Raw genomic sequence first — 288,358 nt, 5'->3', positions numbered from 1 at the left:
TTGCTCCAAAATATTTTGTCTTTTTTGTTACCATTGTAAGTGGTTTTGTGCATTCATTAGATTTTCTAGCTGGTTAATATTTGTGTATATGGATGCTACCAATTTTTACATGTTTTATATCCTGTGAGCTTACCTAATATTTCATTGTTTGAATTTATTTTATCTTTGATTCTCTAGGATATTCCATGGATTCTATCAGATCATCTTCCAATAGTGGTAGATTTATTTCTTCTTACTCCTATACCTCTGGTTGTTTAGTCTAATTGTATTGATTATTTCTTTTAGACAATGCTGGAAACCAGCAGGGATAGTGGGCTTCCTAACTTTGTTACTGACCTTAGTGAAAATCCTTCTAGTGTTCCCTATTAAGTAAGGAAATAGCCATTCCTTACTATTTTTCTCAAAGCTTTTATGAGAAATGGGTCTTTTATTTTGCCAAAGACAATCTTCAACACATATAAAGAAATTCATATGAGTTTTACATTAAAATAGTGAATTATATTAATTTGTAATCTAATATTAAGCATTTTTACATTTAGTATAAACCGTATTAGATTATGGTGTGTTAATTTTTTAATGTGTTGTCAGAGTCAGTTCAGTAGTATTTTATTTATTAAAAATTTTTATACCATATCATAGATGATATTGGTCTACAAATTTTTATACTATCTTATCAGGTTTAGGTATCAATGTTATACTTGGCTTCATAAAAAGACTTCTTGACTTCTTATTATCTGAGACAATCTATGTTTCATTAGGATTGTCTGCTCTCTAAAGGTTTGGTAGAATTCTCCTGTATGATCATCTGGGCCTGGTGCTATCATGTGGAATAGGTAGAAATCTTTTCCCATTTTTGTAAAAATTGGTCTAAGTTTTCTATCTCTACTGGGATCAATTTGGGTATAGTATATTTGCCTAAGAAATTATCCATTTCTTCTAAGTTTTCAACTTTATTTGTAAAAGGGCATGCAAAAGTAGTATTAATGACTTAAAAAATTTTTCTTTTGGATCATAATTACTCCCAAATTGTAATTTCTACTTTTGTGTATTTGTGATTTTCCCTCCTTTTCTTTATAAGCTAGTGATTTGTCTATTTTTGTTCATTTTTCTAAGGAAACAGGACTGTGATTAATTTGACCTACTGTTTTTCTCTTCTCTGCTGAATTCTTTTCTGATTTTAACTTTAATAATTCCTTCTTTCATTTGATTTACTTATTTTGTTCTTTGTGGAATGTTTTGAGTTGGAAATTTAATTCACTTATTTTTATCCTTTCATTTTTATTGATCTTGGAATATAGGTTTACAAATTATTCTTTACATTGCTTTAAATGTATTCCAAAATTTCTGGTACAGAATGTTTTTACTATTGTTATTTTTTCATAAAGACATTAATTTTGTTTTATCCCCTTTTCACCTAAGAATTAGTCCATGCAAGACCTTTAATTTCCAGGTGAGATGCCCTTTATTTTTTTATTTTATTCTTATTTCCCAGTTTTATGTCATTGTGGTCAGATCAGTTTTATTCTGCATTTTACAGTAAATATCAAAGTTCTCTTTGTGTTTTAGAACACTGGTTTGCAAACTATGGCCTGGAGGTCTGTACCTTTCCTTGTAACTTTTTTTTTAAAAAAACATAAATGGAGAACTTAATGAATTATTTACAAGTATACACAGAGAGTAAAATTTATGAAGTTAGGAAACATGTCCATGTCACTTTTTTCCAGTGACAACCTCTTCTTCCCATTGTAGAGGAAACCAGTCCACTGACATTTATGACAATTAGTTTCTTTTCTTTAGTTTTACCACCTAAATATAAATCTCTAAACAATATAGTTTCATCTTGCCCATTTTTTCACCTTATATAATAAAATAAGTTTTTAAAATAAAAAACTTTTAATTTTGAGATAATTGAAGAGTACCATGAAATTATAAAAGATAGTACAGAGAGATCCCATGTATTCTTTATGCATTTTTTCCTACTGGTAGCATCTTGTAAACTTATAGCACAATTATCACAATCATAATATTCACAGCGAGGGCTGTGAATCACCAAATTCCAATGTATGTTTGACATTTTTGTGTGTCTCCCCTGTTCCTATTTTTCCCTAACCCCACCTTTCTAAGCAACAAGTTTCCTGAGATGGTTTGCAGGTATTAGAAGCTTTGTTAGAATTTTTTTTCTTTTTTTCCCCTCATAAGCGACTTGAAAGTTGTAGTGTTTTCTGTTCCCTATAAGTGTTTTCGTCGTAGGTCTTGTGTAATTTTATTTTTCCTCCTTGTTAATTGTATGGTTATTTTGGGAATGTCATGAGGGAGATTTGGAATCAAGCTACTGCTATTGTTCTTCAACCTCATTTAATCTCTCTAACAGCTTTGTGAGTACTATCACCTCTGGTCCTTTGAATAGGAGGAAACTGAGGCCTAGAGAAGTTAAGTGATACCCAAGAAGTTGGTGAGTGGGACGCTTGGGAATTGTTGATACACATTTAATAAACTCTCAGAGTTGAAGAGACTGTAACATTTCTGTTTCTTAGATCACTGCTATAACACACACCCACTGAGGCTATTGAAATTTCTGCTTAATATCTCCACTGGTAAGGAACTCTGCCTTTAAAATTTTGGATTCTCTAAAATGCCTAAAAAGCTTTTTATTATGGTTGTGTTGAATTCTACTTCTGTGTGTCTTTGACTTTAGTTTAGGTTATGCCAACTTTGTGGTTGAGGTCAACAAAGTTCAAATCTAAACCTCTATCCTTGTTTTAGTGCTTTATTGTTGGAAGTCAGAAATAGATCCTTGTCTTCAACAATACAATTTTGAGTCTCCTTTACCAAATGTCCACATTGTTTTAGACATGTCCTACTTTACTTATACTGCTACAGAAATGAACACAAAACTACTTGGAAGGTCTGCCCAATATAAAACAGAATGCGATAATTTGTTCTTTGTCTCTGGACATTATATCATATATTGATAAAATGTGTGTGTGTATATATATATATATATATATATATATATATATATATAGTTTTGTCTTGTTTTGTATTACCATCATGAAATCTTGCCATTTTCAGCAACATGGATGGACCTAGAGGATATGGAGTGGGGAGCCCGATGTGGGACTCGATCCTGGGACTCCAGGATCATGACCTGAGCCGAAGGCAGTCCCTTAACCAACTGAGCCACCCAGGCACCCCTGATTCAATAATTCTATACATTTCTCAGTGCTCATCAAGGTAAGGGTACTCTTAATCCCCTTTATTTATTACAACCGTTCCCCTCCTCCTACCTTCCCTCTGGCAATTACCAGTTTGGTCTCTGTGTTTAAAAGTCTGTTTGTTTATCTGTTTTGTTTCTTAAATTCCACATATGAGTGAAATAATATGGTATTTGTCTTTTTCTGATGGCCTTATTTCACTTAATATTACGTATCCTCTAGGTCCATCCATGTTGCTGAAAATGGCAAGATTTCATTATTTATGACTAATATTCTATTGTGTGTGTGTATATATATATCTATATCCCACATCTCTTTTAACCATCCATCTATGGTTGGACACTTGGGTTGCTTCCATAATTTGGCTATTGAAAATAATGCTGCAATAAATAAAACGGCATATTTATCTTTTTGAATCAGTGTTTTCATTGTCTTTGGGTATAAATACTCAGTAGTGGAATTACTGGATCATACTGTAATACTATTTTTATTTTTTTGAGGAACCTCCGTACTGTTTTCCACAGTGGTTGCACCAGTTTGCATTCCCACCAACAGTGTATGAGGGTTCCTTTTTCCCCACACCCTTGCCAACACTTGCCATTTCTTGTGTTTTTTTATTTTAGCCATTCTGACAGGTGTAAAGTGGTATCTCAATGTGGCTTTAATTTGCATTTCCTTGACAGAGAGTGATGAGCATCTTTTCATGTGTCTGTTGGCCATTTTATGTCTTCTTTGGAAAAATGTCTATTCAGCAATGAATATATCTTACAGGAATTCATCTCCTGTAAAATTCTCCTACATAAAATATATCCATGTAAGCTTAATACAGTAAATGACCATCTTGTTTTAAATGGAAGGTCAAAGTTTCTTTTTAATGAAAGTTTGTCACATTTGGATTTATATCAAATTCCCACTTCCAGAATGAAGCAACCCAAAGGCTTACCATAATTAAAGAGGTCTTAGACCAAACTCAGAGCAGACTGGAAGAGCCACACTTTGCACAGCCATGTCATTTCATCCAGCCTTTATTTGCCAGTTGCTATTATCAACAGAAAATGCTGTTCAAGTTATCAAGAAAGTCTTTACCCTCTAAAATAATTAAAAATTAATATATATGTAGATTACACAAAAAACGATTGAAAAAGGTATCCCAAAACAAATTTGTATAATAACCATCGTTGTTTCCTATGAACAAAAATCTTGATATGTTTGAGATCTCCCAGGTTTTGAATGCTTTAATTAACACATGAGAAATAACTTTAAAAATATCCATTTCCTTAAAAAATAATACTTTATAGAATGTTTTTGAAATGAAAAAATTATAAGGATGAACAGATTAGTGGTTGTCAGGAATTAGGGGAGGAGGAGGAAAGAGTGAGATCTTTGTAGTGATGGAATAGTCTGTGTGTTAATTGTCCTGGTGGTGACATGAATCTATACGTGTAATAAAATGGTACAGAACTATATATACATTGTTTTCTAGCCTTGATAGGGTACTATAACTGTAAGATGTAACTATTGAGGGAGATTGGGTGAAAAGTATATAGACTCACTCCCTCATATCATTTTTGCAGCTTCCTAAAAATCTAGTTATTTCAAAATAAAAAGTTAGAAAACAGCCATACAATTTATCCATCACATAGATCATTCTATGAGTTAGCTCAGTATCGTTCAACAGCTATTCACTGAGTGAAACATAGGCACAGCAATTGCCTCTAATCATTTTTGTATTGAGGCAGGATTAGAAACAAACTTAAAACAGTTCAAAAAAGCTATTGAATGAAGGGTTAGGAATTTTGTGATTAAATGAATAAAGTAACCTTACAGAGTTAAAGTAGCCTTATGGTAATTTGCAGCAAGTAATAGAGAAAACCACAATTCTCTCAAAAGGCAATTCCTAGTTTAGGGAAGTTTGTCTTTTTCATCCTGCACGAACAACTACTACCGGCATGGCATTAGTCATTCTAATAATCCAAAAAATGCAAAAGGTAGGGTCCTTAGGATCTTCTGTTTACTTAGGTTGCAGGAGCATAATCCTCAGGAAAGAGCTTCAGAACCTCTCATGTTCATTGCCATGGTAGTCAGTGCTACACAGCTTAGTGTACTCAGCAGATGGATTTGGAAATCTCCACAACTCTGAATTTAAACATGAGAACCTGGACAGTTTAGTGACTCCATAAACAGATAAAGCAATGTATACCTGGATGTTGGGGAGACTTTATAGAGTCATAGTATCTTAGGGACAGTTAACCTAAAAAAAGGTGAAGACATGTACCAACTTGCACTATAAAAACTATAAGCACTGTCAGGAATTTGAGTAAGACTCAGGACAAATTAGCTTTCTTTACCTAACATTATTGTTAACAGTCTGTTGCCACAGTGTGAATCTTAGAATTAAGGAAGGCAGAAAAGAGGCCATCAGATCATGATATTAAATTCCAGACCAAACACATGGACCAAAGAATGAGAGGAACTTTTCTTCTACATACTATCAATCTTAGATTAACCGTAAATATCAGATTATACTTTTTAAGCACTTTCATTGCTATCATAAAACTAAAAGGCAAAAAAGAAACTAAGTTTAGTTTCCTACAGGTCATGCAATATCAAGAGAGATAATAAATGAAAAAAAAAATGACCTATTGAGTCAGAGAGTCCTGGATTCAAGACATATATCTAGCACCACAAACTACAGGAGTTTGAGCAAGTTATTTGGGCAAATTATTAAGTTTCGGCTAGATCAGGTTATGGTTACAAATAGTCTCCTCAGTCCTCAACCTGAATCTCAGGAGCTTACCAGAAGAAATAAAAATTTCCTTTTTATGTCCAATGCTGATCCAGCAGAGGGCCACTGTCTAGCATAGTCACTCAAGGATCCACATAACAAAGACTCCATTTTGACAAGCATTTCACCAACACAGGGGAAAGAAACATGGCAAATTGTATAGAGGCCCTTGATGCTTCCCCAGTGCTTCTGTTCCCATTTCACTGACCAAAGCAAGTCACCCCTGAACTCAGAAGATATGGAAAAGTGCACACTTCTCATGTGCCAGAAGGAGAGAACTGAAGATTTATAAACCACCCCACATCTTCTCAACAACCAACTTCAGTTTCCTCCCCTGGAAAAACTGAGGCAATATCTAAGGTACTTGAGCCTATCATGTAATATGTAGAAGCAGATCTCCGGCACCTAAGGTCCAGGTTGGGATCTCAGCTCTAAGGCTTGTTAGTGCAACTTTGGGTACTTTTCTTAATTTCTGTCACTTCAGAGTCCTCATTTGAAAAAGAATATGACTGCCTATCATTTGTGAGGTAAATCAGTTAATACAAGCAAAGTGTTTAAAATAGTGCCTGGTGCATAATAAAGACACCATGTATTTAATTTTCGCCCCTAGTGTGGCTTCCAGAACACAGAGAGTCTTTAGTGATGATTAGTAGTTATCATGACAATTACTATTACCTGAATTGAAGCCACGCTTGCTGTTGCCCAGCACTGTCTTATTGATACTTGTGAAATTAAAAAAAAAAAAAAAAGTCAGTAAAAATTGAATCAGATTCTACTGATACTGACCTGGAATGGATTATGTAGAACTTAGAAAGTTTCACTGAAGCATAGATTTGGAGCAAGGGCAGCAGGGTGGTCCCCACAAAACTAATGGAGGCATCTTAGTTGTTTGCCACTTTTGTCCAGGGCCATCGCTGCGCTATCTTATTCTGGAGATGAGTGAGTATTTGTGGAGTGGGACGAGATGGAAATGGCGCAGCCGAACTGCAGTGATGGCTCTGTACGAACAATGTCTAATCAGAGGCACAGGAAGGAAGGTGGAGAGTTGGCCTCTGCAGTACACTTGCATGACTGGGCTATAAGCAACACTAAAACCAGACTACTTTAAAATTCAGAAGTGGTTTTAAAGACATTTTGCCTTTTTTTTTTTTTGAATGTCTAAGTCCCGGTGTTTAAAAGCATTTTTGTCCATCCAGAAATGCCAAACCTTCCAAGTGACTGAATTATACAGTGAAGTCTTGGAAGTTGGCAGATTCTCAAGTAATGGGCATTACCAAACTGCAGAAGTAACTGTTTTACCCTAGAGACTTGGAGGTTAAAATAGGATGCATTTTTCTCTTTGAGTCAAAAAAGCAGCACTTTAAGGCCATACTTGGCTCTTTGGTGACAAAGCTTTTGATGAACTCAACATTACAGCATGTTTGGCAGTCACTCTAAGATCATAGGGTATTTTTCTGGCCAGTCTGGAGGCAATCTTTTATGTTTTAATTATGATTATTTTTAAGATGATCCAGATCATCATATTTCTCTCTTTCAGATCTACGGGCTCCCAGGTAGTACACTACAGAGGTGTGTTAAACCCGAGACTCTAAAGTATGCATCATTCAAACGTAACATTCAAAAGTAAATTATCTTTATGAATGTGTAATTTTATTTTGGATGGATAGGCAAACTATTACTTTAGTCAACATTAGTTTTTGTTGTTTGGGACTGTTCCAAGCTTCATAAGACTGTCATTTCCCAGTTATTGTGACAACTGAAAATGCCGACACCCATTTCCAAACACCCTCATGGGGCTGCCCTGTTCCCAGATGAGAATCATTAAGTGGAGCTTGTTAGCACATGTGATTTGATGTGTGAAGGAGTCAAGGTTTCTTAGTTTTGGCGGAATATAAAAACATCCTCAAACTAGTTTGTGTTTGAAGTTGAAGTCTTTTCTTAAAAAATAAATTTTAAAAGACAATTTTAACCACCACAAAACAATCTTTTGTTCACAGGAAAGACAAAAATTCAACCACAATAACCATTCTAAAGCTAAAAAATAAGAATGCTAAATTTACAATCTATCTGTGTATTTGACCCTGACTGGGAGAGGGCTTATATATTTCTAAACTGATCCTGGATTACCTGGTTTTGGAAATACTTTGAGGCCTCACAGAGTCAAGCTAGTAGTGTCTCTTCCAGATCTCAGTGGCTACTGATCTTCCAGATCTCAGTGGAATCCTGTGTCAGTCAGTTAACCTTCTGATGCCTCGAACTTCCCCGAAACGTGGAACTGAACAATGTAATGCATGGCAATAGCTGAAGGCCACCCATCATCTGCCATTCCCTCTGATCTTTCAGTAACTTGGTGACTTGATGGAATTGGTACAATGAAATTTTGAGAAAAATGGTGTTCTGTGAAATAGGACAGCATCTTGAAGGAAAAAGGATGTTTGCTTAAAAGTCAATTTGCTATGTGAACTTACGGATGTTGAGTAGTTTGTGCCAGTTTCAGAGAATGTTTTTCAAGATGTGTGCTGTTACTATGTTTTGAGAGAAAGATACTCTGGGAGAAAGAATTTCTCTTAGTTAATGCTTGAATTAAAAGTTCTACGTGTTTAATTCCAGATCAGATGATTTAATTTTTTGAATTTAATTTAAAATACCTTCTCTCCCCACCCCCCAAGGTTTTATTTATTTATTTGACGGAGAGAGAGAGGTCACAGGTAGGGAGAGAGGCAGGCGAGAAAGAGGGGGAAGCAGAGAGCCCGATGTGGGACTCAATCCCAGGACCCTGAGATCATGACCTGAACTGAAGGCAGAGGCTTAACCCACAAGCCACCCAGGCGCCCCTAAAATACTTTCTATTAAAGAAAAATATACAATCAGAAAAGTGCAAAAATAAATTCCAGCTTGAAGACATTTCATGAAGTGACACACTTGAGTACTTAGACCAACACATTGCCAGCATCCCAGACATCCTGTCCCTCACGCCCATGGACAGTCACTGGTTTCCCACTCTGCAAGGTGTAACGATATTCTGACTTTTATCACCATACATACAGATTAGATTTGCCTGTGTTTGCGATTACTATAAATAGAAATATTAACTATGTCCTCTTTTGTGTCCCGCTTATTTCATTCAACTTTATGTTTGTGAAATTCACTGATAATTTCAAGTGACTTGTAAATTGTTCATGCTCAGTGCTCTGGTATTCAGTTGTATGAATATACCACAATTTATAAATCCTACCATTGATGGGCATTTGTGTAGTTCCCAAGTTGGGGCTGTTACAAATAATACTGCTATGAACATTCTTAGTTATTTCTTTTGAGAACATTCTACAAATTTCTGTGGGGTAGAAAACAAGAGCTGGGACATAGAAAATGGATATATTCAGCTGTAGCAGATACCACTAAACAGTTTTCTGAAGTGGTTGTCCCAACAAATGCTTCCATCTGCAGTGTTGCTCCATTATCTTGCCAACATTTTTTTTTCTTTTTAATTTACCCATTTTAGTAGTTGCATTTTGGCACTGAGCTGTGATTCCAATTTGCATTTACTTGATAACTAATGAGGCTGAGCAACTTTTTATGTTAATTGGTCATTTGCATATTCTCTTTTTGTTCAAGTCTTAGCCCATTTTTTGAGTGGGTTGTGTGTGTTATTAATTTGCAGGAATTCTTTATTTATTCTGGGTGCAAGTTGTTTGGTATATTGTTGTAAATATATTATCTTTTCATTTCCTTAAAGATTTTTGATGAAAAAAATTTTAAAAGATTTTGTTTGTCAGATTGAGAGAGAGAGAGAGAGAGAGAGCACACAAGCAGGGGGAGCAGCAGGCAGAGGAAGAAACAGAATCCCACTGAGCAAGGAGCCCTAGGCGGAACTCGATCCCAGGACCCTGGGATCACGACCTGAGCTGAAGGCAGACACTTAACCAACTGAGCCACCCAGGTGTCCTGATGAAGAGAAATTGTTATTATTTTCCAAATTGTATTTTTTTCTTTCCACTAGTATTGTCTTATGATTTTTTAAAAAGAATTTTGCCCAAAAGAACACAAATATGTTCTTTTGTTTTTCCTAGAAGCTTAATTGTTTTATCTTTCATGTTGAGATCTACAATCTGTGTGGAATTTTTTTGTGTGCACAGTGTGAGGTAGAGGTTAAAATTAATCGTCTTTAATAAAGGTATTAAATTAACCTAGCTCTGCTTATTGAAAAAGTCATCCTTTCCCTAATATACTCAGTATCATCTTTCTCATAATACTGTCTCTATTCTGTTTTCCCATTCATTGTCTGTATGTTTTTTGCTACACAAATAGTACACTATTATAGTTTCTATGACTTTATAATGGATCTTGATATATAGTTGGGTAATTTCTCTATCTTCTTCAAGACTGCATTAGTTACTCTTTTGCCATTAAATTGTATGTTTTTAGAATTTCTCAATTTCCAAACACCACACACACACACACACACTCTTACTCACTCTCTCTCTCTCTCTCAAATTTTGTTTGGGTCCTTACTGAATGTACTTGATCAGCCTGGAAAGAATTAGCCACTTAACAATTTGGCCTGTTCTCCATGGCCACGTTATGCCATTCCACTTTATTCAAGTCTTCTTTAATTTCTTCCACTAATACTAATTTCCCAGTGTAAAGGTCTTACATGTTTTTTGTTAGATTTTTCCTTGGGGTATTTAAGTTTTTGTTGCTACTATAAACAGTATTTTTAAAATTTCACTTTTGTCTGTTGTTGATTTAGGAAATAAAACAAGTTTTTGCATATTATCCACATAACTTTTCAATGATAGAGTTAACAGAAGTAACACCCAAGAACCACTGTTGTGATTGATAACTTGCTCTCAACAGTTTTAAAAGGGAAAAAGGAGCTATATTTAGATCCAGAGAAATCTAAGCAAGAGAATTTTATAGAAATAGATCACCACTAGGCAGAAAAATATTTATATAATAAAGACACACTAATTTAAACAAATAAGGACAAGAGACTATGATTTCATAATATAATACAGTATATATTAGACTTATTTCTGTTGAGTTTTTTTTTGACACAATTAGGCTTGCAAAGAATTGTCAGTTAAAGCTTAGTTTTTTTTTCAAACATAAACAGAAGTTTATATTTAGAGTAAGGTTGTGCCTTTAAAATATTTATAGCATTTGCTTAGTGAACAACAAATATACAAATAAAGTGGAAAGATAAATCATACTTATCAGTATCTGGAGAACTATATATTTGACCAAAGTAAGGTCTAAGTTGATAAAATCACTTGTACAATATATCATAATTTGAAAATATATAATATATTGCATTATACTGGAACATATTTATACACATATCTATATATTCAAATTATCATTGTATGTAGGACAAGCAAATTTTATTAATGTGGATCTTACTCTGTATAGATATATATACACACATATATATATGTAAGAACACATATACATTTAACCCTTATATTACCTTCTATTAACTGCTTAGCAATATCTTCTCAGTAAATGTATATAAATACAGTGACCTCTCAAGCATGTTTATTAATACTACTTACTATGTCATAAAACAGCGTAGTAACAATGAGAACATACTGGAAGAATAATGTTAAGTGTAAAGGCTAACAATATTATATAGATTTATATCCAGAGGTTTTTCATAGACAATGGAATAAATTTTCTAGAATATTTAAATATATTTTGCTTTGAAGGACTGAAAAAGATGATATCACTGAATAAAAGTGGATATTTTAGATACACAGAATAAAGAAGATGCTTATATCTTGACACGTTATATATTTATTTGTAGGTTCATGAGAGTAAGGAGTTTCTTTCTGTTCACTTCTGTATCCCCAATGGCTAAAACTGGCACACAAAAAGTGATCAATGAATATGTGTTGGCTGATGGAATAACTATCAGCACAAATTTCAGTAAACTTGAAACAGCTACATTCATGACTAAAAGACAACATCAACTTATATCTGAATATCTGAAGATTTCCACTTTTCATTTAGGCAAAATAACCAAAATGCTATGAAACACTACATGGGCCATTCCTCTCCTACTCTGAGCTGCCTTTGCATTTACCCAAATAATCTGTTTCTCCTAACCAAAGTAAAATTTGAAACATCCATGATAATGATTTCTTTGAGAAGACTGTGGAGCATTGTCTCAACGTGCAGGCAAAATCTAAAAGGGTTAATGACTCAACCAAGCTGGAGTTGCTCAGCGAGGAGTTCCGCAATGTCTGCCACTGCTGCAAGGCCAGCTTGTTCAAATACTTCCTTGGAATCACATGCTAAGGTAATTGTATTTATACACTTTTTTTTGATACTCACATGAAACAACTGCCCCTATTGTCTTAGATCCTGCACTTGGCAAGGAGAAATGAAAAGTTCCTCTAATACTTTTAAAGCAGTAGAGTGTCTCTTGGTTTAAACGACTGGCATATGTTGATATACCAAGACAATACCTTCAAATAATTGTGTCCAGATTTAATACTCAAAACAAACACTAAGTAAATTTTTTGACCTTTTTAAGTGCTTCCTATATTAGAATATACCTTATTATATAAATACGTTCTATGAGAAGACTCATTTCATATAGATTAGGAAAAAAAACCATCAGATTTTTCAAGTTCAATAATCTTGACAATAATTAAGCCAAGTTCAATAAATCTTTGATTTAAAATATTTGTATATTAGAAAAAAATGAAAAGTCATGGTTTTTCTAGTTAAGGCTTAACCTAAGAATTAGTTTGTGTAGATTTTTCTTAACATTCTCTTGCATCTCCCCTGCCATCCTATCTTTCCTCAAGATGTGTTACTAACCAAATTCTAGCTTTAAATAGGCTTTATTCATATTGCTCATCATTACTACTCTAAGCCTGGGTCACTAGACTGCATCTGACCCTTGACAAAATAGCAAGTCCCAGGACACCAGAACTTCTGCTTCAAAAACAGCTAAACTCAGGATAGAATGCTATGCAGGTTGATGGAGAATTGTTCAGCCTAATGTGCAGGCACTTAATGGTTAAAGCAACTCACGAAATGTAGCCTCTGTCTTATATGGGTCACCAGAACTTTCATCTGTTGGGTAGTTGGCATTATTTTTCCCCCTAAACGGTGTTGGACAGATTAAGGATAATTGATCGGACAAATTATTTTATATTTGTTAGTATGACTCGTCAATGCACTTTTTTTTTTCCCTTCGAGAGTTGACCTCATAAATAAATACTGGATAGGATTAATTACAAGACACATATAAAAATACTCCAAATCCGTTTCTCTGTAGTTGATTTCCAAGGCAGAGAGAGTAAACAGCCTTCTCCCAGCTTTCTTACTTTCCACAGCTGAGAGTGTAGGATGTTTACAGTATCTGTCGCTCAGGGTGGGGTTGGCGGGCAGCAGCACAAGCCTCAGGAAACCCAGCATCATTTCAAGATACCATAATGTGTTACAGGAAAAGATCTGAAAAGTATACTTGGAAGTAAATTATGGCTCTTTTAGGACTGGGGCTAGAAGGGTGGGTGAGGAGGCCACATGACACTATTTTCTTGCCGTCTGCTGAGTTTTTGTTTTCCTGCTCTGCACAACCTAGGACATTCCTGGGGTCTACTTTGGCCTTGCCCACTCATGGATTCTGCTAATGTCAGATATTCAATATTTTACGATTTCCCAAAACAGTCTCAAAAGATTCACCCACCCCTTAAATGGCACCCCTTTCCTTTCTGTATGTGGGAAGATGTGAAATCCAGCATCTCTCACTCTCTGAGTCCTACAACTTTGTTCCAGCTCACTCCTGCATGTAACTGAGAACAATGGCTGAACTGTGCTTGTAGACAAGAAAACCATCCATCAGTGTAATTACTGAAAGTTATTTTAATTACAGGTTACAGAGTCATAAACTCAATCAAATGAGAAAATGTAAATATGCTAGGACACAGGTTATATGCATAAAATGGTGCATTGTAAATTGCTAAGAAAATGCTGAAATTTTAAAAGATCAAATATACTTGGAAGGAAGTAAATCTGTAATTAGAGGCATATACATGAATGGAGTTAGTCAATACCTAGAGTTCTTTTACAAAAATGATTTATTCAAGTGGTTCCTGGACTTCCTTTGTTATTATTGATCTATGATGTACTAAACAGTTGGGTGAAAAAGAAAAACATCAATAACATATCACAAAACAACCATCCACACCACACTGTAAACCCGATTTCAAACTATTACTGGACATTGTTCATTCATTCATCAAACATCTGTTAGTGCCTGCCATATACAACCATGTGTTCAATTCTGAGTGATAAGAAATGAATGGTATCATCCTTTCCCTAAAGAAAAACAGGGCCTAATCTTCCAGACAGATACATAAGCCATTGTTGTAAGAGTGACAATTGTTGCGGTGGGTCAAAATGACACTTCTGAATTGGCTGATAACCTAGGCTGAGTCTTGAAGGTTGAATAAGGTTGGCTAAGCCAAGATGGTGCTAATATGGGTTTTGGAATGGGTGGGCAGGAAAGGGGAGAGTGTAGTTGTAGGTGTACCAGAAAGAACAGTCACTAAGTTGGAGAAAGAAAGACAAAGATAATGTATGCTGAGACCTTGAAAAATTCTGTAGAGTTAGAGCCAAAGAAGTGTGTGGGCAAAAGAAGGTGAGGTTAGGGGTAGAACAGAGTGGGAGATGATGAGGGTTGTTATATTCTAGGCTAAGAAATTTGGGTATTATCTCCAAACGATGGAGGCCAGTGAAAGATTATAAGCAGGCAAATAGCATGACCATGCCTGTCCTCTGGAGTTTACTCTACACGTGAGGCTGTGGGTAAGGAAAATAAGAAAAGGATTAATGGTATAGAGGAGATCATGAGAGTCTTAATTAGGGAAGTAGCAGTAAGGACCCAAAGAAAATAAATATAAGAAATTAGAAAAAGAACAGACCTCAGTGACTCCTTGAGGGGGTGAAGAAGTCTGGCTTGGGTAACAAGGCCTTTCACACAGGAGGGAATGACTATAAAGAGAGGTAGTGAAGAAAAGAGCTCGGAAGAACACCAATAGTACCTTTAGTGGTGGATCTGGGCTGGAAAGTTTATGAATTCACATTCCCTGAGAATTTCTCAGGGAAATTCTATCATAACTGAAGGGATGAAGACATTCAGAAGGACTAACTCAGCTGTCTGTCCTTTATTCTCCTGCTTCTCTGCCTCCACTTGCCCCCCACAGGAGGCAAATACCCACACATTCTTCAAACCCCAAATCCGGTATTTTGTCTTTGGAAGCCTCCTCTGGCCATCTCCATCCCTCCCTAATATTGGTGCCCCTCCCCCAGCCTGGGGCGCAACTCTTCATTCCCCCACTTTATTGCAATTAGTTGCTTCTCTCTCTCTAAAACACCACGTTTCATTTCTCTCCATTTCATTTAATTAAAAATTTTTTACAACCTGTAACCAAGTTTGTTTGGCACTATAGGAGGTTCCTGGTAAATGTTTGATGAATGAATTGATGAGTAAATGTGTATGGTACCAGGTTATAATGAGTACTTAACCAATTCCTGAACGTGTATTTTTAAACTCCCAAATAATTCAACATTAGGCTGCTTTACTTTTCCAAGGAACTTGTGGCTAAGAAGAGAAATTACTGTAGCAAAAGCTATCTTTCATTAAATGGCAGCAAAGCTTTGGAAACCAAAAGGTTTCCAAACTTTTGGAAAGTTAGCTTTGCTTGATGGCAGTATGATTTGTTTTAATTTTTTTGTGATGGATTCCAAATGAAGAAAAATCAGGGTACAAACAGTGCAGAGGAGAAGTGCATGTAAACAGTTTATAAATGGACAAGAAAGAAAGGAAATGACCCTAATAGTTGGTTCTGACTATTGAATAATCATTTAAGAGTTTAAAATGTTCTGACTGAGAAGAACCACACCCTAACTAAATACAGTCATTAAAATCATTTTAGTTACATATAATGATTATTTTAACCACTCAAGGACAAATCAGAGAAGTTCCTGTTTTAGCAAGAAATCTACTCTCATCAAGCAGGGCTTCTGATTTCATACACATTTTAGTTACATAAAACCAACCTCTGATAAACCAGTAATTTGGTCACTTTGAGTGTTAAATGAGGTATTTATTTCAAGTGTATATTATGTATCATTACATTTTATATCTTTGTCTGAAAAAAAATCTTTTTATCTGTTACCTGATTTAGAAATATTCTGCAATAGTACCCATTAGTATTCAGGATACACACTGGCCTTCTCCATATCTGTTTTTAAGTTAAAATGTAGCAGCTTCATAGTACCATGAATGACTGGAGAAAAACCACTGTGACCACTTTTGAAGCTTGACTTATCTTGTGTACTCAGGGTTTTCCTGCTATGCATGCCTTGCCTGATCACAAATGTTACTAATTCTTTGCAAGGCACCAGGTCACCTACCACTTAAACTGTTGCAAATTCCCTGGTGAGGATGCCCACTATATCTTCTTCCATGGGCCTATCTCCACAAGCCACTTACTGCCTGCTCTCTTCTCTCACCCAGGCCATCCACTTGCCATTTCACCTCCTATGCCACTTTCATTTTGCCCATTTTGTGAGATGAAAATTTAATAGGAAACCATCACCCCTTTCAGCTGGAAACTAAATCCAAGTGTGACAAACATATCCTCAATGAATAACAGACTATATAGAAATTTCCAGGAAACAACTATGAGAAAATCACAATTAAAATGGGATGACATGCACTCTGTTTTGAGCCTCCTTCATGTATAGTAACTTTACTCTAACTTACTCTGGTTTGTTTTTATCTGAGATCCTAAAGGAAAACTGCAAGTACAGACCATGTTACTACCACTATAATACATGAATAATCAATGATAAAAAGTGACTTTAAAATAGAAGTGCAGAATATCTTCATAAAATTGAGATTTTATGAATTGGAGATTTATCCAACTCAGAAATTCCATGGTTTTATTTTCCAATCATTTGCTTTGAGAAAATCTACTCCTTCTTTAATTAACCTTTCACATTTATCCTGGAGAAAAAGCTCTTCCCCCCATCCCTAAATTGCTGTCCTTTGAATCTGTGCCGGAAGTCATTCTGTCTCAGGTTCTCACTGCGGCTTGAATCTAAAATCTAAAAACTTCTATAGCTGTGAGGAATAGCAAAAAATTTGTGTCATCTTTGTGTAGAATGCCATGAACAGATTTAGTCAGTGTGATGTAACCTGTTCAATTACACTTGCCTTAAAATATTGGGGGGCTCTTAATTTCTCTAGTTATTTTTTCCTTTACACTTACTATTTCATTTTTTTGTACCCAGAAGAGAAAAAAGAAAATGGATGAATTAATATGTTTTACTATCTACCAATACAATTAGCTTCCTATGAAGGATGCAGTTTCAAAGTTGTGTGTTTCTTTTAATGTTACGGGGGCTAAAGGTTAGAAAAAAATATGTGGATTTTCAGTGAAAGTGGTAGAAAAACTGGGTTCAAAAGCACTTTTTAAACAGCAATTTTTGGAGTCCTCTCCTCGTGTATTCTGTGAGCGATGTTATAAATTACATATTATTCTGACAACTTCAGCCATGATAAATAATTATGGTTCCTGTGTTTAAAAGTCTGCTAATTTTGGCTCCATCCATAGTGATGGGAGTGTCACACTGACAAAAGAAAAGGTGTTCTGGCAGTGTTGCGACACTAACATTCATTATAAAACTCAAATGGTGGGCCTGCCAAGATTTTAGTTAAGTCCTAAGCATTTACTACAGACATCTGATTAACTTTAGAAGTAACAGTCAGTGCTGTAGAGTATCAAAATATTATATTACTTAGTGGCATGAGTTCATATTTTGATGAGGTTTATCTCTCTACTAAAGAGGTTTGCCAACGTACAGTTACTCTGGCCAGATGCTATTTTTTTATGTATAAAATACATAACTCATCCCTATTTTTAAAACAAATTGCCTGTATGTATGTGTGTGGAGGGTGTTTTAGGAAAGCTACACTTACAGTGACAGGAGTAGTGACATCTGGGGAAAGGAGAAGGGAACTAGGGCTAGGTATCAAAGAAAATTTCAACTTTATTGGCAATAAAATTTTTTTTTAAAAAGACAATGTACTCACAGTTCTATCTAAATAATATATATTATACATATATATGAAATTATGTCTGTATATATCTGTAAAATCTATGTATATACAGATTTAATTTTAAATTAAAATTAAAATTCTCTAAAAAAATTACATAGGGTTCAACTGGAGTTCTGGCCTCTTTAAAGATTTAATCAAATTAATTAACTGTAGCTTTGGGTACTCTCTAGAACTCTCTCTGAGCCTCAGCTTTTCCATGTATAGAATGATAAAATAACACTTCATGACATGTTATTAGTCTTAATAGTAGTCTAAGTATTTCATGTTTAGCATGAAACAATGTCTATTCTTTCTGCCTTAATTAGTTTTCTCCTGTATAAGGGCAGGGATCTCTTTCTTCAGCCCAATGTGGAAATGTAATGGATACTGGCTGCTCTTGTCAGTGGGGCTTCTGGCTCAAGAATCCCTGCCACAGAAAACAGTGTAGGGCTGGGAAGGGACAGCCTCTTAAGGCACATCCTAGCTGATAAAAACCATTACTTTAAAAAAGTCCAGACAAAACAGATCAAATCAGAAAATATTCTAAAAAAACAGTACCACCAGGTGTCACTGTAACCTAAAGCAATGTTGGTTGTTCCTCCATTCAGCTGGGAAGAAATGTACATTACAAGCAAATACTATCTTACAAGGCTTTCCATGTTGTTTATTGATATTATCAATAGTTACTAAACTACAGTTACTAAATTCTGAATAAATGGATCACTACAAGCCTTCATTAAAAAAAGAAAAACTTAATGAATGCTAAATGATTTAAAATGCAGTAGATCTTTGGAGGTCAAGGATTTTGTATTTTCAGTTTTGCCTTCTGGGAGGCAAACCTGAAGACCATGATAATAATGATGTATCATTTGACGAAGATTTTATCAGAGAACAAGTGAATCTAGTTGACTGTTCTTATTTTTCACTGGATATTTGGTATGCATCTTAAAGTAACAAAAAAAAAACCAGTTTGGAAATTCTCATATGCGATAAAATTATGATTTATAAGATTTTAGAGACATAATTCATTTTAATAACTACCCATAGATTTTAACATCACTTTTATTCTTTTCAACCCTTCATTTCTTGAAGATATAACACTGCTTAAAGCAAAAGGTATAACACTATGTTTTTGGGTTTTAAAATATATAGCTGTAATATATATGGCAATAATAGCACAAAAGGTGGAGGGGAGGTAAATGAAACTACACAGTTGTAGGAGATATATATATATATATATGTGTGTGTGTGTGTGTGTGTGTGTATATACACACATATATATACCCAAAATGAATTCAATAATAATTTTAAGTTGGTCATGATAAAGAAGCATACTGTAATCCCTACAGTAACCATTAGAAGAATAATGCAAAGAACTATGGCTATAAAAAGTCAACAGAATTAAAAAGATACACTAGAAAATGTTTGTTTAACATGAAAGAAGGTAGGAAAGGAACAAGAAATACACAACACAAATGGAAAACAAATAGCACAGGGGCATACCTAAATTCAACGATATCACGTGTTACATTAAATGTAAATGGATTAAATATTCAAATCAAAGGTATACATTATTGGGCCAAGCTGTATAAAAAAGCCAGACTCAACTATATGCTATCTGTAAGGGAACACTTTAAATTAAAAATAATAATAAGAAGAATAAGAAGAAGAAGAAGAAGAAGAAGAAGAAGTTGAAAAGTAAAAGTTTGGGAAGTTATACAGTATGCATAAGTAAACTTCAGTGGCTATATCAGGAACAGGTAAAATAGACTTAAAGAAGTATTATGAGAGTCAAAAACATTTCATATTGATAAAAGAGTCAATATATCAGGGATTTATAAAAATTTTCAGTATATATGTATCCAATGATAGAGCTAAAAAATACGTGAAGCAAAAAAACTGTCAGACTTCAAAGGAGAAATAAACAATTACTATTACAGTTAAGTTGATTATTTAAATATGCTTCTTCCAGTAATGAAGAGAACACATAGAAAATCAGTAATGACAGAGCTATACAAAACTATGAAACAGATTGGTTGCATTGATATTTTTAGAGCACTCCACCAAACAACAGCAGAACACATATTCTGTTCAAGTACACACAGAACATTAATCAAAATAGATTATGTGTTCAACCATAAGACAAACCTCAATACGGTTAAAAGGACTGGATTTATACAGGAGATTTTCTTGGCAAATAAGTTAAAATAATAAAAAGGAATCTATATAATCCCCAAATATTTGGACATTATATAATATATGTGTAAAGAACCCATGAGTCATAAAATAAATTACAAGGGGAATAAGAAATTATTTTGAACTGAATGAAAATGAAAACACAACACCAAAATTTGTGGGATGCAGTTAAGACATGCTTAGAAGGAAATGTATATGCTAATATTAGAAATGCCTATGTGAGAAAAGAAGAAAATTAATTTCTGTTAATGGGCTTCCAAATTTAATAACTCCAGTTCTCTTATATTCTACTAGATGAAGATGTTGAAGGAGTCACTGCCAGTTTTCAAAAATTTTTTGGCTGGGATGTATTTCACATTACCTTTGTGAATAATAGAGGAAGATAAGAAGAAAAGAAGTATTTACTATATGCCTACTGGGCCACAAAGAGTGTTCTTAAGTGAGAAAGCTTTTTTTCCTTCTTCTGAGATTCAGTGAGGATATCCAGAGTAACAGGCAGGTAAATGATAGAGAAGTTCAGATTTGGGTCTGCCTGATATTAAAGCTTATACTCCTACTATACAGCAGGATGCCTGAATTTTTTATTACTCCTCAACCTGTGGTCCAACTATGGCTCCTCTATTTCCTTTTGCTTAAACTTTAATCTCTTTAGCTTATTTCCCATTATAACAGTTTGTTTCTTACTAAATGAAGTCTGTTATGATTTATTCATTGTCAACTTATGAAAGACAAAGCAACTGTCTCTATTCCTGTCATGGTGTTGCCTTTTACCTTATGAAGTCAAAATAGGCAGCCCTCATGTTTGCTACATTATACTAACTGCTGAACAATTTGTTCATGTGGATAGGCAGAGGCAAGACGCACCTCATGATGAAGAGAGCATGCTTTCACTTTGCTTCGGGAAACACATCTGGTACAGTATGTTTGAAACTAATGCATCAATAACTGTTAACATTGAATATTATAAATTCCCTAATCAGAAAAGGAAAATGCATTGAATAAAATTAATTCCACTGAATTACCTGAATAAAGCACTTAACAGTTCTGGGTTATTGAGACTGATCAGATTTTAATAATAATTGCTAACATTTTTGAGTGCTTTTCATGTTCCAAGCCCCATGCCAAATGCTAATTACTGTAATGCTGTAAATAAACCCACATAGATGAGGGAATTGAGGCTTAAACTTGCTCAAAATCATGCAGGGGTTAAGATCTAAACTCAGGTTTACTTCTCTCAGCATCTGTGTAAATATGCACACCCTAAACAGAGAAAGTATGAAAGAATGGAAATATATTCTTGTTCTAAAAGCTTCATATTACTATCTATTGCTACTAGAAAAGTACAAGAGGATCAGATTTATCTGGATACCTTATAGGCTCTTATAACTTCATGGGATACTATATAAAATTTCAAGTTAATTCTCTGGGGATTGTGCAATATCATTATTTTTCCTTGACTATCAATGTTTCAATATACAATAATGAAGTCAAAAAATGCTTGCTTCCAGAGATATGAATATGTAACTTCCAAAAGAATAAATACAAATAACATACAAAGAGCGCTGCTTTTTTGTAATTAAAAAATTCAAGTAAATGAATTTTTGTTATCAGCATGTTGCAACTGCTAAATTAGCAACATTTAAACATACACACCACACAGGCATGGCTGCAGCAAATCAGTTATATTTATGTGTAGCTAAAAAATCTGCTTTTGACTTGGTAATATTGCTTAATTTACCATAAAAAATAAGGGATAGAATAAAAATAAGATGGAAATATTTGTCATCAAAATGAAAACAATTTTAATAGTACAGTAATTTGATATAATGTGGTATATCATGATATAGTCATTTAAGTGATTAATATATTTAAGTATAATATAATATTTTAAAAAGGCATGACACTACTTTCAATGTATCATATGACTGCATCTGTAAACAAAAGTAGCAGACACTTCACAATAGCCAAAAGATGGAAAATGCCCAGATGTCCTTCAACAGGTAAGTGGATAAAGAAAACATGGTACACACACACACACACACACACACACACACAGGAATATTACTTAGCTATCAAAAAGAGTATTAGTATTAGCTATCAACACTTGATCTTAGCCAAAAGGCCGAGAAGCGATAGTATTAGCTATCAAAAAGGTATTATACTAATGGAATAAGTCAGACAGAGAAAGACAAATACCACATGATTTCACTCATATGTGGAATTTAAGAGACAAAACAGGTGAACATAGGGGAATGGGAAGATAAATAAGATAAGATAAAAACAAAGAGGGTAGCAAACCTTAGGAGATGCTTAACTATTTTGGAAACAAACTGAGGGTTGCTGGAGGGGAACTGGGGGGAATGGGGTAACTGGGTGATGGGCATTAAGGAGGCAACTTGATATAATGAGCACTGGTTGTTTTATGCAGCTGATGAATCACTAAATTCTGCCCCTGAAACTAATAAAATACTATACATTAATTAAATTGTATTTAAGTAAATTTTTTTTTAATGGGAGACACTGTATATTAATAGGCAAAAACTAAATTATTTGGTTGCAAATAATAAGAGTATGAAATGAATCATTTTTGGGGGGGGGAACTTTTGGTTACTATTTTCTCAATGTTTCAACATTTTTTAAGAAAACAAAGACATGAGAACACATAGCTTCAAAATGATGAAATTTAGACAAATGATGTAATGTTCTTTTTAGGTTGTTCAAATAAGAGATGTTTGCTCACCACACAGCAATTGACTGTGCTTTTAAAATAGTAACAAAAATATAAAAAAGGTCTCAGGTGGCTGATTATATTTAGTGAAACTTGAATAGCAGGTGACTCCATATATTTTAAGAAAACTTTTGAAAATGATTTCTTTCCAGCAGCACTGAGGGTGGTATTCTTGTGCAGTTTTTTGCTATTGTATATTGACATGACAGAATGTTTTCTTGTGATACAAAACAGAACCCAGCAGACTCAAGCGAAGAAGAAAATGTGCTAAATTTTTAAAAGCAAACTGTAGTAAAATATTTCAGGACTTTGTTACAGTAGTACTTAATCTCTATGTCTTTCTAATTGTGTTTATACAGACAGATTAATTACAGATATCCATATTTTCCATTATATTAAAAGTATGTTTCAGATGAAAAACATAAATGATGATAAAAATCTTATGAAAATCATGGAGCATAATAGACAATATAGGGAATATAGTCAATAATATTATAATAACTTTGTATGGTGACAGATGGTAACTAGACCTATCATGGTGATCATTTCATAATGCATAAAAATGTCCTATCACTATCTTGTGACCCTGAAACTAACATAAAATGGTAGGTCAGTTATAATTCAGTAAAAAAATATTATGATAAAGGAATATGTAATCCTGTTACCTTTGCAAAATCAAAGCTTTTGGCCCAGTCCACTCTGTCTCCTCCCCACCAAGAAAATCTTTGAAAAAGAAAGAAAGAAAGAAAGAAAGAAAGAAAGAAAGAAAGAAACTAACTCTAATATCTGAAAATTCATCTGAGAGCTATACATAACCTTTCCAACCCATCTAAAGGCTGGGGAGTTTGCAAGGGAAGCAAGAAAAAGTTCAGATGCTTTTAAAAAAAAAAAAAAAAAAAAAGAAATCTGGCTGCCTTCAAATCTAGTTGCTTAACCATCAGTGCCCAAATGTCTCTCGGGAAGCAAGAGATATCTGTGGTTTTGGAAGGAGACTAATTTATAAACATGAAAGATGTATTTCCCCACTATGTCACCCCTCTCTCCAAAGGTGAGAAAAATAAAGCAACACAAGTTAGATGTTGAGGAATGAAAAGTTACCTTAGAATTGGACAAAAGGAATTAAAAATAAAATTGAATTGACCATTTTTTTTTCATAAATATGGAGAAAAACTCGAGCACTTGATTGATGTACAACCTTCAGATTAATTATAATCAATATTCTGGCCTTATTCTGATAAGAAGTTGACATATGATAAGCAGTTACTTGTGATAAAGTTTAATGCACTGCCCTTTATGTTCCCTATGATTTTTCTATAAAGACATACCAATAAATATTTATAAAATTAATTTATCTCTACTTGAGACATTCTATAAGGTCATACGAATACATAAAGAGTCAGCAGGTCTGAGTTTGGATGTTGGTTCCACTTACCACTTGTGTGATCTTGGGCAAGCTCTTAACTTCAATATAATAAGCTTTAAAACACATGATGATAACAGCAACTTCCTCATTAAGATGAACCGCAAGGTTCTTAATTGTCAAAATTTAATAGGGACTTCTGCCTTTAAAAGAAATTTGAGGGTTTATTATGTACTAGGGACTGTTCTAGACTCTAGGGATGTAACTAGCACTGAGTCCCTCATCTCATGGTATCCATTAAGAGACAAAATCAATTAAGAAATTAACATACAATCTGACAGGTATGATAAACACTTCAAGGGAAAGTACAGCTGGTTAAGTGATCAGTTGGGAAGGAGTGCTATTTAAATGAAGGTGGGGGTCAGGTAAGGCCTTTCTTACTGAAACTAAATGAAACAAGACTAAATAAAGCAAGGGGGCAGGTTGTGTGTATGTCTGGCATCACTTGTCTATTGAATTTCGTGTGTAACAACTGAGTATTGCAAACATTACTGGAAGCTACTATATAGAGAAATAGGGCTGTGAAAGGCCTGGGAAGTATAGAATGGCAGAAACATGTATAAAAGAAGAGGGGAAGAAAACAGCAATAGAGAGAAAAGAAAACATTGCTTTCCCCTCTGTCTCATTTGCAGCTTCTTGGTTTGAGCATAAACACACTGGCCTACAGGATCTCTAAAGTGGTGAGAAAGCTGGACAAGTAGGTTCTTGAAAGGCACCAAAAGAAGAATGAATATTACTTTTATGCAGTTTTTTCCTAGTGGGGCTACTAAAATTTAGACTCAGAAATACGCTGCACTGGCATGTGGGAAAAGGAACCAAGCTAGGGTAAACCAAGGGGTCTTAGGCTGATTGTCTTATACTTCTCCATCTACACCTATGGTCCTTTTAAGATCTGTGCAAGGGGTATGATTAACTTTGAACTCTGTATAACAGTCAGTTCAGGTGTAACCCACACCTAAACAAAGAAGGACTTTCAGAAAATGGTTAATACAGCCCTTTGGAGAAACAGTGGGAGAGATGGATGTTGTGTAAGCAATTCTCTGAAAACTCTCCGAAGAATACTAGACTTAGGCAATATAGTTAAAAAATTGATTCATTGTTCTGCTAGGTCTTTTTTCCCCCTGTGGCAAAAGAACTGAAATTCTCACATGGCAGTTCTAAGTTCAAAGACACTGTCTTCAATGACAGTGCTATTTTAATAGCATGCTAACCAGTGTGTGTGCAAGTTATCACTAGTATGCACTTGAATTACTGGAGTGAAGTCCATTAACACCAAATGTTTTAGAAAATAAGCTGCTCCAAATGTCAGCTTTTTAGGGTTTATTTGTTACATAGTTCAGCCAGTTTCCCAATATCTCTAGACCTTGACACCATATTTTGTTATAATTTCAGTAACTTGAAATGCTTCTGCTTCTGCACATGCTATGTCCCAGCTTTGGTCCGTCTCCTATTTAGAACAGCTGCTTTACACTCCAGCCCTACCCTCAGCCTCTCTGAGAGCAGCCAGGCAATAATGGACATTTCTGGGGAGGGCAGGGACCATGTCTGACTTGTTTACAGCTGTCTCCTAAACTCTTAGCACATGGTTCAATTTAGAATAGCTCCTTAATAAATAATTGCTAAATGAATGAACCAATGTCTGAAGTCTTCTGTCTGAGATCAACGATGATCTTTTACCTTTTCTGAGAAGGACCTGGGAGAGAAGGTGGGCATATGTTATTAGTACAATGTGACTGTTGATTTTTATTTCCTCCCCTTTCGACAGCCTTACTGAACAGGCATACAGAGAAAATATGTCGGGCAAACTGTATTTGACCAAGTCTCTCATGTCCTTGTGGAGAAATGTAGTCTGGATCCTAATATAACCAGGAAGGTTCACAACTGCTGAACAACTGTGCCCAGAGGAACTGAGGATGGGCTAGAGATCAACCTGGAGGAGAGCACTGAGAGCCAGGGTTATGGTGCTGTCCTTGCATGTACGTTTCCTGTGCAATGATTTAAATCTTTATCAACTATCTTCAGTTAAGCTTCTCTAGCTTAACTGGCTTTCTACATAAAATTCTGTTGGGTAACTAAGTCAGGATCCAAAAGGCCTTTGACAGATAAGTGCAATGGACTGATTCTAACAATTAGGAGCATTTCTAAGAAATTTCTTACAGAATGAAGGTGATGTAACTGCAGCTCATGGGATGTCTTATGGATTAATGTAAATACCTACTTTAAATTCAGGTAATGAGCCAAACAATTACCAACTGGGGCAAAAGAGCAATTCATGTGAAAAAGGAATGAGTTAAATGACATTAAGCCCAACTTGAGTAATACTGATGACTGCCCCTAAAAAGCTAATGTGATTTTAGCCAACATTAAGAGAACTGTGCTTTCTTTAGAAATCAACCAAGTATTTATGGAGCTTCTACTTGCATTGTTCTAGGTGCTATGTGGGATAGAGACATATCAGGCACGAAATCCTTGCTTCTGACATTCTAGTCAGAAGATTAGCAGTCAGAAAACAATGTAAGATATGTGATTTGACAGACTCAGTATCAAGGAAATGGCCCCTCAAAACTCCTAAACACACAAAACCAAAACTGAAAACAACAACAAAAAAGCCCAGAGGCCTGAATACACTTCACAGGCACACATAGGTCCATTAATTGATATTTATAACCATGGGCTAAAATCTGTGTATAGGCCGATAGAAATACATCTCAGAAGTGTCTTTTTTTTGTTTGTTTAGTTGTTTTAATTTTAAATGGGATATAATTCACTTATCTAGAAAATTCAATTATGAGGATCAGCTCATCCCTGAATGGGGTCAATAAATCAGGTACTACTGCACACAGTGAAGCACTGAATATACAGGCCAATTTGTAATGCTTAAGAAAGGAGGGAAATAAGCATGAGAAGTTATAGAAATGAAGCATTCCACTCCAAACTCTATCGAGCCAAGCCAGATCTGTGGGCTTTCAGCACTTGGAGGTCATGGCACAACCAGCGACTTGGGGTGCTAACAGGAGGACAGGGGAAAAATAGCTGCTTCCACGTAGGTCCAACATATAATTTACCAAAATAGCCAAAAGTTGCACACATCATGCTCCCTTTACAGCGATAGTGCACTCCACACCAAACCCATGGCACATTTTCTTCTTAGATGGACTTCCAGTACATGAGACCCTCCATCCTTTGTGCCTATATTTGGACTTTGAATTTTCTTTTTTTAAGATTTTATTTATTTGACAGAGAGTGAGAGCACATGCAGGGGGAGAGGCAGTGGGGTAGGGAGAAATACGCTGAGCAGGGAGCCTGGTTCCGGGCTTGATCCCGGGACCCTGAGATCATGGCATGAGCAGAAGGCAGATGCTTAGTCATCTGAGACACCCAGGTACCCCTGGACACTGAATTTAAGGCTGGTAAAAAGTGACACCAACAAGTAGATACATGCCTCTCCACATGTATGGCCTCTAATCTCAGCTGACTCTCAGCGAAGCACAGTATAGCTTCCACACACAATTTTCTTTTCTATGCTCACAGCAGCTTCTCCAACCTCCTCCTCTACCCTCTTCATCCCTCTCAGGTGTGACCTCCCTCACTCCCTCTTTCATATGGTACATTCTGTCATAAAGTACATTACTGTGTCCCAGCTCAAATCTGTTCTGTGTCCATCTATCATTTCTTTTTCACAGGAAGATATACCTCTCCCGTTCAAGACTAAAATTCCTTCATCTCTGTGAAGCTATTGATACCGCTGACTTCTCCTTCCTTGAATTATTTACTCCCGTTACCCCTGTAGTTCCATATCCCTTCTCCTCTCCCCGCTCCTTTTCTGGCATCTTCCTCCTCTCAGTTCCTTAATTATGTTCATGGTCCTCCTCTCATTTACTTGGGCAGCATGACCCACCAGTTGCTCTTCCTGAGTAGGCTCTGCTCTCTACACTTCCATCCTCTGTAAGGCTCTTTATCTTTCCAGTGTATCTGCTCAAATCATCCACTTGCCCAGGGTCTGCTTGTCCCTCAAGATGTTCAAAAAGTTTTTTTTACTGTTTCCTGATTCTTCTCTGTACACTCCTTCCCCCTAAAACTCTCAACAGGACTTCTACCATAGGTTCTTTCATTCCATCAATGATTCTCATGTTCTTATCAACTTTTAAGTTGCCAACTCCTTGAAATGAGGCTGCAGTGTTCTCTGCTGTATCTCTGTGTGAAGGGCTCAATAAACACCTATCACATGAATGGATGAATTCTGTATGCGTGAAATGGGATGCTGGAGATCAGGAGACAATGAAATATAGTCTGGATGACCCACTGGGGAGCTGCCATTTGACAGGGATGTGGCCCAAGTGAGAAGAGTTTACGACATTCTGATGATCCTGTACCAAGTAAATCTACTTAAAGTTACTTTAAAAAAAAAAAGACTAGATATTAACAGTCTAAATAGACTGTACAGTAAATTGAAAGGTACATCAGTGATTATTTTGCCCCCCCCCCCTCCTCGTAGCAGACACTAACTGAAACACTTTTGGGTAACTTTTGTTCGGGGTTATGGTGGCATGGGTTACTGGCTAATGAAGACCTAAACCATTTTTGTATCCTAGACTTATAAACCTAGTAGGTCCTAGAGGAAAGAGGTCTATCTTTGTTCCTCAGCAGAAGACCTCTTTCTACTATAACTACTAACTAGCCACTTGACCCTATCCGATAGGTACTCCAGACCTAGGAAACTTGTGGTTAGCCCCTGGAGACCTCACATGGTTGGAAGCAAACAGGAGATCATAACAAGAACATCACTTCCTCTGCTGTGTGTGTGTGTGTGTGTGTGAGCCCATGTGTGTTTAAATTTTTAACATAAAGCTTCTTTATGTTTAAGGCTTTTTAAAATACCCAGTCTTATGGTGAGTATGCAAAAGAAAAAAACTTCATAGTTTCTGGCATGGTCAGAGACATTACAAGAGCTCTGGTTGTTGAATAAAATCACATTTTTAAACCTTCCTGAGAGACTGTTATTTCCTCACTAATTCCCCCTAAGCAAAATATTTAAGATCAGTATGAAGAGGCTACAGCTTTTTATTCTGAGGATTACCTTTCATGGAAATGATAAAATGGAAAGATAATTATTCCACAAAGTTCAATAAAAGAGCCAAATCCTCCCAACAAATCCACAGATACCATTACCCTTAAATACCATCCGCTTATCAGGGGGAGAAAAAGAAAACTTCCTTAGATCCATTCAAATATAAAAACATTCTTTACTACATTGAATTTTATAAAATCCCATTGTTAAATACTTCCTCTCAAACTCCTGCCAAATGGGAGGATTACTGCTGAAACAGACAAGGAAAATGTGACCTCCTCTCCCTCCCCTGATGAACATCAGGGTTACACTTTGGCACACATACAGATCTATTTTCTACAAAGGATGCAGCTTTTCAGAGATGTGAAGGATCTGGAATGAGAACACTGGCCCTCATCAACCCACTTCCTCTATTGGAAGGGAGTCTCCCAAATAGTCCTCTAAAGGAAACACTGGAATGAAGTCACCCATGTTTAGTAAAGTAACAGTAGCCTGATGATGTGATTGTTTCAGAAGTGATACAAGGCACAGCCGTTAGACTGAAAGTTCACTGGGACTTTTAATAATGAAATTTAAGATAAATATTTGCACAGATGCACACACATATTTATTTGTTCTGCTTCAACGGGACTCTTCCAAGTGCTAGTTTCAAAATATAAACAGTGGGAAACTGCTGTAGTAATGACTAGCAAAATACAGCAATTATTTGCAAGGGCTCAAAACTATTCATCTAATAAAAAGTAGGAAGCTGTGTGGGAGAGAAAGGAGTGAAATTCTCTACCAAGTGAGGACAGTTGGAATTTAATAATTCACTTTGGCAATCATATTTGTTTAGTCAGCAGGCCAACGTTCCTACTGTGCTGCACAATGCCAGGGACAGTCTTCATCTTAAACACCCACCATGTTGAGAGGGCGAATGTTACTAGCCAAGCTGCGTAAACACCATCACTGCAGCAGTCCTTGAATATAAAACTTTTATTACATATCTCTGAGCAGATCTGCAAAGCCCAGAAAGGACTCTCATTAGTTCAGGGATTAATTTGGCAGAGATGCCATCAGATTATTTGAAAGTGTGTTATTAAGCAATATTTCAGAAGTGGCCTACGTGGCAGCAAATAGCCATGCTCTAGTAACAGAATATATGCTAGGTTCCAGATTACATTTTTAACATCTCCTTAGTAATATAAACAGAGGCCAAGACATGAAAAGCTCTTGTGGCTTTCTCTTCTTTATTTAGCAATGGTTTTCCTCTTCAAAAATATCTTCCTCATCACTTTTAATTGAAATTAATTTCCTCTTCAAAGGTGAAGAGATGCAGAAGTGAAGAGCTTTTAAGAGAATGTATATATTGCTATAGTATTAAGAACAGGAAGATGTAATTGATGATCATACTAACACAATTAGATCAATAACATTCATTATGCAAATGGCCCAAATGTTTGTAAAGAACAAACAACTGGCCACCTATGGAAGGGACATATGGGAGCCAGGAATGCAAAGAAATGGAAAGTACACAGAGCTACCATATGTCTGCTCATATAAGTATCTACTCATATAAGTATCTTTGTTTCTTATGCTTACTCACTGGTTCTCTTTTGTTCTTAAATATCATTTAATTGGCTAAATTAATACTTCACCAAGATTAACTCTTGGTACCTGGTAGCCATAGACTTGATTTTTCAAGTAGCAGATTATCAAATACTGTCTAGCAAATATTTTTTTCCTACGGTAAATATTTGGCAGAAATGTTTGTGGAAAGAATTTAAATATTCTTTCAATGGAGGAGGAGAGAGAATTAGGTGTTTGTAAAAAGGGGGCATATGTGAAATAGCAAGAGAGTTTTGTAACTCCTGTGCAATGACAGAGATTTACAGAGTTAGTCCCAATCTGGAGTTCCTTCCTTTCCCCAAAATGTGTCTGGTGTAACCAGTCCCACTACCACAGCAGAGGGCAGATCCCCAGAGACAGTACAGTGCAGAAGAAGTCAGCAGACTGCATATCAGAGACCCAGATTGGAGCCTGGTGGCACCACAATGAGAAATGACTTCCTGGTAGCTTGTGGGGAGATGACATTTTTTTCTTTTCTTTTCTTTTTTTTGAGTGCACAAGAGGAAAGTGAGCATTTCGGAGAAACAGTTGAGGAAGACTAGAAGTGAAAGTCTGAATTTAGAACAATAATAGACTGGGAGATTGGAAAATCTTCAAACATATACTAAAAGACCTGACCTGGAAGCTCCAATTCTGACCTATGTGGAACAAAGAACCATCATGAAGGAAGAGAAGCAAGTTGGAGTCGAGTCCCTCAGCCACAGCTGTCTATGTAGTTGGTTAAGTGCCCTACTTGGAAGATTGAAAGTTAGTGTCTGTGTATAATTTGATGGATAACAATTTTGCTTTAAAAAATCTCTTTAGACAATTGTGAATAGTTCCTCTCTAGCAGTCGTCACAGTGCTTGCTGAAGAGGGCAGCTGTGATATAGAAAAATAACATTCTATTATGGCTACCTTTGCTAAAATAGCCTCTTTCTGCAGGCTTATCTGACCCAGACCTCAGAATCTCCTGGACTAAGAACAACTCACGCCATTGTGATTTAGAAGTATCCTGGTGCTAGAGAAGATACCAAGACGGCCAGGAGACAATGGCAGCATTAGAAGGCCCTAGTTGAACAGAATATATAATTTCATTTAACAGCTGCAGAAGCTCATTAACTGCGCTGGCATGAATGATTCTTTACAACTACAAAAAGAAAGAAAAACAGCAGCCTATTTACAGATGCAGGGAGAGCCATTCCTTGTTTTCTAGCTTTCAAGGGAAACAAAACATTTCTGCATAATAACTTTATCCTATAATTCAACACTATTTAAAAGTGTAGCTTGCTGTAAGCTTAAAGAGATATTTTTTTTGTGTCACATATTCTAAACCTCGATAATATCCCAGCACAATTTCTGCCTTTGTGGCTTCTGGGTTCCCTATGACCTGCTAAGGGGCCAAATGAACAACAATCTGGCCAGTCCAGGCACCTCTCCAGCATGCACACTCCCTGCACTCAAACATTTCTCTCTCTGAACACACCCCATACTTCATGTCCTCAACTTGAGCACAGTATAGCTCAAATACTTGCCACAATCCTTCAGCATCTCTTATTTTTTATTTTAGGTTCTCTGCACTTACAGAGTGACCTTGAGCCAGTCACTTAGCCTTTCTGTGCTTCAGGTTTTTTATCTGTAAAATTATGACAGCACCCGCTTCACAGGGCTATTGTACAGATTAAACTGTGAGTTAAAACGAAGCATCTAGAACAATGCCTGGTAATAGCACCCCTTCAATAAACATCAGCCTGTACTTCACTATTATTACACTACTTAGGACATGATACACCACTATTACTTATTCCACATGTATTTTGCCAACTCCACCTAAACAAAAATTGTTTGATGGCAACTATTGGCATCTAGGGAAAATATGGGTACATATTAGCACCCTTTCATGCCCGCTTCCCTCTTCCTCCCCTGCTCCCGCCTCAGATACATAACACAAAGAGGAGGACTATTGCTATGATAGGGAATGTTGCTGACATCGGGGTGGGGGGGGTGATCAGTTGAAGGTTCATGAAGGCATGGGCATAGTCTTTATCCCATTTGGACAAACTTTCTCGTGGCTGTTCTTCCAAGAATAAGTGTTGAGGTATGTTCTGGGATAGGTCCTTGTTTTTCTCTTTCACCTTCTCACTCTTCTTCAAGATCACTTGTAAAGAGAACTGCCCAGTATGGGGGCTCTAGACTAAAAGAGTGTGAAATAAACAATTCCCTAGTGCAGCCTGCTTCACTAGTATTCCCTACTGGGGCTGAAGAGGATGCTCTACTTAGTGCTATTACTGTTTCCTTTTTCTTTCCTTAGCATGTATTTCCTGTGAGACCTCTTCAGGAAGGGGTGGCTAATCTCAGGTAGAATTTTGGTAATCCTGGGTTTCTGGTCCACATGACATTATCTCACTCCACCCTTATTAGCAATTACAGGGACCAAGTCTTTTTCAACTTTGTATCCTTTAGCCCCTACCATTCACTATTGTTTATACAAGTGGGCCTTCAATATTTATTGAAGCAAGTTCAATATTTATTGAACTCATCTTTAAAACAATATTAGCCACATTCTGGTAGGGTCAGTCACTATGACTGAGGTCCTATCATTTAATTAAACTGAATTCAAAATTAAAGAACTTTTCACAATAACAAGTACTAAAATTTGGTGTAAATTCAGATTCGTCACTGTGACCTATAAGGCACTATAATGCCCATCCCTTGTTTACTTCTCTGATCCTATCTTGTGCTCACTCTGAACCAGAATACTTTATAATTTTTGCCTGATCCAACTTTTGCTCCTCTGCACTTGCTGTTCCTTCTGCTTGAAATACTTTTCCCCCAGAGTTTCACACGATGAACTGCTTCTTTTGATTCCTATCTCAGGACAAAGAAGGATCCCATAGCCTGAAGAAAAGGGAGTAACACTTCCCCTGAAGAAATGACATGAAGGATGATACCTGAAGTCTGAGTGTACATGCGTATATGTGTGCATGGCTGTATGTGTTTCGGGATAGAGGTGGGTAAGATAATAAGAGTATTCCATCTATGCAGAGGGAAGAAGTAAGTAAGGCAAAGGCCTGGAATGCAGAACAATAGAGCAAGGTTATTTGCAGAACTGAAAGTCAATGTGGCTTCAGGTCAAAAAGCCCAAGACAGGGGCGCCTGGGTGGCTCAGTGGGTTAAGCCTCTGCCTTTGGCTCAGGTCATGATCTCAAGGGCTGGGATCAAGCCCCGCATCAGGCTCTCTGCTCAGCAGGGAGCCTGCTACCTCCTCACTTCCTTGTGATCTCTGGCTGTTAAAAAAATAAATAAAATCTTAAAAAAAAAAAAGCTCAAGATAGCAGAAGATGGGCCATAAGCCGAATCACAAAGGGCTCTTTCAGAGGAGGATGCAAAAGAGACGTAGTAGGGCATTTATGCACATGGCCCTCATGTACTCTCTTAATTTAAGATACAGACTAACTATTCTTTGTAAGAAAAAAAAATCTTTCTAAAAAAATCTTCATAAGAAAAAAACCTTTATAGGTATTCCCCTATTCTTTCCTAACTTAAAAATAATTAGTAATACTAGGTATCAGTCACCCCTAGGATTTTTACATTTCCTTTAGGAAAAATGAGCTACCACAACCAAGATTCAGTGGATGGGATATCTCATCAGCCCTTCGGGAGCTTGTTTTCTAACCCTAAGCATAACCATAACTTCTCCTAGTTCTAGTTCTGGGGTTATCTCAGGTGGGAAACTGAAACCATTTTTAAAGCTGGTTTTAATTAGCTATTAGCATATCACACACATTGAATTTGTACCAACAATCTGAATAGATTCTTTTCTAAACACAAAAAATTATATTTCAGTAAACTGAATTTTGACAAGTTGAATTTATGCTATTAAGTTAGCCTTCCATTTTTGGAATTTCTAATAATTCATGATAATTTATATCAACTACTCAAGAGATTTAGGAATAAGTTACAAGAAGTGGAGACAATCAGCCCGAACACTGAAGCTAAAGTGTAGAAAAGGTTAGATGATTGGTTCATGATACAACTGAACATTATTCTTCCTATGAACAAACAATGTGCAAATTTCCTAATTTCTTATTCAATGTCTGACTGTCAGAACTTATTTTAAGCAAAATACAGATTTACTGTGGTAAGAGAGTTGAATGAAAATTAGAAAAAGAAAACTATATATCTGATATGGCCAAGAAAGCTACTGAAAGTATATGAAAAAGAATAAATGTTTCAAAATCAAATTCTCCAGATGCGCATTCCATAGTTGAAAGATTATAATTCCAAAGATAATTTTAATCTAACACAATAATTAAGGAGTAAGGCTGGAGCAAAATAATTTCCTTAATATGCACTTAAGAGATCTATTACGTGTAAAACATCAATACTCAAGGCTGAATATCTGGATTTGCAAATTTTACCAATTCTCTCACTCATTACAACATACTTAACACTCAGTGCAAATAAATCATTTAAACAGGACAACCATTTCTATTCATTAACATCATACATCTCGCAAATGTATTTCTACTGTGGAAATCTTCACTGCAAGCGCTACTCTTTTATGGCATAAGGCATTTTTTAAGTAAATTTTTCATCATTGGTATAATAAACATTTATTCTCTTCAAGAGTTTAACTCTTTAACTGAAAAACACCAAAATCCAAAATTCGGAAATGGTAGTTCAGTCTCTGCAAGGAAGGACATTGAGAATAACGAGCTTGTATTATCCCACTGTATAACATTTTATATTTTCTAACACTCTTTCTAGTAAGGTATCTCACATGTGAGATCTCCTTGGTGTCATTTTTGAAATGAGAGCTGCGGAGAGATTCTGATTTTACTCAGTTGTTAAGGTGCCTGAAGGAGTTCATTCATTAATTTCTCTAACCATGCAGGGCACTGGAGCCTTTGGGGACAGTAAGTTCACATTTAGTGGTTATGCTGAATGAATTCCCAATCTACTTTGTTTTAATTTGCATTAAAAAGCCTCTACTCTCAAAGTACTGCATCATTAAGTTTATATAATAATTAGATATACAAATTAGGAAAGGCAGATTAAGTATCACTTGGCAACATTAACTTGCCCACCACCTTCACACTGAAGAGTTGAAGAGTGTATACTAGTGAGAGATACTTATCTGTGCACAACTGAAGAAGCCTATTAAAAATACTTAAATCACCGACTATTATTTCTAATAATAAGCACATTCAGAGGATGAGACTTTTTAAAAAATTTTATTTACTGGCTTTTTGCCATTAAGAGAAAAAATGAAGGGGAAAAACAATAATCATAAAGGCCCCAATCTCTTAAATGATTTAATAGCTTAGCACACACAAACAACTATAGTACATACTATCAACCATATCTTCTGTATCTATTTAAAATAGTTATTCTGATATAATACCATACAAAGAAAGTCTTGTTCATTCTTGTAATGATACTGCTGAGACAGTTCACTAAGAACCACCTTTAAGAATTCAGTAAGTTGGGCGCCTGGGTGGCTCAGTGGGTTAAGCCGCTGCCTTCGGCTCAGGTCATGATCTCAGGGTCCTGGGATCGAGTCCTGCATCGGGCTCCCTGCTGAGCAGAGAGCCCGCTTCCCTCTCTCTCTCTCTCTGCCTGCCTCTCCATCTACTTGTGATTTCTCTCTGTCAAATAAATAAATAAAATATTTAAAAAAAAAAAAAAAGAATTCAGTAAGTCATTTAAAAAATTAAGAGAAATAACTTCCAGTTCCACTTCTGAAACAGAAAAACTGGCATCTTTACATTATTATTTTTAAGCCACCATGAAATGACACCATTAAAGAAAGATCCCCTCCTCCCAACTGTAATAGCTACAATTTTAGCTAAGGAACACAAGGCAATTCTAATAACATCTGTTTGGGTGAGGATGTGTTTCACAGGTATAGCAACTAATTCCATGCAGAAGCATATTCTTACTCAGGTTCCTTTGCTCTCATTGTCCTCTGGTTTTATTCTTTCCTGGAGGAAAGATTTCACACAGGTATAATATTATGGATAGCATCACTACAAAATGGAGTTCAGGTTCAAATTAGAGTTTTATAGTCAGGAAAATTTATATCCTTTAAATGAGTTACCACTGCCACTTTTAGACCTCTTAAACTTCCTAAAGAATTATGCTTTTTAGGGATGTACCCATTTTTATTTTTGCAAATCACAAATAAAAACTAAACATACAACAGTTATGATGATTATAGCAAGAGTCATGTAACATTTATCTAGCACACATTTAACAAAGTTTTAGTTTCAGTAACTGATCTACTGTGGCCCATTTCAAGAATTTTATGTTCTAATCATATATGATATTTTATTATGCCGAAATGAACATTTCAAAAAAATTTTGTAAAGAGAAAAATATTTGTAAAGAGGGAAAAACCACATGAAAGCAATTAGCAAGAGTTTCTAATTTATGCTAAATATTAACTTATCCTACTTAAATGAACAATAATTTTGTCTATGTAGTTGTAGATATGTAAAACTGTAAATTTTAAAAGTTGGATATTTTTGTGAAGTAAAAAAAATTGCATCTAGAGCTTATCCCAAATATAAACAGCATATTTTTGATGTTATCTTAGAGCAGCATTTTAGATTTTCTAGTGAAATATGGGGCCCAAGGCATAATAAATTACAAGTATTACTTTCAAAACTATTCCAGCATGTTTTCCGGAGGTTTGTATTTCTCTGTTTAGGAACATTTGAGAAAGTTGTAATTTTTGCAAATTAAAATATTCTAATAAGTAATCACTTAAATGAAGGAAATAACTAAATTGGTGGGAAAGGGAACACTTAGAGGGCAGTGAGGCGAGGAAGGGGATATGAAATAACATAGGAGGAGAACCTAAAAAAAGTGAAGGTCAAAGAACAGGAAAAGTTTAGCCATTTCTCCAGACCTATATTTACCTAGGGAATGTGGTTAAGTTCCGTGGGACACAGCTGAGTTATTTCCTCTAAGTGTTTTAAGTTTACCTATTAAAAAACAAGACGCATTCTCCATTCCAGACCCCGGGGCCTGGCAGATGGAAAGCCTCCATCTCTCCCATCCCTGTTTCAGGGGCAGTGTACTAACCTCTCACGGCCCAGCATGACTAATTGAGGTTTTTCACTTGATGGCTTTAAGCAGGAGAGAAGTTTAAAGGCAGTTCTATACACATCTCCTTCCATCCCAGCTAATTAGAATGTTCAACTGTAAATTGGTCAAATTTTAAATAGTGGTCAAAATTTAAATAGTGGTCACACCGTTTCAGCATCACCTCTTACTGACATTATCACTGGGTATTAAATAGGAAACAGAAACTATAAATTCTATGTTAATGACAATACTGCATGTTTAGAAAATACCATGTTTTAGAGGACAAAGGATGCCATTTTCCTCTCCTTTTGATGTCTCATTTCTACTATTTAAGTGTCTCATGTTAAACAAATCTGCCATAAGACAAACACAGATATTTATGAAAAAGACAAGTTATTAGATCCTTCACAGAAGTCCACAACAGAATTCTTTTAAAAGTATTAGGTTGCCTTCATATACTTAGGGTAGCATTTGATGCATGCATCATTTTAAAGAGATATGTGCACAGAGCAAAGTTAACAGTTCAACTGAATGGAGACAGTATCAATAATGGCCTAAAATATTTTCATCAGCTAAAACAAGAACAAGTAGATTTTTCAAATATTGGTTTTCTCAGGCACTTTAATAAATTGACAACAAATTCATTACTTAAATACTGAACCTATAAGGAAATAAAAAGTTTATTTAATAATGTGAAAGTGAATTAACTCTTCATTCTGGCCTTTACTTTTTTTTTCCATTTTCAAGTAACTTAGACTTCATCCATAAAATGGTTGTGAATCGATCTAAAAGGCACATATTTTGAAATTACAGATAAATATAAAAGTAGGACAAATCAATTTTAGAGTGATTTGTGAAATATTACCCTAGTACACTTTATTTTTTAGAACAAAAAGACTGTAATACGTTTCCTCACTTCTCTCAGGGGATACTTTGCCTCCTTTTCTTTTCTCTTCTTTCTTTCTTTTTTGATAGAGCAAATTCTACACACACACAGAGCACCTCTCCTCCTGCCCTCCTGTAGTCCTCTAGAGATGCAAAGAGAGGGTTTAAAAGTCATTTAACTTATATCATTTTAACCCAAGCTTTGTGAAAATGAGTCAAAGGGAAAAGCGAGGTATTCAGTTTTAGTTAACAAGATAATTGCTCCTAAAGTAGCTCCTTGAAGTCTGAGGCAGTAGGCAGCTGCAAACATCCGACTGAAAGCCCATCTGTGGCTTCACAGCTTCCAGTCGAGGATGTTTACAGTCGCTCACTGTCAGAAGGGATATACCTTCTTTCTGCTTGGTTCACCTAAAGACTGGTCCCTAGAAGGTGTTTCTAAGATGTACAAGCAGAAATTTTGTACATTACAAAATTCTCATTCTAACACAGAAATATTCTAAAAAATGTCTCAAAAAATCAAAACAAAAAGCTCATGTCTGTTATTCATTTACTAAGTTCCTGTAGGATTTTGTGATAGGCTAAGACAATGTATGCAAATTGCTTTCATCCATTATTGTTAGCTAAGAAACAAACAAGGCAGGATTACTTAATAGGGCTCCGATATGTATTATGCAATTAAAATTATTCTTTGAGTGAAAAGGACCAAACACAGAAATTAAATAATGTTAATAACATAAAGTGCACATTAACATTAAATACTAAATTTAAGTGAACTTAGACTCTCAATGAAAATATAAAAGGTCTATTTCAAACATTATAAACTCTGACAAAAAAGACTTACGTGCTTTCATAATACCACTTTTGCTCTGAAATCTGCTCCCAGAGACAACTTGTATCGTCAGATGGTTTTTGAAAGCATATTCAACAACCAGGGGAAAAACAGAAAGAAATAACGAGGTCTATAACAGGCATACATCAGTGTGTGGATCAAAGTTCCCCACTGGAAAAACACAGAACCTATCACTTGTAACAGAGTGACGCACATTAACTCCAAATTTGAATGTTTTGAATTCCACTCCCATTCTCTTACGAAAATAAATGAGGAAAGCTGAAGGCTAAGCTCTATCAGTCACTACTCTCCAGAAGGAATTTAGAATGCTTCCTAGTCTAGGGAAAGATTAAGTTGATACAGAACACTGGGTGTGCCTTTCCCCAAGACTTTTCAGAAGAAGTAACCATAAGGTTCTCAGGTTGCACAAGTTTAGCAGTTTGTGACACCAAACCCAAAACCAAAACCAAATCCACACAAACAGTGTCATGTTTACTGAAACTAACAAATGTGAAGAGCTCCCTAAATTACTTTTTCAAAGCAAAGGGTAACTCTATCCCATTAAGGTTAAGAACGTTAATCTTTGAGGCAGCAGGTGAAAACAAGCTGAATTATGCTGAGGCCTTTTCCTTTATTAACTAAGGACTCAGAACTATTAAAACTTCCTAGGGAACCACGTTTTCTCAATGGGTCAAGTCACATAGTGGAACAAAGCAAACTTTATCAGCGCTGTGCAATTCTACATTCCTGACATTCTTAGTACTTAGCATTCTCATATACCATTGCTGACTAGAGCTCCAGTCAGTTCACCAAACTCAGCGACAGCTAAACCTTGTGAACTTCTCACCAAGACACCCACTTCTTTTAAGTTAGTCACATATAGGCACGGTACTCTGTAATTAAAACATTTAAATACCAAGTCTTACACCCCGTGAAGACATTATATAGCAGTAACTATTTACCAAAAGAAAATATTTTTACCTCCATAAATTTTTCTTAAAGTGACAGATCCCCTACTTGTCTTGGAATCTTACCACTTAAAATTAAAAACAGTAAGTGACTGGTACAAATTGGGCAAACAACCTCAAGTAACAACTGAATGAACATGTGAAAGAAGTCTTAAGCCTTAGCACAGCTTTGAATATCCAGCCTTTTGCTCAGAGTTCTATGAATAAACATAAAAAAATCTGCAAAGCACAGACGATGGTAAAATCTTAGTTACAAGGGTGCATCAATGTCAGGGTATTTAACAAGCATCAATATAGTACACGTCACTGCCTGTATATACAGGCTTCCTTTTTAGCCAAGCTAGATGAAATCTGTGTGGAAGGTGAAGCAGATTTACCCCAACAAGTTGCTGAACAATTTTGCCAGTTTAAGTGGACTCAATATTATTGAAACTATTTGCTTGTTTCCTGGTAATTGAGCAATATCGGTTCCATTTAGAACAGCAATTCTCAAAATGAGAAGGTGGTAACGGAATTATCAAGACAGTTTCTTTTAACCCCACATACTTAGGTTGCCTCTTGCCCCATCCATTTTGTAATTCTTATTCAGAAGGGGAGGGTACTGAGTGTGTGCATTTTGCAAAATCTATCAAATGATTTTGCTATATGTTCCTGGCAGATAACTACTAATCTAGAAAGATAAAACCAAATAAATTTGCTTGAGGCTAAAAATTCTTGCCACTATTTGAGAAATAGCACCAGTAAATCCATTTAAAAAATCATGAATTAAAAACAAATATGGCATGCTGTGAAGTCTGTAAACCTGGCGATTCACAGATCTGTATCCCTGGGGCTAGTAATACATTATATGTTTATAAAAAAATAAAAAAATTATAAACAAACAAACAAAAAAAAACAACCCAAGTATGGCAGAATAAGACTAATTTGTGCCCAATACATCAGATCCTATATATATTGTCTTATATAACCCTGGATATATTTGTAAAAAACTTTGTTAATTCAAAAACCATAGAAATGCTTGCTGTTTGAGCCCTGTTAGATAAGGTTCGCAAAATTCTCTCCACCCAAAAGTGTAGCTCTGGAGGTCTATATCCTTATCACTTTTTATAATCTTCCTTATATTGGTTTTAACTCTTTGAATGATTAATTCCTTCTGGTGGTGGACAGTTGAGGACTGGTCTCAATTAAAGTTTAAAATTTTTTCTTAGCTACCCTGAACCATTCAGTCTTGAATCCTCTTATTAATTGTATAATCATGTATTTTCCTAAACAATGTGTAGCTAAAAACAGGTTAAAATATTATAGCTACTCAAGCTCTCTCACCTCCTCCCACTTATACACACAATTCTCTGGATTTTAAGATATCAGACTTTTTAAATTAAATGGCCCATTCTTGAATATTGAGGTTTTAGGCACTTATCAACAGGTGGTGGGAGTTACAATTACTTTACTTATCAACTTATTTATTTATACTAGAACTCTCCCTTGGCCACGGAAATGCAAAGGTACATGTAGTTGACCCTACCTCACTAGAGTGAGGCTTCTCTCTCTGGTTCCACCTTTCTCCTTCACCTAACCTCCACCTGTTCTGGTCTCCAAATGTTTACAGCAGCACCCAAGGAATGGGTGCTTCAGGTCAGCACAGGGCCTCGTGGCCAGGCTCTGCTCTGCATCCTTCCATCTACCATTTCTCTGGGGGCCAAGGTCCCAGGCTGCATCAACAGTATTGTTATTTGGACTCTGTCCCTTCCTTCAGAAAACCCATCTAAGACAAGAAACAAGCAGTTTCTGTTTCCTTTTGTAGAAAGCATATACATAGAAGTGATTCTGGACTGGAAGTAAAATAAATGCACAAACAAAATTCTGCCCTTCAAAATTCATCTTCACCTTCTTTTATTTATACTTTACACTTAGTGATTCACACTGTTGTTAGCCTAATTCAAAGATTTCTAATTCTCATTATATTTCTTACTAATGACAATGATGATGAACTTTTCCTTGCTTTTTTTTGGAAATTAATAGAAATACAGGGGCACCTGGGTGGCTCAGTTGGTTAAGCATCTGCCTTTAGCTCATGTCATGATCCCAGGGTTTTGGGATCAAGCACCACATCAGGATCCCTGCTCAGCAGGGAGTCTACTTCTCCCTCTCCCTACTGTCCCTCCCCACTTGTGATCTCTCTCTAATAAATAAAATCTTAAAAAAAATATAGTCCTGTTTGTTGCCTATTGAAAAGGGATGAAGGCTGCAGAAATTTACTAGGAACATTTTCCCATGGATTGTGTGTATGTGGAAGATTAAGAAACTCAAATTCTAGGAAGAAAAGCATTTTCTTGTATAGTAAAGAACTGAGACTTACAAAACTAAAATCTTCTACTTTAGAAATTAAAATAAGCATTTTTTGTTCAATTAACATTCTCTAATAAAATGGTAGTGAGAAATAGAGAATTAGCCTGATAAATTGTGTGTATCAAGTTTATAGCCTTAACTTTAATGTTATCTTTTTTTTTTTTTGTATGCCAAGCAATGTTTATGCACTGATCTCATCTTATTCCTGCCATGGTATGATGAAACATTTACTATCATCATCATCATCATCATGCAGATGGGAACACTAGGCTTGAAGAGCTGGAATCATATACTCACTTTCCTATTCTGATGTTTTTTGTACTGTGAGCTCTTCTGAATCATTTGTGGTATTGGGGAAGGCGTTGGTTTGAATAAATATGAGATAGTTAATGAAAATTCAATAAAAATTGTGTTCAAATGATAAATTGGGTATAAAAAATTAAATGAAAAAACTTTTAAGAGTAAAAACAAATATCCAGACTGTTTGGTGATAAGACAATTCATTAAGTCATCCATATCAACTGAGATGTATTTACTCATTAGCCAAACTCTTCCTTAAAATAATACTGATTTACAATCTAGGCCAGGATTCCCCAGAAAGGAACTCTCTAAGCTTATCAGAGTTTTCGGGTTGTTAGTAGCCTACTCCCTCATCTGCCCCAGCCTTTCCCCTCCCACTCTGGCTGGCTTTCCCACCAGGGAGGGGGATTCCAAGGGTCAGGGCATCCTAGCCTTCAGGCTAATAAGGGACTTTCCGTCCAACTCCTCTCCTCTCATCTCCTTCCCTTCCCTCAGGCACATAACTGTCAGCAGTTCCCAGGCTGCATCCCTCTGACAACCTGCTGGCTCAGCTCTTCCCCACCTCAGGGTTCCATTAGATTCTTCACAAAGAGCAACTCTCACCTAGGAATACCCTCCTAGCCCTATTGAAATATAAGATCATATTTCGAGAGGGCCACTAGGTGAATTTAATATAAATTTCACTGTAATAATCCCACGGCAGAATTCAGAAGTCTTTGTTTTTTTCTTTTTTTAATCAAAGCTGTCAGATTAAATTGCCCAGATGGCAAAAATTCAAACATGATTAGTACTATACCTTCACAGTAATGAGAAATTATTTCAGAGGAACAAAATTCTATAATGGAAACTGCATCTTAAAAATATTTCTGTTCATAAATTTCACAATTTGAAAAAATCAATTTCTCATGTAGGTCAACTGCACAATGGACATGTTAAGCAAACAGAATGATTCTGATGCTCTTAAAGAAAGAAGTGAAAATAATCTGTTACTTGGTTCCTTATTTTTTCCAAATAGTTTTAGAAAGTATTTCTGAGTAGTAGCCCAGGTTAAAGACTTTGATTAACCATTTTGTAAAATAGTAGCTATCTGTAATTGCCATAGAATAGACATATTACTGACATACATAGAAACTGACTCTTTCTGAAATTATGTAATCATTAAAACATTTTTACAAAGCTATGCAATGATATGACCATCAGGTAAAATAAAATAAAAAAAACCTGTATGTATGATACAAATATTACCATGGTAAGATGCAGAATATACATATGATTTTTTTCTACTTTTCTGTATTTTACAAGTTTTCTTGAATGTGAATACTTAAATACAAATAATCACAAGAAATTGACCCATTTTAGACATAAGAATTACAGCTGACCCTTAAATAACACAGGTATGAGCAGCAAGAGTCCACTTACATATGACTATTTTTGATAAATACAGCACAGTATTAAAAATGTATTTTCTTTATGATTTTCTTAATAATTTTCTCCTCTAGCTTATTTATTGTAAGAATACAGTATATAATACAAGTAAAATATGTGTCAACTACCTGTTTGTATTATCAGTAAAGACTTGCGATCAACAGGCTATTGGAGAGTCACAGGTTGTACACAGAGTTCTGACTGTGCAGGGGATTGGTGCCCAGACTCCCACATTGTTCTAGGGTCAACTGTAGCAGCTTTCTTATCTCAAGAGTAATAAAGACAGTATCAGACATTCCTCAAGCATAGTTCTCGATCCAGGTATATCTTTGAAAGGAGAGACAATTGCATGAGCCTCTTCCCTGAAAGCCATCATTCTGCCTCAATCACTATTGTGTCTACTGCAGCAGCCCATCACTTGCTTTATAGGTAGTAAGGTACTCAAAATATATTGGCTGTATTTTTAAAATGTTGACAAAGAGATTATTAAAACACACCTTATTTACAATTATCCAGCATTCTTCTTTTGCAAATTTATAAGCTGATAGCTCTTTAAAAATTTTTTCCTCTTTAAAAGTGATCAAATAGACAAAAGTTAATAATTAGAGCAACTTTAGAGTCAAAGCTATTGTACAAAGATATGAGAACTATCTTGAGACCAGCTGAGGCTTCCACCAAGGTGGGAAGACAGGGAGCTCTGGGCCCTTGAATAGAGACTGGCATGGACAGATCTCTGAACACTGCTAAGCCCTTTTGCTCTGTGGATGGGAACTAAAGTACCTATACCTTAAGAGCTCTTCTGATAAGTGACAGATATGTTTGAGAAAGTACCATGTACAAGTTAGTTATTTTTCTTTATTATTTCTTTCTGATTATGAACATGTTAAGGGAGATTAATCAGAACAGGGTTTACTAATGGAAATAAACTACTAATGTCATTTGGGCTTTTAAACAGCTACATGATCTCATTTGACCTCACTGAACATCAATTTCCTCAAGTGTAATAAGAGAGTTAATCAGATTCTCTCTAAAATCCTTCCAGCTGTAAAATCCTATGACTCTAATTCTTTCATTGCTTTAATTTATGAGGTAGGGGTAGGAACCAAAATGGGAAAGGGTTAGAAGAATTTTTAAAAATTAAGCATATACAAATCATGGAAGCCGACTTCCTTTAACTAGTGTGATTTTTCTTAATACAAAGCAGCACCAATTACCCTGACTTCATTCACCATCACTTCCCACACCCACACATTTTTTAAAAAATAGGACTACAAAACAGTTTGAGAGTATATTTACAGACACAGTAGTCAGTAGCTGACTTATGAAGTTTTCTATAGAAGAACTTAATTATCTCCAATACTGTCTGGCATGGGAATTGGTTATAAAGAGCAAATGAATAGGGGCTCATCTACCTTATGCCTGTGACAGTGACACAGTATAGAAAACAGGAACAAAAAAAATTCTTATTCAGAGTCTAACTTTGAAATCAGGCTGCAAGACCTCCACACCATTCCACTTAGAAATGGCAACTTAATTTGAAATAGCTCACTGCATCTCAAAATCAAAGACACTTTCAGCAGTTTACAGCAAATTAATGTTTAACTTATATTGTTTGGGGCTATCAGTAGCTTTAGCTGCTCACATGAGGATTTTCTAGATTTCCAACAAAATAGCTACAAACTCGTAAAACCACACTTCAACTCAAAATATAGTTATTGAAAAACTCAAGTTATCATTTCATCCTATTCTATTAGCCTAATTAATATGTGCTCACAGTAGATGTGTGCTAAATTTGAACCACTAGGGATAGCTGATGAGGGAAATACAGTGTGACTGGCCCTAATTTCATTTGTAGATTTCAGCATTAAGAATGGAGGCAAAAAAGCTTAGGTCAACCAAACAGGACAGCCACAGAAGCAACAATGACAAACCACACACTACTGTTTTGTTCCTCTTGCATCTGGAGAGGAGAATCTGAGAAAACATGGGATGGTTTCCATTAGTGTCTAAAGGGCCAGGTTCTGTTTCTGCCTAGTTTTAGGGAAACTTAGTATGGTAGTAATCTAGGATGTTCAAATGGGAAACTTTTGATGAACAGTGGAATAAAGTAAAAATTTCCATGAATAGGAAAGGATAAAATGAAAAAGAATAAATGAGAAAGAAGAGTCCCCTTTCACCATTTCTATTCCAAAAGGGTAATTTGTTAGTGATTCTTGAAATGTCTAAATAATACGTTACTGCCATGCAATGGCTGAGGGGAAAAAAAAAGAATCTTGACTTTGTTTTACCAACGGGGATCGAATCAAACCTATTAAGATCAGAGCCCTCTACCTGAGACATGAATAACCATTTAAAAATAATTTAATTTCTTCAAATCAATACTTTTATCATTTGATTTGTTCAATAGTTTTTAAACTGGGTGTTTTTCATAAATGCTACTAAACAATATTAACTTTCTACTGAGAACAGGATAAAGAAAGAGACTTCAGGGGACCATAAATTGAATCTTCAGAAAATTTAAGGATAAAAGTGACCATATTTTAGATTTTCTGGGAACATCACAATTTCAGTGATTCTGTCCCAATACAATTATAAATCAGTAAGAGATACTTTTGGACCTGTCATCTGACCAAGTCATTAGAGATGATTTAAGCAGCATCCAGAAAATCCTAAATTCCCTGAAGAATTAACATTAGTTTTATATTCTGTGCAACAAAAGTGCCACACTTTTTTTCACCCATTCTATCTACCAAGAAAAGATTTCTATACAGAAGAGTAATTTTAACTCACTTTAAAAAATAATTAATGAAACTATCCTAGCTTAGACATTTTGAAGACATTAATTTAAAAGAAACCTACCAACACTGGTTGGCATTTTAGAGCCTGAAACTCCTAACTTTTCTTATTTTTTCTTTCCAAAGCACTTCTTGAAATTGTCTCTGGTATTTTTTTAAATGTGCTCAGAAGTCCTAGGGCTCTGGCAGTTTTTTAACTAATAAAATAAACACAGCAATCGAGTACCTACAGTTCTGCTAACAGTATTGTTTGTATTCTAAGCCCTATCCACAAAGGCTACAGAGAAAAATATCCAGTATAAACAAATATTACTTAGATACCAGTGGCATCTCAAAGCAGCACACCCAAGTCTCAAAATGCAAAAGGGAGAAATTTTCCACTCCCACGGCGCATAACTTCCTGGTGAACCTCATGTCAGGCAAAAGAGAGAGAAACTGCCTCTGTTACTGTGAAGTTGGGGAGGAGGTGTGGGTGTAAAGCAAATCAGTAATTCTCTTTCTTCATTTTTTCACCATCTTTTTTTCCTCCACATATCTCTTCTTTTCCATGATGTTCTCTCCTCTTCTTCCATCTCCAATTTCAACAGAAAAGATAACTTTGTCCTTTTATCTCACTACTTAACATCAGTCCCTAAACTTCATACAACACACACATACGTAAACACTACTGAATAGTATTTTCAAAGTAATGCACAAATTAGGGCCAGAAGAGTAAATGGACTGGGCTGGGGTTAAGGCTGGGGGAAAAAAAAAAAAACACACACAAAAAACAAAACATTCGTTTGTATTTGCAATGCCTAAACTTAGAGCTAAGAGACAAGCCAAACTGTAGGAAAAAAGAAACTTGTCCTGATAAATGCTAGGGTGAGGAAAGGCATAAAGGTCCACACGAATCACAATGAGGCAGTACAGCCCACCTCACCATGCAGCTGAAACCCATAGCAATGGTCACTTCTGATGCAATGATCACTTCCCAGGACTGTGGAGGGTCTCCTCTAATTTTGGCTGACCCTTTCCATGTAGACTCATCTTCCCAAAACTCTTGCACTTTTTTTTGTTGATTCTTTGCACTACTTTTAAGTTATCCACTCTGCCTATACTCATCAGTCTCCCCTCACTTAAGGCCTACCACAAAATAAAACTCTTCTCTTAATTGCACAATGATAATGACTCTAATTATATAGTATAACCATAACTATAGAGTCAAGATAATTAAAGAAACTAATACTTGTAAAGTGTTTAGAACAGTGGTAAATGAAAGAATGATATAAAAATTTATTAAATAAAATGAAAATAAATTCTCTGTGAATACATATATATGGATTCAAATGACAAAAAATTTTTTATGATGGTAAAACAGACTTCAAACAGAAAAGAACAAATGTCTTGATTTTGTATGTGTCATCAATCCAGATGAATTACTGAGAGAGCTTACCCAAGGAACCAGGCTTTATCTAAACATTTTGTACTGAGGCAATTCTAGCCTGGTCTTGAGATACTTATATTATCAAGGAAGAAATAAATCTACGTGTTGAAACCAGTTTACAAAATGGAAGTGTGAGAGTTCACCCTTACTCTAGGATATCCCCTATCTGACTATTCAGCACTGTAGTCATTTGAAATTTTTATGTATTATTTAGATAATATTATTTAAGAGGCTTCACTGTATATTGTAAAAAAGGACAAAGTTTCAAGTTAAATGTTTGGACTAAGGCAAAAGAACTTATTTCCCCTTGGAGGTGGGGGTATAATGAGATGAAAAGGACAGCTGTAAGTTGTAAAACTCGAAACAGAAAAAGGCAGAAAAAAAAGCACAATATGGAAGAAGAGACAATAATGAGAAAATAAGGTCAGTTTCATGAGATGAGACAGTTTAACATGCTTATAATATGTGAATAAATAAAAGATACAACAAGATTAAAACTTATTCCAACCAGGGAACAAGATATACTGCAAACATGGAGCTACATATGTGAAAGGTATAAAATGACCTCACAAAAATAAGAAACTCTGGTTTAAACTTTATCTTCTCTCTATAAAAACTGCTTTTAAGATAAAAATATTTTGAAAAAATATGCCTGGAGTCTCAAAGATAAATTAGCAAAAAATCAGAAATTATATGCTTTTATTTTTCTATTGACATTCAGCAAAAGCTAGCTAGTTTTCTATGATCGCCGGGAATATTAATTTAGAAGACTGTAAGACAGCTAACCATATTAAAAATTATTTCCATAGACTGATTTCATAAGTTGAATATCCAGAAATTTTTAAACAATTCAGCAGATGTTCTCTAGATGATAGTAATAAAATGTTAAGCTTTAAAAAAGAAACAGATTTGACTTTTTAAAAACATGTACATCATTTATAGAAAAATTAAATTCCACTCATAGCAACTCAAGGAATAAAATTAGAGTTTGCTATGAAAACAAATCCTTTGAATCCTTGTTTAATAAGAAGTACTAGTATTGATAGTTTTCATCTACACAAATGGAACTGAAAGATTTTCAGAAGTTTATTAAATTAAAAATACATAGTGTTGAGGTGATAAGTGACTCTAAATTTTAGCAGCATACCTCGAACTTTTGCCAGAAGTAGACTTCCACTAAGCAAGAAATTTCCATTACTCCTATATTAAGAAGCCACACCCCATACAACTAATGACAGGAAAGCGTTTCAATTCAAACCTCTAACACCATCCAGCCTGAAGCAAAGTTAAAAAAAAAAAGATGCAAAAATAAAACACAACTCATATTTTCAGAGAAGAAAGGAAACTCTTGCTAAATAAGTAGCAATTATGCTGAAGAATTTATATGCTAAGCACGACTGAATGTAAAAACACCAGAGCAGTCAACCATAGCTTTAGCACTTTGAGTATGATTAACAGAATGAACTTTCAAAGGTCAATTAAATGTCAACACATTTTAAAGAGATATTCTTCTTAAATCTGGTCAATGTATAATAGCACCTCAAAATTTAGGGATACCCTTCTTAATTTAAGTATAAATCGCATGTGATATATATACATACAGACACAAGTTTATATGTCACTAACCCGATTACTATGGAAAGTCATCTACTGTCTATCCTAGAATTTGACTGTTTTAATGTGTTTCCATTTATGAAATGATTAAAAGAAAATATAACTTGATTTAACATATAGCACTATCCAATGAAGATAACATGCAAAATTTTAAATGCTATGCTTTAAGGATTATCTAATTGCGGACACTATTTATTCCATCATAGGAAGTCAGTCACAAGATAACTATTATCTGTAATGCATCATCCTGCTACCTAATTCACCCCTACTAGCCTTCTGTGAATCCTTACAGTTAAAAGGCAAGGTAAAAAAGGTACACAGCATTCAAAAACTGCAAAGTTTAGCATTAGAGATCTGTGGGACAGAACAAGTCCCGAAGACACTGAGTGTCCATTCCTGACATTTTCATCTAAGAGCTCAGTAGGAATCCCATCCCACACAGGGAAGGCCAGTTGTCTCAGAACCTCAGAATGAGAAAGGACCACCATCATCATCTGACCCAAACCTTTCTACGTTCACAGCTCAGAAAATGTAGAACCACAAAGGTAGAGCAAGTTGGCTTTCCTCCCATGGCTCTTAGTAGACATCAGGTCTTTAATAAAACTTTTTAGTCTAGTACTTTCTTTCTGTATCAGATTTATGCTATACTTTTTCTCCCTTAGGACTTTAAGACCAGGTTCTAATTGACCAAATAGCCATGGCTACCACTGGAGTTAGGAGCAAGGTGGAATTTTAAGGAACTGATGATCTGGGATGGCTCTGAGGAGAAGTTGGAAATTGAAGAATGGTTAGAATCTAGGTGGTTCAAAAGGAGGCATCACTGATGTCTCTCTTCTGATGAGGCAAGCAATATGGGCTTAGGCCCAGTGGTAAGTAAGTAGGCCATACTGCAGAAGTTATGGAAAGAATGTATTTAGAGTAGGATGGGACACTATTTTTAAGGCCACCATAGAAACCAGGCAGAGGAGGTTCAATATGACATGGGGACACATAGAAAGTGATGGAAGTCTTTGATTTCAAGAAAAATGTTGTGAAGATAGCAAAGACTAGCCTTGCAATAGGTTTGCAAGAGAATGGAGGTAGGGAGAAGAGAAAGATTTGACAGGCCTCATAGGGGTCTGTCTACTAATGTTGATATTTTATAGGACTGTAAGGGAAAAGTGAGCTAATAAGAGACAAAGTACTTTGAAAAGTATAAGAGCTCTGGAAAGTAAAGGTATTTTTCAAAGTCAGAGGGCAGTGGCCTCTCTCATCACATCGCCATATCTGGATGGCATACACTTCTCCGAAAAGGCAAATTTGGAGTTAGATTCTGGATTTCTTTGGGGTTAGAGACAGAAGTCTCTTCTCTTCAATAACTCCAAAAGCTAGATGTCAAGAGGAGAGAAAACTGCCAGCCCTAAGCTACCGCAAAGCTGAGGCTCCAGATACTAAAATCCAAAACCAGGATTAACATTTTGAGGCAGACTAATTAATCAGTGTTTCTCAAAGTGAATCAAAAAATAGTATATCAAGTGGTATGAAAAGGGAGGAGGGTAGAGAAGATAGCGCCTGAACCAGGGTGACACATGAGGAAGCCTAGGTTATTAGAAGGGCCGCAGTCTGCATCCTTCCCTTGTCCCTTTCCCCTCTGCTCAACAATTATTATTTAGTGGTGTGACCTTCCCTGTGTCCAGAGTGACTTATCTCCTCCTGCGTTGTCTTCCTCTCTTATCCCTCTTCTACAGCAACTCTCCAGGGCTAAAAAAGAAATTAAAAAGTTACTATAATAAATTAAAAGTACAGATATGGAGTATATAGTGACTGATAATTATTATCTATCACTAATTTGTGTATTATATAATTCTCAAAACAACTCCTGTGAGGCAGGTACTATTATTCTCATTTTCCAAGGAAGGAAACTGAAGCTTACAGGGTCAAGGTTGCAGCTAAAAGTCACCTAGGTAGTAAGGGGCTAAGCCAGGAATTAAATCAGGTGTGCTGACTTCTTAGACTATGCTTTGAACTTCTCTCCTAAACTCTTCCCTTTTTCTTCAATAAACATGAAAATACTGAAATGCTGGGGATTTTATGGATACAGAGATAACAGGAACATTATATAGTTTTGTAGATGAAAGTTTTACCAATATACAGGAAGGGGCCTGGGTTATGCCTCACACTTGAGTGCCAAATTATCAGCTTTAGAACTCAAATCATCAAATATGAATGTTAAACTATGTTGAGGGGATAGCTTTCCATCCAGCATTCTATTTCTGTTTTTTCCCTTGGGGTGTTTTCCCAATTATCTTCCTGAAACCTCATCTCCTTCCTTGATGAGGAAGTAGCTGGAGGAGAGGGTGGTGGAAGTACCTCATAGAAGAAGGGGTCTCTTGGCCCTGTGTTCCAGAGCTGCCTTAACTCTGCTTATAGATGGTATTTTGGTTTGCTTGTAGAAGCAGTTTGTGAGGGGCTCCTTGGCCAAAGTTAAGAGATGAAGCCACCAATTCTGGTGTCAGAGGGGAAATGATCAGAGCAGTAAGAATGGGGTACGGGGGGAGGGAGAGAGATACTTTTCAAATGTTCCTGGGGGAAGCAATGGTTGCCATTAACCACTGGCAAGAAAACTCTTAACACTAATTCTCGAAATTTAGTGTGAGTCTCACTTTGGGAGGAGCTTGTTAAGAATACAGACTCTAAATTCTGCTCACGGACATTCTGATTCTTCAAGTGTAGAAAGTTATCCAGAGGTCTGAAGTTTTGCAGGTGCTACAGAAGATTCTGATACAAGTGGTCTAAAGACCACATTCTCAGATTCAGGTTCTAACCCCCTGCAAAGCTGCCCAGCCAGAAAACCTGCTATAAGGAGAATGTACATTCTACTGGGAGCTCATTGTTCAAATATCAGTGCTACGTTTTAGGTTGAGTAGTCACTTTTAAATAAGGCCAAGAGGCTTTCCACAAGTTTCCAAGCTTACAAATGTTGGGGATTACTTTCCTTGTCAATAAATAGACTATTACACAGACCCCTTAGGAAAACCAGAGTATCTTAAATATGATGTAGTCCACATAGTATCCCTCTGCACACATAGCATTTGTCTAGAGTGAAGACTTTCTTGGAAAGATGCTATTTCCAGTGCTTATTTTATATTTGGTGTAAGATTAGAGGTAATTTTCTCACTGCAGATTTAGTTGATTTCAAAAGGTATACTTTCCTTCACGCAACTGCTCTGAAAGTTTTACTTCATGTTATTTTAACAATGAGTTTAAGAATCAGATATCACTCAAGTGAAATATAATGGTTATGATTAGGTTATAATTAGACATTCAATCACAATGCAAATAGCTACTGATAATTTAAGAAACCTACCTTTTCAAAAGCTTGTGTTCCTCAAAGAAAGCTAGGTCATAAAATGTATTATGTTAAATCTATATTGCTATCTTTCTCCTAGAACCCTATCAGTTATCTTTGTTTCTTTCCAAATCTGTATCCCTAATTTTAAAATATAAACTTTCAGGATAGATACTGGAATTCAACTCAGTTTTTCTGCCAGTTTTGACACCTTCTTTCTTCCCCCTAAAGCATGATAATTCTCTTTAAGGATGGGTAAAAAGAATTTTAAATTATTTCATATCTAAGCACTGGGTATTTTATCCACCGAATATTTACTGAGTATATGTATGCACTTACATTAAAAGAAATCAGCTTTTGTTATTATAAGCTCCATGAGAAGAGAAATCCCAGTGAAGCACCTGACTCTTCATGCTCATGAATAGTGAAAAAACTGGGAAAATTTATCATTGAGAGAACAAAATAATTTATCCTGTATTCAGTACAGATGAATAAACATTTAATAGTTGAAAGAGTTTTGGTTAGGGAAAATGCTTGATTTCACTTTTCAGTGAAAAAAAAAATGCAGGTTATTATCATAACTAAAAGTTAACACTCCATTGTGTTGCAACACAACCTGTGATGAAAATATTCCAAAACCATTCCCAGACCAAACCTTTAACATTAATAAATTATCCAAATTATACATGTCACTAACACATCCCAACAAAGAAGATTATGTAAGTGAGCCATCTTGGCGTCAGTGATACTGAACACAGCAGCTATTTTCAATCCTTCATTAAAATTAGATCAAGATGTACTTGCATTATGTGTTACTGTTCCTGTAAGGAAGATTTACATTAGTTTAAGACTTACTTTGGTAGTAAGTGTCATTTTCTTTCCCTTCGTCAAAAGTTAGAGGCCATTCCCCCACTGCCCTCCACACAAAAGTTTTCGGAAGAAAGAAGCAATACAGAAAACTTACAACAAAACACCTGCCCTGTTTACTCTCTCCTATGTATAATAAAAGCCTTGTTCTCCCCCTAAACGGAATCCAGAAGGGATGAAGGGATCGCTGGAGGCACCTGCCACTTCACCCTCAAGCTTGGTTCTCTGTCTCCAGCCTGGCTGCTACTACTCCAAACGCTGCAGCCAAGTAGATCAGTTTAAAGAAGTGTTTTTAAACAATGGGTAGTTATTTTTCACTGAAAAAAAACCAAAAAACCAAAAAAACAAAAAAAACCCTCCCAAACCTTCCAATATTTACTGTTTGAAAGCATCAGACTTAGAAGTTACTTCTCCGAAGGCTGAAAGGTGACTCCAGGCGCCTGTAAATATATCCTGGCCTACTGGTTCATAACTCCTGTACCACGTTGAGGCCCAAGGAAAATCTCAAACCGAGATGTATTTAAAAACGTAAGACACCAGACATCACGTAGCTCTAGCCTCCTGTATCACGGATGAGGAGAGCTAAGTGATTAAGTCCCTTGTCCAAGGTCACGCAGAGCCAGTTACTGGCAAGGCTGGTGCGCGACCTTCTTATCTTTCCACCTCCCAACCCCCACCCTGCACAGGCCCTCAGTAGCCCCAGCTACTAAAAGGTTCCCACCGATACGGTTCACGAGCCAGCGGCATGTCAGCGACTCTTAAGCAATCGCACTTACATTTGCTCTCCCCGCCTGCTCCAAAAAGTATTAAAGGCACTCCCCCTGCTTTTTCCCCAAACCTAGGTGCCCCAGACAGCTTAAACCCATCGCGCCCCAAAAGCCAACTCACCCGCAGCCCCGGGCGCGGGCGCCCTCGGACGGACTCTGGCCCTCCCCGCAGTCGCCGCCTGGCGCGCCGCGGCCCGGACTGACGACTAGTCCAGAAAGTCACCGGCTGTGACCGCGAACGCCAGGGGCGGGCGGCGCCGCGCCGCCCTGCGGAGGCGCCGCAAACTTTTCCCCGTTCGCAAGTTGCCGGGCTCGGCGGCCGCGGACGGACTTCCTTCCCCGCTGCGGGAGCGAGGGGGCGCCCCTTCCCCGGGCGGGGGCCCAGCCGGCCGGGAGGGGGCTGGGCGAGGCGAGGACGGTCAAATAGGGGCCAGGGGAGCGCAGGCGCCCGCACTCTGAGGCGCGCGGGGCCGAAGCCCGGCCGCATTGTCTCCGCGGCCTCGGACCCAGCTCCGGCGGCGGCGGCACGAGCGGGCGCGGCCGGGAGTTGCCGTCCCGAATCTGCCGCCTCCTTTCGCCGCCGCCGCTCACCGCGTTCTTTGTGTGTCTCTCGCCGCCCTCGGGTCGCTTCGCCGCTCGCCTGACAGCTGATGGGCTCGTCACGGTGGGTCCCGCGTCTTCCCAGCCGCCGCCAGCGGAGCCCGGCCCGGCCAAAGGAGGAGGACTGAGGAAGAGCGTTGACAGATACTGTCTTGGAGCGGCCGCCGCCGCGGGGAACCTAGGACTGCCCTCCGGGCGGCCGGCGACCAGCCCCGGCCCCGCTCTAGCTCTTCCAGACCTCTTCCGCGCCGGGACCCTTCCGTCCTCCCTCCGGGTCTGCCCTCCCAACCAGCTCCAGGACGGCGCCCGGCGCCCCGCTCCGCAGCTGAGCGCGCTCGGTCAAGAATCCTGGGGAACCCGCCCCGCCCCCTGGCTCCCGCACCCTCCAATGATCTTGGCCTACAGGGGGAAGTTCCATCCAATCAAGTGTCGGAAAACCCGGCCAGTCCCCGAGAGTGTAGCCAATGGAACACGACTCCGGCAACACACCCGCCCTGATCCACTAGGAACAAACCTCTCTGAGCGTTGCGGTGCGACCCTGATCCTGGCGCCCAGAGCAAGTCAAGTCCGGCTGGAGCTGTGTCACAAAGTGAGCCGCTATCAAGGCAGGTCTGGTGCTTAAATTACTGTATAATACTATAAGGTGCTGAGGAAAATGGGGACGCTGGACGTACGGCTTTTGTAGGTCACCAAAATCCCTACCCTGAACTTTTAAACTCCTTTTGTGGCGAAAGTTCCTCTATGTGAAGGAAAACTGCACAAACACGTTGTAGCACTATCGACGGTGCAAATTAAGGCCCTTACTTTTAGAACATTGCTTTAAGGTGTCTATCCAGACAGCACGGAGGTTGATGCATTTGTATAAATAAGTTTGCCAGAACACCGGGTATCTGGCATAGAGGTCTCCTGCTCTAAAACGCGGGTGGTCATGGCACTGCCAACTTTTTTTTTTTTTTTTCCTTTCTAAAAGAAAATTGCGTTCAAAAGTGGAAAGGTAGTTTTAGATACAAATCCTCTGTATTGTGAACTTTATTTCTGTAATAAAGTCACACGTTATCTTCAGTGAAGGTTGGGTAAACTAGTTGAATAGAAAATTATATACATACATATAGGGGGAGAAAGAGAAAGGACCTCAGGAAACCACCTGCTATCCATGACTAGCTGTTAATCACAGAACTTTGCAAGTAGTAGTCGCTCTAGAGTTGTTTATTTGATATGAATAGGGTTAGTTAGCTGTTGGTATTGCCGGTCACATACACTTTATTGAGCTCTTTATTGAAAGCGGACTACACCATGACTGAAACAGTTTGTAGTAACACATATTTGCATTAATTAACGTCAAATCATACTTATTTGTATTTCAAATAGCTGTCATGTTTTAGGCATAGACTACCTGCCTAAATTCTGTCAGAAGGTCCAGATTGTGGATTGACCTTGAGCACATCTCATAATGACTAACTCTCTTGTGAAAAGACAATATCCCCAACTCTGCATGGGTCATCAAAGTGCAATGAGACCCAACCAAGATAGCATTTGTTAAGATTTTGTGAGACGTTGTGCCAAGTGCACAGCAGCCTTAAATGTGTATATACTTCTTCTCTGCTTTTCTACAGGCAAGGACGAAGGTAACTACTTACTAGCCGCCCAGCGGTATTTCCTCTGACTGCACATTCTTCCAACTTGAAATATTTTTTGATCTCATCAGTTTTCCCATAACTTAGATATGAATAAAACTCTGGCTTCTTAATTCTAGAGGAAAGCAGCACTCCCAAGCTTTTCCTTTCTTTTTTTCTTTTCTGTCTTTCTCCCTCTCTCTTCTTCTTCATCCTTTTTTTAATGGGTAATGTTTTAGGAGAGAAATTTAATATATCCTATGACTGCCAATGTGCGTAGTTTTATGCAAAAGTTATTAATGGCTAAGTCAAATTTATACCCATGTAATCAAGTAATTTTTGTGGTCGTTTATTAGGGATTCACTTAAGCCATTTGTGCTTAATTTTCCAAGAGGAAATCAAATGTGTATTTTTAGAGATATTTCCATGTCATAATATAATTTGTTTACTTTGTTCCAAAATATGCAATCTAGTACAGAAGTTGAATTATTACTTCAAACAAATGTACATATGGTAAAACTAGAATGTGAAATTTGCTAAATTTAATTGAACCAGCAGTTGTTATTTTCAACTAATTAACTGCACAGATTTCATTTTCTGTGTGAAAATTGTGGAAGAATCGATCAATATGAATCCAATAAACATGACTTATTAAATATATTTAAGTCAAAACCAGTGTTTGATAGTTTCCTGATAATTGATGACTCCAAACCCATTTATTACAGGAAATGAATATTTTATCAATAAGGTAATATTCCTGACCTCAACATGATATTTCATTCACTAAATGATATTTTCAAAGTTTTTCATCAATGATTTCTTCATCAGTTGTTCAATATGGAGCAAGAGAGCTGTCACTCTTAGAGAGCTGCCAGTTTTAACATACATTTAAATGTTTACTACAGAAGCTGTGACTTTGGGGGTAGTTTTAGCATTAGTAAAGATCATTTTTTTAAAATACAGAGACATAATGTCTTTTATAATCTGTATCACATGATCTGTGGTAATATGACTAATATGATTTTTTCTGTGTTTTTACATTTAAATGCTGTCGTATAAGATTGCTTTATCAATGAGTATAATGAATAACTTGATTCATATCTTTCAGATTCAGGTCACTGATATGCCTCTGAATTTCTATGTGTCTTGGATAAATCAGACTTCCATTTGACTTCTCTCTAATTCACTGAATCCAATTTATTCATTTGAAAATGATGTTATTAGGAATAGTGAATAGTATCTACATAGAGGAAATAGAAAAACAGTTCACTCATTTTTCTTTCTGATACTGACATAGATGAGGGAAAATTCCTTTTGTGAACTACAACATCAGATCCCTCTAACTCTTTTACAAAACTTGTAGTTTTTCTGATTTCTTGAATCTAACCATGCAGACTCTTCAATGTGGGATGTATTTATGGCAAGACACTTTCATATACATAGGGAGGAACAGGGAGAAAATTCCAGAAAACACTGGTGACGGGCACACTAGTCTTCCCTCCTCGTCTTTTGGGACATAGTCCCTAAGGGAAATTTCCTTTAGAGTTTAGTATTAGCAGAAGTTTGGTTTCCCCTGAATTGAAATTTTGTTACTTCTCCTTTTTATTTCAACTATCAGGAAGCTCAGAACTAAATTTACATCTCAATTTAGGAAGGTATTATGGCCTGCTTCATTGTGATTTTTTTAAAAAAATAAACATTGTATTTGGCTTATTATTTTTCACATATGTATTACTAGCTTTTGTATGCATATATTTTATTTAAGCTACCTAAAATACTTTCTCAGGTGAATTATTATATGCATGAATAACATATTTTAAACCATCTATAAACCCTAGTTTATGAGGGGTTGAGCTGAGCATACCTTAAGCAGAATGTGTAATGAGGACAACATGAAGAAGATTGCTATGGTTTTTGTTCACAAAGGAAGAGGAATCTGATTCACTAGGCATAGCATCTCAAGACCTTTTTCAGAGAGGCAGAAAGGTATAGAAAAGTATAGTACAGTATAGGGAAGCTTTATTATACTTTTTTTTTTAAAGATTTTATTTATTTATTTGACAGACAGAGATCACAAGTAGGCAGAGAGGCAGGCAGAGAGAGAGAGAGAGAGAAAGAGGGAAGCAGGCTTCCTGCGGAGCAGAGAGCCCAATGCGGGACTTGATCCCAGGACCCTGAGATCATGACCCGAGCGGAAGGCAGCAGCCCAAACCACTGAGCCACTCAGGCGCCCCTTATACTTGTTTTTTAAAGTTAAAGTTACTAGAAGAATTTATTTGTGGATATTTTCTGCAAACTCAGAGGTCTCACTGGAAAAAAAAAGAATATTTGACTTAAATATAAACTGAAATTCATATTATAAATTATACTTAAGTCATGGTCACTTCCCATTTTGCCCTTCAGTAGCTTTTATACTTAAGACAATAACCTCTAGAATATGTTTCAAATGCAATAAATCTTTTCACTAGGATCACTATACACCATTTCCTTCAATTTTAGTGTCTCTTTCAGAAAATAAACAATGTATCCCCCTGTTTTCAAATAATATTCTACAATGGCTTTATTTTTGAAAGACTTTTCCTGAGAAAGATATTGTCTTAGACTATTGCAGAGCTTCATCCTATCATTTTGTTTTGTTTTATAAGATGTATTTTAATTAAATATAACTGATGTATTATAAAATCATGTCCTTTTAAGATAGTGTCATTTAGGGGCGCCTGGGCTCAGTGGTTTAAAGCCTCTGCCCCTTCAGCTCAGGTCATGATCCCGGGGTCCTAGGATCGAGCGCCACATCGGGCTCTCTGCTAGGCGAGGAGCCTGCTTCCCTTCCTCTCTGTCTGCCTCTCTCTCTGCCTACTTGTGATCTCTCGCTCTGTCAAATAAATAAATAAAATCTTTAAAAAAAAAAAAAAAGATAGTTTTATTTACACAAAGTAGGTTGTAGCATCTCTTTTCCTGACAAGCAGGTAAGCAGGTAGGAGGTACTCAGTGAAGTTAAGAGGGTTTCTGTTGTGGTAGAAAGCTCAACTCAATTTAACTTAATTATAAAAACATTCTTTTTGTTTAAAGATTTGATTTATTTATTTGAGAGACAGAGAGAGAGCATAAGCAGGGTGAAGCAGACTCCCTGCTGAGCAGGAAACCCTTCTCTCCCCGCCCCCCCAGCCTACCTCTCCCTTACCCCTGCCTCACAACAATGACTCAGGGCTGGATCCCAGGACCCTGGGATCATGAGCTGAAGGCAGATACTTAGCCAACTGAACCACCTAGGCACCCATAAAAAACATTTTTTTATTAGCTCAAATACTTAACGGTTCACTTTACAGCCTTAACAAAGTAAAAGTAAATGTATAGCTAACTGACAGAGTTGGAAGGTGAAAGACGGTAGCAAAAATTGAGGGATGAGTAGAGGCATTAATAGTCTTATTCCACCTAGAGTGGTGTCAAGAAACTGGCTAAAATTTATTGGACAAGAAACAGAAGTTTCTTGTATATTTTATATTTTTATAATATAAAATATTATATTATATTTATATAAGAATATATTTTACAACGAAGTATATTTTTAGTTTTCTAGAGACATTTCCAACTTATTTCAACCAAAAAAACAAAATGTAAAATTTTTCATAAAAAAGTCTTAACATGAAATAAACTTACAACCATTAAAATAATAATATGATAATCAAAATTACAGAGGTACTTTGAAAAGTGCTGCAGTAGAAGAACTAAAACCTCACTTTACATAGATTAGAGTCAAGCACATCTCTATGTGGTAGATAGCAAGATATACTCGTTTTTCCATTATCCAAATTTTATATTTTTCAACGAAGTTTATTATTTAGTTTTCTAAAAGTAGACATAGTTAAAAGACTTTTCCTTTTTGAAAGTATTTCAGTTGTGTGTGAGGATTGTTGTCTGTTTTTTTTAAAAACCAAGTGAGTATTGTTTTTATGAAATTTTTCATATTGCAAAAAAGTCTTAACATGAAATTCATTAAAAAATAAATTTAGGGTATCAATATATAAATTAAACCACAATTATAAGGTAATTAGGGTAGGATACAATGTTTGGGATCCCAGTATACTGACATACAAACATTAACAGGAATATATGTGGTAGTTTTTAAGAAATAAAATATAATATAATGTATATATAGTGAAGTTATTTTATTTCCTTCAAAAGCAACTCATAATGTAATAGATTTTCTTTTTTGTACTTGAGAACAACTGTGCCTTTGGATCCCACAGATTCTAGTACAGACTGGATATGGAAAGAGAGTTTGTTAAATGCTTGTTTGTTTTTTGATGAAGTAATTGTATCCTTTGAAACTGTTTGACTCAGCATACACGAAAATTCAATAGAAAATGTGTTCAATTGTGAACTTCATAGCTTTGAGAAATGAATGAAAATTATGGAAAAAGATGGAAAGTTACAAAAGGAATTAGAAATTTAAAAGTTGGAATATTTGAAGAGTTGACATTTTTGAGCTTTGGGGGTTTCAAATTTTTCAGATACAATGCATTGTTAATTTTCTGTGCCAGTGAAGAGTGAAGGAGAATATGGGGGCCACTGTCAAATGCTCCTCCTGGGAGACTCTTAGAATTAGTTCATCTTGGGAAATCAATCTGTGGGACTTGCAGTCTGTGTTGTAAATAGTCAAAGCCAACGGGAAAACAATCAACAGAAACCATGGAGATAGAAGAGGTGTGTGGGTGCGCCTGGTTGGCTCAGTGGGTTAAAGCCTCTGCCTTCAGCTCAGGTCATGCTCCCAGGGTCCTGAGATCAAGCCTCGAATTGGGCTCTCTGCTCAGCAGGGAGTCCGCTTCCCCTTCTCTCTCTCTGCCTGCCTCTCTGCCTACTTGTGATCTATCTCTATCTGTCAAATAAATAAATAAAATCTTAAAAAAAAGAGGTGTGTGTATGCACATGTGCACAAGCAAGCATGCTCGTGTGTAAGAGGTAAGGCTAAGTATATGTTTGGATCACCTGCCAGTTGATAAGGAGCAGGATAAATCTAAAATGCAAGTCAAGAAAAATTAAAGAGTCATCATAGAAGTAAAAACTACGGTCACAATGTAATTTTTTAAAAGGTTTTATTTATTTATTTGACAGAGAGAGACACAGCAACAGAGGGAACACAAACAGGGAGAGTGGGAAAGGGCAAAGCAGACTTCCCGATGGGGGAACTCGATCCCAGGATCCTGGGATCATGACCTGAGCCAAAGGCAGACACGTAACCACTGAGCCACCCAGGTGCCCCATAGTGCAATGCTTTAATCCTAATATGTTAAGTTTTATTTTATAATGTACTGTGCCATTTGCAAAAAATGTGTGTGGAAAATACCTGAACTCTCATGAAAGCATTCTTATATGGTTGCGTCTTACCAAAGTTATCTGAAAATAAATACAGCAATAAGTGTTGGGTTTTCATTAACTTTTTTTTTTCTCCATTTGGAAAGAACCTTTATAATATGCAATGTCATTAGATCTTCACAAATTTCCCTCCAGAGAGAGAGAGAAGGCACTTGGCGTCGTATTTCAATTCAAAGACAGATTTCAGCTCTGCTACTTCAGTGGGATTCAACCAGGCCACTAATTCCTCTGGGCCTATAAATGAGGATGGTAATAATTATAGATGCTGTATCTCTTTTGCTGTGTTGTTCTGAGGGCAGAAGCAGCCAGTCTGTTTGAACATGCTTTGTGGACCATTATGTGGGTCACCATTGTTCTTAGTAGCTTAGGTGCTATTCCTATTTTACAGAGAATGGAAAGGAGTCACAATGATTGAGATGAGTCCTCTGTTACCCAGTTACATAGGTTAGATCCCTGGCCCCAGACCCCCAGGTCTTCTAATTATTCGCAAGTGTTCATTCCCTTACTTTGATCCGTGCTTTGAGCTGTGTCAATAAATATAAAATTAGAATAGTCAGCTGGTTTCCTCAGTTTCTTTTTTGGATTGAATCGTTAGACTAATTGGTTACCAGGGCTCTTTGACTGGAAATTGTACAATAATCAAGAATTTGGTTCATCAGCTCTCTTAAGGCTCTCCACTGACCTAGAAGGGCTTGTATGCAACCAAGGTGGAGGTGAAGAGCTCTGTAGAAAAGAATTTCTCTTGCTCCAGAGAGAAGAGAAAGGGCACAAAGAACCAAGGAGGTGTTACAAGTTAAGAACTACAAAGGATGAAACAGTTCCTGAAGATTTCCTGAACGTGGGAGTAGAAGAGACATGGAGAGAGGATTTCTAATATTCAAGGGGAAATGTTCAGTGACACTTTCTAAACAGATAAATGGCCTTGTGGGAGGGATTTTTTGGGGGGTTGTTGTTATTTGTTTTGTTTCAGTGGATCCATGTGGAACAAAGGAAAGTAAGGAGTGACCTTATAAGACCTTCTCTTCCTTCACCTAGAATTTTCCAAAAAATTAGGACTTTGGACATCTATATCTAGATGACACATAGAGTAGAGTTAAAAAAAAAAAAAGCAACCTTGAATGTATCTGCAGGTTTACGTCTCTCTTGTTATGCTAAAGCCTATGGGTTAGAGAAACAGAAAAATTGTAGCATGTAGAGGTTAGTGCTGAAAATAGGTACCCAACATTGTGTGCTTTAGTGCCGTAAAAAATATTTGTTTGAGAAAGCCAAGAATATTTATTATTACAAATTTTGCCCTTATAGTCTAATAAACATGTTTAATTCACAGAGTGGAGTATCAATCGTGATTTGTTAAGGGTTTAGTATAGGATGTATTTATATGAATGGAATAGAATAGATAATAGATGAATAGAATAGAAAGATCAACAGCCAAATGTGGTTATCTCTGTGTAGTAGGATTATGGTAATCTACATACTTTTCTGATAATTTTCCAATGAACATGTTAAAATTAAAATAGTAAAAAGGTATATAACTGACAGAAAAATTCTGTTTTCCATCATTGCTACATTAGTTATAAAGCTTATGAATAAAAATGTTTATGCATTTTATGAATTATATGAAGTTATCTGCTTCTTACTGAAAATCTCTTTATTTGGACTTTTGAACTAAAAGTTTGAATATTCATTGTGATAAAATAATTTAGATGCCTTTTATGACCAAGTAAAAATTAGGAGATAATGTCAAGAGAAGTGAAATGAATTTTCAACGTGACAGTTATCTCCAACCTCTAAATTCTAGTTTTTTGATCAGTTTTTTTTTTTTTTAAGATGTGGGAAATTTTAGTTTCTTATTAGTTTACTTTAGGTAGAATAGTTAAGGACTAGTAAAGTAATAGACTAGCACGTAGTCTCAACATTTGAAAACCAGGAATTTCACTTTTTGAAGACTCACATGGCTCTCTGTGAGTGATATGACTTAGACAGGAGTTCTTCATCGGGGAGATTTTGCAGCCCCCCCCCCACCAGGGGACTACAGGCAGTGTCTGGAGATATTTATGGTTGTTACAGGGGAGTGGAGTGGACAGGGTGCTACTGGAATCCAGTGTGTAGAGGCCAGGGATGTTGCTATACGTGCGACAATGTACTGGACAACCCCCCCCCCAATAATTATTTAGCCAAAAATGTCAATAGTGCACAGGCTGAGAAACCCTGTTTTAATTTGCAAATAAATGAAATGGTACCATCAACTTCAAAACCTAAAGAAATCAGTCCTTATTTATGTTTTCTTTCAAGCAATGAAGTATAAAAGTGTATTTCCCCCAAAAGTAAAAATAAAAGAGCTATTCTAGTACATTTTTGTGTTATAAAATAATTTTTAAAAATTGAGAAACCTAAGGTAGCTAATCACCGTGTTTAACAAAGGAGAATTGGAATAGTGAAACTCACAGAAAGCAACTGTGCTTCAGCAACCTAGTTGAGAATGGCTTTTTTTTTTTTTTAAATTTAACATTCCTCAAAAGACTATTTTAGGTAGTAATTCAAAACAGTTGGGAATGTGAATCCAATGATATGTCAAGAACATACATTAATAATGACTGCTATTCTCCCAAGAAATAAATGAAAACACAAAATGCACTTACTACTATTTTTTTCTGTGCCCTTCAGAATCATGAGTTATTAGAAAGGCTGTTCTGGGGCAAGATGCCTGGATACAGGACAGAAGTCCTCCTCTCCGTCACCCCAGTGTGAAACTTGTGTTCTCATAGGAAGATTCCTGGGTTAAGAAAACAACAATAACAACAATAACAGGAAGTTTGGCAGCATTTTGTATTGTGTTAACCCCATAACCCTGAAGCATGTTTTTCAGGGCATTGAAAAGTATGTTTTCAGTTGATTAGCGCATGAAGTTCAATGAAGGTCACTGCATGCTTTTTAATTTTTCTCCCTAGAGAGGGTATTAATTTAGTTCCTTGTAAATAAGAATGAAGACTGTTAACTAAAGTTTACCCATTTGGTCTTTATTACTCCTTTCCTCCAAGAACAGGGTATGTTTTCATGAAGGATAAAATGATATGTCATGATTATATTTTGTTTTAGTTTCTAATTAAGTGTGTAATGCTTAAAGAGTTACAGAATTGTCTTTGGCAGGTTAGCTGATTACATGTTGAAGATCACTGTTACTTTGTGCTGTCAGAGATTTTCCTTTTAGTATATGACAGAATTAATTCTATGAGGTTAATCAGAAAGGCATAAACCCTCTTCTGTAAATATTTATAATATATTTTTAATTGGATCAGGAAGGAAAGAGGATTACAGGATTACTTTGTAAACATTCTGTACTTCTTTATAATTGTACAGTATTTTTCACTAATAATTTCTTTCTGGCCATAAAATAATATCTGCTTGCTACATAATATTTAGAAAATTCAGGAAAGCATACAGAGAAAAATAATTCCCAGAGACAACTGCTTCCAACACAGGTAAACTTCCACTGGCTCTTTTATAAAACAGGTGTCACTGTGTGCCCAAGCCTTCTTTTTGCTTCCACCATATAGTGAACATTTACCCGTTTTATCAGACTTCTTCCAAAACAAATTTAAAGTATCTGTATTGCTTATCTTAAATGACTGCAATTCTAAGTGTTTCTAGTTTTTTTTTTCTCCTCTGTAACACATGTGGATGTATGTTATTCACAAGCCAGTGAGTTCTCATGTACACATAGATTAAAAAGGTTCTGGTTTATGCAGATTTCTCTGGGCATTTGCCACTGCTCTGTTCCTTTTCTTCCCACTCATGAATTATATTGCAATAGGAGTAAGAATAATATTACAGAGATAACCTTGACTGCACTCTAATTTACTAAATAATGTTTAGTTTACCACATATACTATTAATAGAAATGAATTACTTGTGATACCCCTCACCAATGATGTTGGATATTTTGTGACATAGCTCTGGTGATTAATGATAAATTCAGCTAATACAGGTATAACGTGACAATGAATGTTCCTGCCCTCAAATGTTCCCTAATTATTGCCATAAGATGAATGGCTCAAAGTAGAGTTATTCAATCTAAGAGCATTAATTCTTGATGTAGATCATTGAACTTACTCTCCAGAAAAGTCATTCCAATTTCTAATCTCACATTCACAATACTGGGCTTTAGAGTTAAGTTCAGCTAATTTGATATGTGAAAAAGATAGCCTTTAAAACAAAAATATTTGGAATTGAGTAATTTGATTTTTCCCTTCATGTTTAGTTTTTTCTTTTTTCCTTACTTTCCTTGGTTTTTCCTCCCATCACTTTCTTTCTTCCTTCCTTCTTTCTATTTTCTGTCCTGAAGTAAATACTTCATATTCTTTGCCATTTTTTTCTATTGCAGTTTTAAGATTTACATATGCTCTTTGTATATTAACGATATGAAACTTTTTTGTAGTAAACCCATCAAGTATTTTTCCCAATTGTATATTTTTTAGATTATATTTATTTTTTCATGATGATGAAGTTTTAATTTCAGTTTAGTCAAATTTATACTATTTCTTGCATGATTTCTTTCAATGCTTTTATAGTTAGAAAGCTATTGCACATCCTGAGATCTGTTAAGTGCTCATATCTTCTTCCTGGAGTATGTGTGTGTGTTTTCAGCTTTTAAGATTAGAATAGTTTAATCATTCTACAGTTAATTTTATGGTAAAAAGTGAGGAGCTGGGTGCCTGGGTGGCTCAGTTGTTAAGCATCTGACTTCAGCTCAGGTCATGGAATCAAGCCCTGCATCAGGCTGTGTGCTCTGTGGGAAGCCTGCTTCTCCCTTTCTCTCTGCTTGTTTTCCCTCTCTCACTGTGTTTCTCTCTGTCAAATAAATAAATAAAATTTTTTAAAAAAATAAAAAAGTGAGGAACTAACTTAATTTTATTTCCATTTGTTAAATAATTGCCTCACACCATTAATGAATTTTCTTTTATGTCCTCACTGATTTATGATGTCACCTTTATCTCACACAGAGCTTTCTAATTCCTGTCATTGTTTTGTTTTTTTTTTTTAATCTACTAGAATTGGTTTGTTGTCTGTTTTCACAACCCACTACATTTGGTGAGACACTTTCTCCATTAAATTTTTAATTTTTTTGTTTGTTTTTTCCTATTTATTCTTGATAAACTTTGGGAATTGCTTTGAAAAGATGTCTTAGCATTGCACTAGTACTCCAAGAATGGATGTTAGAATTTTGGTGGATTAAATTAACTTATTTTCTCCCTATTCAGCCTCAAAGTGTGTTCTTCTATTCATGAAAGTTTCTTTATTCTTCTTACAGCCAAGTACTTGTTATTGTCATTCTATAGGTCTCACACAAGTCTTAAAGATTATTCTAGGAATTGTTTCTTATGATGTTTGATTTATTATTAATTGGATATTTTCATTATATATATTTTTTAAATTTTTTATTTTTTATAAACATATTTTTATCCCCAGGGGTACAGGTCTGTGAATCACCAGGTTTACACATTTCACAGCACTCACCAAAGCACATACCCTCCCCAATGTCCATAATCCCACCCCTTTTTCCCAAACCCCCTCCCCCCAGCAACCCTCAGTTTGTTTTGTGAGATTAAGAGTCACTTATGGTTTGTTTCCCTCCCAATCCCATCTTGTTTCATTGATTCTTCTCCTACCCACTTAAGCCCCCATGTTACATCACCACTTCCTCATATCAGGGAGATCATATGATAGTTGTCTTTCTCTGCTTGACTTATTTCGCTAAGCATGATACGCTCCAGTTCCATCCATGTTGTCGCAAATGGCAAGACTTCATTTCTTTTGATGGCTGCATAGTATTCCATTGTGTATATATACCACTTCTTCTTGATCCATTCATCTGTTGATGGACATCTAGGTTCTTTCCATAGTTTGGCTATTGTGGACATTGCTGCTATTAACATTCGGGTGCACGTGCCCCTTCGGATCACTACGTTTGCATCTTTAGGGTAAATACCCAATAGTGCAATTGCTGGGTCATAGGGCAGTTCTATTTTCAACATTTTGAGGAACCTCCATGCTGTTTTCCAGAGTGGCTGCACCAGCTTGCATTCCCATCAACAGTGTAGGAGGGTTCCCCTTTCTCCGCATCCTCACCAGCATCTGTCATTTCCTGACTTGTTTATTTTAGCCATTCTGACTGGTGTGAGGTGATATCTCATTGTGGTTTTGATTTGTATTTCCCTGATGCCGAGTGATATGGAGCACTTTTTCATGTGTCTGTTGGCCATCTGGATGTCTTCTTTGCAGAAATGTCTGTTCATGTCCTCTGCCCATTTCTTGATTGGATTATTTGTTCTTCGGGTGTTGAGTTTGCTAAGTTCTTTATAGATTCTGGACACTAGTCCTTTATCTGATATGTCGTTTGCAAATATCTTCTCCCATTCTGTCAGTTGTCTTTTGATTTTGTTGACTGTTTCCTTTTCATTATATTTTGCTTATATATTATTAGTATCACAAATCTGATTGATTTATATATATTTATTTTGTACTTGGTTACTTTACTGACCTATGTTATTATATCTAATACTTTTTTCAGTTAATTCTTTTAGATTACTTAGGTAAAAACATCATGTTATCTATAAATAAAATTGTATCTGTCCCCAATTAATTTTTTAAATTAACAAATACACCTTATGTTTCTGGGGTTCTTTTGTTTGTTTTGGCTATCACTTCTAGAACAGGTGGAAATGATAGTGTTAAGAATAGACATTTTTTTTTTTTTTAAGATTTTATTTATTTATCTGACAGAGAGATCACATGTAGGCAGAGAGGCAGGCAGAGAGAGAAGGAAGCAGGCTCCACACTGAGCAGAGAGCCTGATGCAGGGCTCGATCCCAGGACGCTGAGATCATAACCTTAGCCGAAGGCAGAGGCTTAACCCACTGAGCCACCCAGGCGCTCCTAAGAATAGACGTTCTTGACTAGTTTGTGATTTGCCAGTGTATTGTTATAAAATATGATGTTGGCTGTATGTTAAAGATAAATATTCCTTATTATGCCAATGAATTATCATTTTATTCTGAACTTATTAAGCAAGTTTTAAAACCCAGAGAGGGTTCATTAAACTTTATCAAATTATTTTTTACATCTATTGAGACATTTATGTATCTTGCAGTCTATTGGTGTGATTTTTGTTCATTAGGAATTATATATCTGAATTTTTAGGGTAATATTGAGTTATTCAGAATAAATTATTATTTTACTATAATCTGAATCAAATATGCTAATTTGTAATTCAAACTTTTGCATCTATACTAAGCATTTTTAGGTTTTACTATGAGGGTCACCCAGGCTTTCTAAAGTGTATTGGAACATTTTTCGTATTTTTTTCCCCCATGCACAGGCAGACTATATATCACAGGAATGATTTATTTCTGAAACTAAAGCACTCATTGATAAAACTCATGACTCTGCAGTTGTCTTGAAGGTAGTTATTGAAAACTTTTTCAGTTTCAATTCTTCCGTTGATAATGATCTTTTAAATTTTGGCCCACAAATATTTTTCTTCATTATCTTTGAATGCTCTTTATTAAGATTTTCAAATTTATTAAGCTAACTTATTTATGTTAATACTTTAAAAGAAGATTTACTATATACGCGCAATGGAATAATACTCAGAGGAAAAAAAAAGGAATGAAATCTTGCCATGTGCAACAACAAAGATGGAGCTAGAAAGTATTATCCTAAAATAAATAAGTCAGTGAGAGAAAGACAAATACCATATGATTTCACTCATATCTGGAATTTAAGAAACAAATGAACAAAGGTTTTAAAAAAAAAAAAGTAGAGGAAAGTCTAGGAGCCAATTCCCAACTATAGAGAATAAACTGATGGTTACCACAGGTGAGGTGGGTGGAGGGGATGGGTTAAGTGGGTGATGGGTTAAGGAGAGTTCTTGTGATGAGCCTGGATGATGTATGGAAGTGTTGAATCACTATATTGTACACCTGAAACTAATATTACACTGTATGTTAACTAACTAGAATTTCAGTGAAAATACACAAAGAAAAAAAAATCATATTTAAAATCATCCATAAATCTGTTATTAAATCCTTTTACTTTTCTTTTAAATATTTATTATTTATTTATGTTAGAGAGAGAGAGAGAGAGAGAGTGCACTAGTAGGAGGGACCGAGGGAAAGGGAGAGGAGAGAGAATCTCAAGCAAACTCCGGGCTGAGCACAGAGTCTGACCCAGAGATCATGACCTGAGTAGAAGTCAAGAGTCGGTCATTTAACAAATTGCCCTAAATCCTTTTAGGATTATATATTATTTCTACAAATTTTATTTATTTACTCTTTTTTCCTTGATTAGATTTTCCAGGACTTTTAGATGATTTTCCTGTTATATATATGAAATATATATATATATATATATATATACTTTTTTAGTATAAAATATACTATTTTTGTCAAAATAATTGACATCTGAGTATGTCAAGTGTCACTATGTAAGTTTAAAGCATACAGCATGAGGGTTTGATGTACATGTATTGTGAAATGATTGCCACAATAGTTCAGCTAACATCTGTCTTCTTACATAGATACAGTAAAAGGACAGGATAAAGAATAATTTTTTTCCTTGTGAGGAGAACTTATATGATTTACATTCTTAACTATTTTCCTATTTATCTAAAGTAGTGTTAGCTATAATCATCGCATTGTTCGGTAAGTCCCTAGTACTTATTTAACTTATAATTGAAAAGTTTGTACCTTTTGACCACCTTCTTCCACCCTCTGCCTCTGGTAACCACAAGTCTGATCTCTTTCTATGAGTTTGTTTGTTTGTTTTAGATTCCACATATAAATAGATCATGCAATATTCGTCTTTCTCTGTTGACTTATTTCACTTAGAATAAGGCATTTAGGGTCCATCCATATTGTCACAAATGGTAGTATTTCTTCATTTTTTATGGCTAAATAATACATATATCTCGCAACTTCTTTATCCATTCCTTCGTTGATAGACACCTAGATTGTTTCCATGTCTTAGCTATTGTAGATAATACTACTATGAACATGGGAGTGCGGATATCTTTTCGAACTACTGTTTTAATTTCCTTTGGATATATTCTCTGAAGTAAAATTTCTGGATCATATGGTAGTTCTATTTTTAATTTTTTGAGTATCCTTCATAATGTTTTCCATAGTGGCTGCACCAGTTTACAATCCCACTAAGGGACTGTGCACAAGGGCTCCCTTTTCTCCACATCCTTGCCATCATTTGAGATTTCTTGTCTTTTTGGTTATGGCCATTCTGACTAGACTTGAGGTCATATCTCATTGTGGTTTTAATTTGCATTTCCCTAATGGCTAGTGATATTGAACATCCCTCCAAGTACCTGTTGGCCTTTTGTATATCTTCATTGAAAGAGTATTCACATCCTTTGCCCATTTTTTAAATTAGGTTTTGGGGTTTTTTTGCTATTGAATTGTATAAGTTCTTTATATATTTTGTATGTTAACCTCTCGTATCAGATAAATGGTGTGCAAATACTTTTTGCCATTCTAGATTTTCTTTTCACTCTTTAATGGTTTCTTTTGCTGTGCAGAAGCTTTCTAGGTTGATATAGTCCCACTTGTTTATTTTTAATTTTGTTGTTTGTGCTTTAGATGTCACATCTGAAATATCATTATCAAGACCCAGGGAAAGGAGCTTTATTCCTGTATATTCTTCTAGGAGTTCTGTGTTTTCAGGTCTTATATTTAAGATATAATCCATTTTGAGTTAACTTTTGAGTCAAATTTTGAGTTAATTTTTTGTGAGTTGTGTAAGATGTGGGTTCAGTTTCATTCTTTCACATATGAACATCCAATTATGCCAGCACCATTTATTGAAAAGACTTTTCACCTTTCAGTATTGGTTCCTTTGTCATATATTATTTGACGATATATGCTTTGGTTTAATTCTGGGCTCTCGAATCTGTTCTGTTAGTCTATTTGTCTGTTTTTGTGCCAATAGCAGACTGATGACTATAGTTTTATACTATCGATTGAAACCAGTAAGTGTGAAGACGCCTGCTTTCTTCTTTCTCCCAAAGGTATAATTTTGTTTTCTCTTTTCTTAGAAAACTTGTTCTGTCTTTCCTTAGAAATTTATCTTTGCTAGAATTCATAAACTCCAGTTTTACTTCCCCATCCTTAACATTTTAGGTTAGGTTTTTAAATTGTGTAACTAATAACAGATTATTATAGTTATGGTAATTTTTACTACATTAGTTTTGTTTAAACTTTTAAACTAGAGTTATAAGTGGATCATGCACCACTCTACCATGTTGTAGAATCTAACTATGACTGTGTATTTACCATTACCAGTGAGATTTACTACCTTTTATGTTTTTATGATATTATTTGGTATTATTTTACTTCCACTCAAAGAACTCTCTTTAGCATTTCTTTTAAGGTAGGTCTGGTAGTAATGAACTCTCAGCTTTTGTGTAGGGAAGTCTTTATCCCTCCTTTTTTCTGAAGGACAGCTTCAACAGATATAGAATTCTTGGCTGACTGTTAATTTCTTTCAATATTTTGAATGCCGTCCCATTCTCTCCTGACCTGAAAAGTTTCTGTTGAGAAATTCACCTCTAGCTTTATGGGGAAGAGGTCCCTTCTATGTAACTGCTCTATTTTCTCTTATTGCTCTTAAAGTGCTTTCAGTCCTTGACTTCTGGTAATTTAATTGTAATGTGTCTTCCTACAGTCCTATTTGGGTTCAACCCCTTGGGGTACTTTGGGCCTCATGGATCTGGATGTCCATTTCTCTCCCCAGGTTTGGGAAATTTTCAGCCATTTTTACTCTAAATATACTTTTTGTCCCTTTCTCTTTCTCCTCTCCTTTTGGAATTCCCATAATTATTTCTTCTCATGTGTACCATCATTCCTATAGGCTTCTTTACCTATTTTTCATTCTCTTTTCTTTTTGCTTCTTTGATCAGGACATTTCCAATGTCCTGTCCTGCAAGTTGCTGATTCTTTCTTCTGCATGGTTGAGTCTACTTTTGAAATTCTCTATTGAGTTCTTCAGTTGGATTAGTGCATTTTTCAGTCTAGGATTTCTATTCCTATTTGGGTTTTGGTTTTTGTTTTTGTTTTTGTTCTTTTTTATGCTTTCCACATCCTTGTTGAACTTTTCATTTTGTTCATACCCTATTTTCCTACTTTTGTTTAGTCATCTGTATATGTTTTCTTGTAGTTAACCAAATGTCCTTAAAAGGCTTGTTCTGAAGTCTTTTCTTTTTTTTTAACAGTTCATAGATCTCCATTTCTTTATGGTAAATTATTGGAGCTTTTGTAGTTTTGTGTTGTCATAGTTACCTGATTTTTTTGTGATCTTTACTTCCTGATATTAGTATCTGTGCATTTGAGTAGTAAGGCTCCTCTTCTAGATTTTACAGGTTTGCTTTGGCAGAGAAAGTTCTGTGCCAGTAAGTTTAGTTTGGGTTTCTGGGTGTGTCTGCTGATGATGTTCTTGGGTAGGTGGGGCCTGCTATTATGGCCTATTTTGGGGTGAGGCAACTGTTCAAGCTCTGAGGATAGGGATAGGGAGGGTGTGCCACTAGCTGAGAACAGCTGGATAGGACTGCTGGCTTTTTTCCTTACCCAAGACTGTAGAATAGGTCAGGCTTGCTAGGTGTTCAGGACTGAGTACTGAATCAGTCTAGAGTGTGTAAAATATTGCCTGGCTAGGTGAGTCCACCAGTTTTTCTCTGCAGACAGAGGAAACCTTGGGCTGTGGTTCCTATTCAAGTGCCATTGTATGCTGAATGTGCTACACAGCTTTCCATGTGTTCTGGTTAGGTTCCTTTGTTGGAGAGGCTGTATTCAGTGATAAGTGGGGTTACAAATTATATTCCCTGCCCAGGCTTAGTAAGAGAAGCAGCTCTAAATCTGGCAAAGCTTTTTATTTATTGTCTTAACTCAAGCTGACCTGCACCCCATGTTCTCTGATGGAACAGGGCAGCTTTGTTTTGCAAACTATCAGATCTGCCTGCCTGTCTCTCAGCTTGAGTGCCACTGACCACATAGCTTCCAAGTCTTGACTCCAGACATTCTGATCATATGGAGCCAGAAGATACTTTCCACAATGGGTGGGGCCGTGTTGCAACTCCTTGCCTGGGCATAGGCAAACCAGTCTCCAGGGCTGGCAAAACTCCTCATCTGAGGACCTGGTTCAAGGAGATCTGTACCCCCACCAAGTTCCTGGGGGCAGAGTATGCCCCTGACTTGATCTGCAGATAAGCAAAACTGCTGGTTGGATTACTACTTGGCACTGCAGGAATAAACCCAGGCTGTCAAGATCCAAGTGCTGGCCGTTACAAGTTCCTCCCTCATTCTCCATCATGGGCAGATTACCAGTGTTTGAGAGCTATAGATTCCCCTGCAGTCCCATGGTGCAAGATCAGAGTAGGAGTTCCCACAAATCAACTCACAATGCTGAGGGAGGCTGGATGTTATGCCCCTTGGGATCTTTTTTTCCTAATAAAGGAACTGGAGGCTCAGGGGAGACTTCTTTGCATGGTGCTATGCTGGCCTGGGGGTGGGGCAATGTGGTCAACATGTAGCCTCTACTTGTACCCTTCTAATGCAATCTGTCTAGGTCTGTTTGATGCAGGGCCTATGTCTACCCTACCCTCATGTTCTAGGATTCTCTCAGTGGCATCTTGTTCTTCAGTAGTTGTTAGTTATTCTTGTGAGGGAGAGTGAAATCAGAAACAACCTGTGTTGCCATCTTGGTGATGTGACTCTTCTGCTCTTGTTCTTTGGGAAGTCATAGTTGACCAATTTTACTGTTTTTCTCTTTTCTCATACATTAATGTATATGTTTTTTAAAATATTTTCTTCTTTTGTTTAGATTCTTTGTTCTGTTTGAATTTCTTGAAGTTACATCTATTTATTTATTTATTTATTTTTAAAGATTTTATTTATTTATTTGACAGGCAGAGATCACAAGTAGGCAGAGAGGCAGGCAGAGAGAGAGAGGAGGAAACAGGCTCCCCGCCAAGGAGAGAGCCCTATGTGGGGCTTGATCCCAGGACCCTGGGACCATGATCTGAGATGAAAATAGAGGCTTTCACCCACTGAGCCACCCAGGTGCCCCTCAGTTTTATTTTTTTAGGTTACATTTTTAATTGGAACAAAAAGTAGTTCAGGCCATGTGTCTACATTTGCACACATTCTGTAAAGTGTAATAAGTCATAGTCCTGTTTTCATTATTTTAAAATAAGTTGGAGATTTTAATTTTATTTTTATTTCTCCTAGATAGTAATTTAGGGAGTGCATTTATAACTTGCAAAAAGTTTTTGAGTTTTTAATTAAACTTAACAAAATACCTTTTTATTATACTGCAGTCAGAGAATGTAGCCTTTCTGATTTGGATAACTTTTGGACATTTTCTTTGTGACAGTATTTGTTGAATTTTCATGAAAAGTTATATTAATCTTGAAAATAGTGTCCTAGTATATATATGTTTTTTCTTAGGATAGAAAAGTCAATATATCAGTAGATTGAAAGTTACTAATTATAAGTATTTATCAAATATAGGTTCTCTGCCCCTGCTTGTCTCTCTGTCTCTCATTAACAAATAGATAAAATCTTTAAAAAAAAAATGGGTGCCTGGGTGGCTCAGTTGATTAAGTGTCTGCCTTTGGCTCAGGTCATAATCCCAAGGTTCTAGGATCTAGTCCTGCATTAGACTCCCTACTCTGCAGGGAGCCTGCTTCTCCCTCTGCCTCTGCCTCTCTCTCTTTCTCTCTCTGTCTCTCATGAATAAATAAATAAAGTCTTTAAAAAAGATGTATGTTTGTCAGGGCCTAGGAAGGATGCGTTAAAGTGTCCTGGAACAAAATGCTTTTCTTTTCACTTTTCTAATCTTTCTAACATCCTTGCTTTATATGTATTGACCTTATCTTAGTCTGCTTGTAAAGTTGAATGACTATTGTTTTCCTTGTGATAGGTATCTTTATAAATATGTAATGACCCTTTGGTCACCATTAATATCTTTTGTCCTTTTGGGGGCACCTGGGTGGCTCAGTTGTTAAGCAGCGACCTTTGGCTCAGGTCATGATCCCAGGGTCCAGGGATCGAGGCCCCCTTGGAGCTCTGCATCTGGCTCCCTGCTCTGCAGGAAGCCTGCTTCTCCCTCTCCCACTCCCTCTGCTTGTGTTTTCTCTATTGCTGTGTCTCTCTCTGTTAAATAAATAAAATCTTAAAAAGAAATATCTTTTGTCCTTTTTGAAATTAGTATTTCCTGTTTTCTTTTGTGAATGCCTGATGCATATTTGCTCATTCTTTATTTTTAACCACTCAGTATCAGTTTGTTTCAGAGTCTCTTACAAATATCATGAAGTTCAGTGTTTTTAAACTGGATTTGAGGTTTTTTTGCCTTCTATTAGGGAATTTTCAATCACTGAAATTATTATTATAACTAATATGTTTACTCACATTTCTTTTATCTTGATTTGTGATTTTCTTCAATTTTTTGGTAACTTTACTTATGTCATAAGCTTCTACACTCTCTAGTATTTGTTTTTTAGTTGTGTAAAAAATTCTTTTGGCTTTTTCAAAATTATACTTATTAATTTATATTTTTAATTATCAGTATTATAAAAGAAAAGATAGATTTGACTCCATACAAAATGAGGAATTTAGTTGTTTTATTTATTTTTGCTTTGTCTTTTCCTCACATCTGTTTTCCCTTACTATAATCCACAAGTTTTGATTGATATAATTATCACTAAATTCATTTTTTCCTTGCTATGTTTGCCTTTTGTTTTGCAGCAATATTAGCAATAGTTCTTGAGATTGCCTTTCTATTGTACTGGTTGATGTATATCATGACTTCTGTGCTTGAGGTCTTCATTAGGTTCATCTCTTGGTCAGTAGGAGCACAACTTTGACCTTTTTGAGGACCACTCATTTCCTGAGGTCTTGCAAACCTGAGACTATCTTTCTGTTTCCTTCTTATCTGAAGGTCACATTCTCTAGGACCATAACTCTTGCAACTTTTGCCCTCGCAGTTTTTCCATTCAGAGATATTGCTGAATGGATTTACATAATTTTGTTTGTGGAAAATAAAGTCTTAAAATAGCATGTGGTTAAATTTTATTAGAAGCCATTAATTCTTTTCCTTCCTGAATGCTTAAAATAAACTTTCTTAATTATTGAATTTAAGGTTTTTTCCGGGACATAATTCAATGTGATTCTATTTCATTTTCCTGTTTAATGAATTTCTTCCTTGAGTGTGGTAAACACTTTTTAATACTAAAGTGTTTTAGTGGTGGTATTCTTGTAAAATATTGATTTTTCCCCCTACTCTGGGATATCTTTTATGATCACATCTACTTTAATAGATTGTTTTTTCTTTTTCTTAAAATTATCTGTAACTCTCAGTTTGAGTTTTGGTTCTCTGTCTTCAATGATTATTATCTCCTTTCTTAGGATTTTCATCTTTTCATTATTTTCTTCTGCTTTCTAAGAAAACTATTCAAGTTTGTTCTTTAAGATCCTTTCATGCAAATTCTGGAGTATATTGCTTTTTTTGTGGATATAATTGAATTACTGATATTTTAAATATTCAAGAATGTACTTCTTTATCTCTTATTTTGCTGATGGACATTCATTTATGGTTAGATTTTGGCTATTATAAATAACTACATGATAAACATTCAGATATATAACTCCTAATACAGTTATAAGATATAAGCGAGAAAAGAATCTCTTCAGGGTTAGGTACATGTCTGTGAGTGGAATTTCTGAGTAACATTTGTGTTTTTAATTGTTTTGTATGTCTTTTTCTTATCAGTCATGTCTCATACTTTTATCATTTTTTTCTTTCATTCTCTATTTAATTTTCAATTTCTATTTCATAAAGAAAATGTTTTCTTGCATCTTATAAAGGATGACAAACATCTTTCTAAAGTGGATAAAGTAACTTTCAAAATTATGCTTTTTAATATAGGAATTGAGAATTATGTTCCTTTTCCCTTTTCCTTCAATTGCACCATTTTCAATTTGTTGTGGATTTTTTTTGTTTGTTTGTTTGTTTGTTTTTTGGTCTACTCTCACTTAGATAGACACTTAAAAAGACAATCTTTTTTTCTATGCAAGTGGTATGTCAGTGGATCTTAGTACCACCATTTCTCCACTGTTAGGCTATGCCAGTTCTTAGCACAATTCTTACCATAAGTTGTAGTTGACAATTTTGTTGGCCTATGACAGAATTCTTCCTAAACCTAAGCCTCAATTCCAGATTTTTCTGCCCATCTGAAGTTGTAGTGCATGAAAACTAAAATTCCCAGTGTACCCTGCTTTCAGGGACCTTCCTGTCTTTTCCAATTGTTTGAGATTGCTGGAGATGCCTCCCAGATCCTGATGTTGGTTTGCATAAGACTGTTAGTCTCCTTGCATTGTATTTTCACATTTTTCTTAACTTCAAATGAATGAGTGAGAGGTTAGGAAAAGTTTCATCAGGGGCTCCTAGTCAGGTTTTCTTTTAAGACAGAACTCTTTATCTATCTTAGACGGATCCTTCCAAGCCAGAGAGACTAGAGAGACTTACTGTTGTCTTAATATCTTGAGTTCTGGAGGGTACTTTGGAATTTTGTATCCATATTACCCAATTAATTAAACAATCAGTGATGAGAATGAATAATTCAAAGAATTGATCATCACACACATTCTATTTTTTCTTCTTCTTCTTCTTTTTTTTTTTTTTTCCAGCTTGTTGCTTTCTGCTGACCTACTTCCTTATTAAATAACACAACAATTAGCTGGTTGTGCAGATCTTACTGAATCTAACAAAGAGTGCCATCTGTCGATGTGCATGATACACTCTCTAGTACCAGTCCTTGATTGCTTTGTGGAACTCAAAGCACTTCACGGTTTTATTTTGTTTTTACTCTTTAGAAATACATCAGGGTCATTGTAAAGAAAAATCATTTCAATCCTTACCATCTTACAGATGACCAATGTAAAGCAAAAAGCAGGGAAGTTATACTATAATCAAAAGAAAGTCACTCAAAAATCAATATTGTGATCCAAATCACGTGATTTCCAGATAGATGGGTTTTCCCATTCCTTAGCATCTGAGCAACCTTCCCTTTTATAATGGGTATATTGTTTATGAAGTCCATCACTGGCCAGCACCCCCCTCTGGGAAGTTGGTTCTCTTTGCACAGAACACTTTTACAAGTACACCTTGAGGACCATTGAGGAAGAAAGGGTTACTTGTTCAGCTAAATGTGAAACCCTCACATTTACTGCTTTAGGGATAATCAATAATATTGATTAAATACTTTTATTCAATAAGCTAGCATGTATTTTAGTGATCTTATCATATCTTTGATTAGAGAATTATTATGTGTTTGCATTCAGAACAGCCTGGCTTATCCAGAAAATTAGGTCTTAATGGAGACTTGTCATTTTTTAGGAGAAAAATGTGCAAAATGTGCAAAAATCTTTCTGTTACATTTCTATATGTTTTAGGTGTTTTTTGTTTGTTTGTTTTAATGACTTATGCTTTGGAGAGATACATGAATCTTTAGTAGTTTGTGGCTTATAGATACTTAGGCTTCATTAACAAAAGTGTATTAAAGAATGGAAAGAGGCACAGGAAAACACAAGGTAATTACAATAATTTATGATAATTATGAAACAACTCACATTTGCATGTGTGTGTGCTTACTATGTGTCAGGTTCTTTTCTCCATACACTGACAGTCATTTAACCTCCACTACCACATATGAGGTATTTTGCAGTTGAGAAAAATGGCAATAAGAAACCCTTCTGAGGGGTGCCTGGGTGGCTCAGTCAGTTAAGCATCTGCCTTTGGCTCAGGTCATGATCCCACAGTGCCAGGACTGAGCCCTGCATTGGGCTCCCCTCCTCAATGAGGAGCCTGCTTCTCCCTCTCCCTCTGCCTGCTACTCCCCCTTCTAGTGCTCTCTCTCTCTGTCAAATAAATAAATACAATCTTACAAAAACAAAACAAAACAAAAAAACAAAACAAAACACCCTTCTGAGACCTTACAGCATATTGCAGAGCCAAAAGTTACACCCAAGCAATCTCGGACCAGTGCTCACACTCTTCCCCCCATGCCATCCTCCCTCCAGATTGTGTGCCAAGAGATTTTTCAACCCTGTTTTATAAGCCAAGTTGATAAGTTTAGCCAACGAATCCTTGGTGGATGAAACAGGGCTTAGTTCATATGGGAGAAATTAGCAAACTATGTCCCAAAAGGGTAAACTTAAGAAAAAATAGGTGCTGAGGAGAACCTTCTTATGGAATTTAATTCAAAAAAAGTGTCTCTTTTAGACATCTTTTCACATTCCTTCATTTGTTTCACTCACAGGGATTTGCCTAGCCCCCAGAGTAACCTTTGCTTCCTTACTTAGTAGCTTCAAAAGTGGGAAAGATTATGAAAAGAAGCACAAGTGTCAGAGCAGCCAGCTGGCAGAGGGAAATTCCAGTCATATTGTACATCCCCTTGTGAGCTTTTCATTTCATTTGTTCTCTGGCACACACAAGTCAAAAGCTCAGCTGGCTGTCTGCTTCTTGATGGATGACAACTCTGCAATATTCCAAATGTCCAAACACAACTAACCATATCTGGTCTTTGTGGACTTTGGGAAAGCTATAGTGAGTGAAAAAATTATATGCCGGTGCTTGGGTCATGGGTTGTTGAGAAATAAAGTCACAAAATAAGAAAGAGCAATCTGTATTCTGTGCCCTTGGGTCTCCAGTAGGCTAAAGGACTGAGAAACAGGTCCATAAACATAGCCCTGTTGTATCATAACCATGCTCAGAATGGCTCGGTGGCATCTGTGGGGCTTAGAGAATAGAGTCAAGGCACGTCACTTGGCATTCGAAGTGTTCCATGCTCTGGCTACAGCCTTCTGTCCAGTCCTGTCCCTCTGACATGCCAGGCTGCTATTCAGAAGCTGCACATGGCCATGCCATTGTCTCTGCATGACTTACATTCTGATTGGCTAATGTTTATATCTTGGTAAGTGTTAAATCTTCTAAATAGCACCAAAGAATGTATAGGATTTCATTCTTTAAAGTAAGGTACATGTACTTCATATGCCTTACTTTAAAGAATGAAATCCTATTCGTTTCTTCTCCTCGCCTGTATGCTTTTTAAGATCTCTGAATCTTTTGTAGTCTGTTTTATATTTACTGTGATACCTAATACTTTCTAGTTCCTTAGTATGTGCTAAATAAATTTTTGGTATGGATAAAGAATGAAAAATACTAGGAGAATATACTTCTGTGTTTCTTAGTTTGCCCTGAGAAGGAAAAACCGTTGTGGATGGGCTAGCCTGAGAAGGATGCATGTGTATGTCTCCTAATTCTGTTAGCACAGTTTCCCAAAGCCTATGGAAATGCAGGGAGAAATTGTGAAACTGTGCGGCGTTTCTTAGGGCAGGGAGCAGAAACTATTCTGAAACTTCTCAGAAGTTCCAGAATAGTTTCTGTGGAAAGGAAAACGTTTAAGTCAATATATAGGATCCATGGAAAGAAAAATATAGGGTTCTGATGGCAGAAATATCCAAGAGTCTCCCTCACAGAGGGCGCCCTGGGCACCATAGCTCTAAGCACCCATCACAGCAAACACCATTGCCCAAGTGCCAAGGAATGAAGGGAACTAATATTCAATATCTACTAGTGCATGTTAGAAAGATTTTTAAAAGTCAATCACAGAATGTAGTGCTAGACTACCTGGACTTAAATTCTGCTTCTGCCATTTACTAGCTATGTTATCTTGTGCTTCCATTTCTTCAGTTAAATTGGAATAGTAATTTATTATTACCTCATAGGATGGTCAAGAGGGTAATAAAATAAATAAATACCTATAAAGTACTGAGAATATAGGCTAGTACATAAAAAATAACACATAAACATTTATTAAGTTGAAAATGTGAACATACTATTTCCCAAGGAACATTGTTTTATGTGGTAGTTCATTGTAATTTTACAGGCATGTAATGTTCACAGTAATACTGTCATAGTAGCCCCCAAATGAAAACTCAAATGCTCCTAACATTGAAATAGAAAGATTGATTTTGGTATATTCACATAACAGCATGCTATACAGCAATGAAAAGACCTATTATTACGTACCACAGTATAGATGAATCTCACAAACTTTATATTAAGTGAAAAAAGCCAGACACTCAAGGAATGCATACTGTATCAGTGCATTTATATAAAGCATAAAAATTGGCAAAGCTAACCCATGCTATTCAAAGTCAACATAATTGAGACCCTTGTGTACAGGAGGGCTTCTGGGGTGCTGGTAACGTATAGTTTCTTAGCCTGGGTTCTGGTTACACAGGTGTGTTTATTTTGTGAACATTCATCAAGTAGTATGCTTATGATATATGTGCTTTTTGTATGAATATTATACCTCAATAAAAAGTTTCTAAAATGATGTGATAGTGAAATAAAAGTAGAACTTATTATAACAATGAGTTATCACGTGATCATCGATTAATTTATCAACCAGGAAGGTAATTAAAAAAAGTAATCAGTACAATCTTTGGAGTATGCAGATGGAGACCTGCTAGTGGGTAGAACCAACCAAACAAGGGTTTGCAAGCCTTTGGCTGCTGAATTATAACAAAACCTACAGTTGACTCTCTAAGAATTTCCTTTTACTCTTTTGTGGCCATCTTAAATTTGTATCACTTTTACTTCCTTTGAATATTTTACTTTTACTTAAGTTCTAGTAATAAAATAGCACCAGGGAAGGTGTCATGCTGTCAAGACTTTCTTCTACTTTATTCCCCTCTCCCCACTCAGCACCTTCATTCCCATCTCCTACTGCTCACAGTTACATCTTTCTTTTCTCCCGAAACTGCCTTCCCTTTCTGATCTTGCTGGCTTGGGAGCCCTTTTGCACAGTAATCCTTATGTCCAGTCAATAGATTTTCTAAGTTTTTATAATTACTATTGCCTTCAACAGAGAAAGAAATACAGTTAAGGAGTTATTAGTTACTAGAAACACAACTAAGTAACTTTCATGTAGCACCATTGTTTATCTTATAATGAGCAAGTTAATTGGTACTCTTTCTTTTAAAAATATAGTTTATATATAAATAAATAAATATCATTGTTATCAATGCAAATAACAAGATACCCAGAAGATATTTAATTAGTTGGTGAGTTATTCTGGTGATTAGACAATTTGCTAATATGTTCAGTGAAGTATCTGTCTATTTAAGAATGACTTTAGGGATTCCCAAGTGCTGTGTGATTAAAGAAGGGGGTGACAGGGAGAGTTTGCTACTTCTGTGTAGAGATTTGAGTTCTTGGAGGAATTGATAATTCAGAAGAGGCTTAAATGGAGAAAGGCAGTGGAGTGATGGGAAGATTTGGAGATGGAAGACTCTTGGCTTCTGAGCGCCTTCTTTCTTTGGTGATCAAATAGAGGAGTAATTAAAATTTGGTTGGATCTTGATTATTCTTTTTTTTTAATTGAATGAATGATATAAGGTTCATCTAAAACAGTTTTGAATCTGTTGATGAAGACCTTACATTCTAATCTATTATGTGTGCATCTTTGATTAAGTTATCAGAAAGTTAAACTTGGAACCCACTGTTTTCTGGATTCTAGATTTTCAATCAAGATTGTGCTCAATATTTCATAAAATCCTTATGATCTTATGTTCTTGTTGATGGATGTGGATACATCTAGGTTAAAATTCATATAAACAGCCCTTAAACCTACTTATAGCTTCAATACATTTTAATTATGAGCACAAATTTTTAGTATAATGAGAACAAACAAAATAGTTCATTATATTTTAAGGAATTTTCTTTCAAGAGAGTATATATGCAATTGTAGAAAGAAATATTTTAGTTCTTTCAGATAATGGCACTGCCAAAAATTTAAAAGACTTGTAAGAATACTGAAAATACTGAAAAATTGATAATCCATTACCAGTTTGTTATTATTATATCATTTAATTATACTTTACACACTAAAGCAATACTTAGTTCTTTTTACTACTGCTGGCATGCATCATAAATTCTGTTTTACAGAAGAGAAAACCAGGGTTCACTAAGTAACTTGTACAGGTCATAAAAATAAGTAGAAGAAGCAGGATTCAACCTAGGTTTGTCGGATTTCAAAATCTGCTTGGTCCTATCTCTACAGACAGACAGATGAATGTCAGATGAATGAACACACACACACACACACACACACACACACGCATGCACACACACCTACAAATAGCAATTTCTTTCCTTCAGTCCTAATCCAAAACCTGTGTTAGCATAAAAAAGCATACAGGTGCTATAATAATTATATAGGCAATCAAAGATGCAACAAAAGGGTATTCTGAATTGTACGGAACATGGTTTATTCTTATAATCATTTACTGAATATAGTTAATCCACGGACTCAGGTTGTAATTGAAGCACAGTGGAAGTTTAGAGATGTTATGGTTGGTGGTTCCTTTCAGTTACTCCATCTTTATAAATGCCATTGGGTGCTAGAAATCACCGCATTCTGAAGGATTCCCTTGTCTCCAATGCCTCAGTTTCTCTGACACTATATTTCTTCTCATGATGACAGTAGGGGGGCACTTGATGAGACCCTTTTTGCACTGGTATGTCAATGGAATTTAATAGGACAACTTCTCTCAAGCTTCTTCAAATGCTATCCCTCCATTTCAAACTGTTATCAAGTATGTCACTATTAAATCAAAATTTCTAGTGAAAGAGATAAACCATATGTTGCTTTTCCCTTCAGCATATTTTAACCATATGGTACTAGAAATGGGAATGTAACAGTGCTAGTAATTTAGACTCCCTGTGCTCCTAACGCTACACCATTCCCTAGCTAATTAAGAAAAAAAGTCCTTACTACTGGCCTGTAAAAATTATCTCTGCCAAATAATTAAGGAGAAGGGCTAGGAGGGAAAGTGTAAGGTGCACTTCTGATGAAGTGAGCCTGGGTCTGAGAACACAACTCAAGATGGTAGTTCACAGAAACAGACTGAAATCTTGTGAAAGTTCTCTTTGTTTGACTTAATTCTGGCGCAACAAAGAGCTCCCAGGTTACCAATGATACATTACTCATTGTTGTTAACATAAGGGCTAAGCCTGTAGATTATATTTTATTTGATTTACAGTTACTGAATGCTTTAGAAGTGACAGTTGTTATTCGGGGTAACACTATACAAATCTTTCAACAGTGGAAGAATGACAAATATTTTTGACATAAAACTAAGAAGATTTTAAGAGTTCTTTTAAAAATATATATGAAATAAAAGTTTGACAGACTTAGACACTAGAAAAATTAGGAAATAGTCATGCAGAGATGTCATTTCCATGGGTCAAGTACAGCTATTCATTTAAATTAAAAAGATCAGATACGATATGAATTGATTTCTTGTAAACTAAAAGCACAACTCAAGTTTTGCAATTTTCATATTCCAATGTGTACTTTGTTTTTCATTGTGTCCATGATATCTTTGAGCATAAGTAATGTTTTTATTTTTAATTTTAATTTTAATGTTGTTACATTTATCAAACCTTTCTTTTAGGGAGTTTGGTTCATTGAGTGTCATTTAAGGAATTCTCACCTATTTTGAATTCATAAAGTTCTTTTTTTACATGTTTTTATTCTAAAAATTATAGTTTTCACTTTTAGGCATTTATTAAACTTGAAGTTTATTTATTTATTTTTTAAAATTATTTTTATTATCATATAATGTATTATTTGCCCAAGGGGTACAGGTCTGTGAATCATCAGGCTTACACATTTCATAGTATGCACCATAACACATACCCTCCCCAATGTCCATAACCTAACCACTCTATCCCTACACCCTGCCCCCCCAGCAAACCTCAGTTTGTTTTGTGAAATTAAGTGTCTCTTATGGTTTGTGTCCCTCTCAAACCCATTTTGTTTCATTTTTCCCTCCCTATCCCCTCCAATCCCCTGCCTTGCCTCTCAAATTTCTCCTATTAGGGAGATCATATAGTTGCCTTTCTCTGATTGACTTATTTCACTCAGCATAATACCCTCTAGTTCTATCCACATCATTGCAAATGGCAAGATTTCATTTTTTGATGGCTGCATAGTATTCCATCATATACATACCACATCTTCTTTACCCATTCATTTGTTGATGGACATCTAGGTTCTTTCCATAGTTTGGATATTGTGGACATAGCTACTATAAACATTCGGGTGCATGTGCCCCTTTGGAACACTACATTTGTATCCTTAGGGTAAATACCCAGTAGTGAGATTGCTGGGTAATAGGGTAGCTCTATTTTCAACTCCATGCTGTTTTCCAGAGTGGCTTCACCAGCTTGCATTCCCACCAAAGTGTAGGAGGGTTCCCCTTTCTCCACATCCTTGCCAACATCTGCTGTTTCCTGACTCGTTACTTTTAGCCATTCTGACTGGTGCAAGGTGGTATCTCACTGTGATTTTGATTTGTATTTCCCTGATGCTGAGGGATGTGGAGCACTTTTTCATGTGTCTGTTGGCTGTTTGGATGTCTTCTTTGCAGAAATGTCTGTTCATATCTTCTGCCCATTTCTTGATTGAATTATTTGTTTTTTGAGTGTTGAGTTAGATAGTTCTGTATAGATTTTGGATACTAGCCATTTATCTGATATATCATTTGCAGATATCTTCTCCCATTCTTTCAGTTGTCTTTTGGTTTTGTTGACTGTTTCCTTTGCTGTGCAAAAGATTTTGACCTTGATGAAGTCCCAATAGTTCATTTTTGCCCTTGCTTCCCTTGCCTTTGGTGATGTTTCTAGGAAGAAGTTGCTGTGGCTGAGGTTGAAGAGGTTGCTGCCTGTGTTCTCCTCAGAGATTTTTATGGATTCCTTTCTCATTGAGGTATTTCAACCATTTTGAGTCTATTTTTGTGTGTGGTATAAGGAAATGGTCTAGTTTCACTCTTCTGCATGTGGCTGTCCAAATTTCCCAACACCATTTGTTGAAGAGACTGTCTTTTTTCCATTGGACATTCTTTCCTGCTTCATTGAAGATTAGTTGACCATAGAGTTGAGGGTCCATTTCTGGGCTCTCTCTTCTGTTCCATTGATCTATGTGCCTGTTTTTGTGCCAGTACCATACTGTCTTGATGATTATAGCTTTGTGATAGAGCTTGAAGTCTGGAATTGTGATGCCACCAACTTTGACTTTCTTTTCAACATTCCTCTGGCTCTTTGGGATCTTTTCTGATTCCATATAAACTTTAGGATTATTTATTCCATTTATTTGAAAAACTTTGATGGTATTTTGATAGGGATTGCATTAAAGGTGTAGATTGCTTTGAGTAGCATAGACATTTTCACAATATTTGTTCTTCCAATCATGGGCATGGAATGTTTTTCCATTTCTTTGTGTCTTCCTCAGTTTCTTTCATGAGTACTGCAGTTTTCTGAGCACAGGTCCTTTGCCTCTTTGGTTATGTTTATTCCTGGGTATCTTACAGTTTTAGGTGCAATTGTAAATGGGATTGACTCCTTAATTTCTCTTTCTTCTGTCTTGCTTTTGGTGTATAGAAATGCAACTGATTACTGTGCATTGATTTTATATCCTGACAATTTACTGAATTTCTGTATACGTTCTAGCACTTTTGGAGAGGAGTCTTTTGGGTTTCCCACATAAAGTATCATATCATCTACAAAGAGTAAGATTTTGACTTTTTTCCTGATTTGGATGCTTTTAATTTTTGTTGTCTGCTGATGCTATAGTTTCTAGTACTATGTTGAATAGCAGTGGTGATAATGGACATCCCTCTGTGTTCCTGACCTTAGTGGGAAAGCTCTCAATTGTTTTTTTTTTTTAATGTCTTTTTAAAATATTTTATTTATTTGACAGAGAGTTAGAGAGAGAGCACAAGTAAGCAGAGCATCAGGGAGAGGGGGAGAGAGAGAAGCAGGCTCTCCGCTGAGCAGGGAGCCCAATGTGGGGCTCGATCCCAGGACCCTGGAATCATGACCTGAGCTGAAGGCAGCTGCTAAACCAACTGAGCCACCTGGGTGCCCCAAGCTCTCAGTTTTTCTCTATTGAGAATGATATTTGCAGTGGGTTTTTCATAGATGGCTTTGATGATATTGAGGTATGTGCCCTGTATCCCTACACTTTGAAGAGTTTTGATCAGGAGGGGATGCTGTACTTTTGTCAAATGCTTTTTCAGCATCTATTGAGAGTATAATATGGTTCTTGTTCTTTCTTTTATTAATGTATTGTATCACATTGATTGATTGATTTGTGGATGTTGAACCAACTTTGCAGCCCTGGAATAAATTCCACTTGGTCATGGTGAATAATCCTTTTAATGTACTGTTGGATCCCAATGGCTAATATTTTGGTGAGAATTTTTGCATCTGTGTTCATCAAGGATATTGGTCTGTAATTCTTTTTTGATGGGATCCTTGTCTGGTTTTGGGATCAAGGTGCTGCTGGCCTCATAAAATGAGTTTGGAAGTTTCCCTTCCATTTCTATTTTTTGGAATGGTTTCAGGAGAATAGGTATTAATTCTTCTTTAAATGTTTGGTTGAATTTCCTTGGGATGCTGTCTGGCCCCTGGGCTCTTATTTGTTGGGAGATTTTTGATGACTGCTTCAATCTCCTTCCTGGTTATGTGTCTGTTCAGGTTTTTCTATTTCATCCTGGTTCAGTTGTGGTAGTTTATATGTCTCTAGAAATGCATCCATTTCTTCCATATTGTCCAATTTGCTGGTGTATAGTTGCTCATAACATGTTCTTCTAATTGTTTGTATTTCTTGGGTGTTGGTTTTGATCTCTCCTCTTTCACTCATGATTTAATAAAATTAATTAATAAATTAGGGTCATTTCTCTTTTCTTTTTGGTAAGTCTGGCCAAGGGTTTATCAGTCTTATTAATTCTGTCAAAGAACCAGCTCCTAGTTTCGTTGATTTGTTCTACTGTTCTTTTGGCTTCTATTTCATTGAGTTCTGCTCTGATCTTGATTATTTTTCTTCTCCTGCTGGGTTTAGGCTTTCTTTGTTGTTCTTTCTCCAGCTCCTTTAGGTGTAGGGTTAGGTTGATTACTTGAGACCTTTTTTGTTTCTTGAGAAAGGTTTGTATTGCCATATACTTTCCTCCCAGGACTGCCTTTGTTGTGTCCCAAAGATTTTGAACAGTTGTGTTTCCATTTTTATTTGTTTCCATGAATTTTTTCAATTCTTTAATTTCCTGGTTGGCCCAGTTTTTCTTTAGTAGGATGCTCTTTAGCCTCCATGTATTTGAGTTCTTTCTAACATTCCTCTTGTGATTGAGATCTAGTTTCAAAGCAATGTGGTCTGAAAATGTGCTGGGAATGATCCCAGTCTTTTGGTACTGGTTGAGACCTGATTTGTGACCTGGGATGTGATCTATTCTTGAGAATATTCCGTATGCTCTAGAGGGAATGTGTATTCTGTTGCTTTGGAATGGAATGTTCTAAATATATCTGTGATGTCTATCTGGTCCAGTGTGTTTTTTAAAGCGGTTATTTCCTTGTTAATCTTTTGCTTAGATGATCTGTTTCAGCGAGGTGGGTGTTAAAGTCCCCTAGTATTATTGTATTATTGTTGACATGTTTCTTTGATTTTATTATTAATTGGTTTGTGTAATTGGGTGTTCTGATGTTAGGGGCATAGATATTTAAAGTTATTAGATCTTCTTGTTGGACAGACCCTTTAAGTATGATAGTGTCCTTCCTCTTATTATAGTCTTTGGCTTAAAATCTAATTTATCTAATATAAGGATTGTCATTCCAACTTTCTTTGATGTCCATTAGCATGGTAAATAGTTTCCCACCCCCTCACCTTAAATCTGGAAGTGACTTTGGGTCTAAAATGAGTTTCTTGCAGATAGCATATTGATGGCTCTTTGTTTTTTTTTATCCATTCTGAAACCCTGTGTCTTTTGATTGGGGCAATTTAGCCCATTTACATTCAGGATAACTATTGAAGGATATTAATTTAGTGCCATTGTATTGCCTGTAAGGTGTCTGTTACTCTATATAGTCTCCGTTCCTTTCTGGTCTACTACTTTTAGAGTCTCTCTTTGCTTAGAGGACCCCTTTTAATATTTCCTGTAGGGCTGGTTTGGTGTTTGCAAATTCTTTTAATTTTAGTTTGTCCTGGAAGCTTTTTATCTCTCCTTTTATTTTCAATGACAGCCTAGCTGGATATAGTATTCTTGGATGCATATTTTTTCATTTAATGCTCTGAATATATCATGCCAGTCCTTTCTGGCTTGCCAGGGCTCTGTGGATAAGTCTGCTGCCAGTCTAATATTTCTATCATTGTATGTTATAGACCTCTTGTCCCAAGCCACTTTCAGGATTTTATCTTTGTCTCTAAGACTAGTAAGTTTTACTATTAGATGATGGGGTGTGGACCTATTTTATTGATATTGATAGGGGTTCTCTGTGCCATCTGGATTTTAATGCTTGTTCCCTTTACATATTAGGGAAATTCTCTGCTATAATTTGCTCCAATATACTTATCACTAATATTGTTTCATCTTATGGTATCACTTATCTCTCAAATTCTCCCCTTGTGGTTCAGTAGTTGTTTGACTCTCTTTTGCTCAGGTTCTTTATTCTCTGTCATTTGGTCTTCTATATTACTAATTCTCTCTTCTGCCTCATTTATCCTATCAGTAAGAGCCTCCATTTTAATTGCACCTCATTAATAGCTTTTTTGATTGCAGCTTGGTTAAATTTTAGTTCTTTTATTTCTCCAGAAAGGGATTTTATTTCTCCAGAGAGGGATTCTTTAATAGCTTCGATGCCTTTTTTGAGCCCAGCTAGCACTTTGATAATCGTCATTCTGAACTCGAGTTCTGATGTATTATCAATGTCCATATTGATTAGGTCCCTAGCCCTTGGTACTGCCTCTTATTCTCTTTTTGTGGTGAGTTTTTCTGCCTTGTCATTTTTATCCAGATAAGAATGTATGAATGAGAGAATAAAATACTTAAAGGGTGGCAAAGACCCCAGAAAAATATACGCTAACCAAATCAGAGACCTGAAACTGGGTGGAGAAGAAAGGGGGAAAAAATTTAAAAAATTAAAAAAATAAAAAAGAAATATGTATATATAGAGATAAATAGATATATATGTAGATATTATATCTATTTATCTCTATATATACATATATAATACATATATATACATATATACATATACAAATAGATATAATATCTACATATATATCTATTTATCTCTATATATACATATACATATGGATATCTATATCTATATCTATATCTATATGTGTATTTGGTGAATAGAACTAAGCCACACACTTGATTTTGGATGTATTCTGGTCTCTTAGAAGAAATTACCTTCCAAAATTTTAAAGAAATAAAAAAACATATATATTTTCAAAAAAAAAGGGTAAACATGATGAAGGGATGGAATATGACTGTAAAGATGAAAATTAAAAAAGAGATTCTAAAAAATGAATTGATAAGTTGTTTGGAGAAAGAAAAAAAAAGAGGAGAGAATGTGATCAGGGTGGAGCTTGATTTAGGGTATATGTTGTTCTATTAGAAGAAATCATATCCCAAAATTTTAAAGAAAAAAACCACTATATATACAAAAAATAAGGTTAAATACATGAAGGGATAACTATATTGTTATATCACTATAACAATGAAAATTTGAAAAGATTTTTTAAAAAAAGTTATTGATAAGATGAAATAGTTAAAAAAAGGTAAAAAGAGGAAAGAGGAGAAGTCACAAAACATAGAATAAGAAAAAAAATTAAAATATTTAACTTTGCAAGACTAAAGGATCATGGGAAAAAGCCATGAATTCTGTATGTTGCTTTCCCCTAGCTCTGGAGTTCCGCAGTTCTTGTTGATTGGTAAACTTGGTCTTGGCTAGATGTTCTTGCTGATCTTCTGGAGGAGTGGCCTGCAGTGATTCTCAAATGTCTTTGCCCGAGGCGGAATTTCACCGCCCTTGCCATGGGCCAGGCTAAATAATCTGCTCAGTTTGTTCTCAGTAGTGTTTGTTTCCTCAATGCTTTCTGTAGAGCTCTGGAGGACGAGAATGAAAATGGCGGCCTCCCAATCTCTGGTCCAGAGGAGCCGAGAGCTTGGGGCCCACTCCTTAGTGTGCCTCGGAGAAAAGCAGTCAATCCTTCCCATCTTCCTGGTCTCTGGCTGCACTCTGTGGTCACCTGGCCTGTGACTGAGTGTTTCTATCTATGGTGCATGGCCCCATTTGGAGTCTGCAAACTGTACAGATTCCTGCCGTGCGCTGTCACGCCACTTCTCCTGGAGGAGGAAGGGGTCGTGTCTCTCTGGATCTTGCCACTTGTGGGGGTCCCTGCTCAAAGAGCAGTAGTCCGACTGTGCCTTGGATCACAGTTTAAGGTAACTCCAAGCTGAGAGCCCCCACCTCATCTCTGTCTCTGTAGCCAGCTTCCCCACTCTGATACCTGGCAACTCTGCCATACTGAGACACCTCCAGTATTTCTCTGACCCCTTGGGTCCTGAGCACCCTGTCCCCATGAAGGCTCCACTCCCGCTTAGCCTCTGGAGGAACATCTGTCAGTGAAACAGACTTCTAAAATTTCCAATTTTGTGCTCTGCTGCTCCACTGCTTGGCGGGAGCCAGCCCCTTCCCCAGCAGTTTATCTTCCCATTGCTTCAGACTCACTTCTCTGCATGTCCTACCTTCCCAAAAGTGGTCGATTTTCTGTTCCTAGAATTGCTGCTCTACTTCTCTTCTATCTTCTGTTGAGTCTGTAGTTGTTCAGAATGGTTTGATAACTATTTAGCTGAACTCCTGGGACCTAATGATACTTCAGTCTCCTACTCCTCTATCATCTTGCTTCCTCCAGATCTGAAATTTATTTTTGTGTGTGGTAGGAGTAGATATCTGATTTTTCTCCCATAAGGAAAACCTGTCATCCTTGTACCATTTATTGGATAATTCATTGTTTTACTAATATGTAATGATTCTTATATTGCATATTCATTTTTAATAGATGTCTGGGTCTATTTCTGATTTTTGTGTTCTGTATCTTTTGTTAGTTTGCCTATTCTTGGCCTTCTACATCACTGTCTTAATCACAATAAATATAGAAAGTTCTATCTGATGGGACAAGTCTCTGCTTGATGCTCATCTTCAGAATTATAGTAGCTATTCCTGGCTGTTTAATTTTCCAAATACATTTTAGAACTATGTCAAACTTCTTAAAAATGTGCTAGAATTTTGGCTGTAATCATGTCAGATTTTTAGATGAATTTGGGGGAAATTGAAACTTCATACACTTGAGTCTTATCTACATTTTGTTAGGCGGAACCTTAACATCTATAGGTTTTGATGCTATTTTGAATAGAATCTGGTTTTCTTTTATATTATTTTTAGTGGTTATTGTTATGGTATTCAGCTGCAATTTATTTTGAATGCTAATCTCACAACCAACAAACTTTCTTGACTTGCCGGTATTTTAAGTTATTTGTACATGTACATGCAACTAGGTCATCTGCAAATAAAGATAGTTATGTCTTTCTAAATCTTACATCATTTATTTCTTTTATTTATCACAGTGATTAAGACTACCAATAAAATCTTAAATAAAATGGTGGTGGTGATCATATTTATCTTATTTCTGATTTAAAATAATGCTCCAAAGTTTCACATTTAAGGATAACACTTACTTTAGCTTTTTCATAGACATTGCTTTTTTAAAAAAAGGTTTTATTTATTTATTTGACAGAGAGAAAGAGAGCAAGCTCAAGCAGGGCGAGTGGGAGAGGTAGGAGCAGGCTTCCCTCTGAGCAAGGATCCCCATGTGGGACTCAATTCTAGGAACCTGGGATCATGACATGAGCTGAAGACAGATGCTTAACCTACTAAGCCACCCAGGGTGCCCCTTCATAGATATTCTTTATCAAGGTAAGGACATAGCCTTATCTTTTGAGTTTACTAAAATGTTTTATTGTAAATGTAATTTTTAACAACTTATTTATATTTTCAGCATCTACTTATATGATTGTATAATTGTTCCCTTTACTTGTTACTGTAAGTCTATAACTAACAGATTTTCTGATGTTGAACCATCTTGACACCTAGGGTAAACTTTCCTTGTTCCTGGCATATTTTTTTATAATAGTATAATTACACTTCCTTATATTTTATTTAGTATTTTTACATTTATATGTGAGATTACTTTTCTCATATGTTTCTTTATGGTATTGATTGTTGCTTTGTAGTTGTTGTTCTTGTGGTTCTCTGGAGCAGTTTATATAAAGCAATAATAATTTTTTTCTTTGGAATCAAGGTTGCCTTAAAAAATCATCTGGGCTTAGGTCCTTTGTGAAATCTTATAATAATATAGCTATTAATAATCCAATTTCTATAAACTTCCTTTCCTTATTGTGGTTTTCCATTTCATCTTGACTTTTTAAAGTTTTATATATATATATGCATATCTGTAGATATCTGTATATATCTCATGTCATATATATCATATCATAGATCACATATATATCATATAGATATATGTATGAAATTTTTGTAATTATGGGTTTATTTCTGGGATCTCTATCTCTATTCTATGCCATTGACCTATGTGTCCATTTTTGTGCCAGTACTGTTTTGACTATGATAGCTCTATAGTGTGTATGTGTGTATATATCTAAATAATGAAACCTGGGATTGTAGTACCCCCAGTTTTGTTGTTTTTCAAGACTACTTTGGCTATTTGGAGTCTTTTGTGATTCCATACAAATTTTAAAATTATTTTTTCTAGTTCTATGAAAAATTATGTTTGTATCTTGGTGGGATTGCATTTAATCTGTAGATTGTTTTGGGTAGTATGGATATTTTAGCAATGTTTGTCCTTCCAGTCCATGAGCTTGGAATGTCTTTCCATTTCTTGGTGTCTTCTTTAATTTCTTTCATCAGTGTTTTATAGTGTTCAGAGTATAGGTCTTTCACCACCTTGGGTTAATTTATTACTAGGTATTTTATTACCTTTGATGTCATTGGAAATGGGATTGATTTCCTAATTCCTCTTTCTGTAACTTCATATTAGTGTATAGAAATTCAGTGGATTATTATATATTGGTTTTATATCCTGTGACATTACTGAGTTCATTTATTGATGAGGTCTGAGTTTTTTGATGAGGTCTTTGGAGTTTTCTATGTAGACATTCATGTCATCTGCACATAGTAAAAGGTTTGCTTCTCTACAAATTTAGATGCCTTTTATTTCTTTTGGTTGTCTGGCTTTTAAAATTCTCTCCTTATTACTACTTTTTGCCATTTTAATTACTGTGTGCCTTGGGGTGGACCTTCTTGGGTTGATTTTGTTGGGGCCTCTCTGTGCCTTCCTGATCTGGACTTCTGTTTTCTTCACCAGACTTGGGAAGTTTCATCTATTATTTCTTCAAATACTTTTTTCTGTCCCCTCGTCTCTCTCTTCCTTTGGGATCCCTATAATGTGAATGTTATTATGCTTAATAATGTTGCTGATTGCCTAAGCCCATTTTAATTTTTTATTGTTTTTTTTCTCTGTCCTCTTAAGCTTGATTGCTTTCCATTACTCTCTTCAGGTCACTGACCCATTCTTTTCCTTCTTCTAGTTTTATTCCATCTAGTTTAATTTTCTAATTTTTAAAAAATATTTTATTTATTTATTCAAGAGAGAGGGCAGGGGGAAGAAGAGACAGAGAATCTCAAGCAGACTCCAAGCTGATTGCAAGACCTGACTTAGGGCTTGATCTCATGTTTCATGAGATCATGACCTGGGCTGAAAGCATGAGTCAGAAGCTTAACTGACTGAGCCACCCAGGCATCCCTCCATCTAGTTTATTTTTAATTTCAGTTATTGAATTCTTCATTTCTGATTGGTTCTTTTTTATGCTTTCTATCTCTTTGTTAAGGGACTCACTGAGGTCCTCCACTCTTTTCTCAAGTCCAGTGAGTATCTTTATGACCACTAGTTTAAATTCTCTATCAGGTGTATTACATATCTTCATTTTATTTAGGTCTCTTACTTTGATTTTTTCCCCATTCTTTTATCTGGGACATATTCACATGTCTCCTCATTTTCTCTGTCTTTGTATGTTTCTCTGTGTTTTGAAAGCCAGCTATGTCATCTGTTCTTGAAAGCAGTGGCTTTAGGAAGAAGAGGTCATGTAGTGCCCCGCATTGTAATGTCCCCTATTCACCAGAACATGGCACTTCAGTAGTCTCTTCTATGTGTGTTGCATGTACCCTACTGTTGTGGCTGAGTTTTTTTGCCTGTTGTTCACTCATCCTCAGTGGCTCTCTTCACCTGTTGTGGGCAGAATTTGGTTCCTACGTTGTTAGTGGGCCCCAGTCTGGGGCCACCTTGCACTTGAGTTAAGTCAGACCAGGCATTTGCAAGAGATGAAATAACACTGAACTTCAGGGTACTTTCTCTGTCTTGTACCCTGAGAAGCTTTTGTTGGTGGGTGGGGCCTACAGTCAGAATTGATGTTTGTTTCCAGCCTGCTGCTGGGGCTGCAGTTGGACTGGTGTGTGTGGTTCTCTTCCCCTCTCACCAGGGCAGAAGTCACTTTGGAGTGGTCTGGTACTTGTTGAGGCTGTCTGCACACTACCAGCCTTGTGATACCAGTTTGGATGGCTCTAACCAAGGGCATATTGGAGGGGGCAGGCCTGCAGAAGGATGCAGGGGTGGGGTGCAGAGTTTTAGCAAGTTAGTTTGAGAGTGTTGACACTGTGCTGGTTCTTACAGGTCTCCTTGTGTCAAGGGTAGGGGAGTTGGGGGAGAGAATTGATGCCCACAACCTCCTTTGTTCCTGGAGAAGTCTCTCTACTATCCCTACCCCTCCAACACATGCTCTGAGATTAGTAAATAAATTTCCTTACTATATACACCATGTGATTTTCAAACTGCTGCTTCTCTGCTATATCTCAGCAGGGCTATTTGTTGTGCTCTCTCTTTAAGGGCACAGACTCAGTTTACTCTTGTCCTCCAGGGTCCCCAGAACAAAGCCTGCTGATTTTTAAAGTTCCAGGTGTTAAAACCCCATTGATTGTAAGAACTCTGGAAATTATGCCCCTCTGGTTTTCAAAGTGAAATGTTATAGGGATTCATCTTCCCTGTGCCAGGTCCCCATGGCCCAGGATCTGTTTTCCTTCCCCTCTCTGGATCCACAGCATCCCTTCCTTCTGTGGCCATCCCATGGGTCTCTTTAGCTCCTGATAGTATCTCTGCCCTTCTTACCCTCTTTGATGTGACCTCATCTCTATTAGATGTGAAGGGTCCCTTCTGCCAGTCTTCAGGTTGTTTCTGGGTTATTTACACTGGTGTGGCTCTTATCTGATGCTGGACATGATGGCAACAAGAGAACATCTAAGAAGGACAAGTGGACATGAAGTTGGAAGAGCAAGAACAATACAGAACAGGGAGGACAAGCTGGAAACCTAGTGAACAAACTGGAACCCATGTTTGTATTTCACTGCCTTGGCCTTGATGTTTGGTGATGTAGGTGACATGTAGGAGAAGCTAGCGGCCTTTGGCCACAGAACTGTGTATAAAGACATAGCAGTTGAAGAACCCTCAGGAGGAGACCCAGCAGGAGTCAGAGGAGCTCTGGGAACTGCCAGGCACTGCAACAGCTGAGCTGCAGAGCACAAAAGTAGCTATTACTTAACTTCTGAGTTCCAACTGTTATGCAAATTTCTACTGAGGTCAACTGTAATCTGGAAATATACAAGGAAGGGAATTCTGGGAAGCCTAGTTCCAATTTAGCTGGATTGACACTCTCAAACTAACTTGCTAAAACCCTGCACCCCACCCCTGCATCCTTCTGCAGGCCACCACAGACTTTTTATTCTTACTTACTTTATTCCTTTAAATGCTTTTAGCTGCTATTTTGTCTGATATAACTGTTCTTATGCTGCTTTCTTTTGTTTTAGGTTTAGCTTAATAGGAATTTCTCATTACTTTATATATAACTGTCTGCCTGAAGTAGCCATAAAAATGCATATCTCAGATTTCCTCATCAGGAAGCAGGTGCCCTGGCTTCTGGTCTTCTGAATTCAATACCATATTCATGAGGAGGCAACACTTTCCTCAGTCAAAGACTGAGCATATCAAGATAACTAATGCAGGCCCATTTCTGGGATACATAGATTCCTCAACCAGGTGACTTTGACTCAAGGACTCCAGATTAGAGTGTCAAAAAATTTACTGGAACTGCTCAGTTCAAGACTCTTCCTACTCCATCCTTCCTTTCCTCTGTCCTTCATAGGGTTCAGACCTACATCACAGTCAGAAGGCTCCTACTTTGTTCCCACCTTTTCCTTTTGTCCTCACAGACATTTTCTCCAAAAAATTTCCTACACATTTAATACTGTCTTAGTGTCTTTCTTGGAAAACTTGAACTAGTATGCTGTGATTGTGTGTGCTTTTAAAGTGTATCTTTTAAAAGCATATAATTTTTAATCTATTCCAACAAATCTTTTAATGGACAGACTTAATCTATTTACCTTTATTGTGATTTATAATATATTTATGATTGCATTATTTTCTGTTTGCCAGCCTTCTTTCTTCATCTTTAATTTTCCCATTTCATGGTTTCAATTTAAGAGCTAGAGGCTACCTGTCAGGAAAAGCTTGGGATACTGGAATACTAGAATAACAAAGCCTAAATTTTTGGTGGTTTCAAATCAAGATTATTTCTCAACTCATTCTACATGGTCATTGTGTGTTGACTTATTTAGTCACTCAGAAACCCAAACTGATGCAGGCTCCACCTCAATACATGCTTCCTAAGAGAAGCAGAGAAAAGAAAATATGCCAAACATCCACTTAGCTCTTAAGCTGTCATCTACAAGTGACATAGGCCACTCCCACTCCCATGTCATTGACCAAAAGACATATATCTGATTTCAAATGGGAAGGGAAATGCAGTGCTTTCATGTGTCTAGATAGAATAGGATGTTTGTATATGGTCCAATTGACTCTTTAACCTTTATCCTCCTCTGCTGGGTTGGAAGCTATAAAACATTTATTATTATTTTAATGATTATTATTAAATGTTTTTACTATTCCTACTTAATTATGCTTATTTCCTTAAAAAGTTTAAAATTTATGTAATATTTTAATTTTTTTACCCAAATTTTGCAAAGACCTTAATGAGTTTTAAATACGTAATTTTTTTTGCTTTGTTTTAAAAAGCAATTTATCAATTCTTCTTTTCGAACATTGTTTTATATCAATGATCATATTTTTTAATTTCAGGATTTCTAGTTTATTTCTTTTGCATATATACCAATTCCTATTACATTTCTACCCATTTTTAAATAATTTCACATTTATTTAAATGAGGTATATGCAACTATGTTTCATAGCCATTATCTGGTTCACTGTTATTTTTATATAAATAAATTTTATTGAAATAGTTAAATCCATTCATTTATGTATTTTGTATGTCCACTTTTCTGCTATAGCAGGAGATTTGACCAGTAAAGCTAAAAAATATTTACTACCTGGCACTTTACAAAAGTTAGTTTGCAGACTCCTGCTTTAAGTGAGTGACAGGTGTTTATTTATTTTTTTCTTTTGATCATCTTTAACATACTTTTTATTAGAAGTCTTTGTTAGACTGTTTTATAATACTAATTTCATCTGGAGGGCTATCTTTCTTAGAATTGTATTTCTTCATATATTCTAGAACTTTGGATTACAGGCTAATTTTGAGTGAAAATGTTTTGTTTATTAATTATGTTCTTATCCTTTCTCTCTTCCAGTGTCTCCCCTTCCTTATATCTTTTGTGACTCCCGCCATTGGTCTCAGCACTGCAGTACAGAAATTGGTCTTAGGATATTAGTTTCAGTTGATGATATTTTCTTCCTCCTTCTTGGTAACTGTGGAAATCTTATGGATCCAGTTATCCAACAAGGGGTATGTCTTGTCACAAAGTTTTCCCTTCTTTCAGACTCTCCAGATTTATAGCTTGCTATAACCCTTAGCTACAGGTAAAGATCAGTAGTATTGTGTTTTGAGCCTTCTTTATCAGAGAAGAAGGCAGACCCACCATTGCCATTTGATGCCTAGTTCAAATCCCTGATACCATTAAGAAGCAAACTCCTACTTAATGTTGCGTGCTTCTAAACTAGGAAATACCCAGGCCTATAGCTTATTCCTGCTCACCTCTTTGTATTTATCCTATTTCTGAACCACAGACTTGTTTATCATATTTTTAAACCTAGGTGTTACTTTCTGGCTTTCTTTAAAACAACTTTTTAAAAAATACTAGTAACATGTATTTGGAGCAAAGGGGTATGTCAGAGCACAAACTATGGTACTATCTTGACCAAATATCTCCATTATATATTTTTGTGTGATGATATCATGGTATCTGTTTACTTTGTAATTAAAATCATAAGCATTCAGTCCAAATGAAGTTACCTGAGTAACTGGGATGAAGCCACTATATGATGAAATAAATTCAAGTTACATTGGGCATGGGATACATCACATTTTGAGCCATAAATTTCAAATGGAATTGTTAAAGTAAAGAATATCTTTAGAATCAGCAGAAAAGAACCATTTTCATAGAACACCATAAAAATTAATTTTAATAGAGAATCTTAATTCTTATGCATTTGAAAATGATGAGAGAAAGATAAAATCTGTTATTTAGTAGAGCTGTATGTTTTTCATCAAGGAAAAATGTCAGAGGCAATTACGTGAACAAAGAGTAAACTTACTCATGAATTATGCTACTAGTAATCATGAATAGTTTTTCAATTTATCCAAAATGTCTAATTTTAGAACCCTAGTGATTAATGCCCACTATTAGCTTATTGCCTAGTGACTAAAGAAACAAAAGAAGTGATAAACCATTTTTCTTTAGATTAGGTTTGATCACCTCATACAACCTTTTTGGTTTCCAGATGAACTCTGAACATCATATGTTGAAGAACCACAAAATGAAAGGAGGCTGAGTTTCTGGGTCTCTATCAGACTAGAAATGTTTACATGGACTGGTAGGTGAGTGAGAAATAAACTTTTGTTGCACCACTAAGATTTGATGGTTTATCTGTTACTGTAGCTAGTGTTACCTAAACTAGTACAGTGCTGGAGGGTTAGCTACCATCTCACACCTCTCGCAAGGGGGAATACTTATGTGTGATTTTAGCTTGAGGATGTATGATTTTCTACTGTTCTAATTCATGTATGTCAAAGGAAAAAAGAAAAAAAAATGCCTCATATTCATGAAAGTAATTTCCACATAACCACCCTTATGAATTCTTACAACAACTGAAAACAAGCTATATATCAGTAATGGAATTCTATTTTTATTTTTTTTTTTACTGAAGCAAATTAAATATACATTTTATTTATTTAGGTGGTAACTCTGTGACTTGTTTCTATTGAATGAATGCTTATTTAATTACTTTAAACTTAAATTTAACCTCAAAAATTGAAATGTGATTTGAGCAGTCTGTAGAATTTTTAAAGACATCATTGGGATGGATATGCTACATGGTATATTAAATCCTAGATAACCAAGTACAGGGCTTGGCTGGTGAAGCTTGAGAAAGATGATTTTAGAACCAATAAAATAGAGGAGTCCTAGTACTTATGTAAATAATTTGCACTACACTCTCTTGAAACTGCTTATCTTTTTCCTTCAGCATTTTAAAGATGTCATGCCATTGTCATTATACCTTTCCTTGATTCTAATGAGAAGTCTGCCATCAGTATTCTTGCTTTTTTCCCTGAATGTAGCATGTGTTTGTGTGTGGGAGTGGGAATAAGAGTGAAGGAATCTGCTTTTATCTCTATCTTTGGTTTTCAGATGTTTGACTATATATTTATCCTATTTGACATCCACTACATTTTTTTTTTTTTTTGAGTCTGGGATTTGTGGATTCTATCTTTCATTAATTTGGACTTCTCTTGACATTCATCTCCTCAAATATTTCTTTGGCTACATTTTCTTCCTCTTCTACTTGGAATCTAGTACATGTACATTTGATCACAGGTTTTGGATGCTTTTCTCAGTTTTTAAAAAATTTTTTTTCTCCTTTTATTTTAGTTTGGATAATTTTAATTAATTTGACTTGGAATTCACATATCCTTTCTTCTGGCTTTTTAGGCTACTGTAAAATAAAATAAATCTACACTTATTATATTTTTAAATCCTAAAATTTCCTCTTTTTTTAATTACTGTGCTCTACTGGAATGAAGTTCTGCATTATATCCATATGTTGACCACTTTTTCCATTAGTTTTAAAAATGTATTTATAGGGCTGCCTGGGTGGTTCAGTCAGTTAAATGTCTGCCTTCAGCTCACGTCATGATCCCAGGGTCCTGGGATTGAGCCCCGCTTCAGGCTCTCTGCTAAGCAGGGAGTCTGCTTCTCCCTCTCCCACTGTGCTCTTTCTCTCTCTCAAATAAATAAATCAAAAAATTTAAAAAATATATATTTATATTAAAAATTTTATTTACTAATTCCAACATTTTGATCATATTTGGGTTTACTTCTATTGACTGTTGATTATATTGATTGGTTATATTGATGGATGGCATCACCCTGCTTTTTCAAATACCACATAATTTTTAATTTTATGCTAAAAATTGTGTGTAAAAGGACTGTAAATATTATTTACTGAAAAATAAGAAGTGCCATGCCTATGACAGTCTGCAAATAATGAAGCTGGAGCAGTCTGATCTGTTGTTGAACTGGCTCTGAGGCTTGTGCTAGCTTTAGTTAGATCAGTAGTTCACTACAGGTTTCAAATGTTTTATGAGAAGGATTGGGACTAGTTTATCTGAGAACCAGTGTAATTCTTTATTTCTTACAGTAGCCCAGTAGCCATCTTTCCATGCCACCTAGATTTTGTTTGGTTCCCATGGTGTTCTCTCGGCTCTCTTCAGCCAGGCTTCTGACTTTTGGAGCTTCTCTATTTCTACATTGTTGCTGTGCTCTTAGCTTTTGACATGCTACTGCCTTGCACTCAGGTAAGGGCCATGTGTGACTTAGAGGATGATGTTTCTCAGCTATCCTGTCATGCACCCAGGTTTCAGTTGCTGTGTACTTGATCCACCTTTTCAGGAAATCTCTATCTTCTTTCCCTCTCTGCAAGCTTTAGAGCACCACCATGTGCACTCTGTAAGACTTCAAGTGCAGGAAGATCTCCCTGCTCTCTGCTCAGCTTCTATTCTTCAGTTAGCTATACATGTGTTCAGTGAAAGCTCTGATAAAATTGGTGATTGAGCACACTCTCCTGGGACCCCCTTCATGACAGCCACATGAGGCTATAAAGCGTTTATTGAAAATTTAGCTAGTTTCTCCTTTACTTATGTTTACAGTGAGTTTGCTCCTCCTCCTGTGGCCATGGATTTGGGTTTCTTCTCTCCTAAGGAAGGTTATTTCTTTTTGGTACTTTGATCCAACTATGTATCTTTTTATCTTCAGCTCTCTAGTGGAAAAAAAATCCATAATTTTATAATTTGTCTGCCTTGTTCTCTTTGTTAGGGTGGGAGAAGTGGTCTCATGATGTTATACATCCTGACCAGAAGCACCTGTATCCTTATAATAAATTCCTTTTCTGCTTTAATTAGTCAGTTATTTTTGATGTTTGCAAACAAGGACCAGAATTGGTATTACTCATCATGTATTAAGAGAAATAAAGTAATTTAATCACAATCACATAAATTAATTTATTAAATTATTTAATCTCAGGTAATAGTCAAATAATTATTTTTGGAAATTACTATAGCCAAGTATATATGAATATGACTAATACTTCCTCATGGTCTTAAATATTTTAATTCAATAAAATTCCATTCTATTTCTGTTCTGAAACAAGTATTTTTAAAAAATATAAGTTAAAGATAGCCTTCCTCATAAATACATGAATATAATCTTTCTATATAGCCTCAGGCTTAATAACCCTTTAACTTATTACATATATTAGTTTATATAATATGTAATATTTTGTATTTAGACATTTTGATTTCATTAATCATTTTTTCCTGCTTCTTTTCTGGGACCACTACAATTTCTTATAATTCTATGATCATAGGAAAACTAAAATTAGATATTGTATTTACACAAGTGGGAACAATGTATGGACTAGTTTTATTATTTTTTAGAAAACTGTTCCTATTTCTTTCAAAGATCATTGTATGTTCCACAGACAAAATGGCATTAAATGATCATGTGTTGATTTTGCAAATAGATAATTAATCTTCTATATTATATATTTGCATTTTATTTTATACTCCTTATTCTGTGGACACATGATTATAAACAAATGTTTCTAGGTTATCAAATATGTGTATGAATTTTCTAACTTTAATTTTTCTAAGTGATCGCAGCACATTTCATTTCTTAAAGAAGATATTCAAAACAGCTATATGCAGAAATATTTTAGGTTTTAGTTGAATTATTGGAATTGTTTCAGAAATATTTGAATGGTTTCTTTTTTTTTTTGGTTATTGTTGTTGACCTATTACCCAATGGTGGTAAACCTTTCTGCCCATTGCCAAGGGCCCAATTATTTATTATTTACCAGTGTATTTTCTAAAGCTCCTCATTCTTATACTCTATCCATTCATCAATCTCTATCATGCCAGACTTCCATTTTCTCTACATGAAATGCATATTTCATTTGAGGCGAATGGTCCTCTTACTACTTGAGAAAGTTGATTACCACTTGTTCAAATATAGAGATAGACTTTGCTACTGCCTCAAAGAAATAGGGCACCTTGTCCTATCTTTTTGTCAAAGAAGGACATAGACCATAGAATAAAGAAACCAAGTGTATTAATGTCCAAATTACCTGTCTGCTCCTTATGGGGCACTACTATGAGCCATCCCTGTGGGAAGATTATGCTTATCAGGTTTTACCATGTAGCTTCCTTTGTCCAATTAAATATGAATAGCAATGTCATGTTCCAGTTCTGGGCAGATTCACTGAGAGCCATTGCCATTCTTCTTCTTCTTCTTTTTAAAGATTTATTTATGTGAGAGAGAGAGAAGGAGACAGAGCTGGAGAGGGGCAGAAGGAGAGACAGCATCCCAAGCAGACTTCCTAGAGTCCCAGAGGGCAGAGTCCAGCACGGGGCTGTATCTTTCAATCCTGAGATCACGACCTGAGCCAAAATCAAGAGACCGATGGTTAATTGACTGAGCCACCCAAGTGCCCCAGTAATGCCATTATTCTCTTCCCTCTGCTCTAAGAGTAGCAATATCCCAGGTAATGACTGATCCTTCAGCCTATACCCCAGAACAAAGAAGATACATAGAGCAATATATATGTAACATGAATAAGAAATAAACAATTTTTGTTGTAAACCATAGAAATATAGAAGTTGTTTCTTATGGTGGCATAATCTGGTAAAAGTTTACCAATGGAGAATTTTGGGGGGTTAGAATTATGTACTGTTTATGGCTTTGTGTCTAAAACAAGTATGGAAGTACAGTTTTTCTGGAAGTGTTTAAAATATTTATATATGTTTATTCCTGAAAAATATTTCTTATTAGATTAGAGATGGAAACTTCTTTAAGAACTTTCCCTGATTCTCAGTGTCATCTAGATGCTCTTTTTCTTTGTTTCCTTATCATCCAATGCAAACATGTAAATATTGGTTTGCTTAAGTGTCTCATCAATTAGAGTGTATACTTTTTGGGAGAAGTGACTTTGTCATATTTAATTTTAGGTACAACATCTAGCACAGTACCCAGACCATGCTGATGCTTCTAAATGTTTTATTAATATGTAGACAAAAATCCACAATCTGAAAAAGCCAAAGTGACTAATTTGTAGCAAACCTGACCTGATCTGAACTCACTTGACAAGAAAACCTGATCTGAACTGACACAAAAGCATGTAGTTATTAATTAACCTACACAGAATGAACATTTATAAGTTTAGCTTAGGATATATTAAACATTTTATTGTAGGGTGCTGCTCTAGGCTCCCCAGGTGATGTTACATAATGCGGTATATATGTACTATATCACCTTTCTAAAATCCCTCAAATTCTGATTTCTAAAACACATCCTGGCTCCAGGAATTTAAGATAAGAGATTGTGGACTTGTGTCAGCAAAGGAGCATTTTCTGGACTGCGACCAATCTTTTTTTCTCTGTAGTTATAGATGCTTTCATCCTTTATTGGGTAAATGCCTTTTTGGATTTTTTGTGACCGTCTTGAATTTATTTATAACTTTCAAGAAATTTGTACCTAACTATATGAAAAGAGCATAATTGCAATTTCAACAACCATAGTTGATAATAATATGACTTTGCTAACAGTAGATATAAATATTGATGGCTCTTATTCATAAAGTCTACCATGCTAGCATTAAAGGAAAGTATGTAAATATTGATATACTTTTAACCTATAGAGTAATTTCACAGGGTGAAAGTAGCCAATTTGGGAGTTTAACAGAAAAATTAACTGTGAACAAATATTTGTTTCTAGTGCCTCTGTGTGAGAAAAAAACCATCATCCTACATTAGGAATTCATCATCAGTATAGGATTACACTGTGAGTGGGAGATCACACACATAAGCACATATGCACATGGATAAGAACCGTGTGTTTTGTTAAGTGGTACAAATGAGGCTGGGCCTCTCTGTTGTAATAATATAATTCTAATTTTTTTCTAATCTACAAGTGGCACCAATGGGTTAGTGGTGGTTGTGCTAAGATCTATATAGCTACTATATTTTCCCCATGTATAAATTCTAATTTAATCATAGATAAAATGGCAATAAAATATACACAGGAGTTTTAATGTAGTCCATGCCATTTGCTGCTTTTTGATATGAGCTGCTTTATATTCTGATTATGTTGCTGCCATAAAATGAACAAAGGGTAACATGGAATTTGATAAAGACAAGAAAACTTTTATTAAACTTTTACAACAGTGAAATAAATTATTCATGCAATTGTATGAATAATGGTATCCATGCTGATTAAATCGGCTAAGAGGAGGCAAAATATTCACGTGCATGGCATGAGTTCCATTTTCAAACAGTTCTGAAATGAAAATGCAATATAAAACAACACAGTAGTTGGTCCCCAAAAATGGAAAGAAAAAATGTGGAGTACAGTATTAATTCAAAAGAGGAGGGAAAAGTTTAAAGCACTTGCGCTTCTGAAATCCACTAGCCAGAAGGAATTTTCAAAGACAGAAAAAATAATCCACCACTTCAAAGGAATTTAATGAAAGAGAAATAGCAAAGATGACTAGGGTGCAAGAGGGACAGACCTAAAGCTTAGAGAAGGGAGAGAATGAGTATTTATGCAATGAACCATTGCATAGCTTATTCCATTTGGGGCTTGAATAAAATGGGCTTCTCTCCAAATTGGGCTGTTGGGAACCTGCCAGCATTTTGGGGATGATCTGAGAAAGGACCTGCTGCTGGTAATAAATAAGGTGTCTTCCAGATCTCTGCCACCCACTTTAAGATTTGTGACTATCACTTGTCCTGTCATCAAAATGTTCACAAAAAGAAAGTGTCAGAGTTCATACTTCTTCCCTTTCCACATCACTGAGCACAAGAAATGGAGGAGAAAACCCCTGCCACCCACAGAATTCCAAAGAGCTGAGTGCATGCTGCAGAACACACAGACAAAGTAGGAGGAGAGGAAAAATAGCTCCTACTTGAGCCTAGCAAAGAAGTAGGGAGGGAAAAAGGGCACATGGGGGAAGGAGACTGACCAAATGGTAGCATTCCTTACCCATCATGCACACATCCACCTTCAGAAAAATTCTTCGCCACAGACAGGATACTTTTTATTACCAGGCCGTCCCTCTGATTAGGGAGCTGGCATCTGGGCCAGTTGGTCAGGACCGCTGGAGATGACTGGTGTCTGTAGGACTCATTGCTGACAGTCGGCCAGCATGCATGGCCAGGCCTTCCTGCCTGCTTGCCACTTGGTCTGTTTTGATTGGTTCTTTGTCCTGTTTGGGGAGTGCTGGTGCCATGCTACCTATTCTCTGTGACTGTCGCCTTTGTTCTAATCCAAGCCACTGAGAGCTCCCAGAATTCTTTCACCCCCGGGGAAACTTACCACATTTCCCTCTCTGATCTCTTCCTCCTCCTTTGTCTCCCTGTCCCCGTCCTTCCTCATTGGCCTCCTCTTCTGACTAGACCTAGGGCTTTTTCAATCTAGATGCCTTTTATTAAGTGTAGGAGTAAAGACAGAAAGGGTACGGAATTTTCACTGGGAACCCTTTGCTCCTCAGGGGAGACTTATTATAATGTATGCCTATCTTAGTCTTACCTTATACTTTGAGAAAAGCCATCTGTTTGTAATACTGGTGCCCCTAGTTTTGCCAGTTTTTCAAAGCTCCTTCTTTCTTTGGAGAGTCAAACAACTGTGAGCTGAGCTCTCAGCCTGCCTGACTGAAGCAAGTCCAGGGCTGTTCTTGAACATTTCTGAGAATCCCTTGTGAATGTCTCAATGCTGCATACAGCTATTCTAGCTTCTGCTTGTCACTTCTTACTGGGGACCACTGCTCCCACACCACACTCCACCAACTATCTCATTATTCTTGTCCAGGCCGCTGCCACCATCCCCGTATTTCCCCAACCCAAAGCTATTGTGTTTGACAGGATTAATGAAGATTCATAGGGTACAAGAGGGGATTTAAAATACAGAGTGGAAAACGCTTTTAAACAATCACTGTCAGAGTCTATGTGCTTCCTTTCAAAGGATCTCTTTGGTTTCTCCCCCTTCTTGCCTCTGATAACTGGCACTTACGGTGCCCTGGCCCATACTTCCTTTCTTAGGCCCTCTCCTCCTAGAACATAGAGTCCCCAACCCCATCTCTGGGCCTGTAAGAGGAAGCAAAAACTGTTACAGAATTTGATAATAATCCCAGCAGTGTCATGCTGTCTTCCAAGGAGGCAACTGATGATTAAAAATAAATAAATAAATAAAAGAATGTAGTATATGTAAATTCGGTTCCAAATTGTGGGCATTTGGATGTTTCACAAGTCAGGGGTTCTCTGAGAACAGAGGTTAGGTGCATTCATTACATACCCATGACTAAACAAGGCTCAGCAAAGTGGTATCTCTCACACAAAGCAAGTGGGTTTTTTCAGTGACAATGCACAGGCAGCAATATGAGAAAATCTCTATTAAATAAATACCTTGTAACATAATGCTGAAACAGAGAATTATTTAAAGGCTAGGGATCCCATTTCTCTCTATAAACCAAACTCGGCTGCCATGAGTGGTGGCTCTGTTACATAATGATGCTGCCTCGAAGAAAGAAGGATGGCCTTTCCCAAATCATAAAGCTGGGTTAGGCTTTGTTCTTGGGCAGTATAATGTCTTCCCTAGTGAGTATGACAAGATCGAACTGTTATTTTTAAATCGCATTGGGCATTGGGCTTGGTGTTTGGGATAAAAACACAGAAAACATGGGCACTGCCTTTAAATTGCTTCCAGTCTAATAGGAGAAACAGACCAAAAGAAATACATGGTGGCCTTGTACACAGTAATAAAAATGCATATAGGATACAATGAGTGCATGGTCAATTCTGGAAGGGATGAGCAGGGGAGCCGAGGAAGAAAGTTCTTCATCGAGTGGGTCATGCCTGAGTTGAATCTTGATGATGAGTGTTGGAGGACAGAGTTGGGAGTGGTGGTGTTGGGTTTTCAGAAGTGTCTGAACTGAAGAGTGTGAAAAAGGATGCATGAGAGCCCCTCTCTAATTCCGTCAGACAACTTTCTCTCCTCATCCTGTTTTGGGGATTCTTTCCCATGACAGCCTTTAGTATTTTGAAAATAATATAAAATATAAGAAACTATACCTCATTCAAAGCAAACAATCAGCTTCAGGGTTCAGAATGGCACATTCCTGCAGCATATAAAGTGATTCCTCTAACTTTTTCTTTCTACAGCCAGATCTTTAATGTATTATGTGTTCCACTGTCTCTAAATGCTAATGGTTAAAAACATCAAATCCAGAATCAAGGTGGGGGAAAAGGAAGACAGCATAATCATGTCAGTGATAGATCTATATTTACGCAGTAAAGGCATGACTGGACTTAATTATGAGTCCTGTCTGTCAGACTGCACAAAATATAGTCAAGTTGCTGATCTCAGAATTTATAACACATGCTGTTTTGATATTTGAACTTGGTCATAGAAGGAAAAATTTTAAGAGTCCATTCCGTATAAATTTATAACTACTATACTTCTTGAAATATATTTCCATTGTGTAAGCTAAATTTATAAAGAAAAGCTAGTTGAAATATGGTTAATGTATTAAAGCTCAAATGTTCCTTGTCCTATGGTAGAGGGCTACAGAAAATTCTAGAATTTCCATGGGCAGGAAAAGTCTATATCCCCCCACTGCCTGGAAGGGTGTTAGTTTTTCCTATCCCTGCCATGTTTTGTATGTATGTAAGGGATACCATATCTTTTAGGGGATGTGACCAGGGAAGAAAAATGTATTCCCTCAGAAACAGCTACATAGAAGTTGGATTTTCTGAGCCCCCATTTCTCTGCATGAAAGTGTCCTTTAGGTGAGAAGCTTCAACATATAATTGTTATCATGGTAGAAAGCTAGAAAACCGTAAAGGAAGGGTCTGTCCCTTTTATAATTAACTGCTATATATTGAGTAGCCTTTGTATTCTTTGTACTTTGGTAGGCCCTCTAAGAGATAAAAGAGAAAAATCGATCAAATGATGGGCCATTCTTCTGTCCAAATCCCTACAATGTGTTCCCAACTCTTTCAGGAAAAATCAAAGACTGGAGGGGTGCCTGGGTGACTTGGTTGGTTAAACGTCTGCCTTCGGCTCAGGTCATGATCCCAGAGTCCTGTGATCCAGTCCAGTGCCAGCCACCCTGCTTAGTGTGGAGTCTACTTCTCCCTCTCCCTCTGCTGTTCTCCCTGCTCTCCTCTCTCTCACACTCAAATAAATAAACAAAATCTTTAAAAATAATCAAAGACTAGAAATCCCTGCACAGCTTCTACACCAACCACAGTATGGGACTCTATCTCTTTCTGCTTCTTCCCTAGCTCAGTCCACTCTAGCTGTACTGGATCCTTTGCTTCTCTTGAACATGAGGCCACTCTTCTGCTGCACATCAATGGCACTGGCTGGTCTCTCCATCTGCACACTCTTTCACCAGATGTCCTCATGGCACTCTGCTTTATTTCCTATGTCAATGTCATCTTAGTGAGGCCTCCCCATTACCATGTTTAAAATGTCAACAAAGTGCTTCCACCCTCATCATTCTGCACTTTCTTTTTCTATCTCCTACTTATTATTTCTTTATTGCCCTCTTTACTCTTTGTCATACTGAGTATTTTACTTTTTTATTTATTGACTTTCTCTAGAAGGGAAGACATGCCAAGAGTCTGGGCACCAGCACCTTATTCTTTTGATAGTACAGTGCCTGCCTCCCACAACCCTGGTTGTTTACTCTTTCCTAAGTACAGGCATGGTGTCCTCCTCCCCTGAGCTGTGAATGTATATGACTGAGAAGCTGCATGGCATGCACCTGTCCAGTGTCAGGTGTATTTAGTCATCCTCAAAACCCTGGGGCAGGAATCCCTCCATCACCAACAGGGTGAATAGGAGACAATTAAAACAAAGAGATGCTTACAAGGCAAGACATACACAAGAATCAATAATGTAATTGAGGATGTCTAAAAAGGTGGTTGATTAGGTGATAGTAAAAACATGGTAGGAGCTCAGAAATATTTGTATATTTAATTTTAATTTAATAAACAAAGTCTTTTATGAAAAATTATAATAAAGACTTTGAAATTGGAATAAAAATGACTGGCATACTTCCTGTTTGGTGCACTGTTCTGGGTTATTTCTGCCTTTCATTGTCTTTGAGCATTTTAGTAAGTTGCAGAAAATCGATAATAATGTAGTGACTCTTATTCACAGAAATAAAAAATAATAATTGTGTCTGGCAAAATACAATTGACTGTTGTCCTTTGGATAGATCAACTTTGCATTTCTTTATAATTTCTCCTCAAAATTCTTTACACACACAGACACACACACACAGACAGAACACACACACACACACACACACACACAGGGTTCTTAGAATTTTCCTTTGAACCAGTTGTAACATTTTACTTTTTTTGTCATTCATCGATGAGTTAAGTAAGATGTGTGATACATACTCATTTTATATTTATATGAGAGGCATAATTTCATCCTTCAAAAATAACGCTTTAACAATGCCATTTCTACCGAAACATGAAAAATGGCTTATACTATCCTATCCTTATTCTTGTCATAAGACACTTTAAATTTTGAACAATATGGTAAATTATAATGAAATCAGGCATGTGAAATTATGACTATGTCTACCTGAAAGCAAACATCTGGAGTAAACATGAACATTTCAGGCAGCCAAATTCAGATACTTGGCTCTGAATAGATAAAACATCTGGATTTTTGTGAATTGATTAATTTCCATCCACCTCTCCTGTTTTGGCTTTATTCAGACACAGCCTGACCCCATACCTTTTCCTAACACTCTACAAACATCCCTCTCTGTTGTGTAGAAAGCATTTTTTTCTTCTACCTTTCTCTGCTCCTTCACATTGTATGCATGATAATAGACTCTATTTTTGCTTAATTATTACTTAAACTATTGCTTGAAGCCATCAGTAAGGACAAAGGAAAATAAAGACATTTATATTTAGTGTACCTGAGAAATAATTTTTATTCTGGCTTTTCAAAAGGTAACTAACTATAAGAAGATTATTTCATTTCTTTTCATATAATTCTGTGGGTTTTCTTTCCTCGAGAGCTGTTTCTGTTAAATATTCCAAAATACCACACATGTACAAATAAAAAATGTATCTGTCCATTTTTTATTCAGCATCATACTCTTGCAAAGAGACAGATAAGGGAGGGGGGTATTGAAGACTCATGATGTGCTTTAGAAGTACCTAGCTACATCATACAAACTCAAGGCCATGACTAGGGAGGAAGGTCATAGAGCCAAAAATATATCTGAACCCGAAAGTACAATGTAGCATTCACTTCAGTTCATCGAACAGTGAGACTAAGTGGTCAAAGCCAAATTGTGAAATCAATGACTTTCATTTTTATTTTTTATTATGGATTTACCACTTGGCAACAGTTACAACAACAACAACAACAGAAAATCTCAAGGTGTGTAGAAAGAACTAGTGCAGTGGGTTGTCCCAGTTTATATTCAGTTCCAGTTTATATTCAGTTTTGTCAATTTGACCTTCACAGGTCTGTAATTACTGTAATCACAGCCTGCTGAACGTGCTAACAATCAAAGCATCCCAATTTGAACAGTTCAATAATAGCCTTTTTAATAGGGGGTGAAACCATGCCAAGAAGACTGGCTGCTTTACCTCCAGCCTTTTCTGAAGACATTGGATAATAGGGAACAGGTATCAAAAATTCTCCTCTTAAAAATAGGCTGCACAGAGATGATCCCAAGTCTGTTACTAAGAGAACCACTTAGAAAGAGGGTTCCTCCCATCCCTTTGTGGCTGATTCTTCCTAATGTCTGATGATGTAGATGATATATTATCTGCTTTTAAGGTCTTCACTTTGAACATCCAATGGTGCCTATGACATTTTCAAAGGTGAAAAAGAATTAGTAAAATAGGTTAGTGTGAGATGGCCCCAAAGGCATCACTGGTATTGGGGACCTCTTTCCCCACAAGTAATAGGGAGAACCATATTGATTTATAAACGTGTTAACCTCAGGCTTATGCTGCATTTTCTGTTGTTTCCGTCTACTATCACTACAGATTTACTGTGAATTATCTGTGACATCTTTCTCAATGCCTGGTGGACAAACACAGGCATTTATAAGGCCCTAAGATTAGAATAGACTGGTCTTGAAAGAGTTTGTGATTCATGTTTTTGTGGTTGTTTTGTATTTGCTAATCGGTTCTTATATGAATTATAATCTATGAATCTGTATTCCTGTAGCTCTAGAGTGTCAAGGTTTGAAGGAAATCAGAAAATATCTAGTCCATATCTTTAACTTTTCTGTTTTGTTTTTTGCCAAAGAACCCTTTTAACAAGTTAAATCAGTGTGTAAAAATAAAAAAGAGCAGAGCTTCTCTGAGCCCAGACTTGCAGGATCCTACCTGCTTAAATGTCTCTTTTATCAACTCTCCCTAGCCCCCAGCACAGCAGAACTCTAAGGCGCCAGGGAACAAAGTTTGAAATGTAATCCAAGGTTCCAGAGCCTAGAGAGATAAAGTGACTTAGCCAAGGTCCCTATTAACTTCCAGAGTCACCTTTCTCTGGTCAGCTGAGTCAACCACAAATAAACACTAAAAACATTACAGCAAGCAATTACTTATCACTCTGTTATATATTTTCCCCACTGTCTCCCCCTATTCTTTCATTCTACTCCAAAAGACAGGCAAGTACTTTCCTAGTGATTTCAGTTCTAGTGGCAGCAGGACTAGTCAGATCAGCCATGTGAGCCAGTGTCCACCTTCTAGAACTTAGCCTTGAGTAGAAAAGAAGGGGATGTTCAAAGCACTGATGGCACTAACAACAAGAACCAGTTTTCACTGAGGGTACCTAGTGTACACACACTGGGATACACATCCAGGTTGAGAAAGGGATCCCCAAAGGCTGATCTCTTTCACTACCAAAGTGCAGTGTGCGCTAGGCAAATGAGAACATTGCAAATTTTATATATCCACTGTCTTTGAAGGTATGGAAAATTACCCTGCTGGTTGGGAAACTCAGATTGTCTTGGTGAAACAAGCTCATAAACATTGTAGAAAGTGGCCAGAGTGAATTTACTGGAGATGTTTCCAGTTTTGTTGGTATTCATCCTTTATTTACTATTAAGAAATAATGGTTGGGGTCCACTTGAACATGAAGGTTCTATGTTGGACCACTTCTGAGTCCAGAAGAGGCATTAAATTAGGAGTAGATCAGCATAAATGGAATATAAGATATCAGGATGGAGAGGACATGAAGAACAAGAGGCAAAACTAATACTTAAGCAGCTACTGTGTAACACTTGCTCTGCTAGCTCCTCTCTTTACTTATTTTATGACTATAATAAGCCAGTTAGAAAGTCACTCTTATCCCTATGACACATAAGGATCACAGGGGAAAGGTCACCCAGCTCCCCATGTATTGTGTCTGTCTGACTGTCTGACGGACTCCCTTCCAAGTCATTTCACAGAATTATGATGGTAAGAAGTTGGATAATGGTAGGGACTTTGAGCTTCACAATTCAGAGGCTATAAAGTGTTCTAGGATGGCCTTGTCTTTGTTCCTCAAGAACACTGCAATTTAATTAAAGGCAAAAGAACATGATACCTTAAGGTGTATTAAGTATATTGTTAAAGAAATTACCACCATTTAACCTTTGAGGACTAACTGGGACATGTAATTTGTAAGCCAAATGTAGCATTTTTTTTTTTTTTAAGGATAAGTCAGTCAAAATAAATCGGTAATGGAAATGAATAAAAGTTTCAGTGTTTCTAAAATATTGTTTAAGGAGTTGGCAAAAAATTATATTACTTTTTCTGAATAAATAATGGACTTCAATTATCAAACAAACTTTTTGGTAAGTATCCAATGTATCCAATGGGAACAAATAGTTATGAATATTGTATGTAATGTTCTACTTCTAACATTTTAAAGTCCTTATATTAATCACTGTTTCGGACCTCTGTGCACATATCTACATTTCGTCAGAGTGATGGAAAAGTGGCCCGGAAGAATGAGTAAAACTGATGTGCAGAGTGAGGAAGGAAAATTTAAATACAAAGCAATTCCTCTAATAAAACTGCTCAAGCAGTCTAGGGTAATTTGGGTGCTTGGTGAATCATTGCTTAGCAATTCATGAACACTGTGGGTGCTTGGAATTCAATTTTATTGTCCTCTATCTGAATTGCTTTGGAAAAAAAAAAAAAAGGTCACATGAGAAGGAAAGGAAGTTTTGACTTTCACATGCCTGTTATTGCTAAGGAAACCACTTCCTCAGCATTCACATATTCAGCATGTCTTCACTTTGGCTTCCATACAAATTACATCTTGGAACTGCATTAAGAAACAAACAAGGGTGGAGAATATTTTAAAAACTCAACTCAACTATGGCATGCTCACAGACAAAAAGAAGAGCGTTTTCAGATGCCCTCTCTATTCCCAAGTACTCTAGGTATGCCTGGATGGGGTCTCTAAGAGCTAACAGGATGTCTGAGACTCCGAGGGAAGTGGCCTGTGATCTGCCAGTAAACAAATGAGAAGCTAATAGGGCTTTGTTGTGTTTTCTGATTGGCAATGGCTCTGAACTATCTCCTACTTGTAGTTGCGGACAAAGAAACAGGAGATGAATTACCATGTTCTAGGACTGAGTGTTCCTTTCCAATTCAAATTGCAATAAGAAATAAAAATGGTTAGTCTAGCAGTGTGTAGATTATATAACTTGTCTCCTTTGTGTGTTTTTGTTTTGGTTTGGTTTGGTTTCATTTGCTTTCGTTTGGTTTGGTTTTTGTCTTTTAAGGAGAAAAGAGAAGAAAATGAAGGGATATTTTAGAATGACTGGGGTCATCAGTGGGCCTTATTACACATACAGCTCAACTCAGATGTAGCTCTTTTTGGCTTAAGTAGATCTTAACTACTTGGTGGTTTCTTTGCTTTTATTTACATTTCTATTTTTAACCCAAGTTGAAAAATCTTGTGTAGACTGCCTCTTTATCCATTGTAAAAATACAACTATTTTTATTTCTCCCACCAGAACCAGGATTTATGGCTCATCTTCTGCGTTTTAGTTCTCAACTTAGTCAATGTATCATAGGTTCAGAACAAAATTGCACTGTTATTAAGAGTAATCTGCAAACAACTACTCAATAGTGAACTTAGAAGAGTGCTCACTTGTTATTACATGGCAGCAACTATGAAAGAGGTAATTCTTAGTTATAATAAAGGTGGAGGCATAGCATTAGCCGAGCATTTGAGAAATAAAGAGAGTTAATATCAAACGGGTACCTTGACATTTAAAATGCATTGCTTCAGAACTCATGGATTTAATTTTTATTTTTGGTATATGAGAAAGCTAAATATTTTGAGTGACAGTGAAAATACAGAAAGATGGTTATTTATTTATTTATTGATGATCATCTGTGCTCACTCCCAGAAATTTCTGTAAGCACTCTGTTTTTGGGTTGACACTACAAAAAAAATTGTAAGTTTCATAGTATGCTGGGATGATGACAATAATGTTGATAATAGAAATAGCTAATGTATATTGAGAATTTAATAAGTGCCATTCATGGGGTTAATCACTTTACCCTATATTATTATCTCATTTAACTTCACAACAAACCCCTGTGAGGTTGATACTATTATAATCTCTGATCTTACCATGAAAGACTGATATTCAGGGAAGTTAAGTAATTGCTTAAGTTCACTCATTTAGTAAACAATGGGGCTGAGATTTGAAAACTGGTAGCCTCTCCCCAGAGTCTGAGCTCTTAACCATTAGGTGTTTCAAGAGAGAAAGCCTTTGACAAAGACTGATTTGAGATAACAGGAGGCTGAGGTAAGCAAAGGATTGCCCCCTCCCTTCCTGTCTTAGTAAGTATACATGTAGAGCTCACGTGTGATTCTTTTGAGCTTAAAGTGGCAGATATCACAGTCCTCTGGATGGAGAGGGGTTCATCCCCGGAGTCAGTCATCCAGGAAAGAGGAGGTCTTATGTGAGGAAAAGAGGGAACATTTGGGCAGGTAGACTAGGTGAGAGTAGAGGTCTTGGTGTGGTTGTCTGGATAGTAGATATGCCACCATCCTCGCCTCCTGGAGACAGACTAGGATTGTAAAAGGGATCCTCGTGGTGGACAAGATGAGGAAGGTAAGTCATGTCTTGTCAAACTGGAAAATCAAGTTTCATGCCATGTCCTTCATTTATTTCCTTTAGTAGAGTCACATTTAAATGTTCACTCTGTCAAAGAGGTGCTCCAAGGATCTAAGAGAAGGGTTATGTGGCTACATTTTCTCAAAATAAATTTCTAGGTCCAAGATGGAGCCAGTCCTGTCCAGGATACCATGTCAGTAAACCAAAAACTTAGGTAACTTTCATCTCTCTAAATGTTCCCCTTGACCAGAAATGCAGTATTTCCATCAGCCAGTTCCCAAATGCCCAGCCAACTCTGGGTCTTCTTACCTGAAACAAGGTTGACTGTGCAGCTCCCTTCCCCCCCTTCCCTCTCTTCCTTCCTTTCTTTTTTTTTTTAAAGAATGAAGCATTCTCTCCACAGCATCTCAAAAATATTTCCCTGAGTAGTTCTGCAATTCTTTGAATACTCACCATCCTGGTTAAGGCATTAAAGGCTGCAATTAAATACAAATACTATCAAAGCACCTTAATTGACATCTAGCCTAATGTAGGTAAATGGCACCAATCTCCACTGAGTTGCTGAAGCCAAAATCCTAGTTACTCTTGATCCTTTTATAGGCATCAAATTTAGCATTACTAAGTGTCACATCCATATAAAGACATCCTGAAGTTGCCCTCTTCTCCCCGTCACCACCATCTCTCACCTGGGCAGCTGCAGTGCCCTTGTAATTTTTCTAGCTGTTTGAATACTTCTTCTTTTCATTCTTTCCACACATCAGTCAGGGTGAGCTTTTTGCAATTTAATGAGAATATATCACTCCTCTTAAAATCTTCCAATGGCTTTCCATCGTGTTTAGAATAGGTCCCAAGCTCCTTCCCTGACTTAGAAAGCCACGTATGGTCTGGACCTGCCTATTTCTTGAAAGTCTTCACCTATTGTTTGTCTCTTTGACCACTATTTGCCAGTGGCAGCTGTGGTCTTTGACTGTTCTCTGAATCTTCCAAGTGCATTCCTACTTTAGGGCATTGGTACAAGTTGTCCTCCCTTTCTACATGTGTCTCTTTCCTTGTCTTTACATGGCTGGCTCCTCTTCATTTAGATTATACTTTAAATATCACCTCTTCAGAGATGACTTCTCCATCCCCCCCACTAAAGTGGCTGAGTCACTCACATCATCACTGGTTTGCTCCTGCTAGAAGGTAGTTTTCCTGAAAGCAGGGGCCTTATCTGTCTTGTTCACTGTATGATATCTAGAAATGTGCTGACACCATGGGGGCTCACTGACCACAGGTGAAAGAGAAACCAGCACTTGTTATTAGCCATTAGTATTCAGTTTGGTTCAGATTATAGCTAACTACTAAGCTGAAACTCTAAGGAAGCATAGAGCAGTGAAGTTTTCCATTGGGTATGGAGGTATTGGGGGATGGAGCTAATTGAATCAAATTTGGTCTGTTTCACAACTTATGTGGTCCTAAACAATGCCAATGGGAATATTGATATTAAGGATTCTAAAGTTTTTTTTCCACTGTAGCACTTACTGTTACATAGTCTAAACTATAGTTCACTGTCCATGCCTATCATTGGGGACTGGCCGGAATAAAAATGAACTACCCCTAAATCTCTCACTGACTTAAAATGAATGGAGTTTATTTCTTGCTCATGATATACATTAATCACTTCTGCTTATTGTAGGTCCTCAGGGACCTAATCATATGGAACAGACACCATCTTGAACTTGCTAGAGGCTGAGAGAGAAGTAAGAGGCATTGTGTAATGAGTAACGTGGTAGCTTTGAAGAATTCCATCTAGAAGTTACACATATCTTGCTCACATTTTATTGATCAGAGTTAGTCATGTCACCTTCTAAATTTAATTGAGTAGGTAAGCGCAAAGAAAAACAGAATAGCACTAATGTCTACCCCGGCCACTGAAAGGAGAAGAAAGGGAGACACAAGGTAATCACTGATGCATAGACTAGAAAAACCTGTTGAACAGAGGTGATGGCCCTTGGGTGGTGAGAAATGCGCTTGATTGCACTCAAATTCTTTGATTAAGACATGATGAGCATGAGGTTCCTGGGTGGCTCAGGGGGTTAAGCCTTTGTCTTCAGCTCAGGTCATGATCTCAGAGTCCTGGGATGGAGCCCCGCATCGTGCTCTCTGCTCAGCAGGGAGTCTGCTTCCCCCTTTCTCTCTCTGCCTGCCTCTCTGCCTACTTATGAACTCTTGTCAAATAAAAAAATAAAAATTTTTTAAAAAGAGACGTGTTGAACAGTTTTCCTAGTTCTGGCTAATAGAATATTGGGGGCCCCAAGATGATTTTTAGTTTTAAACATTCACATCTTCCTTCAAGGCTGTTCTTTCTTCAGCTGTACATCTATCATAAAGTTTTGGTAAGCTTCTGTTTTGCTTATTCTGTTTTCCTCATCAAATATATTCCCTTTTTGTCCTATTTTATGCCCCAGGATGACCTCTATGGACTACATTATCCAAACTCCCTTCTCTCTGGCATTTTGTTCATTTGGTGACTGTGAAGCATGGGGCCTTTCTCTGTGCAGGCTGCTGTAAGAGAATGACACCAACTGGGTAGCATATGAACACAGAAATTTATTTCTCATAGTTTGGAGCTAGGAAGTCCAAGACCGAGGTGCCAATATGGTCAGGTGAAGACCCTCTTCTGGATTGCAGACTTGTCCTAATATCCTCACAAGGTAAAAAGGGTTAGGAAGCTCTCTGGGGTCTCTTTTATAAGGCACTAATCCAATTCCTGAGGGTCCCACCATCATGAATTAAGCAACTCCCAAAGACGGCATCTACTAATACCATCAGCTTTGTGGATTTGGATTTCAACATAGGAATGTTCAAGGAGTACCTCATCATCCTTAATTGATAGCTTAACTCTGACATGCTTCTGTCAACTGTCTCTATTATTCCTATCTGTTAAATACAATTGACCTTTGAACAATATAGGTCTGAACTGCATGGGTCTACTTATATGCAGATTTATTATTATTTTATTTTCTAAATACAGTATGGTACTATAAATGTATTTTCTCTTCCTATGATTTTCTTAATATTTCCTTTTCTCTAGCTTACTTTGTTGTAAGAATATAATATATATTACATATAACATACAAAATATGTGTTAATTAACTAATCGTGTTAATCGGTAAGGCTTTCAGTCATCAACAGTAAGCTATTAGTAGTTAAGTTTTGTAGGAGCCAAAAGTTACAGGTGGATTTTCGACTGAACAGGGGGTCAGCACCCCTAGCCCCCTGCATTGTTCAGGGTTCAACTGTACTTTGTGTGTCATCTGCTTCCCGCCAAACTGACTTATGCAGTTTCCTAACTATTGGATTCTAAGCAGTGATATATGTCTGTAGCCAGCCATAGTTCTTTTCTTGACATATTTCTGAGATTTGCCATGTTTCTTTGATTTCTTACTCCTCTCTTGATTTCTTACTGCCTCTGTCTTTCTCTTAATCGGAAGAACATTGAGATCTATGATAGCTGATCCAATTGAAAACTTTTGCTGGGTTTTGTTTTGTTGGAACACCTTATTTCATTCAGCAGTGCGATGACCATTCTCTTTGTCCTTAGTTTTGCTAAGGCTGCCATAAATAAAGCACCACAGACTGAGTGGCTTAAACAACAGAACTTTATTTTCTCACAGTTCTGGAGACTGGAAACCCAAGATCAACATGTTGGTTAGTTTAGTTTCTAGTGATGCAGCTCTCCTTGGCTTGCAGATGGCCACCTTCTCACTGTGTCCTTTTCCCTATGTGCAGGCATCCTTTCTCAGTATCTACTGAGTAAAGGTAAAGATACCAGTTTTATTGGATTAGGCCCCACTCTATGGCTTCATTTTAACCTAATCACTTCTTTAAAGGCCCTATGTCAAAATAGGGTTACATTCTGAGGTACTGGGGGTTGGGACTTCAACATATGAATTTGGCAAGACACATTTCAATCCATAACATTTTTTTTAAAATGACCTATGTCAAAAGGCAGAATTCCAGTTGGTTTTTGTGCATCAAAGCCCTTAGTTTTACCTGTCAGAGAAAGTTTCCTCTTCTAACCGGAAAGGTTCCCAAATTTCCAGGCACTTCCTATTTTCTTTTACTGATGTTTGCAAACCACTTGATTGTTTCTGAAGTCATCTCTTTCTATGGTATCATATAAAATATAGCCAATTGATAATCAATAGATGCTATTCGCACTGTTTTCTAATCTTTTCCTCTAGAGCTGTATTTTCTGCCATCCAGATTATCACAGGCAACAGTTTTACCTAATGCTTTTGGTATTTGTTCTTGTTCTCCACTTGTTCTCCACTACCCAGCCTTAGGCCACTACCATATATTGCAGGCTTATTTACTAATTTAAATGTTTAGGTACTAATTTTGGTATTATTAAAGATAGGCTAGGTTTGCTACAGTAAAAATAAAGATTTCTTTCTTTCTTTTTTTAAAGACTAATTTATTTTAGAGCAAAAGAGAGCACAGTTGGGGGGCCAGAGGGAAGTGGGGAGAGAGAATCTCAAGCAGACTCCCCACTGACCACAGAGCCTGAATGGGGGCTCAACTTCACGACCCTGAGATCATGATCTGATCCAAAATGAAGAGTCAGACACTTAACTGACTGAGCCACCCAGGCACCCCAATTGCATTTATTTCTTGCATATGCTTCATGTCCACCAAGTCTACAATGGGCTCCTAGTAGTCACTTGGTGACCCAGGCTATTAAGAGCAGTCACCACCTTGAATATGCCCACTTACCATGCCAGAAGGATAAAAGAACCATTGCTTCATAAGACCTCTTCTCATATATGACACATATTAGTTATGGTTGTTTTTTTTTTATATATAGTTTATTGACCAAAGCAAGTCGCATAGGTGCTTTTAACCTTAAGGGGAAGAGAACTATTGCTCTACTATGGGCTTGAGAAGGGAATCAGAAATTTGTGGTGAACGGTATTAATGATTACTGCACAGCTTCAACCCTCAATATTTGATGGTTCTGGAAATTAAGAATATACATAGCAACAAAGATTTAGGATCATCTCTAGTATAAATTGTGGTTCCACAATAGTATTTTTATTTTTTAAACAGTGTGCTGCTAGTTCTCTCTCCATACACAGAAAAGCAACCATCCCATCCCCTAATGCCATTGAATTGCATATTCAGGGGGTCCTGGGTGGCTCCGTTGGTTAAGCATCTGACTCTTGGTTTTGGCTCAGGTCATGACCTCACGGATCATGAGATTGAGTCCCACAACTGGCTCTGTAGTGGGCTCTACACTCAGCGGGCAGTCTGCTTGAGATTCTCTCCCTCTGTCCCTTCTCCCAACTCAGGTACATGTGCTCTTTCTCTCTCTCTCAAATAAATAAATAAATCTTAAAATGAATGACATATTTAGCTCCATGAATATCAGATGACTATTGTGTGTCATTTGGTAATTTCCATACCTTTTCTTTCTTACTACTAAAGAACTATGAAGAGGCTCTGTGAAAAGACTCAGGTGTAACTATCTCATGTTTTATTTCGTCTGTGATATTTATGGTATGTATTTGTTTCCTTCCAGATGCATTTTACAATGAAGTCATATTTAAAATTATCATTTCCATAAAACAAGAAAGATATTAATTGTCATGCACTGCCAAGCAGACTGGCAGATGCCACTAATGAATGGTAAAAATTTCCTCTATATCTCATTATTTCCACAAAACCAAACTGTTTTTCAGTTATCATTTTTGAAATAGAATATAAACCCAACTATAAATGACAAAACAAAACAAAAACCCAACATAGTGGCCATCAAATCCCAGCACACATGTCTCTAGGAAGTTAGTGAGTAAGTGAAGTTAATCACAATACCTCACATTCCGAATAGGGCACCAATTAAAGTAGTTTTCCAGCCTATAATAAGTCTGCAATGAGACTTACTAACAAGGGGTTAAAAATGGAATCAGGTATATAGAGTACAGTGGAGGAATGTGCATAAACTTAGATTTTGATTAGGTATGGTCTTCTCAGAAACTTCTCTGGGAATAAATTGTTTTATTTGAAATCTTTTCTGCATTATTCCATCCTTTTCTTCAAGTGATTTTTCTAACATACAAATCTGATCATGTCATTCCCCTACTTAAAAGTGGTCTGCTTTAGAACTAGGTCACCATTAGGAAAGAGTCCCAGCTCCTTAGTTCCTCCAGGTTAACATTATTATAATCTCTCTAAACCAGTCAATGGAGGAATGCCTCTCTTCATACGCTAGAGCCACACTGTGTGAACTCCATTCTAGCTCCCTCCTAACTGTTGCTTGGCTCTCAAAGCTCCTTGAATGTTGCTTCTGCTGAGAAGTCCCCTTTATTTTTTCTTCCTTTAGCTGCCGCCCACCCCCACCTCACCACTCAGCCTTCTCTTGCCTTGCTCTTCTGTACTTGAGAGGTGGCTTTTCCCCTGACTACTTTTTTTTTTTTTTTATCTCTTACACGTTTGCTCTGAGCTCTGGTCTGGGCAAGCTCTGACTGCCCCTTGTTTTTTAACTGCTGAGTCACTGGTTTGCTCTGTCCTTCAGAGTGTGGAACCCTTTGGATTCCTGACCTTGTGGGTCCTTGTCTCACCGGTACTTCTGGTTTCAGCATGTTGTTGGTCCTGACACCACCAACCTCCCCTGAATCGTTCCCTATCTTTTCAGAGACCGTTCACTGATTTATTGTGCAATCTTGGATAAGTCATACAACCTTCTCTTTCTGGGTTTTGTTTTTGTTTTTGTTTTTTTAGTGTTCCCAATTTATAAATATGAGTCTAGATAAGCCAAAAACTGCCCTTATAGAGCTTGTGACAATTAAGTACAATAAAGCTTGTGGAAAAAGCTTTGTTAAGTGCAAAGTGCTAAAGTAATATAAGATATTATTTTACTGCAGGGCTTTTTTCTCAGAAACCTGATTCCTGGCTGTAATTTCCTTTATAAAGACCTTTTTTATTTGGAAAGTATTGACTGATAGTTTGATACACTAATAGGTAGGTGAGAAGGAAAATAATTTTTGTTATTGACCATATACCATATTCCAAATACTGTGCTGACTCTCGAGATGTTACCTGATTTAATCTTTACATCTACTCTGCAAGGTGGGTATTATTATCTCCAATTTACAGTTGAACAAACAGTCCCAGAAACATGAAGTAACTTGTCTAAGGATATATAGTTTCTAAGTCACAGAATAAGAGAGTTGTTAACTTCCACATTATTCCAGAGCTGTGATGCTCAACATTTGCCCTCCGTGAGACACTGATATGCTCTGCTAGGTTTTGCCTTTTCTCTCGTCTGACCATGCTAATCTGATTCCACTTTATGTACTTCCTGCCCCATGACAATTGTGGTGTATTAGTCAAACTCCAAGAAAACTCCTCTCTTACTATATTTTGGGGTCATTTGTTACACAGCAATAGATAACCAATACACATTATATACTGAAAAAGTATTCTTGATTGGGGTCTATTGTACATATTACTGATGAATGAGGAAATTAACTCCAGCATGCTCAGCTTTTTCATCTAATAAGAACTGAGATTGGAATTCATGTCACTCTAAGTTCAAGGTCTCACCTTTTATGCCATGCTGCTGGAGGGCTTGAACATGTATATAGGGCCTTTGGTGCAGGATGAAGGTGGGACAGCTGATGTTTTGGTGCCCATACAAAAGAAAACAAATAGGAAATTTATGTCTGAAGATAGATTGGTAAGGAAGAGTTTGGGGAACATGGGTACTAGAGAGCTCCTCAAATATCATCACATAACTTAACCCTGCACCACTTGGATATTAGCCACTTTTCCTAAAGCAGAGGCTAAAATTTTTCTTCAAAGAGTCATATAGTAAATAATTTAGGCATTGTGAACCATTTTTGGTCCATTGCTTGTTCTTTTTTGTATTTTTTAAATAAATCTTTAAAAAGATAAGTATTCTAAGCTGAAAGGCCTTACAAAAACAAGCTATGAGTCACATTTGTCCCAGGCTGGTGACAAATTTGTCACCCCTGCCTACAAATTTGTCACCCCCTATGAAGAGCATAGATTAATCCAAGTATGGTTCTCTGTGGGGTTTCAAGAGGGAATTAAGCCCTAATGTCCTAAGGCATCCATTGTATGTAGTGAATAAACTTCTGTGAATCTATAATAGTATTTGTTATGTACACACTTGGGAGAATTGACTAAATAATCACTCAAAATGTTTTGGGTTCTGTGGTTCAGATGACAAGCCCTGATTGAAAAAGGCTAACATGTATATTTGCTCATACACTACTCATTCAACAATCATTAAATTGGCACTAACTGTGTGCTCAGTGTTATATTAAGAAACAGCAGAGCTAAATGAAATGAGGAGTTTCATTTACCTCAGAAACAGCACATTGAGTGTACGACAAGAAATTATGAAAACAATTTCTGAAGTTATGCTCAAGCAGAAACGATGTGATAATCCTCATGACTTTATTTTTTTTCCACTAAGTGATATCCTTGCTATAAAATAAGAGCATTCTAGGGCACCTGGGTGGTTCAGTTGGTTAAATGTCTGCCTTTGGCTCAGGTCATGATCCTGGGGTCTTGGGATAGAGACCCACACCGGGCTCCCTGCTCAGCAGGGAGTTGGCTTCTCCCTCTTCTGCTCCCCCTGCTTATGCTCTCTTTCTCTCTCTCTGAAATAAATAAATGAAATCTTAAAAAAAAAGACAAAATAAAAATATTCCTTTTTCTTGCAGGGATGTGGTCTATGCAATGCAGACCTATACTGATAGTTGTTTGAGAACTAATAAGACTCCCTAGTGATATATGCCCACAGATGAGTTTGGATCAATCCTTGCTTGCTGCTGACTCTGTGACTTCAGGCAATTACTGAACATTTTTTGAGACACCATTGCACCATAAAATGGAGAAAATAATAATACCTACTCCAACTAACTGTTAGGTAAATTTAAATGAGGAAAAAAACATAAAGCCCTCAGGGGTAATGCTTAATAAGTAGCAAAATCTCAACAGAATTAACTATTATTATTACTTTTAGCCTTGCCCCCATGACTTCAGCAGCATCAGATACATGCTTTTAATTTTGTTTTTAAGTCATATCCATATATCATGCCCTATTCTCTATGAGGTATACCCAAAGAAAGGAAATATCTGCAGTTTTGTCTAATTGCATTGGCTTCCTCAGAGAATCAGGCCCAGCTATGGAGAGTAAGAAATACCTATCAGGACTCTACAAATCTTGAAAATGTTCTATTTTAGAAGGATGGTTTGATTTCTTCTCACTCAAGTAAATTGGCTGCAGTAGGGTGGGGGAAGGGTGGTAGGCAAAGCCTCACTCAGCAAACTCCTGATTTTAACTTATTTTTTCCCTTCCTTTTGAGAGCTTCCTCATGCAGAAAAATGGCTTGCCTCACTCTTTTGGATTCTGAAGTAAGAATAACAGAACCAACCCTGAGTGAACTCTTACTTTGCACCAGGCTCCTTGTACTTAATCTTCACACGGCCCCATGAAATAGAGAATATTTTATCATTCACAATGTGTATGTAAGGAAACCTAAAGCACAGATTGCCTATATAACTGGCCTAAAGTCATATGGCTGGTGTGTCAGTGTCTGGTTTAAATCCAGGTGGGTTACTTCAGAACATAGCTCTTTTTTTTTTTTTTTAATTTTTTATTTTTTATAAACATATATTTTTATCCCCAGGGGTACAGGTCTGTGAATCACCAGGTTTACACACTTCACAGCACTCACCAAAGCACATACCCTCCCCAATGTCCATAATCCCAACCCCTTCTCCCAACCCCCATCCCCCCAGCAACCCTCAGTTTGTTTTGTGAGATTAAGAGTCACTTATGGTTTGTCTCCCTCCCAATCCCATCTTGTTTCATTTATTCTTCTTCTACCCACTTAAGCCTCCATGTTGCATCACCACTTCCTCATATCAGGGAGATCATATGATAGTTGTCAGAACATAGCTCTTAATGCCACTGCTCTACTACAGTAGAATGGAAAGATTTTGTGAATCACATATGCAATTTAAAATTTTTTTGCAGTCACATTTAAAACCAGGAAAAAGAAGCAGGTATAATTAATTTTAATATATACCTTATTTCACCATTTATGTCTAAAATATTAGCATTTCAATATGTAATCAGTATAAAATTTTGAATGAGATATTATATACTCTTTTTCTCTCTTCATCCTTGAAATCCAGTGTGTATTTAATTCTTCTGTTTATCTCAGTTAGGACTAGTTACTTTAAGCACTCAATAGCCACATGTGGCTGGTGTCTTCCACATTGAAGGACACAACTCTGCTACACGTTCAGCTAAACTTTCTATTTATATCTCCCTGTTTATGTAATCTTTTTTGTTTTTGTTATGGCATCTTCAAAAATGTAGAGCTCTTGAGTATTAAAACTGAGAGTAAGTTAGAAAAAAAAAGGGAGAAAGGAAAACAGTGGTCATATTGTCATTATTTGGGGATTTCTAATGATGCCTAGGAAAGCTGGTGTTCTTCAGTAACTTCTGTCAGATTTCTGACATATTTTGAGTTCAACTACATGCCCATTTAAGAACATAAGGCTCATTTACCATATTTCCCCTTTGGCCAGCAGAGATCTAAAAATAAACTCTTAAGTTGTTAGGTTTGACCTAACTCTTTATATAAATATCCGTTTGCAGTTGTTATTTTAGCAAAAGAAAGATCCAATCCCCTAAGTCTTTTGGTTCTAAAAACTTTAGGAAACTGATTTCTCCCCTGAACACTTCCTTCCTCTAAGCCACATACAAGCAGAACAGAAAAGGAAGTGAAAATTAGATTTTATTTTGTTTTTGTTTTTTTTTCCCAGAAGAGGACAAAAAAAGACAACCCCCATCTTTACATACAACATCTTCTTTGTCATTTCCTTTCCACTACGAAATTTTAAATGATGATTAAAATATTAAAATTTTTCCATTAATGTAAAGTTTAACTCTATGAACTGTATAGATTTTTGGTTTCAAGAGTAACATGGCATCTAATAAGTCTAGAAGTACCCTATGGGAAATTATCATGTCACATACATACCTGTTTGTATCCCAAGCAATGTTTTCCCCAATACTGGATACATAGTAGACAACATAGACAGGAAGTGTTTGTTGAATGAAATTTATTTTGCTTAATTGGAGGAAAGTTAAGAAAAATTTTGTATACACTATTATAAAAGAAGAGTGGTTTGTTATTTCAAATATATTAGTGAAAACAGTAGATATATTTTAATTAGAAAGAAATGACCTGTAAGAAAGGAAGACATAAAGATGTAAACTATTAGAACTTGAAAGGGTGATTGGCATCAAGAGGTTCTTTCTTACGACTGTTTTTATTTATTTATTCCCAATTTATTTTTTAAATATTTAAAAAAATTTTTTTAAAGACTCTATTTATTTATTTGACAGAGAGAGAGAGCACAAGCAGGGAGTGGCAGAGGGAGAGGGAGACGCAGACTCCCTCCTGAGCAGGTAGCCCTGGTATAGGACAAAGTCTCAGGACCCTGGGATCATGACCCAAGCCAAAAGCAGATGTTCAACACACTGAGCCACCCAGATGCCCCTTTAAGCCTGTTTTTAAATGAAACTTTGATGTGAACAAAATATAAAATCTAAATATAAAAATAAAAGTAGAAGAATATTTAGGAAAATATTTGTATAATTTTGGTCAAAGGAAAGACCTTAAGGTAATAGGTAGGAAACTTAGAAAACACAGTTAGATTTAAACTATCTATCTATATAGCATATATAGGTAGGTGTGTGTGTGTGTGTGTGTGTGTGTGTGTGTGTGCGCAATTGAACATATGTATATGCATACATACTGAATACATGCCTTATAAAAAACAATGAATTAGGGAAAAAAATGTGCAATTAGAATGACAGCCACCTGGGCGGCTCAGTTGGTTAAGCATCTGGCTTTAGCTCAGGTCATGATCTCAGGGTGGTTCAGGGCTGAGTCCAACTACCCACTCAACAGGGAGGCTCCTTGTCCCCTTTCACCCTTTGCCCTTCCCCCTGCTTGTGCATGCTCTTTCTCAAGTACATAAAATCTTTATAAAAAATAAAGACTATCATCCAAAGACAGATAATACATTACTATTCCTGATACACAAATGTCTACTAAAAAAAAAGTTATAAATAAAGAAAAGAAGATGGACAGCAAACATATTCTTCCTCACTAGTAAATCAGGAAAATGCAAAGTATTGAAAAATTAGATGACATTTTTCACCCATCACAAACACACACACACACACACACACACACACACACACACACACAAGGAAACATCATCCAATGCTAGTGAAGTAGGTCCTCTGCATAGCTGCTGGAGTGTATATTGCTAAAGTAAACACAGTGGACTTCACAGAGATTTCTGTTGAATAATATGTACCAATAACATGCTAGCTGCCTTTGCTCAAAACATTTTAGCAGAGCATCTTTCAGAACTGTGTGTGGGGTAAAGTAGAACTATGTTCATTATTAAAGTTATGTGTCCTCATATGTATTTTAAAATTTAAAGTGATATTAACCAGCCTTGGTAATATGCCTTATGCAATTAACTTCAACTGACATTTGGGGGCTTCAGTCAGTCTTCCTTCTTAGGACTTTCATTTGTCACCATTCAAAGAACTTGATGACTTTGAAGGTAGTTCCAAAAGAGGAGTTTCCAAAAATATCTGGACAAAGATAATGCCAATCAGATCAGCTCATAACCTCTTGAAGGTGACTACTTTAACTGAGACAACAGTTATTTGGATGCATAAATTCTGGCATGTTTGTAAAAATTAGTTATCACTACTTTATAACAAGACTCAAGGCAGAATAATGAAAAATAGTCGAAGTAATGTAGGAGTGAGGGAGCTTCCAGCCCTCCTGCTGGTCTTATGGTGAAGCCTCAGAAGTTCTAATGGTTCTCTGCTCTTTATTTATTTATTTTTTTAAGATTTTTATTTATTTGTCAGAGAGAGGAGCTAGAGCGAACACAGGCAGACAGAGTGGCAGGCAGAGGCAGAGGAAGAAGCAGGCTCCCTGCCAAGCAAGGAGTGGGACTCGATCCCAGGACGCCGGGATCCTGACCTGAGCTGAAGGTAGCTGCTCAACCAACTGAGCCACCCAGAAGTCCAGGTTCTCTGCTCTTTAAATCCCTATTTTCCTGGCCCTTTTCCAAAGTACTGGTGCAGTCTTTCTTGTTTTTCATTTATTTCTATGCTTGTTCGCAGTTTTAGGCCAGCAGCTAAATTCTTTCATTAGTTCATTTTTACTGATTTCAGACAGAAGGTTTTAGACAAAAATGCTCTCTAATTTTATTTTGCTGTCATTCTCTTCTTCAGGTCCTTAATAACAGCTCCTAAGGCAGGTACTGTTTTCCAATAAAGATTAAAATGAATATTTTCCCAGATTTCCACTCAGGGCTGCTGTGTTGCAATACTCCAGGGTACATTCTCCTTTTTCTTTTTGAATGACCCTTCATCACACCGTACACACCCGGGCACACAGATGACACCCCCTGGGCCTGTGGGATCCAGCGGTCTGGTCTTAGCTTACCGTTATTTGGTGGACTTTATGTCTAAATCTTTAAAGCTTCTGGTCTAAAGTAAAGCTTGTACATAGCAGTTACCGTAGAATTCTAAATACTTTGTCCACAGTAATTACGTCCAATGAGTTTGTTTTAGATTAATCATATTTGGTATTTCACAGAGGAGTGTGCCATTTATAAAATACCAAGGTAGAAGAAGGTGCTACTCATTTTTCAAAAGATAAGTCTCGTTGGGCAAATGTTGAACTACAGACGTCTATCATAGAGTTAGTCAAATTCTTCAGCTGTTTGACGCTAATGAAAACACACATGGTGTTTGGAAGGATTTCTTTCCAACTAAAGTCCTTTGATTAACTACTTCTATGTCAGAGACAGTGTGGAAAAGTATCCATTGTCATTCCCCACATCCCTAGCTTCCCTTGCAGTTCAGCTGGCCTAATGACCACTTTGTCAATGGACTTCAGGCCAAGACTGCTACTGGCCTCAGGTGGCCTCTTCCATCTCTTCCCTGCTGCAGTGGCCTGGGTGGCTTGGTGCTACAGCTGGTGCTGCTCCAGGTGGGAGGAATCTTCCTGATGCGCGTCAGACTGGGATGCAAGCAAAAGGGGAATCTTTATTGGGTTATACTACTTTGATTTCAGAGTCAGTCTGTAGTTATTTTGAACTAGCCCGGCCTAATTAAAACAAAACATATAGTATTTTTTAGGGATTATAGAAAAAAAATTATATGTATATTTCAATGTCGTTAAGTATAATTTTATTTTCTTTCTAAGTTTCTTATCAGCCTTAAGATCTTTCCCTTGACCAAAATTTTTGCAAATATTCTCCTGTGTATTCTTCTGTTTTTATTTTTATACTTAGTTTTTACATTTCCTTCATATTAAGATTTTATTTCAAGTATTCAAATGTGCCTTACACAGGTTAACATCTTAGATTGGATGAAATATTTTCGATCATTTGAAAGCATTCTTAGGTCTTCTAAGACCTAAGAATGCTCTTCAGGTTGTTACTATGTAAATAGATTTTCATTGACCTGTAATTACTCTTATCAGTGCAGGCCCCCACCCTTTTAAGTGGCTGCTCTCACTTGAAATTTACTTCTTATAACTTGTTCTGAACATTCTTTCCTGCTAACTCCCCATCCTTTGGAATTCTGATCCCATTAAACATTTTCATTTCCATTTTCACCCTCACCTTTCACATTGGACCTTGTCCTCAGCATTGCTTTTCCAGCTACAACTTTTGGAACCCTAAAGCACTGTTTTCAAAATGGGATTCACAGAAGATGCAGCTTTTTCTTTTTTCTCCTCAGTCACCTCAGGCCGCCAGACTCCAACCACAGTCTAAAGGGCCCTGTGTCTTTCCGTTCAGTAGAGCCTCTCACTGCGGAGTCTCCTGCTGTGTTTATTTCGGCTCCTCAGTCATTCAACTTGTTGGAGAGAGAGTCAATACTCTTAGGTGGCAGTAGCAACGGAGTGTGAAAACCATCATCATTACCTTCTTCTCCCAAGGTAAGGTTAATAATAAACACCATAATACGCTTCGGAAATTCTGGGAATAGTTAGATTATTAAGCAATTTTCACAACTATTGGACTTTTCATGGGTCCTGAATTCCCAAGTGAACAGAGTTTGAAAGATTCTTGTTCATAAGTTTATTATTAACAAATAGGTAACTTTTAACATACCGCACATAGTTTTACAGGCTTGGGTAGAGTTCGTGGCTTGGAAATCACCATCTGATACTCTTGAGATCCTGTAGGAAATTACTACTTCATAGAGGTATTTTTATTTTTCTAGAGGCTAGGATTAATTATGTTTTAATGATTTACCTTTTTTGATGATACCATGATAGTAATTTTTTTCCTTAGTGAAAATAAATCGAAACTGCACAAAAGAAAATTATAAATGTCCATCAAAAAAAGAATAGTTAAATGTTATTTTTATTTGTATAATGTAATCTCATGCAGCTATTAAAATAAGAAATAAATAGACAATGTTGATACATGGAAAATCAAAATGAAAAATGGCAAAAGAAAGAGTAGAGTACAGTCTTTTCTTTACTTGATAGTTAAAATCCCAGCCATAGCTCCAGAGTCAAGACTTTATCTGTGCAACTATTTTGAATTCAGGTTGATCAGTCAACATTTATTTTGGAGGGTGGACTGAAAAGGGAGGAGGTGCTGTTGAGGATTCTATGTCCATGAGAATTTGAATACCTTTCCTAGAGAGTCGTTGTTCGAACATGAGTTTATAGTTGGTCCCAGTCACTTAGATTCCCAGTAAATATAGACAAGGGAGGATAAGGAGGGCATGGAGTGGGGGTGGCATATTGCCATTGTGAAGTTTGCCACATAAACATGAAGAGAGCCATGATACCTAAGCTTTGTTTAGACACTGATAGTAGTTGGGGATAGGGATGGGAGTAGGCAGAGTATCTAGGCATCTCGAGAGCTCATTTAGAGGTGGCAGAACAGGCCTTGCAAGCTCCAGCAACCACCACAAAACTCTTCATCTTCTCTCATGGACATATTGGGATTTAGGTTAGGATAATTCTGGGTACCATGACAAGATGCAGAATAAGTATAACCCAATAGTGTTTTTTTCTGGCACACATTAAGTCTTTGTGTGTGTTATTGGCTAGAGGGTGGCTTTCCTCTGCGGTCATTTAGGAAACAAAGCTCCTTGCATTTTATATCTTGACCATCTTGCAAGGCATCAAAGTTTATTGTATCTAACTGACAAAATGAGGAGGAGAAAGCAAGACATCACTAGTTTCTTAAAGCTTAGGCCTGGAGTAATATATGACCTCCATTCTCATTCCATCGGTAAACCAAGTCATTATATAGTTTCACCTATATGTAAGTGGGGCTGTGGAGTACAGTCTCTGTCTGGGTCCTGGTCTCCCAGAGATACATGTGTACTCTAAAAGAGAGGAGAATGCATTCTGATAGATTGGTAGCCCTTCTTTCAAGTCAAGAGGGAGAGAGTTTTCAAGAGGAAATTATGAATTACAAGGAGACTGCAGGCGTTTCATTGTTGATTAAATGCTTTACTGAGGTGTAGTTCTGACAGAGCCACCCTGGTGCAACCCCTGAGACACAAGGTGAGGGAGATCTTAGGAAGCTCAATATGAATGTGAAGACTGGTGCCTGTTACTCACTTGGTGATTTCATCAGGCAGAAACCTCACTGAAGCAGATGAATCAAGGATGTGTGGCATCCTTGGTTCTGGATACATGAGAACAAAATGGGGAAATGTTGCCATCCATCACAGGGCCCATGCATCTTAGGAGTTCCTGTGGCTCTGTAAGAAAGTACATAAAAATTGGAGAAGAGGCAGGGACATAGAGTTGTTCAGGCAACTGCTGGTCAGACAAGAGGATTCTGCATTCAGAGAGGAGTTTGGAGACAAAGATCGCTGCTGTAGCCAAAAGGGGGATGTGGTTGACCCTTTCTGGAAGGTTCCTCAGTAAGAGGAGATCAAGGTGAAGATGAAGAGTACCCCTAAGAAATCATGCACAACAGCTACAGAGACCATCATACTGGTGGGGACTTCAAAGAGTAGATTTTAGGGTTACCCAGTCCAATTAATGAGCAACAGGCTATGTTGAACCCCTGCCAATTTTTTTCTATTTCTTCTTCCCACATGATAGCTCATAGGAAGATGGATGGGAGGAGTGAAAAAACAGAATGCCTCTTAGGAACTCTACAGCCCACAGGCCAAGGACTGAACCTGACCTATGGGGAGGGAAAGTCATATGAGAGAAGAATTATAAGTGAGAAGAATTGAATGATGCTGTTCTAATATCTGAAAGGAACCAGAAAGTTTCAGGATTTTCCAGTGATAGCAAGGGCTTGAAAGAGAAATTCTATAGATTAGGGTTAGATACAATGATAGGAAAGGAACAGAACAAAATATAAAGCAACACCCACCCCCCAAAACCAGCATGTCATGTATGTCCCTATCAAGACCAGACTGTTGAGTGAACTGGTTTCCTAAATGCATAGGTATAAAAGTGAAAAAAGCTGAAAGTGGGGCTAGAAGATGCCATTTTGCCTCTAGATTCTGCACTGATTGACTCCTTTGGAACTCAATAATTGATTCTGTATGCTAACACACATTTACCATGGGGTAGAAGTAGACTGTGTACTTGTAGCATTTTGGAGTTCAAATGGTCTTCCTGTGGATGGAGGAGAGGAAGAAAGGAGACAGAGGATCTGTTTTTCTCCTCTCTGGTGGCATTTAGAACCTTGGGGCTGGTATGATTGGCTAAGAATTGCCCTTTGGATCAGCAGAGACTGAAGAGAACTGGGAATTTAAATATTAGGAGGGACTTTAGTCCCACCTAGTCTAGAAGTTTCTGGAACTTCTGCATGAGCAGGTGAGGTACTGACACTGAGATTCAGTTTGGCGACTTAAATGTTGTCATTTGTAACTACAAACGGGAGAACTGAAGATGTATTGGTTTCAAGGATGAATAAGAAGAATACTTACACATTCATGTTTTTCTAAGAAATGTATTGAATACCTACTATGTGTCACACTGTGGTAAATGGTAAGCTTAAAGTTAAAAGTAAAATGTCTAAGCTCTGCTGGGCTACATTTGTGAAAACAATCACAGGGAGCCTTAAACAGGCATCTGGTCTGGCCTAAAGGTGAACATGATGGCTCACAGTAGTGAGCCACCCACAAAAATGCAGGGTGTTAGGATAATGGGAAATAGTGATTTTCATGTTTAAGAATTCCCTTAATGTTGTTTTAATAATCCTTTCATAATAAATAATAATCAGTGAAGGAAAGACATAAAAATCTTGGCACAGTGAACCAAATGGATAACTAGTTTGTGTTTTCCCTTAGAGTCTAGGGAAATTAAAAATCATTTAACTCTCTTGATGAAAGGTCTTCATCACCTCATTTTTATTTTCGCTCCTTAATCCAGAGGACATCTTCCATTTGTTCATTTCCCCTTCCATTCCATTCATGCTAGATCCTGCCACATCCTGTTCATTTCCCCTTGAAACAAATCATGTTAAAAATTTCTTCTTGGTCTCTTTTGTAATTTCAAAATCCTTAAGTAGTTTCAGAGGAAGACAATTAAACAAAGTTGAAGATCTATCACCCTTCCTTGTCATAGCCTGGAAAGTTAAGAGGAGAGCTGCAGTGACTTTTAAAGAATGAATCAGGTTGATTATCTCAGAAACTCAAAAGACAGGAGTGCTTTGAAAGTGAATGACCAGTCTCTCATGATTTTTAAGCAAAGTCTGAGAAAGTAGATTTAAATGCCCAGGTGGATTTTGGAAGAAGCTGAAAAGGCTCTGATATAGGCATTTAAGGTAAGTGAGAATTAGAATATTCCAAATTCGGGGCATCTGGGTGGCTCAGTGGGTTAAAGCCTCTGCCTTCTCCTCAGGTCATGATTCCAGGGGCCTGGGATGGAGCCCTGAATCGGGCTCTCTGCTCAGCGGGGAGCCTGCTTCCTCCTCTCTCTCTCTGCCTGCCTCTCTGCCTACTTGTGATCTCTGTCTGTCAAATAAATAAGTAAAATATTAAAAACAAAAAGAACATTTCAAATTTACACCTGTTTTCCATACTTACACACACACACTCTTACACACAGGGACTCAAGATGTATAGGGGCTAAAAGAGTTTGGACATTTCTAACTACCCTATGGACAGTATAAAAATGTAAAATTATTAATGAATTTGGACCTTAATAGAAATGCTTAAATGGCTAGTCACATAAAGTTTTCCTTCAGAAAATGAGTCTTTTCAATTCAGTGGAATACCATGAACAAGTCTACCCTTAATGAAATATATGTGATTCTCGTAGCTTCATGATATAGATACCAACCCAATCACGAGAATATAAAACAAAAACATTCTGACAGACCCACTTGTGTGCTTGAATTGAGGAAGTCCTCAATGATTTGCGTAATCCCAAGCCAACTGCTGTCCAGTGCAGGTTGGGGTCCTTAAAAGTGGCTGTCACTAGGGAAGTTGAACTTTTGGCCTTGATTTCAAAGCATAGGACAAAGTGTGGAGTGAAGAAGTGAAAGAAACACAGATAAGGAAGAAAGACTAGCAGCAGGTTCATTCCCTTCAAGGTTACTGGATAAAATAAATAAATGCCTAGCCGTAGGTAGTACATTCTCTGCTTATGAAACAACTATTCTGCTGTTTACAAATACTTTGTTTTTCTGATTTGGTTCCTGGGATAAATAAAATTTTCACCTCACTTCTAAGTTTCCATTTAAAAGTCTTGAAGTAATTATAAAAATGAGCTATATATTTTATAGAAAAATTGCTGTAGTTTTATGCTAGACTGGAGATCTTTGTTTTAGGACACTTATCAGTTTGAAAATGTGATACAAGGTATCTCAGTAGGGAGTGAACTAATTAAAATATTACTTTTTTTTTTATATTAAAGTCAATCAAATGATGCATGGGTGGCTCAGTCAGTTAAGTGTGCTTCTCTTGATTTCAGCTCATGTCATGATCTCAGGGTCATGAGATGGAGCCCGGCATCAGATTCCATGCTTGGTGTGGAGCCTGCTTAAGCTTCTCTCCCTCTCCTTCTGCGTACCTCCCTTGCACACACGCATGTGCATGCGTGCACTCTCTGTATAAAAAAAATAAACAATATTTTAAAAGTCAATAAAAATACTCATGGATATGCACAAAAACTGACTTCCATGGACACTTAATGCAGTGTTTAAAATATAGAAATTACTCTTTTCACTTAAAATGGTATCAAAGGCATTTTCGTTTCTTAACCATGACTACATTCTTAGAATATGGGCTTGGTATAGGGGATATGAGGTGTATGGAAACTTGCCAGGACATTTCTGTTAATTAGGTTATTAATTGGTTTGTTGAAAACCATTGGAGTCTTGAGCAATATGGTAAAGATAGCAAATGGAAATCCAACATATTGGAAAATTAAGGGTTATACTTTATGAGAGATAAATAGTCCTATTCACTGACCATCAGAGAGATTTACCACACTAAATGTAATGCTGAAGCGAGGTGGGTCTCCTTAGCTGTGGGAGACTGCCAGGTAGGGCTTTGGGATCTAGTTGCAGAGGGCGTCTCCCCAAAAGATGATTAAGTTTGGAACTGAGCTGCGCATGCCAAATTTATTATTAAATTCCCAACCTGAAAAATTACTCTATTTCCCCCAGGGAAAAGGGAGTAAAGAGGAGGGAAGAGGACAGAAGGGTTAGGGGAAATCCCTCCTCATTGAAACCAGAACAGCTGAGAAAATGTGTTTCTCTCTAGTGGAAATGACTCCTTAAACCCTTCAGATTTTTCTCATTCAACACCCCTTGGTGGCTGCAACACATGGTTCAAGGTGGCTTTGAGGGATTAAGCATCAAAAATTCAAGATGTGTAATGCAGAACAATTGGAAGCATTGTTTTATATTGTTTTGGATCCCATTTTTTTTTTTTCTTTTAGGGTTCTAGGCTTAGAACTGTGCTAATATGCTTGGATGTATTAAGCTTATTATAAACTAACTAGTAAGAATGCTGACAAATAAGCAACTAAGATCTTCATACTTAATTTTAAATGGTCCAGTTCCGCAAACAAATCAATGACAGTTTGTCTTGCCTACAGATGTTTGTTCAAATATATCAGTTACATCATCATTCAGAATGTTACACCCTAGCTTTTATCCCAAACACAAATGAGAGACATTTCTGAGTTCTTGGAAGCATGGGAAATGTGGTATTCTTATAAGATACCAACATTAAAATTCCTTCAGACATTTCCATTTGTGTCACAATATAAACCAAAAAAAAAAAAAAAAAAAAAAAAAAACCTCTCACCCTCAAACCCAGGCTGCTGATTGTATGATCTACTGTGAAGCTCAAGTGGGTTATGACTGCCCAAAATTGAAGCAGTTTTTAGTAAGAAAAGCAGTAAATGGGAGATCTACAATTTAAAATGTCTCTGTGCCAAATCAACAAATTGCTTTTATAAAACCTGCAAATCTCAGTTTTCAAAATGATATCAAAGAAACAAGCATGGCTTAAGTACAAATATGGTAGGTGTTATGCACAGTTCCTACTGACATATAAGAAACAATTTTTAAAACAAAAGCCATGAGCTCTTTAAATGAAATCCTGTGAGCTAGGAGTCTTAACATTTAGTGATATGGTGGCTTCTTACAATTTCTTACAATTTTGAGGGAGAAAAATGTTCTTGGCTGAGACTTGTGAGTACATGCAGGGACTGAGGGTGGCTGACTGGAATTCCAAAATAAAGGTGTGTGTTTATACTGTGCACAATACTGTGTATTAAGGCTGACCTGTAGTTGGACCACTTTCTCTTCAATTTCTAATGAAGGAGCAAGGGTGCCCTCTTGGGCCTTGGTAAAAAAAAGTTTACCTCATACTTTCTTGAATTCTCTGGGTCCTCAAGTCAGAAACCTCAAATGCCAGTGGCAAATTTTAGCTGGAATGGGGCCTGAGAAGTGATAGCCGCATAACTGCTGCATAATTGACTGAAGTGAGGGTTGTGGTGATTTGCCAGTCTCACCTCCAACTGTCCCCTGGGCCCTTTCTAACAATGGGTGGCATTTCCATGCTGGCCTGCCCCACTTCCTCAATCAAAACACCTTCCAACTGCTTTAGTAAGAAGTTGACTTGTATTTTGACTCTTTTGTCAAAAATGGTGTTCCTTAGCTAACCACACTATACTGTTCTTTAAAGTGCCTTCAGATTAACATAATGTAATTGTTGCTGCAGCTGTAAAAACTGCAGAATCTGGGGATTGGAAAAGCATTATAGATAGTATAATTTAACCTGTTTTCTCTATAAAAGAAGGAATGGAGGGTCAGGAATAATGTAAGGTAATTTAAAAACATGACTTGAATGTAGATCTTGGTTTCCTAAACCCCAGTCTAATTAAGTTTCTGTTACATAATGTTTATAACAAATATGCAAATAAATCAGGATAGGTATTCTTTCTATTTTGCAGATCAAACTATTAAAGATCATGGAGGTTGAGGATTTTTCCAAGGTTATATTATGAAGTTGGGCCAAAGCTAGAAAAGAAACCAGTTCCTTGACTTCCAGTTAGGCTATTTTACATATACCCGTACACAAATACAAACTCAAAAACTGAGACACAAGTCTGCCACTAGCCAGTTGGTCTAATATTCATCAAAAATTCATTGAGCTTCAGGAGCTTTCCTGGTGGCAGAGCACATTGCTGAACAGGGAAAAGTCTGTGATATCCATGGTGTAGCTGCCTTCAAGAGGGATTGCTAATGATTTTTTCGCCTCTGGGTATTTATGCCCTTGTACAGTCCCTTTTCGTATTGAATACTGATTATGTATGTAATCAATAGGATGTTGCTGGGTGACTGTGTGTTACCTCTAAAGCTAGGTCATAAAACACATTGTAGTTTCTCAGATCAAGTGTTTTTGGAGAATCCATCTACCATATTGTATGGACTCCATCAGTCCTGTGGAAAAGTTGATTATAGGAATTGAGACCTCTGCCTGATAACCAGAAGAAACCTGTCAATTATGTGTGTGTCAGCCTCTTAGAAATGAGATTTTCCAGCTCCAATCAAACCTTTCAATGATTGCAGCCCTGGCTGACATTTAACTACAACCTCATGTGAGACCCTGAGTCACAACAGCCAGCTAAGCCATTCCCAAATTTGTAATTCATAAAAACTGTGTGAGATAGTAAATGTTTATTAAGTTGCTGAGTTTTGGTTAATCTATCATGCAGCAATTGGTAACTAATATAGAGGATGTGATAAAATAAACACATAAATTAATAAATAAAATCATTTCAAGCATCAGAAAAGATAACAAATGATAGAAGGATGGTGGAGGAGCTGCTTTGCTAAGTGTGGGAAGAGAAGGCCTCTCTGAGGAAGTAATGTTTGAGTTGAGGCATCACTATTCTTAAAGAGGCAACTATGGATATCTGGGGGTAAAGAAACCCAAAAAGAAGTAGCATTAGGTGCAAAGGCCCTGAGTCAGGAAAAAGTTTGGCATGTTTGAAGGACAGAAAGAAGGTCAGTTTGGCTGAAGTATAGTCCACTAGGGAGAAAATTGAGGAAGATGAAGCAAGAAACATAGGCAGGGCCACGTCACCAAAAGCCTTGAAAGTCATGGGAAGCCATGGAGGATATGTAAGCAGAGAAGAACCATGATCTGATTCACACTTTGGAAAGATCTTTGTGGTTGTTGTGTGGACAACCTGGATGGTTGTGGGTGGGAATGTACCAGTTAGCGTCTGTTGTGGTTGTACTAAAGGGGGATAAATTACCTCTTGAATTAGGGTGGCAGTGGGGGAAGTGGAAGGACTAGTTGGATTGGGGATATATTGTGAAAATAAGGCTGATGGGACTTGCTTATGGATTGGGCTTGGAGTGTGAGGGAAAGTGGAATCAGGGCAGCCCAAGCTGTGAGACTTGGTGCAGAAGCCACCCTTGGCTTAATTTTTTTATGAGAAAAAAAGAAAAAGAAAGGAAGGGAAGGGAAAGGAAAGGAAAGAAAAGGGAAGGAAAAAGAAAAGTAAGGAAGAAGGAGCAAGGGAGAGGGGATGGAAGGAAGGAAAGATGGATGAAAGGACAGAAGGAAAGACAATAATCGAATCTGTCCTTGTGAAATAATGCGCTCTATGGGAAATTCCTTTTAAAAGTATTCAACAGTTTACAACTTCAAGACATTCTTACTACTAATGACCTCACTTGAGTTCAAAAGAACTTTTCTGCTTGAGAAAGGCAGCAAATGTTGGAACAAGCCTGCCTGGTAGGATGAGCTCATGATTCAGAAGGAGTCCCTAATGGGGGGAAAAGCCTTATTAAATGTCTGTGCAAGTACATCATCATCCCTAGTAGCAGTAGACTAGTTGAGTCAGCGGTCAGCATTAAGCCGTATTTCTTAAAGGAGAAAATAGTCTTGAGAGAAAAGCATTCTTTCCTTCAGAGAAAGAAATGTGTTTAGGATTGCAATTATAGAGGGTGTCTTTTCTGTTAACTTTTTGTTTATGAAGACATTTAAGATTTTTCTGAACATCAGTTATAGTTACTGCTTCATGAAGAAAACGATAAAAGGCAACTTATTTCTCAATTGTTACATTCGTTCCACATAGGAAATTTGGTTCTTATAAATATTAAAATCAAAAGGCAGTTTTCACTGTTGTACTATCAAATCCTGTACTTGGTTATTAAGTATCTATTTTTAATGCCAGCATTTATTTCTAAGAATAACACATCATGATTTGAAAATGATAAGGCACAGAAGGAGATGTACTGTTTATGTTTGGGGAACTAATGAAGAGTTCTATTACACTTTATCCCACAAGGCAAAGACCATCACGGGTCACCGCAGCCATATTATGTTACAGTCCTGTGTTATACACTGTCAGCTGTTCTCTCACTCATTCACACACATAGATCTTAGCTACTTAATACACAGTTAAGCACATTTTCTAAAACAAAGCAAAAATTCATTCAAACACTGAACAGATGTGAATAATAAGAAGAGGGTAGTTTAAAAATATTTCTGTTGCTATCAGCAATTATTTTGTCTTATGAATGGCATTGGGCTATTGATGTAGAATGTGAATAAGGCTGGTTTAGTTACTGTGGAAGTTGGAACAATAGCAAGTTTCCCATTTTCAGTCCGTGCTTATTGAACGTTCATAGTGCTTTTCAAACTATATTTTAAAGAAAACATCAAATTAAAATGGAAAGTAGTTTATATAGATCAGGGAAGGATTTTGTTCTACCTGTTCCTAAAGATACAGCTATATACAAATGATACAGAAGCTGTTATTAAAAATACCTTTTTGAGATATTTCCTATATCTAAAACATATATTGTATCTTTCTGATGTAAAAATCTCCCCTTGAACCACATTCCAGCAGACACATTGAGTTAACTAATTAGAAATTATTTTTTTCTTTCATAGGGTACTATTTTATTCATTCATTCATTCATTTATCTTTAGAGAGAGTGTGCAAGCGCACATGTGTGCAAGGGAGGGAGAAGGGCAGTCTGAGAGGGAAGAAAAGAGAGAATCCTTAAGTAGGCTTCATGCTCCCTGCCTGTTGGAAGGCTTGATCTCCTGATTCTGAGATCATGACTTGTGCCAAAATCAAGAGTTGGTGGCTTAACCCACTGAGCCACCCAGGCACCCTGGTACTATTTATTTAAACACTATCACTGAATTACTGGAAAATTAGAAAATGCAAATGTATTTCAGCAATTTGATTGCATATGACAATGATATGATAATTTAGAGTAATATAAGGGATTTGGTAGGTGGAAATAAACTTCCCAAGCACAAGATGAATGGGGACACAGTTTCATAAAAAGTCCATCCTAAGGAAATGTCAAGCATGTTGAGGCAAAAACAAATATGGTGATAAAAGGAGCAGAAGAAAGAGACCACTAAACTTGAAATAAAAAAATGTTCCTAATAGCAAACTGGAATCAGAAAGCTTGACATCTCATATTAACTGTGAGTGACACTGGGCCATGTATATAGCTAATTTATATAGAAAATAAAACTTGTGTAACAGAACTGTATTAGTCAGAGTTCTCTAGAGAAACAGAACTAATGTCTGTTTTGAGAGAGATTTATTTTAAGCAACTGGTTCAACATGATTGTGGAGGCTGGCAAGCCAAAATCTGCAAAGGCTGATAGGCTAGAGACCCATAGAAAAGTTGATGTTGCAATTTGAGTCTGACGGCAGTCTGCTGAAGAATTTCTTCTTCCTGGGGAAAGATCAGTCTTTTTCTTAAAACTTCTAACTGACAGAATGAGGACCACCCACATTATGAAGAGTAATTTGTTTACTTGGAGCCTACTAATATAAATATTAATCTCATGTAAAAAAAAAAAATACCCTCACAGTAACTTCCAAATGTGTTTGACAAGATATTTGGGTACCTTGGACTAGCCGAGTTGACACATAAAATTAACCATCACAAGAACATAGTAAATTACTTACCCTCATACATTGATGGTAGATGAATTAACCCTTCAATAATTTTGAAAAATAATAAGACCATTTTATTAAGAGTTTCAAAATGTGCATAAGCATCTTTACCAAATAATTACATTTCTATATTATAGAAATAAACTGAAATGTAGACACGAACAATATAAACCATAATGGAAAAGATTGATAAATGAGATATATTAAAGTGAAAAATTGTGTGGCATAAGACACCATAAACAAAGTTAAAAATAAGCCATTGACTAGAAAAGATACTTGAAACATGTGACAGAAAAGTTATGAGGAACTCCTGCACTCCTAAAATCACATGAAAAAAAAATATTAAAATGCAATTGAAAGATGAGCAAATGTTGATAGGGCAGTTCTTAAAAGAAGACATCTGAATGACTAATAATCATTTTAAAAGATGCTCATCTGGACTCATAATCAGAGAAAAGCAAATTAAAACAAGATCCACTCTTCAAGCTATCAGAAAGACAAAAACTAAAAGTTTAACAATGCTAGCTCTTGGTGAGAACATAAATTGATGTAACCATATTGGAGAACAATATGGCTATACCTAAAAAAAACTGAAGTTAGGTATATCTTAAAATCTTAGCATTCTACGGCTAGATATATATAATCTAGTGAATTTTTGGCACTTGTAACAATATTTGTAGTATTGTTTATAAATTTTAAAAAGGTACAATTTAAATATCCATCAGTAGAAAAATCAATAAATCCTGGTAAGTCAGAATACAATTTTGTATGGCAACTTAAATAAACAAACTAGATTTACATTTATCAGCATGGATCTATCATGAAAATATGTCCAGGTTAAAAAAAAAGGCAGTTTACAAAATTATGTGTGCAGTATGATTTCCTTCATGTCAACTTCACACACATTTAGTTGAGAAGGTCAACTAAAAGTTTAAGAAATCAGGATACTCTACTACATAATACATACCTAGTGAAGTTATTTTTTAAAATATGGAATGAAAGGACACCCACCAAACTTAAAGTGTTGTTTACCTCTCTCTACAAAGATTGTGAAGGAAATAGGTGATAATGTGTGTGTGTTTGTACATCCGTGCTTGTGCAAGTGCACATCTGTGTATGAAAAGAAAAGAGTGATATAGGAAGGCACAAAAGGGCTTTAACTGGATAATTAATATTTTATTTCTTAAGACTAAAAAACATAAAACCTAAGCAAATGTTGCAAAATAGTAGGTTAAGAAGGTACAATACCAAGACTGAACACTAGTGTAAACTATGGACCTTGGGGGAACATGATGCATCATTGTAGGTTCACTCATTGTAACAAGTATACCGCTATAGTGCAGGATGTAGGTAGTGGGGTGAGCTCTGTGTATGAGGTGGCAGGGAGTATATGAGAACTATTTTCTGCTCAGTTTTGCTGTGAACCTAAAGCTGTTCTAAAAATTAAAACTTTAATATTAATTAAAAATGTTAAGTCAGGGTGGTTGTTAAATTTTAAGTTATTCTTTGAACTTCACTGGATGTTTGAAAAATCCAGTAATGGTAACAGAATGTATTGTGACTGTTCTAGATCATTTCAAAATTTTTATTTCATGTACACACATTACTGTCATATTAAATATAAGTATAACTAGACTTGAGGATAAACCTTTACTTCTCAAAAAGCTGAGGATGAATTCTAAATGTTGTTTCCTAAGAATAGAACATATGAATAATCAATACATACATATTTATCATTCTATATACATATATGCATATTTTGATTTCAGGAACATACTTTTTGTTATTATAATTTGAAATATTGAAGTTTAAAGATTTTCAAGTCAAATATGAATGGTGGATGTGGCAAGTTTCTGTGATTTTTGTAAGGAAAATGTGTAATTTCTTAAACTTTTCATTGATTCACTTTACAGTCCTTATAGGATTTTGCAGTTTGTCCTCAAACTTGAATCATTGTTTCTTTCTTGCCAGCTGAATAAGTACCTCAGGATAAAGTTAAAATTATATGTAATTGTTAGATAAAGCAGGTTTCCTTATTGTTCATGCCAGAAAAGTCACTCAGCTATTGGACAGGAAGATTTCAAGATATTCCAGTTCATGAGTTTTCCTACTTGGCTGCATATTAAAATAATATAAAAGTCTTGAGAAATCCTAATGCCCAGATACATCTCATAACGATTAAATCAGAATTGCTAGGAGTAGGATCCAAGGTTTTTGGAGATTTTTTTTTTAACTTCTTAGTTATGCAACCAAAGATCTCTTTATATTATGACAACTCAAAACTATATTTTTTTTTCTTTCCTTTTAGAGATAGATACCTATCTATTTTCTATGAGACTTTACTATTAGATGCCTAGAGCAGCTATGCTATGGTTTAAAATTGGTATGTTATTCACAGCTTTAAACCTTAAATGAGGATTTCTGGGTCATGAGTGTGACCCATCATTTTGTCAGATTTGTCTTATGGATACTGCTTGAGTTATGTCTTCTCTTTGTTGCTAATGGCAACAGCACCAACTGTTTCAAGTTTAGGCCAAAAATAATATCACAAAAATAGATTATTTTGAAAAAGCACAAAAATACATACCTATGGGACTTTTAAGATTTACCAATTCCTAGATAAATCTAGGGAAAAAATGCAGTTAAAAAAACACCATTTACAGATGGTGGAGAAGTAGGAGACCTTGTTTTAACTGGTCCCCTGAAGTGAGCTAAATGTCTACCAGAACACTCTGAACACCCATGAAATCAGCCTGAGATGTAAGATTATACACTTCTGCATTTCTACAGGGGAAGAAGAACATCAGTGGAGAGGGAGCACCTTGTCTGGATCGTGGTTGATATATTCAGCTATACATTCCCTCAACCACGTCTCACCAAAATGGGAGAAGGAATGCCCATTATAGTAAAAATTCAGAGACTGTGTCCTCTGCCAGAGAACTATTGAATATGGACATAAACAGTATGTCTAAAAGGGAATTCAGGGTAACAATTATCCATTGTTGGCTACAGTGCAACATAGAATCTCTAAGGGCAGAAGTGAAGGTTCATATGGCAGTACTAAAAAATGCTATCAGTGATAACAGCTAGGGTAACCAAGGCAGAAGATCAAATTAATGATCTAGAAGACAAACTGATAGAAAAGAAGGATCAGGAGGAGGCCTTGAACAAATAGCTTAGAAGCCATGAAAACAGAATTAGGGAAATAAATGACACCATGAAATGTTCCAATGTCAGAATTATTGGAATCCCTGAGGGGGTGAAGAAAGAAGACTAGAAGATATAGTTGAACAAATCCTGAATGAAAATTTCACTAATCTGGGGAATGGGACAAGCGTTCATGTCCTAGAGACAGAAAGGACACCCCACCGGATTATTGGGTCTAGAAAGACTTCCAGACACTTAATTTTGAAATTCACAAATCATAATTTAATACAGGAGGTCTGAAGGGGAGCTGGGAGAAGAGTTTCCTGTGTACAGAGGAAGGACCATCAGAATAATGTCAGACCTATCCACAGAAACCTGGCAAGCTAGAGAAGGCTGACAAGACATTTCACTAAATGAGAAGAACATGCAGCCAAGAATATTTTATCCAGCAAGGCTGGCATTCAAAATGGATGGAGAGATAAAGAGCTTCCAAGACTGACAAGGTTTAAAAGATTATGTGGCCACCAAGTAGGCACTATGAGAAATAAGGGAGGGGGGTTCTATAAAAGAATAAAGAACTCAAGAGTGACATAGAACAGAAATTTACAGAGACAATCTATAGAAACAAGGACTTCACAGGCAACATAATGTCAATAAAAACTTATCTTTCAATAGTCACTCAACATGAATGACCTAAATGCTCCCGTAAAATGGCACGGGGTTGCAGACTGGACAAAACAACAAGACCTATCCATGTGCTGTCCACAAGAGACACATTTGGAACCTAAAGATACATCCAGACTGAAAGTGAAGGCATGGAGAACCATCTTTTCATGCCAGTTGGCCCCAAAAGAAAGCTGGGGTAGTGATTCATATCAGATGAATTAGATTTTAAGCTAAAGAATGCAGTCAGAGATGCAGAAGGACACTACATCATTCTTTAAAGGGTCTTTCTAACAAGAGGATCTAACCATTGTAAATACCCATGCCCCTAACATGGGAGCAGCCGATTACATAAGCCAACTGTTAATCAAAATAAAGAGTCATATTGATATGAATGCATTAATTATAGGAGATCTTAACATGCCACTCTCAGTAATAGATCATCTGACTAGAAAATCAACAGAGAAATAAGAGCTTTGAATGACACATTGGACCAGATGAACCTCATAGATATATACAGAACATTCCACCCTAAAACAACAGAATACTCATTCTTCTCAAGCACACATGGAACTTTCTCCAGAACAGACCACATATTGGGTCACAAATTAGGTCTCAACTGATAACAAAAGATTGAGATTATTCCCTGCATATTCTTGGACCACAGTGCTTTGAAACTGGAAGTCAATCACAAGAAAAAAATTGGAAGGAATACAAACACTTGGAAGGTAAAGACCATCCCGGTCAAGAATGTTTGGATCAACCGGGAAATCAAAGAACAAACAATTCATGGAAAGCAATGAGAATGAAGACACATCAGTCCAAAACCTATGGGATATGGCAAAGGCAGTCTTAAAGGGGAAATACATAGCCATCCAGGCCTCACCCAAAAAAACTGAAAAATCCCGAATACACCAACTCTCTTTACACCTTAAAGAACTGGAAAGTCAACAACAAATTAAGCCATCCCCATGTACAAGAAGGGAAATAATTAAGATTAGAGCAGGGATCAATGAGTTAGAAACTCAGAGCACATCAATGAAACTAGAAGCTGGTTCTGTGAAAGAATTAATAAGATCGATAAACCATTGGCCAAACTAATCCAAAAGAAAAGAGAGAGGACCCAAATTAATAAAATTATGAATGCAAAGGGAGAGATCATGACTAACACCAAGGAAATAGAAACAGTCATCAGAAATTATTATCAACAGTTATATGCCAATGAATTAAGCAACCTAGAAGAAACAGATGCATTCCTGGAAACCTGTGAACTTCCAAGACTGAAACAGGAAGAAATTGACAACCTGAATAGACCAATGTCTAGTAACAAGATTGAGGCAGTGATCAAAAACATCCCCAAAAATAAAAGCCCAGGACCTGACAGATTCCCTGGGGAATTCTACCAAACATTCAAAGAAGAAATAATACCTATTCTCCTGAAGCTGTTTCAAAAAATAGAAACAAAGGAAAACTTCCAGACTCTTTCTATGAACCAGCATTACCCTGATCCCCAAGCCAGGCAAAGACCCCATCAAAAAGGAGAATTTCAGACCAATATCCATAATGAATATGGATGCCAAGATTCTCAAGATCCTAGCTAATAGGATCCAACAGTACATTAAAAAGATTATCCACCATGACCAAGTGGAATTGATCCCTGGGAGGCAATAGTGGTTCAAAATTTGCAAATTAATCAATCTTATAGAATAAATCAGTAAGAGAAGAGAGAAGAACCACATGGTCCTCTCAATTGATGCAGAAAAAGCATTAGAAAAGATACAACATCTATTCCTGATTAAAACTCTTCAGAGTATAGGAATAGGGGGAAATTTCCTCAACTTCATAAAATCTATCCCTGAAAAACCCACACCGAATATCATCTTCACTGGGGAAAACCTGACAGTCTTCTTTGAGATCAGGAACACGACAAGAATGCCCACTCTCACCACTGTTGTTCAGTGTAGTACTAGAAGTCCTAGCAATAACAATTAGACAACAAAAAGAAATAAAAGGTATTCAAATTGGCAAAGAAGTAGTCAAACTCTCTCTCTTCACAGTAACATGATACTTTATATGGAAAACCCAAAGGACTCCACCCCCAAACTACTAGAACTTACACAGTAACTCAGTAATGTAGCAGGATACAAAATCAATGCACAGAAATCAGTTGCTTTCTTATGGTCAAATAATCTTCAACAAGGAGGAAAAAGTATCCAGTGGGGAAAAAAAAAAACAGTCTCTTCAATAAATGGTGCTGGGAAATTTGGACAGCTATGTATAGAAGAATGAAACTTGAGCATTCTCTTACACCATACACAAAGATAAATCGAAATGGATAAAAGACCTCAATGTGAGGCAGGAATCTATCAAAATCCTAGACAAGCTAGGCAGTAGCCTCTTTGACTTTGGCCACAGCAACTTCTTTCAAGATGTGTCTCCAAAGGCAAAGGAAACAAAATTGAAAATGAACTTTTCGGACTTCATCAAGATCAAAAGCTTCTGCACAGCAAAGGAAACAGTCCAAAGAGGCAACCTACGGAATGGGAGAAAATATTTGCAAATGACACTACAGATAAAGGGCTGATCTCCAAGATCTATAAAGAACTCCTGTAGCTCAGCACCCAAAAGACAGATAATCATGTAAAAAAAAAAAAAATGGGCAGAAGACATGAACAGACACTTTTCCAAAGAAGACATGCAAGTAGCTAAAGACACATGAAAAAATGTTCATCATCATTAGCCATCAGGGAGATTCAAATCAAAACCACTTTGAGATATCACCTTACACCAGATAGAATGGCCCGAATCAACAAGACAGTAAACAACAAGTGTTGGAGAGGATGTAAAGAAAGGGGAACCCTCTTACACTGTTGGTGGGAATGCAAGTTGGTGCAGCCACTTTGGAAAACAGTGTGGAGATTCCTTAAGAAATTAAAGATAGAGCTAACCTATGACCCTGCAATTGCACTACTAGTATTTACCCCAACAATACAGATGTAGTGAGAAGAAGGGCCATCTGTACCCCAATGTTCATAGCAACAATGGCCACAATTGCCAAACTGTGGAAAGAGTCAAGATGCCCTTCAACAGATGAATGGATAAGGAAGGTATGGTCCATATATACAATGGAGTATTATGCCTCCATCAGAAGGGATGAATACCCAATTTTTGTATCAACAGGGATGGGATTGGAGGAGATTATGCTGAGTGAAATAAGTCAAGCAGAGAAAGTCAATTATCATACAGTTTCACTTACTTATGGAGCATAAAGAATGACATGAAAGACATTAGGAGAAGGAAAGGAAAAGTGAGTTGGGGAAATCGAAAGGGGAGATAAAGCATGAGGGCCTGTGTACTGTGAGAAACAAACTGAGGGTTTTGGAAGGGAGGGGGTGGGGGGATGGGTGAGCCTGGTGGTGGGCACCAGGAGGGCATGTATTGCATGGAGTACTGGGTGTGGTGCATAAACAATGAATCTTGTAACAGTGAAAAAATTAAATTAAAAAAACACCATTTACTTAAATTTCTGGGTGACATTTATTACATTATAAATATAATATTTAAATTTTTCATTGAACTTTTTATCATTTCATGGATATCAGGCTTTATGTTTCCTATCATCGATAAAAATCTCACTCCCATACTTCCACCTCCCTCAACTCACCATCATAAACATTTGAGGAGTATCACACAGGAAATCTCTCCATGCCTAAAGCAATAGAAAGATAAATTTTAAAATGTTAGAAAAATGGGATCATACTATTTGTCCTTTTTTAAAATAAAGGTACTCAACTTTTTATTTTTCTTATCAGTTTTATTGAAGAATATTCTATGTACCATAAACTACATTCATTCAACACATGGCTCAGTGAGTTTTGACAGTTGTAAACTTTCATGAAACCATCAAAAAATGGTAGAGCAATTCATCACCTCTACAAGATTTCTTATGCTTTTTTGCATTCCACTCCTCCCTCTATCTTCAGCCCCAAACATCCTCTGCTTTGGTTTTATCACTACAGATTTATTTGCATTTTATATAAATGTAATCATACAGTATATACTGTTCTGTGTCATTCATGAAGAGATTTTTCTAAATATAATGATGTATAAATATCAATTAGATCAATGTGGTAGTGTTTTACAAAGTCTATATCTTTGTAATTTTTTAGTTGGGTTTCTAGAAGTTGTTCAGATAGGAGTATAAAATTCTCCCTTATTACTCTATTCGTTTTTGCTTCATATATTTTTGAGGCTCTGTTATTAGGTGACACACATTTGTGATTGCTATGTTTTCCTGATGAATGGAATATTCTCTTATTATAAAATGTTTCTCTTTATATTAAATAGCATTTTTTGTCATGAATTTTATGTCTGAATTTCTCTTTGGCATTATTTCTCTTCAGCCTGATGGATTTCTTTTACTATTTCTTATAGTACAGCTCTAGAGGCAATCAATTCCCTTGATTGCCTCTAGTGGTAGTCAGTCAGTGAGGTGTCAGATTCTTGATCCTAGCTCAGATCTTGATCTCAGAGTTGTAAGTTTAAGCCTGTTTTGGGCTCCATTCTGGGGGTGGAGCCTACTTAAAAAAAATCAATGATAAGATCTGAATATGTCTTTGTTTTACCGTCATTTTTTTTAGAGGTGTATTTGTTTATTTATTTGAGAGAGAGAGGGTGGGAGGGGCAGAGGGAGAGAAAGAGTGAATCCCAAGCAGACTCCTTGCCGAATGAGGAGCCTGAATGTGGGGCTCAGGCTCGCAACCCTGAGAGCATGACCTGAGCTGAAATCAAGAGCCAGAGACATAACCAACAGAGGCACCAGATGTCCCTACTTTCATTCTTGATGAATATTTTTTGTGGATTGAGAATTCTAGATCATCAGTTTATTTTCTTTCCATGCACTAAGGATATTGTTTATTGTTTTCTAGACTCTGGGGCTTCTGATGAGAAGTGTAGTGGCCATTCGAATCAATAATTTTCTGTATGTAATGTGTCATTTTTCTCTGACAGTTTTCAATATTTTCTTGTTATCTTTAGTTTTTAGTGGTCTCACCCTGACGTGCTTAGACATTATCTTTGTCTGATTCTGTTTGGAGTTTTCTGAACTGCATAAATATGTAAATTTATGGATTTCACCATTTTCTTTTAATGCTTTGAGGTATTATTTCTAGTGTTTTTTCTAGCTCCATTCTCTCTCTCTCTTCTCCATCTGGGCCTCTAACTACCCATATGTAGACCTTTGGAATGGTCTCACAGATCCCAAAAGCTCTGTTCTTGCTTAGTATAATCTTGATGTCTATATATTTTCCTTTCTCTTTTCTCCTTCTCCTCCTCTTCCTTCTCTTCTTTTCCTCCTCCTCCACCACCTCTATCCTCCTCTTCCTTCTACTCGTCTTCCTTCTCTTCCTCCTCCTTCTTGATTGAGTGATTCTTATTGATCTATCTTCATATTCTGTGACTCTTTACTCTGGTTTCTCCATTCTGACATTAGATTCCCCAAGAAGATTTTAAATTTCAGATGTTGTGTTTTTCAGTTTTGAAATTTCCATTTAGATCTTTTTACTGTTTCTAATTTCTATTTAGTTTTCCTATCTTTTCACTTAGGAGAATTGTTCCTTTACCCCACTGAGCAAAATTATAATAGCTGGTTTTTTAAATTAATTTATTTATTTTCAGAAAAACAGTATTCATTATTTTTTCACCACACCCAGTGCTCCATGCAATCCGTGCCCTCTATAATACCCCCCACCTGGTACACCAACCTCCCACCCCCTGCCACTTCAAACCCCTCAGATTGTTTTTCAGAGTCCATAGTCTCTCATGATTCACCTCCCCTTCCAATTTACCCCAACTCCCTTATCCTCTCTAACACCCCTTGTCCTCCATGATATTTGTTATGCTCCACAAATAAGTGAAACCATATGATAATTGACTCTCTCTGCTTGACTTATTTCACTCAGCATCATCTCTGCCAGTCCCGTCCATGTTGATACAAAAGTTGGGTATTCATCCTTTCTGATGGAGGCATAATACTCCATAGTGTACATGGACCACATCTTCCTTATTCATTTGTCCATTGAAGGGCATCTTGGTTCTTTCCATAGTTTGGCGACCGTGGCCATTGCTGCTATAAACATTGGGGTACAGATGGCCCTTCTTTTCACAACATCTGTATTTTGGGGTAAATAACCAGTAGTGCAATTGCAGGGTCATAGGGAAGTTCTATTTTTAGTTTCTTGAGGAATCTCCACATTGTTCTCCAAAGAGGCTGCACCAACTTGCATTCCCACCAACAGTGGAAGAGGGTTCCCCTTTCTCTGCATCCTCTCCAACACATGTTGTTTCCTGTCTTGTTAGTTTTGGCCATTCTAACTGGTGTAAGGTGATATCTCAATGTGGTTTTAATTTGAATCTCCCTGAGGGATAGTGATGACGAACATTTTTTCATGTGTCTGATAGCCATTTGTATGTTTTGATTGGAGAAGTGTCTGTTCATATCTTCTGCCCATTTTTTGATGTGTTTACCTGTTTCGTGTGTGTTGAGTTTGAGGAGTTCATTATGGATCCTGGATATCAATGCCATTCTGTTCAAAATTCCACCAGTATTCTTCAAAGAGCTGGAGCAAATAATCCAAAAATTTGTATGGAATCAGAAGAGACCCCGAATCGCTAAGGAAATGTTGAAAAACAAAGATAAAGCTGCGGGCATCACGTTACCTGATTTCAAGCTTTATTACAAAGCTGTGATCACCAAGACAGCATGGTACTGGCATATAAACAGACCCATAGACCAGTGGAACAGAGTAGAGAGCCCAGATATGGACCCTCAACTCTATGGTCAATTAATCTTCGACAAAACAGGAAAAAATATACAGTGGAAAAAAGTCAGTAAATGGTGCTGGGAAAACTGGACAGCTATAAGCAGAAGAATGAAACTCGACCATTCTCTTACACCATACACAAAGATAAACTCAAAATGGATAAAAGACCTCAATGTGAGACAGGAATCCATCAGAATCCTAGAGGAGAACATAGGCAGTAATCTCTTCAATATCAGCCACAGCAACTTCTTTCAAGATATGTCTCCAAAGGCAAAGGAAACAAAAGCGAAAATAAACTTTTGGGACTTCCTCAAAATCAAAAGCTTCTGCACAGCAAAGGAAACAGTCAAAAAAACAAAGAGGCAACCCACGGAATGGGAGAAGATATTTGCAAATGACAGTATAATAGCTGTTTTGCAGTTCTTACCTGATAACTCCAACCTCTGTGTCATCCCTGAGTTGACATTTCTCAATTGTCTTTTTCCTTGGAAAGGAGTCCTACTCTCTCATATGGTGAATAATTTTATATAATATCATGGTTGATTGTGAATATTATAGTATGCAAACTCTAGATTCTGTTATTTTTCTTTAAGTATGTCGAAGTTTTTGTTTTAGTAGGCAGTTAACTTGGTTAAGCTCAAATTGCATACTTTCATGCCTATAATGGTTGACAATGTAGATATCACTTCAGTCTTAGTTGCAAGCTACTTTCTGTTTGTTCCATGAATGTGTAGTTCAGAGATCAGTCCGACTTGAGCTGAACTTAGGCATAGAATTTGAGGTTATGCCTCTTTGGCTCTCCCTTTTCTTAGTTTTCTTTGTGCTCTCTCTTGCTTTGAGGACTTTTCTCCTGGAAGAAAGATGAAAAATATTTCCGTAGGAGTTTTAGCTGTTTTTCTAGTTAAGTTTTATTGTCTAATTATTGTTGACTCTGCCTTTTTAAGAAATCCATGATCTTCTGTTTCACAGGTATAAATTTTCATTGTTTCTTTTTTTCCATCTGCTATCTCTCATAGTGATCCTTTCCACTGTGAGCACTTTTGGCAGTTTCTGTGAGGGTTAGATGAGAAAACCTAGAGAGTGATTTGTATATGCAAATGTGTATGGAAATACACTAAAGGATTTTCATTGATACCAGATAGTCTTTAAGCCAGGTTTCTATTTTGCCTGGTTTGCTTTAATTCAGACTATGCATGTATGTATCTCAGGCCTGCTTTCTGTATTTCCCACAGATAAATATTTTCTACCCATGGCTCTGGGAATTTGGCAAGCTGTCTCCCTGTTTTCCTAGTCTAGCACTGTTCTTGTCTAGTGCTTTCCTAGGGCCTGGTGTGTGCAGGTTTTCTTATATATGTTTTACCTACAGGGCAGCTCTTTCTGTCTAGGATGCATATCACAAGTTCAATTCTAGCTCCCAGTAACCTTCCTAGGGCAAGCATTAGTATCCATCCAATTCTTTTGTTAAGCCTTCAGATTCACCTCCCTATTACCACTCTGACCTTTTAGTTCAGCTCATCTAAGGATCTAGTTTTATAGTTCTGGGGCATTTCTTAGTGGTTTAAATGGGAGGGGAGAACTTCACTCAGCATCTTCTGCAACCATATTAACTTGAAGTCTCTTTTTTATTCTTTCCCATGTTACTGTTAATTAATAAAGTGACTTAGTCATCCTTTTATGATCTTTCCTATATCTAAATATTTATCTTTATTTCTACTACTCTCCTACAGTCCCCAGTCCGGGCTCTTTTCATATAACACTGGATCGTTGCATTCAGTTTCTAATTCCTCACTCTGTTGTCATTGTATTTCTACCTCAATCCATCTTAGATACTGCTGTCATAATATTTGTCATAAAAAATTGCCTTTGATCATGTCACTGCTCACCACAGAAGTCTTTAGTGGCTCTTTTACATCAATTCCAAAGTCTTGCTAGCATAAAATGACTCAAACATCTTCTAAAAAATATTATTTATTTTAGAGAAAGAGAAAGAGAGAGAGAGAGAGATTGTGAGCATGAGAGTGGGGGTGGAGGGCAGAGACAGAGAACCTCAAGCAGGCTCCTTGCTGAGCATGGAGCCAATGGTGGGCTTGATCTCATGTCCCTGAGATCATAACCCATGACCCAAACATCTTTTTAAATTTGTCATTTCTCTTAGTACAAATTCTAGATTTGGTGTGGAGTTTCTCTGCACATTGTCCCCTGAGTTATGCAACTTCTCATTACCACTTTACCTTTGTTCGTAACATATCCCAAATGTGGGAAAATACGGAATTCCTTGCCCAAATCAGCATACTTTTCCAAACAATATTCTTTCTTTTAAATAAAGCTAAAGGCTCTCTCCTTTCATGAATTCTTTTCTGTCATTCTAGTCCATGTAAATTCTGTGAGTTGCTTCTGCAAATATTTTGATGCTTGTCTGTGTTATTCATTCCCTGTCTTTCTCACCCTATCCCCTCTGTCTCTCTCCATCTCTCTCTCAGTATGTAACATCCTTAAAGGCCAGAAAGGAAATAAGAAACTTTATTGTATGATGAAAATTTTGTTCATAAAGTTTATTCTTAATAGTTGCAAAGTGCCTTGCACATAAGTATTTTTTGATCTAGTAAATCTAGTGAATGAGAAGATAAATTTTGATGTGGGAAAAGGTATAAAAAGGGACAGGAAGGACAATTGTCACTAAATAATGTCACTAAAATCAAGAGAAAACTTGGGACACTATTTTGAGAATAAAAGCTGCTGAAAAACTCAGCCACTTGATTTTTATGTACTTGATTAGCAATTGGGGTTGGGGCAAACCTCGGTAGCTCCATGAAGGCATTTTTATTTAAAACAGAACATAACAACAAAAACCCAGGTCAATGCTTATGTAACTGATATTTTAAATCATAAATTATAACTGGCTTTGAACAGCCATTGCCTTTGCTATTGTTATTTTCAACTTCTGTTACACAAAAGATCAAACAAATAAATACGTCTATTATTAGAAGTGCATTATTTAGATAACACATTTATAAATTTTATCCATCCACTTCTAATCTTTGATAAGAAGTCATACAGTTTCTTGCTTTGCTTCAGGCTGTGTAAAAAATAGATCCGGATTCTTACTGACCATAAGCTTAGCATCAGTGCACAGAATGATGTGGTGAAATAAAAAACATTTGACTATATTGAGGAATTCATACTTAGATCTGGGGCCACAGCCTCATGTACCGCACTAAGGACTGTGGTCCCATTAAGAGCTTTAAAACTATGATTATTGACAAATTGTAGAGTGTTGAGGAGGAAGACAGTTTGATAAATGTGTTGATAATCTTTTCATTGCAGAAATGGTGAAAAGGTTTAGAGAGAATTAATTTTCTCTTTTGTAGAAGAGGAATAAGGTGATGATTCGTTGTTTAAAGATGCGAAACAAGGACCTCTATGGGGTCTTTATAGAGAGGTAGATTTCAGGTTCGTATGGCAACTCTGTGGCAGACATTGTGGTGCTTATCAAATATTCAGCTCCTCCCCTTTATTTCCTTGTCCCCTTAAATTTAGACAGTGCTTGTATCTTTTTCTGGCCAGTGAAATATGAGCAGAAGAGATGGGTATGACTTCCAGTGTGAGACAGTAAGTGCCCTTGATTACCCAGGTTTCTTTCCACCCCATCAAAGAAATATTCCATAATGGGACCAGCCACAAAACCGCACAGCCTTGTCAGCCAGTGTCCAAGAATAGCTGTGTAAGCAAGACACCCAGAAACCACTAGCATCACATCCCTTGCTCTCCAAGAAGGACTTATAGCAATATCCATTTTGTTCTTTTAAACCACTAGGATTTGTTAACCACAAATTAATATAAACCATGTTTCTCAACTATTTTTCATCAAGGTGACCTTGAAGACATTTTTTTCTAATCACTGCTCATACCCCCCAACAATGAAATTGTAATACCACAGGAAAAAAATAAACACACACACACACAGACACACACATTTTGAGGGTCCCCATTAAGAATCATTTTTCTCTGTTAGGGGAAAATATTGTTCCCACTGAGTATGTAAGATATAACCCTGTATCTTGCATGGTTCAACAATGGAATGCCTACCTTTGAGATGGGCTTCCGCTAGCAGGAAATTTTCATTCTGATGCCAGAAGAACATCTTCAAAAGATGCTTAAATGGATGCTTTTTAGTACAGGAGACTGAACTAGGTAAACTCTTGTGTTCTTTAAAACTCTTATGTGATTTCGTCCTTGTTCCTAGAATAATTTTTTCTGGCTTCTTTCATTATAAGTTTCATAGTTCTTAATATTTCTACATTTTATGTCTTCTTTCTCTGTGCTTTCCAATTTTAAGTTTTTTTGTTTGTTGGTTTGTTTTTTTTTTTAATGAGGGCCTGGCCCCTCACAGTCTGTTTTTCCCTCTGTATGTGCATAACTAATTCAGTCTCAAGGTTCACTTTTAACTCTCTTTATATAAATTCCAAATGTATTACTACAGGACTGACTTCTCATTTGAACTCTAATTCCATATCTCCTGCTGTTCAAGATGTCTCTGCTTAGGTGTCCAGTTATTGCACAATGCCCTCATTTACAGGAGCTCCAATTTCCCTCCCTACTCATTGAGATGCACTGAAGCCATGATCCATGTGGTCTAGCCTGAGTGTAGTGTTAGGAGTCCAAAAACACACTTCACTGGTCAAAGGTATTCCTCTAATGGTTGCAATAATTTTCTTTTGGTCACTAAACATAATGAAATATGGAGCACTGCACATAACTGCTTTTTAAAATCTCATTTCCCCCCCTTCTTATCTACTTTACCTCCACTCCATGCAGTTACACCCACGTATTTCTTTCCTCAAAAAGTCCTTCAGCAGCTCTATGTCACATACTAATCTCTCCTCTCCTACTTCTGTATCACAAAAGTCTAAATTGCTCTTTAGCAATAAAATATCCCTCCCTGTAGAATGTAAAAGGAAGAGAGCCTGAGCATTCAGAACTAGAAACCTCTTAATCAAATAGGAATCAGGGCATTACACTGGGCAACATATATGGAGATCTTGATATTTAATATTACCTACTTCTGTCACCTACTATTGACAGATTCTGGTCCTATAATCTAAAAGTCTTTTTAAACCCTATTTTTTATTATACTCCTAGTGGACACCTGTTGTGGAGTCTGCACAGTGCACAAAACTCCCTTGTCTGTCTCCCCCCATCACACTGGTGTACTGTTGGTAGCCCATTTTATATGACATAATCATACAGGCCCAGGTCACAGACAATTAGACTCAGACTCAAACTGGACCAATCAGAATCTGCTTCCAGGGAATAGCAAAATATGGTTGACATGGTCTCTCTTGCCAGCTGGATCTATAACTTGTAAGCTCAAAAACAGCTTGTACTAGCAGTTGTTAAGAGAAAACACTCATTTTTCCAGAGAAACTCCATGGTTTCTGTGGAAACCATGGTATGGAGGTATGGAGGCATACCTCTGCAGAAAGGGTCAAATAGAAGCCCCATACACTTGGGGTATGTAATATTGTGATCTATAATATGAAATATTTATGTTTTTCATACTCATTTCTGGCACAGAGATTCTAAAACTCTTGAAATTTCTTAAGTGGTGAGAGCAATAAAGGTGTTTCAACATTCCTAACAAATCCCTTTTAACCATAACTGAATTTATGTTAATGAGGTAACTTTTAAAAAGAACCTAAAGATGGTGACTGGTTGCCAGGGCACCAACCGTATGATTGGAAGGTTGGAACTTCAGTCCCATTCCCTAATCTCCCAGAGGGGAAGGAGCTAGAGGTTAAATCATGGAGAATCATCAATGATTTAATCAGTTGTGCCTATGTAATGAAGCCTCTATAGAAAACGAGAAGGAAAGGATTCAGAGAACTTCTGAGTTAGTGAACATGTGGAGATTTGGGGAGAATGTCACACCTAGACAGGGCATGCAAGATCTGTACCCTTTCCCCATACCTTGTCCTTTGCATCTGTTCTACCTAGCTGTTTCTGAGTTTTTATAATAAACAGCTAATCTAGTGAGTAAAATGTTTCTCTGAGTTTTAGGGGCCATGCTAGTAAATTAATTGAACCCAAGGAGAGAGGGTCATTGGAACCTCCAATCTATAGGCAGTAGGTCAGAAGCACAGGTGATAATCTGCCGTTGTGGTTTGTGTCTGTAGTGCGGTATGGGGAGTAATCTTGTGAAACTGAACCCTTTACCATGGGGGATTCGATGCTATCTCCAGGTAGATAGTATCAGAATTGAGTTGAATTGTAGGACATCCTGCTGGTATTGAAGAACTGCTTGGCAATGTGGGAAAAACCTACATACTGGAGTGGGTACAGAATCAGAATGAACTTGTCCCTTCGTGGGTTTTGGGCCCCATTTGTAGAATTTAGAGGTGAACCCAGGTACTCAATACAAACCTCTCCCTCTATAGAGTCCATGCCTCTGTCAGCAGGGGTCAAGTGAAAGACCTAATAATCTGGGCTGTCCTTTCAGACCCTTTCAGACTCACAGTTTTGATGGGACTATCAAGAAAAATCTTACCTTGGCCAATATCCCACTGTTTATGTCAACCGCCACCAGAATCTCCTCTGGCTCTATACCTCTCTTTTCTAAATTCATCTACTACCTCCTCTTAATACCGAAAACACATACTCCTTGCCCTCTGGAACTCTTGGGTAGTCATCACCATAAATCTGTATCCCCAACCTATTTTCTTAATGTTCCCTTATTCTTGTTCTGGCACCTGGTTCTCCCCTGAGGACATGTTTTCTTTCATAGACCTCATGTGCCGGGTCTGGGAGGGATACTAGGTATCCTTCTTGCTTCTTATGGCTACTTCCAGACCCCTGGGCCTCTCTCTTTCCGAGAAATCCCAGTACTGAATTTCCCGTCATATTCTACTATCTACTCCTGCTATTTAATTGATCAACCTCTGGTTTACTCTTCTCCTTTCTTAAATGACCACAGCTTCTGGGGCGCCTAGGTGGCTCAGTCGGTTAAGGGACTGACTCTTGATTTCTGCTCAGGCATGATCTCAGGGTCATGGGATGGAGGTCTGCACTAAGCCCTTTGTGGAGCCCTGCATCAGGCTCTATGCTCAGCAGGAAGACTGCTTGAGATTCTTTCCCTCTTCCTCTCCCTCTGCTCCTTCTCTCTCTCTGTCTCTCTCTCTCTGTAAAAAAAAATAAAATAAAATAAAATACAATACAATAAATAAATCTTTGTGGAAGATCATAGCTTCTGGATTATTGTCCTTTTCCAAGACATACTCCTCTTATATTCCTTGATAGTTTAAAAATCCCAGTTCCCTGGCCTTTTAGGAAACTGGCCTCTTCACTCATGAATGCCTTTTTTTTTTTAAGTATTAGTTTTCTCTTTTCAGTAAAATGGCTATAATAATGACTTCCTTCTAAGGTTGTCATAAGTATTACTAAATAATAGTGAAAAAACAGGAGGAATAAAGGCTACCTGAAGTCCAATCTGAACAGTCTAAAATAACCATTTTGATAATTCCTGTTTAGTTTAAAAACTGTGCCTTAAATGCAATCTCATGCAGAAGCCTAAAATGCATAAAAGTGGAGCTGTTTTTGTTGAAAAGGGGGATAAGGTGAGAATAGGGAATTCTAGGAGCTCAACTAGCTCAGACTGGAGGTGCCAGTACAGAATTTCTAGGGCTTGGCCCAGAACAGTTTGAAACCACTGAACTACAAGCCATTTTATCCTTGATCTTTTCTATGTATGACCTACATATCAATTGAAATCATTTACCTAAAAAATATACTTTAGTGTTTCATAAACATGTTTTCACAAGAGGAAGGCTTAACATTTATTCCTTGGCTATCATCCATACTTACAAGTGAAAGCCAGTCATGTGATAGGTTTCTGGTATTTTTGAAAAAAACTTTTATAGATAGTAATATATTTAACTTTTCCTTCCATAAGCTTTGTTGAAACAATCAATCTAGAGATTAGTACTTGGAAATGTTTGTGTCTTTTGAATGGTTATACTTCCTTTAGTTGGATTATCATTATATAATATATTGTGCTTTGTTTTCTGCCTTGCTGGCAAAATTTATACTAGCTGCTTTTGGCCTTTTAAACCCTGCTATGACTCTCTTAATATCTCCAATCTTGGATTATGATATTTTATCCTGATAGTTTTAATAGCATATATATTATTGTGAACATCTTCAATTCATTTTGGCAATAGAAGACATCTGGATAAAAATCAATATGATCTAAATAATAATGTGTAAATAATTGTAGACCAACTATAACTCAATTTTGCTAGATATTTACATTTTTAACTACTTCCAGATGTTTAAAAGTTCCAGCAAGTAGAGTTCTGCTTAAATCCTTCTTTTAGTGCCTTCTGAGGTGAGGCACTCATTGGGTCAATTGTATACCCTTAGAAAGTAGGGAAATCTCAGTGTCCTTGTCAAAAGTTCTACACCTGGTCAGTCAACAAAGTGACCTTTTGTTGAGAGAAGAGAGTGGGAGCAGGTTAGATCTGTTCACTTTGGAGTGATGTTATTTTATTTTAGAGTATTTGAAAAATGGGTTCTAGTTTTATAATGCCTAATGTTCATTTCAAGAAAAAAAGCAAATGTTAACTCTTAAGAGAAAGTACCAATAAGCAACACCCCAAATACGGATCATTTAGAAATATGGATCATTTAGAAACTATACTTCTGACAATTTGCTGCTTAAAGTATACTGTAGCACAAATTAGTAGTATTCTAGAATAAGTTTATATGAATCTATGTTTTGATAGACTTATGTAAAGTGATACATTTAAAAAATAAGATTATATAACAGATATCTTTAATTTAATCTGATTGCCATGTAACCATTACTCTAAACACGTTTCCTTCTCCAAAAGCATTCATAGCAAAACCAAGAAGAAGAAGTCTAAAACTTATAAAAGGTGGTGAGTTTTGAGCTCTAAGTTCATAAGGAAAAAAATTAAGTTTGACAAATAGAAAGAGGCATCTAGGAGAAAATTTCAACACCAGAGAACAGATTAGATGATAAAAACTGACATTAGTAATAGATTGTAACCCAGCAACATATTACGGCACGATAAAAATAATGAACTTAACACTTTCATGAGTAAATAAAGAAAAAAATATTTTGCTTTAAATGGGAAAGCAGAGGAGAAAACTTGACCTTTTGTATTTATTTGAGTAAATGTATATTTGGCATATTTCCAAAAAGACTTTGGATGGGAGAAAAGAACTACAGAAAGGCCTATGTTTAAATATTGTGGTTGTGACATTCCACTGACAAACACCAGACCATCAGCCTGTCACTCTCCCAGCTGAAAACAACAAAGCAGAGACCTGAGGGAAGAGTGGCATGCCCGTAGGAACGCACAATTTTCTGGCTTTTGTCACTGTGTCACACATTGTATTTCTTTTAAAATTTGCTTTTATATTTTATCCAAACCTCTCACGGATCTGGGGCTGGTGACAGGCAGTCTTGAAAATAAAAAATAAAAACAAAGACAGTGGTGAAATTCTAAAATGTATCCTTTAATCAGTCATATTAGGTGACGTGAGACATGTCCGTGTAGGCAGCATGCTAATGGTGCCGTTAGGGAGACAGAGTGGAGCCCAAGACTCTAACCTTTAATCAGCTACACTTGCACATTTTTGATCAGTCTCAAGGCAGAGGTGAATTTTTACAGTTTACTTCTGTTTCAGTATTCCTAATCGTTATCAACTGGAAAAAGAGCAAGAAACAATAGGAAAAGCGTTTAAAAAAAACAACAACCCTGTAGCATCAAAAAGTGGCCATTTTGGCCAGTGTTTTCCCAAATATTCTAAGTCAGATTGTCTGACCCAGAGCAGTATAACTTTGTTACTGAACATCAAAGAGCAGAAGTGTCTGCTCTGATAATAACATCAACAATCACTTTTCAGATTTGATCCTTCTAATGCTTTTTCTCTAGTATGAAAACACAAATCCATCTAATACGTACGAGCCTCAAAACTTCTCTGGAATTTTTTGGAAAGAGGAGATCTCTTGCTGCCGGTTTTACTCAACTGTTGGATATAAGCCTGGATCTGGTAGTCACTATTTTTGTCAGTGCATGGGAGAAACCTATCTGCATATCTAGCATAGACTGCCGTGTACACAGTCAGTGCTTAAGAGATACTTGCCCAAATTTTCCTGGACTTTAACCTAGCAAAACTGCGAATTAGCCCTTTATGACCTAGGGGCTGCAGGTAAACAAATCATTTGCAATAACAGGCTATATTGGCAAGGGACAGAAGCAAACTCAAACTTAGGACATTTACTGTCTCATGTTTTTGAAAACCTCTGAGAGTTGCAGCTGGAGACCAGATCCAGGTAATCAGATGCTGTTATCAGCAAACTCTTTTTTTGTATCTTTCGGTTCTGCTTTGAACTGTGTTTCCCTCTTTATCAGATAGGTTCAGGAAGAGCTATCTCATCATAATGGGCACCCAATCGCAAAACCACATGGGGGAATACTGGGGCAAGAAACTGGCTTTTGGGTGCCACTGACCACCATGCACTTTAGGTGCTGGACAGCAGAGATACCACAAGTTCTACAGGAGTGAGGCACTCAGCTGCAGAGTCCCTGGCTGGGAGGGGAGAGTGGGTGTAGGAAGCTGCTGGCTGCCAAGTGCTACTGACTGCCTTGTCCTATGGAAACTGACCACTGGAGATGTTGTGAGCACAGCCTATGCCTGGGGCAGGAGAAGCCATGAGCGGGAACCTGCTGAATGAGTCTTCCAGAACCAAGAAGAAAAACTTGTTCTCTGAAACGTCTCTCCAGCAGCCTCTCATAAAGCTTCGGGGTCAACTTTCAGAGGAAACCATTTAAAGAACGCATATTCATTTCCAGAGAGCAGGAAAACAAGGTGAATCTGGAGCTGAGAGGCAAGAAATCGAAAACCAGAGGCACTACAAAGCCGCATTTTGACTTTGGTGCTATAACATTATCTAAAGTATGCACATCTTTTGTTTTCTTTGCTTTCCAAGTTTCTTTTCTTGTGGGATAGTGAGAAAAACATGTAGTCCCACTCCCCCGGCAGTGCATCCATGGTTCCAAGCATTCCTCCACTAGCTGGGAAAGAAGAGCTAGTGAGAGGCAGCCAGGGTGGTTTTCAGAGACAGGCAACAAGATTCAGACAATTTTTATTTTATACAGTAGTTTTCTCAACCATCCAAGGGAAGTGATTCGTACTTTGCCATTAGAAAAATCGATCCTCAAAAGGTTAATAACCTTTACCATATATTTACCTCAGCACATGGTGAAGGTTTATTATTAAATATTTAGTTTGGGAACATGAAAACAATGGTTCTTAAACTTTTAAGAAATGTGTTTTAAGTATAACTTATAAGCTTGTTAAGTGCACAAATGATAAATTTTCATAAACTGAACCCACCTGTGTAACTAATTTTCAGGGTTTCATAAACAGTTAAGGTGCCGGAAACTACACTGAGAACCTGAAGAAAATTGAGGTTTCTTGTTCTTGAATGTAAACAAATACAAAAAATTTAGCTTGAAATGGCTGTTTTTATAGAACCTTGGGCAATATCCCCTACACAAAACACAAAAAGAGTTTCTCCTTCCAATTGGATTAGAGCAATTTCTTATTACATTTTAATTTATTAGTTCAAAGAACAGGAATAGAAAAGATAGTAAAGTATAAGTCTTCCATGGCTTTTTAGAATCATTAAATAACTTATGTGTGTGTTTTACATCTTAATTGACAATGTATATTAAATAATAAATAGCTACTAGTTATATCACCTTGATTTAAAAAGTAATGGCTTTTAATGATATTTTAAAATGATAGATATATTGATATATTTTCAGTTGAACACACATTTCTCTTGAAGGATAGATGGAGAAGTACCTTAATTTTTCTATACTGAATTTGTTCCTCTTCTTCTATTCCAATTTAAACAACAATGTGTTAATCATGATATTCTTTGGAAGAGGCTAATCACAGGTACAAATGGTAAGACTCTTGAGACTACATTTATGTTTTAAATTCTTCAGTTACTTGGATGCAATCAGACATTTACAGTTCAAGGAAGCGTAGTTTGTTTATTAATCATAAACACGAATGCTATTAACTGGAAATCATTACTTCGACCACCAGATGGAGCCAGTATTGTTTCAGAAATGCAGTGAGTAGACTCTGACATTTTCACTTTTCCCAATGTAGAAGTTTAAAATTTGCTTTTGAATTTGATCAGGGACTTTAGAAATACTATTATTGGTCCAGTATATTCTTGTTAATAGCTGTTTCCTACAGGCAAACACCTAAATTTCTTATGTGAAATATGAAGCGATTATTTTAGGTGACTCTTATGTCTCTTCCCAATTTAGAATTCTCTTGTATATGCTGGGACTGTTTAAGTACCATTCAAATTGCATTATGCTACTTAGAAGGCATTCTTTGATATTTCATTGTTTTTTGAAAGTCATAATTTTGACACTCAGAACTATGTTACATATGAAAATTGAAGGCGTACATGAGGAATAAAATGGAGAGAAACAGGCGAGATACAAAAGACTCTTAATGCTATTCACTATGAAAGTCCATCGAATGTCAATACAATGGAGATGTCTCCATAATGTTGAGAGACTCAGTCCAAGAGAATACAAATTATATATCATATAGATGTTGGTTCCTGCTGCAACTTTGCACTTCTTTCCTACCTTTCGTGCATAAGAAATATCTGTATTCCAAGACATTGATTCATATAATTTTTTTTAAGTTTCAACTTCACTCACTTTCTGTTCACGTGCTCTGGACAAATCAGTTTTGGTGCCAAGTATGAAGTTGCTGGTGAAAGGAAAACTGGAACTGAAAGAAGAAATGCCCCTAGAGTAGCAGAAAAGTTAATCAAAATGAGGCCAAGGTATCATCTTAGGAAGATTGTGTGTGTGCTGGTGACCAGGTGGAAGAGCTCAGCAACTTTTCAAAGCCAGTAACTCCGGGGAACGGAATTCACGCAATTAGCCTAAGCGTGTGGTGTGAGAATGGATTTGACAACACGTGAAAGGCAAGAACATGAAGTTGTAATTGATTTCAGTGATAAGAAGCCAGAAGGGAAGCTGCAGGTGAACAACAGGAGAAGTTGAATGTTTGATGTTATATAAACTTAATGGGCATAGTTTGCAAACAGCATGTGGTTTCTAGGTTACTGTCAATTACAATTTAAAAATAAGGAATGGTGGCTGTTGCTAGGATTGTATCTAAATTGAATTGGTGATGATTAGGCTAATGGAATATAAAATCTGTGATGGGGGGCACATTCTCTAAATGTGAAATTGGGATATAAGCAAGGATGAGAAGGGGTAAGGAATAAGAATACAAACTCAGGGGTGGTTCTGTGAGTTGGAATCCTTATACTGTCCTGCCCAAGTTGGGTTAATTCAACTCAAAGCTTGTGTTATCTCAACTGGGAAATGGAATAAAAGCAATAGTATTGTTGTTAGGATTAACAATAGGTTGTTGTTAGGATTAACTGAGAAGATATGTGATCATAGCACTCAAGTTATGATACATGCTTAATAAGCTAATGACTATACTATCTCTAGGCTATTTGTTCCAGGAAACATTTGGATGACACTGAACAGCAGAGGACACCTCAGAGAAGGAAACAGGTTTTGCGAAAGGACTAAGTGCCTCTGAATATGGCAGGGAAAAGGGTTTCTTTAAGGGAGTAGAAGTCCTCTAGGGACGAAGAGGAGAATAGCTGCTGCCCTCCGGGACCTATATTTTACCAAACGGATTGCTTGTGGTTCCACATTCTTGTTCTTGTTTATTAGCAGGCATCCTTCAGAAATGCTGCTCAAAAATCTGGAAGTATTGGACAAGAGTCCTTCCCACCATATCTCTCTAAAGCTTTATAACTTGAGAAATCGTCTATTTTTTTTTAAAGATTCTATTTATTTATTTGACAGACAGAGATCACAAGTAGGCAGAGAGGCAAGCAGAGAGAGAGAGAGAGAGAGAGAGAGAGGGAAGCAGGCTCCCTGAGGAGCAGAGAGCCCAATGCGGGGCTCGATCTCAAGACCCTGAGATCATGACCTGAGCCGAAGGCAGCGGCCTAACCCACTGAGCCACCCAGGCGCCCCTAGAAACCATCTCATTTTTAAAAGGGTATTTAACTAATAAGGACTTTTTATTTACAGAGGAACATGAAAATGTACATGCCAATGTAATAATCTGCCAGATATAATCTGCTAAAAGCAAAATGTCCGAAAATTCTTGACTTTTCCATGAGGACATTTTCATTGTTCAGCAGGTAGAAGAAATCATTCAATGACTGGAAACTTCAGACTTAATTTATGAACACACGTGGTGCTATGGGTAGCAAACATTTAGATGACAAGTGATGGGCCTTGGCACTGTGGGACCTTAGCAGTTCTAGCCATGAAGGAGGACACATGAGCCTGACCCAGATAGAAGGCTCATTTACTACAGCAGAATAGAGGCTGATGGAAAATAATTTCTCATGGGCTTAAAAATATGGAATATGTCAATCTGGTTTGAAGTCATTCTTTAAGAAATGTAAGGAAGCAGCAATTTATGGTGTTTTATTATAAAAACTAAAGTAAACTTATATCTTAAAAAAAAAAATATATATATATATATATATTTTTTTCTAGCACCATATAAAATGTGGCTAAAAGGAGCGAGCAGCAGTGCATTTCTTTCCTTTTTTTTAATTTTTAAAGATTTATTTATTTGACAGAGATCACAAGTAGGCAGGGAAGCAGGCTCCCTGCTGAGCAGAAAGCCCAATGTGGGGCTTGATCCCAGGACCCTGGAATCATGACCTGAGCCAAAGGCAGAGGTTTTAACCCACTGAGCCACCCAGGTGCCCCGCAGCCGTGCATTTCTATACTGTGACACACTCCTGTGCTTAGATCTGGTCTAAGGGACAACTTAATGAAACTTCTTTTGGCCAAGTTGTAACAACTTGGTCAGAATTAGAAGAAATCTATATATTTTTAAAAAATCCTTGAAATTCCAAAAATGTTAGTATAAAGGGCACAATAACTCTAAGAAAAAGAAGGAAAATATAGTGGTGTGTTTTTATTTTATTGATTTTAATAAGGCAAGGAATACTAATTATGCATATATAGGTGTGCATTAAATTTATCTTTATAAAGTATAGATATACTTTATAAATGTACAATATGCTGGCTAACTGAACATAATAATAAAAAAAAACAAACAACAACAACAACAGCAGCAAAAAGAAGAAGTCTTATAGTGCCATGCTGTGTAGTGTTCCCTGTTCCCAGAATCCTGGTGCTTCAGCGGGTGTCTCCTAAGTGTATTACATGTGACTGCTGTTTTGCCTGGCATCTTTTCCCTTCAGTCCAGTGCAGAGATTCTCTTTGCCTGTTGTGGGCAGTGTTTGGTCCCCAGCTGGGGTGGGGTGCAGTTTTAACAAGGGACCCACTGGTCTGCTTGTGAAATGAGACCTGCTGCTGCCACAGCCTCCAGGATCAGGACCACGCAGAACATGCTGTTTAAACAAAGTTTGTCTCAGCTTCTGCAGTGCCTGCCACCACTGCTGCCACCAGGACCAAGGCCCCACAAAATGTGTGTGTGGGTAGATGTGGTGTTGGCAAGGTTTACACATGTCTTCTGGGGGAGGAGATCCACAGTGCAGGGACTGAGGCAAACATGATCAGAAATGCCACATCTGCCAGTGCTGGGTGTGTGGGTGGGTGTGGCTTGGTATAAGCAAGTTTGGTAGTTTGGCTCTTTGGTAGAATGTTGGCTCTTCACAGGTTCCCAAAGGTGGCTGTGTATTTATGCTGGGGTGGCGGTCGGAGAATGGCACCCGCCAGCAGCTTTGCTCCTAAAAGAATCTCCCTTGGGCCATGCTCTGAGATGAGTAAATGGCTCTCCCTCCCATATGGCCCAAGTATTTTTCAAACTGCTGCCTCTGTCGTGTATCTCGGTGGCCTGCCTGTTGTGCTGTCTCTTTAAGGGTAGGACTCAGCTTTCTATTGCCCTCTCCTGGAGCTGAGCCTACAGATTTTTAAAATTCCAGACTTTATTTCCCTCTGGTTGTAAGAACTCACTATATTTGACCCATCTCATTTCAAAGCCAAATGTTATGGGAATTCATCTTCCCCATGCAGGCTCTCCTGGGTGATAGTGTGTTTCTTGCCCTTCTCCAGGCCTGCAGCTTCCTTCTACTCCCTGTTGTGTCTCTGCCCTTCCTACCCTCTTCAATGTGACCTCTTCGCCACCTTCAGTTGTGGAGTTTGTTCTGCCAGTTTTGGGGTCATTTTCTGGGTTATTTACACTGATATGAGTAGTATCTAGTTATATCCATGGGACAAGTTCTGGTTAGGTTAGGGTCCTCTTACTTTGCCATCTTCCCAGCCTCTCTAGATAAGCACTTTTATTCTGTGTAAGTAGGAAGTGAAAAAGCCAAATACACTTGGGAAATATAGACACAAGACCAAGCATCTCTATGGTGAGTATACTGAGCAACCTGGTAGAATGGGATTTTGCATGTATCAGAAGGGGGGTGTTATGTAATTACCATGTAGAAAAGAATAAACATTGGGGGTATTAGGATAATGGATTAACTAACAAGATGTATGGGAATTAATAATAGAGCAAATTCCATGTCTTTTATTTTGGAAGATGAGACCTCAATAATGTCTCTAATAATATGATATAACAAAGTGTATATGAGTTTCTGATAATGCTAACAGACCAAGTCTATACAGCATCATGATATAAGTTATAACAAGATAGGTTGCATTGGCCATGCAAGAGTTCAGAATCCATAAAAAGGAGTAAAATGCCAGGTTGCAAAAAATGTAGGTGAAAGCATGAAGTTAAAATTCTTAGTAACCTAAAAAATTAAGTTAAAGTATAAAATGCAAAACTATAAAGCTCAGACACATGACTACTGGTTCACATATAATTCACTTTGGAGAAGCAATTAGATTCTTTAGCTTCTGCCAAAAATCAATTGGTTGTTTATCCAAATCTTGGAACCTCAACTAATTTGAAGCATTAATTGGAGGAAGACAGAAGTAGGTTAGATTAAAAAAAAAAAAAAGCAATAGCAAAAGAAGGTATATAAATAATTAGAAAAATACAAATAATGGAGAAATACTGAGAAAAAATAAACCCAGGTCTTAATCCCTACAAAATTGGTTTTAAGTAAAAAAGCAAATTTTATACTCAGTGGGTTTGTACACATTTTGTTGTTTTTGGAATTTATTCAAAAGAGGTAGTCATAGTAAATATATACTATATTATATATACTATATACTATACTATACTATAACTACTATTTACATCATTTAAGAGATTTTAATTAAGACTTTAATCAACATTTACCTGTTTAACAAAATTTAATTTTCATAGTTTTGGTAATTGAATATAAGTTTAATAAGTTGAACAATAAATAAAAATGATGGTGGGTATTCCTTTCAAAGCATAAAATATCCTCCTAGAAACAACTAAGCTAATATTAAATTAAATTCATAAAATCATTAATTCAGTAATTTAAAATCATTTCAAGCTCTTCCTGAAGATGTGTAACAATGAGGGGAGACTTGCTACCATTTCCTGTTTTGTTTATTTCTTGGTTCCTATGTTTCTGAAAATGAAACCTGGTTCTTATGGACAATATACATAGGCTGGACTTGGGTGAGAGTTGAAGAGGCAAAGGCTAGCATTCAGTCAGGGCTTTGTCACTATGTCGCAGGCCCAATCTGTGTGACAGGATTTCAGGGTCCATTCCTGAAGCTGTCCTGTATTCTACACAAGCAGCTTTTCAATTCAAATTCTAAATTTAATGCTTGATCTGTCATCCATGGCATCATTACTCACTTTTCTGCCTTGGATTGCAAAGACTTTCAGCAGCTTGAATCAAATAACATGGAAATTCTTTCTGTTTCTTCACTATTATAATAACCTTATTTTCATGAGAAAACCTTCAGCTTCTCTTTCCTGAGCCCCCTGCAAAGGCAGACAAATGACTTTTTTGTTCCTAATCCCCACAGCTTTATTCTCAAAATTTGCCCCACAGAACTAATCTCAGAGTATTAAATTTATTTTCCAACAAAATGGATATGTGGTCAAACAATTTTGGAAACTACTAGATTAAACATGATTTAAGATACTATCTTTACTATAAGACTTTATTTGGCCAAGGAACCATTTTTAGGATAGCTACTTGTAAGTCCAGGGCTCTGCAGAGCATATCTTGTGAATTGCTATTTCCAGCATCTTTCCCACTCCCCAGTGCCTGGAAGTCTGGTTGAGAGCAAAGGTGGGTATTAGAGAGGGCACGGATTGCATGGAGCACTGGGTGTGGTGCAATAAATAATGAATACTGTTATGCTGCAAATAAAAAATAAATTAAAAAAATAAATAAGTAAACAACACAAGTGAGCAAACAAAAAGTTAAAGGAAACAAGGTCCATCATTGCTTGATACTGAAAAATAGTCAAAGCAAAACAAAACAAAATGAAGCAACCTTCTCTCTACCAAAAAAAGCTAACATACGGAAATAGCAACAAAAAAGTGCACTAAGGCCAGTGGGAAAACCTGGCTTCACAAGTGTTTCACTGCTTACGGACCAGGTGTAGGCACTGGGGTTTAGACCCTCCATGATCCTAGGTCCTTCACCTACCCAACTAAACTAATAGTGCTTTGAAGGATTGTGTTGAGGGCTAAATGAGATTACACAATGTAAAGTGTTTAATACAATGCCTGTTACATTGTGTTTAATAACTAGTATGTTTTTTTAGGATTTTAATACAGTCATAATCCAAAATGTTCTCTTTTGATATGTTAAAAGTAGTGATGGGGCACTTGGGTGGCTCAGTGGGATAAGCCTCTGCCTTCGGCTCAGGTCATGATCTCAGGGTCCTGGGATGGAGTCCCGAATCGGGCTCTCTGCTCAGCAGGGTGCCTGCTTCCCCCTCTCTCTGCCTCTCTGCCTACTTGTGATCTCTCCCTGTCAAATAAAAAAATAATTTTAAAAAAATCTTTAAAAAAAAATCCTTGAAAAAAAAAATCAGGCTTTCTTAGATTTTCACACTATGGAGCACAATCAATGTCTCTAAATCTAGTTTACTGGAATTAAAGTAATGCAGCTGCCAAACTCTACAAGATGTTTAGGTGAGTCCTAATTTTAAATATTTATGTAATTTTATTAAAGAAAACTTAGTAAAGTCAGGATGTGCCTAGAAGTGACTAATTGTCCACTCAAAGGGCTTCAGAAGTGGCAGACTTTGGGGGGATACTATACAGTACAAATGTAAACCACCAAGAATTGATAAGATCTCTCAGGGCTGTACTCATAATAGTAGGGCTCAGAAAGACTCAAGCATGAAACTAGAATAACAGTGCAATTATTGGCTAGATTACTAGATTCTTGGGACTTTTTGGCTAGGGAGGTAGGCTAGATTCCTAGATTCTTGGGGGCTAAATTACTAGATTCTTGAGGGTTTTCAGGTGGGGAAGTCTTCCTCTGGATGTAAAAGTGATAGCACAGTAAATCATATTTTGAGGTCGGCTTGGTGAGAGGGAATCATAAAAGGGAGGTGGCTTAGTTAATCTTTGACAAATGAGACAAGAATATGCAATGGGAAAAGATAATCTCTTCAACAAATAGTATTGGGAAAACTAGATAGTTACATGCATAAGAAGGAAAATGGACCACTTTCTTACACCACACACAAAAATAAACTCAAGATGGATTAAGGACCCAAATGTGAGACCTGAAGCCATAAAAATTGTAGAAGAGAGCACAGGCAGTAACTTCTCTGATATTGGCTGTAACATTCTTCTAGATAAATCTCCTGAAGCAAGGGAAACAAAAGCAAACGTAAACTATTGGGACCACATCAAAATAAAAAGCTTCTGCACAGCTAAGGAAACAACCAACAAATATAAACAACAACCTACTGAATGGGAGAAGATATTTGCAAATGATATTTTGATAAAGGGTTAGTATCCAAGATACATAAAGAAATTACACAACTCAACACCTGAAAAACAACAAATCCAATTAAAAATAGAAGACATGAAAAGATATTTCTCCAAAGAAGACACACAGATGGCCAACAGACACATGAAAAGATGCTCAACATCACTCATCATCAGGGAAATGCAAACCAAAACCACAATGAGATATCACCTCTAGCCTGTCAGAATGGCTAGAACACAAGAAAGAACAAGTATTGGCAAGGATGTGGAAAAATAGGAACCCTCATACACTGTTGGTGAGAATGCAAATTGGTGCAGCCACTGTGGAACACATAATGGAGAGTTCCTCAAAAAATTAAAAATAGAACTACCCTTCAATCCAGTAATCATACTACTGGGTATTTATGCGAAGAATACAAAAACACTAATTTGAAAGAATATATGCACTCATATGTTTACTACAGTATGATTTACAATAGCTAAATTATGAAAGCAACTTACATGTTCATCAATAAACAAATGGATAAAGAAGAGGTGGTATGTATTTACAATGGAGTATTACTCAGCCATAAAAAATGAATGAAATTTTGCCATTTGCAACAACGTGGATGAATCTAGAGAGTATAAGGTAGATGAAATAAGCCAGTCAAAGAAAGACAAATACCATGTGATTTCACTCATATGTGGATTTAAGAGACAAAACATGAATGAAGGGGGGATAAAAAGAGACCAACCAAAAAACCAGACTCCTAACTATAGAAAATAAATGACTTTAAGAGGGAAGGTCTGTGGGAAGGTGGGTATGGGAGAAATAGGTAAAGGGGATTAAGAGTACACTTATCATGATGAGGACTGAGTAATATATGGAATTGTTAAACCACTATATTGTACACCTACACTATATTGTACATCTACACTATATTATAAACCTAACACTTTATGTTAACTACACTGGAATTAAAAAATAAAAATGAAAATTTAAAGGGAAGTGGCTTATAATGGCCACTTGTTTGCTGTCTCCCATCTATGAGGTGCTTTGCAAACAGTATCTCACTTAATGGTCTCATGATCATCCTGTTCAGTAGACACCATTTGAGCCCCATTTTATAGAGGATGATACTGAGAAGTAAAGTATATGGCCACAGGAGACATAACTAGTAGGGGGTGGAGGTGGGGTTTGAATTCAGTTGTTCAGGCCAAAATCCGTGGAGTGCTTCTTGACAGTTATCTCTCTCACACTCCACACCCTGTCTTTCAAGAAAACTTATTTATTTCACCTTCAGAATACATTCAAAGTATGACTTCTTTTCTTTTAAATATTGTATTTATTTATTTCTTTAATTGAGAGAGAGCAAGCACAACCAAGGGGCGGGCGGGCGGGGGAGCAGAGGAAGAAGCAGGCTCCCCGCTAAGCAGGGAGCTTGGCATGGGGCTCCATCCTAAGATCATGACTTGAGCTAAAGGATGCTTAACCAACTGAACAATGCAGGAATCCTTCCAAAGAATGACTTCTTACCACCTTCATTGCTATCATCCCAGCTCCTGCCACTCTCATCTCACACTTGCTCTAGTTGTCCTTACGGTGGCTTACGGTGGTCTCCTTTTGACCTTATCTCTCTTTTCCTTGTGTTCACTTAACTCCTGCCATCCTGGTCCACTTAAAATTCCTCAGATGTGTCAGGAATGTTTCTCTCTTCTGGCCACAGCTCTAGCTGTTCCCTCTGCCTGACATGGTTTCCCCGCAGATACTGGCTTGGAAACTACCTCATCACCTTCAGTTTATTGCTCAAATATCACTTCTCAACGAGGACTCCCTGACTAGGCAAATTAATATGATACCCTTTCCTTCCTCTCAATTCCTTACATCTTATCTTGTGTTTTCTTTTTCGTAGCATATACTGGGTTTCTAACATACTGTATGATTTACTTAATTATGTTTATGCTTATTGCCCTGTGACATTGGGCAGGGATCTTTGTGTGTGTTTTCTTCATTGACACATCATAAGTGTCTGGAAGTGTTGGGAACACAGTAGATGCTAAATAAATATTTGCATTATGTATGGTTTATCTGACTCTGAAGCCCATGATCTTTCTACTGTATGAACATCATCTCAACAATTGGGAATCCAATAGGTCAGATTATCTATTCAAAGATACCCATTACCCAGAGACTTCTTAAAGATATAATGCTAAAATTTTCCTTCCTAATTTTGCTTCCATGGCTGATTAATTCTTTTCTGACATATTCTTCCTTTATAGAGAGAAAAATCTTTTAATATGCAACAGTCAATGCTGGTATACCAGGAACTAGAATTGTTATGGTGATTTTGTTTACTTCTGTTTTCTTTTGAGAGTGATCTTAGAATTCCAGTTTTTGAGGAAAGGGACACATTTCATGGTATCCTATAAACTGCCAATATATTTGTGCCCATAAACCACTGAAATGTACCAAATTTCCAATATTGCACTCAGCTAAAGTTTCCCGACACAGAAGTAGCATTACATTTCTTTGTCAAAACTTTTGTCCAGGTTTTCAGTATTATAAATATAATTATTATGCATGATGATGACTCCTTTGTTTCTAGAGTCATTCTTTCCCTTGCACATTTTGAGCAGATGAGAAAACTACTGGTACCCAAAGGCTTTAAGCTATAAGAAAGTGGTTGTCTGCTCCAATCAGCTAGTGGCTCATTCAAGCAAAGAGGCAAGGACAAGGGAAGAAGAGGATTCTCTCCCCCGTGTTAATAGAAGTAAAGATCCAACTGATTTTCTCTAGGAAGCTACAAACAGAATGAGTAGTCAGAAGTCTGACTAATCTCAATATAGTTAGCAGAAGTTACTCTTCAACTATGTTTTTATTTTTCCTGTTGTCTGCTTTCAGGTAAAGGGAGGCAAATGTCAGAAATGTCACTATTAAGAAATAGTGAAAATATTTAGGGATTTTCAGTAAAATAACGGATATGTCTTTTTTCTTGCCCTATATATTCCTACTTTTGGAGAAGAGCATGAGGATGTCACCCATTGTCCTTCTCTTCCCACATGTGGTAGATAGATATCATGAGCTGGCTAATCAGAACATTCTCCTAGACATGGAGATTGGTCCAACTGTGGGTATATAACTCTAATAAAGATAGCATCCAGGGGCACCTGGGTGGCTCAGTGGGTTAAAGCCTCTGCCTTCGGCTTGGGTCATGATCCCTGGGTCCTGGGATCGAGCCCCTCATCGGGCTCCCTGCTCAGCAGGGAATCTGCTTCCTCCTCTCTCTCTGCCTGCCTCTCTGCCTACTTGTGACCTCTCTCTCTTTCTATCAAATAAATAAAAAATATCTTAAAAAAAAAAAAAGATAGCATCCATTTGGTGGGCTGATAGAGACACTGTGGAAAGAAGGGTGTGGCCTTTTTTTCTGGAATGCTGCTTATAATGAGGGTATACTATTGGTGGCCACCTACTCTGATGCATGGAAGAGACCTGCCTAAGAATTAAGTTATCACTGAGGAAAACAAAGCAAAGAGGGCAGAAAGAAAGAAAATGTTATTATTTGAACTTCCAGATCTGGCTATGACCCAAAATCTAGCCCCTTTCCTTAGATTTCCCTATTACTGGAGCCAAATAAATCCTCCCTCCACCTTTTTTTAAGCTGGTTTGATTTGAGTTTTATTTCTCTTCCAAGTGAAAGAGTCCTGATAGTGTTCCATAATAGAATCATCTCATCATTTTGAATCTTACTCATTTACAACTAGAATCTATGTACAAAACAACAACTTGATGCTCTGTGTTAGTAAAGGAAAATCAGTTATGTTCAGGTTTCTTTTTTTTTTTTTCCTCCTACTCCTTTTGCCTCTCTCCTCAGCCTATGTCTTTATTTCAAAAAGGTTTTAAAATAGCTGTATCCATTATATAAAAAGGCAGAAAAGTGGACAAAAAAGATAACTCAGTGTCAGTGGTATAACAAATTCCCTGATTATTCATCAGTTATCAAGAAAAATTTTTAAAAAGCAGCATTCCCATTTCCCAAATGCCCTACAACCAAGTTAACAGATTTTGCTAGCGAATGAGGGAAGTCATTCCACAAAATATTTTTGCCACTTTGCCACTTACCTGGTTGTGTTATGTAATCAAATATTTAACCTTTCTGAGACTTAGTTTCCCTATCTGTAAATGAAAATTATGATATCTACCTGTAATGATCCCAAAGACCAATAATGTAATAAGACAGTTTATATAAACTGCCTCATCCAGAGTAGATATTCAATAAATAGCAGCTATTTTTATATTATCCCTATCACATTACTTTTGCCTGCTATTTTTAGAATCTGGAAGGATGATGTAAAAAGGTGTCCTTATTGAGTCTTTAAGAATAGCTAAGAAAAATAGGACATTGCTAAGTAAGCAAAAAAGTCTGTGTCTCTGTTTCATGCCTACATTAGCAATAATGTGAAATAGCTTCAGAGTTAAGTCTCTTTTATGGTAACTCCATGTTATCTATCTTTCTACCAATGATTTCCTATATTCTCCCGTTTTAAAGATTCTATCGGAATGATAAAAGCAGTGAGGTGTATCAGCAGAAGTTATAATGTCCTAAGGGAGAAAATGTTCTTTACTTACATGCAGATTCAGCATGCCTTTTCCATAACAGAACAAACAAAGCTTTACTGGATTAGCTGCACATTTGACTGCAGATACTGCCCCTGAAGCTAGATTTTTACCAACCATGATAATGGCATCTATTTCTGTTGCACCATTGCAATTCATATGTATGTGTGTGTATATGTGTATGTATATGTGTACACACACACACACACACACACACACACACACTGTCCTAAAACTCTAAGTATGCAAAGTATGCAGCCAGGAAAGGTGAGAGGATGTTGAAGGGAGATTAAGATGGAAGCATGGTATGACTCTTGTATCAGCATTTCTTAGGCAAAACTCTTTGGGGGTGTTTTTTTTTTTTTTTTTCTTCCAGTGACTGATTAAATGTTCGTACCTATGGCAATGGGATTCTTAAAAATAACTGAATATTGTAAAGTACAGAGTTTTTCATAACCATGCAGCATAGTCTTGAATTAATCTTTTATTTTTCTCGTAATAGGTATCGGTACAAAAATAATGTCTTCTATCAGCACAGTGCTCAAGGCGTTACAAAGTGCTTTCATGTGCATTATCTTGTTTTATCCTTCTAACAAAATAGTGATGGAAGTAGAGTTTGCATGCATCTCCCATTCTCTTTTAAGATTGTACAATTTGAGGCTTGAAGTGATTATGTATTTTGCCAAAGGTCACAAAACTAGTAAGTGACATACCTGGGATAGATTTTGGGGCCTAAGTGCAGTGCCTTTTTGGCTATACCAGGTTTCAAGGGTTGTTTTGTTTGTTCAATGCTCAAATATATATTTTATTTATTTTAAATCTTTGAATTTTAATATCCTCTTTGTATTAAGAAAGTCTTATTTCTTGGGTAAATGCAAGAGAACTCCTTTGTTTCCATCCAAGTGAAGGAGAGAATCAATTTACTTTCCTACCAAACCTGGCTCCTTTAAGATACTGGTTCACCTCATCATCTTTTAATAAGCAGAGAGTGGCTATTTGGGAAGCATCAATAGCTGGCTTATAGCACACTCACTCCGTTCTCTTACCAACTAAAGTCCTCATTTAAATTATACATCATGGGGGCAAGAGACTGTGCAGCAAGTCCAGCACATTCTTGGGGTGTGTGTTTTAAAGCATTTGTGAGTTGGAAAATCCTAGGAAAGTTCTCCTGCCCTTAAATATTGAAAACTGATAAAATGGGTGAGGGAAAATATGTGCCACATATGCATTATTTCTTTATTCATCTATTCTTTCTTCTCCTATTGGGTGGTGATAAAAACAGAATGGATAAATACTGTGCTGAACTAGAATGCCTGAAAAAAATTGTCTGGACTAAGGGTGCTGGATTGAAGATAGGAGAAGTAATAGTATTTTTCTTAATGCAGATTCTGTGCACTATACCTTCCCTGTGCCCTATACCTTAACCCTGTGCACTCTACCCCCATCCTTTTTCCATCCTGTTTTTCAGTAAAGGACCTTCTGTTTTTATATTGGCCTAATCTCTCTATCTCCAGCCGTAGAATATTATTAGCTGTTACCCAAGAGTAAATCTAGCCTTTTATCCCAAGACCAAATAGTCTGAGGAAACAACAAACTCACTTGAAAAGTGAAGGACATTCTACTCATTCCCAATTCACTTGAGTGTGCTTTCTCCAGCTCTGTTATTGTTAATCTGTTTCATGTGGAAATCGCAAGTCCTAAAGAAGAAATGAAAATGCAAGAGATGTGTGAGACTCAGAAAATCTAACATTTACATGATTTAAATTTCAGAAGGGGGAAGGGAGAGGATGAGGCAGAAGGAATATCTACAGATATAACAACAGTGAATTCTCCAAAGGAAGGACTATCAAATTCAGGCAAATTCATGTTACATTAAAATAGCTAAAAATGAAAGACAAAAGGTGAGGAAAATAAAGGATTGGGAAATGACTGATAGAACTGGTTTCTATTAAGAAAATACCTCTTTCTTTCTTTCTTTCTTTCTTTCTTTCTTTCTTTCTTTCTTTCGATTCATTTATTTGTTTGAGAAAGAGAGTGGGGAAGGGGAGAGGGAGAGGATCTTCAAGCAGACTCTTTGCTGAGCATGGAACCCGAGATGGGACTCAATCTCAGGACCCTGAGACCATGACCGGAGCAGAAATCAAGAGTCTCATGCTTAGCAATTGAGCCATCCAGGTGCCCAGAACATACCTGGTTCTTAGACTTGTGGGCCAGACAACATATCCTGGACAGGACTGCGTAATTGTTTTGGATCAGTGATTGCTATGTGCCTCTGTTCCTCTCTTTTTGGAATTCAAGTATCCTTGTTTAAGAGGAGATGCTCCCAAAGAGGTACACTTGAGAAATTTCACCAGTGCAGTCTCATTTACTTTAGGACCTCATGCAAATAACTGGGTTCTTGACGTTAAGTCTTACATGGTAATTGGACGAGATTTTTAGGGTTCTTGGAAAGGAGTGAGTACATCTTACATGTGGGAAAAATGTGAATACATGGAACCAAAAGAAGGAGCCAAATCTTCCAACATTCAGATACTTACATATATTTCCCTCCCAGTTGGCTCTGAAATTTACTGTATGGCTTCTGGCCAATGGAATAACAGCAAACATGATGTAGCAGAGGCCCTTTCCGCTGAAGCTTGCCCTCTTTAATGCTTTGCTGATGGAGCCCAGGTGGAAACTTATGAAAATGTTGGCTCAGCAAACCTACCTCATCCTCAGGTTCACAGCCGAGCTCATCCTCAGGTTCTTCACCAGTTGAATGCAGCCACATAAGTAATGTCAGACCAGACCAGTAGAAGAATCAATCAGCCAACCTATAGGAACTTAAGAAAAAATAGCAGCAATGTCCACAATAGCCAAACTGTGGAAAGAGCCAAGATGCCCTTCAGCAGATAGATGTGGTACATATGTGCAATGGAATATTACTCAGCCATCAGATATGATGAATATCCAACTTTCACATCAACATGAATGAGACTGGAGGCAATTATGCTGAGTGAAATAAATCAAGCAAAGAAAGTCAATTATCATATGGTCTCACTTACTAGTGGAACATAAAGAATAGCATGGACGACATTAGGAGAAGGAAGGGAAAAATGAAGGAGGGGGGAATCAAATGGGGAGATGAACCATGAAAGATTGTGGACTAGGAGTCTATTTTCTAAGATGATATAATGATTCTAAACTACTATGAACCTAATGACAGACTATCAAAATATATAAGGCAATTACTAACACAACTGAGAGGGAAAATGGACAGGTATACTATTATAGTCGGTAAAACATCTATAGAAGTATAAACAAAGTAATTAAATGGTTGTTACTTGGGAAGGCAACTGTGCATCTGGGGAATAGATAGGAAAGGAACTTACATTTTATTTTATAACATTTTTTTACCCTGTAAAATTCTGTACCATGTGCATCAATTATATATTCAAAAATGCATAAATAAAAAATAAGGAAGAAGTCTTTTGAATTAGGCCTGGAATCAAATAGTACTTCAGTTAATTAGTTAACTAGTGCCTCAGTTTTCTCATCTGTGAAATGTGGACAATAGTACAACTTTTCCATAATTGGTCTGAGGACTGATTGAGATATATGTCTCAAGGTGTGATTACAGTGCCAGATACTTGATAAGCCACTAATAACTCCTACTTTTGCCATTAGTATAACTCACGTAAAATTTGGCTGTGGTTGTTGAGCTTGCAGTCTGAGTAATACCTTTGAGTTCTGAAGTTCTCTGGGTTTGCTAATTTCTGTATCATATGGTAATCCCTTTACTTTCTACAAGTTCTTATGTTGCCAACTGATGGATCTGCATTAGGCAACTAGAACACAAATTACTTTGAGGTATCTTCACTCTTATGGGCTTCATTGCCCCAGTTCACTGAGACCCTATTGCTGTTGCCATCTTCCTGGTACAACTCTTAGTAGTGAACAGCAGATGCCCCTTTCTTGGGTTCTTTTGCTTGCTCAAGCTTTGCAGGGAAAAGTTTAGAACAAAACTGAGTAAAAGCAAATAGTATAGGCAGAAAAGAAGAGCAAAAAAAAAAAAAAATAGACACATTTCCATCAATTCCAAAATCATTTGATTGATGATTTAGGTGTTACAGGTCAATGTTTGTTTAGACGTGATGTTGTAGTAATTTAGTCAATGTGTAAATCACTTTTTAGTCTCCTCATTTTCTCCTTTATAAGAAATATATGAGACTTACTGAGAGTTAAAATGGTTAGCTGTAATATTCATAGTTACTATCAAAAGGCACTGTGCAGATGTGACCGTTAGAAGGAATGACATCATTTTGATTAAACTTTCAAAGCCATTTGACATTTTGATGCTAAGAATTCATAAAAGGTCAAAAGATCAAAAATTAATTCTAAATAAAGGTTGATTCATGCATTTTAAGGTAGGTCAGCCTTATATAACGTGTTGTGATGCTGCTTGTACTGTGGAATGCAATGGCTTAAAAGGAAAGACCTTTGTGTTCTGTTGATTCAGAACCATTCATAACGTGCTATCTCCTGCCTTTCTCCCTGTGTCTTCATAGTGTCCTTGGATTGTCAAAATTGGCACTTTGTTAAAGTTTGTATTTGTATTTGGTCATCTTCTTATTCTGACATATTTAAAGAACCATACTTCCAATTAAAAATCAGGAGGAAGTTATACTTTTGACCAAGATATAATATCAGGGACTAGGTTTATTCTCTGTCATGAAACTACAACAAAAATTTACAAAATATATTGAGACAATGATTTTCAAGACTCTGAAGATTAGCTAATAAAGCACACTAACCCCAGAGAGTGAGCAAATGAACAAAGTGAGTTATATGATTACCCCCATATTAGGGCCTTGAGAATGTTTCCAGGTTGCAGTGCAGGGAGGGAAACCCAGGTAGAACCTAGTGAACCCCTGGGTTGAGGAAAAGAGTCCAGGAAAACATTATTAGAATTTTCCAGGTGGAATATTAGACAGGAAAGGTCTGTACAAAGAAAGAACTCTGAAGAGCTGCAGAAGGTGACCCTTGGGTGTCTTCAAGTGAGCAAACTACTTGAGGCCCAGAAAATAACCTCCTGAAAGGATTTGCGGTAATAGTGCCTGAACTTACACAGGACGAGGAATAGTATCAGTTTCTACCTGCCAGACTGGAAAATTTCATAATTAGTATGTCACTGAGTAGAGTGCACAAAGGCCTTCCTTCAGTTTTGGGAATAATTAGCCTTGGACCAAACACTGCTCCAGTCCTTCCTAAAAAATCTTAAAAGCTAGATTTGAAAGGGTCAAACTGCTTGCAAGTAACTCTACTGCATCCTAGAATAAAGCTAAAAATATCTAAAAAAATATTCAGCACTCAACAGGGTAAAAATCAAATATCTTGCATCCAGTAAAAATTACAATGCATGCATAGAAGCATGAAATTATGATCCATAATGAGGGTTAGGCATAGATTTTTTAGATAATACACCAAAATGATGATAAATTAGATTTCATCAAAATTAAAGATTTCTGCTTTTTCTAAGACACTGCTAAGAGATCAAAAGGAAAAGACACAGAGAAAATATTTGCAAATCTGCTAAAAGCCTTGTATTTAGATTATATAAAGAACTCTCAAAGGTCAATATTAGGAAAACAACCAATTAAACAATTGGCAAAATGCTTGAACACACATTTCAGCAAATAACCTATATGGCTAGGAGGTAAGCACAAAAAGAAATGCTCAACATCAATGGGACTGGGAATTCTGTGCTGAATAGGTGAAAAACAGAACAAGATTGAATATTAGTACTAATATAGCCTCATTCTTATCCATGCATGATTGAGGCCTAGGCATATTCAAGTTACTTGAGAATCAAGTGACAAAATAAATGTAAAAGACTTAGTACTAACCTCACTGTACTAGGTAGTCATTTTCTTTCTTGCTTGCTCTCTTACACATATATGAGAGCAAGATTTATATAACTGTATACATATATTCTCATATTATGATATTCTAATCAGAATTTTTTAGGAGAAATAAAATATGGCATAAAAGGTATTAGAGTGCTGGAAAGTCACAGGAAAAATATATATTCATTTCTAAATTAGGTAGATTTTTGAAATATTTTATCATATAAGCTTCATGAAGAGCAAGCCTTTTAGTAAGTTTAATACATGTGTCTGATATTCCTTCAATAATTAATAATAAAAGAAGCCTTGCTAAATTTAGTATAATGTCCAAATAGATTTATTACTCTCAAATGTGAATAAGAATATTCAATTCTTTAATTATTTTCTCAAATAGACTGTAAAACTACATTAATGTGGAACAGAAGGGTTTTCATTCTGATTACACAGAACCTGAGGGTTCCTCAGAAAGATGTCTTAAGGGCAGAAGATCTCAAAGGGTTGATAGAAGCAAAAGATCCCTTCCAACTTTTCTGTGATAGTAAGATTTCATTTGAAAATATGATTCTGCTATTGGAATAAATAAAGGGAACCCAAAGGAGGAGAAATTAGGGGATTCCATATCAAATTTTTGACTCTTGGGAAACACGACACTTGGTGTTATGGTTAGTTTTATGTGTCAACTTGACTGCGCCAAGGGATGACCAGATAGATGGATAAGCAAGATTTTTAGGTATATGTGAGGGTGTTGCTGGAAGAGATTAACTTTTGAATCAACAGACTGACTAAAGCAGGTTACAGTCCCCAGTGTGAGTGAGTATCGATCTGGTGAGGAAATAGAACAAAAAGACAGAGGAAAGTATAGATTGCTCTGGGCAATATAGACATTTTAACAATGTTTATTATTCTTATCTATGAGCAGGGAATGCTTTTCCATCTTTTTGTGTCTTCAATTTCTTTCATGAGTATTCTGTAGTTCCTCATGTACAGATCCTTTACCTCTTTGGTGAGGTTTATTCCCAGGTATCTTATGGTTCTTGGTGCTGTAGTAAGTGGAATCGATTCTCTAATTTCCCTTTCTATATTTTCATTGCTAGTGTATAAGAAAGCAACTGATTTATGTGCATTGATTTTGTATCCTGCCACATTACTAAATTACTCTGTGAGTTCTAGTAGTTTGGGGGTGGAGTTCTTTGGGTTTTCTGTAGAAAGTATCACGTCATCTGTGAAGAGAGAGAATTCGACTTCTTCTTTGCCAATTTGAATACCTTTTATTTCTTTTTGTTGTCTGATTGCTGTTGCTAGGACTTCTAGTTCTACATTGAACAACAGTGGTGACAATGGGCATCCTTGTCCTGTTCCTGATCTCAAAGGGAAGGCTGTCAGCTTTTCTCCAGTGAAGATGATATTCGGTGTGGATTTTTCATGGGTAGATTTTATGAAGTTGAGGAATGTTCCCTCTGTTCCTATACTCTGAAGAGTTTTAATCAGGAATGGATGCTGTATTTTGTCAGATACTTTTTCTACATCAATAGAGAGGACCAACTTGCTAAGGAAATGTTGAAAAAGAAAAAACTGGGGGCATCATGTTGCCTGATTTCTACAAGCTTTACTACAAAGCTGTGATCACCAGGACAGCATGGTACTGGCACAAAAACAGATACATAGAACAGTGGAACAGAGAGTCCAGATATGGACCCACAACTCTATGGTCAAATAATCTTTGACAAAGCAGGAAAAAGTATTGAATGGGAAAAGGACATTCTCTTCAATAAATGGTACTGGGAAAATTGGACAGCTATGTATAGAAGAATGAAACTTGACCATTCTCTTACACCATACACAAAGATAAACTCGAAATGTTTAAAAGATCTCAATGTGAGGCAGGAATCTATCAAAATATTAGAGGAGAATATAGGCAGTAACCTCTTCGACATTGGCCAGAGCAACTTCTTTCAAGGCATGTCTCCAAAGGCAAAGGAAACAAAAGTGAACATGAACTTTTGGGACTTCATCAAGATCAAAAGCTTCTGCACAACAAAAGAAACAGTCCACAAAACAAAGAGGCAACCCACAGAATGGGAGAAGATATTTGCAAATGACACTTCAGACAAAGGGGTGATATCCAAGATCTATAAAGAATTCCTGAAACTCAATAACCAGAAAACAGATAATCACGTCAAAAAATGGGCAGAAGACATGAACAGACGCTTCTCCAAAGAAGACATACAAGTGGCTAAAGACACATGAAAAAATGTTCATCGTCATTAGCCATCAAGGAGATTCAAATCAAAACCACTTTGAGATGTCACCTTCCACCAGTTAGAATGGCCCAAATCTAAACAACAAGTTTTGGAGAGAATGTGGAGAAAGGGGAACTCTCTTACACTGTTGGTGGGAATGGAAGTTGGTGCAGCCACTTTGGAAAACTGTGTGGAAATGCCTTAAGAAAATAAAAAGAGAGCTACCCTATGGCCCTGCAATTGCACTACCGGGTATTTACCCCAAAGATACAGATGTAGTGAGAAGAAGGGCCATCTGTACCCCAATGTTCATAGCAACAATGGCCACAATCGCCAAACTGTGGAAAGAACCAAGATGCCCTTCAACAGATGAATGGATAAAGAAGATATGGTCCATATATACAATGGAGTATTATGCCTCCATCAGAAAGGAAGAATACCCAACTTTGGTATCAACATGGATGGGACTGGAGAATATGCTGAGTGAAATAAATCAAGCAGAGAAAGTCAATTATCATACAGTTTCACTTACTTGTGGAGCATAAGGAATAACATGGAGGACATTAGGAGAAGGAAAGGAAAATTGGGGGAAATTGGAGGGGGAGATGAAGCATGAGGGACTGTGGACTCTGAGAAACAAACTAAGGGTTTTGGAGGGGAGGGGGATAGGGAGATAAGTGAGACTGGTGAAGCGTATTAAGGAGGGCATATTGCATGGAGTGCTGGATGTGGTGCAAAAACAATGAATCTGGGAACACTGAAAAAATAAAAGTTAAAAAAAATTTTAAAAAGGCAAAGGAAAGTTAAATTCACTCTCTGCCTGACTGCTTGAGGTGGGACATGAATCTGCTCTTGCTTTTGGCACCTCTGGTTTTCAGGTCTTCAGACTTGGATGGGATATACCACTGGCTCTTGTGCTCTCAGGGTTTTGAAATAGGCCACCACCCTTCCTGGGTCTCCAGCCCACAGGGGGCAGATAGTAGGACCTCTCAGGATCAATTATCACTTGAATCTATATGTTATGACAAATGTATACATGTATGTATCTCCTATTGGTTCTGTTTCTCTGGGGAACCCTCACTAATACAATTGGGATGTTACCTAGTTACGTGGTTTGGAACAAATTATTTACTTTTTGAATTTGGACCTGCAAAGACTATGAATAATATAGCTTATTTAGCAACCAGTAAATAATCCTAAAATAGGTCAATAGATCCTGATGTTTTCACCTTTAAAAGAAAGTTGATTATCTGAATTTCAAGACCCTAGTTGTGTTCAAATGATTACCACTAAAACATCTTCTCTTAGTTAGATCAAATGTTTGTTTTAAAAATTATGCTGATATCATTACCTTCCTATCAATAAAAGTTTTATTTATTTATCAAAGCATTATTTTGTTTAATTGAATCCTTCTAACAAACATAAGAGTTGGTATTATCTCCATTTTACTAATGAAGGACAATGGAGCTCAGAGATGTCCAATGACTTGCCAAAATTACATGGTTCTTCAAGCCTTTGTAGGCCCCAAATCCTACCTTTTTATCCCCACAGGCAACCTTGTTTTAGGATAGCTTTGAACAAGTGATGGAGATTATCTGTGGAATCAACGCCTGAGTATCATGGATACTTTTGAGTTCTATTATTTAATGAATCATTGTCTACTTGAGTCAGAGTCTAGGTAAGTCTGTGTATGTGGTAATCATGTGTCAAGATTTTTGAGCAGCCTAAATTGCTAGTACATTCCCTCTTTGGTTCATTAAAGCAGTATTTCATTAAATATAGGTTACCCAGCTACGTGCGTGGCTACAATTCAGTCCTGGTAGGTTCACTCTAACAGCTATGCTATTCTGCTTCTGAAATACTTTTCATTCAGTGACTTTCAACATAACCTGCAATTAACAGTTTAATTTCAAAACAGTAATCCAGTTATAAAAAGCTAACCTAAAAGAATTTTTAAGACAATGAGCTTCTTCCTCTTTCCCTTTTAGCTCTCAACTCATTTAAATGCTTCATCATTAATCCAAACAGAAATTCTGTGTCTGAACTGTTTCAAAAATACCCAGTTGTCTGTATTAATCCACTCTATAAATTAGTGGTGTCTGGATTAATGAGGTGTATTTATATGTACACATAGAGTTATGTAAAAAACTGTGTATCAATAAAATACATTTATACAGTTTATTAGGCATTCCCATTCTTGGGTTATTTAATGGTTGCCACATAAACTACATTAAATGATGACTTTAATTATTGACAATTTGAAACAATGGGAAAATGTACACCTCTATTTGAATCGTAGTTCAAAGTTACAACACTCAGCTATACAGTTTAATGATTGTTGCTTTAATTTTGCTTCTGAGGTGGAAAGTTATTTTTCCTGACTGTTAAACCAATATTACAGCTGAGTCTAAACTATCACAGATCCCTTGAGCCTAAATATTTAAATACTTTAGGCTGGTTAAAATGCAGAGAAGCTGAGCCACAGAGTGCCAGCCTAAGGCTGCAGTTTGGATTTTCTTTCTTTCTTTTTTTTCCCCCATAAATTAAATATTACAGCAAGGGTCTGTTAACATTGGTGATTACTGGTTATGAGATCTTTGTTTTGTGGGAGAGAAAAGCTCCACACACTGTTAGGTATATGGCAAACAAGATTGCTAGATTGCTATAATGAAATATTTTTTAATTGAGTTGTATTTATAACATCCAGAACTGACATAAGAAGAACTAGGACTTAATTAATTAATTAATTTTTAAAAAGATTTTATTTATTTGAGAGAGAGAGAGAGAGAGACAGATAGCACAAGTGGGAAGGAGGGGGAGAAGCAGACTCCCTGCTATGCTGGGAGCCTGATGTGAGGCTTTATTCTGGGATCATGACCTGAGCTGAAGGCAGACACTTAACTGACTGAGCCACCCAGTTGCCCCTAGAGTACAGGATTTTACCCTCAAAATTCAGAATTGTATTAGTTACTAGTCTACTAGAACTCCTGTTCCTATTTATGTCCAAAACAATTGTAAATTTATATCGTTATGGCAGCTCTCCTTCGAGGAGCCCAAGGCACTTTGTACAGAATAAGTCTCTCCATGCCTCTGGGAAAACAGGAGGAAACTTTCCAAAAACTCCTCTCACCCTTATTTTATCCTACAGTCTCAATTATCTAAATACAGTTGACCTTTGAACATGCAGAGTTAGGGACGCTGAGCCTGACACAGTAAAAAATCTGAGTATAACCTGACTTTTCTACTGCCCCTCTGTTGACTGGAAGCCTTACCAATACCATACACAGTTGATTAACATATGTTCTGTATGGTATATATATTATCTCCTGTATTTTCTAAATAAAGGAAGCTAGAGAAAAGAAAAATGTTATTAAGAAAATCATAAGGAAAGGAGATATATTTACAATACTATACTATAAAAAAAACTCTATATAAGTGGATCCCCACAATTCAAAGCTGTTCAGGGGTCAAATACTATCTTGGAAGGATTATATTTCCAGACCTGATAGGCCAATGGTTAAACCTCATATCAAATTAATATTATGATATAATTATGAGATTGACATATTAAAATTATATATAGTTATTATTAATATTATTCAATACTATTGGGGAAGTAGTTTTTTATGATAGTTCAAAAGCCTGGGTTCTTTTTTCAGACTACCTGAAACTGAATTCAGATATTAGGATGAGACAACTTTGATGGATTGATTACAATAAATATAAATGATCTCTCTCTCTCTCTCCCTCTCTCTCCCTTCTTCTCCCTTCCTTTGTAAGGAATGTGTTAAGGGACACTCCATGCTACATCACAGTGGAGTCGGTAAAGCATTCCAGTGATGATCAGGCAACCCAATTTCTAATTGTAGCTCTCCATCTCAACGTATTGCATAGTTTTGCCTTCATCTATAAATACGGGAACAAACTGAACATAGATTTTCTCTACCCATTCTGAACCTGTGCTACCAGTTCTGCTATCTACTTATACAGATGCTGTAAATATTGCTCACTTCCATTCCCACAGATTCCTCTTGATACAAGTCAGCATTCAGATATTGCAGTGAGATCAGAATCACAAAGTACTTCCCACTATGCTTTGTACCCCTTCTCTGTTTGTACTTTGATTTCATCAGTTTGTAATGACAATTAGGACAATAACACTACTACTACCTACTTATTGCAAGACTTTGCATGCTAAATCTTAAACATCCTGACCAATTAGGAGTATAACCATTTCAACCTCAACAACTGCCTTTGATGAGCATTCTAGAAAGTATGTTAACAAGTATACATAGAGTCATGTGACTAATTACAAGTGGCTACTGTAACAAAATATGTATGTAATGTGGTACTATGCAGCATGCTAAGTTTATATTGTAGGGGCCTGGTGCAGTGGAAAGAAGAAGACTTGTCTGGGTATCAGAGGATCAAAATAGATTGTCTACTTAGCTACCAATTCTTGTGTTGAATTTAGTCAATTTACTTTGCCACTCTGGGCCTCAGAAGAACAGAAGAAAAACCATGTCAAAAACTGGCTACAGTTTGACCTGTAATAGTCATGACTACATATTTCATTCACCTAACCCAGCAGTTATTAGCCCTGTCTTCACATTAAAATCAACTGCAAAAGTGGTGACTATAGTTAATCATACTGTATTGGTTATTTGCAAGTTGCCAAGATCGTGATCCCAGGGTCCTGGGATTGAGTCCCACATCAGGCTCCTTGCTTAACAAGGAGCTTGCATCTCCCTCTACTCTTCCTCTGTCTATGCTCTCTCTCTCTGACAAAAAAATAAATAAAACCTTAAAAAAAAAAAAAAGTGGCCAAGAGAGTAGATCTTAGAGTTTCTAATCACAATAAAAAGATTCTGTTAACTATTTTTGGTGATGGATATTAACTCGATTTATTGTAATGATCATTTCACAATTTTAAAAAATGAGATCTAAAGGTTCTAAGACATACAGCACTGGACCCCTTTTCTTAGTGATTCCAATTCAATTGGACTGGGGTTGGGGCTGATCATTGATGGTCTTGAAAAGCTCCCCAGGTGATTCTAATATGCAGCCATACCCGAGAATCACTGCTTTAAGAGGTCAGAGGAATCCCTCTCCCACTGGATTGTCACTCAGAGTTGCAGCCTCACTGTACTTGCTTCAGCAACACATATTCAGAGTTGCAGCCTTTCTATGGTCAGTTCTGATAGCTTTGTTCCTTTGTCATTTTCTTCTGCTAAAAAGTTTGAAAATTATTCCTCAATGTAATTGCCCTTTTTATTTGGGAAGACGATTTATGTTCCTTTTAATATAAAAATAATAATGATTAAAAAAGACACTATGACTAATTTGGGTTGAAGAGGCAAAGACCAAGAGAAACTAAATTACTCTGCAGGATAAAGTAATAAGATGCTGAATTTTCTGAGGCAGTCCATACGACTGGTTGGAGGCCTACACTGGGACATGAGAGTTGTGGAAAAGATCTTTGGAGGAGACACTGGGTCTAGCAGATGGCAGTAGTCAAGAGCCTGCAGAATGAAAGACCAATGAAGGATAAAGAAGAGGATCATCCCTGCAAGGATGTCAAGAGACTGAGACTAGTGTGGGAAGGACTGAGGAGTAGGGGGTGGTAGCAATTATGGTGGTAGTTAAGAATTGGATTTAAAAGTAGGAATTCAGGGGCACCTGGGTGGCTCAGTGGGTTAAGCCTCTGCCTTCAGCTCAGGTCATGATCTCAGGGTCCTGGGATCGAGTCCCACATCGGACTCTCTGCTCAGCAGGGAGCCTGCTTCCCCCTCTCTCTCTGCCTGCTGCTCTGCCTACTTGTGATCTCTCTCTCCCTCTGTGTCAAATAAATAAATAAAATCTTTTTTTTAAAAAGGCAGGAATTCAGAGTAAAAGCATATAAATCAACCATTACCTATAGGTGGCTTCTCTCATAAATATAAGAAGGAAGGAAGGAAAAATAGATAGATAGACAGATGGGCAACTGGTTCCTCTATGGTTGGTATTAAATTTAAATGATTTTGTTTGGGAATGAATGGCAAAGGGAGAATACTATTTTTGCAATTTAAGGGGGCTGAACTAGGATCCTTTCCAGTTGAAAAAATTTTGTAATTTAAATTAAATTTAGTTTAATATACATTAGTTTTATCATTTAAAGCTGGAGTATACCATCTTCCGGTGGTAGAAAATTTCCTAATATAGTTAAATGCATTTCTATCCTAAGTTTGAACAAAAACTTCTATTTCTGGACCTATCTATGTAGTTTCAGAATATTAATATGTACATATATATGAATACATACAAAATCAGTATTATAAATAAAACATGGTCCTTAAGAATGAATTATTATTAATGTTGTGTTAGAAGGCAGGACCAATATTTCAGAACACTGTCTTATAATGAATAAGAAACATTATACACATTGCACAATAAAATACATTACTCTGCAGAGTAAACACACAAAAAGAAACACAGTCATACTGAGGATAGAATGCGGAACAGGAGTTTCAGTAGCTATATTTCATAGTTTTGTTTTCCCTTTTGCCATTAACCTGGAATAAATGATTTAACGCTGTGTCTCAATCTTCCATTTGTGGAGGAAAACCAATATCAGCCCTGTTTAAATTGCCGCATGAGAGCTGTTGCCATACACCTTGGGCATAGGTAAACCATATTCTTAGTAAATCTGAAAACAATTTGAATCTTTAAGCAGTTAAACCTGGGGATAATTATTTGCCTTATCCAAGAGGTATTTTTATTCTTTTGTTTAACTCTGGACTAGTCAATGGACATATATTTGAAGAAAAATTGTGGACAAGTAAGTAAATATACGAAAATATGCTACAAGACAAAGCAGAAGATGTGTGCTTCAACACGAGTACCAAGTTCTAGAGGAACAGAGAGGGAGAAGCCTCAAGGGACACTTTTACTATTTCAGTGGCAAGTTGGCATTATAACCTAATGGCAAAGTAACCTGAGTTGCAAATTAAAGGAGTGATTCACCAAATATCAAAAAACTACAAAATATTAGGTAACATTGGACTTCTTGAAGGGTACTTCTTGAGATTCTGTGAGTTGTATGTTGGGTGAACATGATTTATCTCCCAAATAGGGACAGTAGAGAATGAAATGAGGTCTATTAATAATTATTCTGTATAGTAAGTGTAAACTAGGATTATCTTGGACAATCTAGGATATAGTGTTAAATCTGAATCTGGGCAGAGTTAACAAGTTATATATTTATATATTAAATTATATACATATAGTTATATACTTGTATACATACTAATGGGTAGAAACACAAGATCTTTGGCTGGATTAGAAAATAGATCTCTTATTTCCTCACAGCGCATCTTGTGTCAGTTCCCCACATGACAGCTCTGGGAGAACCAGGTGGACTTGCACAGGTACTACAGCAGAGGAACACATTGTGAAATTTACAGCTTATAAGGGATATAGGCCAGCTAGCATGTCTTCCCATCCTCCTCTCTGGGAAGAGAAAGAGACAGAGTAGAGGTGAAGAGGACTTTGCTCTGGAATGTAAGCAAAAGATCTCTGAAGAGGGGAAGGTTTCTACCTCATTACCTTCACCACCCTGGAATGTAAACAAATAGCTCCTGGGAGAAGAATTTCTCTAGCTGTCTGGAGGGCTCTATATTTAGGGTTGCTACTCAACTGTAGCCCAGGTGCCAGTGCTCTTTGCTCAGAAACATTACAATATTCATGGAATATTTTCTAACAACAATTACGTTGCCCTAGTTGAATATCACTGGTGTGTGTTACTGCCTTTTTAAAACTAGGCAGATAAGGTTAAATGCTGGGTTTTCAGTGAGACCTCATGCTTTCTAAATTTCTAAGACAGCCTGTTTGGTGTCATATATATGTGTTTTCACCATATTTGAATAACACATTCAGAGTTCATCTAGTTGAATTCCTCCAAAGAATTCTGGGATGAGAAATATAGACTTTAACTTTTTGGGGGGTTGCAGACTATAGACTATAGAAAACGCTGGTTTGGGGGAAAAAAAGGAAAATTTGCAAAAAAAAAAAAAAAAGGAAAATTTGCTATAAGGCCACTGGTTGTGTCAAAAAACTCAAGGGAAGGAACAGCTGAAATAAGGGATTCTGACTTTCCGCATCTTTTCCTGGTTCTCTCTATGCCTCTGCCTTATTCTTCTCTCTCATTACAGACAAGCTTTCTGTGCATCTCTGTGCATACAGTTTCCTATGTAAGATATAAGTGTGTTTTTTTTACTGTATTCACTGAAATTTTAATTTTACAACTAGCAAGTGTGACATTATTCCTCCAAAGAAGTTATTACCTCTCTGAATAGTATCAATAATAAAAAAGAAAACATACTGGGTGACAAAGAGGGTGAGAGATCTTTGACAATGATTGCTCCAAATTTCTTTTTTTTTTTTTAAAGATTTTATTTATTTTATTTGACAGACAGAGATTACAAGTAGGCAAAGAGGCAGGCAGAGAGAGAGAGAGGAGGAAGCAGGCTCCCTGCTGAGCAGAGAGTCCAATGCGGGACTCAATCCCAAGACCCCGAGATCATGACCCGAGGCGAAGGCAGCGGCTTAACCCACTGAGCCACCCAGGCACCCGATTGCTCCAAATTTCTGATTCAGAAAATAAAAGTCTCTAACCTGTATAAGGAAAATAAAACACTATTTCTCCTCTGATTATCTTAACATTCAGAAAATACAAATATTTTAAATGATGCTAGTAGGTAAAAAGTACTGAATTTCACAACATAGTTTCTTTGTATCTCTTTATACCAAAATTTTATCAAATCAGTCACCAAATATGCATTTACATTCAGGTTATTTCTTTTTTTTTTGTCTTAAATTATTTTTTATTAACATATAATATATTATTAGCCCCAGGGTACGTCTGTGAATTACCAGGTTTACACACTTCACAGCACTCACCATAGCACATACGATATAAGATGTTTTTGTTTCAAAATCCTAACAGAGATCTTAATTGATAATTTGCATATCTTCTTGCCTTTGTCTTGGTTGCAAGAAACAGAGACACCATTGAGTTACTCTGAGACACTCCTATAGTAACAAAAGAGACCCACAGGGAGTCTTAAGGAATACTTGTGGATTTTCAAATAACCAGGACTCAGCACTGAGTTAGAATCTAGAATTAAGTGAACTTCTGTCCATAGAAAGTAAGATTTTGTTGATCTTTGCCTTTACCATGATTTAGTAACTCACCCTGCTCTTAGAACTGTTACTGTCCTAGCCAGCAATAGCTACATCACTATAGGCAGTGTTCATGAAAAGCATGCCCTCCCCTGGATACCCCTAGCCTCCCTCCATAGTTTTATCAGTTTCTGCTTCTGCTAAAAACTGTCAAGTCTTTCAGTGGCATCTTTAGAATTTCTGTTTAGATAGGCCTTAAGAATAACAATCAGGTTTGAAGAGAGGCCTTAAAATGGAGTTTTCATTACTAAGAAGAAGTCCATTTTAAGAAATTGAGGCGAGTGATGAAGATTATGGGGTAGGGTGAAGCTCTTTACAACACCAGTTGTCGGAACTAGAAATGCTCAAATTTCCAAAAGAGAATAGAAAGTGACTGTCATCTTTGTTGGGGCTGAGCTTCTACACTGTCCTAAAGTCATATGCTCTCCCTGGCCTAAACAGGGGTGTCAGGGAAGGCATGGCCATGTGTCATAGTCCATGCAAAGAGCTGTTTGGACCACATCACCTAAGGCTCATATATCATAACCACCAGTGTTCCTCCGATTAAAGCAGAGGTAAACCAACCTGCAAGAGTACCAAGTCATTGGCTTAAGCCCATTGGTTTGGAGGATCGGCAACCTTGGTCATTTATTTCTCTCTCTTAACTTTAGTTTTCTTGCTTTTAAAATGGGGGTAATGTCTGTAATCGGAAACTCTAGTGATAAAATAGTGACAATCAAATAAAATAGTGGAGGTAGCAGAATTTTTTGATTGGTAAAGCTGTGTAAAAATAAGAAGTTACTATCTATAATGTCTATAAAGCTGTAAAGCTTTTTTTTTTTCTTCTAAGATTTTACTTATTTATTTGACAGGGAGAGCACAAGTAGGGGGTGTGTGGCAGGCAGAGGGAGAAGCAGACTCCCCACTGAGCAGGAAGCCTGACATGGGGGACATAGGGCTCAAGCGCAGGACACTGGGAACTTGACCTGTACCAAAGACAGACACTTAAATGGATAAGCCACCCAGACATCACTATAATGCTCTAAAACATTTAAAAGACTTGGGTAATATTAATAATTAAGTGGCCAACAATTCCTGAATACTTCTGCTCTAAAAACCCTTTGCATATTATTTTAATTAATCATCATAATTACTCTATGAAGCATGTATTATTATTGTTTCTATTTTCAGATGACAAATCTAAAAAATGCAGAGGTTGAGTAACCTGTTCAAGGTCATACAGCCAGTAAGAAAGCTAGGGTAAAAACCCAGATGATCTAACTCCAAAACCAGTACTCTGTTCTACGTAACTCTGTAATATAATAATAAAACTTCATCATAATAGACAATATGAAATGTATAAATTCATCAATTGGGTATGAAAATCAGCTTTCTGATTTATACACATCTGATATTGGCCCAAGTTTCACCGCTTGTTGGTTTAGAAGATTGACTTCATTTGTTTTACTTCTGTTTCCACACTTTGTTTAGGAGAGTCTCTTTATTCTCTTAGAAGTAAGTGTTAGTCAACTCTTTGACCAGCAAATTAAATCCCTTGATCTTTTATAAAGAAAATAGCCCTATAATTGTCATCTCTCTTTGTTAATAAATTCAGTTCCTTTCAAACATATGCCAAGAAAACATTGATTTTTCTAAATTCCACAATTTTCTAATTTCCTTGTTAATACTTTGATGTGTACATGTAAATTTTCTGAAAATAATAGAAAAATTCTATTGCTCAAAACTATTCCTATTATAATTATGTAGCATTTTATACTGAATGGTTTGATGGGCAGTTCTTATTTTGTTCTTTTTAAAAAGATTTATTTACCTATTTTAGAGAGAGAGAGAGAGAGAATACAAGCAGGGGAGGGGCAGAGAGAGAGGGAGAGAGAGAGCAACCCAAACAGACTCCCCACTGAGCAGAGTCCTACTCCAGGTTTGATCTCACAACCCTGAGATCACAACCTGAGCTGAAACCAAGAGTCAGACATTTAACCAACTGAGCCACACAGGCACCCCTTATTTTGTTCTTTTTAGTTTCACTTATTTTAGTTTTAAAAAATTAACATGCATTTTATATTAATAATTATTTTTAAAGAGCCTAAATATTTCACCTGATTCTAACTTTCCAAAGGCAGGGAGAAGAGGGGCACCTGGGTGGCTCAGTGGGTTAAGCCTCTGCCTTTGGCTCAGGTCATGGTCTCAAACCCCACATTGGGCTCTCTGCTCAGCAGGGAGCCTGCTTCCTCCTCTCTCTTGGCCTACATATGATCTCTCTCTCTCTCTCTCTCTCTGTCAAATAAAGAAATAAAATCTTAAAAAAATTAATATTGTTAAAAGCAGTGAGAAGAAACAGGCATAATAATGGACTATTAGTATTATTATTTTAATAGCTAATAATCATCAGGGATTTTCTATGTTCTAGGAACTGTTTTAAGTGCTTCACATGTATAATTCATTTAATCTCCACAACTCTACAGCATTGGTGTGCAGAAATTACTGGGTTTCTCACCGGTTTTTATTTTTCTGTTTTGATATAGTAAAAGAAGTTTCTGCAAAAGACATACAGCATCTCTTGATATTAGATGTAGCCATCAAATAGGTTCTGGCTAATGGGATGTGAGTGGAAGTGACTTGGGGGAAATTCTGGAGCATGCTTTTAATGGAAATGAGGGCCTACTCCTTTTTCTTTTACTCCTTTCCTGCTGCCTACAGTGTGGACATCTAGCTAGGTGGGAGCCGGAGTAGCTGTCATGGTCCATGAGATGGAAGCCACATTTTAAGAAGAGCAAACTATGATAGATGAGCCTAATCCCATAGTCTCACAGCCACCTCATCAGCCATATGGTCGTCCATCAGAGAGAGCCAAACTTCTATTTCATTTAAGTGGCTGTTATTTTTCCAGTATCCTAACTAATGCAATTGGTATCAACACCATTCTCACTTTAACACTCGGTAAACTGAGGTATGCAGAGGGTAAGTGATGAGTAGTAGAACCAGGATTTGAACCACTGTGAGACTTCAGAGTTTTCCCTCTTAACCACAACATTCTGTTGCCTCTGATAAAAGCTAATTTGTACTTAGTTAATTTTAACATGTGATTTTCTGCCATCTGTGATTTAGGAGGTCAAGGAGTTTTTCTTTACCCTTCTGTATTTTGGAACAGGTAAGGAGTATGGTTGAAATTATCTGAATATGGCTAGATTTATGTAGGGAAGGATAGTAAGCCTGATCATGAAAGCAGAAAAAAGGGCAAAAGATTATGATAGGGAGGTAATTAAATGGGGAAGTGAGGTTTGATTAAACCATTAAAGAGGTTTGATTCAGGCACAGCTGACGTGATAAGTAAACAGTAAGTGTGATGAAGAGGAAGGAGATAAAATGAATGTTTTCATATCTGTGACTTCTCTGGTTCCATGTCAGTTGAGTCAAGGTTGCCTAGCATCTTAAAGTTGGTCCTATTAGCTGCAAGTTCCATAGAACAATAAAGATGATCTTTTTCTAAGGTCTAAAGAGCATATCATGTTCTCAAAATTTGAGTTTCAAGGTGACCTTCTCCGCATCAGTCTCTTCAGTTTTAATGCTTTACTGTCTTCCTGGAAACTACCAGGAACAGCATTTCATAGTACAACATTTAAAGTTCCAGTTTTATTCTCCTGTCTTTTCTGGATTCTCCTCTGTCAGTTTTTTTGACAGCAAGGGTAAGATAACCCATGGATTAGAAAGGTACAATATCTAAAATTAGAAGATTCTGAAACCATCTCAAATTGACCCCTTGCTTGCCATATAGGTTGGCCTTAACCCATGGCAGGACAGAAATGTTTCCTTTCATCATATGACTTTTGAGCACGTTTCTTCACTTCTCTGAATGGAAGGCTTGGAAAGAGAGTGGAAGTCTTTCACAGGAATAACCTTCTATGATTTGCCCTTAGCTTTGAATTCTCAAAACACTGAAAAAGAGGTCATAGACCATGAATTTTCTTGAATACTTCCTTAACTCTTCACTGCCCCAGTTACTTAGATAATTCAGAGTCTTATGGATTCCTGCCTTTGTCTAAGAATCCATAAAAGAGGAAATGGATGTCTTATTAGGCAAATTAATTTGTATTTGCTTACACTATGACTAAGGCGAGAAAAATAATTCTACCTTTAGGAAAGTGGAAATGTTCATAGGAGAACAGTAAGAAGACGCAACTGGGCTCTACATTTCTGCCATCCAGGCAAGCCTTCTCCTTGAAAGAAGAATTTCTTAACTTCTAACTTCATGAACATTGTTCCCAGAGAGGAGTGTTATTGACCCTCACTAACAAAGAATTCAATACAATTCAGCATATGCTTGATGCAATCACTATCAAGTTGATAGCGCTTTATGCGTGGCAAATTGCTTTCACAGTGCAAGGTCCCCTGCCCAATGTAGGTGAGACCATGAATAAAATATGATCCCTGCTCAGAAGGGTTCCATAATCCAGGGTAGAAAATAGACACATGCATAAATAATTCTAACTCAAGATAGACCCTGGTATGCACTTTATTAGAGATAAAAAGGAAATGCTAGGAGAACTATGCAGAGGGAGTGATTACTTCCAATAGGGTTGTAAATAAAGGTTTTTTTGCAAAACTGAGAATTTTGCAGGCCTATTGCTAAACGAATGTAATTTGCCACCTACTTTACATAGATTATTTCTTTTATGTTTAATTCTCCCAATAACCCAATGAGGGAGTAGAATATGAAGGAAAAAAGCTGGAACATGCAGGAAATTTATTTGGTTAAAGTACATTTAGCAGGAGTTGATGCTGTTATTTACCTAGAACAAACCACAGAATTGCCCATGTGAGAAGCATCTAGATTTTAAATCACTGCCAGTAGTTGGAGAGTATGCCATATAGCTTTTGATTTGGGGCTCATAAAACAGATTTTTTTTAAATTAATGTATATTGTATCATTTGCTTCAGGGGTGCAGGTCTGTGAATCATCAATCTTACACAGTTCACAGCATTCACCATAGCACATATCCTCCCCAGTGTCCATAACCCAGGCCCCCTTCCCCCAGCAACCCCCCCCCAGCAACCTACCCCTCCAGATCCCATCTTGTTTCATTTTTTCCCTCCCTACCCCCTCAATCCCCATCCTGCCTCTCAAGTTCCTCATATCAGAGAGATCATATGATAATTGTCTTTCTCTGATTGACTTATTTCCCTTAGCATAATACCTTCTAGTTCCATCCACATTGTTGCAAATGGCAAGATTTGGGTTGGGGGGGTTGGTGGCTGCATAGTATTCCTTTGTGTATATATATATATATACCACATCTTCTTTATCCATTCATCTGTTGATGGACATCTAGGTATTTCCATAGTTTGGCTATTGTGGACATTGCTGCTATAAACATTTGGGGGCATGTGCCCCTTTGGATCACTACATTTGTATCTTGAAGGTAAATACCCAGTAGTGAGATTGCTGGGCCATAGGATAGCTCTATTTTCAACTTTTTGAGGAGTCTCCATACTGTTTTTGAGTGGCTGCATCAGCTTGCATTCTCACCAACAGTGTAGGAAGGTTCCCCTTTCTCCACATCCTTGCCAGCATCTGCCATTTCCCGACTTGTTAGTTTTAGTCATTCTGACTGGTGTGAGGTGGTATCTCACTGTGGTTTTGATTTGTATTTCCCTGATACTGAGTGATGCGGAGCACTTTTTCATGTGTCTGTTGGCCATGTGGATGTCTTCTTTGCAAAAATGTCTGTTCATATCTTCTACCCATTTCTTGACTGGATTATTTGTTCTTTGGGTGTTGAGTTGGTGTTGAGTTGGATAAGTTCTGTATAGAATTTGGATACTAGCCCTTTATCTGATATGTCATTTGCAAATATCTTCTCCCATTCTGTTGGTTGTCTTTTGGCTTTGTTGATTATTTCTTTTGCTGTGTAAAAGCTTTTGATCTTGATGAAGTCCCAATAGTTCATTTTTGCCCTTGCTTCCCTTGCCTTTGGCAATGTTTCTAGGAAGAAGTTGCTGCACCTGAGGTCAAAGAGGTTGCTGCCTGTGTTCTCAAGAATTTTGATGGAGTCCTATCTCACATTGAGGAATCCATTTTGAGTCTATGTTTGTGTGTGGTGTAAGGAAATGTCCAGTTTCATTCTTTTGCATGTGGCTTTTGTTGAAGCCACACACCATTTGTTGAAGAGACTGTCTTTTTCCCAACACCATTTTCCCAACACCATTTGTTGAAGAGACTGTCTTTTTTCCTTTGGACATTCTTTCCTGCTTTGTTGAAGATTAGTTGACCATAGAGTTGAGGGTCCATTTCTGGGCTCTCTCTTCTGTTCCACTGATCTATGTGTCTGTTTTGTGCCAGTACAATACTGTCTTGATGATTATAGCTTTGTAATAGAGCTTGAAGTCTGGAATTCTGATGCTGCCAACTTTGGTTTTCTTTTTCAACATTCCTATGGCTATTTGGGGTCTTTTCTGGTTCCATATAAATTTTAGGGTTATTTGTTCCATTTCTTTGAAAAAAAAAACTGATGGTATTTTGATAGGGATTGCATTAAATGTGTAGATTGCTTTAGGTAGCATAGACATTTTCACAGTATTTGTTCTTACAATCCATAAGCATGGAACATTTTTCATTTCTTTGTGTCTTCCTCAATTTCTTTCATGAGTACTTTATAGCTTTCTGAGTGCAGATTCTTTGCCTCTTTGGTTAGGTTTATTCCTAGGTATCTTATGGTTTTGGGTGCAATTGTAAATGGAATTGACTCATTATTTTCTCTTTCTTCTGTCTTGCTGTTGGTGTATAGAAATGCAACTGATTTGTGTGCATTGATTTTATATCCCAACACTTTACTGGATTCCTACATGAGTTCTAGCAGTTTTGGAAAAGCAGTATTGGGTTTGGGAAAACCCAAAAGACTCCACTGTGAGTTTTTTTGTATATTTGTATACAAATATTTTGCATATATATATTTTTAATTTTTACCCTAAAGACCAAAGATTATAGGATAAAGTATCATACCATCTGCAAAAATGAGAGTTTAACTTCTTCTTTGCTGATTCGGATGCCTTTTATTTCTTTTTGTTGTCTGATTGCTGAGGCTAGGACTTCTAGTAGTATGTTGAATAGCAGTGGTGAGAGTGGACAGCCTTGGCATGTTTCTGACCTTAGGGGGAAAGCTCTCAGTTTTTCCCCATTGAGGTTGATATTTGCTGTGGGTTTTTCATATATGGCTTTGATGATATTGGGTATGTCCCTCTATCCTTACAGTGTGAAGAGGTTTGATCAAGAAAGGATGCTGTACTTTGTCAAGTGCTTTTTAAGCATCTGTTGCGAGTATCATATGGTTCTTCTCCTTTCTTTGATTAATGTAGTGTATGACACTGATTGATCTGCAAATGTTGAAACAACCTTGTAACTCAGGAATAATTCCTTCAAAGAACCAGCTCCTGGTTTCGTTGATTTGTTCTACTGTTCTTTTGGTTTCTATTTCATTGATTTCTGCTCTGATCTTTATTATTTCTCTCTCCTGCTGGGTTTAGACTTTCTTTGCTATTCTTTCTCCAGCCCCTTTAGGTGTAAGGTTAGGTTGTGTACTTGAGACCTTTCTTGTTTATTGAGAAAGGCTTGTATTGCCATATACTTTCCTCTGAGGACTGCCTTTGCTGTGTCCCAAAGATTTTGAACAGTTGTGTTTTCATTTTTATTTATTTCCATGAATTGTTTCAATTCTTTAATTTCCTGGTTGGCCCATTTTTTCTTTAGTAGGATGCTTTTTAGCCTCCATGTATTTGAGTCTTTCCAACTTTCCTTTTGTGATTGAGTTCTAGTTTCAAAGCATTGTGGTCTGAAAATATGCTGGGAATGATCCCAATCTTTTGGTACTGGTTGAGACCTGATTTGTGACCCAGGATGTGATCTATTCTTGAGAATATTCCCTGTGCACTAGAGAAGAATGTGTATTCTATTGCTTTGGGATGAAATGTCCTAAATATATCTGTGATGTCTATCTGGTCCAGTGTGTCTTTTAAAGCCATTATTTTCTTGTTAATCTTTTGCTTAGATGATCTGTCCGTTTCAGCAGGGGGGGGTGTTAAATTACTCTAGTATTATTGTATTATTGTTGACGTTTCTTTGTTTCTTTTGTTATTAATTGGTTTATATAATTGGGTGCTCCCATGTAAGGGGCGTAGATATTTAAAGTTATTAGATCTTTTGTTGGACAGACCCTTTAAGTTTGTTGGACAGACTTAAAGGGTCTGTCCAACAACTTAATGTCCTTCCTCATCTCTTATTATAGTCTTTGGCTTAAAATCTAATTTATATGATATAAGGATTGCCACCCCAGCTTTCTTTGATGTCCATTAGCAGGGTAAATTGTTTTCCACCCCCCTCACCTTAAATCTGGAGGTGTCTTTGGGTCTAAAATGAGTTTCTTGCAGATGGCATATCGATGGCTCTTATTTTTTTAATCCATTCTGATATCCTGGGTCTTTTAATTGGGGCATATATCCCATTTACATTCAGGATAACTATTGAAAGATATGAATTTAGTGCCATTGTATTGCCTGTAAGATGATTATTACTCTATATTGTCTCTGGTCCTTTCTGGTCTGTTACTTTTAGACTCCCTCTTTGCTTAGAGGACCCCTTTCAATATTTCCTGTAGGCCTGGTATGGTGTTTGGAAATTCTTCTAATTTTTTTATGTCCCAGAAGCTTTTTATCTATCCTTCTATTTTCAGTGACAACCTAGCTGGATATAGTATTCTTGGGTGCATATTTTTCTCGCTTAGTGCTCTGAATATATATATCATGCCAGTCCTTTCTGGCCTGCCAGGTCTCTGTGGATAAGTCTGCTGCCAATCTAATATTTCTAGCATTGTATGTTACAGACTTCTTTTCCTGAGTCACTTTCTGGATCTTCTCTTTGTCACTGACTTGTAAGTTTTCCTATTAGATATCAGGGTGTGGGCCTATTTTTATTGCTTTTGAGGGGGGTTGTCTGTGCTGTCTGGATTTTGATGCTTGTTCCCTTTGCCATATTAGGGAAATTCTCTGCTATAATTTGCTACAATATAACTTCTTCCCCCCTCTCTCTTTCTTCTTCTTCTGGGATCCCAATTATTCTAATAACGTTTCGTCTTATGGCATCACTTATCTCACAAATTTCCCCTCATTGTCAGTAGTTGTTTGTCTCTCTTTTGCTCAGCTTATTTATTCTCCATCATTTGGCCTTCTAGATCACTAATTCTCTCTTTTTCCTCATTTATCCTAGCAGTAGGAGACTCCGTTTTTTTATTACACCTCATTAGTAGCTTTTTAAATTTCAACTTGGTTAGATTTTACTTCTTTTATTTCTCCAGAAAGGGATTTTATTTATTCAGAAAGGGATTCTCTAGAATCTTCCATGTTTTTTCAAGCCCAGCTAGCACCTTGATAATCATCATTCTGAACTCTAGTTCTCACATATCAGTAATGTCCATGTTGATTAGTACCCTAGCCCTTGGTACTGCCTCTTTTTTTTTTTTTTTTTTTTTTTTTTTTGTGGTGAGTTTTTCTGCCTTGTCATTATATCCAGATAAGGATAGATGAATGAGAGAACAAAATACTAAAAGGGTAGCAACAACCTCAGAAAGATATACATTAACCAAATTGGAAGAGACTCGAAACTGGGGGGAGAAGGAAGGAGGAAAAAAAGAAAAAAATTAATATACCTATATCTATATCTATATCTATATAAAAGACCTAAGACCACACTGTCCCTGCTCCACCCCCTACTTAGTCTCTGGAGTGACATACCTCAGTGGAGCAGACTTTTAAAAAAGTTCCAATTTTGTGGGGTGCCTGGGTGGCTCAGTGGGTTAGGCCTCTGCCTTCAGCTTGGACCCTTGATCTCAGGGTCCTGAGATGGAGGACCACATCAGGCCCTCTGCTCAGCAGAGAGCCTGCTTCCCCCTCTCCCTCTGCCTATTTCTCTACCTACTTGTAATCTCTCTCTGTGTCAAATAAATGAATAAAAAAAAAAAAAAGAAAAAGTTCCAATTTTGTCCTCCTCTGTTCCACCACTTGCCAGGAGCTGGCTCCTCCCCACACAGTCTCTTTTCCTGTTGCTTCGGATTCACTTCGCACTTCCTACCTTCCCAGCAGTGGTCAATTTTCTGTCCCTAGAATTGCTGCTCTTCTTCTTTTGATCTCCCATTGAGTTAGTAGGTGTTCAGAATGGTTTGGTAGCTGTCTAGCTGAACTCCTGGGACCTGATGATTCTTAGGTCTTCTACTCCTCTGCCATCTTGCTCCTCCCCCATAAAGCAGATTTTATGTATGTCTCATAGTCTATATTTTAAGTCTGGTGATACCTAACATGCCTTTCAGATTTGGAAAAGATCCTTCTCAGGATTTTTATATAATATGGTAGCTAACAAGAGGAAAAATGGAAATTTCATTTTATTGTGTTGAACCACATGAAATTGTCATCTCTGTAGAAATATTGACATTTTCATGTAACTTGACCTAAATGTATGTCGATAACATTGGGCAGCTATTATTTGACTTTAGGACAGAGGGTGACATGATCAGATTTGGGTTTTGAATGGGTAAGCATAGGAATTTTAGAGGGTGTACTGGAGTATAGTGGCCTGAAGCAAGAAAGATCTAGTACAGTGGTATTGGTGAGAGATGATAATGCCTGGTTGAGTCTGCCCCCACTAGGTATGGGCTTCTTCAGGGCAAATATCATGTTTCTGGTAAATGTCTACTGAGAATGGAGTAAGTGCCCAAAAGAGAATTATTAAGTGAATAACTGAGTAGGAGTAGGAGTATAGAAGAAAGAAAAAACTTAAAAAAATTCTCCTTGTAGAATCTACTTGAATGTAGAGATAGGAATAGGGTGAAACAAAACAAGAATGCTTTTAGGTTGTCAAGGAAATGTCATGAGGAAAGAAGAATCAGTGAATAATGTCAGTGGTTGACCTTCTGCTAGTGATTTCTCTAGGCTTCTTCCATTGGCTGAAATCTCTGACAGGGAAAATTTAGGATCTTGAAATGTTATATTAAAAAGACACTTTAAAGATATTAGGGGACAAAGTTCTGAATGCTTCATTTCTAGGTGTAGTTTCTAAGTACCGAGTTCCTGGGTGTCCCTACTTGCCCTCTCACTTCTGGCTTAACTGATCTTGAAAGCTCCTTGTCTTCCAGTATTGTTTCCTATTGCCTCCTGCCTGGTAAGGCAGCCAGGTCTAATAATGTTGTCCTTTAAAATCTAGCACTGGAAATAACTAGAGAATTTAATGCAGTGTATCCCAAAGTTTGTTCCTATTCCAAAAGACATTAATAAGTGTAAAATATATATTTTTAAGTTTTTATATACAAATAAATTTAGGAAATGTTGAATTAAAATTTAAAGAAGTTTTTCTTTTCTTAAACATTGCTTCTCTCTGATTTTTGCAAAGTGCATGGTGAATCTCCAAAATGAGATGAGAATCTGAAATGTTCCCTAAACTTTATTTACCACTAAACCTTTTTTTTTTTTAAAGATTTTATTTATTTATTTGACAGACAGAGATCACAGGTGGGCAGAGAGGCAGGCAGAGAGAGGGGGAAGCAGGCTCCCTGCTGATCAGGGAGCCTGATGTGGGGCTCAATCCCAGGACCCTGGGATCATTACCTGAGTCGAAGAGAGAGGCTTTAACCCAGTGAGCCACCCAGGCACCCCAAACCCTTTTTCTTAATGAACATTTCACATGTCTAGTGTTTTATGGCATATACTTAGGAAATGTTGATCTAAAATTGTTTACCTGTTATATTTATTATTCTGTTAGTTTGGGACTATTCCCTTACTGTTGGCTAAATATTTAATACTAACTTCGGGTAATTACAGCAGAAATCCACCAAAGGCTTATAATTAGGTATCTGTATAATATTTTTTTAAGATTTTATTTATTTATTTGACAGAGAGAGATCACAAGTAGGCAGAGAGGCAGGCAAAGAGAGAGAGAGAGGGAAGCAGGCTCCCTGCTGAGCAGAGAGCCTGATGCGGGACTTGATCCCAGGACCCTGAGATCATGACCTGAGCCGAAGGCAGTGGCTTAACCCACTGAGCCAACCAAGCGCCCAGGTATCTGTATAATTTTTTAAAAACCCTAAATCTAGGGGAAAAAGTTAAAAGGAATCGTTTCACAATATCAATAGTAGTGATTTTAGTATAGTGGGAGTATGTAATTTTTCCCCTTTAATTCTTGCCCAAAGACTATTTAAGAATATGTATTTAATATAAATAGAAAAAAAAAAAAGAAAAGGAAGAGTTATAGAGGAGAGTGAGAGGAAGATGATGAGACTCAAAGTTTTGAAGATGTTTTTCTTACATAGGTTTCTTCCATCTCATTTTTTAATGACCGAATATATTGCAGTTCTTACCTTGATCCTTCAGATTGCATATTGCAGCTATTCGTAGGCACTGTCTGCTGGGAGAAAGGCCTGGAATTTGGAGACTTAGAAGATCTAGGCTTTAATCCTAGCTCTCCTGCTTAAGAAAAAAAAAAAAAACAAAACTTTGGTAAGATGTACTTCTGTGCATGCCACTGTGTTCTTCCAGTTTTTCACTCTAGTTCTGTGATCTTAATAAGCCACTTAACCTGAGTTTCAGGTATCTCTTCTGTTAACTCTCAAGGGATTTTATAATACCATTCCGCTACACATAAAATCTAGTATTTATATGAAGTAGATTTTAAAAATATATGATCTCCTTCTTTTTAAAAAATATTTTATTTATTTATTTATTTATTTGACAGAGAGAGCAAGAGAGCACAAGCAGGTGGAGCAGCAGAGGGAGAGGGAGAAGCAGGCTCCCCACTGAGCAGGGAGCCCAATGCGGGGCTCGATCCCAGGACTCTGGGATCATGACCTGAGCTGAAGGCAGTCGCTTAACCTGCTTAGCCACCCGGGTGCCCCCATTTTCTTCTTTTTAAAAAACTCTATTTTCATTACAAAAAATACATTTTATTGTTGTAGATAAATTGCATAACACAGGGAATTCATAAACAGCACCCATGACCTTACCACCCAGCAATATCTACTTTGTTGAATCTGTTTCACATTTGCTTGCCTGTATCTTACTACACTGTAAGAAAGGTAAAAGTACGGACTCCACCTACATGTATCCTACTGTGTGTTCCAAGCACCTGGCTAGGTGAGGAGGTACTTAATAAATTTGTTGAATGGATACAATGAAAGCATGGCTTCCTTATCATCTTTCTCAGATTTCTCTTATTTGTGACTTATGCTGAATCTCTTCCATGTCTGAAGAATAGGCCTTCTCAAACTTTATACCCTTCCCTTTTTTGCAGACTTTGGCTGCTCTTTGCCACCTGGTCCCCCAACCACCTTGTGAGGCTTCTGTGATAGCTTTCCACTGCTCCAGTGCATGGTTGTGGTGTGATAGAATTTTAGATATGGATGGACCCAGAGAATCTTCTGTTCTCCTCCAGTTTCCAAGAGAGAATTCTGAGGCATCAAGAAGGAGGTAGGTCAGAGTGATAGTGGTGGTTCTTAGTGGAGAATGGACTCACTTTAAAACTCCTCTAGCCCCGGGGCACCTGGGTGGCTCAGTGGGTTAAGCCGCTGCATTCAGCTCAGGTCATGATCTCAGGGTCCTGGGATCCAGTCCCGCATTGGGCTCTCTGCTCAGCAGGGAGCCTGCTTCCTCCTGTCTTTGTCTCTGCCTGCCTCTCTGCCTACTTGTGATCTCTCTCTGTCAAATAAATAAATAAAATCTTAAAAACAAACAAACAAAACAAAACCTCCTCTAGCCCCTACACCAAAATACAACATTTAGAACTTGATTGTATGCTCTTCGGATATTCCTATCCACAAGTAGAGAATTCACCTTGAGGAGGACTTTAATGTAAGTCCCTGCTTCCATTTCTGAGGCATGTCTTTGCTTCTATAAGGACTGACTTAGGGTTTGTAGGCTTTCCTCTCCGCTGACACTACCAGGAAGAGAGCCCCCAGGAATCATCTTCACATTGGATTCTATTGATTTTGGTTTTCCTCTCTGAATTAATCTGGCCTGCTGCTTCCTTTGCTTTCCTTTCAGTTTTAATGTTTTTAAAACTATGAAATGTTATATTATATAAACTGTATCATCTATGTGTGTATCATCTATGTGTGTTCTTATAAGCACAGTCTTAATAGTAGCCAGGGAAGCCGAAGGAGCCAAATCAACACCCAAGTCACAAAGGAACTTGTGAAGCCTAATTACCTCGTGTTCTAATAACTCTTATTAGTGCTTGAAACTACTGTGTCCATTTTAATGGGCTCGATATGGTTTAGGCATAAATCAGTGGTTTTTTTGGTGCTCAGCTCTACAAAATGTTTCCTCTTAAAATTGATAATAAGTTTTCACATTCATGAGGTTTAGTATGGAAAGACAAGAGAGTCTGTCATGTCTTCATGCCTAGTTTTCTGTCATTTGTCTACTGTGAAGCCAGCAGTCAGTTTAGTGATCTTCATCACAGGATTCTCAAGGCCGAGCATGGCTGGCCACTTGAAAACACACAATGTGGACATTCTGGGTTCTGAATACATGAGGCAAAATTTCTGGGAAAATTTCAGAAACATTTATGCATTGCAAACTGCTCCAGTCATAGAACTTCCCATTTCTAAAGAGTTCTTGCCCACTTGTGTACAGCAATCATGCTTGTATGAATTTTTGTGCAATTTGTGTATTTTTTTATTTTTCAATATGGTGCATTTTCATGTAATATGTAGATCATTACTATATTCAAGGTGTCAAGAAACAATCAAGTAAGCAGTATATATTGTAGCCCACACATCTTCAAACACATTATACCCTTCCCATTATTTCCTCTCAATCCTAGGGATGGCCAAAATTAATTTGCCTATGTAATGGATGCCTTAAAAACAAGTAATAATAAAGAAATGAATGGAGAAAATCTGGCGACATCTTTAAAAGGGGCTTTTTAGGCAGCAAACAGCAATTGCAACACAACAGTGGCCATGCACACATCAACCTATGCACCTGCCAACTTGCTGTCCCAGTGCACCTGTGGCCCAGGTGCCCTCCTTGCACTCTAGGTGCAGCAGCATGACGCTGGAGGCACCCAGGCCAGCGCGCCCCTTTGCTCCCCACCACCCCTGGGGTGGAGGGGGGCTCACGGAGAAACCTGCACTCTCCTTGCTGGTGCAATCCACCAGCAGAACCCAGGGCCCAGGAGCACTTCTCGGGTTGGGGTTCACCAGAGAGGCAGTTCCAAAGGCAGAAGAGGAAAAGGGGCAAAGCCCATGACCCCACTTGGATTCGCTGCTGGCTGGCCTACCAGCAGGAGAGATTCCAGTTTCTACTGCAGACCTGAGAACCGATTCCTGGCAGATTGCCGAGGGTGGGGCCAAAAGGGTGCTCTTGTCCCTGAAGCGAGCTTGTTCCTAACTCGCAAGCACAGCTCAGTTCCACAAAATTCTAACCTCACTTTCAAGACCTGCCACAGGCATCGCTTTTTATTGTTATCATTCACTAATTTTTTGTTTCAAACCCACAGTATTATTTTCCCACTGTTGCCACTCCTAAATAAGTAAGATTTTATTATGGGCTATTGCACAATATTTGGGGGGGGGTCAAACTTCCCCAATCTACCTACCTACCACTCAGCTTCTTATTTATGGGGTCCTATAATCCAAGGTGCTTAAAATTTCTCAAAAACACTGCTGGCTCTTTGAGCGCATCTGGGGGCACTCCTTTTTGAGTATTGGAGTGTTTGATTTAGTGTCAAAAATGTAACAATTATTATGCAGTGTAAAGTTTTGCTTATCATTTAGCCTTTTCTCTGCAATAGTATACAGCATGAGTCACACTAAGAGCACAGCTTGGAAATTACAACCTTGTTAATTAACATATTTTCCTTATGTCTTCTGTGAGTCATGATCATGTGAAACCTGCTGAGAGTCAGAAATAAAGGACACAGCGCATACCTTTTCTAAATGGAGATTATATATATATATATATATATGAATTCCCCCTCCATCCCAGTTTCTACTGGGGGTTAGAGAGTAGTACTTTAAAAGTGTGCAGCTGCTATAGAGATAGGGGCATACCAATGGAAAAGGTTGTTAATTTGATTTGGTCAGTGCTCCATCGATTCAGCCAATCAACAACAACAACAACAACATAATACTAATAATACAAAGTGTAGAAATATGATGACTGGTCCCTTTTGCTGCCAGGGAACAAGGCGTAAGTGAAGTGTGGCCAAAGATGAAAGGACACAGGCAGAAGATGGACGGCCAGTGTCCCATATTGGAAGGAAGGGCCTAGAATTCCCAGCTCTCCTCCCTTTCACTGAAAGGGAGGTGAGCTGAAGGTGTCTCAGGGCCTGCCCCATCTTTGGGGTGGGCATTGGGGAGCTCCCCTTCCAAGGTTGTGGGATTCCAAAGAACTTCCTACCAGGATTAAGTCCACCTCGCCGTTTCTTCACAGCTCAGTGCCGCTCTCTCACTTCTCCAGCTGGCCACAGAGCTCTGTCCACCCCTCCCTGGTCCACCGACAGGAGGGGTGCTAAAGCAGGAATATCTTCCCAAGCTTCCTGGAGCTAAAAGGTGTAAGTATTCCAGCTTCTCCGGTCTTGTCTCTAAACAAGTGTCTGGGCCTTTAAAATTTTTGAAGTGCACCCCCGAGCCCAGCCTTACCATGAAAATAAAGGAAAGGGGGAAGTTACTCTATTCTTATATAAAATTTACATGGAATCTGATAAAGTGCTTTGGACTTGGGGTCAGCTTCTAGTGGGAATATGAACATGAGCTCTAAACTAATGCTATTTAAATTTAGTCATATGAGCATTGAGAAGAGGCATAATGATGCAGTTGTTCAGAGCTAGGAGTCTGAAATACGCTGCTACATCTAAGCCCAAGTGTAGCCATTTTTTCATCACACATCTGAGAAAATTGGTTAGCCTTTCTTTGCCTCAATTTCTTCAAATGCAAAATGACATTAGTAATAGTAATAATAATAGAAATTATACCCGGCTCATAGAGGATCAAGTGAATTAATATATGTAAAATACTTAGAAGCATGCCTGACACATAGTAGGGATTCCATACATCTTAACCTGTTTATGATCCCGAAACCTTGTGTGCAATGAGGACAGAGGTCTGGGGAGGGTAAGTGGAAGGAACTTGGAATTTTGCATTCCTAGGCTGGCATGTATTCGTTGTGTGGGTATGGAAAAGTTTCAAAGCCATTTCAAGTCCAATTTTGTACATTTGTAAAATGGCAATAACAGAAGTATGTATTTCATAAGATTGTGGTGAGAAGTAAATGAAATATTGTATAGATAGCCCTGACGCATAATGAGCTATCCATAACTATTCCTTCTTTTATTTCTGTGGCTCTGCTTCTTATAAGCTACATTACTTTGGGCATAATCCATTCATGGAGTGGGGGAAAGGGAGGGAAAGTAATACCTATTGTTAGAATTGTTGTGTCAAAGAATGACAGGCACTTAGAACAAGACTGGGCAGATAGTAAATGCTCAAAAACATTAGCTTACTTTATTCTATCCAGAGATGTTTAGATCCAGACGCTGGATTAGTGGACAAGACAGAAGGAAAACAGAGAAGAGGTGCCCAGTGGTGAAGAAAGGAGCACACAGACTTCATTCAGGTTCTCTGGGAAGCTCTCTCATCAGAGTCCACTCTTTACTCCGGGTCACCTGTCACCTCTCAGGCTTTGCCATATGTTTTAGTCCAGTTGGGCTGCTCTAACAAAAATACCATTGATTAGGTGGTTTAGACAACAAACATTTATTTCCCATAGTTGTGGACACTGGGAAGTCCAGATTTGGTGTCTGGTGGGAGCCCACTTCCTAGTTCACAAATGGCTACCTTCTTACTGTAACTTCACATGGTGGAAGGGACCAAAGGAGCTGTCTGGGGCCTCTATTGTAAGAACACTAATCCCACTCGTGAGGGCTCCACCCTCGGGACCTAATCACCGCCCAAAGGCCCCCCCATCCAAGTACCATCACACTGGGGATTAGGCTTCAACCTATGAATTTTGGAGAGATGAAGACATTTAGTCTATAGCACACAACTAGTTCACTCTATGACATGAAGGGGAGATTAATTGGAGATGGGTCCAGTGTTTTTTCCAGCCCTTAACCAAGGGCTGTAAGCCACACAGGGCACACATAACCCAAAGAGACCGAACCATCCCTAACTGGAGGTGACATGTAGTGATCCTTGGGCCTTTTTCGGTCTTCTGGGACTCCTATGTTTCTGCTATCAGGCTTATTGATCGTTGAAATCTACCTTCTAGTCTTTGTCACTTAGCTTGAGGGTCTGACACTTGTTAAATCACACCACGAGCCCTTGGAAGGGTGAATACTTTCAAATTGTCTTCAGTTAACATTTATCCATTTCTTCACCAGTATTGACAGAGCACCTGTTCTGAGTAGGGTCAGGTACTAGAGTCCAGGATATGGAGATGAACAGAGCAGACCTTGCCATCCCTCTTTACCGACCTCAAATGCATATTCTAGTCATTTACTGACATTTATTGTGTAGAATGGTACTGGATTTTCCAAGAAGGCAAGATCAGCCAGATGAGAGGAGTGAAAAAATGATACCAAAAAGACCCTTCTGGACATCTCTCTAGGGCTACCTGGTTTTTCAGAACTGGCTGCTTAAATTCCAAGTGGGAGTGGGAGACACATTTTCCTTCTGCCAGTTTCCTAAAGTTTCCTTACTGTATCACAACATATATCATACACTTTTAAGAGGCAAAGCTCAGAGACTTACTCTTTTGCTTGGAGGAAAAGAAATACCCTTTTGCTTGGAGAAGGTACTGCTTACTAAATGTTTAAGCCTAAGTATTTCCCTCCATAGGATTTTGAAAATAGCATCTAAATTGTTTATTTGACATCAAGGAATGAGATGGTGATGGAAGAGATGGGAGAGAATCTATTTTTATTACAAATTTTAAAATGTTTAAAAAATATTTAGATGTGAAATCTCCTTAGTTGCCAAATTCCTGGTTCAGTTTTCTCCTTATTTTCACTAAAATTAGAGGTTTTTCTAAACATAAAAAACAGTACTTCTTAACATACAGTCCTAGATTTTTGCCTTATTGGTCAATGTTTTAGGGTTAATACAGGACGTATTTTGGCCATAGGTGTCTGAGAAGAAAAAAAAATCAATAATTTTACTTTCAAGGAAAAAAAAATCTGTTTTTTTAAGGATGAGGAAGGGTAGAAATGAGGACTAATTCCCTAGAAAAATCTGACAAGAAGACTGCCCGTGGAATATGAATACTTGCTTCCTAAGCAGAGGCAGGCTACTGAGCATTTTAGATCCTCTGATTACACAATCTGTTATAATGTAAGCAGATATCAATTTTAAGCTCAAAATGGATTTTCCTAGTGGGCCATGTGTAAAAGCTCTTTCCAAATGAAAAATAAAAATTTGATTGTGGTTAACTGTGAACTGTTTTAGCTGAATAGAACTATGAAAGAGATTGATTCAGGTAGAGACGTTAACTGGTTTTCCTTTTTTTTTTTTTTTATCAAAAGCAAAAGAAAGTGTATGTAGGATAGTTACTTGATTAATCCAGGGGGAGGTCTCAGTTATGCTGGTGATTGTACTGGCATTAAAATGAGAATTAAAACACTTTTTCATATTAAAATTATGGTTTTACTTTAATGGAAAATAACCCTGTACTCACTGAATTTGGTTGTTTGTAGGCAAGATTTTAATTAGCACTATTGTAAGAGAGTCAGATTCCTGGAGGGGACCTGGCAAAGAGCTCTGGGGCCTTCAATACATTTTATTCATTTACTTAACAGATTCATTCACGCCGTATCATAAGATTTATTGGAATCATCCGGATTATTTGGAACTAGCATTATTGCTAATTTCCAAAGAGAGGAGTAAAAGGCTTTGACCTAAATTCCTGGAACATTTGTGTGGCTGCTATTTTGAATTCCAGAGATACTTTTGCAAAAGGTAAAAGGGCTTTCAGAGAGACTCCCTATCCCCACCCCATCCTGCAGCTTCTATTCACTGATAGAATTTTGAAGTAACATTAAATAATTTATAATTTTCAGCCACATTTAATTAATTTTCCACCTCATTGCTGTTTACAATTGCTACTTCATATTGAATAATGACTGCATTTGTTTGTTTGCTGCATACACCGCTATGGTCAGAATAAAAGCTGCACATTTGCAAATATAAAGAAGTGTTGTTTAAGGAACCAAAAAAGGGAGATGCTTCACTTACTCTATAGACTCTTATTGCAAAATTGAGAATTTTCATAACAATATAAATAGAGGTTCTTAACCTGGAGTCTGTGAATTGTAGGTCAATTCTTAGGGTGCAGGGTCTCTGAATCTACTGATATTGTAGGCAGAATTTCAAACATGTGTGCATATATACTTTTTACTAGATTTTTCTCACTTTTTTCAGAATCCCCATAGTGTTCAATATTCAAAGAACCAATTAAGAACTATGCTAAATTTTAAATAAAAAATCAATGAAGATAGAGGTAATTTTTGAAAGCTGCCATAGAATTAATTTTCTCCCAAATGATAATTTAGGGATGTTGGAGAGCAACTCTCCAAATGCATATATTTATTAAGTGCTTATTACCAGCAAAGAATTGTTTTACCGTGCACTGCCTTGGTATAGACTTATTGTAGTATTTAAGGCAGGGGCTTTGTCCTGTTGAATAATGGCAGCTATTTGTAAAATTGATGATGTGAAAAAATAGAACAAACTTGCTGTTTTACAGGGAATCAAACATTTTGGTTGTCAATGCATTGTCTTACATAACTTAATAAACATGAATAAGCAAATTTCCAACAATTGAATACCATGTTTCTCTGTCACTTTTGTTTAGCACTTAAGTTTCCCAATTGCTTTCATACCCGCTATCTTGTTTCGTCATCACAATTATATCTTGATGCATATGTGGCAGGAATTGTAACACTGTTGTTGTCATAGGTAAGCAATGTGAAGTTGTTGCTTAAGTTGAACACAGCTAATAGGAGCCAGATTTGTTGTAGGTCTTTTGACTTCTCAAAGTGTGTGTGTGTGTGTGTGTGTGTGTGTGTGTGTGTGTTATGGCACTGCAACATGTTGCTTTTCTATATGTTAACAATGGCAGATATTATTCTTAACCTAATAATTCAGATTATGTTGTTTATTCCTAGGGCTATTGCTATCAGTGTACAGTTCAAAATAAAACCTCTCATGCATTAAAACTTCTAGGGGTTTGGGAGAAGGGGGTGGGATTATGGACATTGGGGAGGGTATGTGATTTGGTGAGTGCTGTGAAGTGTGTAAACCTGGTGATTCACAGACCTATACCCCTGGGGATAAAAATATATGTTTATAAAAAATAAAAAATTAAAAAAAAAAAAAAAAAAAAAAAGAAATGGGAAAAAAAAAAAAAAAAAACTTCTAATAATTTGGATTCTTATAAGGTGATATAGGCTGTCACAATATTATTTTCTAATAATAAAAGTAGTTGTACAAGTCAGGAAATGACAGATGCTGATGAGGACGTGGAGAAAGGGGAACCCTCCTACACTGTTGGTGGGAAGGCAAGCTGGTGCAGCCACTCTGGAAAACAGCATGGAGGTTCCTCAAAAAGGTGAAAATAGAGCTACCCTATGACCCAGAAATTGCACTACTGCGTATTTACCCTAAAGATACAAATGTAGTGATCCAAAGGGGCACGTGCACCAGAATGTTTATAGCAGCAATGTCCACAATAGCCAAACTGGAAAGAACCTAGATGTCCACCAACAGATGAATGGATAAAGAAGAGGTATGTATGTGTGTACACACACACACACACACACACACACACACACACACAATGGAATACTATGCAGCCATCAAAAGAAATGAAATCTTGCCATTTGTGATGATGTTGATAGAACTAGAGGGTATTAGGCTTAGCAAAATAAGTCAATTGGAAAAAGACAACTATCATATGATCTCCCTGATATGATGAAGGGGAGATGCAACATGGGGGGCTTTGGGAGTAGGAAAAGAATAAATGAAACAAGATGGGATTGGGAGGGAGAAATACCATAAGAGACTCTTAACCTCACAAAACAAACTGAGGGTTGCTGGGTGGAGGGGGATAGGGAGAGGGTGGTTGGGTTATGGACATTGGGGAGGGTATGTGCTATGGTGAGCTCCATGAACTGTGTAAACCTGGCTATTCACAGACCTATACCCCTGGGGCTAATAATACATTATATGCTAATAAAAAAAATAAAAAGTAGTTGTAAATCACAGTTCATTTTATATCATGTGGCATGTTTCAGGCTCATTTTTAGTCATATCAATAAAGTCAATAACTTTATCACCTAGTCCCTAACTTACCTAAGCTGACACTTTCCTATGTTTTGTATGTATGTCACATACAATTTTAGAACTTTCCACCACCCAAAATATCCCTCAAATCTATTTGTAGTTACTCCTTATTCCAAGCCCCAGGCCAAGAGAACCACTGGGTTTGCTTACTGTTTTTATAGATTTATTCTTCATGGAAGTTTCAGATGAATAGAGTGATATGCTCTAGTCTTGAGAATATGGCTAGAGGATCACCTGTGTTATAGCATACATTCATATTTCACTCCTTTTTATTGTTGATAATATTCCATGGTATGGATGTGCACATTTTATTGGTACATTCATCACTTTCTGGACATTGCATTGTTTCTAGTTTTTGACTAATATTAATATCAGTGCTGTGAACATTCATGTGCAGGTCTTTTGTGGCTATTTCTCATAGGTAAGTAGATATCTAACAATATAAATACTAGGATATATGATGAGTATATGTTTAATATTTCAAGAAACTGGGGCGCCTGGGTGGCTCAGTGGGTTAAGCCGTTGCCTTCGGCTCAGGTCATGATCTCAGGGTCCTGGGATCGAGTCCCGCATCGGGCTGTCTGCTCAGCAGGGAGCCTGCTTCCTCCTCTCTCTCTGCCTGCCTCTCTGCTTACTTGTGATCTCTGTCGATCAAATAAATAAATAAAATCTTTAAAAAAATATTTCAAGAAACTGCCCTGTATTCTAAAGTGGTTGAACATTTACATTTCTACCAACAATACATGAGGGTCCTGGTTTCTCCACATCCTTACCAGCTCTTGGCCTTGTCAGTCTTTTTAACTCTAGCAGTTCTAGTTGACATGTAGTTATAGCTCATTGTGCTTTAATTTCCACTTCCGTAATGACTGTATAGTGAACATCTTTTCAATACTTATTAGTCATATATATATTTTTTATAAAATATTTATTCAAATCTTTGCCCATTTCTTAACTGGGCTGTTTATGTTTTCATTATTGAGCTGAATAACTTATTTATATATTGTGGATACAGATTATCTGTTACATAACTTGATAATTTCTCCCACATAGTGGCTTATCCTTTAATTTTCTTAACAGAACCATTGAGCAGAAGTTGTTGATTTTGATGAAGTCCAGTTTATTATGTTCATTTTGGGGAACTATGCTTTTGTTGTCTCTAATCAATCTGTACCTAACCTTGAGTATCAATGATTTCTTGTGTTTCCTCTTAGACTTCTTATAGCTTTAGGCTTTATATGTAAATCTGTGATCTATTTTGAGTTAATTTTTGCATTTAATATCACTTAAATCTTATTTAAGTCCTTCTTTTTGTTTTTTGTTTTTTTTTTTTTTACATGTGGAAATCCAATTGTTCAGCACTAATTGTTGAAAAAAAAATCTGTGCTATCTCCACTTAATTGCTTTTGTACCTACGTTAAAAATCGGTTGCCTATAAATGTTTGAATGAATTTCTGGACAGTCTATCATGTTTTATTGATCTATTTATCTGTCTTTATGCTAGCCCCACACGGCTTTATTGTAGCTGTACAGGAATTTTTGAAATTGGGTAATGGAAGTCCTCCTATATTATTATTCTTTGTCAAATTTGCTTTGGCTATTCTATGTCCTTTGCATTTTCATACAAATTTTAGTTTCAACTTGTCAATTTCTTTCTTTTTTAAAAGCTTTTATTCATTTATTTGACAGACAGAGATCACAAGTAGGCAGAGAGGCAGGTAGAGAGAGGGGGAAGCAGGCTCCCCACTGAGCAGAGAGCCCTTGATCCCAGGACCCTGGGATCATGACCTGAGATAAAGGCAGAGGCTTAACACACTGAGCCACCCAGGCGCCCCTCAACTTGTCAATTTCTAACAAGTTTTCTGGGATTTTTGATCAGGATTGTGTGAAATCTATAAATTCATTTGGTGACGATTTGTTTCGTATTGGGTTTTCTGATTAATGAGCATAGTATATTCTACATTTATTTAGGTCTTTAATTCCTTTCATCATTGTTTTGTAGCTTTCAGTATACCAGTCTTTCACATCTTTTGTCAGATTTATCCCTAAAAATTTCATATTTTAGGTACTATTGTAAATGACATGAGTTTTAAATATTAATTTCTGATAGGATTGTGCTAAAATGTGTAAGTAATATTTTTATGTATCCTGTTGAGTCCTGTAATTTAGTTAAAATCACTTATTAGTTTTAGTAGTTTTCTGGTGATTTCATGAGATTTTTCTACATAGTTGATCATGTCTGTGAATAAAGAAATGTTAATTATTTCTTTCCAGTATGGATGCCTTTTATTTCTTTGTATTTCCTTACTTCACTGGCTAGACTTTCCAGTAAAATGTTGAATAAAAGTGGTTAGAGCTCGAAGAGGTTGCTGCCTGTGTTTTCCTCAAGGATTTTGATGGATTCCTTTTGCACATTGAGGTCCTTCATCCATTTTGAGTCTATTTTTGTGTGTGGTGGGAGGGAGACAAACCATAAGTGACTCTTAATCTCACAAAACAAACTGAGGGTTGCTGGGGGGAGGGGGTTTGGGAGAAGGGGGTGGGATTATGGACATTGGGGAGGGTATGTGCTTTGGTGAGTGCTGTGAAGTGTGTAAACCTGGTGATTCACAGACCTGTACCCCTGGGGATAAAAATATATGTTTATAAAAAATAAAAAATTAAAATAAATAAATAAATAAATACATAAATACATATCATTCATATATTAAAAAAAAAAAGTGGTTAGAGCTGATATCCTTGTCTCGTTTTTAATCTAAGGAGAATACTTAGTCTTTCACCATTAATATGATAGTAGCTATAAGCTTTTCACTGATGTTCTTTATCAGATTAAGAGTTCCCTCCCATCTCTACTTTGCTGAGAGCTTTTGTGAGGAATGACTGAAGTTTTATCAGATACTTTTTCTGCATCTATTAAGATGATCATTGTGATTTTTCTTTTCTTTTCTATACGGTGGATTATATTGATTGATTTTGAGATGTTAATCCAATTTTGCACTCTTGGGATAAAATAGTTGGTCATAATTTATTATACTTATTAGATATTGTCAGATTCCACTTGCTAAAATTTTGATAGAAAATTTTTATTTATGTTTATGAAGGATGTTAGTCTATATTTATTTTTTATAATAATTGGTTTTGGTAGCAGGGTGTAGTATGAGTTGGTAAATAATCTCTCTTCTTTAATTTTCCTGAAATTGTTTATGTAGAATTGATATTATTTCTTCTTAATAATATTCACTGGTATGCTATATGGGCCTGGAGTTTTCATTGTGGGAGATATTACTTTAATAAAAGATAAGTAATTATTCATGCTATATTTTACTTTTGGTTGATCATTGATGGTTAGTATCATTCAAAGAATTTGTCAATTTTGTCTAAGTTGTAGATTTTATTGCCATAAAGTTGTTTATATTATTTATATATTAATGTTCACACATCATCTTTTTGTATCTATAGAGTCTATTGTTACTAATCCTTTGTTGATCCTGATATTGATAATTGTGTCTACTGTCTTTTTTCACCCTCATCATTCTGGCTAGGGGTTTATTAATTTTACTGATTTTCTCAAAGATCTAGGTTTAGGTTTCATTGATTTTTCGCTGTTGGCTTTTGTTTTCTATTTCATTGTTTTTCACTCTAAATTTATTAAAGCCTTTATTCTGCCTATGTTGGGCTTAACTTGATCTTCTCTTTGTATTTTCTTAAAATGGAAGCCAATGATAAATTCTTTTACCTTTTTTGAAAGAGTCTGAAGAGGACTGAAAATAAAGTCTGAAGAGGACATTATTTTGCCTTCTTGTTGCATTCTGGGCATAAGATTCTAGGTTAGCAGGACTTTTTATTGTATTTTAGTATTTCAAAGATGTTGCTGTACTTTAATTGTTTCTGATAAGAAGTTGATGTTATCTTTACATTTGTTACTCTTTTGGTAATTTGTCTATTTGATTACTTTTAAGATTTTCCTTTTATTACTGACTTTGAGCAATTTGATTATGATGTGAGCCTTGGTATAGCTTTTTTCATATTTCTTGTGCTTAAAGTTGATTGAGCTTCTTCGATATGTGGATTTATAGTTTTTAACAAATTTGGAAACATTTTAGACATTATTTTTTTCAAATACTTTTTCTTTTCCCTCTTCTTTCCTTCCATTCAGGAATTTTAATTGAAATTATTCCATACTCACTGATACTCTGAACATTTTAAAAAACTATTTGTTCTGTGTTTCATTTTTGTTAGTTTTTATTGGTGTATCGTCAAGTTCACTAATCTTTTCTTCTGCAATGTTTAATCTGTCATTAATCCTATTCAGTGTGTTAGTCATCTCATATATTATAGTTTTCTTCTCCAGAAGTTTGATTTGGGTCTTTTAAAAAAATATCATCTATGTTTCTTCTTAACTTTTTAATCTATGGAATGCAGTTATAATGACTTTTAATGTTCTTGTCTGACAGTTTTAACATCTATATCAGTTCTGGATCAGTTTTGATTGATTATTTTTCCTCATCATAGATTATTCTCTCCTTGCTTCTTTCCATGACTAATAATTTTTTATTGGTTCTCAAGCTTTGAATTTTATCTTTTTGGTGGCTAGATATTTTTATATTCTTATAAATATTATTTAGGTTTATTCTGTGATGTAGTTAAGTTACTTATGAGCCATTTGATCCTCTCAGGCCTTCCTTTTTAGATTTATTATGCAGAACAAGACCATTTTATTCCAAGACTAGTTATTTACTAGTTACTAGTTATTTACCACTACTAAAGTAAGACTGTTTCAGTACCCTATGAATTATGAGAATTTCCCATCTGGTTGCTATAAGAAAAGACTTTTTGATCTGATGTGAGCCACATGTACTGTTCCCTTTAATCCTTTCAGGTAATTCTTTCTCTAGCCTAGAGTAATTTCCTTATGCTCATGCACTAAGTAGCACTCAACTAAATATCCTAGGGCATCTTTTGCAAATATCTGAAATTCTCTCTTTGTTTATCTCTCTGCTCTCTAAAACTCTCTCCCCATAAGTAAAACCACCTTGGTTTCCCCAGCTTAGAAAGTTGGCTGTCTCCTTTGGATTCCCCCTCTCTACCTCATGCCCTGGAATCTTTTTCAAGGCAGTAAACTAGGGCAATTATAAGGTTCACTCCATTTATCTTCTATCTCTCAATGGTCACGGCATTTTGTTGCTTAAGGTCTAGTCTTTTGAAAAATATTTTTTATATTTTGCTTTTTTTTTTTAAATTTATTTTTTGTCAGAGAGAGAGAGAGAGAGAGAAAGAGAGAGGACACAGGCAGGCAGAGAGGCAGGCAGAGGCAGAGGGAGAAGCAGGCTCCCTGCCGAACAAGGAGCCCGATGTGGAGCTCGATCCCAGGACCCTGAGATCATGACCTGAGCCGAAGGCAGAGGCCCAACCCACTGAGCCACCCAGGTGCCCCAATATTTTGCTTTTTTAAAAATTAAAGCGTAAGTTCCTTTCAATGTTCTTTTGTAATAAAAGTTTTCTTAGCTTCCAAGAGACCAAAAAAAAAAAAAAAAAAAAAAAAAAAAAGGCTATTTGGTCATATAGTTTGGTACTCACACATTTGCTTGCTAAAGACACAATTTTCTAAGTTAATCTCTTGAGGAGTTTTCTTGATCAATTTTCTAAACAGTGACAAAACATCTTTTCTTTAACCCCTAGTGATCCTTTTAAGAATACAACAATTTAATTGATAACCATCATTTTATCACACAGTTTTCAATTAGTCCTGGCAGTCCTTTCTTTTCTCTGCTTTTCTCCTTTGTAACTCGATTGCAGAGCTGGCTAAGAAGCTCCATTCTTCTTCTGGCAAGGATACCTCTGTGCAAAGGTTTTTGGGGATGACTAGCCTAAAGATGGTTCCTTCCAGCTGCAATTTAAAGTGTTGAGCTGAAAAGAGAGCCTAATTCATTTGATTTCTGATTTCTGTGATAGCATATCCCTCCCTAAGCAGTGGGAGAGTCAAGGTCAGCTGCAGTTAATCATCGTAGGATTTGAACTTCAAAAAAATGGAAATAGAAGATTTTCATAGAGATCCCTTATATCCTTTTGTTTCCTTTCCAAGACTTACAAGAGCATTTTTATTTTTTTCAATCTCAGGATAGAATGAAATCATTATTCAGCCTTATCCTAAGAGGGTAAGAATCTAGCTAAATATCCATTTAAAAATATTTCCTTTTCTTAAATGTACATTCCTCAATGGATTTTGTGAGGATTACTGAGCTCCTGTTTTTGTTTTTCATTTTTCCCTTTTTGTAAAATAGACTAGGCTCCTTAGAGGAAAGTAATTCAATAAAATACTTGTCTAAAGTGTGAGGTTTAGAAGACATCTATTTAAGAAGGCTAGACAAAAAGAAAAGGGAGGAAATGACTTACACATCAAGGATCCTTCATCCACTCATTTTGTGGATGAAGACTTACTGGCAAATCTATTACACCTACAGAGAAGGCTTTGGGCTCTAGGCCATGTAGACTGGATTCAAATCCTGGTTTTTCCCTTTACTGGCTGAGCAACCTTGGCCAAGTTACATAACTTTTCTCTATCTCTATTTCCCCATCAGTAAATGAGAGTAGTGGTAGCACCTCTTTTATAGGTTTGATATGATGATAATTCAAGTTAATATTTATAAAGCACTTATAATAGTTCCTGGTATCTAGAAAGTACTATATAAATATCATATAAAATATGCATTTTAAAATATATTTACTGGGAAGTTCACTCCATGTGCGGAACTGTCATTTTATGCAAATGTTATGGAGGTTGAACTCTACTGGGAAATGTAATTCAAATATCTGTAGAAGCACTTGCATAGGAAAGTTTCTTGTCTCCTACTACAATAAACTAACAAAGCATTTTTTCATCAAAAATGTATTGAGGGCGGGGCGCCTGGGTGGCTCAGTGGGTTAAGCCGCTGCCTTCGGCTCAGGTCATGATCTCAGGGTCCTAGGATCGAGTCCTGCATCGGGCTCTCTGCTCAGCGGGGAGTCTGCCTCTCTCTCTCTCTCTCTCTCTCTCTCTCTGCCAGCCTCTTCTACCTACCTGTGATCTCTCTCTGTCAAATTAATAAATAAAATCTTTAAAAAAAATGTATTGAGGGCTTCCTGGATATTAGGCACAATGCAAGGTGCTAGGAATTTAAAGATGAAAAAAGCCCAAGTTCCACTTAAGGAATATTGTAGTTAGCAGGCCAATATGTGGATCATTTTAAAACAGTGTACAGATACAGAAACAAGAATATTTCTAAGAAGTGCCAGATTAAATTTCCTAACACAGGTTGTGTGTGTATATAGAGGCATGGGTTCAGAAAGTAGGTCAAAGAAAACCTTCTGGAGTTGGTGAGAGTAAATCAATCAAGCCATTTAGGAGGGAAAGGGTCTTCCTGGCAGAGGGAGAGAAACAGCACTGTGGTTCAGGGTACAAAGTCAGTCATATGTTCAGCACTGCTGGAGCTTAGTAAGAAAGCTGCAGCTCTGCAGTTTTGGGAACATTACCCTATTTTGCTAACAGCTTTTAACAGTGGTCTCTTTAGATAGGGCAGTGTTGTCTTTAAAGAGCTAATAAGCAAGAAAGAGACAGTGGTTGCCAGGGTGGAGGCTGGGTCCTGCAGGTTGACCATATCCTGTTGGGTCATTCTAGATTCTGGAACTGTGCTCAAGCTCTGAAGTTCAAGGTACAATTATATTACATCTTTGACAGGTGAACTGAGTCTCAGGGTTGCTACATAATAGCTAGATTCATAAGAAGCTGATTTTCAGCCAGATAACATACTATAAACACACACAGAACTGAATCTTACACATGGTAAGATCTGGCCAACCTACCACATGGTCACAGTGTTTACAGTCCCTGCCGTGTTGGGCAAATCCCCTTAAGAAATCAGATTAGAGATCAGAATACTGACTGGTCAGCATCATAACGGAACAGAGATCATAGACATTCTTGGGGGACATTTCCAACAGCCTAGATTAGTGGAGGTACCCACTCTTTCTTCAATCTGTAAACATCTCTATCTCAATGACATATATTGTTCCATGAGTGTAAGAAGAAGCAGCTTTTTCTGGAGACAACTGAATAAATTTGATAACTTATTGCTTCATAACTTCATAGTTTTAGAATTGTGCAAACAATGGACTTATTTTAACATGACCTTATCTCTGACCGTTACATTACAATATCATTGACTTGGCAACAGGTTTCTCTAACACCAGCTTCAAATTATGTATGTTGTGTTGTATTAAAGAAACACTGTGGTCTTCTTGAATGGATGTGGGGAGGAGGGGTTTCTTTTGTTTCTTTACAAAAAAAGTATTAACAAAACCTCTCCCATTTTAAGTTACTGGTACCTGTTGACATCATTCATCATCTGTTGACTTTTTGTTAGATTTCAAAGGAAAACTTTTTCTTCGTCTCATCTTTCAATTCAGAGGAATTTTTTGGTAGTTGACTGCTTCCTAATTATAGTTTCTCATGTACTGCTAGAGCCAGGCAATGAGGGAACTGCTTAAACATGCATCTGTGGGTAAGTGGAGAATATTAGATGAAAGCTGAATGATAAAACCCAAAATGCAGTGAGAAGTTACTGTACTTCATTTGCTAACTTCCGAAGAAGAAGAGAAAACCTGAATGTACTATGTTTTCATTTTTTTAATATGCAATTATTTATTTTTAAGTACTCTTATATGAAGGCCCTTATTTTGGGGTAACAGCAAGGCATTTTATTATCCACTCTTTCCATTCCCTAAAGGTTTCCACAGGTTTTGGTAAATTCACATTATCCTCATGACTGTAGTTTGTGCTGACTTCAGGGGTGTACACAGATCATCAGTCTGCCTCACCAGCACTGTGTACACTGCAACTTGTGTAAACAGATAAGACACAGGTTGAGGGGGTGCCAGTCAGCTTCTTCCAAGTGGCTGGAGTCTTGCATTAGGCATGCAAGCTACTGGCAGGGTTGAAGTTCAAATATGTGCCAGTCTCACGGGTTAAAGTCTTAGAGGAGTGAAACAGCAGAACACTCATCACGTCAGGAATATAATAGTTACCAAAAACTGAATAGTCACTTGCAGATACTTTCTACAGCTTGTTTACTTTGTCTTCCTAGCGTGAGCTATAAGCAGTCACTGCCATACCCGGCAAAGCTGAATATCCCCATACCACCTGCCAAAGACGCCTGTCCAAAGACAAAATTCCAGGAGTCTCTTGGGTAAGGTCATTCATTGTTATTGCCACAATAAAGAAAGCATCTCCAGGTTTCTTCTTTTTTAAGAACTTGGGGATGTGCCCTGCTTGAATATGAAGGTTTTATGTGTTATCATTGACTCTAAGGGAACACCTCCCGATAGAGACAGGAATGAATTCTAGGAGTTCTACTTTCAAGCCGTAGAAGGATACTTCACAGTCACCCTTGAGCCATTTAGTATATTCCTCACTGATAATTCTCATGTTTCCTAGAAATCCAATGCACTGTATATAAATACTGCATTTCTCTGGAGGGGGTGCCTTTCCGTAAGGATCACTGAAAATTGTTCAAAGTCTTGGGGAGCCTCAGGATGAGAGATGAACCAATCTGACTGTGAATGCAAGTTAATGGGTCCAAAGAGGTCATTGTCTGGCTTGAAGGCTTCATTCAGCAATTGCCGCTTGCCAGCATCTAACTTAGGCTGTGACACAAGTGTTGGGTTTTTTGAGATGAGAGCTGTTTTTAGTGTCTGCTCAGAGTGCCTTACTATTTGCATAATGACAGGTCTCCTCCATTCACATCGTGTTTCTATGTAGAGCTGTCATCCTTCCTTCTGAATGTGTCAAACAGCTGTTCTACCACAAGGCTTTAGGGAGGAAGGCGCCCATTGGAGTTTTTGCCATACAAGCTCGGACATGCCTGGGCCTGGTTGACAAAATGCTTTGAGGAGTTCCTTCACCCTTGCCAGGCCTCCATGCCAACCCCCTCGTGCATTGGCCCTTGTGTGCCTTATATTTTCATTTCTTAATTCTTTCTTTCTTAGTATGTCAGTTAGGACAAATCAATTCCTTGATCTCATCAACATTTTCAAGTCAATCTCTTGCCATAAGAAATCACTGAATACTTTATATCATTTGAATTTTGTAGCACTTTAATCAATAAGTCAGCAACGGTTCCCTGAATCTGGCAGTACAGTATCTACTCTATAGGACAAATAATTATCTATAAAAAAAATCATTGGGGAGACAAGATACAGTGCATGGAAAAATATCAAGTATGTTTTTTTTTGGTTAAAAATCAATGTGTAAAAGATGTCTTACTAGAAAGTAAAATCATGCATTTTGAAAAAGATCTATAACAAGGATTTAGAGCTGTTAAGATTTAATAATTTGGGTGGGACTTGTGATGACTCTTAAGGAATGGGTAGATTAACCAGCTGGTGACACAGGAGACATTTTAGAAAAGGAAAAGTATGAGAAAAAGCAGAGATGGGAATGAGGGGTGTGTGTATGTTGTTGTTGTTAAAGGGCGGCCTATAATAAGAAGCAGTCCTTTTGGTAGAGAGAGTGTTCCTGTTATAAAATACAGGTAAATATATTTGAATGGGTAAAAACAGCTATTATTTATAAAGTCCTTACAAAGCTAAGTGTCCCGCATAAATTATCTCATTTCATTCTTAATCAAAAACCTGTGAAGTAGGTACTGCTATTTTTATCTCCATTGTACAGGTGAGGAAGCTGAGGCATAGTTCCTAAGGTCACACAACCACTGAATAATGGAGAAGGACCGGTACAGAGAAAGCTTGGCTACTAAGACTAAACTACTTCCACAAGAGAATCAGGACACATATTTCAGGGTCTTAATTATAAGAAATACAAACTCTGATTTGCTTTAAGGTGACAGAGCTCATTATAGTTCTCTGAGTGATTTGGGATGAGCTCATGAAATCAGTAGGAAGAAGGGGATGAATGTGAGGACAAGTCAACAATAGAAAGTATCACCATTTCTTATCTGTCCCTGTGTTTTTGGCTGTCCTACTGATACATGTTTTGGATATGTAAAAAGTTGAATAGCAAAGACCGCCCTCAGCCCAACACTACTCATTTTTCCCTCGAGTTCTTTCTGATATAGCTGTAGGAACTAGAGTAGGTCCCACTGGTGGGCACTTTAAGAGGTTTGGGTAATTTGGCCAGCTGAGAGGGGATTTTTTTGGTAAACCAAGAAAGCAAGTGAATAATACCGCTGATATCTGGAGGGATGTAATTTGTTCCTGAAACATGCATCAACTTACCTTAAGACTTATGTGAACTGGCTATAATTCAAGATATGCCATCATTTTTATGAACACATACCATAACCTTGAACATGTTTCTTGTCTGCTAATTATGACAATATGATCTGACATCTGACTTTTTGTTTCCTTATTCCACTTACACCTTAGTTCCTAATGAAATCTCACTACACTGATGGTCTTTTTGGATGGTTCATGTTTTTCATTTTTCTCAAAGATTCAAGTATGCTTTGACATTGGTAGCTCCATAAATCAATAAAATAAGTAGATAAATTAGTTCAAGCAACAATAAAATTTTTCTTTTGACCGCAGCAAACATAGTTTACTAACTTTCTAGTCAACACAGTTCAGAAAAACAAATTCTTGTTCAAAAAGGAAAATGACTCCTTCTGTTTAGGTGCTACAGTCTCTGAAATTTTCTGTAATAAGAACAAAAAAGTAGGCATGCTTTTGGTGTTTACATATAGCTAAACCTTAAAACTCTATGAACAGTATTATTGCCAAGAGTAATTAAGATATTCAGATTTTGACCATATGGAATATAGTTATAATAACTGCTTTAATGTTCTTTTTCTATGAATCCTATCATTTATGACATTTTCGAGGCTGTTTCTATTGATTGATTTTTTTTCTTTCAGAATGAGTTGTATTTCCTCACTTTGTGTATCTTTTTTTTTGATTGGATGACAGACATGAATTTTATGTTATTGAGTGCCGATATTTTGTCTCCTCTTAAACATTCTTGAGCTTTACTTTGGGTTGCAGTTAAATTACTTTTAAAAAGTTTTCTTTTAAGATGTTCCCTTTAAGCTTAGTTAAGTGAGATCAGAGCTGACTTTAAATGTAGGGCTGAATATTCCCCACTACTGAGGAAACTTTTCTAAATACTTTATGTAATGCCTTTACATTATGGGTCATTTTTTTGTTTGTTTGTGTGTTTGTTTTCTATTATAGCTGTTGAGATAATGAACTATTTTCATCTCTGTGTGAACTCTGGAGATTGTTATCCCTGCTTCTTTCTGGTGGCTCTCTTTCTGCTTCAGGTGGACTCTTCACACATGGGTGTCCATCAGCACCCAGCTGAAAAGTCAAGGGAAACCCTCAGTGAATCTCCAGATACCTCTTTCTCTCCTCTCTCCTCTCTCTCTCCCTCGTTCTTTCCCCCTTTCCCTCTCTGCAGGTCTTCTCTTTTTGTGCAACTTTTTCCTATCCAGTATTTTTCCCTGCAAATTCTATCCACTGTGTCTTCTCAATTTCTTACCTCTGTCTCATAGCTCAGGAAGGACCTCAGACTTCCTGCACTGTGGTCTAGACACACTCTGATGTCAGTAAGCTGGGGAAATCCTGTGGCTCATCTTGTTCCTTTCCCATCTCTCAGAGGTCACTTTTTTGTGCTATCTGTTGTTCAAGGTCTAAAAGCTGTCCCATATATTTAGACTGGTCTTTTAGTTGTCTAAGGATGGAGAGTAAATCTGTTTTACTCTCTTGGTTGTAAACCATCCTGTTTACCTGGCTTCTTTGGAAGCAGAAATCCAGTTATTCAGATTTTAGATTTGCCAAAAAATAATATGAAACTCTGAAAACTTATGGAGCTTACAGTAAATTATGAGAGATTTCATTATGCTCAAAAGTGAATCTGGAATCATTTAGATGTTTTGTAAGCCCTTTGAGCAGAGCATGGCTCTCTTCTAGGTCCTCGTTATGTCTCTGCATTGCAAAAATTGATATTCCAAAATTCTGTTGTATTACCAATCAAATCTTTGTAAGGAGGAATGGGCTAAAAGAAACAAAAAACCAAACAAAAAACTATTAACTACATTGGGACCACAACAGTGGTGATATGTATGTTTATATCATGCAAACATGTACACATTTTGTTTTGAATAGTGTTCTAACTGATAAATGACGCTAAAATGTTTGGGTATAATAGATCTTATGATTAGCTGGATTCTTGGTTAAATTAACATTAATTTTATATATGTTGTTCTATGCCTTGCTTGTGTTGAAAGTCTTTCTAATATTTTATTTATTTACTTGATAAATAAAGAAAATTCAGGGACACCTGTGTGGCTCAGTCATTTAAGCATCCAACTCTTGATTTCAGTTCAGGTCATCATCTCAGGATCATGAGATTGAGCCCTGTGTTGGGCTCTGTGCTCAGTGGGGAGTCTGCTTGAGATTCTTTCTTTTCCTCTGTTCCTTCCAACCCTATGCACATGCTCTTTCTCTCTCACTCTCTCTCAAATAAATAAATAAATATTTTAAGAAAAGAGGAAAATTCAGTCTAATTTAGTATTTCTCATATATCTATGATTCTAGCGGTATTTTCAGGTCACGATGTTGAACATTTATAACCAATTTGTCCTACTATTGATGTAGCCAATATAGTTTAACAGGAGCTCAACTGTCAATGCATTGATTGAATAAAAGATATCTGTTATCTAGAAAACTGAACATAAACATATTTTTAAATAAAGCCCAGCATATAGTCAAGGGAAGGTCCCAGGAGAGCCAGTAGAAAAGATCCTGGCTAGTGGGAATTTGACAACTAGGAATCCAACAGAATGTAATTGGTGTTTTGCAAGTAAAAAGAGATTTGGTAAATGAAGGAACGTTTCAGATCCTAGAAGAATGTGATCTTTGGAAGGTCTGGATATAAGTCATTTGGATAGACACATGGGAATTAGAACTTTAGTCTCTGAGGAAAATGGAGTAGGGAGGTACAGGCAAGGCCTTTTTCTTCAAGAAACTGGGGGAATGAGAGGAGGGACCCTAGATAAAAAGCAGGGAGTTAATACCCAAAATATATAAGGAACTCATACAATTCAGGGATCTCAATAGACATTTTTCCAGGAGATATACAATTGGCCAATGGATATATGAAAAGGGCTCAGCATCAAGGAAGTGCAAGTCATTACCATAATGAATGAATCAAAACCTTATACCTATCTGAATGGTTATTATAAAAAAGTCAAGAAATAAGTGATGTTGAAGATGTGGAGAAATGAGAACCCTCATGTACTGTTGGTGGGAATGTAAATTAGTGCAGCCACTATGGAAAACAGTATGGAAGTTCTTCAAGAAAATTAAAACCCATATGATCTAGTAATTTCATTTCTGGGTATTTAGCTGAAGGAAACAAAAAATCTAACTCAAAAAGATGTATGTACCCATGTTCATTGTAGGATTATTTACAATGCTAAGACATGGAAGTAACCTAAGTGTCCATCAGTGGATGAATGGATAAAGAAGAAGATACACACACACACACACACAGAGACACACACACACACACTGGAAGATTATTCAGCCTTAAAAAATAATGAAATCTTACAATTTGCAACAACATGGGTGGGCCTGGAGGGGTGCCCCCTCCAGTCGGGAAGGCGAGAAGAATTAGGCACAAATGAGTCCGCTGCGAGAGACTGAGAGCAGGGGACAACAGTCGAAAAGACTGCTGCCCCGAGCAACTCCACAGTCTCACTTTTATTAGATAGAAACAATAGCCAACAGAAGAACCGATGAAGGTCAAACATTAGTCACATGCCTCGTGAACAAACAAGAAAGAGGGTAAAGTTTATAGTTAACCAAGCACATTCAAAGGACTCATCTAACTAACAACGGGTACTTCTGGGAGGAGAAAGGAGCGATAACGGAAAAGGGAAGCAGGCGGTATTTTGTCCACCCTGAGCTGACCAGACGTTCCTGGCTGTAGGTGGCATTCCGCCCTGGCTGGGCCGGGCGTTCCCAGCTGCCCAGCTTCACAATCGTATATCGTCCTTCTCCCCAAAGACCTGTTGCCAGTATATGTTTTTCTTAGGGCCATATCTAAATGTGCTTGATAACTAGTAAAATCCTCCAGGGGTTATAGTTTAAGTAACACCTTGTTCCTAGGGGCAGTAGCAGAGGGGCATTGTCCTAAGGGAAATAAACCAGACTGAGAAAGACAAAAGTTGTATGCTTTAATTTATATGTGGAATCTAAAAAAAAAACCAACCCTACCCAAATTCATAGAAACAGAGCTTGTTGGTTGCCAGAGATGGGGAGTGGGGTGTGAAATGGGGGAAGGGGGTCAAAAGGTGCAGAATTCCAGTTATGATATGCATAAGTCTTGGGGATATAATGTGTAGCATAGTGACTATCATTCTATAGTCACTGTTCTACATATTCAAAAGTTGCTAAGAGAGTAAATCTTAAAAGTTCTCATCACAAGGGGAAAAAAAGCTAACTATGCTTGGTGATGGACATTAAATAATATTGTGGTGATTATTTAGCAAAATATACATACATCAGATAAAATTGATGGACACCCAAAATTAATATCACACCTGAAACTTATATGTTAGTTATATCTCAATTAAAATAAAAGAGTAAAAATGCCTAGTAATTTTAGGAAATTACTTGGGTAAAGAGTTACTTGCTATAAGGATGAGGATTTCACCCAGAACTTTGCCTAAGGCTGTGGACCTGACCTGCTTAGTTTTGAGTAGGCTCAAATCTGAACATGTAAATGACTGTAGACACTAGTGTGAGACTCTTCAGAGGCAGTGAGCCAAGCAGATTGTTATAATATTGGAGGATTTGCTGAATGTGCCATTCCAGACCTTTAAATCAGCTCAGTGCAACTCCATAAACGTGCACTGAGAGGGTATTAAGAAAGATATCAGAGGTGTATCACACTAGGCTAATCTGTCTAACCTGCTCACAAAATTCTTCTGAATTATCTCTCCTCGGTTTCCAATCTTCAAGTCTTTCAACTACATGTTCCCAGTTTCATTTCTGTTGATACTTTCCTCCTTGCCCTTGATTATTGTTCTTATTTGGGCTAGTCTTCTCAAATATGTTGGGCCTTCCTCCAGGACATGGCTTTGGAAATTCATTTCTTCTTTTCATATGGTAGATCTTATATGCCATGCCATAAAGGATCCCATGGGACTAACTGGTGTGTGTCCTTTAACCACCAGATAAGCGGTATTCGAACCCAAGTTATATACTAGAGATGACCTTTTGAGTAAATCCTTGATATGGATCTGTTCTCTTTCATGTGATTCAGTTCTCTTACATTAAACATCTTTTATGAGCCAGGGCACAGATCTACACGAATGATTAAAACTCCGTCTCCACAATTGGGAAGGTAGGAGCTTTAGGGTAAGGGACACACAGGTAGCAGATAATTGCAGTAGAGTGTGGTGTTTGCCGTAAAGAAGTCTAGGGTGTCTTTGCTAAGAAGAGGAGGATATTTAAGAAAGGAAGGAGACATTTGTCCCAGCTGGAGGGTAAGGGAAGGGTAGAAAACATAGGGGTGAGTGATCTTGTCATTTCTTTTTCTTAACAAAATGGGTGCAGATAAAGTCTCATCAGAGAAGTTTTACCATATGATCATATGAAGTACAATAAAGTATAAAATAGTTTAAGTGGGCAATTTTCATCACAATTTCATCTTGGGGTGTGGTTAGAACCTAGTTTCAGGAATTATCAACCATTTATGGCTCTGGGTATAATTTCTAGCTCTGCAATTTAGTGGCTGTATTCACTTCTCTGAGCATTGGTGTTCCCATGTGTGATTAGAGATAATAATTATTCTGCAAGTGTGTCAGTTATCAAGTTACTGTTTCTCAATTCCATATGAATCCTTTAATATATGCTCTGTGATAAAGGGATTTCTTTAAGCATTAAATTGGGTACAATGTTAAGTTTGCTTGATAGAGATATTAGAAGGACATTGAGGAGGAAGAGGTTTCTGGGGATTTCTGGTGTGGGCTGGAGAGATCAGCAGCGTGGATGTGAGGACATCTGGTGGAGCCTGCCTCAGGCACAGGCCCAGAATACCATCTTTCTGCGATTCTGAAGCTCTGGGTGATGATATCCTTTCTGCCGACCTCTGCACATGGAACCCAGAGCTCTATGCAGCCTGCATGGGGCCACCATAAGCAGAGCATCACATAGCTGGTAGTGTTCCTTCTGCAGGTCTCCTAAATCTCTAAAGCTCAGAAGGCCTCTGCCTTGGCCAGCACTTAGACTCCCATTACATCCCCTGGCCAGTTGCTGAGAGCCTTCTCTCTGCCTGCACTCTGGAAGGTGTTCTCTCTGCCTGCACTCTGCCCAGCAGCTCCAGACCTGCCCCAGCCTGGCCAAATCAGCAAATTTCTCTGCTTTCCTGTGACTAAAACACACCTACTCCAAGTTCTGACCTTCCTTTAAGTTTGTCCTTCCTTGGATACTCTTGCTCAGCCTTGGGATACTATACAGGGTTTCTTCTGACCTTACAGTTATTCTTTTATCAACTTCCCCCTATTTAAACCACTGTGCCATTTCTGTCTCCTGATTGGATCCAGACTGCTACAACAGCACATTTATCATAAGGATTACATGAAACAACTTTTGGCATATAAATGATAGCAGTTATAGCTAATCATGTTTCTTCTTCCCTCTCTCATAACGCAGACCCAAAAGGGGTTTTTTTTTTTTTTTTTTAAGAATATGTGTGGGTGGGAGTATGGTGTGTGAAGGGGAGTGAGGGTGTGGGGGGTGTGTGTGTGTGTGTGTGTGTGTGTGTGTGTGTATTTGAGACCTGGTATATATGTGTGAGACTTTATGTTTACAAAATGCTATCTGTCCTTTGTCCCTATTTCAGTATTATACTGTCAGTTATTACCAGAAATGTAAATTTTAGATTTGGAAGGAAGCTTTAATATCATCTAGTCCAACTGCACATAAAGAAATTGATCAACAGGAGACTAATATTCTTGTTCAAGGTCACACAGTTAGTTCTAGGTGGAACCTGTATTATAAGAAGCCATCTATCCTGAGGACATGTCCAGGAGTTTTCTCTATAGCTGGAATAGCTCTCCAAACAAGTTTAAAATACAGAGTAATCTAGATGGCTGTATTGGTTTTCTAGGGCAGCCATAACAAATCACCACAAACTGGTGGTTTAAAACAGCAGAAACTTATTTTCTTACAGTTCTATAGACTGTAAGTTCAAAATCTGGCAGGGCTGTGCTTTCTCAGGGGGTCTAGAAGAGAACTGTTCTTTGCCTCTTCCAGATTTTGCTGGCCATCTGCATTCTTGGACTTGTGGCTGCATCACTGCTTCTGTCTTCATACTTCCTTTTCTTCCATGTGTTTGATTTCTTTCCTTTATCTCTCTTATAAAGACACTTGTCATTGAATTCAGGACCCACCTACATAATCCAAAATTATCTTCTCAAGATCCTTAATTACATTAGCAAATAAATTGCAAACTCCAAATAAGGTAATATCACAGCTTCTAGGGTTTGGGACATAGACATATCTATTTAGTGGCCACCATTCAGCCCACTACAATTTTTTTAAAAAAACAAACAAATTTAGATTCCCAAGTCACTATGATATATTACTCCATTAGCTCAGTTAATAAACCTAGATATCTTTTTTCAATCGTTATTTATTCCAAGGCATATTACTTACCAAAATGATTTGCTTAGGTCTTGTAATAACAGTCATGCTATGTGAACCTCACTTGGGAAACAGTTAGTCTTTTCACTATTATGGATTAGAGCCAAGTGTCTCATGTTACAACAGGCTGATCCTTATGCAGAATTCATGTATGAGGAGGAGTAGGCAATGACACAATGCAAAATACCCTAAATTAATATTTTCCCACACAATCAAGCAGGTGCTTTCTTCCATTCATATCTGGGGCTAGTTAAAATTTAGAGAATATACTTGAATTTCTGAGAGCTTGCATGAGATGTTAAGATATCTGGGAAGAATTGGTGTCAGTGAACACATGGACTAATCTGCTTGGTACATTCTATAGATGTTTAACCACCAAGTTCCTGCAGAGATTCAAACATAACCCATTATTTCTGTATGTGTTAAACTGACATGCTGTAGAAGATTTTCTCATATATTCCATAGTTTTCCCCCTTTTTCTTCCTCTTACATCACCTCATATTAATCCTATTCAGGTAGAAATGTTTTTTAAATTAAATGAGGCTTACTTTGAGCATAATAATTGGCACCGTTTGAGCATTAAGACTATGTGCTCTGGTTTTAAAGAGGGAGAAAGATATGTTTCTCACATAGAAAAAACGATTTAAAAAATGTGCTGTGAAGTGTGTAAACCTGGTGATTCACAGACCTGTACCCCTGGGGATAAAAATATATGTTTATAAAAAATAAAAAAAAAAAATGAAGGAAAAAAAAAATATGTGTTAGATTCATGAGAATACCTCTATTATTACTAATCAATTCTGAAATGTAGACAGCTCGGAATGCCAGGGAACTACCCCTTCTCTCCACTCAAACTGGGTACTACTCCATAATATTTTGTCCTATATTGGGTTATTTTGTTCTATTTATTATTGTTACTGGTGATAAAGAAGGAGTATAATTTTTTAAAAAATTTATTGGTGGCTATCTTTTCCTTCCCATATGTTTGTGTTTATTATTTGAGGATATACCGGGGGTGATGACTTTTTCTAAGCCAATCTTAGGACTTTTAAGATACAAATTAGTGGAATTGACTGAAAACTAAATTCAGATTATTACATTTGTCAAAGCAAATGTCAAAGCACAACAAATTGTATTTTCTTTTCTTGCAATAGCTAAAAACAAAAACTAAAACTAAACCCTGCCTTCCAGAAAACAGAATTACCTACATAGAATATTCCCAATTTTTTTCTTTCTCACAGTTAGATGACACTGAATATCATCAGTTATTCCTATATGTTTTCTAACAAGAAAAACTCAGAATTCTTTCTCCATGCAAATAGATTCAAAAGACTTCAATAATGGACAAAACCATAAGTATTTGTTCTTGACACGCAAATGCCTTGGACATCTGCCCTCTTTTTGTCTAAAGGACTCTCTTGAAACACAAAGGCCTTTTGCTTTCCTTTTGCCACTGCATCCACAGCCATGAGCATGCTCGGCTTTCAGAATAGGCTTTCCTCTAGTGTCCTCCACTATGGCAAAACAAAGGTCTGGTTGGACCCCAATGAGATGAATGAAATCACCAATGCCAACTCCTCTCAGCAGATCCAGAAAATGATCAAAGATGGGGCTGATCATCTGGAAGCCTGTCCATTCCTGGAACTGCTGCCAGAAAAACACTTTGACCCACCAGAGGGCAGGCATATGGACATTGATAAGAGAAAATGTACTGCCAAGTCTTGAATTCCTGAGAAGGTAACCTGGTTGAAGAGGATGAGAATTCTGCACCAACTGCTCAGAAGATACCAAGAATCTAAGAAGATTGACTGCTGTGTATCACAGCCTGTTCTTGAAAGTAAAGGGTAACATATTCAAAAGCAAGCAGAGTCTCCTGGAACACATCCACAAACTGAAATTAGACAAGGTTCAGAAGAAGCTTCTGGTTCACTAAGCTGAGGCATGCAAATCTAAGACCGAGAAAACATGCAAACACTATGAAGAGCATCTTAAGGGCAAGAAGGAGGAAATTTTCAAGATTCTGTCCAAGGAGGAAGAGGCCAAGAAATAAAACTCCCTTTCTTTTTTCTGTTTATAGTGGCCCCAGTAATTACATTGACGAGTTACTTAATAAAACAGACTTTATCTGGAAAAAAAAGGAAAGAAATATGAAGTCCTTTTAATTCTTGTTATTTCAGATGGACAGTCTCTATCAGGATGTTCTCTAACATTTGCAGATATCTTTTTCCATAGGAATATGTTGACAGACAACAGCAATAGCAGTTAGTGAGAGATAGGAGGGCACCCGGCAGGGAGCAGCTACTTGTATTTGAGAACCTGGAAGGTTTCTTGGTCTTGCCATGTTCACAGCTCAGCAGATGAATGGCTCTCCAGAAAGATGAGAAAAGGATAGGTCATAAAATGGAGGTTCTTCACCTTAACTAAAGGATGCTGGTTAAGTTTTCCAGTACTATACCCTTGGCCCCTTGCCTTCCCCTTTTCTTTGGCCCTATCTTTTTCCTTTTCTATTCTGGCCATAATCCTTACCCTTCCACTGTACACTAGAAAACTCCAAGCATTCATTCATTCAACAGATATTAATTGGGCTTAATTATGTGCTCCATACTATGTTAGATGATGGATATAAAATAATGGGTAAACAAAATGCTAGTTCACATGGAGCTTCTGGTGTAGCAGTTAAATTAGATTCTGAACTAATAGTTATGTGTTTTACAAGGTGGAAAGGTTTTTCCTCAGAATTCTGGAAGGCTGTTCCCTATAAGGGACGATCCTCAGTAAAGTAGACCAGATTCCACAGCTACAGCTGAGTGTAGGAAGTGGGGTCCCAAGGAGAGTGGCAAAATGGAGGGGGGCGGAGCTGAAAATGGAGCACATAGACAGTAAAGGGACTGAGAGAAATTTTGTAGCTGCTTAAAGTGAGAAGTTTTAAAGATATAGACAAGTATCTAAAGTGTTTTTTTGTTGTTGTTTTGTTTGTTTGTTTGTTGTTGTTGTTTTTGGAAAGGTCTCTGCATGACATATTATATAAATCCCTAGGCTTTTAAGGTAAAGCAAATAAAAGTAGTTGTTTTTAAAATTATTTTCTAGGTTTATATATTGGGATTTTCATTTGTGTGAGTGTTTCTGGGTGACTAAGAAAAATACAAAATGCTAGAATAACCCACAAAATGTAGGGTCGGGGGGCCTGTCCCCCCATCAACACATCATCATCTTTCTCTACCTTTATCTCTGGTAAGTAAATGGGTAAAAACTTTGTTATACAATTGAAATAAATTATCAGCTTAATATAGACTGTTTAAACTATAAGATGTATTATGAAAGTCTCATGGTATCACAAAGCAAAATCGATAATCAATACAAAATATAAAGACAAAATCAAGGCTAACACTAAACAAATAATCAGTTCATATAGAAAGACAGTAAGAGAGAGAGAAAGAAACAAAGGAACTATAAAACAATCAGAAAACAATGAACTAAATATCAATAGTAACTCTTTATCCATCAATAATTACTCTATCAATGAATCTATCAAAATCCTAGAGGAGAACATAGGCAGTAACCTCTTCGACATTGGCCACAGCAACTTCTTTCAAGACATGTCCCAAAGGCAGAGGAAACAAAAGTGAAAATGAACTTTTGGGACTTCATCAAGATCAAAAGCTTCTGCACAGCAAAGGAAACTGTCCACAAAACAAGAGGCAACCCACAGAATGGGAGAAGATACTTGCAAATGACACTCCAGACGAAGGGCTGATATCCAAGATCTATAAAGAACTCCTGAAACTCAATACCCAAAAAACAGATAATAACATAAAAAAAATGGGCAGAAGACATAAACAGACACTTCTCCAAAGAAGACATGCAAGTGGCTTACAGACACATGAAAAAATATTCATCATCATAAGCCATCAGGGAGATTCAAATCAAAACCACATTGAGATATCACCTTCCACCAGCTGGAATGGCCAAAATCAACAAGACAGTAAACAAGTGTTAGAGACGATGTGGAGAAAGGGGAACACTCTTACACTGTTGATGGGAATGCAAGTTGGTGCAGCCACTTTGGAAAACAGTGTAGAGAGATTCCTTAATAAATTAAAAATAGAACACTATGACCCTGAAATTTCACTACTGATATTTACCCCAAAGATACAGATGTAGTGAACAGAAGGACCACCTGTACCCCAGTGTTCATAGCAGCAATGGCCACGGTCGCCAAACTGTGGAAAGAAGCAAGATGTCCTTCAAAGGATGAATGGATAAAGGAAGATATGGTTCATATATACAATGGAGTATTTTGCCTCCATCAGAAAGGATGAATACCCAACTTTTTTATCAAGATGGATGGGACTGGAAGAAATTATGCTGAGTGAAGTAAGTCAAGCAGAGAAAGTCAATTATACAGTTTCACTTACTTGTGGAGCATAAGGAATAACACAGAGGACACTGGGAGATGGAGAGGAGAAGTGAGTTGGGGAAAATTGGAGGGAGAGACAAACCATGAGAGACTGTGGACTCTGAGAGACAAACTGAGGGTTTTGGAGCAGGAGGTGGGGGGGCTGTGAGCCTGGTGGTGGGTATTTTGGAGGGCACATATTGCATGGAGCTTTGGGTGTGGTGCATAAACAATGAATTTTGGAACACTGAAAAAAATTTTTTTTAATACATAAATAAATAAATAAATAAACAAAATTACTCTAAATTTGAATGGCTTAAATTCTGCAACTAAAAGACATAAATGGCTGAATGGATTTAAAAACTCAACTATATCTGACTACAAGAGACTCACTTAACCTTTAGAGATACAGGCTGAAAGTGAAAGGATTAAAAAAAAGGTTTCTCATGCAAATGGAAACCAAAAGAGAGAAGGAGTAGTTATGCTTATATCAGACAAATGGACTCTAAGTCAAAAGCTCTAACAAGAGACAAAGAAGGTCATTATACAACTGTAAAGGAGTCAATCCATCAAGAAGATACAACAATTTAAATAAGTATGTACCCCATATTGGAGGACCTAAGCATATTCAGCAATTATTAAGAAATCTGAAGGTAGAAATAGACAACAATGCAATCATAATAGGGGACATCAGTACCTCACTTTAAACAATGGATAGACTATCCAGATAAAAAATCAATAAGAAAACAATGGAGTTGAACTACAGTTTAGACCAAATGCACCTAATAGATATCAGAATATTCCATCCAACAGGCCCCGAAATACATATTCTTCTCAAGTGTACATGGATCATTCTCTATATAAGATATGTTAAGCCATGGAAAAAGTCTTAACAAATTCTCTCCACCTCTATTCAGCATAGTACTGGAAGGTCTAGCCAGAGCACTTAGGCAAGGAAAAAACAATGAAAGGCATCCAAATTGGAAAGGAAGAAGTAACCATCTATTTGTAAATGACATGATCTTGTATATGGAAAACACTAAAGTCTTCACTGTTACAACTATAAATAAATTCAGTAAAGTTGCAGGATACCAGATCAACATACACAAATCAGTTGTGTTTTTATACACTAACAAGAAACTATCTGAAAGAGAAATTAAGAAAGCAATCCTATCTACAGTAGCATCAAAAACAATAAAATACTTAGGAATATATTTAATCAAGAGTGTTAAAGACCTGAAAACTATCAGACATTGATGAAAGAAATTGAAGAAGACATAAGAAAATAGAAAGATAAGTCATGTTCTTAGATTGGAAGAAACAATATTGTTGAAGTATCCATACCCAAGGTGATATATAATGCAATCCCCACCAAAATTTCGATGGCATTTTCCCCAGAAATAGAAAAATCTATCCTAAAATTCGTATGCTACCACAAAAGATCCTGAATAGCCAAAGAAATCTTGAGAAAGAACAAAACTAGGGCATCACACTTCCTGATTTCAAACTATATTACAAAGCTAAAGTAGTAAGAAAAAAAAAGTATAGTGCTAGCATAAAAACAGGCACACATAAACCAGTGGAACAGAATAGAAAGCCCAGAATAAACCCATGCATACATAGTCAATTAATCTTTGACAAGGGCACCAAGAATACACAGTGGGGAAAAGGTGGTCTTTTCAATAAAACTAGATATCCACATGCAAAAGATTGAAACTGGACCTCTATCTTATACCACTCACAAAAATTAACTCAAAATGGGTTAAGCATAAGACCTGAAACCATAAAACTCCTAGAAGAAAGCATAGGTGGTAAGCTCCTTGACATTGGTCTTTGCAATGATTTTTTGAATCAGGCACCAAAAGCATAAGCAACAAAGGCTAAAATGAGTGGGTCTACATCAAAGTAAAGAGCTTCTGCACAGCAAAGAAAACAAGTAATTGAAAAGACAACCTACAGAATGGGAGAAAACACTTACAAACCATATATCTGATAAAAGGTTCATGTCTGAAATGTATTAACAACTCGTAAATCTCAATAGCAAAAAAGCAAATAATACAATTACAAAATAAGCAAAGGACCTGAATGGACATTTTCCCATAGAAAACATAAAAGTAGCCAATGGGTACATGTAAAACATGCTTACCATCACTAATCATCAGGGAATTTCAAATAAAAACCACACTGAGATATCAGCTCACACCCGTTAGGATAGCTATTATCAAAAGACAAGAAATAACCAAAGTTGGTGAGGATGTAAAGGAAAGGGAACCATTGTGCATTGTTGTGGGAATGTAAAGTGGTGCAGCCACAATGGAAACCACTATGGAGTTTCCTTGAAAAACTAAAAAGAGAGCTACCATATGATCCAGCACTCCCATTCTTGGGTGTATTTCCAAAGAAAATAAAATCGTTATCTCAAAAATATATCTGCACTGCCATGATTCATTGCAGCATTATTCACAAGAGCCAATATATGGAAATGACCTAAATGTCCTTTGACAGATGAATGGATAAAGAAAGTGTGTGCAGGTGTGTGTACATACACACACACACACACACACAAGGAATATTGTTCAGCTATAAAATAGAAGAAATTCTGCCGTTTGTGAGAACACGAGTGAATCTGGATGGCATTATGCTAAGTGAAATAAACCAGACAAAGACAAATACTGTATGGTATCAACTACATGTGGCATCTTAAAAAAAAAACAACTACAACAAAAAACAAACAAAAAACAAAAAACAAAACCCCAAACTGATTTCATAGGAATAGAAAATAGAATGTTGGTTGCCAGGGGCATGGTGAGGGGAAAATGAGGAGATACAAGTCAAAGGCTATTTCTAACTTTCAACTAGAAAATAAAATCTGAGAATCTAATGTAAGCATGTGACAATAGTTAATAATATGGTATTGTATATTGGAAGTTGCTTAGAGTAAATCTTAAGTGTTCTTACAAAACACACACATACACAGTCATCTAATAATGTGAGGTGATGGATGTGTTAATCATCTTGATCTTGATAATCATTTCTCAATGTATATGTACATCAGATCATCACATTGTATGCTAGAAATATATGAAATTCTATTTGTTAATTATTCCTCAATTGCATTAGAATAAAAAGAAAATAAAGTATATACAAAAATGTTAAAGCAGCTCATGTTTTTTGATGCAACATATTTGTATATGATTTACATAATCCAGGAGGCAAACAAATATTCATTTAAAGACTTTCATTATGTCATTAATAATAATGAGAAATAAGAGGAGCACCTGGGTGGCTCAGTTGGTTAAGCGTCTGCCGTGGGCTCAGGATATCATCTTGTGGTCCTGGAATCAAGCCCCACATCAGGCTCCCTGCTCAGCAGGGAATCTGATTCTCCTTTTCTCTCTGCCTCTGCCTCCTGCTTGTGCTTGCTCTTTCTCACAAAAATACATAAAATCTTAAAGAAAATAGTGAGAAATAAGAAACTATAAAGTTCCCAAACATAGGATATTAGTTTAATAAATTATGAAATGCATTCATTATTATTTGCTAATTATGCATAAAAATAATGTTCTGAAAAATGTTTAGGAAATAGAAATGTTTACTATAAAGGTTTAAAAAATATTTAGAACAGTGCACAGAATTTTATGTGCTATGTATTATTCTAATCTTATATTTATAAAAGTTATTGATCCTCAAAAGGGTTTTTAAAAAGTAAAAGGAAATATTAAAAAAAAATTAGTATCTGGAGCAAGTGGAATTAGGACTGTTATTTCTTTACATTTTATTTAATTTTAACATTTTAAAAATTATATACATTATTTAAACACTCAGGAAAAAATAATAAATGTTATAAACTGTTCAGATTATAATAACACTCAGAAAAATCTGTTTTGCCTTAATACAGCGTATCAGGAGCTATTAAATTTCTGTTGTTATCAATATCAATACCTCATACTTATCTTTCTTCTACTGTTTTTTTTCTTCTTTTCAATATCCTTTTAGTCCCTATTTATTTGGTGGTCTTAGTCTTGGCATTTTTAAAAAGTATGTAACTCAGTTCTTCAATCATTTTTTTTTGATAATTACAAATTACTATTTTTTCCTCTTCTTTCTTAGGTATCTTGACTTTATCACCTTTATTTTAAGCTTTTCAGTTATTCACTTGGGAGCGTGTGTCTTTCTGCTTTTTACTTTTTTCAGTGGGGGAGTGTGGAAGAGCTCTCACTTCGTATATTAACTCAGAAATCTAAGAATACAGAATATAAGCCTGGGCGATTTATTGTATACTTTATGTTAACAAGTAATTCTTTTTTATTCTAGTTTTATAACTAGAAGACATTTTGAATTCAATCCATTTATTCTTGCTTTTGTGTGTTGCATTCAAAAGTGAATAAACAAGGGGCGCCTGGGTGGCTCAGTCGGTTAAGCCGCTGCCTTCGGCTCAGGTCATGATCCCAGTGTCCTGGGATCAAGTCCCGCATCGGGCTCTCTGCTCAGCCAGAAGCCTGCTTCTCCCCCCCCCCCCCCCTCTGCCTTCCTCTCTGCCTACTTGTAATTTCTGTGTCTGTCAAATAAATAAATAAAATCTTAAAAAAAAAAAAGTGAATAAACAAGTTTGGAGCGGCTAAGTAACTGGCCTAGAGTCTGTTGACTTTATTAACTGCTGAGATGTTTAGGACTGCAGTGTCCCTTTTCTGTAAAATGCTCCTGTTCTTCCTTCCTCTGCAACTTCCTAACCCATAAAATGGTGTTAACTTTTAGTTCCCCAGTAGAAAACTTATCATGCCCTGACATGTCTGTGCAGATGAGAGAACTGTCATTTAATATATATCATAAATGATGATAGAAAAGGCAAAATCTGGACACATATGTAATATCAGAACCAAATCCTAGAATGTAGATTATATTTAGCATCATCAACAACTGTATTGATTTTTATTATTTTAATACCAAGCAAATTATGTAAGGATTTTTACTGTGATTGTGTCAATTTGAATATGTCAAAAACGGAACTTATTTTCCTACCCATTTCCCAAAGCTGCACCACTCAGCCTGTTGAACAAGCCAGAAATCAGGTGTTCTGCCCTCTCTCTCCTCTACCTTTTTTATCTAGTCTACCCTAAGGCACTAACGGTGTTGACCTCCAATGATCTCTTGAATCCATTCACTCTTCTGCCCCATTGCCACTGCCCCCTCTCTCACCAGTCTCAGCCCTACCATCTCATAGGGGCTCCTGCAGAACCTCCAGACATCCACCTTCACACCCAAGATGGTCTTTGGGAAATGCACATCCCACCATCAGACTCTCCTGCTGGCAAATTCAGTGGTTTCCTTCCCTGTAAGGGTACAGGGAAAAATACTGAACACAGACTTCAAGGCCCACTCTATTTATATTTATTGTCTCACTTTGACCTTTCTCTTGCCAGTGCTCAGGACTATGCTTCCCGGAGCCTCCAAGGTTGTGCATTTGTTGTTTTCTTTGCCCAGGGTACAGTTCCCGCATCCTTTTCCTCCAAGGGACTCCTACTCGGTCTTCAGATCTTTGAATAATCTTGTCTTCCCTCCTACCATGAGAAAAAAAAAATCACTATTATATGCTGCTATAGTTCCTTCCTCCTTGCCTTCCCAGTGGCAAGCTTCACTTTTGCCATTTTCCATTTATTTGTGAGCTAATTTTATTAATGTCTTGTTTTCTATTCGACTGCAGGCTCTAGTTTTGCTCCTAGCATATAGAAGATCTCAGTAACCTTTTGTGGAATGAGTAAATCAATGAACATGTATTTAATATTCCACAAGAATTACACTGATATTAGACAGCCACATTTGCTTCTCCCAGTGCTTCTTTTTGGGGAAGGGGCTGACTTCCATATAAGCAGATATTTATCCTTTAACCTCAGGGAAATGTTGGAGAAAATCATACAACCCTGTGAGCTGTTGAATCCCAAGATATCTACTACCCAAGCTCGGTTAGATAGTGAGGGACACTTGTCAATCCTTGGCACTCTCTTGTGCAGCACACTCTTCTATTCCCACAGCTGCTCATTCACATTGTTTTCTTTAGCTTGACTACCCTCCCCCATGGACTTCATTATTCTCAGCTGTAGGTATGGAGAAAAGTGATTCTATCAGGTTTAAAAGCCCTCCCTATATGCACATTTACACTTGTTCCGAGACTAATCTGTGCACTTGTGTTCTAAATCCCAGATCCTCTCATTCTCTTCAGGGCCACAATGGATCAGTTTTTCAGTCTTTCTTTTGTATTTTCATCTCCTCTTGTCACTCGCTTCAACCCTCCAATATACACATTTTATAAACACAAATGTTACAGGAGAAACATAATATATAAATAGATCCTAACAGAACCAGAAACTCCTTTTTGTAAAATGCCAGAAAAATTAGATACACCTTATTCTTAAAGTCTGAACATTTGCTAAGAGCTTCTATACCAGTAATACTGATAATATTTTCTCTCTCCTGAACCAGCTACTCTTCTCCTCTCTGTCTTCTTAGTCATCAAGTTTATTTACTATTTTGCAGAGAAAAATAGAAGCCACCAGAAGAAAACTTTCAGAGATTCCACACTGTTGACCTGTCAACGTTGCTTACTTCCCAGTAAAGAGCTGTCCTTGTTTCTAAGTAAGGCCAGTGCCCCTAACTTGTGCAATAGGCCCTATCTCTGCTTTCTTCAGGGACATACTTTTTTTGAATAATCAATTTTTTTCATTTTTTATTTATGCCCATAATCTGGGAAATATTTTTGGCAACATATCCCATCTTAAAGAAAAACAACAGTAATTCTCAACTTCACAGAACTAGCTCTCACTGAGGCCATTGCTGACCTCCGTATTGCCAAATGCAATGCTTGATTCTTAGTCATCCATATCCTTTTGAACTATGAGGAGCATTTGACAGAGTTGATCACTTCTTCCTCCTTGAAACGTTTTCTTCACTTGCTTTCCAACACACTGCTTTCTGAGTTTTTCTCTTACCTGTATTCGTAGACTCCAGTGCTGGTTCCTTCTCACACCCCGCCCCAACCTCTCAAAACTGTGGCGCCCCATGGCTCTATTCATATATTTCTTTTTCTTACCTAGTCAACCACATCTGGCACTCTGGCTGAGGATAACATCTGTTTAACAGTGACTTCTAATTTTACATCTCCAGTCTCTTCAATGATACACAATTAGTAATTACACTTGGATATCTGATAGCAATCTAAAACCGTATGTTGTCAAAGCCAAATCCTTAATTCCAACCTTCCCTTGCTGAAACCTGCTTCTCCTCTAGTACTTCTCACTTTTGCAAAAAACGATTCCGTTCTTTCAGTTGTTCAGACCTAAACCCTTAGAGCATTCCTTGCCTTCTGTTTTTTATCACAAGCCACATATGATTGATCAGTAAGTCTTTTTGGCTAAACCTTTAAAATACATTGACAATCTGACCACTCCTACCACTTTCACTACTACTTTCACATTACTACCTATCATCTGGATTATTATAATAAACTTGTAAGTGGTCTCCTGCTTTTGCCCTTCCTCTCTTCACCCAACATGCACACACACACACACACACACACATGCACACACTACACAGTCCATTGGGTCTTCACAAAGCAATGAGATGTATATTTAAAGTATTTATTAAAAATATTACTGATGAAAAGATGTATATAGCACAGTATCCAGACAATAATAAAATACACACAGAATGCTTTTGATTCTTGCCAAAAACAGCAACTGCTTAGTATTTCCACACTATTAAGACAAGTTAGTTGTCAAAGTCCAGAGGAGTTATAGCGGTGATATAGATGGTGGAGTACAGTGTCTTATCATATTAGGAGTTCCCAAATTACAGGCCACAGACCAATTGTATCAGAATCACCTAAGGGTCCTAAAAAATATAGATTCCTGGGACCCACTATAGACCTGCTGAGCCAGAATCTCTAGGGTTTGGGAACTAAGAATCTGTATTTATTTTTTAAGGTCTATGAAAAAAAAAAAAAAAAAAAAACACACAACAAAACCATAGCTGTATGCCATGTCCAGTGACTTTTATCCAAGCCTCTATTTGAAATACCATAGTGATAAGAAACTTGATCAGAGAGACCTTTTAAAAATATAAGTTATAAACAGCCCTCCTGTATTACAAATCTGTCCAATGGCTTTCTGTAAGGTGAAAAGCCCAAGTTCTGAGTTTAGATGCTCTCGATCCCTACTACTTCTCTGGTCTCATTTCCTTCCAGTTTTCCCCTCCTCCATTCTGTTCCAGCCACTCTGGGCTCTTGGCCGTATCTTGAACACTCTGAGCACAGTCTAAGCCAAGGGTCTCTGTACTTGGTGATTTCCTTTCCCTAGTGCACTCTTCCTCCAGACAACTCTTTGCTTCTGCCTTCATCCTACTATCTTTTCAAACGTCACTTCATCATCAGTGCCTTCCATGACCAACAGATATAAAATAGCCCCCCTCCCACTCTACCCTCAGGATATCCTGATCCCTCTTTTGCTGCTACTTTATTTTTCTTCACAGCATAGTGTTTGTCCTAAGCTCTTCTCCTCTAGACTCACTTTTCTGGGGGGAGAAAAAAAAAGGCTCACTTCTACTTGCTAAGTGATGGGTACCTTCTTATTCTTAAAACTACTTCAGGTCAAATGCTGGAATTGAGAAATCCTCTTCTGTACCACACACTCCCTTCTTTCCACTAATCACGCCTTTTCATAATTCTTTGTGGAGACACCTCCTATTTCCACGTGCCATTTTCGCTCCTGATTGGACTTAGCTACTTGTCTGACCCCCACATATAAACCCCTCCCTTGCGTGCACCCCACCCTCACTGCTTATCTCCCTGACGCTGTGCTCATGAGTGTTCCAAAAAAAAAAAGCCCAGCCAGAATGGTTCTCCCCGGCTCTCCCCTTGCCAGTCAGTGCCCGCCCTGACATATGCATGACCCTTCTCACTGCCAGCCAGTTCAACTCTCTACTTCACTGTAGCATCCTTGTCTTACAGTGACTACTCTCAGCCCTTCCCACTCCCCTTAAGGATTCATTTCGGCTTCAATGTTTCTGAAAAGGTCCCTTTTGCTCATGGGTAGGTAAAGATCACCAATCCCTTGCTTGCTTTCTTCTACACAAAGATAACATGACTAAACAAAAACAAAATCTCTTGATATTTTCTCCTCTCTCTTGACTCATAGCTCAGGAGAAGCCTTTTCCTATGATTTGTTATCAGATTCTTTGATGATCTTGTCTCTTTTGTTTTATTCTACCCAATTGCTTTCTTACCACACTGGTTCTTCTTCATGACCTTTGGAGGGATATTTTGAACGATTAATAAATAAACCAAACCAAAACCCCAAACCAAACAAAATTCCAATATGTTCTTTTCTGGGACGGCCAATGGGATTTTCCCCACCACAGTCTGACCGTGTATCAGATTTCCCTTCCATGCATCTCATTTCACTTCCCAGGGCTTAGAATGCATGTGAAACTCTCATGGTCATGGTCTCTCTGGCCTCTCTCTCTGCAGTTCCCCTCCTTTGTCAATTCTATACCCTTGTCTCCTTTCTGTGATAGCCTAACTTCTTAAAAGAAAAAGTTCCACCTTCTAACTAACCTCAGTTCCCACTTCTTCCCACCTCCTTCCCCTCTTCTTTAGCATTCCACAGAGCCTGCTCTCAGAAAGGTTGCTAGCGATCCCAAAGAACAAGTCATACCAAATCTGGTGATGTGTGCTCTATTCTCACCATTCACTGTAACATTTGATGACACCGTCCAGTTTTCCTCTTAAAATTTTTCTTTTCCATTGATTTTCAAAGAATGAATTACTTTTTGTGATTTCTCCTCCTATCTCTGAATTCACTCTTTTTATGTCTACTTTCTGGGTCATCTTTCTTTTTCTACCCCCTAAATATAGATTTTTCCCTCAAAGTTCTCTCCCATGTACAGTTGACCCTTGAACTACATGGGAGTTAGGGACACCATCCCCTGTGTGGTCAAAAATGCACATATAACTTTTGACTCCCCCAAAACTTAACTAGTAATAGCCTACTCTTGATAGAAGCCTTACTGATAAAATGCATGCTATATATATTACATACTATATTCTCATAATATGGTAGCAAAAATAAAATATTATTAAGAAAATCATAAGGAAGTTAAAGTACACTTACAATACTGTTTTGAAAGAAATCCACAAATAAGAGAAACTGTGTAATTCAAACCCATGTTGCTTAAGGGTCAACTGTATTTCTCTATCTATCCGCATACCTAGATCTTTACTGCCTCTTTACATTCAAAGGCATTTTCTCTAAAAAGATTGCTCTTGGTCAAATCAAGTCTGCTTTGTGATATTTAGTTCTAGATACAACTAGATATTTAGTTCTAGATACACTCCAAGGCTCTTTGCAGTAGGAGCTGAGTATTAATAACATTTATATCATCTTTCATGACTATCAGTGTACATACATATTCTTGATGCTTAGTATTGTTCAAATTGAATTAATGGATACTGAGAAAGGCAAGGTTATGGACTACTGAGTACAACCCTGTTTTGTGACTGTAGCCCAGGCCAGGGATTTCAAGGGTTTGCATTCTGAGCCAGATTCTGGAATGGGTAACAAATATGGACAAATTAGCAAAACTTAATCACAGACCTTGCAAAATAAATCAAAATCATGTATCCAGAAATAAGTCATATATACAACATATAGTCAGCAGTCAAATTTCATTAGGATTTTACTTGAAAAAACTGTATATCATTTTTCTAATATACAGAGTAGATCTCTATTATCACTTGATTGATCAACCAGCCAAATCACAAGGTTATTTGTGTGTGCGTGTGTATTTGTTTTGCTTTTTGTATTATTTTAGCTCTCTGACTCTCTTAGTGCTGCTCATTAATCAAGGGCTAGGAGATATAAAAGAATACTATTATATCCTAGCTACTATAACTTTATCCCAGGCATGGGCAGAGCAATTCCATTTAATCTTCATAATGTAGCATGCAAGATATTATAATTTCCACTTTATAAATGAATAAAATGGGGCTTAAAAGGTTAGGATAACTTGCCCAAGGTGAAACAACCAGAAAAGGCGAAGCTTGAACACAACTGGGGGCTATTTGACTGCAATACCATGATAGAATGTGCTAAGGTAGGAGTCAGAAACCCAGGAGCTAAATTCTTCTTTGCAGAAGTGTTCTGTTTGGTTGTAAGAGTGTTTACATATATTTCCACTTGATTTGGATACCTCTGGGGTAGGGAATCCTCCAGGCTCAGGACTCCCTCACTGTGTCAACTACTGATTCACACATTCGTGTTACTTGCCTGATACCTTTAATCATTTGAACTCTCCACTTCCATGATGAGGCATCCTCCCTGCCCTTACTGAATTTATTTTAGTGTAGGGAAGAGAAGGATCAGGATAGAAACCAAGAAAAGATGTGCAATATTACAACTGCTGAAGATGTTAGGAACTGTTTTGTTTCCCTGTAAGTGCAGGAAATGTACAATTCTGATGTAACTCACATTTATCAAGCCACATGCTCCAAACTACACTGCTTTTCAATCATCATTAGATTCATGCTTCCCAATAATTCTCTGATGCTGGGCTTTTATAATTCCCAATTTACCAGTGAGGCACCTGGGATCTGGAGAGATTTCATTTCCCAAGGCCACACAGCAGGTAACCAATAGAGGTAGGGCTCCAAAACAGGCCACTGAACTCCAAATCCAAAATTCTTAAACAGTCTTCCATACTGCTTCTGATTTAACTCACTATGGTGAAAAATAGACCTGTGGAGGACTTCTAGTAGGATCTTTAAAAATAACGTGTTCTCAAAGCATAATTTACACACAAAAAGATACCAGCTAAAGTATGCTTTACAGTGAATTTTCACAAATAACCATACCCAGTTAATCAGGACCCAGATCAAGGAACCCCTGAATTCCCCACTTACCCTCACTCTCAAGTCTAAACACTATCTTGATGTTTAATAGCATAAATAAATTGCGCCTGTTTTTCTGATAAATGGACTCATACAATATACCTGCTTTTATGTTTGACTTCTCTCATTTATTATGTTTGTGAAATTCATCCACATTGTTGCGTGGACTTGTAAATCATTTCTTTTCATTGTGGTATAGTTTAAAGGAATTTTGTCACGTGCTTTGTTTTTGTATTAAATAAAGATATGTTTGATTTTTCTCTCCTGACACAGAAAAAAAAATATGTATTCAACTAGAGATTCTCAAGATACTATCATTTAAATAGATGCAGGAAAGTAGTAAAAGGTGAAAGCAGATCATGCCAAAGATAGTACCCATACGTGTCTGTAAATTTATAGCAGTTTTGATGAGAAATGTTATGTTCTATTTTGGAAAACTATAAGTTAACACTTAATTTTAATAACCTGTTATGCATACTTATTTTGTTTAAAAGGACTGTTTATTCATGTATTTTTTTTGAAAGAGGCTTTGTATTCTGAATGAGCCATATATAATAGGTTGGAAAATACCCCAAACAAAATTAATTATAAATATTTAAATATTAAAGTAAATCTTATATCCATGTTCTAAAATAAATTCTTTAAAAATAGGAATGGTAAAGGTAGAAGAGGAATGAGTGATATATTTTTAAGTTTTTCAAATTTTATAATCATTTAAATTATTTTACATTTTTCTGATTCAAAAGTTTCCTTAAATAGTCCTTAAACTAACCAGATATGAATCTGGAGGAAACACAAGTCTTATATTTCATCAGCAATGAAACTTTTTCTTTCATTAATATGCTCTGTCCTCTAGATCTTTCTGTGACTCCAGCCTTCCACTCCTCCACAAGAAGGTCTAAGCTTAAACAAAAACAATAGGAAGAAAGAGATCTTCTGGTTATAGACTTTTTTTTTAGTGACACTCAGTAAGGCACAGAAAATGCACAGGACACAAGAATTCTCATTTTTAATGTAACGTCTCCACCAATTACCCTGTTTTAATCTCTGCTGCATGTCCACGATCCTACTTGAACATCTCTCCTAGTTCTGATCCACAGCTGTTGCCTTAGTTGCTGGTTTCCAGAGAGCACCGAGGGGCCAGGCTTGCTCCTACCCTGCTTGTTCTGGGTTAGATCCTTTGTTATGAGCCCAGTGTCCTCTTCTTGACCCTGGTACTTTCAACATGATGTTGGACCTCCTGGCTCTTTCGGCCCTCTTCTTATCCACAGGCTAAAGGCAGGGACCGGTTGACAGACTGGGAATTTAGTTTCCTTCAGAGATGACACAGGAAGTTTATTCTTCCTGTTTGTCACACTAGAGCAGCCATTCTCAACCCTAGCTTGTGATTCTAATCACATAGGATGTTTTTTTTTAAACGTTGTGAAGCCCAATGCCAGGTATTCTCAGTTAATTGATATGGGGGGTAGTCTGGATATTGGGATTTCTGAAATGTATGCAGATGTCAAAGACAAACAAGTAAGGTCCAGTTGAAGAGTTCAGTGTGAACAGAACTCAACTTGGATTTGTATAAAGGTGACTGAGCATTTTAAAGATCAAATGAATGAGTAGAGGGGGGTGAGTGGGGTTTTAATAAAGTCAAGGAAGTAAAAATTATATAAAGTGGGAAGCATTGGTTGGTCTACGTGAAATCTATCTGGCTTTGATAACTGGTTTTTATGGAACATAGGCTCCTACCCTCCAGAGAGGCCTGGAGATAGGGGCCCTGTCTTTAGCTATGGACTACAATAAAGTTAATTCGCTTGGCAGCCTTAAGTTTTCTCAGATAGGCACTTTATTTTATTTATTATTTATTTTTGTTAATCTTATTTTATTATTATGTTCAATTAGCCAACATATAGTACATCATTAGTTTTTTTTTTTTAAGGTTTTATTTATTGATTTGAGAGAGAGAGACAGTGAGAGAGAGCATGAGCGAGGAGAAAGTCAGAGGGAGAAGCAGACTCCCCATAGAGCCGGGAGCCCGATGCGGGACTCGATCCCGGGACTCCAGGATCATGACCTGAGCCGAAGGCAATGGTCCAACCAACTGAGCCACCCAGGCGCCCACATCATTAGTTTTTGATGTAGGGTTCAATGATTCATTAGTTGCATATAACACCTAGTGCTCATCAAAACACGTGCCCTCCTTAGTACCCGGTTACCTCATCTACCCCAACCTCCTCCCTTCTGTAACCCTTAGTTTTTGGTTCCCTGAGTCCAGAGTCTCTCGTAGTTTCTGTTCCTGTCTGAGTTCTTTCCATTCAGTTTTCCTTCCCTTCCCCTCCCCTGTGGTCCTCCATATTATTCCTTATGTTTCACATCTGAATGAAACCATATGAAAATTGTCTTTCTCTGCTTGACTTGTTTCACTTAGCATAATTCCCTCCAGTTCCATCCATGTCAGTGTAAATGGTGGGTACTCATCCTTTCTGATGGCTGAGTAATACTCCATTGTATATATGAACCACATCTTCTTTATCCATTCATCTGTTGAAGGGCATTTCAGCTCCTTTCTCAGTTTGCCATTATGGACATTGCTGCTATGAACACTGTGGTGCAGTTGCTTCTTCTTTTCATTACCTTTGTATCTTTGGGGTAAATACCTACCAGTGTAGTTGCTGGGTGGTAGGGTAACTCTATTTTTAACATCCTGAGGAACCCCCATACTGTTTTCCAGAGTGGCTGTACCATCGGGCAAGCACTTTAAAGGGAGCTTAGGTCATCCTAGGTGTGGCCTGAAGCTGTTAGAAACATGTTAATGGTTTAGTTCAAGTCTTTGTAGGCCAAGTTTGAGGTTTTTAGAAAAGAGGATTCAAAGGAGCCTGGCCAGAGTTTGGTTGAGAGAATCTTTGTCACAGCCAAGTTTGAGAAACACTGATAAAGAATTGTCACACTTGCCCCTTCCTTTGCCCTGAAGTCCAGGCTATTCTAAATATGAAATGGATTGAACATGCCATGACAAAGCCTTTGGGGAGGTTTTAAACTATTTTTTTTCCTTGTTTTCTTTTTCCTCTTCTTGTCTATAATTTTTTTTTGCCCAACTCTGATAAAGAATACACTTGTCTTGTCACCTAGCTTTCTAATCTTGTTACCTGCCTATTTGGACTTCCCTCCCACTGCCTTGTTCCGCTCTAGGATTTCACTTCACTCTTTAGACTTGGACCCTCCCAGGCAGCACCCATTTCCTGCCCCCCTGTAGACCAAACCTTGATCCCACACTTGTGGCGCTTCTGTGAGCACTGGCCTCCAGCCACTGAACTTTCTATGCTATGGCATAATGAGGTGGGGAGGTTTTACAGTTCACTGTAGAACAGTGAATGTGGAGCATCTAATGAGGGCTTCTCAGGACTATTGTGATTACCATCTGGTTACCTTTCCTTCTAAGGTAGCACCTTACATTGACAGAGTTCTTAACATAAGATCAATTTATTAATTCATTAATAAATGTTCATTGAATGTCTTGTGAGTATATGCTTAGTTTTATAAAATAATCAGAAGTTGATAGTTATTACATTTTCACCTAGAAGCAAAGAAGTCCATCATGAAAAAAACATCTTTTCTGAGTCAATTGGCATGCTTCCAAATAAAAAAAATACAGCAGAAGTCATCATCAATATCCTTGATACTATCAAAACATATTCTGGAATCTGGACTGCTTAGGGAGGGTAAAGGTTAATAGTCATAAAAAAGGAACATAACCTTTTTTGTTATTGAGTGTAGATCACTTGACAGATGTTTCTGCCCTTAAAAATATAGTTGAGTGTGATATGCCAGCACATTTAAAAAAATGGTAATAGAATATATGACACATGTACACATATATGAGAGAGGGAGAAAACAGGTAATGTAGAAACACAGAATCTCACAGAAAGTAACTCAAGTGAGGAGCGAGGTATTTAGAAAAGTCTTATTGTGGGATGCCCTAGTGGCTCAGTTGGTTAAGCATTTGCCTTTGGCTCAGGTCATGATCTGGGGTCCTGGGATCAAGCCCTCTTTGTCAGGCTTCCTGCTCAGTGGGATGTCTCCTTCTCCTTCTCCTTCGGTTTCTTCCCCTCCTTGTGCTCTCTCACTCTCCCTCTCAAATAAATCAATAAAATCTTGAAAAAAAGAAAGTCTTACTGAAGAGGCGCCATTTAAACTACGGAGTTTATATTCTTGAAGAATGAGAATTTTAACAGGTGTGAAAGTGTGACACGGACTGTCCAGACTTGGAACACCGAGTTTAGGGGCATAGAACAGTAGAAAGGCTGATGGTAGAATTTCAGTGTGCTAAAATATGAACGTGAGTGGTTTGAGAGAAATGTGTACTCAATGCATAATGCTGAGTAGGCGTCCCATAAAAGGCTGTCCAATGAATTGAACTGACTGGTAGGAAAGATTCCTGAAGGAATTCACTAGGTGGCGCTCTTTCTTCTTTGGCAGTACCTTTATAGTAAGTGGTAGAATATTTGGAATTATTGCTGAATTTTTGTGTTTCCTCCAGATATATTGTGTAAATAGATATAACCTAAGGCAGAATGGCCTTCTTGTCTCTGTGGATGGCTCAGGGAATTCTAGGAATGAGGATTTCCAAGTAACAGATAAATACTAACAATGATTGAGATTTTTTATGTGAGTGTATTATAGTCTGGAATTCTTTTTGCCTTGATAAATTTTTGTCTCTATTCATGAATAGAATTCCATTAAATGAATTCCATTTAAATAGTTTATTTAAAGCTTTCTATTCATGGGGAATGCTTGTAAAAATAATTTTGTGTATCTTGAATTTGTTTGAAACTCGTCTACTGAATCTGCTAGAATTAAGATTTATATCACTTTCCATTTTGGAAATAGGAATATGAATCTCAAAGCCATACAGTAAAAAAAAATAATAGAAAAGGATTTTTAAAATACTTGGCTAATCACTTTTAGTCACAATCAACTTTATGTGTTCTGGAAATAGCTGAGTTATATAAAAACCATAAATAAAATTATAGATATACTGGGTCACATATTAATTTTGAAATATACATCTTCTCAAATAAACTCATCAGGCATTATTTTTGCCATTGATTTTGACATCTTTAGGGAAAGATTGGCAGGTATTTTAATAGCACATGCAGTGAAGTGACAATTTAAATCCAAAATTCTCCAGAATAATTACACCTCTAATTATCCCTATTAGTATTACGGAGCACATTCTGTTGTTGCTTCTTAACGAACAAGAAACATTGTCCTTATGTGCCCTTTTCAGTTTCTTCACCTACGTAGATTTTAAATTTTTATTCAAGAAAAATATTTTTTAAATTAGTTATAATAGAGATTCACATTTCAGCAAGATTGTGTTTTATGGAATTCTGGTAAGAAAGTGGCAACAAAACTTCAGATGATTCACGGACAAATTCTCCAATATTCTCCTCATTGAGGACTAAACAGTTGGGGCCAGGGGAACAGAGATAAAAAACAAAATAAGCAAGTAAACCAAACTTTAAGAACAAGTCTGTGAGTAGTGTTTCTATGCATTCGATCCAGGATTATGCGTAAGATTATGGTAAATTCATTACATGTAGTTGAGTGGAATAAGCATTGGTGAAAGGAGAAGAAACTAACAAAGTATACAAAGTTTTCCCCTTATCTCTTTATTGTTTACACCTAGAGCAAATGTTAAAGATTGATCGCTGACTTGTCTGGAAATACCCTTGGGATGGTGTACTGACAGCTATTGTGAAAAGTAGCTTCTCTTCATATTTTGGATAACACAGCTGACTTCCTTACTTCTGATTTGTAGCCTTTTACCGCATGACCCTCAAGATCACTGAGAGAGGCATGCTAAGCTGTGCCCAGGACATCTCTTCTTGGGGCTTGCAATGCTGAGTCTGATTTCCTAGTGAATTCTTCTTTGAGGCTCAGATTGAATATTGACTTCTTTTGAAATGTTCTAAAACTCAGCTCTGTCCTCCCCTTTCTGCTCCCATTCCACTAAAGCAGACCACTTGCTATACAGGCAAACACTAAAACTCACCAACTTCAAGCTTTCCTTCCTCCTATGTGTGCACGAAAATGTTTCCGTACTTCTTACAGTTTAGGGGGACCATTTTGATTTGCTGGACAATTGTATATCGTTGGAAGGGTAAATGCTACTTCCACTGTTTGCTTCATAAAAAAGTTCTCACCTGCGACATTTCATTCTCTTACCCTCTGTCACTCAAGGCCATTTATTGAAGCTGGTGGGGCTAGGACATGGGAGTAGCCTGCGTCCATGTGTCACTGGCCTCATTTGAGCCAGAAACCTCATATTCTCCCCCAAACCTTTTATCCAATCAATTTTTAGTACTCTTCATTCTATCTCCTTAATCTGTCTGTACATTGAATTTCTCCCTTTTTGACAGCTACCACCCTGTCTACACTATCAGTCTCTCTCCCTAGACCTCTACCCTGGTACCCCAGCATTCAAAGTAGTCTTGATCCATCCTGAGTCAGGGTGATGAAATTCCAAAAATGCAAATCTGATCTATTTAAAACTCTTCAGTGATTTCCCTCTGCCTTAAGAGGAAAGCTCAACACTTTGCTGCTTTTATCAGGCCTCCCCTGGCTTATGCCTATATACCTCTCCAGTCTATCCCTCTTCCTACTCTCAGTATAGGCTGAGATAATAAACTTTTCTTAGCTCTTGCTATGTGCCAACTCTCTTTAGCCTCTAGGCCTCCCCACATGTCAATTCCTTTGCCTCAGATCTGGCAAAATCCTTGTCATTCTTCAGATAAAAGCTTAAAGATCATTTCTTCAGGGATGCCTTGCTTGGTCTGCTAGACTATATCTCTCCCCAATGTGTTCTTTTTGTTAAGTTTCTATCTTTAGTAGCTATACTCTCCACTATTATATTCCAGAGCTTTGCATAGTGCCTAGCACAAAGGCGAAAAATAAAGATTAATTAAGTGAATTATCTTCCTAATCAGACAGTCACAGATACATTACTTTCATGTATCTTTTTTCCACTATATTTTGAAGTCTTAGAAATCACAGGCCAGGATTTCCATTGCTTGTGTAGTGCCTGGTACAAGGTTGGTGTCTAAAAGCACCGGATGAATGAATGAATGAATGAATGAATTAGCAAGAAGGGTGCCTATGCTTAGTCCTTCTACTAAAAGCTAGCATGTGATAGTTAAATGTGATGAGGGTCACGATGGTAGAGGCTCAGAGAATCTTGATAGCTGTAATCTCTGTGGGGGCACGAGTGCATGTCTTCTCTAGAGCTTTAAGCATCACATAGATAAAACAGGAACATAAACCACATATGTATAAGTCTTCCTGGGCTAGGTTTATTTCTGCTTCTTTGAAAAAAGATATTGATAAGGAAACTGGGAGTGAAGAGAAAACCTGAAGTGGCTGGGTAAGAGAGATTTTAGTGGAGAGCTGAGACTGAGGTGAGGGGAGAGAAGGTTTAGGATAGATATGAGAAAAAAGACAAGCTCAGGAAGAATTTGGGTGGAAGAGGGAATTTTAAGAAGGCGTGGATTACAAATTCAGGTTCACTGAGGAACACAGATAATAGTTTTAATAAATATTTAATTATTCTCGTTGTTAGATCATCTCTTTAAACATAACTCCGCCTGGGTGGCTCAGTGGGTTGGGCCGCTGCCTTCGGCTTGGGTTATGATCTCGGGATTCTGGAATCGAGTCCCACATCGGGCACTCTGCTCGGTGGAGAGCCTGCTTCCTCCTCTCTCTCTCTCTGCCTGCCTCTCTGCCTACTTGTGATCTCTCTCTGTCAAATAAATAAATAAATAATCTTAAAATAAATAAATAAACATAACTCCATACTGACATGAGGCCACATAGAACCAAGAGATTTATTTAGGAAGGAAAAAGAAGTGCTTTTTATAGATATATTCACATAGCTATCTCATTTGATCTGCCTTGAAATCTCTTGAGTAGTTTGGATAAATATTATTATAAACATTTTGCTAATAAACTGATTCTTTGAGGAGTTAGTTAGAGGCCTAACCAAATTCACAGCTAGTAGGTGAAAAGATGGGACATCATCCAGGTCCTCCAGCATTAGTCCCACACACCACATGCTCCCTGAAACCTTCCACACAACCACTGAAAAAAAGCAGACAGAATATTTTATTCATTATTTTATAATTAGGCTTTTAAGAACAAAAAGTGGATAACACCAAAGAAATCATTAAGGAATAATCTTAAAAAGTTTTTACAGAACTCAATAGATAATTGTCTTTAAATACTTTCAATGTCAAGTTTCTGTGCTTATTTGCCAACAGAGGAACCTGTATTTACTTAAGTATGCTTCCTACAATAGGCTACAGCATTAACTGCCTAGTTTTTTAATTAATTAATTAATTTATTTATTTATTTATTAATTCAGCAAACATGTATAAGCATCTCTTGATTCCAGCCAGGAGCCTGAACGGTAAATAAGGCACAGTCCCTGTTCTCAAGGAATTCACTCACAGTGGGCAAGAAGATGCAGTAATAGAAAATTAAAACACAATGAAATTAAATGCACGGATAGCAAATAGACACAGTATTATGGGAGCACCAAAATAATAAATAAAATAATTTGTAAGGAGGTAGGATTAAGAAGGACTTTTTAGGAGGGGGAGACAAAGCACGAGAGACTATGGACTTTGAGAAACAAACTGAGGGTTTTGGAGAGGAGGAGGTTGGGGGGGGATGGGTGAGCTGGGTGGTGGGTATTAAGGAGGGGACATATTGCATGGAGCACTGAGTGTGGTGTATAAACAGTGAATCTTGGAACACTGAAAAATAAAATAAAATTTTTAAAAAGAAGGGCTTTTTAGAACTTGACTTGAACTGAGTCTTAAAGTTTGAGGAAGCATTTCAAATAGTGGAGCCAACATCACTATGGACTGTAAATGGAGAGGCAGGACACTGTGTATGTGTTTGTGTGTGTTTGTTATTTGACTGTAACCAAGTACGTGTCTTGCTGAAACATAATTACTTGGTAAGGAGTGGAAACAAATATGACCAAAAATGAAGGGTCAAAGTTCCGATTGGGTAGTAAAAGTACACAATGAGGAACTCATTCAAGAGAATGCCAACCTTCTATCTGTACTCAGATAGGTGACCCTGGATAATGGGTGAAAGATGGATTGAAGAGCAGAAAACCAGAGGTATTTTATTTCATTATCCTTAAGCCAATTTATTCTAGGAAGCAAAGACCAATGAAATTCATATATTCATGAATGAAACAACAGCAAAGAAAATGAATAACAATAGCAAACTATAAGAATAGGACATAATTCAATTTTCTTATAAAATTATAAAGTTTTATTTACATAAATAGGGTCTGAAGACTTTAAGACTTTAGATTCTTTTTTTTTTAAGATTTTATTTATTTATTTGACAGAGAGAGAGACAGTGAGAGAGAGAACACAAGCAGGGGGAGTGGGAGGCTTCCCACTGAGCAGGGAGCGCCATGCGGGGCTCGCTGCGGGGCTTGATCCCAGGGTCCTGGGATCATGACCTGAGCCTAAGGGAGACACTTAACGACTGAGTCATCCAGGTGCCCCAAGCTTTAGATTCTTGACATACATTTCAACTTCCCCAGATAAGGGTGTGGAAGCCATCAAATGATGGGGAAAAAATTCAATATAAAATCTCTATGAAGAGAAATGAACTGCCCAATACAGAAAAATGATTTTTTTAAAAAAAGGTATTTTTGAAAATAAACAGCAAAGAAGAATTCACCAGAACGATGCTGAGAGCACATGATACAAGGCAGTGAGTGATCAATTTTGACAGATGGGGCACACTAAGTTGACATAGCATCTAGATATTTGGACCACAGGATCAAAGGCTCTTATTTGACCAGATTTCTGTTTATGAGAGCGAGCCCTGGTATCCCCAAACAATAGAGTAAGAATTCAACCAATTACATTTACAACCAGAGGATCGAAGCAGTTAATATCATGGACAAGGTTCTAATTTTCTTATATTTTTCATACATAAAATGACAAATATAGATATACCTTGGATTTAAAATCGTACAAGGAAATTGTACTACTATATTTGGGATGTCAGATTGTTTTCTATTGATCAGTGTTTCCGGGATTCAGAGAAGTAAGGGAGAGAGATCAATCTCAGCTTCATGGGCTAAGACTGAGTTTCTGCAGATGGTTTTAAGTATTTTTCTGAATGATAATAGTTATTCTATTATAAAAAGTGATATTCTTAAAGATAGTCCAAAAAAAGAAAATTTGGTGAATTCTTTCTCCAGCTTGTACCCCAAGGATAATTTAGCTCTGCATTGCCTGTCAGGCTCCCATAAATGCTAGAATCTTGGGACATAACTGTTTCCAGGGAGTTCTTCCTTAGCTTGTTCCATGGTTAGAGTCAGAGGACTCAAACAAGAACTTTTCTTTCAAGATGCTGCTGAAAGGAAAAAGCAGATAGAAGATTTCAAAGGAGAGAGATATATTCATTCAAGACTGCTTTAAAAATTCCGAGATATCCAGCAATTCTGACTTTTAACTGTTCTTAAAGTTTGTAGGAATCCAAATCACTTGAAGAGCTTTATGAATAAATATCCCTGGGCTCCACCCAAAACCTAGAGTCAGCAATTAAGGGGTGTCTCAAAATTCATTTCTGCTTTGTGAAGTTGCAGTGAGCAAACTTCTTTTCCATGGGCTAACTATGGAACAGAGCAATCAAGTGAGTTTTTAAAACTGATGGCTACTCTCTCCTGCTTTTTCCCCATGAACACATATCTATTTATTCAGTTTTGTTGATGTAATAATCCAGGGAAAGGAGAAACCAGTATCAGTTGGTGTAGTCAAAGGTTTTATTAATTATGGCAGTTCTAGTTAGTTTAATTCAAGAATTGAATTTCAAAAGATAAAAAAAATAGGGTAATATTTGGATCTTTGCAATGATTATTATCTGAGACCTGCTCTTTGTAGAAATCTAGATCTAAAGTGGGAGGAGAGGTCATTGAGTCTGTAGCTCTGGATTTGAACTACAATGAAGCAGAAGATTTTTATAGTAAATACAAATTGAAATTATTGGCACAGACAGTTGGGAGTTAGGAGAGAGAAATGCCCAAGATTATTAAGTTTTTGTTTGTTTGTTTGTTTTGTTTGATTTGGTTTAGTTACCACTGCCCTCTGTGGTGGAGAGAATCCTTCAGGAGCTCCCGAATACAGCTAACTTTTGGAACGCCATGAAGTAACCCAGTTTTCTAATGATAGTTGAGTTTCTTTATTTAGGAAAGCTCAAGGATTGTCTTACAGTTTCTTTATTCTTTTGGGTTTTGGATTCCACATATGTGAAAATTGATTCATTTATTAGTTTCTTTCAAAAAATTTTCTTTATATCTACTTAGCACAGAAAATGAGATGAGTTGGTTACATAGTTATTCTTTGCTAGGATTGATGTCTTTGTTATTTTAGAGCTCCTCCCCCAAATAATGAGTAAATACAAATCAAAAGTAAAACTTACAAGGATTCACAGAATTAGGAAATCTGGACTGCCTTTACTTACTTTTATGAGATGTATACACTTGAACATAAAATGAATTTTATACAAAATTTTTGTTCTTCTCAGTGTATGTTCTTTAACCAACACTGTATTTGCATGATATTTGTAAGATAGAAGAAATTGATTAACTGCTTTAAAAAAAGGGAAATGATATAATATATTTCCAGAACACTCTGTCATGGCCTGTGGGTTGTAGAACATCAAGTTTGCTTTTACAATGGAAACTTCATTTCCTGTATCAAAAAAAAAAAAAAAAAATTAGACCACAGTACAATGATTCCAGGGAAAGGCTTATCAAAAAATAGATGTTTTCCTAAGTGACTTTTAGTGATCTTGTAAGAAAATATAAAGTAAGAAATAAACACTTTTAAAAATCACAAATGCATTTTTAAAATTTTCATATGTTTTACTAATAATGTATTCCAGTGTATGCAGGAGGTTAACAATCATGTACTTGTACTTCTTCATATACTTACACAGAGGGTAAATAAGGAAATGAGTTGGTTGAACAAATAGATAACATCCATCTACATTAAATATGTGGTACCTGTGATAATTCCACTGAATGATTTCCACTTTCCTTATCCCTTAAATAAAGTACGAGATCATTTCACCTTAGTATATTCTGGAGTACTTTGGTTCACCCAGTTGCCTCCCCTGGTATCCATTTGTCACTCGTTTGACTCACCTCATCATATAATCAGTGACTGTCATGCACACATCTCCTTGGGGATTAAAGTTTGCAGTAGTTCGAGCCTCCCGATATTTCAGACACCAGGATAGCAGCATTAACAGCATGGAGGCAAGATAATTGTGGGAAAACGTGGAGAGAAATAGGGAGAAATGTCTATGTTGAAAGAATAGATGAGTTTAGGGGACTTAGTCAAAGGGACAGCAACCGAAGGAGTAAGAAGATGCATGGAGTGACCAGTGCTAATGAAGCCCTTAACCATATTTGATATAACAATATCAACCTGTCCACAGCAACACCCTCACTTTGGCACTTGGTATTTCTTTATTGCACCCAGGAATTGCCTGCAGGCGCATCCCTTTTCTGGAACAAGTAGTCAGGTAAAGGGTTCCTCAGGTTAAATTGTCATCAGACTTGTCTTACCAAATTTCATCCTCCTTTGGCTTTCATGGTTCCCAAACAGCTTTCAAAACGAGAGTACTGTCAGGCTGGGCTCTACGAACTAAGGTACACATACTTCCCGAGTTTTCAAGGTTTCAGGGGAAAATCGAGCATGGCATCAATGGAAGCTAAACATTAATTAAATTACAGATTTATTAATTTATAGAATAAATGTTGATACATAATATTGTATAATAAAAATACTTATGGGATATGGGATAAAATGCATAAATTTTAAGACAGAACAGAAAACTTTAAAAAATTTTAGAAAATAAAATTTAAATTGAGATGTTTAAAGGCTAAAACTAAAGAAAGAACTGGAAGAAGAATAATAAATGTAAAACAAAATACACCATAAAGTAAAACTTAAATAAGAGGACAATAAGACTTAAATAAGAAGGCAAAAAGAATATTAAAAAAATATTAAAGCAAGCAAATGGTATTAGTCCTTATCAGAAATTGTTTGTTTTGCTATTATTTAACATTTCTTTTTTCACTGATAATATATCTATATTGTTAAAGGCCGTTTTGTATCTTTATGTTTTTCTGTGTATGATACTTTTGTTTTCAGATTACATTTTACCCATTTTCTCAATATCTAATTTAAGAATTATACTTTTATCTCTCCCTTGTCATTGATTAATTTTGTATTTTCACATTATCTTGTTTATTTAATTTCATTTTTGAAATGTTGCTGGTGTGTAGAGGAACAAATGACTGTATCTAGCTGTGTTGTTAAATTTACTTATTAATTATAATAGTTTGAAGATTCTTTTGAATTTTCTATGTCAATAAAATTGCCTCCAATTTTATACGGTTTCCCCCTCCAAAAGGTTCCCCCTCCAAAATTCTTGGGGTTTACATTTTTTTTTCCAAACCTTAGTGGACTGACCATTACCTCAGATGCAATTTTGGAAAAAATGGCAAGTGCAAACATACTCTGTATGATGGCAATTCTTTGACATTGTTTTTGAAATTAGTTCTATGGTTCAAACATACAGTCAGATTGGGAGTCAATATATTATGCATATTTGAGAAAAATGCAAATATTGAAGGAAGTGGTCTGAATATCCAAAGACAAATTTCCCAAGTTTGTAGTTCAAGTTTTCTGTGTCTTTACACTTTTATATTTGCTTGGTTTATCAGTTACCAAAAGAGACATACTGAATCTTCCAACTATAATTTTGTCTATTTTTTCTCTTTTAGAATTTTGTCATTTCTCCCTTATTTATATTGAGACTAGATTGTAATATGCATACAGACTTATAATTATCATATCTTCCTTATAGATTGAATATTTTACCACCATGAAATATACTTCTTTATATTTATTAAAGATTCTTGGCTTAAAGCTTACTTTGGCTGAAAGTAATATAGATGTGCTAGTTTTCTTTTGCTTGGGGTTTGTATTTTTTCCTTCAAAATATGATTACCATTATGCTCATTAAAAAAAATTTAGGTTGGCACATTTTGTATTTTATTTAGGATACTTAGCTCCTTAATTTAAATGTAATCAGTTATATTTGAGTTCAAATTTACTATCTTACTATTTGTTTTCCACCACCACTTCTATTTCTGTTTCCTTCCTTTTCTTCCTGTTCTCATTCTTCTCTTTCTACTCCATCTTCTTTGAGTCAAGTATTTTGTGTTATTCATTTTTTCCATTTAATTAGTTGTTGGTTATACATTCTTCTATATTCTTTTAATAGTTACTCAGAGACTATTAAAATTATCAGAGTATAATAAAATTGGTATTTTATTGCTTTCTACACAATGCAAAAATCTTACATCATTCTAACTCTTTTAACTGTCTTCCAGCTTTTAGGCTGTTTGTCCTACATCTTCATTCTAAATATAGTTTAAATCACACAGATCTAATAACATTGCTATACAGACAACATGTTGATTTAGACTTACCCACACCTTTAACATTTCTATTGCTTTTAGCTCCCTTCTACATTGAACCAAGCTTTCACTCGGGTACATTTTTCTTTTGCATAAAGAGTTGGCTTTTGTCTTTACTTTAGAGGAGTTCTACTATAGACAGATTTTCTTATTTATTTTTCAGGGTTTTTTTTTTATTTTTTGAGGGTTTTTTTGTTTTTTGTTTTTTGTGGTTTTTTTTTTTTTTTTTTTTTTTTTTTTTTTTTTTTTTTTTTTGCAGCACATAGAATTTTAAGCAGTTATTTTCTTTAATCCTTTTGAGGATAGAATTCTATTTTCTTCTGGCTGATATCCTGTCTGTTGAAAAGATAGCTTTCAGTATCATTGTTGCTCATTTGAAAATAATAGCCATTTCTCTTTCACTGCCTTAAAGATTTCTTGTCTTTGATTTTCAGAAGTTCAATTATGGTGCACATGTTGTAATTAATCAATCTATCTATCCATCCATCCTATCCATCTTCCATCCATCCATCCTAGAATATGTAGAGATTCTTGACTCTGCAGTTTGATGTATTTCATCATTTTGATATTTTTTTCATTTTGAAAAATTTTTTGATCACTGTATCTTTATACATTGCTCCTGCCATTATTCTCTGTCTAGTCTCCTTCTGGGACTTCAGTTGTTCACTTACTAAAACTACGTGTCTCACAGGTTTCTCATGCTGTTTTCTTATTTGTTTCATATTTTTTTTTTTTTTTTTTTTTTTTAAAGATTTTATTTATTTATTTGACAGAGAGAAATCACAAGTAGATGGAGAGGCAGGCAGAGAGAGAGAGAGGGAAGCAGGCTCCCTGCCGAGCAGAGAGCCCGATGCGGGACTCGATCCCAGGACCCTGAGATCACGACCCGAGCCGAAGGCAGCGGCTTAACCCACTGAGCCACCCAGGCGCCCCTGTTTCATATTTTTTACTTTGCTTTAATCTGGATGCTTTCTATTGACCTACCTAATGATTTGTCATTCTTCTCTTTTGCTGTATGTAATCTGCCATTAAATCTATTTGTTTCTAAAAAATCAGCGATTGCATCTGATTAATTTGAAATATGTTTATATATTTGATGGATTTTGTAATAGATGCCAGTATCAGGGAGAAATTCTCCATCTTTTCATCTATTTTTCCGAGCATTTTAATTATACTTAAAGACCTTCTCTGATAACTTCAGTATCTTGATCACCTGTGCATCTATTTTTATTGCCTTTCTTTTATCTTGGCTGTTATCATTTTGTCTTGTCTCTTGGCATTCCTAAAAGCATTTGATTGAAGGTTGAATAATATGGATGAAAAACATGAGGGCTTTGGCTGCTGTTTCATTCTTCTGGGGAGGATTTACTTTACTATCTCATAGGCAGTTGGAATGCAGGAATGGAATGTTGGACTGCAAGTGAGGCAGTTTTGTGAGATCTACTTGAATTTCTTCTTACTCCTATAATACTATCGGGAGTCTCACCTGGAAATTTTGGCTGTTTATCAGGAGGAGACTCCCCTCTTCCCTTGTGGGCCCTGAACTCCAATTTTTGTTTCTCTAGTTTTATGATTTTTGCAAGAGCTCTGCTCATCTTCCCAGACTCCTATGCATGACTCCCTTCATGTGTGTTGTTTCTCTGTGGAATAATTTCTCTTCAAGTCCTGCCTGCTTCGATAGCCCTGAACTCCAAGTTTTGACTCCTCAGCCTTGGGAAACTGCCAATAGCCCTCTTAGGTTCCGACGTTGGAAGTCTCTTTCAACTTTCTTGTTTTCAACTTAAAAAAAAAAAAAAATCACCAAATGTCTCAAGTGGAAAAGTGCTACAGAACATAATGTTTACCTCAATGTATTGTTTCTCTCCTCCCTGGAACTCTAGTTTGTCAGGTTCTATCTCCTTTGGTATCTCACTGATGCCTTCCAATAAATGTTTTTGTGTTTTTGTCTAACTTTTCTAATTGTTCTGGGTGGGTGTTTTGGTCATCCCCAGATATTCAACCAAATTGGAATTGGAAATCTTTATTAGATATTTCTATATTTAGTTTTAAAATTTCTGGGATGCCTGGGTGGCTCAGTTGGTTAAGCAGCTGCCTTCGGCTCAGGTCATGATCCCAGCGTCCTGGGATCGAGTCCCGCATCGGGCTCCTTGCTCCGCGGGGAGCCTTCTTCTCCCTCTGACTCTGCCTTCCACTCTGTCTGCCTGTGCTCGCTCTCGCTCGCTCTCTCTCTGAAAAAAAAAAAAAAATCTTTAAAATTTCCATTTGGTTCTTCTTTTCTTTTCTTTTTTTTTAAGTTTAATGAAATACTTCTTTATTATATGAGATATTGGTTCTTTTTCTTAAGAAATCTTTATTCTCATTTTAATTAATTAATTAATTTTTTAAAAAGATTTTATTTATTTCTTTGACAGAGCGAGATCACAAATAGGCAGAGAGGCAGGCAGAAAGAGAGAGAGAGGAGGAAGCAAGCTCCCTGCCAAGCAGAGAGCCCAATGTGGGACTCAATCCCAGAACCCTGAGATCATGACCTGAGCCGAAGGCAGAGGTTTAACCCACTGAGCCACCCAGGCGCCCTAATTAATTAATTTTTTAAAGATTTTATTTATTTGAGAGAAGCATAGAAAGAGAGAGAGAGAACACAAACGGGGCTGGGGGCGGGGAAGAGGCAGAGGGAGAAGCAGAACACTGCTGAGCAGGGAGCCCAATGTGGGGCTCAATCCCAAGACCCTGGGATCATGACCTGAACCCAAGGCAGACATTCAACCGACTAAGCCACCCAGGCACCCCCATTTGGTTCTTCTTTGTATCTTCTATTTCTTAGCTGAAAGTTTCTGTTTCTTTTTCATTTTTTTCTGAGAGTGATTGTAATTATCCATAGAAGCTTTTTTTAACAATAGCTGCTTTAAAATCCTGGTCAAATAATTCCAGTGTCTATGCCATCTTAGTATTGTGTCTGTTGGATGTGTCCTCTCATTCAGCTTGAGATTTTCCTAGTTCTTGGTGTAAGAAGTTATCTTTTATTATATTTAGATTATGTTGATCAATCATGCCAGGCTAGACTCTGCACGTGAAACACAGTCTCTGCAGTCACGTACCCTCCACGAGGGGGAGCCGTGTCATTACCGCTGGGTTATGGTGGTCCTCTCATCTCTGCTCACACAGCCCTGATGTCCGCTACCAAAATGACAGGATAAGGAAGGCACAATTTTTTCTGGGGTGTGTCTGGTGTTGTCCAAAAGGTTATGCCCTACATGGCCACTCCCTTCCAGGTCCTTTGGCTAAAGAGGCCAGCCAAGCGTTTTATTTTGTTGTATTTGTTTGCTCATGTTTTCTTTTTTTTTTTCCTTAAAGATTTTATTTATCTATTTGACAGAGATTACAAGTAGGCAGAGAGGCAGGCAGAGAGAGAGGAGGAAGCAGGCTCCCCAAGGAGCCGAGAGCCCGATGCGGGGCTCGATCCCAGGACCCTGGGATCATGACCTGAGCTGAAGGCAGAGGCTTTTTTTTTTTTTTTAAAGAATTTATGTATTTATTTGACAGAGAGAAATCACAAGTAGATGGAGAGGCAGGCAGAGAGAGAGAGAGAGAGAGAGAAGGAAGCAGGCTCCCTGCTGAGCAGAAAGCCCGATGCAGGACTTGATCCCAGGACCCTGAGATCATGACCTGAGCCGAAGGCAGTGGCTTAACCCACTGAGCCACCCAGGTGCCCTGAAGGCAGAGGCTTTAAACCACTGGTTTGCTCATGGTTTTTGCCTGTACTTGCTGTTCATTCCAACCTGCAAAATTCTCTAGTGCCCAGGATGGGATACAGAAGAGACAGAAAAAAAACCCCAAGATTTGCCAGGTCATTCCTTGAATCCCTAGGTCCCTATAAACGCTCCCTTCTTTTTTTCACCTTTTAGAAACTTCTGATCTTTATTTCATGTATTTCGTCCAGGGTTTTTAGTTGTAAGAGTCAGAGAGGAATAGGGTGAAATGTCTACTCCATCTTACCTAGAACTGGAAATCCTCATTATCTTTTAAAATTTATCTTACATTTAAACATTATTTTACAACCTTTTCGTTTTCTAGCTTCATGCGGTATGAAGTTCTTACAGCAATCACACTCCTGAGCAGAAGGAGCAACCAGGACAAGGTACGACACAAATGACAGATTCTGGCATCTCAGCTCATGCCCAGACAATTGTACTCTGGTGATCAGAGTTCATTTGTTTTATAAAATAAAGTTCACTGTCCTTCTTTTTCTGAATATAAAATAAATCTCTGTTCACTAGGGTAAATTTTTAAAATTCCTGTTGTTTCATTTAAAACTGCTTTAAAATTGCTCCAGATCCCAACTTGCAGGCATACAAAATTATTTTTTGTTTTGGTATATTTCATTACATTATTTCTTAAATTATTAAATAATTTTCTTTTCATTGTAATATGTAATGTCTCAATAGCTTTCTCATTCAAAATAGACAACCACAACACATTTCTAGACTTCACATCATTCTTTAGCTACCACCTATCTCTTACTTTACCTGCAAGACAGTTTGTCAAAACACTTTAGTCTCCTCCACTTCATCATGTGACACTTCACAAGCTGTGGCTGCCTGCTGCTCTCCATACAACCCTGACTCTGACCTCCACAGGGTCACTGATGACCTCTATGTTTCTAGAGGCAAAAGGCACTTTCTGGACCTTTACCTTGCTTGACCTCTGACCAGCAGTTGATTACTATTTGACATTTCCTCCTTCTCTTCCCTTTATTTGAAACAAAAGCAACATTTCTATTTTTTCCCAGATGACTTTAAAAATTTTTTTTCTATAATTAAAAAAAATTTTTTTATAAACATATAATGTATTATTAGTCCCAGGGGTACAGGTCTGTGAATCACACAGACCTGTTACACACTTCACAGCACTCACCATAACACATACCCTCCCCAATGTCCATAACCCTACCACCCTCTTCCTATCCCCCTCCCCCCCGCAACCCTCAGTTTGTTTTGTGAGATTAAGAGTCTCTTATGGTTTGTCTCCCTCCTGATCCCATCTTGTTTCCTTTATTCTTTTCCTACCTCCCAAGCCCCCCATGTTGCATCTCCACTTCCTCATATCAGAGAGATCATATGATAGTTGTCTTTTTCTGATTTATTTTGCTAAGCCTAATACCCTCTAGTTCCATCCACATCATCACAAATGGCAAGATTTCATTTCTTTTGATGGCTGCATAGTATTCCATTGTATAAATATATACCACCTCTTCTTTATCTGTTCATCTGTTGATGGACATCTAGGTTCTTTCCATAGTTTGGCTATTGTGGACATTGCTGCTATAAACATTCGGGTGCACGTGCCCCTTCGGATCACTACTTTTGTATCTTTAGGGTAAATACCCAGTAGTGCAATTGTTGGGTCATAAGGCAGCTCTATTTTCACCTTTTTGAGGAAACTCCATGCTGTTTTTCAGAGTGGTTGCACCAGCTTGCATTCCCACCAACATTGTAGGAGGGTTCCCCTTTCTCCGCATCCTCGCCAGCATCTGTCATTTCCTGACTTGTTAATTTTAGCCATTCTGACTGGTGTGGGGTGGTATCTCATTGTGGTTTTGATTTGTATTTCCCTGATGCCGAGTGATGTGGAGCACTTTTTCATGTGTCTGTTGGCCATCTGGATGTCTTCTTTGCAGAAATATATGGTCATGTCCTCTGCCTATTTCTTGATTGAATTATTTATGTTTTGGGGGTTGAGTTTGATATGTTCTTTATAGATTTTGGATACTAGCCCTTTATCTGATATGTCATTTGTAAATATCTTCTCCCATTCTGTCAGTTGTCTTTTGGTTTTGTTAACTGTTTCCTTTGCTGTACAAAAGTTTTTGATCTTGATGAAATCCCAATAGTTCATTTTTGCCCTTGCTTCCTTTGCCTTTGGCAATGTTCCTAGCTGCTGCCACTGAGGTCAAAGAGGTTGCTGCCTGTGTTTTCCTCAATGATTTTGATGGATTCCTTCTTTTTTTTTTTTTTTAAGATTTTATATATTTATTTATTTATTTGAGAGAGATAGAGAGAGAGAATGAACATTGGGGGTGGAGCAGAGGGAGAGGGAGAAGTAGACTCCCTGCTAAGCAGGGAGCCCAATGGAGGCCTCAATGCTAGGACCCTGGGATTATGACCTGAGCTGAAGGCAGATGCTTAACCAACTAAACCACCCATATGTCCCCCCAGATGACTTTTTTTATCTTTCTTTTTCTCTTCTTACTATATCAGAAACACAAAATCATAGAAAACCTTCAAATCATACTTAAGGAAACCTGAAATTTGTTTTTCTTATCAATTTTCAGTGTAGTTCTCCAGAGCAGGGCACGGTTAGATTACTGCTTATAATTTCACCAAGTAAAAGCTTTATATTTGACATGATAATATTTTCATACACTTAAAAATACATTTATAATTCATAGTAATCTTTTTATTGCCCTTTAACAAGCCCTCTTCAAACAATGCTAACCCATGTCTTAAGAGAGTAAAAGAAAAAAGAGAATTAAAAAATCATTCCCCAGTTTTCTGAGTTTCAAATAGACTCATGTTAAAACTTATGTTAGAACACCTGGGTTACTCTGCCTTCACCTCTGGTCATGATCCTGGGGTCCCGTGCTCATGCCCCACATTAGGCTCTCTGCTCAGCAGGGAGTCTGCTTTTCCCTCTCCCTCTGACCCTTCCCCCTACTCATGCTCTCACTTGAGCATGCTCTCTCTCTCTCTGTCAAATGAATAAATAAAAAGCCTTTAAAAAAAAAAAGCTTACATTAGAGAAATAGTTTCAAAAAGAAAGATTTTGAGTTTTGAATTCATGCTTTTTGAGTTATATACTTTTTCAGTGTTTGCTGTTTCACCCAAATAGTGTGCCATCTATATAATTCTGCAATTCAGAAACCCAGACGTCACCTGAGCACCTCATCCCCATATTCCACTCACTAGAGTCCTGTCAATCGTATTTTTTAAACATTGCTAGGTTATGCTAGTTTTGTCTTCACTTCCATCACCCTAGTCTAAACTACTAGCATCTCCCCTCTGGACTTCTTACTATTATAGATAGTATTCTCATATATCTTCACCCCAAACATATCACACCCATCTATGTGGCTCATCTCAAAATGCCTTCCACATGTGCAGCTAGAATATCCTTGTATAGTGCAAATATTATCTTATCGTCTCCTTTCAAACTCTTCAGAAGTTTTTGATTGCTTTAATGGAGGGGGAGAAAAGCACAAATCATGATTTACAAAGCCCCACATGTTATGCCTCCATTTTAAGCCTCCAGCTTCCTTCTTCATTCCCAACTCCTCAGGTGTAGCTTTAAGCCAGGCTGGCTTCTCAGTTCACTCCCTTCTAGTATGATCAGTACCCATTCACACTGACAAAATCTACTTCCTGTGCTTTCGTCAAATGTTTATTCTTACATAATTTATCTTCTCTGATTTTTTATTATATATTCAGATGATTTTTTAATTTTTTAATTTCCCAAATCCTCTTATTGCTTTGTTACTTTCTTAAATGATTTCCTGTAATTTGTAAATGTAAAATCATATTGTTCTTAAATAATAATAATTGTGTTTCCTACTTTACAATATTGATTCTGCTTGCTTTTTCCCCTCTTGTTAAATTTCATTGGTTAATACTCCTCACAATACTCTGTCGTAGTGGAGAGAGCAGGCATTTATTCTGATTTTCTAAGGGTTGTGTCATCAGCCATCATTCTCACTTTTGATTTTTATCTCTCTTCCAGAAGTCACCCCAATTCCTAGTAGCTTTTTTATTCCATGCTAGTTTCACTTCATATGTGGATCTCTTTTCTTTGATGTAAGAAAAGATAACATTTAAATATTATGTATTTTTACTTAAAGTTCTATAAAACTCCTTTAATAGTTGAATATATTCAATATGGATAATGACAGTAATCAACAGTTGATTGCTGTTTATTCAAATGCTTTCTTTATATTAAAATCTCTCTGTAATAAGCACTTTTCTACTTCAAAGTCATTGTGTGCATTTTAGATGATTTCTTCTTAGGATAAATTCTTAGAAATTAAGTTCTGTATCAAATATATGACACTTTCAAAAAGGCTACTGACAAGAACGCCCAAAATGATAAATATAGCCAATTGCTTCCTGGAAATTTTCTACTAACTAATAATTCCATTAAAATGGGCTTAATTTTCAAGTTTTCCTGCAGTAAACGAGGCAAATAGTCCTAGGCTGCTAGGTCAATCTGGCTGCTTATACGCAGTGACAGTTTTGCACGTCCTCCCCTGCCCCTCTTCACCATTCATCCTGGTGCAGACAGCTCAGGCATGATGGGGATACCAGGCTTGACTTAGGAAAGCTGTAGACACAGAAGAGCTAGCTGACTCCCAGTACAGTAATAACAATATCGGTGTTACTATTTCTATTCCTATTTGCTTTTGGCACAAATGACAGCCAGTTCTGGAAAAGCTGAGCCTGTTTTCCACTGCCAACATGTTTTACTAATGATCACTGCAAAAATGCCAGCCGTAGCTATAGAGGGGAAGATTTTCCCGATTCTCTTGCCTTTGGGGACAGAAAGGGGAAAAAAGTACTAAATGAATGTGAATTGGAAGCTAGTTACTTAGACATTCTTCCTTCTCTGGGTTTATACCTTCTCCCAAATTTTCTGTGCTGTACTGCTCACGATAAAATTTCCCTATTTGCTCTCTACCCAGGTTTTTCTGCTTAAACTGTGGATTACATCCTCATTACATTCAGAAATGGCGTGGGCTGTATCATTATATTCATATGAAAATAGGAGAGAAGTGCCAGCTTCCCTTCTCCTAAACCATTCTGCTTGCTTGCATTCTTTGATATTTCTCAAAGGTTTGCTGGGAGAATTGGTGCCTCAGACAGTCTGCATTTCATGTTCTCTATTCTCTGGAAGTGGCTCTGATCGGGACCACACTTAGGGAGCACAAATGCTGTTGGAATTAATATCCAGATCCAAGCTCAGCCAGTGACAAGGCAACGGCCTCTCTCGGAGCATTCTGTGAATGGAAGTGAGGAGGTTAATTGCACTCCACAATCCCTAAGGCCACCTGGCCACGGTGTTCACATCTATTTCTGCCGTGGCCCTGTCAAGTTGATTACATAGTTAAAGCCAATACTCTTTTGCATAGGTTTCTAGAGCAGTTCAGCTGCTGAGCTGCCTGGAAGTATTAATAACCTGGAATCAGAGTGACAGGAGAGTTCCACGCCCCGGTCCTCTACTGGGACTTCCCGCCAATGTCTGTTTGTCTTTGAAAGAGCAACTAGAAAATGGGAAATTTGCTCATGCCATTTCTTCTTCAATAATAAATATGCGTAGTGCTCAGTGAGGGCTACTCTTTTCTGGAGGCTGTTCACAAATGATCTTCAATTCTCACGGCCTTGCTAGATAGCTATTTTGGTTTTTGTTTTTCAGGTGAGGACAGCACAGCTCCGAGGCTTTAGGGGTTCCACAAGGCCACTGCATGAAAACTGACAGAACTAAGATCTGCTTCAGGATTGCCTGACATCATAGGTGGGCTTTTCCTCCCAGGAGACACTTTCTCACACTCTTCATTAGCAGCTTTGTGAGAGGAGCGAGTACGGTCTGCCCCGTATTAATAAACGGCACATAGAGGGAAGCACAGTGAGCAAGAGTTTGGGCCATGGTGAAAGGCAGCTGAATACGTTAGCCCCGGCAAAGAGACATGGTATTTAAATTTAACCAGAGATTTTAACATGAGAGAAGTTTGTTATACTTAAAGCCTGTTATTAGTACTTCACAGCAAAGATCTAAACTGTTCCTCTTCCTCATTGGCTCAGCAGTTTTAACATCGCTCTCATTCTGTTCCACACTGGGAACAATTTGGGGCCCTCCTCAGATTGTGCCAATCAGATTATGTTGTTCCTCCATTTACAAACCTTCAACGATTTTTCATTCCGAACTCCTTACAGTGGCAAACCGGATTCTTACTTTTCACTGCTCCCCTCTATTTCCCCATCCCATCTTTTTTTCTCCGTATGAATTATCTGGAGTTCCTTGAGCAAACCTTCCTTGCCTGTGTCTCTATGACGCTGTATAAACTGTTGTTCCTGACAGGAACGTCCACCCTCAGTGAATTCATCCTGCACTTGCACTTCTGTTGTCCATAGTACAGTAACTTAAGAGTCACCTACTCTCAGAAGCCCTCCCTGACCAATCATCCTGACTGAGCAGCACATAGTATGCTGAGGTGTGATTTGGTTTACTTGACCCCTCTTGGTCTAGATTATGGAGTCCTTGGGAATGTGTACTGCTGAAGAGCATGTATTAGACTGTTAATAAACACCAAAGAATCAGGCAAAGGTTGAGTGATCTAATACCTAGATTCTTATTTTCCTTTGTTCAAAGAGGTAAAAATCTTCTGGATTCCCACTTTTCCTAAAAGGGATAATAATTAATTTTGAATCAGTTCAACTTTATTTATTGAGCTTTTACTGCTTGGTCTTCTTGGAGTCCTATTTCTCCAGGGTAAATAAAATAGTATTGGTTATCTTAAAAATGGGGCTTCAGTAGACAAGGTTACAAGCTAAAGTTTTTGAAACAAGAATTTGCTTCAAATAATGTGAAACATGCACTGTATGCCAAATTGACCATATTCAGCAGTTTATAACATAAACGAGAGCCCTGATTTAGTTTGTAAACTGATATTTGCTGTGAAACCAGGTGCAGGGAGTGAATGCTAATGTCCTCTGGAGGAGTTAAACAATGAAAGTCAAATATCTGCTTAAAATGTATCTTCATATAAAACAAAGCTTTGAAAGCAATATGGTTTAGTTGGCTTCAGATATGTTCTTTTAAAATTCTTTTCTTCTATACGAGATTAGAGAAAATAAACTTTAGGATTGATTTAATAAAAAAAAATTCAATTGAGCCTGAAATTAGCATATACATAATTCAAAATGCCTTATCATGGTCAATATTCTTATGTTCTGTCATAGATTTAGCTTCAGTGATTTGAAAACATATGTGCCACTGTTGGGACACATAGGTGGTTCAGTTGGTTAAACGTCTGCCTTTGGCTCAGGTCATGATGCCAGGGTCCTGGCATCGAGTCCCATGTCAGGCTCCTTGATCAGTGGGGAGCCTGTTTCTCCTTCTATCTCTGCACTTCACCCTGCTCTTGCTCTGTCTGTCCATCTCTCTCTCTCTCTCTCAAATAAATAAAATCTTTAAAAAAATAAAAAAATAAGTAAAAACATGGGTGCCACTTTATTATTTTATACATTAATGTCAAATAAAAGTGGTTGAGTCTCAGGATTGGACTCCAAGGAGGAAGTCTGGGTTTTTAGTGCATACTTAGTGGTACACAAACGGAATGTGGTGTATACTCCACAAGTAAAGATAATGACAAGAATAAAGTGTTTCTTACACATTTATGGAGACTTTATTCACTCTTCTAATTCACAATATCCTCTTTTTTAGGAGAATACTCTAACTCCTTAATGCAGAAAGGAATTAAGATATATATATATTTTTTTTCATTTTCAGAATAAATTTTCAAATGTTAAAAAACTAAAATAAATATCTATGGATTGTCTTACAGGTATTTCACATTTGTGCATTAAGAAAATTTAAAAGAACAAATCATGAGAAAGAACAAAACTGGAAGTATCACAATTCCAGATTTCAAGCTATCTACTACAAAGCTGTTACAATCAAAACAGTATGGTACTGGCACAAAAATAGATACATAGACCAATGGAAAAGAATGAGAGCCCAGAAATAAACCCACACTTGTTTGGTCAATTAATCTTCAACAGAGGCAAGAAAATCAATGGGGAAAAGATAGTCTCTACAACAAATGGTGCTGGAAAAGGGGGACAGCTACGTGCAAAAGAATGAGACTGGACCACTTTCTTTCACCACACAGGAAGACAAACTCAAAATAGATTAAGAACCTAAATGTGAGACCTGGAACCACAAAACTCCAGAAGAAGATAAGCGATAATCTCTTGGACATTGGCAAAAGAGATATTTTTCTAGATATATCTCCTCAGGTAATGGAAACAAAAGCAAAAATAAACTATTGGGACTGCATCAAATTGAAAAGCTTTTTCACAGTGAAGGAAACCATCAACAAAACCATAAGGCAATCTACAGAATTGGAGAAGATATTTGCAAATGATATATTGATTAGAGGTTAGTATCCAAAATGTATAAAAAACTTATACCAAAACCGCAAATAATCTGATTAAAAAATGGGCAGAGGACCCAAACAGATATTTTTATAAAGAAGATAGACAGATGGCCAATAGACACATGAAAAGATGTTCCATATCACTAATCATCAAGGAAATGTAAATAAAAATTACATTTGCCACGATATATCTCCTTGTACTTGTCAGAATGGCTAGAATCAAAAAAGACAAGAAATAACAAGTATCGATGAGGATGTGGAGAAAAACGAACCCTCATGCATTGTTGGTGGGAATGCAAATTTATATAGCCACAGTGAAAAACAATTTGGAGGTTCCTTGAAAAATTAAAAATATAATTACTATATGATCCAGTAATTCCACTACTGGGTATTTAGCTAAAGAAAAGGAAAACACAAAATCAAAATGCTGTATGAACTCCTATGTTTATTGCAGCATTATTTACAAATGCAAAGATGTGAAATGCAAGTGCCCATCAATAGATGAATGGGTAATGAAGATGAAGATGAGGTACACACACACACACACACACAGTGCAGTATTTCTCAGCCATAAAAAAGAATGAGAACTTGCCATTTGCAATGACATGGATGAACCTAGAAGTTATAATGCTAAGTAAAATAAGTCAGACAGAGAAAGACAAATACCTTATGATTTCACTCATATGTGGAATTTAAGAAACAACACAAATGAACAAACAGAAAAAAGAGACAAAAAACAGACTCAAATACAGAGGATGAGCTAGTGGTTGGTGGAGGGTGGTTGGGTGGGTGGATGGGTGACTTAAGTGAAGGGGATTAAGAGTGCACTTACTGTGTGGAGCATTGAGTACTATATAGAATTGTTGAATCATTACATTGCACACCTGAAACTAACATAACACTATGTTAATTAGACTCAAATCTAAAAAAATCAGGAAGAGTAAACCATAAAAAATTAAAAAGCGAACAACAATAACAACAAAATAAGTAGAGTTAGTCAGTGTGATCAAAGAATAAGCAAACTTTACTACAGTTAAAGAGTTTCTTTCTAAATGGTAACCCATGTTTCTCAGCCTTTTTAAAACCACTGGCTCACTCAACTAGGAAGATTTTATAGAACTTAACTTTCTGCAGTTTGTACTGAGTTCAAGCTCACATTATTTATTTCCCAATCATAACAGTATATTATTAGATATGCTTTTGCAAATTGGATATTACTCTCACCCTACCTATCTTGAAAATCATGTCAGTTTTCGTATACATAGACATTTACCCACCACATAGCCAATCACCAGACTTCAAAAGATATGCTTTAAATGGGAAGCACTTTGATGAGGTCAGCTTCTACCCAGAGTCACGATGCAGTCCTTGTCAAACAGTTTATTAAGGGAAGGGAAACCCCATCCTTCAGTAGGGGTTGCATGGAATGACTGCCAGCCAGGGAAGAACTCATGATCCATGAGCACACTTACTCAAAGGAAACAAAACATAAATAGAAAAATGGGAAAGCACTCATTTTACAATTGTCATTTCAGCCTTTTCCTTGAACTTCAAGAATTTTGCTTTGTCTCTATACATGCTTATATAAAAATCCTATGTCCATATAAACCTTCATTTCTAAATATCATAAAACTATTGTTATAATTTTAAAAATAAAATATTAAAAAAAACCTTGATACTCTATACTTAGTTACATGGTAAAACTTCATTATGCCAAGATAGCTAAGGATTGCCTGATTAAAGATTTGAAATTTGAGGAACGCCTGGGTGGCCCGGTTGGTCGAGTATGTCTGTCTTTGGCCCAGGTCACGATCTCAGAGTCCTGCGATAGAGCCCAGCAAGCCCCTCATGGAGCCCGGCATCTGAACTCTGCATTTGACTCCCTGCTCGGGGGTGGGGGCAGTTTGCTTCTCCCTCTCCCTATGCTCACCCCCAACTCATGCTCGCTTACTCTCTCCCTCAAGTAAATAAAATCTTTAAAAAAAAAATTACAACTTTGAAATTTGTAAAGATGAATATTTTAGCCTTTTCCTTCTTTGGGGTCTTTTAATTTGGTAATCTGTTTACTGTTTCATTAGGTGAACGATGTAATCAGAGACCCATAGTAGCTATAGAAATTACCAAGTTTAATGATTCAGGAATTCCCCTGAAGTGAAAATAATAACTAAACTGAATAATCTAAATTGATTAGTTTTACTTGTATCATAACAGCTCTTTGGACCATAAGATTAAACTTATCACTTCAGTATTTTCCATTAATTCATTTCATGTATATCCCAGTATCCAAAAGCAATTCTGCAAATGCAGTTTACCATTTTTTAAAATTGGTTTTGTCTTTGTCTTTTAAAGGAGTTTTATCTTTATAATGCAAAATCATTATGTAAACCTTGTAACAAAATCAAGAATTATTTCCTTTATGAAGGCCATCTCTCTGATTCCTGAATTACACACTGAAGCACTGTCCAAATTGTACTGACGTCTGTCAGGGAGTCCACCTGGGCCATCATATCAAGAAAACAGTTATTAGGCATTGTGAAGGATATGAATGTGTGAGGCAGAAAATCTGTCCTCAGAGAGCTTACAATCTGTGATTTTTGAGAAGACAACATATAAAATAATTATTTTTGAAAAATATGTGGCAGGTTGGGGTGATTAAAATATAAAATGCAATTTATACCTTCAAAAGTATATCATCATTCAAAGGACCATTTTGGCAAACTATCCATTAAGTCTGTTACTACTGCCTCAGCATAATAATTTTAGAATGCTATCGTTTGGATTTACTTTTCTAGTGAGTTACAAACCACATAAAAATACCTGTTTCTTGGTAGCACTTTTTCTTAAACATGAAGATACGATTGGCTAGTTTGATTGACTTAACTTTTACCTGTCTTGAAATTATATTTCTCACCCTGAAAATGTTAAAATTATACACATATACCCAACCATCTGAGCACAATTCCAATAAAGGCATTACCAATATAGAGTTATCTTACCATAAATGTATGATTTTTTAAGGTGAAACATTTGAAAAAAAGAATACTAATGACTTCTAGTATATCTGTTTAATACATACTTACAGTATTTATGTTAATGTGTATATATATTTATATAATGTGTGCATACTTGTATGATAAAGTAGGTACATATTTGTACATAGGTACAAATAAGATTCCATAGAAATGGGACTTGGATAATGGAAGGAAGGGACAGGGTATGTCTGATAGAGAAAAAAAAGCAAGAAATAAAAAAGAAACTAGTGGAAGGAACTAAATGATGCATCCTATCACAAGAAAGAGAGCAGTGAGCCCTTCAAAAAATGATTGGAAAGTGGTGGTGACACATTAGATACAGAGGATAAAAGGATGGGGAAAAATATCAAACAACTGAAAGTTTTTTAGCTTGGATTATTATGCCCATAACAGAATGAGAGGTGTTGACTCCAAAGTAAAAATAGTGAGTTTTGTATTTAGAAACATTGCATAACATAATTTGGAAGCTATAAAAAAACTTAGTTATTATCTAATTAGAGCTCTCTCTGTCTTTCTCTCTCTCTCTTTTTTTATTAAACAAATAGGGAAGATATTTGACCAAAAACATAAAGCCAGCCGAGAGCAACAGAAGCCAACCCTTGAAATAGGAGTATACCTTTCAGAAGAGAGGAGACATTCTAGTAGTGGGAGTGGTGATTTGGGGTAAAATAAAAAGTTGAATGGGAGAAGTTTATTCATTGGTGAAGGCAGCAACTCAGAGTGTCAGAACTTTCAGAGGTTAGGAAATTGAACAGCTAAGCAGAGCAGAGGCCCAGAACACTGCCATACCCCCTAGAGAAGAAGGTGGAAACCATGGAGTCAAATCAGGAACTTTCTTATTTTAAAGTAAAAAAAAAAAAGATAAAAAATTAAAAAAATATATATATATACACATCCATAATAACAAATAAAATAAAAACACTGAAGCAATAATAATTCTATAATATTAAGGAAATTGAATTTATAATTTTTTAAACTCCCAAAAGAGAAATCTCTGGGCCCAGATGGTTCCACAAGGTGAATTCTACCAAATGTTTAAAAAGTAATTAAAGTCAATTCTATACAATCTGTTTCATAAAACAGAGAAGAAAACACTTCCAACTCTTCTTTTAAAGCTAACATTACTCTAATATAAAAACAAGACAAATGGTATAAAAAAAGAAAACTACAGATCAATGTCCCTTACAAATAGAAGTAAAAGTTCTTAAAATTTCTTAAAATTCTTAAAATATTAAAAGTAGAATTCAGCAATATATAATATATATTATATAATATTAATAAAATAGTTTGTAATAAGAATTATTCACCATAAACAAGAGGAATTTATCCCAGAAATGGCAGATGGCTTCATTACTCAAGAATTATCCAATCAGTGTAATCTGCCATATTAACAGAAGAAAAATCACACAATCATATCAATCAATCCAGTAAAAGCATTTGACAAAATTCAACACATATTCATGACAAAATTCTCAGTTAAAAAAAGGCACAGAAAATTTCCTTATCTTGATGAGGAATATCTATTAAAAAAAAAAACCCTATAGCTAACATTATACTTAACAGTGAGACAGGATGCTTTCATCCTAAAATTAGGAAGAAGGTAAGATGTTCATAGTACCACACTCATTCAACATAATACTGGAAGTTCTGACCACTGCAGTAAGGCAAAAAAATAAAAATAAAAAACATACAAACAAGAAAGAAAGAAATAAAATTTTTCTTATTGTTCTTATTTCAGATGGCATGATAATCTACACAGAGAACCACCAAGAATGTACAAAAAGCTTTTAAATTTTTATCATAAGCCTTAAAATTCATATAAATATACAAAGGACCCAGAATAGTAGAAACAATCTTGAAAAAGAATAGTGTCCAAGGATTCACAATTTCCATTTCAAAACCTATTATAAAGCTATAGTAATCAAGCCAGTATGGTACTAACATAAATACAGAAATGAGGATTAACAGAACAGAATTTAAAGTCCAGAAATAAACCTTTACATTTACAGCCAATTTATTTTCAAAACAAGTGTCAAGATAATCAAATGGGGAAAAAATAGTCTTTTCAACAAATGGTGCAGAAACAACTGAATATATGTGTGCAAAAGAATGAATTTGGATCCCTGCCTTCCCCCTACCTCATCATAGATAAAAATAAATGAAAAATTTATCATAGCCCTAAATGTGAGAGATCAGGCTATGAGCTATTTGAGGAAAGCATAGGATTTGTGATCTTAGATTAGGCAATGGTTTCACAGACACTACATCAATTTACAATGGCAAAAGAAAAAGTAGATATATTGGAATTCATCTAAATTAAAACAATTTGTGACTCAAATGATTCTATCAAGTATTTGAAAAGATAACCCGCAGAACTGGAGAAAATATTTGTAAGTCATATCTGTGGAGGGACTGATATTCAGAATATATAAAGAATTTTCACTATTCAACAATGAAATAGTAATAACCCAACTAAAAAATGGGCAAGGTGTTTGAATAGACTTCTCTCCAAACAAGATACTGTAGAAGCAAATGAGAAATTTCTTACTCTCATTAGTTTTTAGGGAAAAGCAAATAAAAGCCATAAGGAGATACCACTTCACACTCCCTAAGAAAACTGTAATAAAAAAGATGGACCATACAAATATTGACAAGTATTTGGAGAAATTGGAATCCCCCATACATCATCTGTGGGAATGTAAACTGGTGGAGCCACTTTGGAAAATAATTTGGCAGTTCTTCAAAAGAGTTACCATAGACTCAACACTTACACTTCTAGGTACATTACCAAGAGAAGTAAAAACATGCCT

General features: G+C 36.9%; 1 protein-coding gene, 1 long non-coding RNA gene and 2 pseudogenes across 6 annotated transcripts; 2 read left to right on the top strand and 2 right to left on the bottom strand.

Moving 5' to 3' along the window:
• Positions 1–43,454: 43,454 nt before the first annotated feature.
• Positions 43,455–57,300, bottom strand: LOC101689005 (translation initiation factor IF-2). The gene is made up of 3 exons (XM_045069378.1): positions 57,209–57,300; positions 55,892–56,704; positions 43,455–52,548 (listed from the first exon to the last, which is right to left on the bottom strand). Exons 1-2 carry the CDS (start codon positions 57,298–57,300, stop codon positions 55,990–55,992), a joined length of 807 nt encoding a protein of 268 aa, XP_044925313.1. The 3' UTR covers positions 43,455–52,548; positions 55,892–55,989.
• Positions 57,301–95,235: 37,935 nt separating this feature from the next.
• On the top strand, positions 95,236–282,056 carry LOC101688523. 5 transcript variants are annotated; one of them, XR_006603450.1, is made up of 9 exons: positions 95,236–95,297; positions 101,151–101,305; positions 102,301–102,397; positions 134,123–134,321; positions 211,655–211,830; positions 214,801–214,921; positions 274,389–274,452; positions 279,774–279,872; positions 281,923–282,056. It is a non-coding gene; the product is annotated as an uncharacterized LOC101688523 (long non-coding RNA). The 5 variants fall into 5 exon arrangements; XR_006603454.1 differs by lacking the exon at positions 134,123–134,321; XR_006603452.1 differs by lacking the exon at positions 274,389–274,452.
• On the bottom strand, positions 229,411–230,456 carry LOC123388937 (annotated as a pseudogene).
• Positions 240,158–242,981, top strand: LOC101672954 (annotated as a pseudogene).
• Positions 282,057–288,358: the final 6,302 nt, after the last annotated feature.

The sequence above is a fragment of the Mustela putorius genome, unplaced genomic scaffold (genome assembly GCF_011764305.1).
Source record: "Mustela putorius furo isolate JIRA1106 unplaced genomic scaffold, ASM1176430v1.1 tig00003927_pilon_pilon_pilon, whole genome shotgun sequence".
In the NCBI taxonomy this organism is placed as follows: Eukaryota; Metazoa; Chordata; class Mammalia; order Carnivora; family Mustelidae; genus Mustela; species Mustela putorius.
This window is presented reverse-complemented; position numbering and strand designations above follow the sequence as displayed.

Coding starts and splice junctions, on each gene's coding strand:
- LOC101689005 (XM_045069378.1), bottom strand. CDS start 57,300: ATGACCACCCGCGTTTTAGAGCAGGAGACCTCTATGCCAGATACCCGG. Junction 56,705..57,208: donor AATGCATCAACCTCCGTGCT/GTCTGGATAGAC, acceptor TTCTTGACCGAG/CGCGCTCAGCTGCGGAGCGG.